The 288,358-nt window shown below is 35.5% G+C and overlaps 10 protein-coding genes across 18 annotated transcripts in view; 5 read left to right on the top strand and 5 right to left on the bottom strand.

The window, feature by feature from the left end:
- The first annotated feature begins 1,520 nt into the window (after positions 1–1,520).
- On the top strand, positions 1,521–186,029 carry LOC101895687 (protein cappuccino). Of its 7 annotated transcripts, XM_020039329.2 has the most exons (11): positions 1,522–1,833; positions 19,846–20,051; positions 76,334–76,790; positions 90,143–90,538; positions 110,661–111,461; positions 136,036–136,602; positions 166,070–166,242; positions 181,386–182,277; positions 182,322–183,344; positions 183,407–183,704; positions 185,733–186,029. In XM_020039329.2, the coding sequence occupies exons 2-11, from the start codon at positions 20,049–20,051 to the stop codon at positions 185,833–185,835; spliced, it is 4,713 nt and encodes a 1,570-aa protein (XP_019894888.2). In that variant the 5' UTR covers positions 1,522–1,833; positions 19,846–20,048; the 3' UTR covers positions 185,836–186,029. The 7 variants fall into 7 exon arrangements, with proteins under 7 accessions (XP_019894886.2, XP_019894888.2, XP_019894887.2 ...); XM_020039327.2 differs by lacking the exon at positions 19,846–20,051 and having other exon boundaries at positions 1,521–1,833; XM_020039328.2 differs by lacking the exon at positions 19,846–20,051 and having other exon boundaries at positions 182,349–183,344.
- A 2,561-nt stretch (positions 186,030–188,590) lies between these two features.
- LOC101895337 (probable RNA-binding protein EIF1AD) lies at positions 188,591–189,713 on the top strand. Its single transcript, XM_005190658.4, has 3 exons — positions 188,591–188,758; positions 188,830–188,990; positions 189,060–189,713. The coding sequence occupies exons 2-3, from the start codon at positions 188,831–188,833 to the stop codon at positions 189,410–189,412; spliced, it is 513 nt and encodes a 170-aa protein (XP_005190715.2). The 5' UTR covers positions 188,591–188,758; position 188,830; the 3' UTR covers positions 189,413–189,713.
- Positions 189,714–190,826: 1,113 nt separating this feature from the next.
- LOC101895508 (centrosomal protein of 97 kDa) lies at positions 190,827–197,041 on the bottom strand. Its single transcript, XM_011297147.3, has 13 exons — positions 196,686–197,041; positions 196,044–196,201; positions 195,707–195,967; positions 194,615–194,811; positions 194,473–194,556; positions 194,139–194,413; positions 193,987–194,070; positions 193,749–193,922; positions 193,490–193,666; positions 193,100–193,418; positions 192,867–193,034; positions 192,505–192,802; positions 190,827–192,444 (listed from the first exon to the last, which is right to left on the bottom strand). Exons 1-13 carry the CDS (start codon positions 196,687–196,689, stop codon positions 191,932–191,934), a joined length of 2,712 nt encoding a protein of 903 aa, XP_011295449.2. The 5' UTR covers positions 196,690–197,041; the 3' UTR covers positions 190,827–191,931.
- A 1,911-nt stretch (positions 197,042–198,952) lies between these two features.
- LOC131806628 (uncharacterized) lies at positions 198,953–200,242 on the top strand. Of its 2 annotated transcripts, XM_059131078.1 has the most exons (4): positions 198,953–199,128; positions 199,177–199,381; positions 199,675–199,805; positions 199,865–200,242. In XM_059131078.1, the coding sequence occupies exons 2-4, from the start codon at positions 199,248–199,250 to the stop codon at positions 200,167–200,169; spliced, it is 570 nt and encodes a 189-aa protein (XP_058987061.1). In that variant the 5' UTR covers positions 198,953–199,128; positions 199,177–199,247; the 3' UTR covers positions 200,170–200,242. The 2 variants fall into 2 exon arrangements, with proteins under 2 accessions (XP_058987061.1, XP_058987063.1); XM_059131080.1 differs by lacking the exon at positions 198,953–199,128 and having other exon boundaries at positions 199,136–199,381.
- Positions 200,243–200,750: 508 nt separating this feature from the next.
- LOC131805839 (putative nuclease HARBI1) lies at positions 200,751–203,115 on the bottom strand. Its single transcript, XM_059129520.1, has 6 exons — positions 202,811–203,115; positions 202,579–202,755; positions 202,079–202,478; positions 201,920–202,022; positions 201,089–201,633; positions 200,751–200,976 (listed from the first exon to the last, which is right to left on the bottom strand). The coding sequence occupies exons 2-6, from the start codon at positions 202,744–202,746 to the stop codon at positions 200,846–200,848; spliced, it is 1,347 nt and encodes a 448-aa protein (XP_058985503.1). The 5' UTR covers positions 202,747–202,755; positions 202,811–203,115; the 3' UTR covers positions 200,751–200,845.
- Positions 203,116–208,225: 5,110 nt separating this feature from the next.
- LOC131806630 (uncharacterized) lies at positions 208,226–208,954 on the top strand. Its single transcript, XM_059131093.1, has 2 exons — positions 208,226–208,646; positions 208,712–208,954. The coding sequence occupies exons 1-2, from the start codon at positions 208,353–208,355 to the stop codon at positions 208,811–208,813; spliced, it is 396 nt and encodes a 131-aa protein (XP_058987076.1). The 5' UTR covers positions 208,226–208,352; the 3' UTR covers positions 208,814–208,954.
- Positions 208,955–208,961: 7 nt separating this feature from the next.
- LOC101894888 (uncharacterized) lies at positions 208,962–210,112 on the bottom strand. The gene is made up of 2 exons (XM_005190656.4): positions 209,951–210,112; positions 208,962–209,876 (listed from the first exon to the last, which is right to left on the bottom strand). The coding sequence occupies exons 1-2, from the start codon at positions 210,017–210,019 to the stop codon at positions 208,962–208,964; spliced, it is 984 nt and encodes a 327-aa protein (XP_005190713.2). The 5' UTR covers positions 210,020–210,112.
- Positions 210,113–214,663: 4,551 nt separating this feature from the next.
- LOC101894625 (uncharacterized) lies at positions 214,664–220,720 on the bottom strand. Its single transcript, XM_005190653.4, has 6 exons — positions 220,555–220,720; positions 220,397–220,488; positions 216,650–216,938; positions 216,374–216,590; positions 214,915–216,298; positions 214,664–214,836 (listed from the first exon to the last, which is right to left on the bottom strand). The coding sequence occupies exons 1-6, from the start codon at positions 220,560–220,562 to the stop codon at positions 214,706–214,708; spliced, it is 2,121 nt and encodes a 706-aa protein (XP_005190710.2). The 5' UTR covers positions 220,563–220,720; the 3' UTR covers positions 214,664–214,705.
- Positions 220,721–223,414: 2,694 nt separating this feature from the next.
- On the top strand, positions 223,415–278,922 carry LOC101894460 (uncharacterized). The gene is made up of 6 exons (XM_011297145.3): positions 223,415–225,971; positions 272,987–273,559; positions 273,628–273,822; positions 277,802–277,933; positions 278,008–278,332; positions 278,406–278,922. The coding sequence occupies exons 2-6, from the start codon at positions 273,239–273,241 to the stop codon at positions 278,606–278,608; spliced, it is 1,176 nt and encodes a 391-aa protein (XP_011295447.1). The 5' UTR covers positions 223,415–225,971; positions 272,987–273,238; the 3' UTR covers positions 278,609–278,922.
- Positions 278,923–283,898: 4,976 nt separating this feature from the next.
- The window catches only part of LOC101894296 (large ribosomal subunit protein uL13m), an 8,219-nt gene continuing 3,759 nt past the window's right edge, over positions 283,899–288,358 (bottom strand). Inside the window, exons 1-6 of one of the 2 annotated variants that reach the window (XM_005190651.4) lie at positions 287,503–287,988; positions 286,999–287,246; positions 286,787–286,935; positions 284,903–285,641; positions 284,511–284,839; positions 283,899–284,453 (exon numbers count right to left, since the gene is read on the bottom strand). In XM_005190651.4, the coding sequence (XP_005190708.2) occupies positions 283,991–284,453; positions 284,511–284,839; positions 284,903–285,641; positions 286,787–286,935; positions 286,999–287,246; positions 287,503–287,578 (2,004 nt within the window). In that variant the 5' untranslated portion in view covers positions 287,579–287,988 and the 3' untranslated portion in view covers positions 283,899–283,990. Of the gene's footprint in view, positions 284,454–284,510; positions 284,840–284,902; positions 285,642–286,786; positions 286,936–286,998; positions 287,247–287,502; positions 287,989–288,358 lie in introns of those variants that run through there. The other variant, XM_059131100.1, reaches the window with a different exon arrangement.

Raw genomic sequence — 288,358 nt, forward strand, 5'->3', positions numbered from 1 at the left:
ACAAAGGGTCGCAATTTTCAATAGTTTTATCTGTCATAACTTGCGAAGCAAATCAGCGATTCTTTACAACTTGCTATATCTAAATATCTCCCTCAACCAAAAACCTGAAATGAATATGGAATTTATGATTTCGCATAGAATTGAATATAAGTGTTCGATTTTCTCGTAATTTTGCCCAAACCAATATTTTTTTCTGTCACGCACATGTTAACATTTTCTAAAAATTGCAACATATCTTCTATCTTCTTCTATGTCTATAAAATAAAACCGCTAAACAGATTTTCTTGAAAATTTCCAAGTATACTGCAACATCGCCTGAAGGTAACATAGGCTATATACATTTTTGAAATTCCAGTTGGATCTGTAGATATAGTATAAGAATCGGAGGTACCTCCCGAAATTTAGATTTTATATGCACATATCTATTGATAGGTTAGAAATGCGTAATGCAATTTGGAATGCCTAACGGGATATGAGACAAAAAATAATTTGTCAAATTATATTGAAATCGGTTCAGATTTGGATATAGCTCCCATATATATTTTCAGCCGATTTCATGCATTTGTTGCACAAAACACGATACGTATGTCCGAGTCCAATGAAATTCGGCATGATTGTCTAAATTTGGTACGGTCACTTTCACGTAATTGACGCACTAATTTCAATGAAATATGGAAGGTGCGACGGAATTTTGTTGTAAAAGTAAATTTTGTCAAATTATATTGAAATCGGTTCAAATTGGGATACGATTTTATTAAGAAGCATTGACCCACAACGCCTTTACAATGGTATTAGACTAACAGTGTAAAACTACACAACAATTTAATTGAGGATACGATTATTACGGGGAAGTATGTTGCCAACTCGAATTCTCTAATTGCAACAGAAATGTCACTCAACTTCTAAAGATTGCGGCATTAGCATTTGCTATGAAATTAATAAACCCGAAGGACAAACCCTTTGTATATGCGGGATAAATTTGGCATATTCCTGCTTTTCTCATGGTCAGCTGTTCCTGTCATGTTCACGCGTTGGTAGACCGAGCTGTTTTTTTATTTACGCATTACAGTATTACGATTTTTTTTAAATTTTTGAATTCGTTTTAATTTTTTTAAGACAACATATACTCGTTTATAAAATTTTGAAGTCATATAAAATCAAAAGGGGTAGCGAAGCGCCCCGGGTTCAGCTAGTCTTATATAAAGTGAAGGAGTAACCAATATAGTCCAAACCTGACACGTTGCATTATTCATACCATATTTATTTAGGTCCGATACGAAATGGTCAATATTGGTCCATTCCCTCGGAACATACGTCACAGTGGGTCAACAATTTGAATAATCATAATGCAAGTCAAAATATATTTTAATAAACTAACATTGGCTGAAGGTATACATCTGTCGGCAAAACCGACTGATACTCTATAACTATTTGACTTGTTTTCTATTTTTCAATAATTATCGAAATCAAAGGAACCTATACAAATTCCTGTCACAATTTCAGTTTAACATACAATGAATTAAATTCCAAAAAAAAAAAATTAAAAGTAATCAAAAAATTGTAAAACAAAAATTCCATAAAATAAAGAAAAATGAATTTCGATTGAAAATGCTAAATGAAACCTTTAAAGCTTTGGGGAGTGGCGCGCTACTTGCAATGACTTTCGTCTACAAATTCGCTTTGAAAATTCCGCTCATGATATTGTGGCATCTCTTATTGGCAATTGTCACCCATCGAAGAGGAGGCGCAATTCAACCCACAACCTCGGGTAACACAACCACCGGCATCGACAAACCACAAAAACCTGACTGTTCGATGTGTGGAGCCTTTGAGGTGAGTGACTTTGTGAAGATACATTTATACATACATAAGTAGATACGTAATTAGCCATGTCTGCAGAAAATTGACTTGAACGCGTGCAAGTGTGAATCGATTTCAATTAATATTTTCATTAAGATTTTAATGGCATATTTGCACTAATGAGTGGTCCACTCCAAGTTTCCAAGGAAATGTACAGCAAATAATGTCGATTTTATGCTTGGCTAAATTGTTATTGTTATGGGAGCGCGTTTTTTCTCTCCGTTCGTTTGTTTGAATTGAAATTAACAATTAAATAACAGATGCCAACATTGCATTATTTCCATTCAACCACCAAAGGTGTTGGCAGGATTTAGAAACCACTAAATGACACCCTATGCCTTCCGTTTTTTTACCAAACGCCTGTGAGCTCTGGTCGGGTGTTGAAAATAAAAAACCATTTAACGATAAGCATCAAATTTTCACAAATTACCTTATATTTTACGTGAGATATGAAACAGATTGTATTTTGTTTTTACCCATTTCGTATTGGGTGTAGTATGTGGCCTATTTTGGTGTAATTTTGTGTTTTTGTGTGTTAGTATGCCAATCACCATTCCGACGCAGTCGACATGCGATGAGTAGGGCAAAACAGAGATTGTGTCTGGTAATCTGTGCATATCGAAAGTGAATGCAAGGAGCATTTTTTATTTGTTTTGCCAATTTATGTTTAGCACACAGTTGGTGTGCTTTTCTGAAAATCGGGTGATTATTATAACCAGTATAGCAAAGAGTATATTGAATACGATGAAAATTGTAGTTTCTTAAGCTTAATGTGGAATATTTTAGATGCCACAAGATCGTAAATGCAATCTTCAAAATAATAATCCAAATCTATTATCAGTTGACAGCTTTTTGCTCTCATTGAAGCTATTAAAACTATTTCACCAATTATTTCACACATTTAAAACTAATGTGTTTGGTCACTCATAAGAAGCTTTTAACATATTTTAGCCATTTTATGACTTAGATTTTCGTGTGTCGATTCAAGGGTATGGTTTTCATAATACCAAGTAACTGAATATATCCCCGCTTCTTGAAGATGGCTGCGACTATGACGACTTCAGAAATTAAAAGAATTTAACTTGAATTTAATTCTGCCACATTTCACCGTCTATCCTTATTTTGTCGTCAACCAGGATTTCTCCAACTTCCTTTTTGAAAGACCACTTGATGGTTGACGTTAACGTCGCATTGACTTTTGCTTTCCTTCCTATTAGAGTTCATGCGCCCACTGTCAGAGCATTTTATACCCCACACCACAATGTTTTGAGGGCATTATGTCTTTATGCATTTGTTTGTAACATAGAGAAGGAAGTGAGTTAGACCCATAGTTCCTTTTGATGATCTGCATAGAATCAAATTCTGAGTCGATTTATGCATGTCCGTCCGTCCGTCCATGTATTTTTGTAAACAAAGTACAGGTCGCATTTAATGACCGATCAAGATAAAACATTTCACAAAATATTTGTTTGGTCCCAGGACGAACTCTATTGAATTTGGAGAAAATCGGTCAACATTTAGATATAGCTCCCATAATATCTTCACCCGATTTGCTTTTTATTGTACACCAAATGTGTTATATTATCCCAAATGGGATGGAATTTTGCACATGTAACCAAATTGAGCCCAGAAATAAGTGTGGCAAATTTCTCCGAAATCGGTTCAGATATAGCTGTAGCTCCCAAGTATATTCTTCATCCGATTTGTTAAAATTCTCCTCAACATCCGTAATATGCACACTATAACAACCATATTCGGAAAATATTTCAAATGCAGCTCAGATATACAGGGCTGTCACAGAAACCATGTCGGTTTTGCTTATTGTCCTTTTTGTAAACCAATATTGGTTTTATTTGGTGTCATGAAACCAAGTTGGTTTTGTCAATTTCGAATGTAAATAGAACCAATGTTCGAAACAGCTGTTGTTGATTACATGTGTTGTTTGTTTATTTGTCATTGAAATATCAGTAAAAGTAAAGTTAATAAAAAAAATGAATAAGTCGCTATAAATAAAGTAAGATGGCATCAGCAGTGGTAGTTTTTGTGTTGTTGGACGAAGAACGCTCAGAAAAGGTGACGAGAAAAGCTCTTAGAGATTTCAGCAACCCACTGGAGTTACCGGAGATAGCGTAAGTATTTTTTTTATTGTGAACTTACTCATAAAGCTGCTATGCAGATTTATGGTTTATGGTCCTTTAAAAATTATTTAAAAAATCCACGTTTATGGTCCTTTAATATCCTTTAAAAAATCTTTAAAAATCCACGTTTATAGTCCTTAAAAAATCCACGTTTATGGTCCTTTAATATCCTTTAAAAAATCTTTAAAAATCCACGTTTATAGTCCTTAAAAAAATCCACGTTTATGGTCCTTTAATATCCTTTAAAAATTCTTTAAAAAATCCACGTTTATGGTCCTTTAATATCCTTTAAAAAATCTTTAAAAATCCACGTTTATAGTCCTTAAAAAATCCACGTTTATGGTCCTTTAATATCCTTTAAAAAATCTTTAAAAATCCACGTTTATAGTCCTTAAAAAAATCCACGTTTATGGTCCTTTAATATCCTTTAAAAATTCTTTAAAAAATCCACGTTTATAGTCATTTGAAAATTCTTTAAAAAAATCCACGTTTATAGTCCTTTAAAAATTCTTTAAAAAATCCACGTTTATAGTCCTTTAAACATTCTTTAAAAAAATCCACGTTTATAGTCCTTTAAAAATTCTTTAAAAAATCCACGTTTATAGTCCTTTAAACATTCTTTTAAAAAATCCACGTTTATAGTCCTTTAAAAATTCTTTTAAAAAATCCACGTTTATAGTCCTTTAAAAATTCTTTAAAAAAATCCACGTCTATAGTCCTTTAAAAATTCTTTAAAAAAATCCCCGTTTATAGTCCTTTAAAAATTCTTTAAAAAAATCCACGTTTATAGTCCTTTAAATATACTTTGAAAATTGTTTAAAAAATCCACGTTTATAGTCCTTTGAATATCCTTTAAAAATTGTTTAAAAAATCCACGTTTATAGTCCTTTGAATATTCTTTAAATATTCTTTAAAAAATCCACGTCTATAGTCCTTTAAAAATTCATTAAAAAATCCACGTCTATAGTCCTTTAAAAATTCTTTAAAAAATCCACGTCAATAGTCCTTTAAAAATTCTTTAAAAAATCCAAATTTAGTCCTTGAATATCCTTTAAAAATTGTTTAAAAATCCACATTTTTAGTCCTTTGAATATCCTTTAAAAATTGTTTAAAAAAACCAAAGCAAATGAAAAGTGACAGCTCTAAGCAACTTGGTTTTTTTCCAATAACAAAACCAATAACATTGGCTTCTATGACAACCAAAACCGATAAAATTCTAATTCGAAAATAAAACCTATAACATTGATTTTCATGACACCAAAGCATTTTTTCTCGTCGTTTTTAAAACCAATAGTGACAAAATTGGTTTCTATGACAGCCCTGATACTTTTGTCAAATTTTATCGATATCGGTTCAGATTTGGATATGGCTCCCATATATGTCTTCATCCGATTTCACGTTTATTGTGCACCAAATGGCTATTATAAGCCCGAATTGAATGGATGTTGTCACATACGAACGAATTTAGCCTGGAAAAAAGTGTTTCATACGATTTTGTATTTTACACACTCACATCCGTAAAATGTTCTCCTCAACAACGATCATATGCAGCATAGAAATATATCTTCCCAAAAAGTGCAATGTCACCTCAAATAGAATGCATTCAGATGAAGATTCAAATGCCTCCGTCAAATTTTGCAGAATACGAAAGAAGTCTGTTATATATTAGTGCAGAAAAATGATTTGATGATTCATGCTTAAGTAAGGCATATTATGTTATAGTGGGAATTTCGTATTTTTAACGAAAATGTTCTAATATTTTATTTTGTCCCCAAATGCTCCGCATGTACTAGAGTGAGTACAACCCATTCTGTGGAATTGTGCCTACAAACACAGATTTCCTCGGTTGCGCTCACTGTTCTGCTCGTTTCAGTTTTACTTAATGATCTTAAGACATTCTCATTTAGTTCTCGTTATTCCATTGGAGTGTGTGGGCACTCTTGTCCAAAACCTTAAAATCTAGTCGTGCTACCTATAATGATTTTCCACATTCTAGAATTATGTCCCCTAAACTTCTAGCATATTTCGCCAGTGAGTTTTCCCGTTCGTTGCCCCTAATCCGTTTGGGACCTGGTACCCATATGATAAGAATAGTTGTTGATAGTTGTTATGCAGTTCAATACCGTTCTTGACTTGATGGCGAATTTACAGTCCGTTATGATATTTATGGTTACAAGACCAACTTGTATGTTCTCCAGGTCCTTTAACCAGTAAGGAGCTCCCGTAACAAAAGAATTTATTTGAAGTAGATCATACCACCTATCAACATTTGGCTTTAGAGCAGTTACAGTTTGGTTTCAGAGGGAGGCATATCCAACTTTATTCGATTTTCACTAAATTTGACGGAGACATAAAATTTGGCAAATGCATTTTTAAGCTCTATAAGATATCTGGTAACAAATATCATTGTTGTCGAATGCATATTACGAATGTGAGGGACTTTAATACCAAAACTGAAGACACACATATATGGGAGCTATAGCTATATCTGAACCCATTTTTGATGTACTTACTTCTAGACTGAATTCGGTAGGATGTATTAAAATTGAGCTAATTTGGGCTTATATTGGCCATTTGGTGCACAATTAACACGAAATCGGTTGAAGATATATGGGAGCTATATCGAAATCTGATCCGATTATCGTTAATTTCAATAGGGTTCGCCCTAACCAAACAAATATTGTTTGGAAACTTTCATCTCAATCGGATAATTAATGCGACCTGCATTTTGCTCACAAGAATACATGGACGGACGGACAAACGGACTGACATGCATAAATCGACTCAGACAGTGATTCTATGAAGATCCTCAAAAGTAACAATGGGGCTATCTCGCTTTCTTCTCCATCTTACAAACAAATGGACAAAGACATAATACCCTTAACACTATGTGGTGTCGGGTAAAAAAGAGGCCTACCATTCTGTGTAATTCTCTTATTCTCCAACCTTACTTTGAACCGTCCGTGAAACAGCAGCCTCCGGATGTCATACTCGGCAGTTACCCGTTCCATTACTCTCTGTCCGGGATTAGTGTTTTGGGCAGTGCAAATAATTTATTTTCCAGTACTCTGTCAGAAATGGTATTGTCTGACCGGACCTCGATAACTGTTTGATTGTATGTTGTGTGACTTTTTTTGCTCCAATTTTTCATCGCTTTTAGCCTCATAGCTGCGATGGCTCCACATACCTAATCTATATTTATACTGGTTGTATATAAAGAATAGTATCTAAAGCCTTATTTGGTGTAGTCCTCATTGTCCTCGCGGATGCCTAGACAATACATTCTTTTGGCTTTCTGAAAGATTTTTATATTGCACTTTTATATTCATTGCTGTCCATCGTACGTATGTTAGAATAGGTCTTATCACATTTTCGAACAGCCAGTAAGATATTTTTTGGATTAAGTTCCAGTATTAAATCTATCGTCCTTCTGCAGGTTGACCATCATCTGTGAGCTGTATTGCTCTTTGGCTGATATGGTCTTCCCAGTTAAGTTTTTTTATCCAGAATTAATCTTAAATGTCTGACAATATCTTCTTTACTGCATAGCACAGCTCGCCCCTATAGTGTTTCCTTTCCACTTTAGAAAAAGATGGCCATGTTCCGTGGCATCTTCCGCGTTAACCGAGTGTCCTTTGTAGGGATTATAGGTTTCGCGTACGAGTAACGCTCGCCTCGTTTGTAAGTATTTGTTTCCTTATCATCACCATTTCTAGGTACCTAGTTTGCCCGCAGCACTCACTGGCGGAAAGCTCTTTTTCGATAAAGGCTTCGCTGCATTCTGCTGCTCCATATCTGATCCTCTTACCCGCTTCCGAAGAAGTGGAAGGAATGCTCTGTATCTTTTGGCGATCCTCCTACCTTGAATCCTTAGTCTTCTTACGGATTATCTTGAGTTTACGCCTTTGCGCACCGAATAACCTATGGGTTGCTGCCTGTATTTGAAGGCCGAGTCGAGCGTAAGCTATCTCTGAACTTCTCTTTTTGTCGGTATGCGTCGAAAAAAAGAAGGTGTTGAGACATACTGATAGAAACAATGTTCTCAAATTTTGTTTAATTTTTTACATTTGTTTAAATCTTCTCTATACTTATTTGACACTGGTACATTAAGGATATGGACTTAAAGTCCATATCCGATATTGTATTATTTCCCAAAAGTTTTTGTTAACGAATAACAATTCGAAATGTCAAATCAGTTAAAGGAAATGCTATGCCTATTCAATAAATACATAATTACATTTATTTGATAAATGCAAACTAAAGGAATGTTTAAAGAAGTCAATATTTACTTCAAATTGCTTAATAACATTTAAAAATGTATTAAATTACTGAACTACTTTCGCCATTTTGTCCTGCATTTTAAATTTTTGGTTATACCTACTGTCAAAAAATTAAATATTAACAAGAGGGGTGTAGTTGCATGGGGACTAGTATATGGCCGACAGGAATTAATATTGGACATGACTCTTTTTACTGCTCACGAACTAGGAAATGTCAACAAAAAACTGTCACCATAAATATTTGCTTCACGCCTCTTGTTAATAAATTTTTGAAATGTCGCCAAAATGGAAATGGTGAATCATGAAATGAGAATGAAATACAAATTACAATTCATCTGCAACAACACGTCTCTAGCATGCTTAACTTTAGGACTTGGCGAGAAGTATATATGTATGTGCATACACACACACATTCACTCATAACTAAACACAAAATTCTCCATAATCCTCTTCCGGCAGAACAGCCAGCAGACTCGCACACACGTTCTCCGTTGCTTACAACAATAAAATGTGAATTATTTAAACATTCGCTGCCGTGCCACGAAATTAAACGGCGCAACAAAACACATTAATACCAACACGGACAACGTTTAAATTAAAATCTTTAACCGGATGTCACAAAATAATATCTGCGCCTCTGCCCCCGTTGGCTCCAGTCGCTGTTCATTCAGCATATCTCCAATACATGTACGTGTATTGACACACACACACACACAACTGGGACAAATATCCCCCAACAAGAACACAGACAAACAAACACTTGAATTTTGGGAATATTATGATTGGAGTCAGCCAACTTTCCCTCTCAAGTGCCAACTGTAATCATTTTGATAACAAATATTTTAAAACGAATCTATTCCCACAACATATTCCAATGGAAAATAATTGTCATGTCATACAGTGGTTGCATTCGCTTTAAATGCCTTATTTTGTGAATATAGGTTTGATATTTTAAGAATAGATGTTGCAAATACTTTGGGATAATTGCTATAATTGTATGTTCTTACGGATCCATACTTGTAATGGTGTTATGTTGAACATTGACTGGGACATACAGGGGTGTCCATATTCGACGGACCCATCTGGCAACGCCATAACTTTTGACAGAGATGTCACATCGCTTAATGAAATACCGCGTTTGAAGCGTCAGTCCAAGCAGATTTTTACCATGAAACAATACACGCCACGCGAAATAGTTGAAATTTACATTCAACAGAAGAAGTCAATTGTGAAAACTCGACGTGCTTTTAAAACATTAAAAAATGTGAGAAGTGCGCCTTCTAAGAACACCATTAAGCGTTTATACGAAAAATTTTCGACTGGTAAGGCTCTTTCTAATCCGAAGAGGCCATATAAAAGTCGACCAAGGCGATGGACCGAGAATATCGCTGCCGTACGAGCCAGTGTTGAGAGATCCCCAAGAACATCCCAAAAACACCGTTCTCAGCAATTGGGCATGGCTCGGTCCACTTTACAACGGATTATTCGCATTGACTTGCATTTGTTCCCGTACAAAATTCAATTGACGCAAAGAATGTTGCCTGCGGACAAGCCTCGTCGATTGGAATGGGCCCAAAAAGTAATGGGTCCATCGAATATGGGCAACCCGTAGATGATGATATATTAAGTTTGTAATTTCGTTTGTTACTTCTCGAAATACTCATGTTAGACCCAACAAAAGCACATACATTCTGGAAAAGGGCAAAATTCTAAAATTGAACCATGCCCGACTGTCAGTCTGTCTTAATTTTAAAATTCGCTTCATAGAGTTCATAATGGGTTCTACCTCCTGTGGCAGAACATTGTCTATATAGATCCACGTTTTCTTGCAGCCCCCACGAGTTATGCCACATTTTTTACGAAATCTTTCAAAATTTGGTAGATAGAGTATGGAATGAAATCAATCTCTTGTGGCTGTAGGTTGTCTGAATAGGTCCATGTTTCCTTATAACACCCATATAGCGGTAACTCGGAATATTTGATATTTATTTTAATGTTTTTTAATTTTTTTTTTAAAACGACAAATTCGACATTTTGACGATTTAAAGTATACTTTCTACCAGAGAAGTTTAAAATTCGGTATTCAAGGAATATAATGAATCCTACCTCCTCTGGCAGAATATTGTCTTGACAGACTCACGCTTTCGTATAGCTCCCATATATGGCTATATCTGAACCGATTTTGATCAAATTTGGCATACTTATTTTCAGGCCTAATTTGCACAATAAAAGGCAAATCGGACGAAAATATATATGGGAGATATATCTTACTTTTTATCGATTATCTCCAATTTCAATAGTCCTTAGGCCAAACAAATGATTTGTGCAAAATTTCATCTGGATAGGGCAATAAATGCAAACTGTACTTTGTTTACAAAAGTACATGGACAGACGGACGGACGGACAGACGGACATGCATAAATTAACTCAGAATGTGATTCTATGCAGATCATCAATGGAACTATGGGTCTATCTCGTTTCCTTTTGCCTGTTACAAACAAATTCACAAAGACATAATACCCTGACCACCTTGTGGTGTAGGGTATAATGAGTTACCTTCCAAATTGTGGAGGGTATACATATGAGGGTAAATATGACTTCATACAGCTGAAAAGTGCCCTACCGAAGTTCTCTTGGACGAAATTCGTTTCAGGACAGCAATTTTCTTCAAATTTACATCGCACATCGTAATATTTTCAGCAAAACCAAGATCGAGTTAAGAGATGGACAATATTGGTCCACTTATTGCTGTATCCCAAAAAAATTAGCAAAATAAAAAAATATGAAAAAGCCGAAGTGAGCATATTGTAATATTAATAATAATATTGATTGGATAAATTTTAAAAATGGAGTATAAAAGTACAGCCCCATAAAATTGAAAAAATTTCGAAAAAAAATACATATTCTCTTATAAACAAATAGAATACCTAATATTTTCCAAATTTGGTTCATTGTAATATTTATATCAGAATAAGGTCAGCAGCAAACATGAAATATTTTTTTGCACCTAAAACACAAATACTAGTAATCACAATTTTATCCCGAATTCGCTGCAAATTGGCTGCTTTTGTTACCAGTATGTAAGATATATCATTGCGTAGATTGGTCTATATAGGACAAAGTTTTGCTATGGTCCCCATAACACCCTGTACCACCAGATATCCCGTATTTTGATGATCAGGGTTAAGCTTTTCAAAAAAATTATTTCAAATTTCGTATTTGGTGTTCGTAACGGGTACTCTTTATGACAAAAAAAATCCTGCACAGATCCACCTCATATAACGGTACTTCCCAATATTCGGTATTTTGAAAAGTTTAGCTACATTTTTCTACGGAATTACCTCCATCTTGGTATTTAGGGTTCATATTAAGCTCCGCTTTTTCTGGCAGACAACTATCTATTAGAGTCCAGGATTTCGTATAGCCTCCATACAACGGTACATCCCTATATTCGATATTGTTATGATTTTAGCTAGATTTTCAACACAATTGTTTCAATTCGGAATTTGAAGTTCGCAATGGGTACTACTTTCTATGACAGAAAATTGGCTGTACAGATCCACGTCTTCGTATAGCCTTTTTGTGCCTTGTCATAATCCCACGGACATAATCATAACAATTATGGGGTTATTATCGTTTATTTTTCGGTCATACCCCTGTAATACCCAACAAAATCAGTCATAATCCCCAGAAAGTAACGGGCATAAGCCCCATAATAATGGGACTCCTTTGGGATCTCCAAAGTTTTTCTAAATTTCATAACTTTGGTAAGTAAATGGCCTTTGGCCGGCTATGCGGTCCATAGTTTTTCTAAATTTTACAACTTTAAGAAGTAGTAAGGGGTAGTAGTAGTAAGTAAAGGCACCTCATGACAAACTTCGTGTTTTGAGGTGTACAGGCAAATTTATAGTTTAGTCACAATTTTAGCCCAAATTAGCTGTAAATTGGCAGTTTTTGTACCTTTACACATTCGGCACTATCTGTTCACTAGAATTGTAAAAATTGTTGTTTTGAGATCGTAATAGGTACCATCTTCTCTGGGAGATAATTGGATGTAGAAGTCCACGTTTTCGAATAACCCCATATATTTGTAATATAAGATATTTGGGATTTTTTTTTCTGGTAAGGCAAATCGGACCGGGTGATAAATGGGGTCCAAAAAGCAAAAGTGGAGCAATGGACATATATTTTTGGGAAAGATTTCTGTCGACGAACAAACCAAAAGTACCAAACTACAGTAAAATCTACTGAAAATATGACTTATCTTTACCTAAAATGGAAGAGCCCGTTTCATGGGGGTTACACCATAACGGGTACCACTTTAGACAAATTTTCGCCAAATTAGACCTCCGAAAACAAAACTGACATCTTATAGAAAATCAATCAAAGAAATTAGGTATAACATACAAAATATTTTACACGGTGTTGTGAGGGCGCCATGTCAATATATGATCCTATCATGAAATCTATGTTGGTCACGTTAACGGTATAACCTATGCCACACTGTGGTATAGGCATTACTTCCTTATACATTTGTAGGAATTATAAATACAGTCGGCCCCAGCCAACTTTTGTCCTTCCTTTACTATTTAGAACTTCGTGTATTCCATGCAAAACTTACATGCCTGACTTAACCACTGTCCAATGTTCTGTTTCAATATTTTAGAAATTTACAGGCATTCTAGAGCTGTTCAAAATACAAATCCCAACAAGAACAACAATGACAATGTGAACATGAAAACAAGGTCATTAGGTGATGCCTTCTAGCATTTTGGTTCATCGGCATCGGCTTCATCATAATCACCACCATCATCATCAACATTCTCATTATGAGTATGTATTGCTGCCACCACTATCGCCATCTTCATCGACATAGCCCCAGTCGTTATGTTCGTTCATTCGGTATCTTCTTGATCTTTTGGGCCAACTGCTGGTGGCTTGCCAATTTCTAGTTGTACGTAGAAACTGTGTTTCTCTCTCTGTATGTGTGTGAAAGTGTGTACGTGTGGTTGTGTCTCTTTATTAACGAAAGCAAGAATATTTTACGTCTGCCTTAAATTATCATCTAAGACTTCGCAAGGGGAGCACAATCATAGACATGCAAAAATCGAATAACAAGAGCATTTCATCCTATGGTGAATTTTTGGCACTCAGGTCCTGTAACTACTGTTGCTCCGCAATTCGATGGCTTCTCATTTATGCGACTGGGTACCAAATTAGGTTCCTCTGAGTGTTAATGTCAGTAGTAGCTATAGTAAAATCACAATTAAATTTTTATACCCTCCACCATAGTATGTAGGTCCACGTTTTGGTATAGTCCCCATATAATGGCACCTACCTTTTTCCGGTATTTTGGTGATTTAAGCGACATTATTCACCGGAAATGTTTCAAATTAGGTATTTTAAGTTTGTAATGAGTACTACCGCCTATGACAGAAAATTGTCTGTGCAGGTCCACGTCTTCGTATAGCCCCATATAATGGTACCTCCCGATATTCGGTATTTTGATGATTTTATCGACATTATTCACCGGAATTATTTCAAATTTGGTATTTCATGTTCGTAATGGATACTACAGCTTGTGATAGAAAATTGTCTGTGCAGATCCACGTCTTTATATAACCTCCATACAACGGTACCTCCTGATATTCGGTACTTTGATGATTTTAGTGACATTATTCACAAGAATTGTTTCAAATTTGAGGTGTAAAGTTCGTAATTCATACTACAGCCTATGACAGAAAATTGTCTGTGCAGGTCCACGTCTTCGTATAGCCCCCATATAATGGTACCTCCCGATATTCGGTATTTTGATGATTTTAGCGACATTATTCACCGGAATTATTTCAAATTTGGCTTTTGATGTTCGTAATTGATACTACAGCCTATGATAGCAAATTGTCTGTGCAGATCCACGTCTTTATATAGCCCCCATATAATGGTACCTCCCTTTTTTCGGTATTTTGGTGATTTAAGCGACATTCACCGGAAATGATTCAAATTAGGTATTTGAAGTTCGTAATGGGTACTACAACTAATGACAGAAAATTGTCTGTGCAGGTCCACGTCTTTGTATAGCCCCCATATATAGTACCTCCCTATATATTCGGTATTTTGATGATTCGCATTTGAATATTTTCGCATTTGAATATTGTAATGGTTTATGACAAAAGTTGTCTGTGCAGGTCTACATCGTCGCCTAGACCCTAATATAACGGCTACATTCGGTATTTTTTAAGATTTTAACAAAATTGTTTAACGGATTTTATTTTTTGAAAATTGCCAACATCGTTCCAAATGGTGAAGGGTATTCAAAGATCGGCCCGGCCGAACTTACAGCTTTTTTGCTTGTTATATTTTTTCAACGATCATTATTTTAAATATTAAAATAGAAGAGAATCATAAAAATTAAAAACCTTCTTTGTGTCGAAATTTATAACTTTATCCCGGAGTATTTGAATACGTACTTATGTGGGCAATACTGGCGCATATCATATTTTATTTCTATTCTTACTTGTGTGTCTTTTCTTCCTTCCTTCCTGATGGTGATTTGGAACTCGTAGTGTACCACCAGGATTAAAATTCCATCACAACACGTTTCTTCTTTTCAAATGTTCTTCTTTTCCATTCTAAGGTGGAGAACTAAAATTTATGTTCCTTGTCAAACAGATGGCAAACAAATAATTGTAATATGTTACATATATTTTCCATTCCTCTCTGTTCCATAATTATCAAGCAAAAGCTTTCAGCATATCAATACTAAAATATTATTCACACCAGCAGTGGTACTGTAAGGGATTTATTTTAAATGGAACATTGTCACACCCTGTCTCAGATCAGAGAGCACCTAATGTCGCATTTAATAAAAATTAATTCTTTATAATTAAATTTTCAATTGTAGGAGTAGTTCTTCCGACCCAGTTCACTATATGCCAGAGTCTATTGAATTCTTTGCGTTCATACTTACATACACATGTACATATGTGCGTACGTATGCCTTTATTGTGTGGTTAAGTGACCCAATCTTTTGTTGTTCTCGAAAATATTTACCCATACAGATACGAAGTGTGTGTATCTTCGAAATTCAAATTCCATGAATTTGCCCAAACGCATTCACACACACACGCACATTCATAGGTTGAATCGAACTACGACATATATGACGACAACCAGGCACACATAGACATCAAAACAAACAGACACTTTCAACACAAAGACACTTTGTGGTCGTGATACACAAGTGGAAAATATCCTCTTCGTAGGTGATAGGGGCTTTTGCTTAATATTATCATCTTTAATTTAAAATTAAATTTTCGCATCGTCCTGTCCAGAAGTATGGGAATTGCAAAGGAAGTGATTTAATTCAACCACTTGTAGTTTTTCAAGTGGAGGATGAAATAAGAGTGGGGAAAGTATGAAAACGTAACATGATTATAGAAATAGATTTATTTAATAATACAAAAATTCATAGAAAGCGCAAGAAGAAAAAAAGAGACTTATTTTCATTGATATAAATATCTAAAGCTTAATAATTTAATTGAAATATTCAACCGACTATGCATCACAATATATCCTGATGTTAAATCAGACATGTTATTTGCAGAACGGTTTTTATGCCCTACACAACTTAGTGGTAAGGGTATTATGGCTTTGTGCATTTGTTTGTAACAGGGAGAAGGAAGCGACGTAGACCCACAGTTACTTTTGAGGATCTTCATAGAATATCTTTCTGAATGGCTTTATGAATGTCAGTCGGTCCATGTATTCTTGTGAACAAAATGCAGGTCGCATTTAATATCTGATTGAGATGAAATTTTCCAAACAATATTTGTTTGGCCCAAGGACAAACCGTATTGTAATTGGTGATAATCGGATCAGATTTAGATTTAGCTCCCATATTTGGTGCACAATTAACCCAAAATCGGTTAAAGATATATATAGGACCTATATTCAAATTTGAACCGATCTTGATAAAATTTGGCAGAGGTATATCCGAGCGCTATAAGATATCTGTTACCAAATATCATTTTTGTCGAATTCATATTACGAAATTGAGGGACTTAAACACCAAATCGGATAAAACATATATATGAGAGTTATAACTATATCTGAACCGATTTGATGTACTTGCTTCTAGACTGAATTCGGTCGGATGTACCAAAATTCTGGTCATTTGGACTTATATTGGCTAATTGGTGTGCACCAATTAACCCGAAATCGGTTGAAGATATATATGGGAGCTAAATCCAAATCTGAACCGATCTTGATAAATGTTAGCAGAGGTATTTCTGGGCTGTATCGGATATCTGGTACCAAACATCATTGTTGTCGGATGCATATTACGAATGGGGGGTACTTAGGCACCAAATCACACTATGATCGCACGATATTTAGGGGTTGAAATGGACCAAAAACAGAAAAATTTCCTGATTTTGCAGTTGCAACTATGAAACATCCGACGAAACCTTCCAATTTGGGCAGCCATTAGACTATAATTAGCGGGTAAAATAGACCCTAACTTTTATGTAAGAAACCTGTAAAGAAAGTCCTAAAGTCGGGCGGCGCCGACTTTATGATACCCTACACCACTTTGCTAATTTAGTAGAGCTCCACATAACAATTAAATGTTTTTATGGGAGAATTTAATAATACACGCTATGATTATAATTATAATTTAAAGTTCAAAGGACTAAATATGCCGAAGCGTTTGTATCTTTTAAATTCGGACTTGTATTGCCCATTTGGTGCAAAAATAATTTGAAATCGGATGAAACTATATATGGGAGCTATATCCAAATCTGAACCGATCTCCATAAAATTTGGCAAAGCTATTTCTGAGCTGTATTTGATATATTTTCCTGAATATCGTTGTTACGGAGTGCATATTACGGCTGTGGGTAACAAATACAACAAATCGGATGAACAATATATATGGAAGCTATAGCTATACCTGAACCGATCTTCACCAAATTTGGCATACTACCTTCTAGACTCCATTCGGTCGTAAGTGCCAAATTTCATCCCATTTGGGATGACGTTAGACGTTTGGTGCACAATATAAGGTAATTCGGACGAAGATATATATGGGAGCTATATCTTAATTTTGACCGATTATCTCCAATTTCAACAGGGTTCGTCCTTGGGCCAAACAAATGATTTGTGCAAAATTTCATCTCAATCGGATAATAAATGCGACCTTCATTTTGTTCACAAGAATACATGGACAGACGGACGGACGGACGGACAGACGGACTGACATGCATAAATCAACTCAGAAAGTGATTCTATGTAGATCCTCAAAAGTAACTATGGGTCTATCTTCCTTTTCCATGTTACAAACAAATGCACAAAGACATAATACACTGACCACTATGTGGTGTAGGGTATAAATAGAAAAATTTTCACTAAACCGCGAATATTTTCAACCCCAGCCAAATCACTAATACATTAAAAGGTCACTTCTGACCATTACAGTGATGCTAATAGCCAAGAAATCGGATATATAGCAAAATAGGTAAAAGAATTGATCTTATTTATTCTGCTTATAAATCAAGAACCGCTGGGCCGATTTTCACAATTCGCATCAATTCTGAATGGTCTTTTGCCAAAATCGCGGAAAAATATACCAATAAAAAAGTGAGTATTTTTTCCCATTTTTTTCAATTCTTGTCATATTTTTTATCGCATGCGATTTTTTTAATTTGACTTACAATTTTGAATTGTAATTTTTTAAGTGTTTACACCCTTTAACGCTACGTTTTGAGGGTATTATATGCATGTCGCAATTATCGTCCGATCCTCACGAAATTTGGCATGGGGGTAGGGTTAGGGACAAAATTAAAGCCTATTGTTCTTAAGATGTACATTAGGGGTGCAAATGGACTAAAAAAATTAATTTTTTCTAATTTTGTAGTCGCTCTATAGGCCACAATTGAAACTAATCGACACGGAATTTCACATCGGAAGAGAGTTAAGTGCAGGGAAGAAGTCTATCATTTTGGATGACCATTGGATTTAGCTGTAAAATGGACCACAACATTCACAACTTTTGCCAAATTCTCCGGGCCAAAAACTAACGGTAACCTCTGGGCGGGGCTCTTTTCAAAAACGACATCTTCCAAATTAGATTTGGATATAAGGGGACTTCGAACATACTGTAGTGTTGTAGGGTATCACATGGTCGGCCCCACACGACTATAACCTTTGCTTACTTGTTTCACCAAGTGATATCTTGAACTCAATAGCAAACTATAACTGCGCTAAAGCCAAATGTTTATAGGTGGTATTATCTACTTGAAATAAATTATTTTGTGACGGGAGCTCTATTAAATATGCATAGTGCTGTAGGGTATTATATAGTCGGTCCCGCGCGACTTTTGATTTTTCTTTACTCTTCATTACTTGCACTTGTAGCAAGAGCGACAACAGGTGCCAAGGCAGCCATACCTGAGGTCCTTTGAAATCAAGTATTGAATCTTGTTGTGTAAAAACCAAAACTTTTTCAAAAATATTTTTTCAGCTTTTTTTATTATTATTATTATTATTATTATTATTATTATTATTATTATTATTATTATTATTATTATTATTATTATTATTATTATTATTATTATTATTATTATTATTATTATTATTATTATTATTATTATTATTATTATTATTATTATTATTATTATTATTATTATTATTATTATTATTATTATTATTATTATTATTATTATTATTATTATTATTATTATTATTATTATTATTATTATTATTATTATTATTATTATTATTATTATTATTATTATTATTATTATTATTATTATTATTATTATTATTATTATTATTATTATTATTATTATTATTATTATTATTATTATTATTATTATTATTATTATTATTATTATTATTATTATTATTATTATTATTATTATTATTATTATTATTATTATTATTATTATTATTATTATTATTATTATTATTATTATTATTATTATTATTATTATTATTATTATTATTATTATTATTATTATTATTATTATTATTATTATTATTATTATTATTATTATTATTATTATTATTATATAAAATTACATAAAAAGTAAAATTCAGATATTTCCTCTTTATTCAACTTAAGGAACTCCATAAAACTGTAACCTTAAACTACAAGAAAATGTGAAGTAATTAATAATTAATTGGCCCCAAACAACTGCACCAATAAAAATAAATACCAACAGCAGTTTAAATATTTCCCAGCTTTTCATAAAATATTTCCACAACAACAACAAAATGTATCTCTACGATATTAGAATTACAACAACAAGGATGTCATTAACGCACTACAGCAACAACTTAGTACAACAAGTTTTCTAACGGAATTTGTGTTGTTAGGATATTAGCTGCCCTCTTGACGACGAGGAGGACAGAGTTGACACATAACGCTAAATAGGCTAACAAAAATTCCTTAAAATGTTCCGAAGAAGACATCGAATACCGAAAACGAAACCTTAATCAAAACATTAAAGAAATTTTACACAAATATTAGCACAAGTCAAACGGGCCCAATTTTTTTTCTTTTTCAGCATTCCTCCTTGTAAGGACAGTCATTTGCCTGCCTACCTTCCAGCGCCCATTACTTAACGTTAGACTAAGGAATTTCGTGCTGAAGCATTTCTGCCCCGCTCTGGGCGATACGCTGGCGGCGGAATGAGACATTACACCAAACTTTTGTCATTTCGTTACACGGTAAACGAGGATAAATCAATTTGATTGCCACTTAGTCTCAATGGTATGTTAAAAAATTTTTTATAGCTTCTCAAGTGCCATCATCACATAACGACCCCGAATAGGTTTTATCTGTGTAACACGGCCTTTGGCTGGCTCCAACTGCTACAAAGATTCTAGTTTATTCGCACGTCTGTGTGGCACACCTTATTCTTACGGCGAATGGTAGGTTTTTTTCCACCAAATGTATTAAGAATTTGCCTGTTTACTCGAATTGGGGTACACGAGTATAGATATTTTATATGTAAGCATGTGTGTGTATGTGTATGTACATGCACACCCACTTACCATAGATAACATGCGGATATAAAATTGCTTGTAAAAAAAACATGCGCTTATAAACACCGACATGCTGTTACAATGAAGGTAAATTTATAATTTAAAAGGAAGTACAAAAAGTCGTTGAGTTCGAAATTTTAGTTTCTACACAACTAAGAAAACTAAAGAGGGCCGTTGATAAATATGTTCAGAATATGTCATTTCGTCTGCCATTGTAAAATTAGTCTTTATTTATAATAAATTTTTTTAGGCTCCGAAACTCTTGTCCTACATATCGTCCTGACCACTTCAAAGTGCTGGTAACTTTCAAAGATAGTCTCCACAATTTGTTGATATATTTTATGATCTTCGTAGAAACACATTTTGATTCGATTTATGCATGCCCCTTTTCTTAACTGCGGGGAGCTTCACTGAAAAATATATCCGAACAAAATTTCGAAGCTTATTTTGGGGGAGTTCATATACAGCTTGATGTCGTATTACACCATCGAATCTTCTTATATTCCTTTTTCAGATTTTGACCGCAAAAGGCTGAAGGGTGTTCCTTGAAGGAGTGTAGTAGGATTATTGTAGGATTGTCTATATGTCAATATCCTTTGTGTTTTAAAGGCTATTGTTACAGCTGAACTCACTTGTAAAGTGACTTTTCCACATACAAAAGAAGTTGATCGTATATTCCCATTCCAAAGAATCAACAATATGCACTTCGCAGTCATCAAAAAAAAATTGTGGATATGTGTTTATATTTTACGTTCCACAGTTTGGCCGTAGACAAATAAGGTATAGAGTAAAAAGTTGTTATTTTCGATTTCCAAATTTCTATTTTGCTTCTCCATTGTTATGCAATATTAAGCCTTTCCTCTTCCTTGGTTTCATTATTTTGGGTAAGTGCTTTAACTTTTTCCTCCGAGTTAGGACTTGTCCGGTGGGAACATATTCATGTCCTCAATGTTTCCAGCGGCAACATAAACACACCAGTCACATTAGCCGTCATATGGGCAAAATAGGCAATATCTTCTAGCCATTTCGAGAGTCTCTCGATCACCATCAAAATATTACACTTCTCTTTTGTCATCCAAAGGACATGAAATGTTACCCTTTGCATCTTTTCCACAATTTGTTGTCTGTGGGGGCCTCTGATTGCCACTTCCTCCGGACTCCAGTGCCACTTCCTCCGGACTAAGGAAATAGTACTCACGCTCAAAGCTCCAGCCATCTGGTGGTTTTAAGCATTCCTAAATTTCCGCTTGTGCAGTATCTTCATTCGACTTACAGCCTCATGTTCTCGTTTTTTTACAGCTTTTCAACTTTTGTTATAAAAAGTGATAAAAAAAACCTTTTGTAGAACAAGAGTTAAGATATTTTTTTCTCTCAAATTTTACTTTCCATCTGGATTTGTGATAAATCCAATATGTGAAACAGGAATATTTGAGAATTTCCAAAGAGTGGTGTAACGTGAAAAGTTTCTGTAGAATAGGGACCAGATCTTATATTGCCAGAAATATTGTGAAGGGCGAAGCTTAAAGTAAATCGGACACTGCTATAAAATTCTTTAAAATTATTATTATACACTTATCTTTATGACTTTAGAGGTAATATATCACTTGATATGTCTCATCGAAATGACGTATTAAAATCCTGAGTATCTTTGTTCAAACACCGTATTAGGACATTTGGGACGTCCATTTGTGCGGACGATTACTTTCAAAGGGAGTATTCGATTTTGTCTAAACTTAACACATCGTAGAATTTTTACGAAACATGAATAGAGTTAAGAGATGTCCAATACCGGTTCACCCCTTTAGTAACTTACCCGACAAAAATTTCAAAAGTTTTCCAACAAAATTGCAAAGCTCACGTATCACAATTCCAAGAAATACAAGTGCATACTGAGTGGACGCAGCACACGACGTAATATTTATATAAGGCACAGATCACGGCCGAAAATAGACAATATTGGACAACAAAAAGTAAAAATATTGAACAATCCTTTCAAGTGGAAAAGCAATGACGATAGAGTGAAATGTTATATACCAGAACACGTCGTTAGTACTGTTATTTTTTTTAAATTTACAGAGCAGAAAACCATTACACAATGGACGTATTTTCATAATAAAAATTTGTCACCACCATAGAAACCAACTCTAGAAACCAACTCTGACCTCTATATCGAATTACGGGATGCAAACGATATGCATTCCCTCAACGGCAAATATAATATCATTTAAAACTTTTCGAACAACTGTTTCCATTTGCAAAACAACCCCCATATCTTAACACATACACCAACAGTGACATCTATATCAAATTTCAGGATTTCAGCTCAATTCATTCACTCAAATTTTGTACTTTTCTTACAATTATTGTACACATTTCCAAAACCACCTCCATATCTCAATTCCAAATACCAGCAGAGACGTCAATATCAAATCTGAGGGTTCCAGCTATATCACTAAACCCAATACCAAATTTAGTACAATTCAGTAAATTTTGTTCAATTATACACATTTCAGAGACCACCTACATATGACCAGGCTGCACATGAACAGCAACACTAAGACAAATTTCAGATTTCAAACACTTTACGCTCATCCAATACCAAATTTTACCAAATATAGCATACTTCCAAAACCACTTTTTTATCGCAAACCTACCACCAAAAAGGACCCTCATAAAAAACTTCAAAATTCCAATTTCATCCGTTCGTCTTAAGCTGTACAAAATGTTGTAGCATTTAGTAGAGTTCGCACACTTATTACACATTCTTAATACCACCGTCATACATAAAACTTACTTTCCAAACTCAGCGTGGGGGCTATAGGAAACATGAGATAAAAACACTGCGACAAAGTCAAACGCCATAATATTTTGGTATCCGGAGATTTTGGTAGCCATTGTGTGCTGGAAATGCAGCAAGGAACCACATTTTGTAATCACTCTTGGGTGTCGCGTGCTGAGCGCGACGGTTCTGAGTCCTGTTGGAATGTCCAAGGTCTGCGGCCAAATGTTTTCGTGTCCAAGGCTTTAATACGCCCTCCAGAATATTTTCGCGATAATATTCGGCATTTATTCTGATGCCACGGTCAATTAATACGAGCGGAGAGTGACCATCTGCTGTTATGGCGGCCCACACCATCACCATGGCCGGCGCTTGAGTTCTTATGGCCAACCGAAGGTGCAAATTTTCAGCTGACCTCTTTGGCAAGTAAACACGACCATTTTGTTTGTTTACAAACTGCTGGACAACGAATGTTTTATCATCGGAGAAAACCCAATTCGTCAGTTCACCACTTTCGGCCAAGCGAAGCAACTCTTTAGCTCTTTCGAGTCTATTTTCTTTCTGTTCCGGTGTAAGTTCTTGCACTTTTTGGAATTCCAATGGCTTTACCCCGAGCTCATATTTCAATAATTGCCGAATGGAATATTGCGATATGTCCAGCTCACGAGCCACTTATCGGCGACGCGGGTTTCGATCAAGTCGCTTCTTTACTTTTTGAACCATTTCTGCTAATGTTGCTGTTTTCTTCGGTCCACTTCCTTGACATCGGGCTTCGCTACCAGTATCACGGTTACGAGCGATGGTACGAGACACAAAAGATTTATTCACATTTAAATGCTGAAGCGCTCTAACGATAGCCACGTGTGGTTTTCCAGCCAAATATAATGAAATCACACTATCGCGCTTAAATTCCATCACGAATAACTTTTTTTTCTAGAAAATTCTCACCAAAATGCTTTTGTACGCTTGTAAACAATATAATGAGCTGTGACTGGAATAATTTTAACAGTTGTCGAACAAGTGGCTTAGAAATGACAGCAGTCTGAAGTTGGTTGTAGTTTTTTCAACTCACTCTGTACATAGATCAAAATGTGGCCACAATAATCAAAATTCCAAATATCGTAAGTTATCCTTCTATGGAGGTTATACGAATGCATAATTTTTGGAAATGTTCCGGTTTTTAATTAATTGAAACTCATGCACTTTTGGAATATGTTGTGTCTTCGTCAATATTATTGATAATAATATAAGGATTATTTTGGTAGAAAAATTTAAGCCACAAGCGGGTTAAAAAAGGCAGATGCCTTTAAACGGGATCGTAGGAAGTTAAAATATTCTACAAATCTATTCAATATAAAATTCTATTATAGGTTCTAGAAAACTTCAAAATCTAAATCTTACCCAAATGCCAGAAATTAATAAACATTAAGAACACATTTTAGGGTTCAAGCTGTACTTTATGAGAGTCTACGTAAAATCCCCCAACAAAACATCATTTTAGAAGGATAACGGCCCTAAAAGTAGTATCCCAGTTATTCTTCATGATCTTATCTCAGATTTTTTCCATTATATTTATTGTTGTATAAGTGTTGCTATCTACTTACCTTACTTCTCTTTAATTTAAAATAGGAACATCTTAAATATTACCTATTTCACTATTTTTGTTGCATACATAATGCACAGCAATAAAAATGCCTCAGACCTTAATGACTGTCTATTCCATATTACTTTGGTTATTTCAAACGATTGACAATCGCTATTACACAAAACCATAATTGTCCATTTAAATGAAAACTTCAATAAACGCACCGCTTTCGAATCCGATTGCAAAATGTAAATGATTTTAGATTTTATTGTCGGAGTGTTGCATTTTACGAATTCCATTAAAACTTCAACGCAACGCTTCCATGCCACCAACCATTTTTTGAATTATTAACAAAGGTGAATGACAGACCGGCCAACCACCAGCCATCAGTGCGCGCGAAATGCAAAAACAACGCTGACAGTTTTTCAATGGCATTTGAAATTATTCAAAACAAAGTGCAGGCCAGACCACAGCACTCGCGGTACCACACAATTTACTTTGTTTCCTCATTAACATCACCGTCGACATTCTGACCGCATCTCTGGATGCGTTGCAACGAAATTTTTATTGGATTTCCCACCCTCCGCCATCATCATAAATCTCGAAACGAAGTTTCTGCCGCTCAAAGTGAATTTGTTTTAAAATATTAATTTTATCGAAATATAAATAGATCTGACAAATAGTTGGGCCAAATGACGAATTGCGGACGGATTGCCGGAAGCAGTGGCCAACACCGCCAGGTAGAACTGCACAAACATTTGTAAAAATGTCACATTTTGTAATTAAATTTTCTTTTTAATTAAAATCTCTCTCAAAAGCAATTCTACGGTTGGTAATTGTTTTGAAGTTCATTAAAGTTTATGACAAACAAATTCAAAAGCTGAGATTGAGACGCTTTGGCGTAGAGGAGATGCACGGAGGCCAAAACGCAAAAGTAACCTAAAACTGGCCAAAAATATTCGAAAAACTCAAGTAGATGAAATATGACAACCGCTGTTCGCTTATGGTTGGGTAAAGTGCATTTTCCACTTTCCAAGACTTTCCAAGCGACCAATAAGCAAGGGAAAGTTGGCGGGCACAAATGTTGCAAATTATGGAAAGAGTTCTGGGAATGCAATGCTATCGCCAAAGTATTTCAATTAGTCGGAAACAATTTGTCGGACAACAAGAGGTAAGTGTCAATTTAATAATTTTTAGTCATGCTATTTGTTGACAGATATCTCATGACTCCTTTTTTTTCCAATATTAGTAAATTAACTGTAATGTTACACTGCAATGTCACAACATATTTGGTTATGGATAATCCTATACTGCCGTGACACAATGAATACAAATTATTCAAAAAACTCGTTACCAAACTGTCTTGAGCCAAATATCATAGATATCTGGAGTATATTACGAAGTTTAGGTAGTAAAAAACTAAAATCGACCGCAACATAGGATTAGAATTATAGATATATCCGAATCGATCTTCAGCAAATTTAACAGACTCATTTCTATACAGAATTCTTCTTCAGTTATGAAACCCCATCTCATTTGGTTCACAATAAACCCGACATTGCATGAAGATATATGATAAGTCTAATCGAACATTGTCATAATTTCGCCAAATTATTTCTAGAATGAAAATTACTTCTTTTATTAAATATTATTGATATCGCTACATATTGATGCTAGATATATTAAATCCAATTGTCACCAATTTCAAAAAAGTTCGTCCTTAGTCCACAACAAGTAAAAAAGCAGAAAGTTCGACCGGGCCTAACTTTGAATACCCTCCACCATTTAGAACGAATTTGAAAATTTTCGAAAAAGATAACATTCACCAAAAATTCTGTTACCATTTTAAACAAAGGTTGTAGCTTCCATTACGAACTTCAAATACGACATCTCAAACAATTTCGGTGAGTATTGTACCTAAAATCGTCAAAATACCGAATATAAGGAGGTACTGATACATATACGAAGACCTGGACCTGCATAGACAATTTTCTGCCTTAGGCAGTAGTATCCATTTCGAACTTCAAACACCAAATTTGAAACCATTCCGGTGAATAATGTCGCTAAAATCATCAAAATAATGGATACTACAGCCTATGACAGAAAACTGTCCGTGCAGGTCCACACCTTCTTATAGCCCCCATATAACGCCCCCTCCCGATATTCGGTATTTTGATAATTTTAGTTACATTATTCACCGATTTTTTTCCGAGTTTGGCATTTAAATATTTTAATGACTTATGACAAAAGTTGTCTACGACTACATTCGGAATTTTAAGATTTTAACAGAATTTTTAACGGATTTAATTTTTTTTTTTTTTTGAAAATTCCCAAATTGGTGGAACTTAGTTTTTTTTTTACTTGTTTTTGTTAATTTCACATTTTTATACTCTACACTCTGGCTGGAGGGTATTAGGCCAAAAAGTATTTAATACCTAGAAATATTGAGTTCTGTTGGGAAATCTGGTACAGACTTTCATGGTTGACATAGTTGGAAGGCAACCACTATATAGAAGCTTTTCTAAAGACCCGATACTGATTCAAAAATATGATAGATTATAAATGTGACTAGAACTTGTTCAGCATCTTAAATCAGAGGTTAACCTATATTTCAAACCATGGAACGAAACTAGTATCAGTCGATTTTGCCGATAAATGTTCGATTATTTAAATATATTTTGACTTCTGTTAAGCTTATTCAAATGGCTGAAGTGCAGGATTTGAACTATATTGATTACTTCCTTCAGTTTATATGAGATGTGTGATAATTTACAAAAAAAAAATGTCAAAATGTTCGTGAGGTACCAGATATTAGCAGACCTTAGTACTCCATTTTCATACTTCATCTCATACAGATAAAAATATTGGTATGAGCAAAATTACAAGTGAATCGAACATTTATATCCAATTATATGCGAAATCATAAATTCCATATTCGTCTCAGGTTTCTGGTTGAGAGAAATATTTAGATATAGCACGTTGTAAAGAATAGCTGACTTGATCCACAATAGCTGACTTGATCCACAAGTATTGAAAATTGCGACCGTTTGTGGGTGAAGTATCAGAAGGGATTCACGGATATATATTCACTACAGATCTTGTATTAGCAAAAATGTTTATATGTATTAAATTTGAAGAGAGTTCGATGCTTATTTCGCTTTCTAGCAGAAGAAATTATCCCATCTATACCATCTTTCTAGCAAATCTTGTGTTGATATATATATTAAGATGTTCCAAATCTGAATAGACTCGGATGTTAATTTCGCGTTTTACAAGCTCCATGTATATTTCAAATTTTGACGCTTTCTGGGGGAGGTACCAGAAGGAGTGGACCGATATATTCCATCTTCATACCAGACCTTGGGTTAATAAAAATATTGTGATGTATGTAAGTTGAAATCAATCGGACTCTAATATCATATTTTATAAGGGTTATAATTATTAAAATTTTTGACCCTTTGTAAGGGAGGTACTTGATGCAGTGGACCGATATCGTCTATTTTTGCACCTAACCATGCATTAATGCAAATATTAAGATTTGCAAATTTGGAGCAAAATCGGACTATCCTTTCTCTTTCTCACTATCCTTTCGACCTTTAGTGGGAAAATAATCCGAAGGAATGGACCGATATTTCCCATCTCCGAACTCGATCTAAGTTTGATAAACTAATATTACGAAATACGAAGTTTGGACCAAATCGGATATTCTTTTCGAGAGTTATCGCTCGCACCAAACAAACAGACGCATGACTAGAACGACTTCAAGTGTCCGGAAACGTATTTCGTCCAAAGAGACCTAGGGTCTAAAACCGTTATTTCGATGAGGCACGTTTTGGACGTATCAAATGATATATACCCTCTTTAAGGACAAAATAGAGGGCGAGGGTAAATCCTATGTGGTCTACAAGATAGAATGTAAAGGAGACAAGTCCAACATATGCCAAAATTTAATGCTACAAACCAGACCATAAAGCTGTGGGTAAACCTTGGAGCAAAAGACTGCCCTTGCAGCTCACTGAGCTCTGACTAAACACATTCCTGACTTTAATAATATATTGACTCAAGGGCCAAATTATCTGAAGCGTTACACTCTTGAAATGTTACATATTATCAACACTCCAAATGACATCCGATTAAATTACAAAACAGACACAGACTGTAGCACTCTAATGGATAGGCATACAACAAGAACATAAGTAACTTTACAATAACATTTTTGAAGCCATTTCTGTTAATATTTATTAATTATAGTCCCCCGAATATTCCAATCGAAATGTCGGAAAATAAAAACGTACAAATGAGAACACTGGGTTTATTATTTAACAAGTAAAAAAGTAGTAAGTTCGGCCGGGCCGAACTTTGAATACCCTCCACCATTTGGAATGAATTAGAAAAATTTCAAGAAATAAAATCCATTAAAAATTCTGTTAAAATCTTTAAAATATCGAATATCGGAAGGTGCCGATATATGGGAACCTATATAGACAGTTACCTTTCAGGGGTTAAAGTGCTCACAAAGAACTACTTGTGTCGATTTTCACACAATACCATAGGAAAATATGGCTAAAATCACCAAAATACCGAATATCGGGGGTACCGTTATATGGGGTATATGCGATATCGTTAACCTATATAGAGAATTCTCTGTAAGGGGGTAAACTGCTCACAAAGAACCTCTTGAGTACAATTTCAGACAATTCCGTTGAAAAATGTAACTAAAATCATCAAAATACCGAATATCGGAGATACCGTTATATGGGTGGCTAACGATATCGTGGACCTATATAGATAATTCTCTTCCAAGGGATAAAGTACTCACAATGAACTCCTCGTGTGGAATTTCAGACAATTCAAACGAAAAATGTGGCGGTGGGTTCCGTTATATGGGTGCTATACGATATCGTGGACCTATATAGATAATTCTCTTCCGAGGTATAAAGTACTCACAAGGTACTCCTTGTGTGGATTTTCAGACAATTCCGTTGAAAAGTGTGGGTAAAATCATCAAAATACCGAATATCGGGGGGTACCGTTATATGGGGGCTATACGATATCGTGGGCCAATATAGCCCATCTTCGCACCTGACCTGCCTGCAGATAAAAGAGGGATCTGTGCAAAATTTTAGCTTCCTATCTTAATTCGTTTAGACTGTAGAGTAATTACAACAGACGGACAGACGGACGGACATGGCTAAATCGTCTTAGAATTTTACGCAGATCAAGAATATATATACTTTGTTGGGTCTAAAATGATTATTTCGATGAGTTACAAACGGAACGACGAACGAAATTTACCCTCGATACTATGTATGGTGGAGGGTATAAAAATCCAAACAAATCGAAAAATCACAAATATCAAATAAGTCAAAGAAAAGAAAATTAATCCTAAATAAATTATTTATCCAATTAGAATCAAAGGTGTAACGCATGCAAAAAAAAACCAGTAAGTAAAGCGCAAAAGTCGGGCGGGGCCGACTATATGATACCCTACACCACTATGCATATTTAGTAGAGCTCTCGTAAAAAGGTTTATACAGGGCATTTCAGAGCTCTATGAGATATTTGGTACAAAATCAAAATCTATCTAATTCTATCGTGCATTTTACGAACTATAGCTATCTCTGAACCGGGTTTCTCCAAATTTGACGTATTAGCTTCTAGACTGAATACGGTCTTATGTACGAAAATTCAGGTGATTTGGGCTGATATTGACCATTTAGTGCACAATTAACCTGAAATCGATAGAATAATGTGAATGTGCTATGCTATGCTATATCCAAATCTGAACAGATTTTGATAAAATTAAAATCGACTATTTTTGGGCTTTATCTGATATCTGGTACCAAATATCATTCCTGTGGAGTGCATGTGAGGGAGAAAATGTAAGGGACTTAAAGAGCAAATCGGATGAAACATATATTTAGGAGCTAGAGCTATATCTGAACCGATTTTTACTAAAATTGGTGTACTTACTTATAGGCTGGTTTCGGTTGAATTTGGCAAAATTCATGCCATTTGGGCTGATATTGGCCATTTGATGCACAATTAACACGAAATCGGATGAAGATATATATGGGAGTCCTATCCAAATCGGAACAGATGTGAATAAAATTAAAATCAACCATTTTTGGGCTTTATCTGATATCTGGTACCAAATATCATTCCTGTGGAGTGCATGTGAGGGAGGGAATGTGAGGGACTTGAAGACCAAATCGGATGAAAGATATATATGGGAGCTATAGCTATATCTGTACCGATTTTTACTAAAATTGGTGTACTTGCTTCTAAGCTGATGATTTGCCAAAATTGATGCTATTACGGCCATTTGGTGGTCAATCACCCGAAATCGGATGAAGATATATATGGCAGCTATATCCAAATCTGAACCGATTTCGATAAAATTTAAAACAGCTATTCCTGTGCTCCATCAAATACCTGGTACCAAATATCACGGTTGTGGAGTGAATATTACGAATGTAAGGGACTAAAACACTAAATCGGATGAAACATATATATGGTTGATATATCTATATCTGAACCGATTTTCACTAAATTTGATATACTTGCTTCTAGGCTGAATTTGGTCCGATGTACTAAAATTCAGTCCATTTGGACTTATATCGGCCATTTGGTGCACAATTAACCCGAAATCGGATAAAGATATATATGGGAGCTATATCCAAATCTGAATCGATTTCGATAAAATTACAAACAGCTATTTCTGGGCTGTATCTTATATCTGGTACCAAATATCATTCTTGTGGAGTGCATATTACGAATGTGAGAGGCTTAAACACCAAATCGGATAAAACATATATATGGGAGCTATAGCTGTTTCTGAACCGATTTTCTCCAAATTTGTTGTATTTGCTTTAAGGCTAATCTCGGTCACATGTGCCAAAATTCGGGCCATTTGGGCTGATATTGGCCATTTGGTGGTCAATTAACCCGAAATCGGATGAAGATATGTGAAGATATGGGAGCTATATCCAAATCTGAACCGATTTCGATAAAATTTAAAACAGCTATTTCTGTGCTCCATCTAATACCTGGTACCAAATATCACGCTTGTGGAGTGCATAGTAGGAATGTGAGGGACTTAAAGATCAAATCGGATGAAAGATATATATGGGAGCTATAGCTATATCTGAACCGATTTTCTCCAAATTTGATATACTTGCTTCTAGGCCGATCTCGGTTGGGTGTGCCAAAATTCAGGTAATTTGGACTGATACTGGACATTTGGTGCACATTTAACCCGTAATCGGATGAAGATATATATGGGAGCTATATCTAAATTTGATCCGATTCTCACCAATTTCAATAGGGATCGTCCTTGGGCCAAAAAAAATTTGTTTGGAAAATTTCATCTCAATCGGATAATAAATGCGACCTGCATTTTGTTCACAAGAATACATGGACAGACGGACTGACATGCATAAATCGACTCAGAAAGTGATTCTATGAAGGTTCTCAAAAGTAACTATGGGTCTACGTCGTTTCCTTCTCCATGTTACAAACAAATGCACAAAGACATAATACCCTTACCACTATGTGGTGTAGGGTATAAACACACATGTCGAACGAAATAAATAGTTAGTTTTTGGCTACCAAAAGTCGATAAGATAAATAATAATTTATCGCCTTCAGCCACTAGAAGTCTTAGCATATATACTTATTTATCATTAAAATAGTGCGTTGATAAGTAGAACAATTCTATGTCAAAATGTTCCTGATATTCTGAATTCTAAAATCTACAGCCTGGCGTTCAAATTTTACTTCAAGTTAAAATTAAAATTTATCCATCAATCAATTTATCCTAATCTATATATTAAATGTTACAGAAATATGTTCTGTATAGTTTTTTTAACAATAAATATAAAATTATTTTTCAGCTTAAACAATTCGATCGAAAACGAAATACTGCTTCCCTGCCCGTTATCCTTTTACATTGATTAGATATGCTACAAATTCGCATAAAACATTTACACAACGCGACGATATAAAATATAAATACTGGACCGCAGATGTTGTAACTGCAACCAACCAACTCGCCCAACCCACCCAACCATCCAACCCAACAGGCTCGAGAAACTCGTGTTGGCGATTTGTGTTTGAATTTAAAAATGTAACGTGTTTTACACTTCGGTTAGTTATTTTCATTTGATATGGACGCTGTTCACACTTGGGATCAAATTCAAAACCGCTAACATCAACACTACCGCCACCGCCAACAACGCTGGCGTTGACGCTAACGCCACCAAAGCAAAAGCCATAGCCGACACCAACACCAATGAAATACAAACCGAATTTAAACATGGGACACAGAGTCAGACCACAAATGAATGTGTAACAGAATGCAAATGTTGACATGCAAAATTTGTTGACAGTCCTATAATGGAATAGAATCATTTAAACTTAAACATACTCGTCATTAGTTCGACCATACTTACATACATGCATAGAGATAATGTGAAAAAGATACGGAATATATTTGCTGAACTCTAATTTGAAAATATATAGTTATTAGAATGTAGGATGGAACCACTGTGATATCAGTTGCGTGATGAAACCAGTAAGGAAAGAACAAAAGGCAGGGGAGATTATATAACCCCCTACACCACTATATGTACATATTTAGCAGTTGTACTCGTATCAAATATTCTTTTATTTTGGGAGTTCTTTGTGAAGTAAATCATCCCAACTGCGTATTATGGCCTTTAAAATAATTGGAACTAATATATGGGAGCTATATTTAAATCTATTTTACCTATCCCACCCTCCCACGCAATGGTTTCCAAATGCATTTCTGTGTATGTCCCTGATTGAAGCTATATCTATATCTGGACCGATCCTCACGAAATTCGATAAGCATTTTTATACCCTACAAGACTGTGTTGGGGGTGTTATAACTTTGATTGGGTCAAAAACAGGTCGCAATTATTGCCGATCATCACGAAATTGAAAATTGAGGTGGGTTTAGGGTCAGAATAGAAGCCCACTGTTTTTGGAGATGATCGCAAAATATCGCAAAATATAATGGGCCAAAAACATAAAAAATCCTGAATCTGCTGTTGCTCTACAGGTCACGAAATTTAGCATGGAGTTAGACTTTAGGCAGAAGCCTAGCAAAATAAGTAGAATATATATGTAAAAGAAATAGATCTAAGTTACTCTGCTTATAAGTCAAGAATAAAATCTTCGAAATCCTCTAAAATGGGGGGGGGGTAAAGGGTAGGGTCAGAATTGAAACTTTTGAAGATGTACATTTAGGGGTTTACGGCCAAAAAATTAAAATTTTCTGGATTTTTCAGTCGCTTTACAGGTCACAATTGATGAGAGTTAAGGACAGGGAAGAGGTTGAGCATTTTGAATGACCATAGGATAATATTTAGCCGTAAAATGGCTCGTGTGAAATTGTTTTGAATACTTAAGAACGCGACGGAGTGCGTAAATAGGGTAACGGTAACATCTGGGCTTTCAAAATGGATTTGGACGTAAGGGGGCTTCCAACGTATTGTAGTGTTGTAGGGTATCAAATGGTCGGCCCCGTACGACTATATGTATGTGCCAAAAACTGTTCTATTTAGTCTGAAATTAAACATTAATATCGGGCAAATATAATATAATAATTCTATGAATGTCGCCAAAGGAACTATTGATCCATCTCCTTTTTTTGCATGTTGCAAACAAATGCACAAACACATATTAATCTGGGCCACAGTTTGGAATAGGGTAAAATTCGACAGCTACTAAAATGGCTATTTTGATAGCCTATAATCCCTGTTGATTAATACGTATAGGGTTGCCCATATTCGACGGACCCATGACTCTTTGGGCCCATTCCAATCGACGAGGCTTGTCCGCAGGCAACATTCTTTGCGTCAATTGAATTTTGTACGGGAACAAATGCAAATCAATGCGAATAATCCGTTGTAAAGTGGACCGAGCCATGCCCAACTGCTGAGAACGGCGTTTTTGGGGTGTTCTTGGGGACCTCTTAACACTGGCTCGTACGGAAGCGATATTCTCGGCCGATCGCCTTGGTCGACTTTTATATGGCCTCTTCGGATTAGAAAGAGCCTTACCAGTCGAAAATTGTATTCTTAGAAGGCGCACTTCTCACATTTTTTAGTGTTTTAAAAGCAACGTGCTTTTTCACAATTGACTTCTTCTGTTGAATGTAAATTTCAATTGGTTCATGGTAAAAAATCTGCTTGGACTGATGCTTCAAACGCGGTATGTCATTAAGCGATGTGACATCTCTGTCAAAAGTTATGGCGTTGCCAGATAGGTCCGTCGAATATGGGCAACCCTGTATAATTGCCTTTAAAAGAATACAGAACTGGATCAACACCAATAATTCCTTTAGATTTCAGCAATTCAGCTAAATTGGCCCTTTGAGGGAAGATACCAGATCTATATATCTATATATATCTCATATCGGACATCAACTAATATCGGTAGAAAGATTGGACTTTTATACCTGAATACTTAGTTAGTTCAACTTTAAGCAATTTCTCACTATATCTAATGCAGGTAGAATATGAATATAGGAATATGAATGAAGTTTGAAGAAAATCGAAACTTTAGGTTTAGTGAAAAACATTGCATTAATTTTGAAAGAGGAACGAGAAAGAGTGGTCCCATATTGAACATTTTTTTACAAAAAATAAGTGAGATTATTGTCTTGTCCCTAGACTCGTACAATGTGATACCTTTTTTATAATAATACTAGCAAGAGTCCGCAACTTCGTCAGCGGAAAATTTTAGATTCGTTCAAACAGTTTGTGTTAGGTCATCTAAGTACTCAAATCAAAACTAATTTTTCAGACTTTCAATGTTTTATATATAAGTTTTTTCTTTTTTCGGAAATAATAATAGGAAATTATTTACCATTTCACCCAAAAGTCTTCAAAATCTTTCAATTCCAGAACTATTTGTTCTGTCCAAAACTATATCAACGTCTTCAGATGTAAAACCTAAAAACCAACAGTAACCTCAATATAAAACTTGAGGATTCCAGCTTTATCCATATAGAAAATTTAGCAACATTTATTACGCATATCCTGAACAATCTATATATGTTCATCCTAGACACCAACAATGATTAGTACTTTTTACTTTATTTTTTGAAGAATTGTAGTATGTATTTGCAAAACATCAAACAGACAATATCAAATTTCGCATTTCCAACCTATACATTCACTCAATACCAAAATTCTAGACACTAACAGTTATTGCAATGCAAAATTTCATAACAACGTTTCAGCTCTATGCTCTATTTTCGTACGAATATAGGACACATTTCCAAGCCACCACCAAATTTCAAACATAAATACCATCAGTAATCTTAATATCAAATTTCAGAATTTTATCCCTTCACCCTACACCAAATATAGTACCATTCAATACTTTTTGTACAATTATTGTACACATTTCCGAAACCACCTCCGTATATGTAGGCTACATATGAACAGCGACCCTATTACTAAATTTCAAGCACTATCTGTTCACCCAATAATAAATTTTACTAAATATAGTACTATTTAGTATTTTTCGTACTATTAAAGTACACATTTCCAAAATCACCCCCACATCTTAATCCCATATCAACAGAGACCTCAATATCAAATTTTAGGATTTCAGTTCTATTCCTTCACCCACTAACAAAATTAGTACTATTCTGTGTCTTACGTACAATTATAGTACACATTTCCAAAACCAACTCCGTAACTCAAGTTTTAGGATTTCAGTTCTTTTTCTTCGCCCAATACTAAATTGTACCAAATATAGTACCACTTGTTAAATTTTGTACAAACTTGCAAAACCAACACCAACCAACCAATGCACAATTTCAAAATGTCAACTTCATCCCTTACAGTATTCAGTGCTGTTCACACACTTAGTACACATTTCCAAAACCACCTTTTCATATACAAACTAACTTTTCAATTTTGATTCTCATACCTAATTTCAAATGCTATTTTATCCCTTCACATAATATCATATGATAAGATTCTAGAAGTTTAGTACCATTTTAGAAATTTAAGTAACCTTGAAGTACAAACATTCAATAACCCTTTGGTATAGATGTACCACTTCATCCGTGACTATCATTCCAAATTTTATTCTAGCTCGTTCCGTTTTTCCAATATAAAGTATTCAATTTCTCGTACATTTTTGTTCTTTCACAACACTTTTAGTACATTTTTAAGATTCTAGCATCAGCCTTTTCTAGATTTGCCATACGCTTTTGAGAATAACCTTGTACACAAAAGGCCCAACGACCAAACGGCTTTTAGTAAATGATGTTTCCCCTTGTGGTCAAAAGGACATATGTACATTAAGTTATACTCTACGCTATACTTTGGTACTAAGTCGATTGATGGACGTTCATCTAAGTTGTAACCAAAGTATAGGTCGTATTTAATGACCGACTAGGATGTAATTTTGCATAGTCGGGGCTTTTAATGTTTTTGGTGTTTCTCGTTTCATCCGATTTAATATTAAACCTTTTTCAAATATGTTTCTAACATGCAACCGATACCAATAGTATTTGAAGCAAAGAACCACATATACAGGGTGAGATAAAAAACTGCAACAATTTTATTGAATGAAAGCAGAAAATGTTTGAAATAGAATCAAATTTTAAAATAAGTTTAGAATTGGTCACCTTTGGCACGAATTATGACCTTCAAACGGCCAATGAAACCGTCACACGCTGCCCAAATGTTGCTCTGCCGTATTTTGGTCCATTTCCGGCGAAGCGCTTGCTTGAGGTGATCGACATTTTGGTATTTTCTAGTGCCAACCATGCTTTCCTAAATACTCCAGACGCAATAGTCCAACGGATTGGTATCCGGAGATTTTGGTCACCATTATGCACTGGAAATGAAGCGAGGAACCTCATGGCGCGTGCTGAGTGCGATGGTGCTAAGTCCTGTTGGAATGTGCAAGGTCTGCGGCCAAAACGTTTGCGTGTCCAAGGCTTTAATACACCCTGTAGAATATTTTCGCGATAATATTCGACATTTATTCTGATGCTACGGTCGATTAATACGAGCGGAGAGCTACCATCGGCTGTTACGGAGAAAACCAAATTCGACAGTTCACCACTTTTGGCCAAGCGAAGCAACTCTTTAGCTCTTTCGAGTCTATTTTCTTTCTGTTGTGGTGTAAGTTCTTGCACTTTTTGGAATTTCAATGTCTTTATCCCGAGCTCATTTGTCAATATTTATTTTTTTCGTTCGGTCCCAACGCCACTCTTACCCGCCCCTGCCGACCGAGGGGGCCACCTCCCAATACGTAGGGAGCGCGTACACCCCATAGTCCGCACCATGGAGGGTTAGTATTGTAGGGAAACACCAGCTACAGTAAAACATCAGCCGGTTTTAGTAAAAGGATTAGTATTACAAATCACACACAACGAGCAAAAATACAAATCTGGCAGCTCAAATACTATAATTATAAATTAAGTATTGATATTTTTATTGCATGCAAAGGTTCAGATAGTGATAAATTATTATAGAGGTTGTTATATATTTCACATAAAGATCTAAGGGGGTTGCTTAGTTCGTAGTTAGATCTCGCCAAGGAAAGATTTAGCGGTATATAATTACGAGTTATTCTAGACGGAACATTAAACTTTATTTCACTAATTAAAAATTGTGAATCAATTTGACCACGCAAAAGTCGTATTAAAAATATTGCTCTAAGCATTAAACGCCTTCTTTCTAACGATGGAAGGTCTATAAGTTTTAATCGATTTTCATAGGGGGGGAGTGCTTCAGACGGATTCCAGGGCAGACCTTTGAGAGCGAATATAATGAATTGTTTTTGAACTGCTTCTATTGAATTAGAGTAACATTTATAAAATGGACTCCACAACACGCAACCATACTCTAATGTAGGTCTAACTAGACTAGTAAACAAGCGTTTAGTTACGTAAGGGTCTTCAAACTCTTTAGACCAGCGCTTAATGAAACCTAGAAGAGACTTTGCTTTATTAACGCTAGATTCAATGTGTAAGTTAAAACGAAGTTTATTGTCCAAAATAACACCAAGATCAATAAATGAGTCTACATTCTCCAATTTGTATGAACCTACGAAGTAATCAGATTGAATATGTCTAGATCTGAATAATGATAATTTTTTGCATTTTTTAAGATTTAGTGACATGCCATTCATACCACACCAATTTACAATGGAATGTAGATCATGTTGTAAATGTAATGAGCTATTGAGAGAATCGAGATTAATGAACAGCTTAACATCATCTGCAAACATTAGAATTTTGGAAAACCTTACAACTGACGGAAGATCATTGAGATAGAGAACGAATAGTAATGGTCCTAAATGGCTTCCCTGAGGAACACCAGAATGGACTAGAATATTTTTTGAGATGGCATTTGTGAAAGACACCTTTTGAGTACGGTTTTCAAGGTATGATGAAATCCAGTCTAACAATAATGTAGGGAAACCCATTAAATCAAGTTTGTGGAGTAATAAACTATGTACGACAGTGTCAAAAGCTTTACTAAAATCGGTATAAATTACATCAGTTTGAAATTTATTAGCAAAACCATTATGAACATAGCATGTTAATTCCATAAGATTAGTTAAAGTTGACCTACCTCTGATGAAACCGTGTTGACACGGTGAAAAAATTGGAGCCACAAAGTGTGTTAGCCTACGCGAAACCAAAAATTCAAAAAGTTTAGGTATTGCGCTAAGCTTAGCAATGCCTCTATAATTTTCAATATTGCAACGACTACCAGTTTTATGGAGAGGAATTATATAACTAGATCTCCAAAAATAAGGAAAGTAGCCTAAAGATAAAGAGTAATTAAATAATTTCGTAAGTGGTATGTATAATTCAATTGCACATAATTTAAGAACGTTTGACGGTACTCCGTCTGGACCTGGGGAGATCGAATTTTTTAAAGTTTTTAAACCATTTAAAACCTCTTCTTCCGTAAGCAAAATTTGGGGCAAAAAATTCAGTCTATTAATGTTAAAGCTGTAGTTGCTAGTGGATGTAAATGTTGAATAGCTATTCTGAAAAAAATCTGCGAACATGTTTGCAATATCAGAATCATCGGTAGCCTCTGTGCTGCCGAATTTCATACAGCTAGGGAATTCATGGACTTTTCTTTTAGAATTCACGAAATTATAGAAGTTTTTTGGGTTGCGTTGAAAACTATTTCTAATTCTTTGTAGATATGCCGAATAACATTTTAAATTTTCAGTGTTATAATTATTTCGAGCTTTGGAGTAATTGGAGTAGTTTAAGGATGAGTTAAATTTTTTAAATTTCTTAAAAAGTTTACTTTTGTTATTACGTAAACGTCTTAAATATGGAGTAAACCATGGCGAGCCTCCATTTGGCGCGTAATTTGAACTAGGGACTGTTAGTTTAAAGGCTTCATTTAAGATATTATAAAAATCGGAAATACAATAATCAATATCACCTTCAAGACGCCATATTGTATTGGAAAGAGTAGTACGTAACAAATCAATGTTAATTTTGGAAAAGTTAAAGGATATTTTTTTATTGAGTGGTTTGGATGTTATTTGAGCTTTAAGATCAAGAGTTATATTGAGGGTTGGGTGATAATTATCCTCCGGTTCGACAAACGGTGCACATCTACATAATGAAAGGTTAACGGTTGTGGAGAATACTAAATCTAAAATTCTATTCTTGACATTAAAAACATTATTTATTTGGAAAAGTCCTTGGTCAAATATAGCTTCCCAGAATTCGTCCATTCTACTAGCTGAGCCTGCAGACGATACAGGAATATAGTCTATGGAATTTTGTTTAGGGATCCACGATATACTTGGTAAGTTGAAATCACCAAGACAAATAAGATCAAAATTTGCTGACTTTAAACATGAAACATCCTTCAGAAGCTTTGAGTGCTTAATGTATATTTCAAAGTCTGAATTTGGAGGAATGTAGGAACAAGTTAAAGCAATAAATTTACCACGATATAATAGTTTGACACATATAAATTCTATATTAAGATCTTCAGTGACAACTATTTCAGACGTAATGGAATTATGTACAGCTATTAAAACTCCTCCACCTGTTCTATTTACTCTATCATTTCTATAAACTTCAAATTGGTCAGAAAAGATTTCTGTGTCGTAGATTTCAGGTTTAAGCCAAGTTTCAGTAAATATAAAGACTTTAAAATCAGAACCAAAAGATTTTAAAAAAGTTTGACGAAGTTTTGAGTTAAGACCTCTGACATTTTGGTATAACATTTGTAACGAATCAGATTCTATTAGTTTTTTGAAGCTTGCATAGCGTTAGAAGTACGGACAGGATTAAGTGCGTTACGCTTTTCTCTGAATACAAACTCTTTTACTAAAATGTCATCGGGCCAGAATGAACTATTAATAATAGTATCGAATATGTTTTTGGAAACAACAAGCTTAAACGATGAAATTGCACGAGCAGAGGAGGAATTAAACTTAAAAATTTTAAAATCACTTTCTTCAAGATTATGTATTTTAGATTTAACATAATCACTTATAATATTTATTGTAGTACTAGGATGCAATCTAGATATAAATACGCTTTTTCTAGGAGGAACTACAATTAGGCTACTAGAAGGAAGAGAAGCACATTGCAATGGTGGATGTGCTGTAGGATTTGACGTATAATCACTTACAAAAATAGGGGGGACGCTATGCAAATGATGTGGATTTTGCTGGACATTAGATGGAGCTTCAGAAGATAAGGTTTCGATCTGAGTACTCCGACTTTCACTTGTATTAGAAACAGCCGGTGATGACCTGCTGGACGGCGAAGATGCAAATTGCAACGGAGGCGCCAGATGGTTGTCTGAAGATAAATTTTCAGTATTATTTTGTAGCGGGGCAACAACTGGTGAATTTAGTGATATTAAGTTATTACCAGAAATAATAGCTGAAGATTTTTTTCTTTTGGGCGAACCATCAGGATACTCAAATTTATTGTACATATTTTCAAAATAGTTTAAGCGAGAGTAAACAGATTCAAAATCTTTCTTCATGTTTGCAATTTCGACTTTAGACTCCTTAAATAGACGGTAAAAATCAACCTCCAAGGACCTACAATTTATACACGCCCAGCGAAGTCCATTTTTTCTATCAGTTATTACATCAAATTGTCTACCAGTAAAACCCGCACATTTAAAGTGACCATGATTTTCACATAGCCAACAAGTAATAAAGCGTTCATTTTCATTAGTAATTTTACAATTTTTGTATAAACAGGCCATTGTGCAAAACTTCAAAAAATTATTCTAATGCCTCAAAGTATGCTTTAGATTGTGAATATAAAATTTAGAATTTGGGATTGAAAAACAAGAACAAGGCACAAGGGAGAAAAAAAGCGAAACAGACGTAAACAGCAAAAGTAAAACAAAAATATGAGAAGGCGCAAAAACAGTCACAATTTGTTTTAATTATTTTGTAAAATACCGTATTTAAACACTGAACTTCACAATGCACGTATAATTTCGATTATATTAGTAAGAACTGATAGTATTTCACTGCACAAAAAGAACAATAAATAATAATATATCTAAAATTATTTTATCACTATTTTGACACAAATAAAACACAACTAAACACGACAAGAGTTGCCAGACAAGATTTGCCGAATGGAATATTGCGATATGATCAGCTCACGTGCCATTTTCGGCCACTGCTTCGCGGGTTTTTCTATAAAGTCGCTTCGTTACTTTTCGTTGTTACTTTTGTTGGTGTTTTCTTCCGTCCACTTCCTTAACGTCGGGCTACGCTATCAGTATCACGGTAACGAGCGATGGTACGAGACACAAAAGATTTATTCACATTTAAATGCTGGAGTGTTCTAACGACAGCCACTTGTATTTTATCCAGCCAAATATAAAGAAATTAGACTATCACGCTTGAATTCCATCACGAATAACTGGAAAATTCTCACCTAAATGCTTATGTACGCTTGTAAACAATATAATGAGCTGTGACTGGAATAATTTTAACAAGCGGCTTAGAAATGACAGCAGTCTGAAGTTGGTTGCAGTTTTTTCATCTCACCCTGTACGTGTCCCATTTCCCATAAGACCTAAATATTAAATTGAGCGAGAAACACTTATTTCTCATTTCATTACTACACAAAACCTTGATGACCTTCTGTGGTTTTGGATATAGCTCAGATCATTTGGACTGATATTGGCTATGTGGTGTACAATTAACCCGAAATCGGTTGAAGATATATGGGAATCACCGATTATCACCAATTTCAATAGGGTTTGTCCTTGGGCCAAACAAATATTGATTGCAAAATTTCATTTCAATCGAATAATAAATGCAAACTGCACTTTGTTCACAAGAATGCATGGACGGACTGACGGACTGACGAACTGACAAACATTAATCGTCTCAGAAAGTGATTTTATTAAGATCCTCAAAAGTAACTGACGCTTCCTTCTCCATGTTACAAACATATACACAAAGACCTCTATTAAAATTAAATTCTTTTATTGGAGTATACACAACACATTCCATACTCATATTTCACTAATGCCATGAAAATGCTTTCACCTATTAAATTGTACTGTAAAATAGAACTTCCTTTAAATCCCGCCGACCTTTAAGGAAAGACTCTTCTCAGGAATCATTTCAAAAATATCAATCTACTGGCAACAATAAGTTAAACCAATGATAGATTTCTTTATAAAATTGAAATTTTTATCTTTCAAAGAAAAATTGTATTCGCCCCTCCCCCTTTGTTGGCTATTCGAACAATTGTCATTACCAACGAGACTGAATTGATTACCTCGGTGGGAAATGTAATCCAAGAAAATAAAAATATTGCTGATTTTTTCTGGTTAACCAATGCCGCGGAAAAAACATTCGCATCATTACATCTTCGAAATTGAAACAACGATCCGGCTATTGTGCGCCACCTTTACGAATTTTACGAGAACTTCATCATTGTACCTCAGCCATTGCCATGCGGTTTTGGTTTGGAATTAAACCAGGAGTTATTCACATCCATTTCATGCAAAAATTTTCCACAGTAATCCAACACTTTGTCCTATTTGCGTGTGTGGGTGTATGCGAGTGTCGGTGCGTGAGTGTGCGTATGTGACAGTAGACTGTCCTTCATATGTAAAACGGGCAGTAAATGAACAGAATTCTCATCCGCATCTGACAACCAACCAACCAGTCAGTCAGCCTGCCAGCCAGGCAGTCCGTCAGTCAATTCGTTCGTTCGTTTGCATTCATCCCATTCCATCCCTTGATGGCTCCAGTCAATCACACGAATCGCAGCGGTTAGCCGTGAATGATTTAATTTTTTTGTTTGGTTTCGTCTTCAGCTGAAAACATTACTGATTTTGAAATTTAATTACATTTTGTGCGGGTATGGGTGTTGAGCAAACAACGACAACGACAACGCCAACTACAGCGAACAGCTATGAACAGCATAAAACCGAAAAAATGTCAAACTAAAAACTAAAATAACGAGCGAACGAACGAACGAACAAACGAACATGAGGATGTCATTGGCAAAACTTTTGAACTGAATTTGAAGAATGCCGGAATGGCAGTAGCAACGGTAGCAGCAGTGGCAGACGGCAGACGCTCCCAATTCTAAAGGGGAAGTGTCAAAATCACATGAATGTGGGGTTACATCCTTCTGCAGACTCTAAATCAATTTTATGCCCGTGACATGGATGTTCATGGAAGTTGCGAATGCGTCGAGCAGCGAATTGCTGGAGCATAGCTGAAGTGAGAGAAGGTAACGAACGCATCCATCTATCATCCTAATAGAGTATCTCACGCCAACAGTAGCTCAGCTCGAAATTGATGATTGTCTGTCTGTCTGTTTGGAGGTGGGTGCATCCATGTGTGCGTGCGTTTGTGCCCTTGACGAACTTGAAATGGAGCACGTCGAAATGAACTCATGCCCTGTTAATGTTAACGCACAAGATTTTAATTGGAAATATGGCTAATATGAGGAAGTTTTATTTTTTTAATAACTTACACGAGATTGGATATGTCAACGAAGAGGAAACTAAAGTGAATTTTTGTGGAATTTTTCGCACACAAAATAGTTGGGAACATATAATATATAGAATCTATTTAATTAAGACTGTGGGAATAAAAATGGACCATGTTACCACCATTCTCCATACCTTCCTATATTCGGTATTTTGCCGATTTTAGTGACATTGTTCACATTTTGGTATGATCCCCATAACATTACAACTAAAAGTATTTGGTATTTTGATGATTTACGTCACATTTAGCCAAAAAATTAGTACAAATTGGCATTCGTTATGGTACAAAAGTACCTATACATGTCCACATCTCCGTCATATAATAGGATATTCCAAATATGGGTATTTGGGGCATTTTCTCAAAATTCGTATTTATAGGTCGCAATACAGGTCCACGTTTTCGTTTTTTAGCCCTCATACAAATATACTATGCCATATTCGGCAATTTAAAAATTTTAACTGCATTATTTTCAACGAAATTTTGCACATTCATTCCAAACTTTTTTCAAATTCCATTTAAAGCAGTAATATCGGCCGGGCCGAACTTTGAATACGCTCCACCATTTAAAAAGAATTTAAAAATTTTCAAAAAATAAAATCCGTTAAAAATGCTATTAAAATCATAAATATACAGAATATAGCCGTTATATTGGTGTCAGAACGACGTGGACCCACATAGGCATTGTTTGTCATAAGCTATTACCATATTCAAATTCGAAACGTGAAATAAACGGTGAATAATTTAGCTAAAATCATCTAAATACCGTATATAGGGAGGTAACGTTATATCGGAGCTATACGAAGACCTGGACATGCATAGACAATTTTCTGTCACAGGCTGTAACATCCATTACGAACGTCAAATACGACATCTAAAACAATTTCGGTGAGTATTGTTACCAAATTCGTCAAAATACCGAATATAGGGAGGTACTGATATATGGGGCCTATCCGGACACCTGGACCTGCATAGACAATTTTCTGTCACAGACTATAGTTCCCATTCTAAATATGTAATAAAAAATTCATTTTATTATGTATTTAATAAAATAAACACGTTCTAAATTTGAAACTACTCCAGTGCATAATGACGCTAAAATCATCAAAATACCGAATATTGGGATGTACCGTTATATGGAGGCTATACGAAGACGTGGAACTGCAATGACAATTTGTCTTAGGCTGTGGTATCCACTAAATACCAAATTTGAAACAATTCCGGTGAATAATGTCGCTAAAATCATCAAAATACCAAATATCCATAGGTACCGTTATATAGGGGCTATACCAAAACGTGGGCCTACATGGCCCATTTTCAATAACAAAAATCCTGCAGACATTATATACATTTGAGTACAATTTTATTAATCTACTTCATTTCATTCGGAAGCTAGAGTGATTTCCACAGACGGACAGACGAACGGACATCGCTAAAGTGTCATAGAATCTCCATACTATGGTGGAGGTTATAAAAAGTATCAGTTTTTGACGATACAGATACAAATATTGAAATCAGACATCTACTATCAAAAAATGTTTATCAACATTTTTAACTTTTGTGGGAAAGATCAGATCTTTGGTTGAAAGAAATATTTAGAAATACCAAGTTTGACTAGAATCGCTGACTTGTTTCACAAGTTATGACAGATATAAGTATTTTAATTTGTAATCCTTTTTCCACATCTACAATCTTTAATCCAGATCTTGTGTTAATAAACATATTTGAAAAGAATCGGATGAATATTTCAAATTTCATGGAAGTCATAATTATTCAACATGTTGTTCCCTTTGCGGGGAGGTACCAGAAGGAGTGGACCGATATTGTCCATTTTTGCACCTGACCTAGAAGTAATAAAAATATTTGGATTTGGGAAGTTTCATCCTAATGATCCTTTTTTGTTCTATGAAGTAAATTATTTTCTGTGAAAATTTTGAACTTGTGTGTGTGTGTGTGTGTGTGTGTGTGTGTGTGTGTGTGTGTGTGTGTGTGTGGGGGGGGGGGGGGGGGGGGGGGGGGGCAGAAGGAGTGGACCGATGTTGCCCATCTCCCAACTCGATCAAACTTTGACAATAATATTACCATGTACCAAGTTTGAATCAAATCTGATACTCACATCGACCATCGGCTGTTATGGCGGCCCACACCATCACTATGGCCGGCGCTTGAGATCTGGTGGCCACGCGAAGGTGCACATTTTCAGCTGACTTCTTTGGCAAGTAAACATGATCATTTTGTTTGTTTACAAATTGCTGGAAAACGAATGTTTTTTCACCGGAGAAAACAAAATTCGGTAGTTCACCACTTTCGGCCAAGCGAAGCAACTCTTTAGCTCTTTTGAGTCTATTTTCTTTCCGTTGCGGTATAAGTTCTTGCATTTTTAAGAATTTCAATGGCTTTACCCTGAGCTGATTTTTCAATATTTGCCGAAAAGAATATTGCGATCAAGTCGCTTCTTTACTTTTCGAACCATTTCTGCTGATGTTGCTTTTTTCTTCCGCCATCTTCCTAGACGTTTTCGCTTCGTCAACATCATCACAATAACGAGCGATGGTTCGAGACACAAACGATTTATTCACATTTAAATGCTGAAGTACTCTAACGATAGCCACTTATGGTTTTCCAGCCAAATATAAAGAAATCACACTATCACGCATGAATTCCATCATGAATAATTTTTATTCTGGAAAATTCTAACAAAAATTTTGAATTTCTGTTAAGCTCACAAAACGCGAAATTTACATCCGATTCCATTAAGACATGGCACATCTAAATATTTCCATAAACACAGGATCTTTCATAAAAACGGTAGAGATCGGACCATTTCCTCTTGTACCTCCCCTACAAAGGGTCAAAATTTTGAATATACATGAAGGTCATAAAAAGCGAAATAAGCATGCGGTTCTCTTCATATTTCACATCTCATTATTTCTACTAACACAAGATCTGCTATGAAGATGGGATATATCGGCCCACTCCTTCTGGTACCTCCCCCACAAAGGTTGAAAATTTGAAATATCCATGAAGTTCATAAAACGCGAAATGAACACCCGATTCCATTCAGACTTGGTACATCTTAATATTTCCATCAACACAAAATCTGTTATAAAGATGGCATTTCTTCTGGTACCTCCCGCACATAGGGTTCAAGATTTTTGAAAAACAAAACGCTGAAAGAAAGCGAAATTTTTTATTTTTTGAATACAAAAATGTTGTGAAGTTGATATATATATAAATTTTTCGGTACGGTAGCGACGAAATCAAAGTAGTCGCTAAGATCTACCGATAGATACCATTGTTGTTCTTTTTAATATCATATTTGACGGAGGCATTTGTGTCTGAACCGATATTCATCAAAATCCATCTTATTAGAGCTGATATTACACCTTTCAGGCACAATAAACCTGACATATATATATATATACACAAATCTGAACCGATCTCTTTAAAATTTTGCAGAGGTATTTGATAGTTGGCACCAAATTTCGTTGTTGTGGAGAGTATTTTACGGGAGTGAGGGAGTAAAATACAAAATATGATGAAACATATATTTGGGACCTATTCCAAGTTAAATTCGTATGTGCCAAAATCCATTCAATTCGGGGTTATATTACCCATATGGTGACAAAAAACTTGAAATGGAGTAAAGATAAATATGGGAACTATATCCAAATCTGAACCGAACTCGATAAAATTTGGCAAAAGTATTTCTGAGCTGTATTTGATATATTTCCCCGAAAATCGTTGTTAGGAAATGCATATTACGAATGTGGAGGAGAAATTTAACAAATCGGATGAAGAATATATTTGGGAGCTGTAAATATATCTAAACCGATTTCCAGCAAATTTGCCACACTTGTTTCTAGGTTCAATTTGGTTATATGTCCTATTTGGACTTACATTACACATTTGGTGCACAATAAAAAGTCAGACGAAGATATATATGGAGGCTATGTCTAAATTTTGCCCGATTATCTCCAATTTCAATTTGTTCTTTGGCCAAACAACTATATTGTGCAAAGTTTCGTCTTCATCGAACAATAAATGCGACCTGTACTTTGTTTACAATCATACATGAACAGACGGCAGACGGATGAGTTAGAGAATCCCACTACTGGTCTGATCTTAAAGCAATTAAATCCGTCCGAGAATTGAAATAGTGTAAGCGAAAATGTTATACTAAAATTAATGTCTAAATATATGTTTGATGTTAGTTTTTAAACTGTTTTAAACTGTGTAGTTTCATTATAAGGATCTGAATAAGGATGCAATTAAATACCAAAATACACAACTGCAGTCCCTAAACTTTTTCCGAATTTTAGTGTCATACCTTCCTATCTAAGTGCTTTACACTTACAGTTTTCCTAATGCTAAAATTCATATTTCCAGTTCTATTTCTATTACATATGCTAAACTAGCTGAACCCTGCGCGCTTCGCTCCCCTTTTTGATTTTATACGCATTCAAAATTGTATATACAAATATTTGTTGGTAAAAAAATTAAAACAAATTCAAATATTAATTAATAAAATAATTATTGTAATACTTTAATGCGTAAACAAACAAATAGCTCGGTTTACCAACGCGTGAACATGCCAGGAACAGCTAACCATGAGAAAATCAGGAACATGCCAAATTTAGTCCGCATACAGGAAGGGTTTGTCCTTAGGATTTATTAATTTATAGCAAGCGTCAGGAAACTGCAATCTTTTGAAGTTGAGTGGCGTTTCTGTTGCTATTAGAGAATTCGAGGTAGCAACATACTTTCCCGTAATAATTGTATCCTCAATTTAATTGTTGTGTAGTTTTTTACTGTTAGCCTAATACCATTGCAAAGGTGTTGTGGGTCAATGATCCTTAATCCCAATCTGAAGCGATTTCAATATAATTTGACAAAATTTACTTTTACACCAAATTCCGTCACACCTTCCATACTTCATTAAAATTGGAGGTACATACCGAGTTTAATGCATGAAATATGTGAAATCGGCCGGAAAAAATATATATGTGGGAGCTTTATCCAAATCTTAACAGATTTCTAATTAATTTGTCAAATTTATGTTTGTAACCAAATTCCCCCAAACTTTCTTAATTTCATTGGAACCGGACATACATATCGCGTTGGATGCATCAAATATGTAAAATCTGCGGAAATATATATGGATATATTACATATCCAAATCTGAACCGAATTGAATATAATTTGAAAAAAAAATATTTTTGTACCAAATTTAGTTCCTCAAGTCGAATTTCGTTGGAATCGGGTATACATATTATTGCATCAAATATGTAAAATCGGCCAAAAATGTATGTGGAAGCTATATCCAAATCTGAACCAACTTCAATAAAATTTGACAAATTTATTGTTGTACCGAATTCCGCCACACATTCTGAATTTCATTGGAATCGGTCATACGTATCGTGTTTTGTGCATCAAATAAACGAATTCTGTCGAAAATATATGTGTATCGGAGCTATATCCAAATCTGATCCGATTTCAATATAATTTGACAAATCTATTTTTGTTCCAAATTCCGTTACGCATTCCAAATTTGGAGACTGTATCTGCAATCAATCAATCTACCTATAAAATCTACATTTTTGGGAGGTACTCCCGATTCTGGTGCTATAACTCCACTTCCAAATGGAATTTTAAAAATTTATACAATCTATGTTACTTTCAGGCAATGTTGCAGTATATTGGGAAATTTTCAGGAAAATCTGTGCAGCGATTTTCGAGTCCATAAATTACAAACAAATAAGCATACCAACATTTTTCTCTTTTATAGATATAGATTTAGTACCTCTTGGTACTCTTAGTAAGCGATATATAATGGATTGCACCATCTACCTCTTACATAGACCAATATTTACAATTCTAGACCGTTCCCTTCACTGCCCAAATTTAGTGACGCTTAGTTCGTTTCATGCCTTATTTAGTACCTATTAATTCGTTACTTACTCTTCTAGTACGAATTCCCTAAAACCCTACCTTACAGCACAACTCAGCCCCACGGTTGACCTTAATTGAAATTTCAAGATTCTACCTTCAGCCATTTCGTCTGGGCGTTGATGAATCAGTCAGTCATCTGACACACACATTTTCCATTTACAAGCTCGTTTAAAATTTGACTTGCATTAAAATGGAACTTCACTTTAATACCCATTTATCAGATTAAATTATTTCTTTCAATTTAATCATGTCCAACTAAACTAGAAAATAGAATAAAAGGAGGACATTTCTTGTGTCTGTTTCCATTTTATTAAAATTGTCACATGAAACACACATTGAAATCCAGCGCCGCCACATGTGGGATATGAAGTTAATTTGAACGAGACAAGCGAACGCCACGCTTTCTGTGACAGCGAGTGTGACATTTTATTTCTCTCTCTCCCCCCTCTCTCCTGCTCACACGGCTGCCACGAAATGTGAAATTTTAATGTTGGCAAATCCAGTGAATTAAGGATATCATTTTAATTAAATGATTCATCTGTTTTATGTAGCCGGAGCTTTGTCCTGCAGCGCATTATCCAGTCCCCCTCACGCGGCTGTGCAGCGCTGCGATATGATTTTAAATAATTTCTGCGTTCATAGTTGTGACGCAGCTGGGGGAATTGCCTGACTTTGCCTCTGTTTGTGCATGCATTCGTAAACAAATAACATTATTTGCTGTTAATTACTTCAATGATTCTAATTACTTAAGTTCAAGTCGGAGCTTTTATGCATTCTCGTGCGTGTACCAGCCCTTTCACTGCCACTTCAGGGGAAGCCGCTCAAAAGGCCCAGATTTGTTTTTCTTTGGCATCACTCCGATGGGATGAATGGATGGATGCCAATGCCTCCCAAGTTAAATATTTGATAATATGGCTGTAATTAATCAAAGATTCTCAAGATAATGATGTTTATGTTGGTTGCAAGAACATGTTGTTGTTGTTGCTGCTGCTGCCTGTAAAGAAAGTTTCTCAAGTACAAGTTGAATGCGTACGATGCCTGGCTCCATATGAAATAATTAGGAATATTGAAAGAAATATTTTTGCAAATGTTTGCATGTGTTTGTTTGTTTGTTTGCTTGCTTGTGCACCACTGACCTATATTTGAAGGTTGTTGGTTGTAACATAAAGACATTCTAATGAAGATTTAAAATCTTTCCATAGGAGTCCAATCTGGTTTAGAATCAACAATCAAATTGTTTGGCCATATTAAATATACATTGTGTAACAATTTGAGATAGTAATTCAATAAAAGGACATTGGTTTAGCACACCTAAGTTGGAATACAGATTTTTGTACCCTCCACCATACATAGTTAGGGGGTATACTAAGTTCATCGTTCCGTGTGTAACTCATCGAAATAATCATTTTAGACATAACTAAGTATATATTTATTCTTGATCGGCGTGAAATTCAAATTCAAAACGAATAAACATAGGAAGCTAAAATTTTGCACAGATCAGTCTTTTGTCTGCAGGCAGGTCAAGTTCGAAGATGGGCTATATCGATACACGATGTCGTATAGCCCCCATACATCGTACCCCCCGATATCCGATATTTTGATGATTTTAGCCACATTTTTCGATGCAATTCTCTGAAATTCTACACAAAGAGTTCTTTATGATTACTTTACTCCCTGGAAGAGAATTGTTTATTTAGGTCCACGATATCGTATAGCCCCCATACAACGGTACCCCCCATATTCGGTATTTTGATGATGTTAGTCACATTTTCCAATGGAATTTTCTGAAAATCCACAAAAGGATTGCCTTCTGAGTACTTCACCCACTGGAAGATTATTGGCTATATAGGTCCACGATATGGTATATCTCCAATATAACGGTACCTCCCTATATTCGGTATTTTGATGATTTTAGCAAACATTTTCAATGGAATTGTCTAAAAATTCATATTAGAAGTACTTTTGAAGCACTTTACTCCTCGTTGGAAAAGAAATGTCTCTATAGGTCCACGATATCGTACAGCCCACATACAACGGTAAAATTTCCAAATTCGCTCCAAATGGTGGAGGGTATTCAAAGTTCGAACTTACTGCTTTTTTACTTGTTTATTTTTAATGATATTTAAAATAGTGATCAAAGTTCTACTTTCGGGCTAATGTGTACTTCGTGATGGATGGAGAATGCCTTTCGTTAATAGTTCAACAATGTTCTTATAAATGATAGGTGGATTCAATGCATCAATCTGTTGATAGTCGTTCGGGTTGTTGTTTATAAAGTTACAAACTAGTGTTGCATGCGGACATATATTTTTCAATCTCACAATGGACCGCACTTTATATTTAACATTCCGTTTACAATATCTCGAAATATTTGAAATATCTACGAAAGTCAAAAAAGAATCCAAATGTGACCCAACATTGGTTCAGTTCACAATTGATGAAACGTTGTCATCATCAAATTAAACCAATAAGGAAAGGTCAAAAGTCGGACGGGCCTACTATGCTTATTTAGTATAGCTCACGTAACAAAAAGGTTTTGATTGCGAATTTGGATAAAGTAGTGCATGATATGACTTCGATAAGGATTATAATAAAAAACTATGTATTGGAGCAATAGATGCACCGGACGAGTTTCACCAAATGGTGAAATTCGGTTGAATATGAAAAAATCTATTCAATTTAGGCTGATATTTCATATATGGTGAGCGATAACCGTAAAATCGGATGTAGATGTATATCGAAGCTACATACAAATCTGAACCGATCTCGATAAAATTTGGCAGAGGTATTTTGGAGCAGTATCTGATGCCCGGTAACAAGTATCATTGTTATGCAGTGCATATTACTCATGTGAGGGACTTTACCACCAAATCGGATAAAATATCGGTCACCAATTTGAAAGAGGTTCGTCCTTGGGGAAAACAAATATTGTTTTGAAAATTTCATCTCAATCGGATAATAAATGCGATCTGAATTTGGTTCACAGGAATACATGGACAGGCGGTCGGACGGACTGACATGTATAAATCGACTCGGAAAGTGATTATATGAAGATCTTCAAAAGTAACTATGAGTCTATCTCGCTTCCTTCTCCATGTTACAAACAAATGCTCAAAGACATAATACACTTACCACTCTGTGGTGTAGGGTATAAAATCCTTGATTAGTTTGAAGAATTTTTGAAAAGACCAAAAATCGGACGGGCCGACTTTATGATACCCTACACCACTTTGCAGATAAAGTAGAGCTACCCATAACAAATAAAGATTTTTATGGGCAATTAAATCATACCAACAACGACCATTTTTGAATGCGTATTATAGCTTTAAACAGTTATAATATAAAGCCAAAAGGAACTTATATATGGGAGAAATATGCTACTCTGCATCGATTTCTACTAAATTTGACGGAGGCATTTGAGTCCAAACCGATGTTCATCAAAATCCATCATATTTGAGTTGATATTACATTTTCTAGGCACAATAAACGGGTAATCGGATGAAGATAACTATGGGAGCTATGTCCAAATCTGAACAGATTTCAATAAAATTTAGCAAAGTTATTTGTATGCTGCATCATGCTGCAATGCTGGCACCAAATATGGTTGTTGTTGAGTGAATTTTACGGGTGTGAGCGACTTAAATACAAAATCGTATGAAACATATACATATATGGGACCTATAGTTATATCTTTACCGATTTTTACAGATTCAAAACACTTCCTACCAAGCTAAATTTGTTCGTATGTGCCAAAAACCATTTGGTGCACAATAAACTAGAAACCAGGTATAGATACCGGGTATATATATAAATCTGAACCGACCTCGATAAAACTTGGCAAAGGTATTTCTGAGGTAAACCGCTGATTAAAGATGTAATTCAGATATATCTTGTAAATTTCAAATTTACATGTATTTGAAATATTGCTCAGCTCAGCGTTAAATTTTAGGAAACCTTAATCTTTAGATAAGTCATCATGTGTTCTCTCGAAAAATTAAAACGTTTTTATGGTATAACTAATGTGACCATTTATATTTTTCGTCAGAGCGGGACGCCTGCGGAATTTTGTAAAAAAAAATATGCATTTAAAAACAAATTTTATTCAAAAACGGAGAGAATACGTATAAATCTAATTTATGAAATTAATCTTATGTCGAAGTATTTGTTTTATATTTGTCAGCAGAGCAAATTAGTTTTAAAATATCGGGTCTACTTTTCAAGTAGGAATGGAGCTGATTACATTGTTTGTTGATGTTAGTCTTAGTAATTAAAATAGCTTTTAAAACTGTCACACTTAACTGCGTTTTTTCACTTATCCATATTTTATTCATTAGGGAAAAAACTCTTTCGACAGGTGCGTTACTTCCAGGCATACATAAAACATACTCAATAATTGTGCAGTTGAGATTATTAGCACGGAAGTGTTTAAACAGCTCCACCCAACGGTCTTCAGTAGCAACATTCTCATCGTTCCAGCTTTTGATTTTTTCAACTGTGACGTAACTGGAAATAAGCGAAAACTCATCGAACACCTCCGTATCTTGGCTACTGCTAAGAAATCTTTGTGTGATCAGCAAATCCGTCACATTCTGTACGTCTTCCCAAGTAGGGACTTTTCTCAAATTTGGCCATTCAAATACTGCTAGTTGTGCATTGAACTGGCACCACTGTTCCAAGTATTCTTTACTTGTCTTATAAAAATCCGCTGCCGCAGTTTTCACATTCTGCTCATCAACAGCAACGTCAGTTTTTGTAATTTTACCAGTAGATTGCGGACGGAATGAGGAAGAAAAATCGAATTCTCTTTAAGTTCTAAGTTATCTCGGAGACGATTAATTTCATTCGCAGACTCTACACGTTTTGTCTCTCGATTTTCAACACGGCTTGATGAAAAATCGCTGTCTGTGCGTGCAAAAAATATAACCACAATTCAGAGATGGGATTTTCGAAAAACGTTTTTAAAATAGTAGGGCATTTATCTATGCTCAGAAAATAGGTTTTCAAAGGCTGAAACATTTTTAAAATTCTCTCAAGCGCCGGCATTAAAGCAAGCCACCTTGTTTTACTGTAGCCCAACAGTTTCTGATACTCTGTGTCGGTGGAATCACAGAACTCTTTCAGAACTTCTACCCGAATGCTGTAGATGTAGAAGAATGAATAAATTTTCACAATGATGCATTCGAAGTCAACAGGGAGACAATCTGCGGCTGTTTTGATAGCATTATGAATTATATGGGCTCCACACCCAATCCCAATGAGCTGCCTTCCGACGGATATGTTCAATTTCGCGTAAACATTATTTATCCCTTTTCTATTCTTTCCTCCGAAATTGCAGTTTGTATTGTCTGCACAAAATGCCACAGTTTTCTTATTCAAATCATTGCAAGATAATACTTCTTTCAAATAATCCACAATCATATCAGATGATTCGCCTGGCTGCTTTTGAAACTCTAAAATCCTGACTCTCACGCCTTCGTATGGTACAAAATAGCGAACTAAAACAGGGAATAATTTTATTAAGCCATGATTGGGAGCATAAATAAAGATATGCAGTGGGCTTCGTGAAGGTGTTCTTTCTATTCGTCCATCGCCATAGGTGCCAGCACATTTACAACTATAGCTTGTGATTTTGTACTGGCACATCTAAATTTTTGCTCAAAACATGTTTGTATTAGATTTGAAGCACAGTCATTCGAACGAAAACTGTGGTTTTCTTGCACTGTGTGGTACGCCCGCGCACCCTCCGCTGCAGCTATATCCAAGTCTTTGAAAGTCGCCAAATTTGTTCTTTTAAAAAAAGAAAGCATTGACGAGCTTGAAGCGGCAGCTTGATCAGAAAGCTTGTGTTTTTCCGATTTTAAATGCTTCTCAATATCACTGGCACCACCATGTCCAACACTAAAATCAGTACGACATTTTTCACACGTAACGTCTGATTCACCACTTCTTTGTTTTATAAATGGATACTTATTTTGCAAAGAAATGTTAAAAGTACACTTGCGTTTAGGCATTATTGTAATGTTACAATCACTAACATTGAAAATAAATTGTTTGACTTTGCTCGCCTTCTCCGACTCCGCGATGAAAAGATACCAGAACAATTTAGAGCGTCTATGCTTAGGGTACTGACAGAGTGACAGAAACTTTTTCTGTTTTTATAAGCATTTTTAATTTGGTGATTTCCCTTGTTATGCTGGAGTTAATGTCAACGCCGTCGACGACGCCGAAAAAGTTGAAACAGATTGAACTTTTTCGGCGTCGAATTTCTTACGGCGTTAAGATTAACTGCTCTCATAAAATTTCATACGATTCAATTTTTTGACATTTGACGCCGTCGACGACGTCGACATTAACTCCAGCATTAGCATTACAAAATCTTTCGAGTTAATTTTAATGTTAATGTTGCTTAAAAAAAACTATGCAAATAAATTATATGTTCACGGGGAAAAAAATAACTCATGTATTTTTCATCAATATCCAGTATTTTCGAAAGCGGGACATTTTTGCTCTCGCTGGGGACAGCGGGACAGATAACCTCAAAGCGGGACTGTCCCGCCCAAAGCGGGACGTATGGTCACGTTAGGTATAACTCCACTGGCCTAATACCATCCATCACCTTCACTAGAGTTATATTGGCCCTCCCCAATTAGTTCATATAATGTGGCAAAATAAATTCATTTAATAATAAATAATTATATTGCATCACTTTAAAGCATTGATACTAACTATTCCAGAAATGATTCAAAAGTAGTAAATTCTCCAGAATCACTGTGCAGTATAAAAACCTAGCAATGTCGTACATAAACCATCCCTAGCATTAACAACATATTTAAATGGAATTACTTTAAATTAATTAAAGTAATGCTTTGGAGTGAACAAATATTCATCTCTAACAGCAACAACAAACAAATTGTGAAATAAACAGCATCACAGCAATCGGAATATAATTATTCTAATGGAAAGTATTTCTGTGGATCGTGTCAACAACATCAGGAAATAAATTTATTTAAATAAAGACGAAAGCGAAAGTATCGATGTTTTCTGCAAAGAATGTTGGTTGTGTCCTTCTTCGAGAAAGTTCACAATACTTTCATTTCAGTGCCTGCACCTCGAATAGTGAATCCAGATCAACTGGAAAATAGTACAGAAACATACTTGTAATGGGAAGGATAAATAATAAAGGGACAGGACAAAAGCTGATCTAGGACTGGGAAATTATTATTCTCTACACAAGTGGTAAGGAAATTATATCTTTGTGCAATTTTTTGTAACATGGAGAAGGAAGCGAGATGGAGCCATGGTTAGGTTAGGTTAAAGGACGTGCGTTTGCCTTTTTGGTAACCGCTCCACTCGGGGACCTGCTGGTCCATTGTGTTCGTCCTAATAGGAAATTGGAAGAAAGAAGAATAGTGGAAAAATGTAAGGTGTTAGAGGTTTAATATATAGTTATATGTGTGATCCACGGCTAGAGATCTTGCCGTGTCGTCCTTAGCCACTTAAATCTTCTGGCTAATTGAAGATTTGACTTGTAGAGTCAGTGTTAGAGAACGAAGACAAATTATGTGACACTTGTTCCACCACCAACCTGTATCTCACGTTAAGGAGTGCTAGCTAGTGGCAGATCAGATGTTCGATCGTCTCAATTTCTTCTTCGTCCTGACATATTCTATAGCAATCAATGTCATCGCTGTCCCATTTCGAGGTCATTGCCCTCACATGTGATGATAAGATAGTTTTAAGTCAGGTTTAGACAATGACAGTAGCGACTTTGTTCTCTTCTACGAGATTTGGGCCAGATTCTTTTGAAGTTGTTGGATCCCCTTTCGTCCATCCATTTTTGTTGAATTCTCTTCGAGTAGTGTTTATGAAAAACCTATAGGAAGCGAGGAATATTATAATGACCAGGAACCCAACAGAACTTGATGGACAAACCAGGGTTTTCCAAGAATCTCCTGCAGTCCAAAACCCCATTAGACTTAATAGAATATTAGCAATTCCGACAGAATTCCTCCTAAAAACAACCATATCAAATTTGGTGAAAATCGGTTCATATACAGCTTTAGCTCCCTTATATATGTTTCATCTGATTTGAGGTTTAAGTCCCTCACATACGTAATATGCATTCCACAACAATGATATTTGGTACCAGATATCAGGTACAGCTCAGAAATAAGTGCCTAAAATTTTCTCATGATCGGTTCAGATTTGGATATAGCTCCCATATATATCTTTATCAGATTTCAGATTCATTGTGCACCAAATGGCTAATATCAGCCCAAATGAACTGAATTTTGGCACTTCCGACGGAATTCAGCCCAGAAGCAAGTACTTCAATTTTTGCAGACAATCGGTTTATAGCCATATCTTTCATAAATATTTTTCATCCAATTTGGTGTTAAAGTCCCTAACTTGCGTAATATACACTCCACAACATTTCCTTAATGATTAGTTGTGTTGCTGAGGGTATAAGTAAATATTTAAAAGAAGAAAGGTATCAGCATAGTTAATATTTAGCCGCGCAAGATAGCAATAGTTGCGAATTTTAAAATTTGATCTTGCTGAAGTAACCTAGAATATCTAAATATTCCGTTTGTATTCGACACTAAAGGAGAACCACATTTGCAGCACATTGTCTTCTGAATATGTAGATTCAACTTTTTCAGAATACGAAACAAAATGTGATGATTCGATACAGTGCGTCACTTCTAATGACATATCCCAGCAAAAATTTCATGCTTAAAAATTATTTTACTATGTATTTTGTGGTAATTCATAAACTATACAGTCTACTAATCTGTTATTTTTTCATGGAGGGTTTAGAGGAAGTAATAATTGCAAAATGGTCATGTCTTTTTTCAGGTGAAGCTCAAAGTTGGGCTGTATCTGTCCACAATATCGGTTACCTTCCCATATTCAGAAACATTTCAGAAACATTCAGAAACTTCCCTACATTAGAAACATTTTTAACGGAATTGGTTAATGAACATTGTTTCCTCTTACATAAAAAAAAATTTATACAGTTCTATGTATTGCTATATCCCCATATTCACATCCTGGAAGAAAATTTTCTGACAAATGATTTTAATGAATTTTATAGTTTTTATACCCTCCACCATAGTATTGAAGGCATATTTAGTTTGTCAGTCCGTTTGTAACACCTCGAAATATACATTTTAGATCCCATAAAGTGTATACATTCTTGATCAGCACAAAATTTTATGTCGATTTAGCGATGTCCGTCTATATGTCTGTCTGTCCGTCCGTCTGTGAAATTCACTCTAGCTTCCGAACGAATTGAAGAAGGTTGATAAAGTTTAACCTAAAAGTGTGTTTGATCTGCAGGACTTGTGGGATTGAAAATAGGCTATATAGGTCCACGTTTAGTTATAGCCCCCATATAACATTACCTATATTCGGATTTTGATGTTGTTGCGACATTATTCATCACAATTGTTTCAAGTTTCAATTTTGAATACTATTAAAAAATTTCCACATCCACGTTTTCGTATGGATCCCAATATAACGGTAACTCCCCATATTTCAAGAAAAACAGTTTGAGTAATTGAAGCGTTGAACAATACAGTGAGAGGGAAAACAAAAGTATCAGCGCAATTAACCTTTAACTGTAGAGGTGAAATTTTGGGACGCATTTGATGACGTCTTGTAAATATTACCCCTCCTAAATCTACAAAGTATTTAAAAATACTTTTTGATAATTATTTGTTTTATAAGTATAATTATATATTTTAAATCACAAGTAAAAAACAAAAAACATTTTTTTCATTTAAACATAAACAGATACTTTTATACATCGCATATAAGAGAGAATTTCAACAAATGTGGAAGATAGAGAGTAAAATTTACCACCACATCATTAGTTAAAGCTTAATCAGAAAGCAACTCCAGTCCAAAATCATCATACTCTAAATTTATTTAGAATAAATTTGATGGAGTGTAGAGTAGGTTCGCAAGGAATGGGCCAATTTTATCCCTTGCTTTCCCTTGTTTCGGACCTAAATAAATATGATATAAATATTGAGACGTGGCATGTTTGGACTATATTGGTTATTTGCTTCACTTTATATGCGATATGTGATTATTTTTAGAAAATGTTAAAATGTGCGTGAGGTACCAGATATACAGGGTAAGGTAAAAAAACTGCAACTGGTCACATTTTCAGCTGATCTAAGCTTGATCTAAGTTTGACAAATAAATTACGAATTCGAGAGTAATCGTACGCACCAGCCAGCAGACAGACAGACGGACATCGCTAGATCGACTCCAAATGCCCTGAAATGAATTTGGCCCAAAGAGACCTAAGATCTAAAACCGTTATTTCGATGAGGCACGTTTTGGCCGTATCAAATGATATATACCTGTAGCCATATAGCTGAAGATATAAAATATATTCCAGTATCAACACGCGAATACTAAATTTCAATATTTTTAATTTTTAAATGTTTTCTTCAGTTCAGGGTGGAGGGCAATTCAGCAATTACTTGTTGTACGGATTTTTGCTGGGATGCAAATCTTGTTCAATTTGAAAACCCCTCACATAAAAATACCAGTATATAGTATGTGTGTGTGGGCTTAGCTTCCCTTGTTCATCGTCGGTACTCTGATTACTCACCACACATTGGCTTTTCAAACGCTAATCGCTTTATCGCACTTGGCAAATTATTATTAAACATTTAAATGAATTTCGTTTTTTCTTCGTTCTCAACGGTTTTCTTTGTCGCTCTATATTGCCGGCAAAAGGGTGGAGAAAGGGGGATGGCGGGGGTATTTTATGATTTGAATGTTTAAGTTATTCAAACGCCATTCACTCTTGTTGTTCTGCTGATAAAAATGATGATGTTGTTGATGATGATGTCGGTGTGTGGGAATGGTGATAACCGCCAGTTGAATGGAAACGATGACGACAATTTCATTCTCATTATTCTCATTGACTTCAGTTTGGCTGACTAGTTGATTCAGAATTATTATTTCATTTAAACAAACATATGTTGTTGCTTCCCCTCCATGGTTGAGGGGTGTTGACTCTGTCCATTCAACCCATGGAACATGTGTGCACTTGTGTGTGCTTTCCATATGTATGTCGAGTTATAGTCCAATTGTCGCTTGACTGTTTGGGGTCGGTCTCATTGTCACTAGCTCGCTCTGTGGTTTAGGGAAAGAGAGCAAGAGACAATTTTCAATTTTCTGCATTAGCTTCAGCTGTTTTTTCTGGGAGAATTCATGCGCCCCGACAGTACCATGAGAGCCGTGTCGTGTTGTGCATTATTTCTCTATTGTGTCGGCTGTCAAAATAAAGTGTCTTATCGATTTTTCACACAAAACGGCAACAAATACTACAGTTGGTCTTTTTGGCCATATGAGAACAGCTGTTTTGTGTTTTCATCGTCAACCCTTTCGTAAGTTTTCTCCTCCACGAACTGTCAGTGCATGGCAAAGAGTGCTGCAACCCAAAATGACAAATGCATGTTTGAGAATGCACGATAAGAGCAAAATAGAGTGCGTGCTACGAGGTTGTTTGTATTTTGACATTTGTTAAATGACACTTTGCCTTCATTTGTAGTGCAAAACTAAACATAAACAATCACGAAACGACAAAATGATTGCAACAAAACAAACAAATCCCCTGAATTGGAAAATGTAGAAATATCACGGAAAAGTGCATTGTGGGCGATTGTTTTTGGATGACATTCCAGAAGTGCCATAAAGGAAGAGAAACGACCATTTTGAACTTCCCTTCGAACACCTCGAACGATTCCATTTTGGGTTTCATTAATTATTTTAGCCATGGAAATGTTTCGCTTGTAATGATTACAAATTAAACTGTAATCTACACCGTGCCACAGCGAACGACGTTTCCTGTCGGGGCAAAGAAATAACAGTCGTTCGGTCGGTCGGTCGATTGGTCAGCCAAATGGCCAAAGTATCGCCGCTAAATCGTCAAAGTGATTTGCAAAACTCTCAAAACAACGGAAATGTAATTTAGAAACACTAATAACAACATTTTTCAAATAAAGAACCGCACCGCACTGAAAAAAAGGAAAAACTTCGGTGTTCCCAAAAATCGAAAATGTGGTGAAACGGGGAGGTGTTGCGTGCACAACCATGGTGACCATGGTCGACTACGTCAATGTGAAGTCCAGTGAGAGTGAGTTGCTTTAAAAAAGAAAAACAGAATAATTTTTGATGGTTAAAATTAAGTCAAAATTAAAGGAAATCGTTCACGTCACGAACTTGTCGCATTTGTTCAAATTTCCATTGGAGGATGCCCAACCGCCTCTGCAATTGTCATCGTTACCGCAGCACCGCCACTCCCACCCACATCAGGGAAAGGAATTCTTTGTTGGTTTTGTTGTGATTACCTTAGCTTTTAGCCAACACCACTCCACCACCGTCAATGGAATGCATTAAATGAAATTGTGAATAAATTTCACCGGAAGTGAAGCCATATTATGTGAAAGCAATGGAAGTGCAAGTGTAAATGTGTATATTGGTGTGTGTGTGTGTGAGTTAGTTTAATTATTCAAAGCAAAAACATTACTCTCTTTGTACATTGAATGTAGATTCGATGGTATGAGATTTAATTACAACTTCAAATTGATAATTACAACTCGAATGAATGCCAAAAAAAAAAATAAAAATGTGGTGGGTTCTTGCAACAGCCCCCGGTTTTTTTCTAATTTGGCCATAGTCCAAGCAATAAAATAATGACCCCATGCTCACAATATCTTCTCGTCTGAATGAGTCACGTGCTCAACATTGTTTTTGTTTTCTATTGCATTTTATTAGTAAATATTTGGGTTGGATAAGTTTGCTAATACTTAGTTCGCAAAGCACAATGTGAATGAGAAAATTTTTTGTATCCTCCATCATACAATGGAGGATATACTAAATTTGTCATTCCGTTTGCAACACCCCGGGGAACTAAAAAAAAGTATACAAATTCCTGATCAGAATAAAATTGTAAGGCTATTTAGCTATATCGGCCTGAAATCACGATAGAGTCCTCTTTTTACACCCTCCACCATAGTATGAAGGGTATATTAAGCATGTCATTCCGTTTGTAACACTTCGAAATATAAATTTTAGACCCCACAAAGTATATATATTTTTGATCAGCATACAATTCTATGACGATTTAGCGATGACCGTCCGTCTTTCCGTCTGTGCGAACGAATTGAAATAGATTAATATAATTTTATTCAAATATATGTTATGTCTGCAGGATTTTTCGTATTGAAAATGAGCCATATTGGTCCACGTTTTCGTATAGCCCACATATAATGGTACCTCCCGACATTCGGTACTTTCTTGATTTTAGCGACATTATTCACCAAAATTGTTTCAAATTTGGTGTTTGATGTTCGTAATGGATGCTACAGCCCATGACAGAAAATGAGCCATGTAGATCCACGTCTTCGTATACCCCCCATATAGCGGTACCTAGCGATAATCGGTATTTTGATGATTTTAGCGGCATTATTCACCGGAATTGTTTCAAACTTGGTATTTGATGTTCATAATAAATACTACAGCCCAAAACAGAAAATTATCTTTACCGGTCCAAGTCTTCGTATAGCTTCCATATAACGGTACCTCCAGATATTCGGTATTTTTGATGATTTTAGCGACAATATTCACCAGAATTATTTCATATTTGGTATTTAAAGTTCGTAATGGATACTACAGCCTAAGACAGAAAATTGTCTGTGCCGGACCACGTCTTCGCATAGCCCCCATATAACGGTAACTCCCAATATTCGGTATATTGATGATTTTAGCTACATTGTTACCGATTTGTTTTTTTAAGTTTCGCATTTGAATATGGTAATGGCTTATGGCAAATGTTAACTGTGCAGGTCCATGTCATCGTATAGACCCTAATATTACAGCTACATTCTGAATTTTTTAAGATTTTACAGAATTTTTAAAGGATTTTATTGTTTTTGAGAATTGCCAAATTCGTTCCAAATGGTGGAGGGTATTCAAAGTTCGGCCCGGCCGAACTTACAGCTGTGTTTTACTTGTTTAATGTGGAGTTTTGAAATTTTACACAAAGAACCTCCAGACTTTGGTATTTTAAAGTTTCTGCTACAATTTCCAAGAAATTTGATTGTAAAAGTTCGGCCCGGTCGAACTAAATGTCCATTTTACTTGTTTAATTTAGAAAATGTTTTGTGTCTTAATGAATTTAAATAAAACAAGTAAAAAAGCAGATAAGAAATTTTAATACCACCCACCATTTAGAAGGAACTTGAAATTTTTCAAACAAAAAGAAACAAGTAAAAAAGCAGTAAGTTCAATCCAGACCGAGCATTGAATAACCTTGGAACAAATTTGGAAATATTCCAAAAAATAAAATCCGTTAACAATTGTCTTAAAATCTTAAAAATAACGAATATAACCGTTATATTGGGGTATACACGAAGACATGGACCAGCATAGACAATTTTCTGTCACAGGCTGTAGTACCTATTAGGAACTTCAAATACCAAATTTCAAACAATTTCGATGAATATTGTACCTAAAATCGGATATGGGGAGATACCGATATATGGGGCATATACGAAGACCTGGACCTGCATAGACATTTTTTTGTTATAGACTGCAGTCCCCAGTAGACAAAATTGAAACAACTCCGGTGAATAATGTCACTAAAAATCAAAATACCGAAATTTGAACGTACCGTTATATGGAGGCTATACGAAGACGTGGGCATACGGTGAATTAAGTTGTATGTGGGAATACGATATCGTAGACCTATATAGACATTTTTCTTCCAGGGGGTAAAGTTCTTATAATGAACTTCTTGTGTGGATTTTTAGACAATTCCATTGAATAATGTGGCTAACATTATCAAAATACCGAATATAGGGAGATAAAGTTATATGGGGGATATACGATATCGTGGACCTATAAAGACAACGCTCATCCAGAGGGTAAAGTACTCAGAAGGAACTCCTTTTGTGGATTTTCAGACAACTTCATTGAAAAATTTGGCTACAATCATCAAAATACCGCATATCGGCGGGTACCGTTATATGGGGGCTGTACGATGTCGTGAATCGATATAGCCCATCTTCGAACCTGTCTGCAGACAAAAGACTAATGTGTGTAAAATTTTAGCTTCCTATCTTTATTCGTTTCGACTCTAGCGTGATAAAAACAGATGGACAGGTGGACGGACGGACAGGGCCAAATCGTCTTAGAATTTTACGCAGATCAAGAATACATATGCTTTACTATGTTTAAAAATTTATTTCGATGAGTTACAAACGGAATGGCGAACTTAATATACACCGATTCCGCACTTCAAATACGTAATTTGAAACAATTCCGGTCTCTAAAATCATCAAAACATTGAAGATTGGGAGATGCGGTTATATGGGTCTATCAGGCTTTGTACTTTGTAGGGTCTATCATGAATATTTGAAGGAGTTACAAACGGTATGACAAAGTTAGAATGGTGAAGAGTATAACAAGTTAAATATATCTGTCGGTTTTACCGGCAGATGTTTACCCTCATGTTCGCATTATAATAACTTTTAACCCTTTATGGGGGAGGTTCCAAAGAAGTGGGCCAATTTTGCCCATTTTAAATCTAACATAAGTCTGACTAATTAATGTATCAAGGTTGAAAACAATCGCTTATCTGTTTCACAATTTGGGAGAGATACTGACATTGAAATCATTGACATTGATCCTTTGTGGAAGAGGTACCGGCTGGCCCAATATTTATCATCTTCAAACAAGATATTGCGTTAGTAAAAATATTGGGATGTGCCTCATTTGAATAGAATCGAATGTTTATTTCGCATTTTATGAGAGTTATAATTACACTGTGCAACATAGAAATAACTACGGTGTATCTTCAGTAGAGCTTAAAAAAGAAGACACCTGTATCAACGTTTTGAAAGTTTACATTACAAAGTATCCTAAATAGAGGGGGCAAGTTATCCCCTCTACAACATTTTTAAAATGTTTCAGATTAAGATTCCTCGAAAAGCGTGCGTTTTAGGTAATGGGTGCGTTTTAGTTTTAGATACAATATTGCAGATAAAAATACGAAGAATATTTTGGTCAGAATTTTTAACCCTCGATCGCGTCAACAAAGAGGTCTTTTTGGACCTTTGTTATACCCTGCAACCTAGTATGAAGGGTATATTAAGTTTGTCATTCCGTTTGTAACACCTCGAAATATACATTTTATTTTTTTAAGTTTTGCATTTAAATATTGTAATGGCTTATGACAAAAGTTACCTATGTAAGTCCATGTTGTCGTATAGACCCTAATATAACAGCTACATTCGGTATTTTTAAGAATTTAACAGTTTTTATTGTTTATGAGAATTGCCAAATTCGTTCCATAACGACAGGAATTCATATTATATTAGAAACTCATTTTAGTTTTAAAGCAGAATTTTGTGTAAATTCGTGCAAAAATCTTCAACAAAGCGTCATTTTACAAGAATTACTCCAAAGACAAAAATATTCTTCATCAATTTTTTTACCGGAATTGTTTTAATTCGTATATGAAGTTCGTAATGGGTACTACAACCTGTGACGGAAAAAAACACCAAAGATTTTAATAAACATAAAACGCAAACCATTGAAAATCCAAGAGAACACCCAACACCAAATTTTACCCAAGATCTATCTATTCACCAAATATTTTCTTAACAATTTTTGGATTTCAAATTGTTGACACTCCTAACAACTTACAAACTATCCTACTGACCCATTATTTCTACGAGGGTATGTCGTAGACGACACCAACTGATCGCATTATACTATATCTTTCTTCGTTTGCCAACCCGAGTTTGGAGCTACCAGTTTTAGTTGGTAATTAGGAAAGTAAGTTAATTTGCATTACTCCTTCTCCTTTCCCACAAAGGTTCAACATTTTGAAAAATTACATCTCTCACAATTTATAAAACATTTTAGCGACTTTCTTTAAAATTCGTCTATGTCAATATTTTTATATGTCATTGATTTATTGCGAAAAAGGACACAACAACAAACACCCCCACCTCTACGTTTTGAAATATACGCATTAAGATTCCTTGGAATCCGTTGTTTTAAGTTACAGTGTCTTCTTTAAGGTTATAGATTACAATTCGAGGAATATATTAATATAACACGTTTTCATTCTATGTCAAAATCTCGTATTAGGCCTTTTTTAAAGAAAGTGTCGTAAGAAGAAATCTATATCTATAAAAGAGGAAAATGTTTGTATGTTTGTTTGTTTGTTTGTTTGTAATTTATGGACTCGAAAACCGCTGAATAGATTTTGAAAATTTCCCTATATACTGCAACATCGCCTGAAAGTAACATAGGCTATATACATTTTTGTATTTCCACTTGGAACTGGAGATATAGCATCAGAATCGGAGGTACCTCCCAAAAATTTAGATTTTATATGCACATATCTATTGATTGGTTGAAGATACAGTCTCGAAATTTGGAATACGTAACGGAATTTGGAACAAAATTAAGTTTGCCAAATTATATTGTAATCGGTTCAGATTTGCATATAACTCCCATATATATTTTCGACCGATTTCGTTCATTTGATGCCTCAAACACAATATGAATGTTCGATTCCAATGAAATTTGGAATGTGTGACGGAATTTAATCCGAAAATAAATTTTTCAAATTATATTGAAATCGGTTCAGATTTGGATATAGCTCCCATAAATATTTTCGGCCGATTTCAAGCATTTGATGCACCAAACACGCTATGTATCCCCAATTTCAATGAAATTTGAAACGTGTGATAGATTTTATCTAAAAAATTGATATCCCAAATTATATTGAAATCGGTTCAGATTTGGATATAGCTCCCATACACATTTTCGTCCGATTTCATGTATTTGGTGGACCAAACACTATATGTATTTCCAATTGTAATGAAATTTAAAATAAGTAACGGAATTGGGAGCCAAAATGAATTTGTCAAATTAAATTGAAATCGGTGCAGATTTGGATATAGCTCCCATATATATCTTTATCTGATTTCAAATTAATTTATATATATATATATATATATATATATATATATATATATATATATATATATATATATATATATATATATATATATATTTTCGACCGATTTCATGTATTTTATGCACCATACACCATGTATGTTCGATTCCAAAGAAATTTGGAATATGTAACGGGATTTTGATTAGAAAATAAATTAGTCAAATTATATTAAAATCGGTTCCGATTTGGATATAGCTCCCATATATATTTTCCGCCGATTTCACATATTTGATGCACAAAACACGATACGTATTTCCGATTCCAATGAAATTCGGCATGAGTGGCTAAATTTGGTACAAAAATAAATTTGACAAATTATTTTCTAATACGCTCAGATTTGATTATAGCTCCCATATATATACTCAGCCGATTTCACATATTTGATGCACCCAAAGCGAGAGAGACAAAATCTGGCACTAGAAAAAATTGCCAAATTATATTGAAATCAGTAGAGGTTTGGATATAGCTAACATATATATTTCGGCCGATTTCATATATGTTATGCACCAAACATGATATATATGACCGATACCAATGAAATTCAGAATGTGTGGCGGAATTTGGTTACAATAATAAATGTGACAAATTAATTGGAAATTAGTTAAGATTTGGATATAGCTCCCATATATATATTATCGGCCGATTTCACATATCTGACGCACCAATTTCAATGAAATATTGAAGGTGTGGCGGAGTTTGGTGTAGAAGTATTTTTTTTTAATTATATTTAAATCGGATCGGATTGGGATATGAGTTTAATAAGAACCATTGACCCACAACGCCTTAGGCTAACACTAAAAAACAACAGAACAATTGATTTTAAATACGCTTTTTAAATTTGTTTTTTTTAACCAACATATATTCGTAAATAAAATTTTGAATGCATATAAAATCAAAAGGGGTAGCGAAGCGCACCGGGTTCAGCTAGTATTTTATAAAATACTTGAAATCGGGATTTACTATGGCATGGCTCATTTTGAAATCTATGTATCTTGATGTAATCCAAAGAATTTTCGAAGCTCAACATTGAATGAGAAATATATCTCCAAAACCGAAATAAATTACAAAATATCGGGACCCCAATATTGTAATGGTCAAGGCTATATTTAGGACTTGAAAAGTTTCATTTCAAAATATTGGGGTCCCGTTGTAATGGTCAAGGCTATATTTAAGCCTTGACAAGTTTGGCCTTAGAACACGAAATACATTTGCTATCTTGGTGCACAAACCGAGTAATATCAAATCCAGTAGCAACTTTAACAACCGAGATTGGCTATCGGACAGTGAACTTATATGAGAATTTGCCGCGAGTTCAGAAAACAATGATATTTTATACCGTGCATCAGATACTGCTCGAAAACACCTCTGTCAAATTGTGTCGAGATCGGTTCAGATTTTTACATAGATTCGATATAAATCTTCATCCGATTTTACGGTTATTGCTCACCACATGTGTAATATTAGACCAAATTAAATAAATTTTTTCATATTCAACCGAATTTTACAATTCGGTGAAACTCGGTCCGGTATATTTATTGTTCAAATAAATATTTTTTAATATAATCCTTGTCGAAGTCATATCATGCACTATACAGCAATGTTATTTGGATCATAGATGGTATGAAATACTTCACTTAAATTATCAATATTAACTTTATTGTTACGGAAGCTCTACTAAATATGCCCGACTTATGACCTTTCCTTACGGTTTTTGTTTTAATTTTTTTAATTCATGATTTTTATTTTAATTTGACTTTACTTGAAAATAAGAGAGCTATGTCCTAAGTAAAAAAGGAACAAAACTACATTCAAGAAAAGCCATTGATGTCAAATTGGGTCGATGAATGCTACAAAGTTATAAGTAAAAGAGGACAGATATACAGGGTGAAATGGAAAAACTGCAACCAACTTCAGACTGCTGTCATTTCGAAGCCACTCGCCCGACAGCTATTAAAATTATTCCAGTGAAAGTTCATTATATTGCTTACAAGCGTACGAAAGCATTTTTCCAGAACAAAAAGTTATTCGTGATGGAATTCAAGCGTGATAGTGTGATTTCTTTATATTTGGCTGGAAAACCACAAATGGCTATCCAGCATTTAAATGTGAATAAATCTTTTGTGTCTCGTACCATCGCTCGTTACCGTGATCGGACTACTGGTAGCGTGGCCCGTCGTCAAGGAAATGGACGGATAAAACTGCAACATCAGCAGAAATGGTTCGAAAAGTAAAGAAGCGACTTGATCGAAACATGCTTCGCAGTGGCTGAAAAATGGCTCGTGTACTGAACATATCGCAATATTCCATTCGGCAGACATTGAAAAATGAGATCGGGGTAAAGACATTGAAATTCCAAACATACACCGCAACAGAAAGAAAATAGACTCAAAAGAGCTAAAGAGTTGCTTCGCTTGGCCGAAAGTGGTGAACTGTCGAATTTGGTTTTCTCCAATGAGAAAACATTTGCTGTCCAGCAGTTTGTAAATAAACAAAATGATCGTGTAAACACGATCAGCTGAAAATGTGCATAGCCCCCATATAGCAGTAACCCCCCCCCCCATATTCGGTATTTTGATGATTTTAGCCACATATTTCAATGGAATTGTCCGAAATTCCACACAAGGAGTTCCTTGTGAGTACTTTTGCCCCTAAAAGAGAATTGTTTATATATGTTTGATGAATTTCTAACAGTCTAACAGTAACGATATCAGCCAACAACGCTGCCAATTTTTTGGTGTTCTATCAGACGCGAAGTCACAATATGACTGTTATGGTCCTGTTCACGAAGGAATAAACTTTTATTTATTAAAAAGTTCACGAATAAACCACATGGATTTGTTTATAACCTCCAACCATTCTATTGAGGGCATATTAAATTTGTCATTTCGTTTGTAACTCCTCGAAATAAGAATTTAGGACCTAACAAAGTATATATTCTTGATCAGCGTAAAATTTTAAGGCGATTTAGCCCGTCAGTCTGTTGTAATCACTCCAGAGGCAAAACAAATTAAGACAGGAAGCTAAAATTTTGCATAGATCAATCAGCGTATAATTCTCTGCTTGTCCGTCTATCTGTCTGTTTATACCCTACACCACAAGGTGGTTAGGGTATTATTATACCCTACACCACAAGGTGGTTAGGGTATTATGTATTTGTGCATTTGTTTGTAACAGGCAAAAGGAAACGAGATAGACCCATAGTTCCTTTTGATGATCTGCATACAATCACTTTTTGATTTGATTTATGCATGTCAGTCTGTCTGTCCGTCCGTCTGTCCATGTATACTTGTGAACAAAATGCAGGTCGCATTTATTATCCGATTGAGACGAAATTTTCCAAACAACATTTGTTTGGCCCAAGGACGAACCCTATTGAAATTGGATATAATCGGTAAAAATTTAGATATAGCTCCCATATATATCTTCGTCCGATTGCCTTTTATTGTGCACCAAACGTGAAATATCAGCCCGAATAGTATGGAATTTTGCACATACAACAAAATTAGGCCTGAAAATAAGTATACCAAATTTGATCGAAATCGGTTCAGATATAGCTACAGCTCCCATATATATTGTTCATCCGATTTGTTATTTTTGTCCTCCGCAGCCGTAATATGCACTCTGTAACAACAATATTTGGGGAAATATATCAAATGCAGCTCAGAAATACCTTTGCTAAATTTTATCGAGATCGGTTCAGATTTGGATATAGCTCCCATATATAACTTCGTCCGATTTGCCTTTTATTGTGCACCAAACGTCTAATATTTGCCCAAATGGGATGGAATTTGGCAGATACGAACGAATTGATTCTAGAAGGTAGTATGCCAAATTTGGTGAAGATCGGTTCAGATATAGCTATAGCTCCGATTTGTTGTATTTGTTACACACAGCCGTAATATGCACTCCGTAACATCGATATTCAGGCAAATATATCAAATACAGCTCAGAAATATCTTTGCCAAATTTTATCGAGATCGGTTCAGATTTGGATATAGCTCCCATATATATCTTTATCGGATTTCAAATTAATTTTGCACCAAATGGGCAATACAAGTCCAATGTTTATAATCATAGCGTGTATGATTGAATTCTCCCATAAAAACTTTTAATTGTTTTGCGGAGCTCTACTAAATTAGCAAAGTGGTGTAGTGAATTATGAGTTAATTACAGAATATCAAGAAGAGATCTTTCATCTTGGAGAAGAATAAGGATAGCTTTAAATACAACCTAGTCCAGTTTCAAGAAGAGGCAACAAAGTCTTTGTTGAAGCAACATTAAGTGAACTGAACGCTTCCAATTTCTTACGTATACAGGGTTGCCCATATTCGACGGACCTTTGGGCCCATTTCAATCGACGAGGCTTGTCAACATTCTTTGCGTCAATTCAATTTTGTACGGGAACAAATGCAAATCAATGCGAATAATCCGTTGTAAAGTGGACAGAGCCATGCCCAACTGCTGAGAACGGCGTTTTTGGGATGTTCTTGGGGACCTCTCAACACTGGCTCGTACAGCAGCGATATTCTCGGGCGATCGCCTTGGTCGACTTTTATATGGCCTTTTCGGATTAGAAAGAGTCTTACCAGTCGAAAATTTTTCGTATAAACGCTTAATGGTGTTCTTAGAAGGCGCACTTCTCACATGTTTTAATGTTTTAAAAGCACGTTGAGTTTTCACAATTGACTTCTTGTAAATTTCAACTATTTCAGAGCGCTCGCGTGGCGTGTATTGGTTCATGGTAAAAATCTGCTTGGACTGATGCTTCAAACGCGGTATGTCATTAAGCGATGTGACATCTCTGTCAAAAGTTATGGCGTTGCCAGATGGGTCCGTCGAATATGGGCAACCCTGTACTGCCGGAAAGGAGCAGTGTAAGTACTATAGAGCTTAAAGCACTGTGGAAAAAGATATTGCACTCTCCGCAGATATCGAATAAAATCATTTGGGCAATATAAATATCACTTCTGGAAGACTGTGAGTAGTATATAGGCTGCATTGGTTATTCCAGCCATTGACCGGCAAGTGTCATTTTCATCCAACCACACAAGCGAAGATGGAATATGAAACGGACCATTTCTACTGTTAGCAGTACAACTATACCTGGTTGTTCCAAAGGCAGTACGGACTCATCAGACAGCAGTTCCAAATGAAGCATAACCAACAGATCTCCGCTGAAGATGTTGATGATGATGAAATCCTAACACTATGTAAGTCAGGAACCACACAGAGCTACCTACAAGAAAAAGTTTCGTATGAAGGACCACTTTGTAAACTACCTTTACTTGGAAGGCAGAAACGCTGAGAGCCTGGAATAAAAGGCAGTGGTCCTCAAGAATGAACCTAAAGAAATTGAAAAATGGGAACGCTCAAAAAATTGGAGGGCTCTAGAAGAGTTAAAAGAGTTCAACCTCTGGGTTATCAATTATGTTTTTTGTTGCCAATACAACAAGAATGAATACAGGCGATGAACTTCGACTGAAGCAAATGTTTGAAGAGAAAGATCACCACGCACACAAGTTCTTAAGTTACCTGCAAACATCGAGTACTTCTTTAGAACGGATTTGATGAGCAATTATGATGAACTGAAAGCAGAAAAAATTTTATTCGTGATGAAATTCAAGCGTGATAGTGTGATTTCTTTATATTTGGCTGGAAAATCATAAGTGGCTATCGTTACCCTCGCTCGTTACCCGACGTCAAGGAAGTGTACGGAAGAAAAAACCAACATCAGCAGAAATGGTTCGAAAAGTTTAAAAAGCGACTTGATCGAAACTCGCGTCGCAGTGGCCGAAAAATGGCTCGTGAGCTGAGCATATCGCAATATTCCATTCGGCAAATATTGAAAAATTAGCTCGGGGTAAAGCCATTGAAATTCCAAAAAGTGAAAGAACTTACACCGCAACAGAAAGTAAATAGACTCAAAAGAGCTAAAGAGTTGCTTCGCTTGGCCGAATTTGGTTTTCTCCGATGAGAAAACATTAGTTGTCCAGCACTTTGTAAACAAACAAAATGATCGTGGTCAAAGGTCAGCGGTTGGTTACCAGCCGCCATAACAGCCGATGGCCGCTCTCCGCTCGTATTAATAGACCGTGGCATCAGAATAAATGCCGAATGTTATCGCAAAAATACCAATCCATTGGACTATTGTGTCTGGAGTATTTTGGAAAGCAAGGTTGGCACTAAAAAATACCAAAGTGTCGATCACCTCAAGCAAGCGCTTCGTCGGGAATGGACCAAAATACCGCATAGCAACATTCGGGCAGCGTGTGGTTTCATTGGCAGTTTGAAGGCCATAATTTGTGCCAATGGTGACCAATTCGAACAAAACTAAACTTTTTCTAAAAATTGATGATATTTCCGACATTTTTATACCCTCCACCATAGTATGGAGGGTATATTAAGTTTGTCATTCCGTTTGTAACACCTCGAAATATACATTTTAGGTCCACGTTTTGGTATAGCACCCATATAACGGTACCCCTCGATATTCGGTATTTTGAAGATTTTAGCGAAATTGTTTTAAATTTGGTATTTGAAGTTCTTAATGGACACTACAGCCTGAGACAGAAAATTGTCTGTGCAGGTCCACGTCTTCGTATAGCCCCCATATAACGGTACCTCCCGATATTAGGTATTTTGATGATTTTCATTATTACCTATTTTTTTTAAGTTTCGCATTTAAATATTGTTATGGCTTATGACGAATGTTACCTATGCAGGTCCATGACATCGTACAGGCCCTAATATAACAGCTACATTCGGTATTTTTAAGATTTTAACAGAATTTTTAACGGATTTTCTTGTTTTTGAGATTTGCCAAAGTCGTTCCAAATGCTGGAGTGTATTCGGCCCTGCCGAATTTACAGGTTTTTACTCGTTTGTTTTCATTCAATAAAATTTAAAAAAATATGTAAGAATTATGGCGTTTGACTTAGTTGCAGTTTTTATCTCACCCTGTACATCTGATATGAATATCGTTATACAAATCCTAAATTGTTTCAAATTTATTAAAAATAAATTTTGTTGTTGCAAAATGGTCAGGCTTATCCCTTTTATTGTTGTTTTTATAAAAACAACGTTTGTTTATTTGTGGAGAAATTTTCAAAAAATGGGGGGACTTTCTTTAACCGTCTACAATAAGAGCAATAAATAAAAATTTTCATAGTTGACAAAAATAATTTCCCACTTTTTCATAAAAAACTGGCTTTTTGGCCTTGCATCAACGTTGGGGCTTATACGAAATCCACAAAAAATGACAAAAGATAGAACGAAAAAAAACATTTTCATAATCTGATTGAAAAGTTATAATTGATTTTTGATTTTATTTGTTCCATGTTCTTGTGCATTATGTGCGGGGACTTTGTGCAAACATGGGCGTTTGTTCGTTCGTTCTTGCGCCCCCCAAAAAAAAGATGTGTCCATGTTCTGTCATGTCCTAACAATTTTTGTTTCCAGTCAATTCAATTCTTTTGCTGTGGCTAGGCTAATAACAAAGTTCTTGATTTTTTTCTCTCTTTCTCTTCCATTTTATGTTTTGGCCTCTATCATCATCTCTTCCATGGAATTCAATCAACCATTCAGTCTTGTTCAGCAACTACAACAACATCTTCGAATACTGCATTGATTGGGAACCAGACCACCGTCAACACCAACAGCAACACCATTACAATGGGCAATAGTCAGATGAAAACGGCGGCCACGGCTGCCGATGCGACAGCAGGGGACGCCAGCGGTGGGTTCGAAGGCGGCGGTGGTGGCATTTCTTCGTCATCGTTGAGAGCCTCTATGAAAAGTCGCCGAGGAAGTAGAGTAAAAGTTTTTGGTCTTCTGGGTCAGAAGAAAGCATCAAAGGAACCAACAACGCCAACCACGCCATCGTCCGCCACAGCTCCGCCACAATTTGGTGTTGCAAATGTGGCAAAATCTCGAGCATCAACTGCCAGCTGTATTGAAATGATTGACGAAGAGGAACGAACATCTCTGGAGCAGAGTCATGCTGCTGTTATACGCCAACTGGAGCTGGAACAAATGGAAATACGTAAGTAGTAGTAGTAGTCTATGAGTTATTCCTCCCCCCTCTTGTTATGACCAAAATGCATACCTTCCCCCATTTTCCCCACCACCCACCAATGCCTTACCGATTCGCCATGATTTCATTGATAAAGACTTAATTTAAAAACTTTTATACAAATTTACTACAAATTGTTGTTCTTGTTGTTATTTGTGTTTTTTTTTTTTTTTGTTGCTTTAAAATTTTCCATAAATAAAGTTAAAGACATTCTTCTCGTTCGCTGCTCCCTCTTTGTAGCCCGCATTCCCCCCAGCTGCCCTCCAGTGGTGGCCTTTGTACAATATTGGAAAACAAACGATTTTTATAACCGACAAAAAACTTGTCCAAGTTATTTTCTATAGCTCCCTGCCAAGATAGTAGCTTCTGTTTTTCTTTTTTTTTTTTTGGTTTTTGTTTGCCTTTATCTATGAAATATTTTGCTTTGGGTTTTTCCTCCTTTGCTGCTGCTTTCGTTTTTTCCGTTCCTTCTGTAGTGCATTCCCAAAATTAATAAATTTGTTTAGTTTTCTGTTTGTTTGCATCTCCAGATTTCATTGAGTTGTGTCTCTACGAACATTGGTCGACGTCCTCCTTGCTATCGCAATTTGAAATTCCTCACAGAACACAACGAAAAACACAATTCTTAAAGGTTTCCATGGAAATTTGACATTGACAGACACAAAGGCATTCAATGTTATTGCGATAAATACCAGGAAAGGTGTTCAAAATAAGTTCTGATGTCATGAAATGAAAAAAAAAGAAAAAATAAGAACAAGAAGAAGCATAAGTCAGGTTGGTTAGCTTTTCGATATTAGCAATGACTTGCAGGAACGTTATTTCAGATCAAAATGTAGTTATGTACATAGGTAGTTTTTTGGTTTCATTGGTGTTTTACCTCAGACCTTGGAATGCATAAATAATCAGGAAAAATTGTATCCAAACTAGATTAGAGTAAAACCCCTCAGAAACTATCTCCCCTCAGAAACTATAAACAATTTTCTTATCACGGATTCTTAATTATATAGGGAATACGACCCCTAAAACTAAATTTCCCATTTCAGGCATTTCGATTGCTTGAATTTCACAAGGGCTACGTAGTCGTAGTCCTTGAATCAGTCTCGGGCAAATATTGTCGTGAATAGTAACTCGTCTGAAAAAATATACTCTCTAACATTATCTAAGTTTCTGAAAAACAAGTTAAAAATTTTCAGTCGGTTTTGCCGACAGATGTATACCTTTCGGTTATTTATACTTTTTCGGTTATTTAAATATATATTGACTTCTTTTATGATTGTACAAATTTTGGCGTAGATTCCGAAAGAATGGCCCAATATTGTCAATTTCGTATTAGACCGGAATAAATATGACATAAATGTCGCGACGTGTCAGCCTTGGACTACTTTGGTTACTCCTTCACTTTGAGATGTGATCATTTTTAGAAAATGTTAAAAATTTCGACCTTTTGTGGGGGAGGTACCGGAAGGAGTGGACCGATATATTCCATCTTCGCACCAGACCTTGGATTAATAAAATATTCGGTTGTGTGACATTTTCAGACAATCGGATTCTTTTATCACATTTTATAAGAGTTATAATTATTCAAAATGATGACTATTTGTGGGGGCGGTACTTGATGGAGTGGACCGATATTGCCCATTTTCGCGCCTGTCCTAGCACTGACGCAAATATTAGGATTTGCAAAGGTGGAGCAAATTCGGATTATCGTTCCTATTTCTGTGCAGAAAATATATTTTTTGAACTTTTCGATCTTTTGTGGGGAGGTACCAGAAGGAGTGGACCGATGTATTCCACCTTAAAACCAGACCTTGTGTTAATACAACTTACATCACATTTAAGACACTTGCATCACATTTTATAAGAGTTATAATTATTCAAAATTTTGACGCTCTGTGGGGTTAGATACTGGATGGAATGGACCGATACTGTAAATTTTAGCACCTGACCTGCACTGACGCAAATATTTGGATTTGCAAAGTTGGAGCAAAATCAGATTATCGTTTCTCTTTCTGTGCAGAAAATAATTTTCTTGGAAATTTCGACTTTTTGTGGGGGAGGTACCAGAAGGAGTGGACCGATTTGCCCGTTCTCCGAACTCGATCTAAATTTGACAAAAATATTACGATGTACCAAGTTTGGACGAAATCGAATACTCCCTTTGAGAGTTATAGTGCGCACCAGCCAGACAGACGGACGGACGAACATCGCTAGATCGAATCCAAATATATCCAATATACCCTCTCTATCCATATGGCTGAGGGTATAAATGTACCGACCTTTTGATGCAAAGATGTAAACACTATCTGTATTGTTTTATACCATCAGCCATATGGCTATAGAGGGTATATATCATTTGATACGGTCAAAACGTGCCTCATCAAAGTAACAGTTTCAGACTCTAGGTCTCTTTGAACCAAATCCGTTTTAGAACACTAGAGTCGAACTAGCGATGTCCGTCCGTCTGGCTGGTGCGCACGATAACTCTCGAAGAGAGTATCTGATTTGATCCAAACTTGGTACATGGTAATATTATTATCAAACATAGATCGAGTTCGGAGATGGGCAATATTGGTCTACTTCTTCTGGTATCTCCCCCACAAAAGCTCAACATTTTCACAGAAAATAATTTAACTTATATGACAAGAAAGGATAGTCCAATTTTGAGCAAACTTTGCAAGTCCCTATATTCATTTCAATTCTAGGACAGGTGCAAAAACGACCCACTCCATCTGATACCTTCCCCAACATTTTGAATAATTATAATTTTTGTAAAATGTGAAATATAGATTCGATTGTCTGCGAGTTTCGCGCATCTCAATATCAACACAACACCTTGTATGAAGATGAAATATATCGGACCCCTCTTCTGGTACCTCTCCACAACGGGCCAAAATTTTGAGTAAATATTCTATCATAAAATGCGAAATAAGCATCTGATTCATTCTAAACTTCACACATGCCAATATTTCTACTAACACAAGATCTGGTGTGAAGGTGATAGATATCAGCCCACCCCTTCTGGTACCTCCCCACTCACATAACTCATTACGATATTTAAATACGAAACTTGAAACAATTCCTGCTTCAAAATAATCTAAAATCATCAAAATACCGAATATATGGAGGTACCATTATATGAGGGCTACACAAAAACCTGCTTATGCAATTTTCTGTCATATTGCATATTATTAGGAACTTCAAATAAACATACTGCCAATTTATAGAAAATTTGGATTAAAATTGCGACTAAAACACAAAAAAAAAAACTTAAATCTGTCGATATTTTATGATTATTGAGGTAGATCAATAATTACTTTTGAGAACCTTCATAATAACATACATAAATCGACTCAGAAGATTTATGCATGCCAGTCATTCTGTCCTTCTGTCCGTCCGTCAATCCGCCTGTCCATGTATTTTTGTGAAAAAATGCAGGTCGCGTTTATTATCCGATTGAGATGATATCTTCCAAACAATATATGTTTGGCCCTAGAACGAACCCAATTGGAATTGGCGAGAATCGGTTCAAATTTTGATATAGCTCCCACATATATCTTTGAACGATTTGAATTTAATTTTGCAACAAATGGCCAATATGAGTCCAAATGACCTGCATTTTGGCACATCCGACCTAAACCAATTAAGAAGCAAGTACGTCAAATTTGGATAAAAACGGTTCCGATATAACTATAGCTCCCATATATATGTTTCATCCGATTTGGGATTTTAAGTCCCTCACATGCGTAATATCACTCCACAAAAATGATATTTGGTAACAAATGTTACCAAGATCGGATCAGAAGTTTATTGTGCACCAAATGGCTAATATCAGCCCAAAGGGAGTGAATTTTAACACTTTCGACCGAATTTATATATATGTTTCATGCGTTTTGGTGGTTAAATCCCTCACATTCATAATATGCAATCTACAACAGTGATATTTGATACCAGGTACAGCTCTTAAATACATCTGTCAAATATTATCAAGGTCGGTTCAGATTTAGATATAGCTCCCACATATATCTTCAACCGATTTCATGTTTATTGTGTGCCAAATGGTTAATATCAGCCCAAATAGAGTGGAATTCATCTTAATCACCTAATTTAAACGTCGTTTGATGGGGTTATATTTTTACTTCAATTTAAGTTCGGCATGATCTGCATGGTTTTTCCTAATATTTGATGGCTTTAACTTTTTCGAAATCAATTGTTATAAATCTAATCAGTTTGTTAATCAAGTGTCAACGTTTTGGTGATTTAGATTTTGCTTCTTCCAAGTTTCCATTGTCATGACAGTTCCCTTTTTTTAAGGATTTCAATTTAGTGAGTACCAATTTCCATTTAAAGTTTGTTCCGCGAAAACAAAATTTCCAACCAAAATTTTCTTTTACCCGAAAAAAGAGATAAAGTTCTCTCAATTCCTGTTTTCAAGGGTTAAATAGATAATTTTGCGAATCATAAACTTGTTACTGTGATTAATTAATTTTTCTGTCAATCAATCATCTTCAATTGCAGATTCTCTAAACAACATTGCTTCGCAACGTATTAGGCAACTCTTAAAAACTTTTAGTTAATTATTGAACCGGCGAAGTCTATGGAAATTAGTAACTTAATTACAGCAATATTTATTTATTTCCTGATTATTAAACAAACTCAACAGAGGTCAGCTAATTAAAGTCATTCCGTTTTTTTTAACGACTTTGCACTACTCGGCCCGTGTGTTTGGAAAAGCTTGGTAGTTAGGTGTTGGCTAATGGACGTCTACCATATGTGAGTGTGTGTGTGCGAAAAGCAAACATGCGAATGTATTGGTTTTCGTGTTATGGCAATCTACTTCAGAAGTTGTGGCAAACATTTAAACTAATAAATCATGTTTTATGTCCAATTAATTATTTTAGACGCAGCTATGTCAGTTAAGCTGGAAACAATTTTTGTGATTTCATATTTTGGCATTTCGTTGAAACATTTTTGGCACAGTATTTTGGATGCAGCATTTCATATTGGTACTGTTTTTGAAAGTTAAACTTAAATACATATTTCGTTCAAAAGGATATTATAATTGAAAAAATTGATATTTAAGCTATAGAAACCCAATTATTCTAATATCATTATCTGGTTGTTTAAATCGCAAAGGTTTTAGCCATGGTACAATGATATCAAGGTAGGGCTATGATACCATATAATTTTAATTTTTTTATTTTCTTAGCTTAATATGTCATCTTTATTTGTTTATGTATGTGTTTTCTTTTCAATAACAAAAAAAATTGTTCAGAAAATATTCAAATTCGGATGTTTTCAAAATGTTTATTTCAACGTATTCATCGACAAAATCTAGAGTTTTTGTAGCGAAATAATTCTTTAGAGATATATAGTACATGATTTTGAAAAGAAGTGTTGACCTTTCATTCAGTTATCGCGGTTTTCAATTTTTTATTCAAAATAAATGCAACAAGTATTTTGATTTTTTATTGTTTTGATACTAATTTTGACATTACAAGCCAAACAGGTAGACCTCTATACTTGCAATTTTTTCAAAGTTGACATACAGTGAGTCACAGTGAAAATGGTCCACCTCACACAAATCACTTTAAACAATAAAAAGCCTTCGAAATAAATCAAAATATTAAACAAAAGAGGCGTAAATAATTAGTTCATATTCTTTAAGAAATGAATATGAAATTAAAGTTTATTAATTCCACATAATTTGGCGAAAATTTTTACATTTACAAAAAAAGAAAAAAAATTCATGTCACAGTGAAAATGGTCCACTTAAACTTAAACTAAATAAAGAGTAATAAAACTAATTTTTAATATTTTGTTGGGTATCCTTTTTGACGAATAACTGATTTAAGGCGATTGGGAATAGATTCCACTAGGGTTTTGGTATATTCTGGACTTATTTTTTCCCACTCCTCCAAAAGAACCATTTTTAAGTCATTTTTGCTTGAAATATCGTGTTTTCGAATTTCTGTTTCCAGTTTCTGCCACAAATTTTCAATTATATTCAAATCTGGTGACTGGGGGGGAGTTTTGATTACTCTGGGACAATTATACAACAGCCATTCTTTTACAATAAGAGCTGTATGTTTTGGATCATTGTCCTGATAAAAATTAAAGGAGTCTTCTATGCCGAGTTTTTCAGCACTTTGTTTAAGGTTGGCTTTCAAAATGTTTAAATATTGTATTTTGTCCATATTTCCTTCAACAAAGTGCAAACACCACCGGCGGAACAAGCACCCCAAACCATCACATGACCCCCACCGTGTTTAACCGTCGGACGCAAATGCTTCGGATTCATCTCCTGATTGGGTTTTCTCCAAACGTTAACTCTGCCATCAGACCCAAATAAGTTAAATTTGCTCTCATCCGTAAATAAAACGTTTTTCCAGAATGAAAAATCTTTCCCAGCATAGCTGTGAGCAAACTGCAATCGAATTTTTTTGTTCTTTGAACTTACAAACGGCTTCTTACGTGCGATTCTGCCATTTAGACCATTATTTCGAAGGACTCTCCGCACTGTCTCGGCATTACAGCTTATATTAAAATGTTTCTCAACCATATCGCGTAGCTTCGGTGCACTCAATCTTGGATTGATCTTGATTTGGTTGACAATCCACCTTTCCTGACGTTCGCTGAAAAGCTTTTTTGGGCTAATTTTTGGCTTATTTATAACACGCCCTTCATTTTTAAACCGTTTAATGATGTTTGCAACTGTTGTTCGAGGTTTATTAACGATAGCCGCGATTTCTCTTTGGCTTTTTCCTTTTTTATAGTGGTCAATAATTAAATTTCGAAGCTCGACCGTAGTATGACGACCCATCGTGAAAATGAAATGAAAAGAACCAGTAGATCGATCTAAACTAATTTCGTGTCAATGCATAAGTATAAGCAAAGGCAAAGAATACAAAACATAACAAGAATATGAAAAACAACCGTTATTTATCGTTGATCTACACTGTGGACCATTTTCACTGTGACATGCATTTTTTTCATTTTTTGCTGAATGTTAAATGTTGCCCAAAATAATGTATAATTATTAAAGTTTATTTTCCTATTTATTATTACAAGAACATAATCTAACTAATTACTCCTCTTTTGTTTTATATTTTTATTGATTTCGAAGACTTTTTAATGTTTAAAGTGTTCTGTCACAGGTGGACCATTTTCACTGTGACTCACTGTACCTTCTCTTCATTGTATGACATACCTTCTCTTCATTAGCCACTTTATTGCAGAGGATTTGTATAAAATTCTTAGTTTTAAACTGCCTAAAAGTGATATTGTACCAAAACGTAGAGGGAAATAAAATAATATAAGTAAAACTACATTTTGGAGGGAATTTGTAAATTAAAGAAAAAATCCGTTAAAAATAGCAAACATTGAGAGGAACCTTTATATGGGGGTTATACGAGGACCAGAGGGCTGCAACGAGTATGCAAAAATTCAAGCATACTCGGTTTCTTACCTGATTTTTGTTGATGCAGTCGTTTAGTTTGATCTGAATGAAATGACCGTTTTCGCTTCGGATCGAATCGAACGCTCAGTTTGAATCACTTCACTCACAATCAAATATGAGCGTTCGAGACGGTTTGATGTGTTCAGCAACGTGAGTTGATCGAACACATGAATGTAAATGAGCAATCACAACCGTGATTGTCTTCTTTGAATCGAGTTCGCTCAGCGTCATGGTTTATTCAACCATTTAATCAAGTTAGGACAGTTTATTTTGACTTTTTTAATATTTGAAATGGAAGAATATTGTGATAGTGCGAACGAAATTGTTGCAAGTAGGAACTACACAGGTGTAGGTAAACGAAGAGGTCGAAGTTTGTGAAAAATCTTGACCAATATTGTAAAATAAAAAAATATTTAAACATTTTTAGTTTTCTAAATACCAATGATGTGTTTCTTTATTAAAAAATTTAATTTTGTTTTTTGTTTTTTTTTTTTTTCAAATAAGTCACTGAAGTCTAACACACCAAAAAACCAAATAAAACGAAAACATTTTTTAAATATAATTTGCACACATTTTTTATGGGGACAGCTTTTAGTTATGAAATCCTTTGTAAAATTGCAATCATGATTTCGCTCAGTTTCGAACATTTGTGTTTTAATCAAATCAAATCACTCACTTAACTGGAATGAATCAAACCGACAAGACTCCTCATAGATGATCGACCCGTTATGAACAATTCAACATAAGTTCGTACAAATAACTCATGTGAGCTGTTTGATTGCGATCACAAAAATTCGATCAATACATGTTTGATCACAACTTTTTCGTTTGGCTTGAGTAACTCGAATGAACATGTTGCATCTGACCGACTGATTGAGTTTGATTGTATTTCCACTGTGTGTGATCAAGCCTACTCGATCATACTCATTGCAGCCCTCTGACGAGGACCTTCATAGACAATTTTCTGTCACAGACTGTAGTACCCATTAGGAACTTCAAATACGAAATTTAAAACATTTCCGGTGGGAAATGGGAGCACATACTGGCCAAAAAACTTAAACTTGGAGGTATACCAAAACAAGGTCCTACTTCGTCCATTTTCAATACCAAAAGTCCTGCAGAACTAACAATTCATTTCGTTCGGAAACTAAAGTGTTTTCCAAATGGGGTCTGAAATGTAGGGCTATACTAACAAAATCTACTTTCCAGTATTTGATCATAAAAAAATATAACTCATTCCGTGCCCAAAACCTTAAAAATATCTGAAATCGTTGCTACTATTCTATGGGGGCTTCCCTAAAACGTGGAACATTTTTTTTTTGCTGATAAAAACCGAAAATATTAAGTTGTAGCTAATTCAGTCAAACAACTTAGTCAAAACAGAGTTAAAGTAGATTGGAAAATATTGTCAAGACCTTGGAAATAATTAAAATCCGGAGGTATTTTTAAATAAGGGTTGTATCAAAAATCTACATATAACGTAAAGAACACTTGACAACGGAGTTGCCCCTACATGGGGGCTATTCCAAAAAAATTTTTCAGAGACTTATAATGAAATTTGTTCTAGAATAATTCTTCATTTGACACTTTCCCCAGATTATGATGCATAAAGGGAGATTTTGACTTGGATTGGTATCTTGTTAAATTTAAGGAAAAACCAATAAAGTCTCAAAGTCGGGAGGGCCGACTATATGATACCCTATAACAAAAAAAAGATTTCATAGGGAATTTGTTAGAACTTAATCATACCAATTATGATTTTAGTTATAACTTAAAGTACAAAGCAACTAATAACTTTGCGGGGTATTTGTACCTTTATAATTCGGGCTTATATTACCCATTTGGTGCACAATTAACTTGAAATGGGATAAAGATATATATGGGAGCTATATCGAAATCTATAGCTATATCTGAACCTATTTTCACTAAATTTGGCATACTTGTTTGTAAACTAAATTTGGTTGTAAGTGTTAAATATTACACGTTTGGTGCGCAATAAAAGGCAAATCGGACGAAGATATATATGGGAGCTATATCCAAATCTGAACCGATCTCGATAACATTTAGCAAAGCTATTTCTGGGCTCTTTCTGATATATTATCCGCAATATCGTTTTTACAGAGTGCATATTATAGCTGTGAAGGACAAAAATTAGAAATCGGAACCGATTTCGAACAAATTTGGCATACTTATTTCCAGGCTTAATTTGGTCGTATGTTTTGGCTAATATTATACGTTTTGTGCACAATAAAGGGAAAATCGAATGAATATATACATGGGAGCTACATCTAAATTTTGACCGATTATATCCAATTTCAATAGGGTTCGTCCTGGTGTCAAACAAATGACTTGTGCAAAATTTCATCTGGATCGGTCAATAAATGCGACTTTGTTTACAAAAATACATGGGCCGACAGACGGATGGTCATGCATAAATCGACTCAGAATGTGACTCTATGCAGATGATGGTTCTATCTTGTTTCCTTTTGCCTGTTACAAACAAATGCACAAAAACATAATACCCTGACCAAGTTGTGGTGTAGGGTATAATGGGGAAATATTTTCGGTTTTTTTTTATTTGGGAACATATTTTTGTGATATACAGTGGAAATAAAGATTACTTTTCTTTGGTGTCTCAAAGTGAAGTTGGATGGACGATACTTTTGTATTTGACCTCATCCTCCCAAAATGATGTTTTGTAGACGATTTTTTCATAAACTCATACAAAGTACAGCTTTATCCCTAGAATGTGTTTTAATATATATGAATTTCTAGCGTTTAGATAAGGTTTAGACACTTGACGCCTTCTAGGAACTATAGCAGAATTTCATGACAAATAATTTTGCAGAATATTTTGATCGCGCTTAAAAAGTAGCTTGAGAGTTAAAATTATCGACCAAAGTTATCTTCGTATTTTAATCTGCAGTATTGCTCAAGACACTATATACCTAATATCAACGGCTTCCAAGGAATACTAATCCGAAATCTTCAAAGACCCTTGATGTCTCAAAACACCGATCATGTATTCAAGGTAGCAGAACATTGCGTACATATGTAGGTTCATGTTTCCTTATAGCTCCCATAAAACGGTACCAACAGATATTCAATGCCCTTGTGATTTAAGCCTATGTGTCTCAAATGTAATATTTGTTATTAGCTAAGGGTGTCAGCCACTGTATTAGAAAATTGTCCAAGTAGGTCCAAGTTTTGCCACAGCCCCCATATAACGGCACTTTCCAATATTCGGTATTTTGACGATTTTTGCCACATTTTCTAACGAAATGTTTTAAAATTCTAAGTTTGGATTTCGTAATTTTTCTCTACTCCTGTTGCAGTACAATTTCTATAGATCCTATCCATCGTTTATTCGATATTATGACAATTTTACCCATTTTTTATATCCTCAGCCATATCGCTACAGAGAGTATTTATCATTTGATACGGCCAAAACGTGTCTCATCAAAGTAGGGGTTTTAGACCCCAGGTCTCTTTGAACCAAATCCGTTTCAGGATATTTGTAGTCGCTTTAGGGGTGTATGTCCGTTTGTCTGGCTGGTTGGCTGGTCCACACAATAGCACTCGAAGGGAGTATTCGATTTAATCCTAACTTGGTACATTGTAATATCATTGTTTACTTCTTGTGGTACCTTCGAAACTAAAAGTCAAATATTTTATAGAAAATAATTTACCATATAGAACAAACAAGGATCGTCAAATTTTGTGCAAATCCGAAAATTTGTATCCGTGCTATGTCGGCCTACTCTGGGTAAAATTTTTGAATAATTATAACTCATATAAAACGCGAAATGAGTATCCGATCACTTTCAAACTCGGCACCTCTCAATATTTTTACCAACAAAAGATCAGCTATGAAGATGGAATATATCGGACCACTCCTTGTGGTGTCTCACCCCAAGGGGCAAACTTTTGAATAATTATTGAACAGTTTTAAATACTTATATCTCTCGTAAGTTGCAAAACAAGTCAGCGATACTCTTCAAACTTGGTATATGTAAATATTTCTCTCATCCAGAGATCTGATGCGAATATGGAATTTATCAGCCCACTCCTTCTCGTACCTCCCCACAATAGGTTAAAATGTTGATTAACAATTATTCCCATAAAATTACTAATAGATTTCCGAGTTTCTTTAAATTTTCCACATCCCAAAATTTTTATGAGTATTAGATGAAGTCAATCCACTATATTTGGTACCTTATGGATATTTCAACACTTTCAAAAAATTATCACATATCTCATATAAAGTGATATAAATCGATATAGTCCAAATCGGGAACGCTGTAGTTTTTATCGGGTTATATCAGAGTTAGTTCAGATGAGAAGTGGATAATGTCGGTCCACTCCTTCGGCAAAACCAACTGATACTTTTTTGAAATTTGAAATTTGCATTGTATGCACCTAATGAGAGAAGTGACGCATACCCCTCGAATACTGGAATTTCGACATTAGCAGGCATATTTTTACATCAGTTACTTTCCAAATGTTGGAGTTCAAATATCTGCATTTTTGTTGTTAAGTGTATCATTGGCGAGAGTGATTTTAGTTTTTTCCTTGCTCAGCCTTGCTTGAATCCATCCAAGAAAACGGCAGATTAAAATAATGTGAAAATTGAAGAAACCACTACAATATTATTATATTATGTAACATTTTTAAACATCAATGCAATTCTTTACATGCGACTATTATGTGCACAGATTATGACAGTCGACTGACGTGTTCAGGTTGGTGAAATAAATTTTTCCACAAATCAGTTGTTTGGCCCAATGACGAACCCTATTGAAATTGGTGATAATAGTTCAAAATTTAGCTACAGCTCCCATATACATCTTCGTCCGCCATATGTGTCATATTAGCCTATATATTGTTCTTTTAGACCCCCACAAGTATCGTACAAGTTTGTTTCGAAATCGGATCATATGCACCTCCTCTTTTTATTGGTTTAATTTCGAATTTCGTGAGCATTAGCCGGTCAGACAGACAGACAGACAGACATATAAACATCCAGAGGAACTAACATGGCTATATCGACTCTAAATGCACTGAAGCGGATTTCATCATCATATTTTGGCCGTATCAAATGGCATATACCCTCACGGCCCATCAAGCTGAGGTTATACTACATTATGCAATACAATACGAGTTTTTATATCTCAGCATTTGTGTAATTACAAATTGTTGGAGTCGTTAATTTGTGTTGCGTAACGACACAAAATTCTTTGATTTAAAACGTCTAAAGCTATCACAATAAACGGGAGTTCTGATGTGTTTTTAGGTGTATTATCCTATGTAAATTGTAAATAAATAATGAAACGAAGTCTGCAAATTTATTTGTTTAATATTGAACTGTATAGCCTTAAGCCTAGTAGCGAAACAATTGATTATTCTCGAAAAGTAATTATTTGTTAAGGCGTAAAGTAGTTTCAAAATAATTGTACATTTAGATATTTAGATATTTCCTAAAACCCATAGTCTCTTAGAAGTTCCACTTTAAATACACATGTACCCATCTACCAAACCAGATTTTGAAACACTGTGCCTGCATGGCTTGCCCTCTAACCTTTGTACTACCCAAATTCAATCTATAACAGAAACACCCACACACACACATGCACACGTACATGTATTGCAAGTAAATGTGTTGTTTGCATGGTGTTCTCATTTTGAGATTTCTTTAATTGTTCTTTGTGGTTTACTTCATCACTCTCTTCCAATTAATTCATTTATTAATTAAATATCGTTGTTGTTGATGTTGCCGTTGCCTATTGCCAAGTTAATGGAAAAATAAAGTCAACTTGTTTCTATTTTCCGAATTGTTTGCTCTTTCTTCCTTTGTTACACTCCTAAGGCGCTGGTTGGCAAAGCGTCAAGTCAACAACTAAAACAACTGATCCCAGAAAAGTCAGCGGTTCTAAAAAGAAACGTTTAGCACCACAACCACCCTGTGTCAGAAAAGAGGGATTAGCTGCGACAACAACCCCAGAGTTGAAAACATCAGTACTAAAAGCAAAACGAATTGGTGAACATATGGTTGAGGTCGATGATAAATTACAACACCAACAATTACAACATCAGTTTTCAACGAAAGAGAGCCAAGATCACAAAGAATTCATTGAAAATCTTTTTGTGGAGGCAACCACAAAATCAGACAATTTTACATCTGAAGTAACAGAGACAAGTGTGGATGTTGAAATAAGACCTACAACTCCAACGACAGCTACGTGTGCAACAACAAATGAACACAGTAAGTCTTTAACAAAAGAGAAACGTTAATAAATCTGTTGAGAACATAACAGGGAACAAAACAATGGTACTGTTGAAAAACATCGCATTAATAATTTGAGTGTAATTAGATCTAATGAGTTGGAGAAAACAACTAAGATAATCGAAGACAAGAGGAAAGAAATATTAGCAAAGGCTAAACAGTGGAAATGACCGAAAAATAATTTATAATAAACAAGCTAGAAAGTATCAGTCGGGTTTTTCATCAGATGTATACCCTACTCCAATGTCAACTTATAAAACTAGTAAGGAAAAGTCAAAAGTCAGGTGGGGCCGACTATATGATAGCCTACACCAATATGCATATTTAGTAGAGCTCCCGTAACAAAAGCATTTATTTGAAGTAGATCATACAACCTATAAACATTTGTTATAATTTGGTTTCAGAGGGAACTAATATATGGGAGGCATATGCAATCCTAAATCGATTTTCACTAAATTGGACGGAGACATTTTAATCTTTTATACCAAATATCATTTCGAAAAGGATCATATTAAAATATATATATATATATATTGAAGCCAAGTTCCACAAAATGGAAACCTACGTCCCGAAATTCATTTCATTTGGGCTGATATTAGGCATTATTTGCACAATAAACCTGAAATCGGATTAAGGATATATATGGGGGCTATATCCAAATCTGAACCGATCTTGATAAAATTCAACAGAGGTATTTCTGATATCTGGTACAAAATATTATTGTTGTGGAGTGCATATTACGTATTTGAGGGACTTTAACACCAAATCGGATGAAACATATAAATTGGAGCTATTCTAGACTAAATTCGGTCGGATGTGCCAAAGTTCAGACCATTTGGACTGATATTGGGTATTCAATGCACAATTAATCCGAAATCGGTTGAAGCTATATATGGGAGCTACATCCAAATCTGAAAGGATCTTGATACAATTTGGCACAGGTATTTCTGGGCTATATTTGATATCTGATACCAAGCATCATTCTTGTGGTGTGCATATTACGAATGTGGGGGACTTAAACACCAAATCCGATGAAACATATATATGGGAGCTATAGCTATATCTAAACCGATTTTCTCCGAATTTAATGTACTTGCTCCTATACTGAATTCGGTCTATATGCCAAAATGCAGGTTATTTGGTCTGATATTGGTCATTTGGCGCACAATTAACCCTATATCTAAATCTGATCCGATTATAACTAATTTCAATAGAATTCGGGTAATAAATGCGACCTGCCTTTTGTTCACAAAAATATATTGACGGACGTACTGACGTCCATAAATCGGCTCAGAAAGTGATTCTTTCAAGGTCCTCAAAAGAAACTATTGGTCTATCTCGCTTCCTTATTCACTATGTGGTGTATTTATTATTTAAATTTATTTATTGTTGACCCCTTACCGCGGGAGTGGGCCAATATCTGATCTAAGTCTTATATAAATATTACGCAGCACCAAATTTTTGAATATATCGACTATTTCCTTCAATTTATATGAGATATGTGATAATTTTCGAAAAATGTTCAAATGAAAGTGCGGCTTGAGATATAACGGACCGAAGAATTCTACTTTGTCTAATACTAATAACATTTTTAAATTGTAAAAAATTTAAAGAAAAACAAACATTTGTAGCCAATTTCAATCAAATGTTGTCAATCTAAAAACTGTCAATCAAAATTTTAGCACTTTGTGGGGGAAACCCCATAGGGAGTTGGCCAGTAAATTCCATATTCAAATCAGAACACTGGTTGAGAGAAACATTTAGAGATACAAGTATTGTAAATATTAACCCTATATGAGGGAGGTACCAAGAGGGATGGGCGATGGATATCAACCACAGCAGTTCTAAAGATAGTAAAATAGTTGCGACGTGTGAAACTTGCAGAGAATTTAATGTTTACTTTGCATTATATCAGCGTTTTGTTATTCCAAATTTGAACCCCTTGTGGGGGAGATACCAAAAGGAGCAAACCGATATCTGCGATCTTGGGATGAATAAGAATCGGATGCTTATTTTCCATTTTATGAGCGTTTTGGGTATTCAAAAATTTGACCCTCTGAAGAGGAGGTACCAGAAGGGGCAGGTCTACGATCTCGACAACAGATATTATGTTAGTAAAAATATTGTGATTCGGGTGTGTATTTTGCATTTCATGAGAGATATAATTTTTTAAAATTTTGACACGTTGCGGAGGAGGTAAAAGAAGGAATGGTCCGACATATTCCATCTTCACATATTATCTTGTTTTGATAGAAGATAGCGATGTGCCGAGTCTGAAAATAATAGAGTGTTCATTTTACGTTTTATGGTAATTCGAAATGTGGACTCCTTTGTGGGCGAGGTATCACAAGGAGTGGGCCAATATCTACCATCTCCACACCAGATCTTGTGTTAAAGAAAATATTGGGATGTGCGAAATTTGAAGAAAATCTGATGCTTATTTCTCGTTTTATTAGAGATATAAATATTCAATAATTTGACCCTTTGTAGGGGATATCAGGTACATCCCGTGGGTCGATATTGTTCATTTTTGCTCCTAATCTAACACTGACAATAATATATGGATTTGAAAAGTTTGCACAAAACCGAATGATCCTTTCTCTTTCTATGTGAAAATCGTTTTAGGGGAAAATATTAAAGTGTGTATAGATTTTAACTTGTATAGGCCCAGGTTTTTATAACCAGAGGTCCGAAATTCGAATAGAAAGTAAAACTCGCTCAATATTGGAAATCGAACATATTCTATTTCTCTATGTCACTGGAATAAGAGCAAGTATGCTATTGACTAGGAGTAAAATTCGTTCGAAATCGAGCTGATTCTACTTTTATAGAGTACTCTTTTAGTTATTTTATTTGTATGTATGTTTGTACGCGCATTTTTAGACTCACAGCTGTCCTTGTTTCTGCTGCTTTTCTCTCCCTCCCTTTGGTAAACGATCTCTTCCTCTCCCCTAGTCGGTTGCAACAACAAACCGGTTTATAGTTCCTTTAAGTTCGCATGTTTTTAATAACAAAGCTAGAAAATGAAAGAATGTTAAACTAAATACTGTCAAGGAATCAGAAATTTTCTGAGCGTTCTTTTAATTTTGCCTTCAAATTTCTGGGTATGGGAAGGGTGTTCAAATAAAAATGGTAAAAATAGAACATGGCATGTTCTGGAACACAGCTTATATCTCGACTAGCTGAATCGATCAAGATTTAGTTAGGGACAGAATAAAAGCCCATTTTTCCATGTTAGAAGGTGTCAATCCAGCTCAGCATTTCACTTTTAATTTGGAAATTGTTACATTAAAAATTAGATAATAAACCATATCATTTGGATTTCCTTTAATTAGTCCAATTATTCTTCTTTGAATACATAGTAAAGTTCCATATGCACGCGGTACTTAGTATGTTCAGTTGCAAAAAAGTAAAAAGGACTTTAAGTTCTTTTATACCTTCCACCTGTTTGTCAAAGCAAAATGAAATAATGAAGAGAGTAGAATATCAAAGAGGCAGCAGACCTTTCAAGAAGTTTTAGCTTATTTGGTTGGAAATTGTTGCAGAAACCTCAAAAGTACCGATAATCGGGAGGTACCGTTATATGGGGGCTATACCTGAAATTTAACCAAAATAGCTCATTTTAAGTACCAATTAGACGGCATATAATATAAACCTTTGATTAAATTATGTTGACTATATCGTGATTTCACAGACAGACAGACGGACATCGCAAAATCGTCTTATTATTTCATTCTGATCAGGAATATATACACGTTTTGGGGTCTCCGACTATTGTTTTAAGGTGTTGCATATGGAATGGCATGGTGGAGGGTATAAAAATACAATAAAGCTCAAAAATCAATCAATTGGCTAAATTAAGTTATAAATCGCATTAATATTGTGGATCTTAAAACAGAGACAATTATGTTAACCGACAAGGTGACCTGATAGGGGTTTTTAGTGTTTCTTAGTGAATAGACACGTGGGTACTGGTTCATACACTCTTTTCAATGAATCATTCAATCGCATTGGTTCTTTCGCAACTCCAACCCTAATCCCCTGTGCTTTCTTAATAACTGATGCTTAAATATAAATGCAGTAGCCTACGCTCCCACTCTCATTTATGTAGAACAGATTTACATTCAACAAACATTCTTATCACTAATCGACCAATATTTCCATCATATTCCGACCAATTGTAAATTGTGGCCAATTAAAGTGTGGCCAGCTCAGCGAATACCAATCATCATTCGTCGGCTTTATTGTCTGCATCATCCACCATCCGCTTTATGACTTTTATTCATTCCAATGTATATTTTGTGTTTTGTTTTGAACCGAATATACGTACGTAGTTTACATGTGTGTGTGTGTGTGTGTTGTGCTCAAATGCGAGAGTACAAAACAGTAAAGTGCAATTAGGGTGAACAAAGGCCTGAATCAAAAGACAGGCTTGAAAACTAAAGCTAAATGTTGGTTGTTCTTATGCTCGCAGCAAACGAAGTGTGATGTAGTGATGTGGGATTCCGTTGATTACTCGGGTGTTGCGGGTTTAGTAAAACAAAATAATGACTAGACATACATTTGTTTATTGGGTTTTTGATAAAAAAATGTTGCCATAGCGTAACATAAGTTTTTTTTAATTTTATATGAATGGCAGATCACGTAATTATCATTGACCCCAAAAAGTATGAATATTTTTGATCAGCGTACAATTCTAAAACAGATAATCATTTTATTTTCCGAGGGAAGTGATATTATGTATATTTGATATAGTTACAAACGGATTGATAAGATTAATATACCTTCCTATAATAAGGGTTATCAAAACTAAATAAAAAGTGTTACTCGTTTTTGCCAACAGATGTTGTATGCCCTCAACCTATGCACATAGAAGTTTTCCCGAAGTTTATCCTCCACTCCATTGTTTTATGTAAATTAATCCATTTCGAGTGGATTTTACTCTCACTGGAAATCGAGGTAAGCCTTCTTGCATGTGTCCCGTTTGAATTCGAGTTAGGAGTGAAACTCCCTTGGACCTATGATTTAAATATATTTTGACTTGCGTTATGATTACTCAAAATATTGAACCTACATTGGGGAGGTACCAGAGAGGAGGGCGAATACTGTCCATGTGTTCCCACTGGATCACATCAGTTTCAAGACATATGGAGCCGATCTAGGTATGTCCGTCCCTATGTCTGTCTGGCTAGTTGGTGCGCACGATAACTCTCGCAGGGAGCATACGATTTGATCCAAACTTGTTGGAGATGAACAATATCGGTCCATTCCTTCTGATACCTCCCTCACAAAAAGTCAACATTTTCATAGAAAATATTTTACCTCATGGATCAAGAGAGGATCATCCAATTTTGTTCGAACTTGCAAATTCTAATATTCGTATTAGTGCTACATCAGGTGTGAAAATGCGTAATATCGTCCCACTCCACCAAGCACTTCAAAGTGTCAAAATTTTCAGTAATCATAACTCTTAAAGTAAGAAATAAGGACCTGATTGTCTTCAAATTTCGCATATTCAAATATTTCTATCAACTCAAGATCAGGTGCGAAGATGGAATATATCGGACCTCTAATTCAGGTACCTCCCTCATAAGTGGGACTGAATTTAAATTACGAAACGCTCATAAATTGCGAAATAAACATTAAATTCTCTTCAAATTTTGCACTTCTTAATATTTCTTCCATTTCAAAGCTGGTTCGGAGATGATATATATCGGCCCATCCCTTTTGGTACCTCCTCACAAATTCTCGCAATATATACCTCAAACTTGCGAATCCGGTCAGCGATTCTTTTCAAACTTGGTACATTTAAATGTTTCCCTCAACGAGAGTTCATACAAAATAAAATAACCAACTACCCACATAAAATTCGGATAATACTCTTAACTATGATCACTTGATACGTTACACTGATTACCCGATCTGTAACCGAATCCAATATCTGTCTGTCATGCAACACTAATTACTCTGTTACTCTGTCGGTTAGTTTAGCCCAATCAACCAACCATACCGAATGATAAACAAACCAACAAAAAACAACACGCACACACACATATGAGCCACTGTTGTACAACCAACAGCCAACACTAGTAACAATAACAACAACCACAGCAGCAGCAGCATGTCAGAACCGCTCACCTTAACACAACACGAAAATGAGATTCTCCTACCACAATAACAGAGAACGGACGAACGAACGAACAAACAAACAGACCCAACCAACACTGTGACGGAAAGCAGAGGAAGAAGAACAAACAGCGGCTTGGGCTGCTTGGCTGGCTGACTGACAGACAGACTTAAAGCCATTACCATAATTCTCGTCTGTTGAACTCAGAGTCGGTCGACAACATTTTCAGTTAGTACTCACTCACGCTCGCACTACTTTCAGTCATTTGAACGAAATATTGTTTCTCAGTTTGGCTTTGCATTTGGTAGCAACCGGAACGTCAGAATCAAACAATTTCGAAAAAAGGTACCCCAACCATCTCTGAACTTCGGTTAGTTAAGGGCCAGCATGCACGCAACGCGATTTATTTGCCAGTGCCGCAACAATCGTCCCGCGAGGCTATGAAGAAGCTCTTTGTTGTGTCCGTTTTGTCATTCGTTGGCCGTGAAAATTCACTAATAATCGTTAATAAACAGCGAAAGATTGGCAAAGAGAGTGTAAGAAAATAATAATAAAAAAAATAATAATAATAACAACAATCGCATGAAATGAAAATTGTATAATTGTCGAAAGTGAAAACCCCCCGAAAACGCGTAGAAAAGAAAATCGGCAGTGTTGCAAAACAATTTAACTAACAGTCGACAGACACCACCGCAGCTGTGGATATTCATTCAGTCGTCTTTCGGTTACGGTTTGTCGGTCGGTCTGCCTGTTGTTGGATACAGTACCCAGATTTCAGAGTGTAATATCAATGCAAAGGAGAATAAAACGCCGCAACAAGTCAAATGTAAGAAACAACAACAACAACAACAACAAAACAATTGACACCGAAAGTGGTCAAACAACGACGGCGACGACGACGATACTGATTCCTAAAAGCCACAGGTGGGAAACTTGAAACGAACAACGCCACTGCAAAGGCAAAGCTGTTTGGTATCCCTCTGTAGGGCTTGTACTTTTTCATGTTGTAGTCTTCCACCCCGTACCACCAGAATATCATCATCTTCCTCCTCATTCTGTAAAAGTTTCGTTCATTATAATTTAGTTTTCCTCTACTCCACTTCGAAAAACAACTTTCTCTGCCAAAAATCTTTATGCACTCCATCAGTAAAAGCGACAAAAGTTACATTTGCCAAATGACAATGACGACGATCATAACGATGTTAATGATGAGGCAGGGGGAAAGTGCAGACATTGGAGGGTAGATATGTATAGGACGGTCGATATTTGCTTAATATATTTTTAATTGTTTTTGTCATATTTCGGTAGAACCATTAAACAAAATACCAATGTCTGAAATCCAGTGCATAATTGGACACAGTGGGTCAGATGGCTTAACAAGGGGAAAAGGTATTGACACAGAGTTCATTTATAACAAGTTCATTCAATATTAATATAAAAGAAAAGTGATTAACTTTAAAATATGGAATTTAGCGGGATTTCGTACTTAAAGCATGCGGGAAGTTCTAAGGAACGGGCCATTGGAAGGAGGTAGAAATTTTCCAAAAAAAAAAAACAATTGCTCCCCAAATTTAGCTTCATACTTTTGGTGAGAAGTGTTGATATGAAAACTAAGTTTTGCATGTTGTAAGCCACAGACTGTGCTAAAACTATTGTTATTGTGCGATCGCTTAGAGTGGCACTTGTAACATAGTGTATAAGATCACATAAGGTATATATATTCATGATCAGCATACAATTCGAAGTCGATTTAAAGATGCCCGTCTGTCTGTTGAAATCACGATATAGCCCACATTATTTGACGTTCATCTTCGAAAATTGGCAGTGTGGTTGGTACTAAAACAGTTCACGTTTTCGTATAGCCGGAATATAACGGCACCTCCTGATATACGGCATTTTAAAGAATACAGCCACAGTTTTCCACCCAATTGTTCCAAATTTGGTTTGTAGCGGGTTCTATCTCTGGTAGCAAAACTTTTGTCTGTATAGGTCCACGTTTTACTGTAGCATCCATATAACGGTAACTTCGGACTTTCGGTATTTTGACAAAATAAGCCATATTTTCTAACGGATTTCCCTAAAATTAGTAGTTCATAATAGGTTCTAGTTCCGATGGCAAAACATTTTCCATAAGTATGCCGTATCGGATGAGTTTCCACATACATGGTGTGGAGGGTCGACTTAGCCATATGCGCCCATCCGTCTGTCCTGTTGTAATCACGCTAGCGTCCAACCGGCATGTGATAGGAAGCTAACTGCAAAGAGTTGTTTTTTTGTCCGTAGTCAGGTCAAGTTCAAAGATTAGCTATATCGTCGACGCTTTCTTTTTGCCCCCATATAATTATACCTTCTCATAACAGTTTTTGCGGCTTTCTAACAGAATAGTTTAAAATTCGGTATTTGGAGTTTGTAATGGGTTCTACCTCGTGTGCGACAATAATGTCTTTATAGGTCCAAGAACTTAGCTGCTTGTTTACTTCTTATATCCTCAGCCATATGGCTACAGAGGGTATTTATCACCCAAAGTCAAATATTTGAATAATCTTTACTCTTAAAAAGTATGAAATAAGAATCCGATGGTCTTCGAATTTCGCACATTCGAATATTTCTATCAACACAAGATCTAGTGCAAAGACAGGATACATCGGCCGACGCTTTCTGACACCTTCCCCACAACGAGTCAAACTTTTGAATAACCATGTAGCTCATAAAGCGCGAAATAAGCATTCGAATCCTTTCCGACTTGACACGTCCTAATATTTCTATCAACACAAGATCAGGTGCGAAAATGGAATGTATCGGTACCTCCGCCACTTCTGGTACCCTCCACCACAACGGGTCAACATTTTGAATAAATGCGAAATAAGAATCCGATTCTATTTAAATTTCACGCATCCCAAAGTTTTTATAGGTCCAAGTTTTCCTATAGGCCCATACGTAAGTACCCCCCGACATTCGATATTCTTACGATTTTAGCCACACTTTCTAACGGAAAAATATAAAATTCGGCATATAATGTTCAAATGATTTTAGCCATATATATCAACCGAATTTCTTAAAATTCAGCATTTTGATTTCGTAATGGGTTCTTCTGCTTATATATTTTTACAGAAATGTGGATTAGATACTCCTAATAACAGAACTGGAATTTCGGTATTGTCTGTGTATGTTCTGTATTGTATGCCTGTATGTTTACATAAGTTACTTTCCAAATGGTGGAGCGTATAAAATGTTCGGTCTGACTGGCCCGGTCGAACTGATCTGTTTATACCCTACACCACATTATTACGTCTTTGTGCATTTGTTTGTAACATGGAGAATATAGCGAGGTAGACCCATAGTTACTTTTGAGGATCTCCATAGATTAACTTTTTGAGTCGGTTTATGAATGTTAGTCCGTCTCTCCGTCCCTCCATATATTTTTGTGAACAAAATGCAGGTCGCATTTATTACCCAATTGAGATCAAATTTTCCAAACAATAATTATTTGGACCAAGGACGAACCCTATTGAAATTTGTGAGAATCGGTTCAAATTAAGATATAGCTCCCATGTATGTCTTCAACCGATTTCGGATTAATTGTGCACCAAATGGCCAATATCAGTCCAAATGACCTGAATTTTGACATATGCAACTGAATTCGTTCTAGAAACAATTACTTCAATTTTTCGGTTCAGATGTAGCTATAGCTCCCATATACATATTTCAACCGATGTAATATGCACTCCACAATAATTATATTTGGTAACAGATATCACATACAGGTCAAAAATAAGTCCCTAAAACCTTATCAAGATCCTTCAGATTTGTCCCTTATATATATTTATCCGATATCAGGTTTATTGTGCACCGAATTGCTAATATCAGCCCAAATGAATCTTGATCATAGAAACACGTACTTCAAATTTGGTGTTTTAAGTCCCTCACATGCGTAATATGCACTATACAATAAGGATATTTGATACCGGGCATCATATACAGCTCGAAACTCTACCAAATTTTATCAGATTTTTATATACCTTCGATATACATCTTCATCCGATTTTACGGTTATTGTCCACCATATACGTAACATGAACTCAAATTTCATATTTAACCGAATTTTTTTCATTTCATCTAACTCGGTCCGGTATATCTACTCTATCTGTACTAAATTCGCATAGTGGTGTAGGGTAACCCACACGACTTTTGACCTTTCCTTACTGGTTTTACGTTAGGTAAGAGGTTATGACAACGCAAGAAGCCAGCGTTTTGGATGCTAAGCGGTTAATATCGGTCAACGGGTGAAATTGATTTCAACTTTTGTGTAACAAATACTATAATTTCCATTCAACCACAAATAGTTTTGATGCTGAAAGTTACTTCGCACCAAAATTAAATATATATATATATATATATATATATATATATATATATATATATATATATATATATATATATATATATATATATATATATATATATATATATATATATATATATATATATATATATATATATATATATATATATATATATATATATATATATATATATATATATATATATATATATATATATATATATATATATATATATTTCAAGAATAAAATGAACCACCAAAATGAAATGCATTTAAAAATAATTTTTAATGGGAAATTTTTGATCTCTTGAACCAATAACGCCGATGCTTTGCTTTTGAAGAGATCGTGGGTTTTTGGAAAATATTGGTTTCATCACAAAATCTGATTTTAAATTGGAAATTGACACATTACTTTATAGCTTGACGTATTCGTTCATTCTAGTCAAAAGGTTTTCAGATCTAGAGAAACTTTACAGTAAATTATGATGTTGTAGAGTATTACATGGTCGGCCACGCTCGGCCACATTTATTTTTCCACTTTGACCAACTACATTCTTCACATTGGCCCCACTGTATCAGTCTTTTTTATAAGTAATTACCGCCATATTTATTTTGTTGGCATTATTCATTTTCAATGTTCAATCTCGACGTAGTTCAACTCCCTCGACCGCCAAACCACCATTGGGTTACAATAGTGGTTTTTGGCAAAATTTAACTTTTGGTCTGCTACAGTTTTTTTGTTTTGTATTTTCCCTTACGACTTTCCCTTTAATCACGTCATTTTCGCTCCATCATTGGCCACGAACATTGTACCAGACGACATCATCATCATCGCTGTTTTTCGTTCTGGTTTCATTGCTGAAATATTCCATTGCGGATTGAAAATGCGGCTGCCACACGCAACCTCTCCTTACCACAATGGTAGGAACATTGGTGACTTTTTTGTTGTTGCTGTGTTTTTGTGTTTTTGGCTAGGTCATTGTTGCCGCACCGATTTCATACTTTCGGTCAGTCACTCAGATGTCAGGGGCTTTTTCTGTCGCCTCACCTTTGTTGGTTTTTTTGACCGGCATCCAGCGGCATGTCAATGACGTGGATGAATAACCTTCGTCTTTATCGCATTTCCGGTAATTTCTCATAGTTTTCAACGCATTGCCTTCCCATTGCCATAAACAGCGGACACAACATGAAGGTTTACAGAATAATTTTCACTTCTCCCGATAATAGTTTGCGATCTACCAAAGGGCTTTCCGGATTATTGAGTGCAAACATTTTTGAAATATTTTCACATTTTTTTGGAAATGGAAAACAAGAAAATAACATAAAAGTGTTAAGCTGTAAAATATTTCATATTATAAACCATAATTTATATCACAGGGCAATTTTTATCCGTAATAATAGTAAAAGAGAGAGAAAGAGTTGTTACATTAGCTCTGAAATAACATCTATGTCCAGAGAGGATGAAAAACTAGCAAAAATATCAAAAATAGATGTTAATCATTTGAAGTCAATATATAAACCATTTTTACTCGGCCGAATCTATATAGCAAAGAGTAATAAAAAACATTTGGAAGGAACTTGGAAAATTAAAAAGAAAATCATAGAAAAATACCGCGTAAATGAAAACCGTTATATAGGGGCTATACGAAGACAAAGACCTGCATAAGTAATTTTTTGTCATAGTAGTATGTAGTACAAATTCCGAACTTCAAATACGAAATTTAAAAGAAAATTCCGGTGAATATTGTCGCTAATAGCTTAAAAAAGGGAGGTACCGTTATATGTGGGCTATACGAAGTCGCGGACATGCATAGAACATTTTCTGTTTTTTTCTGTCAACTGCGACCACAACACAAATTTTCAAAATTTTGAACCTAAACCAAACTGTTCCAAGTTAAATACTATTGAGTACAGTTCGCATACTTAATACATATTTTCAAATCCGTCTTCATATGTTAAACTTACTTTTCCACATTAAATCCAATGGTGCCATTTGGAATGTTTACCATAATTTTAGAACTTTTCGTAACCTTAACGTTCCAACTTCCAAAACGCAGCCTTATCACACGCCTGACCCCACCAAGACTGACCTCGTCCAAAATATTGAGATTCTAGTTCATTCTCGGTCAGTCAGTTAATTCCCTACTCTTTTATATACAGGGTGAGATGAAAAAACTGAAACCAACTTCAGACTGCTGTCATTTCTAAGCCACTCGTCCGACCGTCAGCAGAAATGGTTCGAAAAATGAAGAAGCGACTTGATCGAAACCCGCGTCGCAGTGGCCAAAAATTGCTCGTGAGCTGATATTGCTCGCAATATTCCATTCGGCAAATATTGAAAAATAAGCTCAGGGTTAGGTAGACCGAAACAGAAATATAATAGACTCAACAGGGATAAAGAGTTGCTTCGTTGAACTGCCGAATTTGGTTTTCTCCGATGAGAAAACATTCGTTGCCCAGCAGTTTGTAAGTAAGCAAAATGATCGTGTTTACTTGCAAAAGAGATCAGCTGAAAATTTGCACCTTCGGTTGGCCACCAGAACTCAAGCGCTGGCCATGGTGATGGTGTGGGCCGCCATAACAGTCGATGGTCGCTCTCCGCTTGTATTAATCGACCGTGGCATCAGAAAAATGCCGAATATTATCGCGAAAATATTCTGGAGGGTGTATTAAAGCCTTGGGCGCAAGTAAACATTTTGTCTGCAGACATTGGACATTCCAACAGGACTCAGCACGCGCCACCCAAGAATGGTTACTAAATCTCCGGATACCAATCCGTTGGACTATTGTGTCTGGAGTATTTTGGAAAGCAAGGTTGGCACTAAAAATACCAAAGTGTCGATCACCTCAAGCAAGCGCTTCGCCGGGAATGGGCCAAAATACCGCAGAACAACATTCGGGCAGCGGGTGACGGTTTCATTGGCCGTTTCAAGGCCATAATTCGTGCCAAAGGTGGCCAATTTGAACAAATCTAAACTTATTCTAGAATTTGATGCTATTTCCGTAAAATTAAAAAAAAATTAAAAATTGTGGTGTTTGACTTTGTTGCAGTTTTTTTTATCTCACCCTGTATATCCCAAATTAGACAAATTATAGTTAATTCTGTTGAAAAACAGGCTCAAAAGTTCTGAAACCAGGCGGAGTTTTTTATTGATCTGTACAAAAACGTGGACCAGTTTCGATTTTTTTATAGGGGGTTAAACTCAGAACCTAAATCGTATCAAATTCCATTGGAATATGTGGTCAAACCATCCAAATACCTGATATTGGGATTTCGGCAATTAATCATCTATGTCGATCATTACGCATAGTGGAGAGTATATAAATAGAAGTTCGACTATATTTCTATTGGTTGAAACGTATTTATTGTAAATTTCTGGAGATTAAACAAAGCTACTATCAAAGCTATTATAAATATTGAATTAATGTTTATGCCCTCAACCATACGGCCACATAGCGTATATATTGTCTGATGCGACCAAAATGTGTCTTATCGAAATAACACTTAAAACACTTTAAGCCCGAGGTCTCCTTGGACGAAACACGTTTAGGATTTCATACCGGATTTCAGTCACCGATAAAGCTCACATTTTGCACATCATACTATTTCGATAAGACTAACGTTAAGTGCAAACATATAAAACATTAGCTCACTCACTCCTACCTCACAAAAGTTAACAAATTTTCGGAAAATCATACATATCTCTCTCATAAAACAAATCGTTTAGCCGATAAAGAATTTGGGCTATGGCAACATTTAATTAAATTTTGGTGAGAAGTGAGTGTGGAATATATTGGACAACTGCTTCCCAACACCTACAGCATTCACCAAAGAAATATTGTAAAATTTTCACATATAAAGTGAGGGGAGTAGTCTAAATTTATCACATGGTAATTTTTATATCAATTCATGAACAATACTGAAACTTTGCTTCCGCCACTATCCCAATATGTGCTAAAATTTTGAATAATAATAATAACTCTAAAACAAACATGGAAAATATTAACCCACTGTCTCTCATACATATCCTCAAAAGTTCAAAATATTTCGCATGAAGACAACATATATTGGCCCACCCTTTCTGTTACATCTCTCATAGGGAATTAACATTTTAGATAATTGTAGCTCTCATTAAATTCAAGGTCATTCCGCAGCTTTCTTCAAAAATAGCACACTTTATACCAACATTAAATCTGGAATCTGGATATGTATGTCTAGTGTTTATAATAACAGGTAAAAGATCAGTAAGTTCGGCCGAGCTGAACTTTGAATACCCTTCATCATTTGGAAGGAATTTGCAATTGAAAACAATTGAAACTTTTAATACAAAATTCGAAAAATACCATTTAAGTGGTGACCTTTATACGGGGGCTATACGACGTGGACTTGCAAAAGCAATTTTTTGTCATAGGCTGTAGTACCCATTAAGATCTTCAAATGCGAAATTTAAAACAATTCTGGTGAATGATGTCGATAAAATCATCAAAATACCGAATAAAGGGAGGTACCGTTATATGGGGGCTATACGAAGACGTAGACGAAATTTTTAGGCATAGGCTGTAGTACCCATTACGAACTTTGAACACGAAATTTGAAAATATTTGAAAATATCGAGGATATACATAGACGTGGACCTGCGTACGAAATTTCTAGACATAGGCTTTAGTACCCATAACGAACTTTTATTACGAAATTTGAAACAATTCGGGTGAATAATGTCGCTAAAATCATCAAAATACCGAATATCGGGAAATACCGTCATATGGGGTCTATACGAAAACGTGGACCGATATGAACCATTTACGAACTTAACCTGCCTACTGGCAAAATACACATGTATTTTGCCTTCTATCTCAATTCGTTCGAAAGATAACGTGATTACAAAAGATTGACAGACACACAGACAGATGGACATCGCTAAATCGTCTTGGAATTTTACGCTGATCCAGAATATATACTTTGTAGTGTCTATCATGAATATTTCGAGGAATTACAAATGAAATGACAAGGCTAATATACCTTTCATAGAATGGTGGAAGGTATAAAAATCCGATGAAAAATATTGCAAAAATCATAAAAACATCGAATATAGGGAGTTACCGTTGTATTGGGACCTGAACCTGAATGTAATTTTTGTCATATACATTACGATATTCAAATACGAAACTCGAAACAATAGTGTCGCTTATATCAGCAAAATAGTGAATATAGGGAGTTACCCTTATATAGGGGCTATACGAAGACGTGTACATGCATAGGCAATTTTCGGTCACAGGCTGTACTACCTATTATGAACTTACAAAACGAAAAATTCCGATGGGTAATGTCGCTAAAATCAACAAAATACCGAATATAGGGAGGTACCGCGACCCAATTCCAAAAGTCAAGTAAAAGTAAAATTTTATCAACCTGCTTCATATCGTTTAGTTCGAAAGCTAGAGTGATTTCCATAAACGGACACACAGACAGAGTATACACACTTTGTGGGGTCTAAAACTTATATTTCGAGGTGTTACAAACGGAATGAAAAACTCCCTCCCCATCTCTATTTTGTGGAAAACATTTAGAATTGGTTAATTAATTATAAAATCTTCGCTCTTTCATATATATTTCCCTTCGCTCCCTCCGTCTTAGTTGATAGTCCGTTTGGATTTACTTATATATACGACAGACTCCCTTTTTGGGCTCTCTTTGTTGAATTTAGTCTCCTCACAGTTATTGTAGATTATTTGAGAACTACACACAACATTTACCAAGTTATTTTACTTGCATTTAGACAAAACTACAACAACATTTAGCCAATATCTTTTCATTTGAGAAGAAAACAGTCATTCTTTGCCACACAGATCTATCAATTTGCATTTCAATTAAATTTCATAAATTACACATCCCTTATATGTTTTCCATCAATAATTGTCATTGCCATAATTAAAAGAGTGTTAGCGTTGGATAAGTTTTGTTCTTTTTCAATTATTTATTTATTTATTTATTAAGCCAACCACGAAGTTATTGATTCATCCATCCATTCATGTTTATCCATTTGTCCAGGCGTCCATCCATCGATGCATCCATTCATTCATTTAATATCGCATTATTATTTATTCAGATCACATGGGACCATAATGTTATATTTTATGTCATTTTTTGTGATTCCTCTCGGTTTTTTTACGACAACTTTTGGTTGCTGCTCTGGTCCGGTCTGGTCTGGTTTGGTTTACACGCTTATCAATGGAATGCATGACCAAAGTAGAAGAAGAAAACCATCGGACATAAACTAGCTGGCAGAGGAGATCAATTCATTTGTTTGGCATTCGGGTTATGATATTAATTTTTAATTGCTTGTATTGGCTATCCTTTTGGGAGGTCCCCCAAGTTAACATTTTAATTTGTGTTGGAATCGATACTTGAGTTGTTGATTCTTTTTTCGATATTTTGTTTGTTCCAATAAAAAAGAAACAAATACAATGGCATATGCAGCGATATGAGATCATAAACGAAAATAGATGGACATTTAGTTATGCATTCCATATCTGGTGCGACATAAGTGTAACCATAATCAAAAACTGGTTAGCTGGGTATTCTTGGGGGTGAAAAATTTAAATTATATACATTTTTCTAATTAACAATATATGAAGTACCATATTGCGATGGTACGACGGCGATTTCGTACCATCTCCCTCTGAATTGTAATTAATGAAAGTTGTAAATCTGTACAAAACTCAGATAGATGGAAAATATACGGTCAGTAATTTAAAGTTTGGTCCTGGATTCAACAGAACGGCGCTACGTACCAAACATCCGAAGGTGCACTCGATTTTCAAACAAAAAAATAAATAAAAATAAACAGTAAGGAAAAGTCAAAGTCGAGCTGGGCCGACTATATGATACCCTACACCACTCTGCATATTTAGTAAAGCTCCCATAACAAAATAATTTATTTGAAGTAGATCATACCACCTACCAAATTTGGCTTTAGAGCATTTATAGTTTGAGGGACTTAAACACAAAAGCAGATGAAACATATATATGAGATATATATGCTTCTAGACTGAATTTGGTCGAATGTGCCAAAATTCAGGTCATTTGGACTGATATTGGACATTGGGTGCACAATTAATCCGTAATCGGTTGAAGATATACATGGGAGCTAATTTGATTCGATCTGGACAATATTTGATACACTTATTTCAGAGTTGTATCTGATGTCTGGTATCAAAGCTCATTGTTGTGGAATGCATATTACGCGTGTGAAGGACTCTGAACCCAAATCGGATAAAACATATATATGGGAGCTTTAGGTATATCTGATCCCATTTTCACCACATTAGAAGTACTGGTTTCCAGGATTAATTCAGTCGTAATTGCCAAAATTCAGTCCATTTGGGTTGATATAGGCCACCTGATATCGGATAAAGATATACAGGGTGAGATAAAAACTACAACAAAGTCAAACGTCATAATTTTTACATCGATAATAAATCTATTGTGTCTCGTACCATCGCTCGTTACCGTGATCAGACTACTGGTAGCGTAGCCCGACATCAAGGAAGAAAGCAGCAACATCAGCAGAAATGGTTGGAAAAGTAAAGAAGCGACTTGATCGAAACCCACGTCGCAGTGGCAGAAAAATGTCTCATGAGCTGAACATATCGCAATATTCCATTCGGCAAATATTGAAAAATGAGCTCGGGGTAAAGCCATTGAAATTCTAAAAAGTGCAAGAACTTACACCGCAACAGAAAGAAAATATATTCAAAAGAGCTTCACTTGGCCGAAAGTGGTGAACTGCCGAATTTGTTTTTTTTTTTCGATGAGAAAACATTCGTTGTCCAGCAGTTTGTAAACAAACAAAATGATCGTGTTTATTTGCCAAAGAGGTCAGCTGAAAATGTACACCTTCGGTCATCAAAACTCAAGCGCCGGTCACGCAAACATTTTGGTCATAGACCTTGGACATTTCAACAGGACTCAGCACCATCGCACTCAGCACGCGCTACCCAAGAATGGTTACAAAATGAGGTTTTTCGCTGGATACCAATCCGTTGGACTATTGTGTCTGGAGTATTTTGGAAATCAAAGTTGGCACTAAAAAATACCAAAATATCGATTACCTCAAGCAAGCGCTTCGCCGGGAATGGGCCAAAATCCGCAGAGCAACATTCGGTTTCATTGGGCGTTTGAAGGCCATAATTCGTGCCAAAGGTGACCAATTCGAACAATTCCTCACTTATTCTAATATTTGATGTTATTTCCGAATTTTTTGCTTTAATTGAATAAAATTTAAAAAAAATGTAAAAATGATGGCGTTTGACTTTGTTGCAGTTTTTTTATCTCACCCTGTATGTCTGTATTAAAATATTCTCATATACATCCATTATATAAACGTATATTTTCTACGAGTAAAACTGTTAAATATATCGGGCCCGGCCAAACTTTTGTCCTATCCTTACTGAATCGTTTGATCAACTGCTGGGGTTGAACTCGCAATCTTCTGATATGTAGCTAAAGAGATTGTACACCGGTTTTGATTATGGTCCAAAGATATTGCATCGAAATTTCACGGCCCACTTTTCACGTGAATGCTTCTTTGAGCAATACATTTCAATTCAAACATTCGCACATGTTTTGGGAATCGCCTCTCCTTAATCACCTTAACAGTATCCTTAACATTTTCTTCGATTTAGCAAACCTCCATGGGGACAGTATGACTTTCCATATTTCCCTGAAATTTTAATTTATAAAACCTTAACCTATTTTTCAACATCTCGCAAAAAACAGAATACTTTATGTAACATTTAATTATGACTGCTTTTCGATTCATCAACGTGGCTATTAAATATGTAATTTGTTTGATTTCCTTTTCCTTGAAATCCGGTCTACTTTTCTTTTTCGCTTCCTTAATTAGTATCGGACTATTGTAATATTTCCATCAATACCTTTTAATTATTTGCAAAAGAAACAATTGGCAAAAGCCTCTGTTCTGCTAAAACTTAAGTTGATGCTCAAGATTATTAAAATTATTGTGGAAACCATTGGCAACTGTAATTTTGTTTTTTGTTTCTTTTTTAACAAAAGACCGCTTCTGTTCGCTGCTTCTGTGTAATATCCGTTGTCACAATTAATAATAATACAAATAATGAAAATACTAATGAGTTGATTCTCTTTCGACTATTTCTATTCTTCTCTTCCTTTGCCTTCCTCGCTCTTGCTGCCTTTCCGCATTTCGATTGCACACATTTTGTTGCAATGTTAATGTTTCCCTTTTCTTCTAAATGGATAAACCACCCAAACACCTACACCCACCACCCACACAAATACAAATCGCGTTCAACCATTCCCTGCCCGCGAACAGAAAGCATTTTCAAAGAATCCTTTTGTGACCACGACGACTTTGATGACGTATTTTACAAACGTATGGCCACCCCACTGAGAATGAGGATGAACAAGACCACCGCCACATCTCCGGCTGGTCGCATCGGGGCTGGTAATGTTAGTATTCGCGAGACAGCTAATTTCCTGGGGGTCAATGATAATGTTCGACGACGGCATAGCCTCTATACGTTTAATGATGATAACTGTGACAATGTTTTGCTTAGAGATGTGTCATCCAGCTCTGATTCACTCTTTACAGACCCGCCGCTATCGCCGAACAGTACCAGTGTTGTAACGGCACCTCTTGCAGATTCCCCCGGCGATCTGTGCCCCAATTCCACTGCAACAGATAATGACGATGAATTCCTGGACGGCGAGGACGATGACGATGATGTAGATAGTTCGGCAACAGCAACATCAACGACTACCAAAAAGACAAATAAAAATCTAACGCACAATAAATCACTATCCTACACGGCAGTCCAGTTGCCAACCAACCTGGAACAGCATCTATTGGCGGCAGCAGCAGCAGCCAATGCGAATGCAATCCAAGCGAAAAAACAACGACCCCTCAGTGAAATAAGCATCGCTTCCGGCGATACCTCGGGAATTCTCTCGCCAACAACGGCTCGGGCCATATACGAATTACGTAAGCGCCACCAAGCGGACAAGTTATCGCTGCTGTCAGTGGCCAAAACAAGCTATTTGGAAATTGTGCCAACCGAATTGCCCACAGAATCCAGTCCGGAGAGTACCGATGAACAAATGGCCATGCACTTGGGCAAGAAGCTGGCGCAGGTATTGAGTGGCAATTCAGCTGGTGCTGGAGGTGTCACCAATGCTGCCGGTGTTGGGACGGGCGTAAATACCAATAGTGCTGGCACTCCTGGTTCGCCGCTGCCTGATAATGGAAATTATTTCATTGCTGCAACAACAACCGCCACCAATGAACTCTTCAACATTGCCAAAGCAAAGAAGATTGAATTGCCAAGTTTGTCGTCACGTTTGGTGGCAAGTGCCGCTCCGTCGCTCGACAGTCATGGCATGCAGTCAACAATAGGTGAGTACAGAAAATAGAATAACAATTATTACATTTTTCGCAGAATAATTTTATGAGCTTCATTTCATAAAGAGAGCAAAATGTGTAATGAAGCAGGAAAAAGTGGGAAATCGTACTAAATGGGTACAAAACAGTACAAAAATGAATAAAATATCTATATTAATAAAACGAGTAGACCTATAATTACCAAAATTGGTATGATAACCACTTTTATTGAGTAAAGTTAAATTATGACAGTGACTTTGTTCAATTATGGTTTTTTCGAAATTCGTCCTACAAGGGTACGAAAAGTACAAAAATGTTCCAAGTATAGTACCATATTAAAATTAATACTTGAAGTGCAACTCATCGAAATAATCATTTTAGCCATAACAAAGAATATATATATATATATATATATATATATATATATATATATATATATATATATATATATATATATATATATATATATATATATATATATATATATATATATATATATATATATATATATCTAAATATATAAAAGAAAGTTGTGTTAGTTACTACGCTTATAACTTAAGAACCGCTGGACTAATTTTAACGATTCATACAAATTCGGAATTGTCTTCTCTCCGAAAAGGATAATATCCAAAAAAATCGCGTAAAAATGTGTTATATTAACATTTTCATTTTGACTTTTGAAATGTACAATAGTAATGTTTTATTTTGCATAATTTTTTTCCATTTTGACTTACTTTTTCTAATGTACATATGTAGTGTTTTTTTTTTTTTTTTTTTTTTTTTTTTTTTTTTTGAATTCAAATATTAATACCAATTTATTTAATTGACTTGATTTCTTGAGAAATGAAATTGATGGCGAGTTACATGGAAGTGTAGTACCGAATTATGTGGTGGCGAAACGGAATAGATGATGTCGAAATAATTTAATGGAATCGAATTTTAAAATAGAAGTACATTCTATTCACAAACTATATAAGGATCTTTAAACATTTTCTGTAAAAAATCAGCGAACAAGTTGAAGATTTTTTCAATGTGTTATTCTTCTTTTGTCAATTTTTTTTTTTTTTTCAATTTGTATTATCTAATTGAATTCAGTAAATTTTTTTGTGAACAAAATAAAGAATAATTTTTCACTATATACAAATTTTCAACAAAAAATGAAATAAGTGGGAAATACGATGTTAACTGACATCTACCTTTCAACTCCAGGGCCGACATCGTGGTTCAGCTGGAAGATGCGAACACATTTGAACAAACGAAAATTACCGAAAAACCCTAATGGGGCTCATTTCAAAGCGTGTAACTACTTCTTTCCTGTCACAATAATCCGTCCAATGTACAATCAGAAAAATACCAAATATAAAGGGTGGAAAATAGTAGAGCGAATGGGACTCTTAGTAAGAAAATAATTTCTATCCTTCCAGAAATTCTTCCCAAACATTCGAGATACCTTTAATCGCTTTTGCAGGTCATGATATCGATCATAACTCACGGATAAGGGTACAACCCGATTTCATATTTATATAACCATCGTATGATTTAAGTTTTTTTGGTGTCTTGGTCACTTTTTTAATATTTTGGACATTATTTGGCATATTTGTTTCTAAGGAGGTAAAAAACCTCTTCGCATAAAGTTTGAAATTTTCAGAGTAGGGCCCATTTTGGTCTTGACCATATTCATTAATTGATTTGGCTAAAAATTGTATTTATGCCTACAGATAATTGCCACACAGGAATTTATTTAAGTAAAGTTCCCACATTGGAGTATCTCCAAGTCCACTTTCACATCTAATTGGTGGTCAGAAAAGAAAATTTTGTTTTCTATTGAATTTGTAACCCCCAAGAGAATATTGGTTGGGCCACATTTTGGTATAACCCTTATATAAATGTATCCCTGATTTCAGCTGTGACCGTGGTCTTGGCCACGTTTTTCAACTGATTTGGCCATTATTTGCTGTATTTAGGCTACTTTGTGAGTAGAGAACCGTCTTACAAAAAAATGGGATATACGAGACCGTAGACCTATAAAGACAACTCATTTTCAGGGGTTGAATTAGTTATGAAGAACTCCTTGTGCAGAATTTCAGACAATTCCATTGAAAAAGGTGATATCGATATCGTGGAAAACCTTTTTCAATGGAATTGTCTGAAATTCTGCACAAGGAGTTCTTCATAACTAATTCAACCCCTGAAAATGAGTTGTCTTTATAGGTCTACGGTCTCGTATATCCCCCTCCCGATATTCGGTATTTTGATGATTTTAGCCACATTATTCAATGGAATAGTCTGAAAATCCACTCAAGGAGTTCTCTCTGAGTACTTTACCCCCTGGAACAGAATTGTTTATATAGGTCTACGTTTTAGCATAGCAACCATATAACGCTACCCCGAGATATTCGGTATTTCCAGGATTTTCGCAACATTATTTAACGGAATTGCATCACATTTCGTATTGGAAGTTCGGAATCGGCACTACAACCTATAACAGAAACAATAGAGTATAGTAGTATATCTAGAATTATTAAGAGGAAATATCCCACAAGCTAATATTGGATGCTACTTCATATCCAAATAACAAAATATCGTTAATTGAGTTTAATACTGTCCTGAACTACACAATACAAAAAAACTAGTCCCTCTTTGTCACAAAAAAATTAATTATGGAGGTCCTTGTCTTCGTATATCCCATATATGGTTTTCATATAGATCCTTTCAATTGGTGGAGGGTATTAAAAGTTCGGACTGACCGAAATAATGCTTTTTTACTTGTTTAGGTCTACTTTTATGATCTGATGAATTTTCCCCGTTTATTTTTTTTGTGTTGCGCTGTGTTCAACAATTGGTGGAGGGTATTAAATGTTCGGACTGACAGAAATGATGCCTTTTTACATGTTTAGGTCTACTTTTATGATCTGATGAATTTTCCCCGTTTTTTTTTTTTGTGTTGCGCAGTGTTATCATCGATTGTTTACCTTATATTGAAATATGATACCAAGACCTTCTTTTCCCATATCCTTATTCTTTCAAATTAGGCTGACACTATAGCGGCCCGAGTGACAAATGAATAGGCTTTTTTGGCCCGGATACTTGTATGTAAGCAATTTTACGTCCGGAGATCTGGAAAAGCCATAGTTTAAATGACGTCAGAAGTCGAATCAGTATTGCAGGATGATTTTCAAGTACTTCATCCTATCGAAAATTGTAACAAATTCATCACGAAACTTGGTGGTATGGATGAATCTACGGAAACGCTTTACTCTTTACTGCGATTTGCCTTTGAAAACGACATATACGCAGTTTTAAACGTAAACCCCAACGTTGTAGAAGTAGCTGTGAATTGTAGTCATGTACACGCACAGCCGTATTTCTAATGTGTCCTACAAGTGATCTCTGTTCTCAAACGGGGGACAGTTTGTCATCAATTCTGACACCAAAGACTCGCTTCGTGAGAAATCTTGCCACCATGATACATGTTTGTCCGTCGAACCAAACGATTACAAAAAATGCCATGCATACCGGCTTTGGTAAAGTCCAAACCAACAGCTATTGTCCCCATTGCGGGATTGAAACCATCCATGGCATATGTTGTGGAGTGTTTTGCTCAAAATCCAAATTGGTTAATAATATTTTCCTCTTTTCGATAACCCGGTTGCTTCGGCGCAGTGGGAAGTGTAAAAAAGCTATCCACTGGCTTCTCTTTCCTAGATGTGAACCCTGTTTATGTTTGTCATTTTTGGTATTCTGTAACAGGAAATCCTTGAACCTAACCTAAGGGGACTGAAATTGAAATGAAGGTTTGCATCCAATTACATACCGAACATGCATATTTAGGATTTGACATACGCACTTGTGTGCACACACACACATCCACATGCATCACACACTCTTGACAGGACATTAAGAATCAGAATCATTAGTAAAACGACCATAATCAACATTTAAAAATCTCAACCGAAAAGAAAACTTTATTTAATTTTGATGTAATTTACCTGAGGTTTCATTTGGCAAACATATTTAACCATGATTCTGTTCCGACAACCTTCTGTTTTATCCGTTCATCCATCTTCTTTTCCTTCGCCTTTGCATCGAGAATCTGGTTATGCCCAGATGCCAGAGGCATCATCCGAATATCATCGGTAAATGAATGACTAGCTGGCTGGCTAGCTGGTTCTACTTTTGTGTTTCGAAGAAGAGGGATGAGGGGATAGGTGCACCCATTTTGCTATTTTTGGTAAGGGTTTTATCTTCTTCTTCCTCTTCTTTCTCTCGACAAATGTTTGCAGTTGAATGCAAATATTTTTCATTTGCAAGATGTAGGAGAGGAGACCATAACAATCTGGCATTTGAATAAAATACTTTGGCACTCCATGTGGAAGAAGTGTGAGTGGGAGCCACAAACATGAGAGTAGTCCTTGAAATGTGGTAGAGGAGGAGGGTAGTATTCACAGGTTTGTTAATTTAGCAATTTTCTTTTCAAATGGCTTTCTAGTCACTACAATCGAAAAGTGAGACAAGCAAAAATGAAAAACAAGCTGTAAGATCTGGGGGCAAAAAACAAAAACAAAGTCTCAACGCACAGAAAGACAGACGGGCGGACGGACGGACAGTCGGATAGATTGAATACAAAGATATGTACGAAAATAGAATTGAATGAAAAGCTTGTCGGTTCTTAGCTGTGCATAGCAAGAGGTAATTAACCTTTGTGGCCAATTCAGCAAAGCACCAGCATCGACATCGTCATCGTTATTAACATCTGCATCTGTAATGGCATTAGAGAACCTTTATCGCCTACATCAGTGCGTCTCCCAAGTCCCAGAGTTGGCCTCTTCCATGATGAGAAGATTGGAAAGAAAGTACGAAACATTTTCATTATTGACACATTTAAATTTAAATGAACACTCCCCAAAATACTCGACCAAACGAAATTCAATTCAACCAGAATTTGGGCATCCGGTAGCCAAGTCTATTCTTCGTCAGCACAGTCTGAATGTCTGTCCAGCTGTTGGTTGGCTGGCTGGTTGGTTTGTTTGTTGGTTGGTTGGCCAGAAACAAAAAAGTCTCAACTAAACGGACATCGGCAGGGTAAACAGTCCTTCAATGAGTGCATTTCCAACAAAATGCTTTAGTCCTTTGAGCCGATACACTTGTCTGGAATTTGTGTTCGTGTGTGCACACATTAGGCCTTCTTACGTATGTGTAGGTGAGTGCGTGCGTGTGTGTGTGAGCATGTTTTTGTTTATATTGTGTTCTAGTGAAAAAGGAATTACTGAAAACCCCTCTTGACCAAGGAGGAACGGTTATACAAACAGTAAACAAATAAAAAGTGGCCAGAGTTTACGACTCAGGGGGCTACAAATCTAATAAAACTCAATGATTTGCCAAGTGAGATGAATCTCAACAAGGACACACGCACATGCACACCACCGACACACACAAGACGACACATGCTCCCATCTATCATTTGAGAAATTTCATTTCAATCTTTGTGTTCTTAAAATACTGTATTCATTCGATATAATGGATATGACATTTATGTGCATATGTTCTGTGTATTGGATGACGGACATTTTTTCCGCAAATTGCGGAATTCTCGACTTAATAGCTGAAATAAAATAAAGTGTCAGTTTAAGGTAATTGTTTTTTTTTTTTTTTTTTCTTTTTGTTACAGTATCGAATCAGTGTTGTATTGTATATTTGAGATTTATTAAAATAACTTGACCATATCAGCATTGTGGCTAGAAAATGTTCCTTTCGAGACCTCTTTAGCAAGCGTACGAAAAGTACTAAAATGTACTAACAATTGAATTCTTTGTATGACACAAATGGAATGAAGCAACATTCTGAAATTTGGAATGAGAGTCACTGATGGAGTGCAGATTAGATGTACCAAAGGGGTTTTGGAAATTCGACCATTAAAGTTACAAAAAGTTCTAAAATGGTACTAAACTTCTAAATTGGTGGGTTCTATGTGAACCGACTTTAAAAACTTTCAATTTGATATGAAAACCACATAAAAAGCTGGTTTTGGAAAATTGGCACAAGTGTGCGAAATGTGCTGAATGGTACTAAATGTGGAACAGTTTGCTCAAGGGTGAACATATTAAGCTGGAATTTTTTTTAAATTTGTATTTGGGTGCCTGTTGGTGGTTGGTTTGTGATAAAGAGGTGGTTTTGGAAACGTGTCCTATAAGTGTACGAAAAGTACTAAATAGTACTATATTAAATACAATGTAGTACTATATTTGGTATTGAGTGATGGAATAGAGCTGGAATTCTCAATGATGACATTGAGGTCTCTGTTGGTACCTTAATTTGAGATATAGAGTTGGTTTAGGAAATGTGTACAATAATTGTACTAAATATTGGTTGAAGAAATAGAGCTGATTGTTGTTGGGATATGCGTACTAAATGTTACTAAATTTGGGAGAATTGAAAAAGTTTTGGACAAAAACATTAAACTTCAAAATCAAAGATTTTAAGGACTTTCTAGTGTATAAGGTGAACATTTTCCTATTATTCTTTTCGAAAATGGAAAAAATGTCGTATAAGAAGTAAACAAGAAGTTTTGTTTACAAAATGTTGTTAAACTGAACAAATTGTGTATTTTGAGTTTAAACCAGTAAGGAAAGGTCAAAAGTCGGGCGGGGCCAAATATATGATACCCTAAAAGTTTATATTGGGAATTTATGTGAAGTAGGTCATACCGACGACTTCGATAAGAATTATATAAAAAAAAATATTTATTAGCGCTATAGATATACCGGACCGAGTTTCACCAAATGGTCAAATTCTGTTAAATATGAAAAAATCTATTCAATTTGGGCTGACATTACATATATGGTGAACAATAACCTTAAAATTGGATGAAGATGTATATCGAAGCTATATAAAGATCTGAACCGATCTCGAAAAAAAATTGGCAGAGGTTATTTTGAGCAGTATCTGATGCCCGGTATCAAATATCATTGTTGTGGAGTGCACATTACGAATCTGAGGGAATTTTATGCCAAATCGGGTGAAACATTTATATGGGAGCTATAGCTATATATGAACCGATATACACCAAAGTTTGAAACACTTGCTTCTGGGCTGAATTCCGTCGGAAATGCCAAAATTAAGCCCATTTCGGTTAAATTTTAAACATTTATTTCTTAGCTGTATCTTATATCTGGTACCAAAGATTATTGTTGTGGAATGCAGATTACGCATGTGAGGGACTTAAAACTCCAAATCGGATGATACATATATATGGGATAGCTCTATTTGAACCGATTTTCACCAAATTTGAAGTACTTGTTTCGAGGATAAATTCAGTCGGAATTTCCAAAATTCAAGTCAATTGAACTGATATTGGTCATTTGGTGCCCAATGAACCCTAAGTCCTTTAAAGATATATATGGGAGCTGGGAGCAATTTCAATTTGGTTTGTCCAAAAATGTTGTTTGGAAAATTTCGTCGCGATCGGATAAAAAATGCGACCTGCATTTTGTTTACAAAATATATGAACAGACGGACTGACATGCATGGATTTAGCTCCAACTGACTGACATCTTAAATTTGCATGTCAATCAGGAATATACAAATTTTTCGGTATCCCGCGAATATTTCGAGATGCTTACTGTAGAACACTACATGGTTAAATTTGTTAGGCGGCATGGCCCATTTACGAACATAACCTGTCTACAGGCAAAATACACTTGTGTGCAAAGATTTAGCCTTCTATCTGAATTCGTGCGAAAGATTACGCTATTACAACAAACATACAATGTAGGGTCTATCATGAGTATTTCGAGGAGTTACAAACGGAATTAATTAATATATGCTCCATAGAATGGGTATATGGTATGGTAGAGGGTATAAAAACTGTTTTTTTTTATTCTGCTAAGCACTGTTTATATTGGGGTGTGTAGATTTAGTGATCCACAAATGTACTCTTAATGTTTATATTGCATACCTTTAGGCGTAAATACTGGACGATGGTTCTTATCAATATTTTTGACATTCGTAGACACTTAATCTAAAGGCAAAACATATAAAGATTGGACAAGATAGAGTCAAAATATTGTCACCAGGTGTATTTACCTCTGTTGTTGTGATATCGCACCAACATAGAGACCAACGTTAAATGTTGATGCATTTTCTCAAGTCTACCATTTTATGTCTTTGGATAATCCCTCACCCATAAATGAGATTTTATTAGATTTCAACGATATTGTTTAGTTCGCAAAATCAGTTTTACACTCTTCATGAAGTCAACTTTTAAATGTTTAGTATTATTTATAATTTATAAATTTTAATAATTTGTTTTTATTAAGAAGTTGAATACTTAATACTTTTAAAATCCTAGCTTATTATTTATGAAATATCAAATTGTTATCAAGTTTAGATAAGAACATTTCTATGTGATTTTATGATATAAATTCACACATATATATTCATACATATCTCTATGTGTATTCGCAAGTAACAACAACTCCTACAGCCGCCAGAAAAAAACCAAGCAAAGCCATCCTCAACATTAAAAGAAACCACATTCATTTCCATTAATAATTTGCAACATTTACAGGCCACCAAAAAGCTATTTGAAAAACAAATAAAATAAACAAATGCCCCACCGAAGGGGAAGACAATGTACCGCCTACACCCAAATCCACATATAAACACACACACATGATATTATCAGGTGGCTTTACGACGATTACTTTATGGTCTTGTTGAGTCCTTTGTTGGGGTGGGAAATAAAAAAATATTAATGGAAATTCTCAAATAAAGCTCGAAATCAAAAGATTTGCACTGTTTTTGCCAGTAGTACCCACCCATCTACTCCCTGACACACATACATACATACATATATATGCACGCATAAAATGTAAATAAACAGAAATATACGGCGTAGGCTTCATTGTATTTTTGCAGATTTGTAATGTACGTCTTTGAATAAATGTACTATTTAATGTTTACATTGCTTCGAATGTATTTTCCATATTTTGCAACGCAACTGCCCGTCCCATTCGCCAGAATGTGGATATTCATTTAAAGCCAAATGCCGTCAGCCAAAGATGTACACACGCATTCATCTTTAGAGCACCTCTCTTTTTAGATGTCGCTATAGTTTCCACCAAAGACAAAGAGACACATTGGAATCGGGCGACTCAAATGTGTCAAATATCATGTCGAGGAAGAGGGAAATCAATACTAAGGATATTTTATCAATACCATTGTAGAACAATTTCAGTGTCATAAACTGAGGTATGTATTTTAAAGGAGTGATAAAAGTTTATGTTTTTTTTTTTCTTTTTTTTTTGTAAAAACCAAATCTAGCTGACAAATTTACCGCGATATTTCAGATACTTATTGGTGAAAATTTACCTCATAAAAATTCACATTTTTACATGATCTACATATAAGAGCACCGTCCGATTAAAGGTGTTTTAAGGTTCTTGTCCTACATTACAGCTAAGGCGTCTATGCCTTAATATAATATCGGTGAATATAAAACATCCCCAAACAAATTAATGTAGGCCGAGATTTTGAAACAGTCCCCATATAACTGTAACCTGACAATTAAAGATATTTTGGCAGTTAAAAAGCCCAAATTTTCAAATAAATTTCAACATTATTTAAGTTTTTACACAATACGATGGCGCTTCGGAAAATTCTTAGTCTATCAATGAAAGAGAATAGTTAGTTTTCCAAAAATATTTTTATTTTTCAATATAATCTCCTGAAACTTCTTTTCTAGAAATTATATCCCTTGATTAAAATAGTTTTCCTCAAGGTCTTCAAAATAGTGGTTTACAACTGTAATTGCATCTTCATTTGAGGTAAAACGCTTTCCAGCAAGGATTTTTTTTTGGATTTGGGAATAAGTAAAAGTCACTGGGAGCTAAATCAGGACAATAAGCTGGGAGTTCAAGCAACTCGTACTTTAATTCGTTGATCTTAGCCATTGTTAAAACACTCTTGTACGCTGGTGCATTGTTTTGATGAACAATTGTTTTTCTTTTTTTTTTTTGTGTTATAATCGAGGACGTTTTTCTGGAATTTGTACATTTAATTGATCTAAAAGGTTGCAATAGTAGTCTGAATGTATTGTTTTACCCCTTTTCAGATAGACAATCAATAAAATACCTTTGAAGTTTTAAAAAACCGTTGCCATAAACTTACCAGCCGCTTAAATTGTTTTTGCCTTTTTGGGGCAGCTTCAGTCCATTGTTTAGATTGTTTTTTTTATACCCTCCACCATAGTATGGAGAGTATATTAAGTTTGTCATTCCGTTTGTAACACCTCGAAATATACATTTTAGACCCCACAAAGTATATATATTCTTGATCAGCATAAAATTCTATGTTCAATTATCCGTCCGTCTGTCCGTCTGTGGAAATCACTCTAGCTTCCGAACGAAATTAAGTAGGTTGATAAAATTTTACTCAAATGTGTATTATGCAGGACTTTTGGTTTTGAAAATGGACTATGTAGGTCCACGTCTTCGTATAGCCCCCATATAACGGTATCTCCCGATATGCGGTATTTTGATGATTCTAGCGACATTTTTTACCGGAATTGTTTCAAAATTAATATTTAAAGTTCGTAATAGATGCTACGGCTTAAGATGGAAAATGGGCGATGCAGGTCCAGGTCTTCGTAAAGCCCGGTACCTCCGATATTCGGTATTCGGTATTTTCATGATTTTGGTATTTAAAGTTCGCAATGGATACTACATCCTAAGGCAAAAAATGAGTCATGTAGGTCCACGTCTTCGTATAGCCCTCATATAACGGTACCACCCCCCCCCCCCTGATATTCGATATTTTCATGATTTTAGCGACATTATAAACAGATATTTTTTTAAGTTTCGCATTTGAATATTGTAATATCTTGTGACAAAAGTTGCCTATGCAGATCCACGTCGTCGTATAGACTCTAATATACGGCTACATTAGGTATTTTCACGATTTTAACAGAATTTTTAACGGATTTTATTTTTTTGAAAATTTTTAAATTTGTACCAAATGGTGGAGGGTATTCAAAGTTCGGCCCGGCCGAACTTACAGCTTTTTTACTTGTTTTTGTCCTTTAAGTATAGTGGTGGATCCATGCCTCATCAACAGTTATGAAACGACACTTAAAATCCATTTTATTTCGCTTAAACCAAAACCATAAGATAGGAAGCTAAAATTTTACACAGATCTGTCTTATGTCTGCAGGCAGGTTAAGTTCGAAGATGGACTACATCGGTCCACGATATCGTATAGCCCCCATATAACGGAACCCCGATATTCGGTATTTAGATAATTTTAGCCACATTTTTCAATGGAATTGTCTGAAAATCCTCACAAGAGGTTCCTTCTGAGTACTTCACCCCTCAGAAAAGAATTGTCTAAATAGGTCCACGTTTTAGTATAGCGCCCATATAATAGATATTCGGTATTTTCATGATTCTTGCGACATCATTCAATTATATAAAATTTCGTATGTAAAGTTCGGAACCGTAACTACAGCCTATGACACAAATTACTTATACAGGACCAAGTCTTCGCATAGCCCCCATATAGCGGTTTTCATTCGATCGGTATTTTTCGACTGATTTTTTTTTTTTTTTTTTGAAATTTTTCAAGTTTCTTCCAAATCTGCGGAGGGTGTAAAAAGTTCGACCCGGCCGAACTTAGCCACATTTTTACTGGTTCTGTTTATACCGGGATTTGAGATCTTCTAGGCCGACGGAAGTTCTAAGATTTTTGGGGTTCTTCGCTATAATTTTGTTTCTCAGACTTCTGCTCACTCGTTCACGATTAATAAAAAGCAATATAATGGACAGGACTTCAATTTATCTGCCACTGTGTTTTTTTAAATTTCCTCCTTTTACCATATATGTATATGTAAGAATCATTCGTTCGGTCTACATACATTTGCATGTGTGGCAGCCGTTTATTTCTCTCTTTTCCATCAGTGTCAAGGAAAAACTCTTCAGGCTGATTGTTGTTTGGTGCAAAACACTTGAAGGTAATTTCTTTCATTTATGTGCAAAAGAACACACAGACACTCACTCATACACTCACGTATGCGAACATGTTTGGAACCTTTATAACATAACACCACCAGACAAAAATTGCAATAACCCCAACCCGATTGGAAGTGGAGCTACCTATTGACTAACATGTTCTTATATGCTTTCGAACCATTATAATTTTTTGTAAAAAAAACTCTGAGTAATTATCAGTACTGAAAACATTCATTTAATTTTGGATTTCCAATTTATTTTTCATTGTGCACAAAATTTGCAATTTTAGCCCGAATTTAATGGAAAAAAGTGTGTCAAATTTGATGAAAATCGGTTCACATAGATAAAAAAGCCATAATTTTTATATATATTTTTTTAATTTTATTGAATGAAAGCAAAAAATGTCGGAAACATCAGCATCAAATTTTAGAATAAGTTTAGATTTGTTGGAATTGGTCACCTTGGACACGAATTATGACCTTCAAACGGCCGAATGTTGCTCTGCGAATTTTGGCCCATTCCCGGCGAAGCGCTTGCTTGAGATGATCGATATTTTGGTATTTTTTAGTGCCAACTTTGCTTTCCAAAATACTCCAGACACAATAGTCCAACGGATTGGTATCCAGCGAAAAACCTCATTTTGTAACAATTCATGGGTGGCGCGTGCTGAGTGCGATGGAACTGAGTCCTGTTGGAATGTCTAAGGTCTGCGGCTAAAATGTTTGCTTGCCCAAGGCTTTAATACTCCCTCCAGAATATTTTCGCAATAATATTCGGCATTTATTCTGATGCCACGGTAGATTAATACCAGCGGAGAGCGACCATCGGCTGTTATGGCGGCCCACACCATCACCCTGGCCGGCGCTTGAGTTTCGGTGGCCAACCGAAGGTGCACATTTTCAGCTGATCTCTTTGGCAAGTAAACACGATCATTTTGTTTGTTTAAAATTTGCTGGACAACAAATATTTTCTCATCGGAGAAAACTAAATTTAGCTCTTTCGAGTGTATTTTCTTTCCGTTGCGGTGTAAGTTCTTGCACTTTTTGGAATTGCAATGGCTTTACCCCGATCTCATTTTTCAATATTTGCCGAATGGAATATTGCGATATGTTCAGCTCACGAGCCATTATTCGGCCACTGCGACGCGGGTTTCGATCAAGTCGCTTCTTTACTTTTCGAACCATTTCTGCTGATGTTGGTGTTTTCTTCCGTCCACTTCCGTCCACATCGGGCTACGCTACCAGTATCACGGTAATGAGCGATGTTACGAGACACAAAAGATTTATTCACATTTAAATGCTGGAGTGCTCTAGCGATAGCCACTTATGCTTTTCCAGCCAAATATAAAGAAATTACACTATCACGCTTGAATTCCATCACGAATAACTTTTTTCTGGAAAATTCTCACCAAAATGCTTTTGTACGCTTGAAAACAATATAATGAGCTATCACTGGAATAATTTTAACAGCTGTCGGACGAGTGGCTTCGAAATTACAGCAGTCTGAATTTGGCTGCAGTTTTTTTCACCTTACCCTATAGCTAAATGTGCCATAGGTCGCGTCCGACTTTCGACCTATCTTTATTTCTTTATTTTCGAAAAAAAGAAAACACTTTTTTCGAATTCGCTCCAATTTCATACCCTACACCATAGTATGGAGGGTATATTAAGTTTGTCATTCCGAGATTTTAACAGAATTATTAACGGATTTTATTTTTGAAAATTGTCAAATTCGTTCAAAGTTGTGGAGGATATTCAAAGTTTGGCCGTCCGAACTTATAGCTTTTTTACTTTTTTTTATTTCACAGTGCAATTTCCAATCTAGGGTGTATAATATTTCAAGTAGGCTAAGTTTTCTAGATCTTTAATATAGCATTAACCAATTTGTAAGGACCCCAATATTTTGAGCTATATTTCCTATACCGATCTTTGGCATTTTATAGATAGCTTTGGAATGCTACAAGAATCTTTGGTTAAAATAATGGGTCTATACCGATCTTTGGTATTTTATAGATAGCTTTGGAATGCTACAAGAATCTTTGGTTATAATAATGGGTCATGTCGGTAGAATAGCCCCTATATAAGAGTAATCCATGATTTCAAGTAGTTTTACGTTTTAGTTATATTTTTCAATTGATTTCGCCGAATTGTGGCATACCGAAAGTCAAGAGCGAACGTAAGGCGTTTTTTTTTTGCCAAAATATTAGACCTCTGTATAAAATATCGTGATTTCAACAGACATCCTTAAATCAATTTACAATTTTTATGGGGTCTCCGATGCCTTTTTCGATGTTTCGCAAGTGAAGTCATAAATTTAATATGCCCTCACTTTTTTCAGCTGGATTGTCTGAAAATACTCTACGTATTGACAGAGGCTTTTGCTATTTATTCATTTGTTCAAATTCGTGCCACCACTAGTGTCACATCTTAGTGCCACACAGCCACCCACCACTTTTGTCACTCGAAACGGGACATTTATCGCAATTGAGACTGTAATTGCCAGAGTCCTTGAGTCGGTGTCAGGGTTTGCCGTTTGTCTGAATCTGTGAGGCTTCTCCTGTTGCTGTTTATTTAAAATTTATTTATTCCAAAACGAATCAAATGTAATTTAATTTAACAATAACAATAATAAACGTATTTTAAATTGTTGTTTGAATACATGTATCTAATCAATGTAGGATGTGTGTGTGTGTGTGAGTGCGTGTTAGTGTGCGTATGTTTTTTCGACATTACATATTTGATGAGATTTGATTCTAGTCTACAGCTCCTTTTGTTGTTTGTCTTTTCATTAGATCCATTTAAAATGAGACCATCCTTTGTTGTTCTGCCAATGAATTTGCAAATTGGGGATGTTTTAAATGGATAACAACAACACCAACAGCATCAGAGGCAGCAGCAGCAGCAGTAAACGCTTCTTAAATGCCAGAGAACATCAGATTTGTTTGTAATATCGAATGGAGCTGGAATTCTTCATATGTAAAATATGACCTGCGGCATTTGTGGTTGTGATTAAAATTGTTTGAAATCAAGACGAGGAAATTGATAATGTTTATTAACGTTTCTCGTTTGGGGGCATATTTTGGAAATTGTTTCCAGTTTCGACATGGAAATGTGGGGAGGCGGGTTTATATGCGAAATGTACATGGTCGGTGTACATTGCGCATGTGAAGACAACTAAACATTTTCCATGGAATTCTAAACATGCAGCTTCATTCAATTTCATGAATAATAAAAAATAAACAAAACCTGATTTTCGCAAGGCCTGTGCATAAACATAAGTGATATAAGCCCCCCAAAACCTGTAACGGACAATATTTTAAATAAACTCTAAAGATATCTGGTACCAAATATCATTGTTGTCGAATGCATATTACGAATGTGAAGGACTTTAATACTAAATCGGATGAAACATATATGTGGGAGCTACAGCTAAATCTGAACCGATTTTTACCAAATTTCATATACTTGCTCCTAGACTCAATTCGGTCGCACTTGCAAAAATGCAGGTCATTTGGACTGATATTGGCCATTTGGTGCACAATTAACCCGAAATCGGTTGAAGATATATGGGATCAATATCTAAATCTGATTCGATTATCACCACTTTCAGTAAGCTTCGTCCTTGGGCCAAGCAGATATTGTTTGCAGAATTGCATCTCAATCGGATAATGAATGGGACCTGCATTTTGTTCACAAGAATACATGGACGGGCGGACTGATATGCATACATCGACTCAAAAAGTGATTCTATGAATATCCTCAAAAGTAACTATGGGTCTATCTCGCTTCTTTCTAAACAAATGCACAAAGATTAATACCCTTACAACTATGTGGTGGGGGTATAAAAATACTTCCTTGAATAGATTTGCCAACTCTTAAAAAAATCGAATTACGAAATATACAACAACTAAATCAACTTCCAACTAGAATATGGCATGTGAGGTACCATTGACTGAGGGTACACAGACAAGTGAAACGACATTCTGTACGTTGTACTCTTCGATGACTCTATTTAGAGATTCTCCCAAAAACTCCACCGAAGCTTAGTTTGAGAACAAAAATAGAAACTGAATTGATTTTTTGGACAAGGAGGTTTTCTGTTCACCAAGATTCTTAAATGTGCATTGCTGTTCAATCTGTCGGCAAATGTGGTAAAAACTATTAAAAATCTATCTAAATCATATTTATGCTATTGTCAGAAAGTTAGCCTAAATGTTAACGACGGCTTCCACTCAGGTTGTCCTTTGGTCATACAATTTGATGTTCACCTTAGTCATATATTACAGTTTGTGATATTTAAGTGGTAATCTTTCATTCATTCATTTTCCTCAAATTTAGGCTCTCAATATTTATACTTTCCAAAAATAGGATTCTGAAGTCGGCGTCACAGTCTGTTCTAAGGTGGCTCGATTCGCACACCAGTAAAGTCTGAGATCGCTGTTAACGTGTTATTATTTTCCAAACAACAATTTGTATTCTTCCTCGAATCGAGACGTTTCGTATCGCTTCTCTCAAATTATGCATGGCTTGCAACTTTTACTCTTTATTGTCCTAGCAACCTTTCGAAAAGACTCATGTAGTCTTTACAATCGAAGAAAGCTACAAGTAAAATCTTACTTTTGACTAAACTCTGATGTCATCTCCTCCGTCGTTTTCATATTCCCTACCCACTGTGAAAATGTATGCAATAATTACGGGGGAAATCCAGCAAATTATGAAAATAGAGCTAAAAATTGGCGTTTTAAAAGTTTAAATCGAAAAATATCCAAAACAGAATCACTTCATTTTTTGGGGAAAGTGTCAAAGGAAGAATTATTCTACATAAAATTTGTTTGTGAGTCTCGGAAAAAATATCCGTTATATTAATGTATGCCTACGAAAGCGATCCATGTATCAATTATGAGATTATTCATATTTTTCCAAAGAAAATACATTTGGGTGCCACGGCGACATAAAAAATGTGCCACAAAATAAGACATAAGGAACGTGTCATTATACGCAGCTTCTCCGAGAGCATTGGTCCATTGTGTTCGTCCTAAGAAGAATTACTTATGAAGACATAAATTGGGAATGAAAGAGGAGAGTTATTTGAAGGCTTGCCTAACAATGATATGTTTTTAGCAAACCTGTGGATGATAATGGAATCTATGTCTGAGGGGAACATTCTACCTCTACCTCTTATTTGTCCTCACATAGTCTACAGTAGTCGTTTCATTCCCCACTATATTACTTTGTCCTGGGGCCCAACAAAGCTTAATGAGTTCACGTATTTCAAGAATGCCTTTCTTGCCATCAATAATGGCCCTCGATTTTTGACGCAAAGACTTTGCTATTCTTTCTTTTTCGCTATCTTCCGCTACCGCTACCACTCCATCAAGCACCTCCCCCACAAAGGGCCACAATTTTGAATAATTATAACTCTTATAAAATCTTATGTAATGTCCGATTGTCTTTACGCACATCACAATATTAACTCAAGGTCTGGTGTGAAGATGGAATATATGGGTCCACTCCTTCTGGTATCTCCCCCCACAAAGAGTAACAATTTTGAATATCCATGGAGCTCATAAAACGCGGAATTAACATCCGATTCCATTCAGACTTGGAACATCTCAATACTTTTATCAACACAAAAGCTGAAGGAAGAGATAGGAGCATTCCTTCTGATACCTCCCCCACAAAGGGTCAACATTTTCAATACTTTGATGATATATAATTTTATTGAATTCAGACAAAATTGCATTTACACCTTGGAACTAAAAAAACAATCGTAGTCCTGATTTTGACTTTAGATGTTTTAAGAAACATCGATGCATTCGGTCCACTTCCTATGGTCTACCTAATATGCAATTTTAGATAAAAAATGAGTTATGCTAGTGTCCAGTGTTCTAATCCAATACGACATACCCTTCCTTATATAAAAAAGTCATAAAATACTAAAATGACAGTCTTTTGTCTGTCTGATAGTTATCAACTCACCTGTGTCACCTCTCCATAAAGACAGCTTACCGAGCGTTGAGCACATAAATAATTGAAATTGGCCATTAACGTCGGGCGCCACTGACTGCTCAACCAATCTAATGACATAAATTCCTTTCTTTTTATCTCAATGTCTCGCACCTTTTCATCACACCGCCAGCCCACTTAATGGCCATTTAGGAAAATAAAATTTTGCCAAGAACAAAAGAAATGAAAATGGTAACAACAATAACAATAAAACAAATTATATACAACAATAACAAATTCACTTCAAAGCCATCAAAATTTGTTTGCAGTTTTCAAAAAATTTATACTTTCACGAAAGGCCCAGGAGATTGAAAAATATTTAGCGCGCTGGTAGTCTGCCAGAATAAATGACCCTTAAATGAATTGGCAAAAAAGTGCACGTGTACCACTAGACTATGGAAATTGTTAATGTGGCTTGTAATGGCAGACAAAACATAGAACAGACACCTGTTTTTTGATAACGTAGAAGGTAGGTTAAAAATGTTTTCACTCGCATTGGTGTGTAAATAAATCCTAGATGCTTTGTAGTTTTTGTAAATCTGAAGCTTTACGAAATGAAAGTTAAGAAGAATTTTGAATGAAAAATACTTTGCGCCGAACATCCCATTACAATGTATCGCAATAGCTGAATCCTTGTGATTTGCGTAAGCATAAGCTTTATTTCATGTTACTGAGGAAATGTTGGTCCAGATACGCTTATGTCAAATAGCAATCGATACTTCTTGTTGGCAAAAGAAATCTACTACTTCCATTTTTTTGAATTTTGTGATTTCCGAGATCTCTAGCTGAAATATCCTGAACTCTATTTTGCCCTTCAAAGATTTTTTTGCTTAATTGAAAATAATTTTTTTAAATGTCATTTGACCTTTGAGGAAGGTCATTTAGTTGTAATTAAATTACGCTGCCTGGATTTTAACATATTTGCAATATAAATCAGATTTGTTATTTCCTTGTCAAGTATTTTGAATTTCTTAAACAAATAAGGCGTTGTCGCTTTGCCTCTTAAGCTTCATCACCCATAGTCGTCGATAATATGTTTTGAATTATTTTTGGTACAAAAATGTCAATTAATGTTGGTTAAAACAAAAACTTCCTGGAAGGTCTAACGTCTATGGCATGTTGCATAATTGAATTGAATTTATGACAGAGTCAAAAATTAGAGTTAAAAAATCATCTTCACTCCTTTTTTCCTTCTCCTCCACCTTCTCCCACTTTTGGCAAATTGCGGTTAACATCCTTTTTTTCATGTTTTCCTTCCTCAATCCGATTCAATGGAAATTCGTGAAAGAGAAAGAAATTAAATTACCGGCAACTTTATCTTGGAGATGGGACTCGATGGGAACGACTACTTAATGAAGGTAATTCAATATAATAGCGGTTATGAATGGTTGTCAAAGAAATCTTTCTTGCGAACACCTTCCACTGTCGTCCCCATTCAAATTCATTGACCCATTTCGAACATTGTCTTCTTAATTAACACGTGCATAATTTAATTTCCCACTTTATTTTAGCAAACAACAGAAAAAAAAGAAAAACAAAACACTCGGAAGGGTAGAATTTCCAATAAAAAACGAAGGGTACATTTGACTTATAACGCATCGTTTCATCATCCTTTGTTTTGTCTTTTCCAACAATAGAATGTTTATGTTGACAAGGGCAAGAAGGAAAACATGGAAATTCAAGTACTTAAGGGGTGTATGGATTGGTCGACAACAAAAAAAAAAAAAACAAAATTCTTTTAATAATAAAATTAAAAATAATATATGCACATATTAAAGCTATTTTTGTCCTAAAGCTTAAATTCACGTACTTTTGTAACACAAAAAAATAATAATATTTAATTAAAAGTAGAGTAGAGTTAAGGCAGAAAACTGAGAAAACTATGTATGCCATATATGAATGTATGCCTACGAAAGCGATCCATGTGTCAATTGTAATATTAGTAATATTTTTCCAAAGTAAATATATTTGGGCGCCACGGCGACATAAATAAAAATGCGCCACAAAAAAAAAGACATAACGAACGGGTCAAACAAGACGGGATTTTCTTAGAACTGAAGTTTAGGTTAGGTTTCAGGATGACCAGCCACTCGTGTACCATTAGTCTATTGTGTTCGTCCTAAGAAGAACTAGTAATGATAGGAAAGACATCAATAGACAGGGTGAGATAAAAAATTTGTAACAAAGTCAAACACCATATTTTTTAATTTTATTGAATGAAAGAAAAAAGTCGGAAATAGCATCAAATTTTAGAATAAGTTTAGATTTGTTAGAATTTGTCACCTTTGGCACGAATTATGGTCTTCAAACCGTCACACGCTGCTCGCGAAGCGCTTGCTTGAGATGATCAACACTTTGGTGTTTTTTAGTGCACAATCTTGTTTTCGAAAATACTCCAGACACAATAGTCCAACGGATTGGTATTCGGAGATTTTGGAGGCCATTGGGCGCTGGAAATGGAGCGAGGAACCTCCTTTTGTAACCATTCTTGGGTGGCGCGTGCTGAGTGCGATGGTGCTGAGTCCTGTTGGAATGTCCAAGGTCTGCGGCCAAAATGTTTGCGTGCCCAATGCTTTAATACACCCTCCAGAATATTTTCGAGATAATATTCGGCATTTATTCTGATGCCACGGTCGATTAATACAAGCGGAGAGCGACCATCGGCTGTTATGGCGGCCCACACCATCAACATGGCCGGCGCATGAGTTCTGGTGACCAACCACATTTTTTGCTGACCTCTTTGGCAAGTAAAAACGATCATTTTGTTTGTTTACAAACCACTGGACAATGAATCGGAGAAAACCAAATTCGACAGTTCACCATTTCATCTTTTGAGTCTATTTTCTTTCAGTTGCGGTGTAAGTTATTGCACTTTTTGGAATTTCAATGGCTTTACTCTGAGCTCATTTTTGAATATTTGCCGAATGGAATATTGCGATATGTTCAGCTCACGAGTCATTTTTCGGCCACTGCGACGCGGATTTCGATCAAGTCGCTTCTTTACTTTTCGAACCATTTCTGCTGATGTAGTTGTTTTCTTCGGTCCACTTCCTTGACGTCGGGCTACGCTACCAGTATCACGGTAACGAGCGATGGTGCGAGACACAAAAGATTTATTCACATTTAAATGCTGGAGTGCTCTAGCGATAGCCACTTATGTTTTTACAGCCAAATATAAAGAAATTACACTATCACACTTGGATTCTATCACGAATAACTCTTTTTCTGGAAAATTTTCACCAAAATGCTTTTGTACGCTTGTAAACAATATATTGAGCTTTTTCATCTCACCCTGTATTAGTTATGATAGGAAAGACATAAGTTAGGAAAGAAAAAAGATATACAGATATCAAGTTATACGAAGGCTTGCTTAGTCATGATATGCTATTAGCAAACCTGTGGATGATAATGGGATCTACATCTGAGAAGAACATTAGAGTTTCTATCTTCCCAACTACCGAAGCAGCAAAGGCTACTTTACAGCGTAAGATGTCTGCATAACGGTTGTTCAATCATCTCTACCTCTTCTTTGTCCTCACTAAGTCTACAGCAGTCGGGACCATCGTTATCCTATCTAGAGTTCAGATATCTTCAACCGGTAAATCAATCGACTGGGAATCACCTCGACTTAATTCGTTAGCCAATTCATTCTCCACTACATTACTATGTCCTGGGGCCCTACAAAGCTTAATGAGTTCAGGTATTTCAAGAAGAGCTTTCTTGCCGTCAATAATGGCTCTCGATTTGATGGCAATTGACGTGAAGGCTTTGAAGGCCGCTTAACTATCTACAAATATAGTCACTGGTCCTATTATGTTATAACAATGTTTTCCATTTTCCTTCTGTCATCTTAGTTTTGTCTGTGTATATGGCCGGACCATCCACCAACCATTTACCAACAGCTCAACGTTTCTATCGACTATAGTTAAATTAATGAAGTTGAAGTCGAAAAAGGTGGACATGTGATCACTAGTTTTATCATCTTCATCTAAAATATGCCGATTTGTAGATAAGACCAGGATAGTGCATGACCAAAACGCGAAAAGTGCTATCATCCTGATTCCTGTAGTCTCAGTGTTGTCCTTGATGCTTGAAACTGGTCCAATAGATCCAAAGACTGGATGTTTATCATTACTTTCATGGCGGACAGAGAGGTGTTTTTGAGAGCTCCATTTATTAGTAAAGTTGTGACTCTTTGGACTGTGGTTTGGACATGAGCGACCACCAGACCAGACACCCACATGTCAGAACATCCATTAAGTTTGACATTATGTTTGTAACACCTCAAAATGTACATTTTAGATCCCACAAAGCTATACGAGGACGTTATTCACCGGAAATATTTCATTTTTATACCCTCAGTCATGTGGCTACAGAGGGTGTATAAATTTTGATACGGTCAAAACGTGTCTAGTCGAAATAACGGCTTTAAACCGTAGGTCTCTTTGGACCAAATCAGTTTCAGAACATTTGGAGTCGATCTAGCGATGTCCGTCCGTCCGTCTGTCTGTCTGGCTGATGCGCACGATAACTATCGAAGGGAGTATCCGACTTGGTCCAAACTGGGTACATCGTAATATTTTTGTCAAACTTAGATTGAGTTCGGAGATGGGCTATATCGGTCCACTCCTACTGATACCTCCCCCACAAAAGGTCGAAATTTTCAAAAAATTTTCTTTTGCACTGAAAGAGAAAGTATAATCTGATTTTGGCCCGCCTTTGCAAATTCTAATATTTGCGTCACTGCTAGGTAAGGCGTGAAAATGGATAATATCGGTCCACTCCATCAAGTACATCCCCCACAAATGGTCAACATTTTGAATAATTACAATTCTCATAAAATATGATGTAAGGGTCCGATTGTCTTCAAATTTCACATATCCCAAAATTTATATTAACCGAAGGTCTGGTGTTAAGATGGGCAAAATCGGCCCACTCCTTCTGGTACCTCCCCCACAATGGTCGAAATTTGCAAAAAAAAATATTTTCTGCACAGAAGCAGGAAGCAATAATGGATAATATTGATCCACTCCATCAAGTGCCTCTCCCACAAAGGGTCAAAATTTTGAATAATTATAACTCTAAAAAAATAAGATTTAAGAGTCCGATTGTATTCAAATTTCAAACATCCTGCTATTTTTATGAACCCAAGATCGGGCAGTAACACGGGATATATTGGTCCACTCCATCTGGTACCTCCCCCACAAACGCTCAAAATTTTAAATGTCCATGAAAAGCGAAATCAACATCCGATTCCATTCGAGACATGGTACATCTCAATATTTCCATCGACAATAGATCTGTTATAATAATGGTAGAGATCGGATGTTTTCTTCTGGTACCTCCTCCACATAGGGTTCAAGATTTTGAAAAACATAACGCTCAAAGAAAGCGAAATAAGCATCCAACTCTCTTCAAATTTCACACACACAAACAGTTTTGCTAACAAGATGTGTTGTGAAGATGCTATATATCTGCGAACCCCTTTTGGTACCTCACCCACAAAGGGACAAAATTCTCAATACTTTCATCTGTCATAAATTGCGAAACATCTTAGCGATTCTTTTCAACTTGCTATATCTAAATATATGTCTCTCATCCAGAATTCTGAGATGAATATGGAATTTATGATTTATATCATATTTAGGATACGAAATGTTTCCAAATAGAGGGTCAACAGTTTCAAAATTCATAACAGAAGTCAAAATAATCAAACATTGGCTGATTGGTCGGCAAAACCGACCGACACTTTTTTAGTTGTTGAATAGTATAAAGGCCTATGCAAAAATTAACTATGCAGATCCACGTCGACAAGTTGGTCGAAACTCACAAGTATTTCATTGATAAGCAGAATCCATAACAGAGGTTAAGAACAACTCCCTCCTGTGTACCTCTGCTGACAGTTTTCCTAATGGAACTCTCTCATAAGGTCGAATCGATTATCCTACTTTTTATCATTCTATCAAATCATTCATTCATTAATTCAGTATACAGGAAATATGGAAAAAATTGCAAAAAAACATTAGTTAACCCTACCCGCCAAAAAATTCATTACAAATCGGGTCACCAACCTATTACTTCAACAGGGTTTGTCGCATTAAAAAAAAACTAGTTATATTAGTGCGACAATTGGATTTTGTTATTTTTGATTTTTTATTGCTATATTTAGGGAATTTCAACCAAGTATTATTTTGTTTCCCATTTAAGAGGTCTAAACTTGATTCGAACGAAAACCATGCCAATTTTGAATTTCATATCTATTTATATTTTATGCAAACAAATTTTCCCACTCTCTTTCCAAAACTCAAATTCTTCATACTTTTCAAAACAAATGATTACCATAACAACAACAACAAGAACAAAGAGCCATTACAAATTCCTTTCCATTATGTTTGTCAAACTTTGACATTCTGCTCTCAAAAGAAATGGAAATATTTTTGATTAGGTAATTTACCAATTGTCGTCTGAATTACCATTGTGCTAACAACAATTAGGAAGGAACACACCATTCAGATTCCTTTATTTTGGCTAAATTAAACGAAGAAACAGAGAAATTCACAAAACTCTTCTTTACTTTTTCAGCTTCAACGGATGCCAAACATTTGCCAAGTTTACACTCGTCCTCGTCGACACCCTCGCTATCATCGCTCCACTCGTCGAACACAACGCAAATAGGTAGCCTTGCTGCAACCGGCACTCCAACCCATTCCACAGAAACGCAATCAACCGTTATAATTTCATTTAAATCATCCCAAACACCTGTTCTATCTCAAACAGCGTTTCCAGGTGTCAATGCACCGCCCACGCCGCCCGACGACACGACATTCTCCCATGAACTGCCGCCAACGCCATCGAACAATAACGATAATGCCGAGCCAACAACAATGCCAGCGACGGTGTCTCTATCGAGTAGCATTATTGGGGCAACAAGCCAAATGGGATCGCCTCTGCCGCCGTGCACGCCACGCAACAATGTCCTCAAAAAAGTGGCCTCGTTTACGGCGGAAAAGGCTGCGGCTGGCAGTGCCAGCAAAATCAATAACGGCGATAGCTACTGTGGCATGGCGGGACCATACGAAAGTAACGGCTTGAGACGTTCATCATTTGTGCCCGAGAAGTTAAGCTTCGCTGCATATGAAAAGTTTGAAGGTAAGTGACGTATCTACTGCGATATCCCAATACTCCTTCCTAGCCACCCAATGTTGTAGTGAAATGTAACATGGCACCCACTACTACGACAACGAAGAAGAAGAAGAAGAGAAAAAAACGACAAACTTTAAAACTTTACTTGTCTTGTTAGAGACATTTGGGTCGATCGCTGATGGCAGGCGTGATGTTAACATTACCAACACCAACATAGCGTCAATTGATTTGAAATAAAGTTGTTAAACTAAGGCTTTGACGCGGAATGGATGTTGTGGCTAAAATGCCTCAACGATGGGGGCCTTTTGAAAGATTTGAAGGATTAACACTATATGGAATAAAGAAAATTATATGCCCAAAAGAAATTAAACTTTTACATAGAAGTCCCAAATAAAACTGTATACACTAGGAATCTTCCCTCAAAATTACAAGCAGATCTTCATCAGTCTCTAATGCAATGATTTAAACAACTCACGCACGTTTCGTTTAAAAACAAAGCTTGCAAATCATTAATTTTTCTTTATCAAAATGGGTATTCTTTCCATCGCGCGCTTCTTCCATTCAGCGATGAAGCTCATTTTAACGCAATAGCTACAATAATAAGCAAAATTGACGATTTTGGAGTAAAGATCAGCCAGAAGCATTGCCACAACAGAAACAAGTTAAAAAGTATTGTTCTGTTTTGCCGATAGATGTATACCCTCTGCCGATGTTCGTTTATTTAAATATATATTTCGGCTTGTTCCAAACTTTTGACCGAGGTTTTGAAAGACTGTGTCGATAAGTTCTATATTCACATCAGATCTTTTGTTGAGAAAAATATTTAGATATAGCAAGTTGTAAAGAAACGCCGAGTTGTTTCGCAAGTTATAAGGCATATAAATACTGAAAATTTTGACCCTTTGTGGGGGAGGTACACAAGTGGTGGGCCGATATCAATCACATCACATCTGGCGTTATTAAAAATAGGATGCGTGAAAATTGAAGAGAAACGGAAGCTTATTTCGTATTTTATCAGCATTTTCTTATTCAACATTTTGACACCATTTATGAGGGATGCATCAAAAGTAGTGGGCCGGTATATCCCATCTTCACACCAAATGTTGAGTTAATAGAAGTATTGTGACGTGCCACATTTTATGAGCTTCATGGTTATTCAAAATTTTGACCAGTTGTGAGGGAGGCACAAAAATGAGCGAGCCGATATATTATATCATCTTCATACGAGATCTTGTGTTAATAAAAATATTAGAATGTGTGAAATGTAAAGAAAAAATAAAGTTTATTTCGCATTTTAAGAACGCTTTGGTTATTCAAAATGTTGTCCTCTTCAAAGGAGCAGTTCGATATCTACTACCTCCACATCAAAACTTGGCTTAAAAAAATATTAGGATGTATGCAATTTGAAGAGAATTGATCACTAATTTCGCATTTTATGATAGTCATATTTATTCTAAATTTTGACACGTTGTAGGGGAGATACTAGAAGGGATGGTCCGATATATTCCAACTTCACACCGTATCTTGTGGTAGTAGTAATATTGGGATGTGTCATTATTATTATTTTTATACTCTCTTAATTAACTTTGTCATTCCGTTTGTAACTCCTTGAAAAACTCAAGGCAGACCCAACAAAGTATATATATTCTTGATCAGCGTAAAATTCTATGGCGATTTAGCGATGTCCGTCTGCCTGTCTGTGTGTCTGACTGTCTGTCTGTTGTAATAACGCCATCTTTCGAACGAATTGAGATGCAAGACTAGAATTTTGCACACATATTTATTTTGCCAGTAGGCAGGTTAAGTTCGTAAATGGGCTATGTAGGTCCACGTTTTCATATAGCCCCCATATAACGGTACCTCCCGATATTCGGTATTTTGATGATTTTGGGGACATTATTCACCGGAATTGTTTCAAATTTGGTATTTGCAGTTCAATATGGATAAAATGGATGGCCTAAGACAGAAAAATCTTTATTCACCAGAATTCAAATAACGTACTTAGAGTTCGTAATGGGAACTACAGTCTGTGACAGAAAATTATCATGCAGATCCAGGTCATCGTATAGCTCCGATATAACAGTACCTCCCTATATACGGTATTTTGATGATTTTAGCTACACTTTTCACCGCTTATTTCAAGTTTCGAATTTGAATATGGTAATGGCTTATGGCAAACAATGCCTATGTAGGCCCACGTCGTTCCAAATGTTGAAGGGTATTAAAAGTTCGGCCCGGCCGCACTTACTGCTATTTAACTTGTTTTTTATGGGGGAGGTACCAGAAGGATTTAACCGATATATTCCATTTTCACGTCAGATTTTGTGTTATTAAAAATATTGGGATGTGTTAAATTCGAAGACAATGGAACTCTTATTTCACATTCTATAAGAGTTACTAGCTGAACCAGCCGCGCTTCGCTACTCCTTTCGGATGGATCGGAACGATCTTTAAATCTTAACTAATATTGGCCGTATTATCAATTTAAATAAATATTTTGAGATTTATGTGCTGTGCGATTTTTAACGTTTTCGACTTTGAAGTGCGAAACAGAATCAAATCTCAGAATTCCAATGTGGCTTTGGTACTTCCAAAGCAAAGAAATGAAGCAAAGCGAAGACTGTGTTTTGGTCTCATAGAGTTTTCAATGTCAAAAGTTGATTAATCGAAAATCGAGATACACGTCCCATAATTTATCTTTCAAAAATATTTCATATAGAATCCCTAATTTTTTTTTTAAGTATTGATGTAAGAGTTGTCTATAAATATATAACGTTTTCGAAATCCTCTGTATGAAAAAAAGTCTGAGCAAGTCTTTTATTATAGGCAGTCTCTTAAAGAATTATTCCTATTCAAGTAGGTGGGTCATTCACGTTGCTTCTCTCAATCCATGGCATAAAGGCCATCGATATTGGCGCCCAATATATTTAACCCCCACTCTATCTAAGTGCCACTTGCTGTTAGTGTGCGTACACTGGCAAAGCTACTGGTGCAAGTACTTTGTAATGCCTTCAAATCGCATTTGCCAAAGCACAAACGAAAAGAAATTGAAATGAAACTCAGTTCTTGTAGTCAAAAATCAGTTGGAATAAAATACGAGTCAGTGAACAAGATGTTTGTACTTCATGTCCACGGACATGTAGCAGTGCTAGGAGCATCGTATATCGTCTTTCCGTTTTGGCCATTGTACTCTTGTTCTTGTTCTTCTTCTTTCTTTTTCTCGCCTGTCGCTGGGAATTACTTTTATTTTCACTTGTTAGGGAAGTTCCTCCTATTATTTCTCCTTTTTTATTTATTTTCCATTGTTTCATTAAGTTTCTTGGCAAGTAGTCGAGTTTTTCTTGGCCACGAAGGGCAGTGGAGCGTAACACTTTTTGTGGATTTAATTAAACATAACGCATCAATTAATTTTAACAAGGAATGTAAACAGCGAGTCCAAATGGCAAAGGACAAGGTCAACAGTATGTGTTTGTTTTGGCGTTTAAAATGTTAATTTTGTTTTTTTGCTGTCCAATCCTTTTTTGAAATTATCTCGTTTTACAATGTTGGAAATGGGGGAGAACTTTTGTACGATGTGGTGTACTTAAAAGAAATTCATGAACTATTTGGTGTTTTAAAGTAATATTGACAATCAAGTATATATAGAAGACTTGTACTCTGTAGTTATCTTGAGATGACAGAACTGTATTAAATTTTACAAATTTTCTATGCAATGTAGATAAATATGTCCGATCAATACCTTAAACATAAAATGGAAGAAGATAATAATATTCAATCATTTGCAAGCTTTGTCCGTTTATAAAAGGATTCAGGGCTAAATTGTAGTCTAAACTTAAGATGTTTGACAATGAAGCAAAGCACGAAAAGTGTGTGAGCTCTTTAAAACAGTGTTGACATAAAGGTCATAGATAAAAAAATCGCACTTTAAATTTGACTATTTTCAAAATTTTTAGTCCTCCTACAAATATGCTAAAAATATTTAACAAAAATGTGAAAGCATATTCAATCACCCAGCGAACCAAATGTCGGACGTCCAAAACTCCTGAGCGTCGTGGAAAAAAATCGTTTTACAATAAGTGTTTAAATACAGTTGTCTGCGAAAAAAAATAGAAATGCACACGCCATTACTTCTGAGTTCGATCCGACAGCTTTTATTTCCCTTCCGAATTTCCATGGATATCCGACTTCCGACTTTTATCCGGCAGCAAGTCAGCCACTCTATATAAATTTCGGTCAGCAGTCGGACCGAATTCGCATCCGAAATAGGAAGTTTCTTCCAACTTTCAATTCGAAGTCAGACCGAACTAGGGCAGTTTAGTTCGCTGGGCATGGATTAACGTTATTGTGGTCTTTATCATCTATTTCAAAACTTACTACTACTTTGCCATACCTAGAACTTTTTACCAAAAATCCGCTCCCGAGTCAAAAAGGAACAAGTAAAAACGCAGTTAAGTTCGGCCGGGCGATATTTTGGACCTATATGGACAGTTGTATTCCAGGGTGTAAAGTATTTAGAAGGGACTCCTTGTGTGGATTTTCAGACAATTCCATAGCAATTGTGGCCAAAATCATCAATATACCGTATATCGGGAGGTACCGTTATATGGGGGCTGTATGAGTAATTCTAGTCATAGATGGTAGTACCTACTAGGAACTTCAAATATGAAATTTGAAACAATTCCGATTAAAAATGTCGCTAGAAACTTAAAAATACCGATTGTGGGGGTAAAGTTATATGGGGCCAAACGATATCGTGGACCGTTGTAGCCCATCTTCGAACTTGACCTGACTGCAGACAAAAGACTGATCTGTGCAAAATTTTAGTTTCCTATCTTAATTTGTTTTGACTGTAGTGCGATTACAACAGACGGACAGACTGACTGACGGACAGGGCTAAATCGTCTTAGATTTGTACGCTGATCAATAATATACAAGGTGGCGCAAAAGTAATCGTCCTATCAGAAAATGCTATACACTTTACGATTGTCCCCTAATGTCTTAATATTCCTTAATATACGAACCATATGTATACTCTCCGTACTACATATGGTGGAGGGCATAAAAAACACGGAAAAGGAGCTACAGAAGATATGGCCAAATAAAGACTTTGCGTGTCGGCATTAATCTGGCGCTAAAATGAACAATATCGACACATTTATTTTATCTGCCTAAAAACTTTAAAAAATAATATATAAATCGTCCACTTTTTCTGGTACCTCCTCCATAATTTGACAAAATTTTCATCAGTATATGTATCAAATTTAGGTTGGGTATAAAAATCAGGAATATTGACCCATAAATGGTAATATGTGAAATACGTGTCATTATACCCTCAGCCATGTGGCTAAAGAGGGCATATATCATTTGATAAGGCAAAACGTGCCTCATCGAAATAACGGTTTTAGGCCCTAGGTCTCTTTGGACCAAATCCATTTCAGGAGTTCGGAGATGGGCAATATCGGTCCCCTCCTTTTGGTACCTCCCCCACAAAAGGTCGAATTTCTCAAAGAAAATAATTTATTGAACAGAAAGAGAAAGGATAATCCGATTTTGGTCCAACTTTGCAAATCCTAATTTTTACAACAGAGCTAGATCATGTGCGAAAATGAACAATATCAGTCCACTCCATTCAGTATCTCTCCCACAAATGGTCAAAATTTTGAATAATTATAACTCTTATAAAATTACACACATCACAATATTTTAATTAACCCAAAGTCTGGTGTGAATTTGGAATATATCGGTCCACTCCTTCTGTGTAAAATTTTTGAATATTCATGAAACCTATAAAGCACGAAATTAACATCCGAATCTATTAAGACTTGGCACATCTCACTATTTCGATCATCACAAGATCTGTTATAAAGATTGTAGAGATCGGGCCATTACTTCGGGGACCTCCCCTACAAAGTGTCAAAGTTTTGAATAAGCAAAACGATCATAAAATCCGAAATAAGCATCCAGTTCTCCTGAAATTATGCACATCACAATATTTTTATGAACCCAAGGTCTGGTGCGAAGATGGGATATATCAATCCACTCCTTCTGGTACCTCCATGAAGCCATGAAGCTCATAAAACGCGAAATTAACATTCGATTCCATTCAGACTCGCTTAATATTTCTATCAATACCAGATCTGTTATAAAGATGTTAGAGATCGGGCCATTTCTTGTGTTACCTCCCCCACATAGGGTTTAAGATTTTGAAAAACAAATTTCACACATACCAACATTTTTGCTAACACAATATCTGTTGTGAGGTGACATATAACTGCGAACCCCTTCTGGTACCTCACCCACAAAGGATAGCAATTTCCCATACTTATCTCTATCATAACTTGCGAAACAAATTGGCGATTCTTTCGCATAAAATTGGATATTAATTAATTTTGCACATACCAATATTTTTATCTATATTACATGAAGTATGAAAATGAAATACTTCGATCGACTATATCTGTTTCCTCTAGCATATTTCCACATATTCCAAAAACTTGAACATATCTCATATAAAGGAAATATTCGATATAGCCCGAATCTGGCACATTGTTATATTTATATCAGTCTTAATTTAGATACGAATTGGTCAATATTGGCCAACTGCTTCGGAACCTTCCTCATGAAGGGTCAAATATTTGAATAATGGTAAGTTTCGGTTGAATATGAAAAAATCTATTCAATTTGGGCTGATGTTGCATTTATGATGAACAATAACCGTAAAACAGGATTAAGATGTATATCGAAGGTATATACAAATCTGAACCGATCTCCATCAAATTTGACAGAGGTATTTCTAATGTCCGGCATCAAATATCATTGTTGTGGAGTACATATTACGCATGTGAGGGACTTTAACACTAAATCGTAAACATATATTTGGGAGCTATATTTTGTATTTTCACCAAATTTGAAGTACTTGTTTCTAGGATGATTTCAGCCAGAATTGAAAGTCCATTTGGTCCGATATTAATCATTTGGTGCACAATTTATCTGATATCGGATAAAGATATACATGGGACCTGTATTCTAATCCGATCCGATCTCAATAAAATTTAACAGAAGTATTTTTAAACTCGATAAGTTATCTGCTACCAAATATCATTCTTGTGGAGTGCATATTACGCATGTGAGGGGCTTAAAACCCCAAATCATATGGAACAAAGAGATTTTGCTATATCGACACCGATTTTCTCCAAATTGTATGTACTTGCTTCTATACTGAATTCTAGAAGTATGTGCCAAAATTCAGGTCATTTAGACTGATGTTAATCATTTGGTACACAATTAATAAAAAAGAAATTCTTGCTTTAAAATCGACTATTAGACGTATTCTTCGACATTTGCAGATATCGCACTTTCAACAATTTAAGAAGTCTGTGACAAAACTCCCAGATAACGTTAAGATTATTTATTACATCTCCCCTCCCCCCAAAAGAAAACTCTTTCTTTGACTGCCTTGGAAATCCTTTTAAAGCCGTCTAGCAGTACTCACTTAACGATTATTCATTGTGTACTCTTCCCGGAATCAATTGCTTAGCCATCCTCCTCAATTTTCAAAACAAAACAAAAAATCCAAGGCCAAAAAAAAGAAAAAAATTATGACAAATTATGGTCAGCAGTCACATTCCCCACAAGCGTACATATGTCGGCATAAATATCTCTGAATAGAAGGGTATATCCAACCACTCAATCCATTTGAGCGCTTTGCGCGATTCTTTTTTGTCACTTTTGTTCGTTCGTTGTGTATAGATTCAGCATCTCATGTTGACAGTTTGTTGACAAATAAATCCTTCGCCTACCATTTCTGTAGATTTCCTTTCGCCCACCGACTGCCTGCTGTATGGCCTCCAGCAGACAAGAGTATTAGGAAGCAGCGTTTACCCATGTTTCCGTTTCCACTTTCACCGACTGTTTTTCTTTCGGCTGTCGCTGGATTGTTTGTCACCCCGGCTGTTTTGTCGGTGACCCGTGAGAAATATTTGCTTTTAACCAAGAAATGGATGCCTGCCTGCCCGCCCGTTCGTCTGTCCATCCGTCTGGAGAGCAAAGAAAACTGAGAATTTATAAATGGTGTTGAAATGTCCACAGTTTATCTTGAATGATGCAAATGGAGTGAAAACAATCGGAATTGTTCATAAGAAGTGGCACGGTCACCCATACACAGGTTATGACAATTTAAAGGTGTTTTTTCGCTTTCCATTTGTCAACACTGCGGGAGATGGACGTGGAAGGAAGTGCCATGTTTGTTATAGCGTATGAGCCTTGGCAATTCCACAAAAGTATGATTACCTGAAAAATGGAACACAATGGTTATTTTTAAGAAATCATCAGTCCCCAAAGGAAGGCCGAGAGAAGATATTCAAGATACTCAGAATTATTGCAACACAGAATGGTTTTAAAAATATATCGGCCTTCTGCACTGCTTCCTTTTTTTCTGATGTGCGATTCAAATATCCGTGCATGAAGCGTTTGTCGATGTGGTCGTGCCATTATTCTCTATTGATCATAGATTTAGAGAAGAATGAACAACTCGAACATGTACTGATTAATAGAGTTACTCCCAGTCGAGCCATGTTCCTCAATATTCGGCTTACCGGAGTAGTTTATGTATGGACTTGGTATATACAGGGTGAGATAAAAATGCAACCAAATCAAGCGCCATTCTTTTAACATTTCTTAAAATATTTATTGAATGTAAGCAAAAAATGTCGGGAATAGCATCAAATTTTAGAATAAGTGTAGATTTGTTCTAATTGGTCACCTTTGGCACAAATTGTGGCCTGCAAACGGCAAATGAAACCGTCGCACGCTGCCCGAATGTTGTTCTGCAGTATTTTGGCCCATTCCCGGCAAAGCGCTTGCTTGAGGTGAGTGCGATGGTGCTGAGTCCTTTTGGAATGTCCAGCCAAATATAAAGAAATCACACTATCACGCTTGAATTCCATCACGAATAATTTCTTTTCTGGAAAATTCTCACCTAAATGCTTTTGCACGCTTGTAAATAATATAATGAGCTGTCACTGGAAAAATTTTAACAGCTGTCGGACGAGTGGCTTATTAATGACACCAGTCTAAAGTTGGTTGCAGGTTTTTCATCTTACCCTTTATTACACATATGGCGCACAAAAAAATGAAATCGGACGATCGATTCTCATCATTTTCAATAGAGTTCGTCATTGGGCCAAATAAAAGATTTGTTGAAAATTTCGTCTCAATCGCACAATTAATGAGATCTTTACCTGATTTATAAAAAAAAAAAAACATAGACAAGCGCAGAGACGGTCGGACATGCATAAATCGTTCTACTAAAATCATCAAAAGGGACTATGGGCCTATTTCGTTTCCTTCTGCATGTTACAAAGAAATTCTCTAAAACATAAAAGCCTGTTCCACAGTGTGGCGTAGGGTATAAATAGTGATGGGAGATTGATGTAGAAATTATTGCCCAGAATTGGAGTACGACTCGAGTCCGAGTCGACAAGTAAAAAAGCTATAAGTTCGGCAGGGCCGATCTTTGAAAACCCTCCACCATTTGGAACGAATTTTCAAAAAAATAAAATCCTTTAAAAATTCTGTTAAAATCTTAAAAATACCGAATGGAACCGTTACCTGCATAGGCAACTTTTGTCATAAGCCATTACAATAATAAAATGTGAAATTTGAAAAAACGGTGAATAATGTCGCTAAAATCATCAAAATACCGAATATCGGGAAGTACCGTAACGTGGGGCTATACAAATACGAAGATCTGTACAGACAAATTTGTGTCTTAGGCTGTACTATCTATTACGAACTTCAAAATTTGAAACTATTCCGGTGAATAATGTAGCTAAAATTATCAAAATACCGAATATTGGGAGGTACCGTTATATAGGTTTATGTGTAGTCGGCGTTTTGCCGATTTTAGCCACATTTTTAAGCGGAATTTACGGCCTCTCTGACAGTTAATTGGCTATGCAGGTCCACGTGTTCGTGTTCCCCCAAATAACTCTATTAACCGATATTTGGCATTTTAATCATGTTCTTTTAGCTCCATTTTTTGGAAATGTTGAAAGTTCCTTCCGAATGATGAAGGATATTAAAAGGTCCTATATAACTCCCAAACATCCTACGTTTGTCAAATTAAGTTGAATTATGGATTTGAACTCGATCGCACGAAGTTCCGATTCGAATAAAGTCGAGTTAAATCCATAATACGCAATAAATATGAATTTGTCTCGAAAAGTTCTACCATATATGCGAAGTGCCCTGCCAGGCATTTGTACTTTCGTTACTGATTTACACTGCCATAAGTATTGTAGAAGCAGTGTTGCCAAGCGTAAAAACCAATCAGAATATTTTCTTTATATCCATCATTTCATTTTGCAACCGAACTTTAAACATCCTATATCCCCATTCATTTAATATTAACATAGAGATTTTTAATAAACATGAACACATGTGCCGCCTGTATATGTGTTTTACATTACCATCACCATACCCAGTTTTCGGTCATGTAACACAATGTAACATTGCAAAATCGTCGATGTCAGTCTATACCATATCGGCTTTTCGATAGAATATTACCCGAAAATGTCTAATTAGATATTCTGCATAGTAAATGTCGCACATCGATATTTTACACAAACCCCAAGTTGTTCACACCTCACTTTCAGCCATTGCGGCTGCAGCAACTTGGCGCCCCAAACCCGACAACCAAATGTTGTGGCATAAAAGCCATTCAGGGCAACGGCTGTCATGAATAGATTTTCATAAAATTTAATAATTTAACTTTTAACGCGAGCATCACACCAATGTTTCTCTAAATAATGAAGCGCAAAACTAAATTTGGACAGACTCACTTGACTTGGTTTGTCAACGAAACGAAAGGACGGACGGACGGACTACCGGGCGGACGAATAGTTGGGCAAAAAACCCATGTGAGCTGCAAACAATATTCATGGTGGAACGCAAAAAGTAAATTATAAATTATTAAAGAATAATTAAACGAGAAACAGGAACTCATGTGCACTTCATTTAGGACTTAATAAAGTTACGACTATACGACTAGGCAGCCTCACACAAGCCCACACACACATAGAAACCTAGTACACACACTTATGCGGAATGGCATATTAGGACCCATATGGCAACTATAAAATTCGTAATGTGTTAAGGGGGAAATATCAGGGCATCGGTATATGTAGGCATAAATGGTGGTATGTGTGTGTCTGTCCCTGTTTCCCTGTGTGTGTAAGTGTATCATAAAACCATTAAATTAGATAGGAAAAAAATTAGTAGCATCTACTCTTAACTTGAAAACGTTTTTGCATTAATAACGCACCAAACGTACTGGGGTGTAAATATTGGGGTCTTCCTAGTGGCTATCTGCTAGACGATATATTATTGCCTAAAAATTATATGTTCCTCGGTAGTTACCACAGGGATTAAGCCTATATTTTCAATCTTCAGCCCTCATCTCAATTGATGTAACGATAACGAGTTGGATTCGTTTATTTATTTTTTTCGCTTTCATTTGATTTATAATTTTTGAAAATTTTGTCCATATGTGGGGAGGATACAATTGTTATACCCTCCACCATACATAGTATGGTCATTCCGTTTGTAACTCATCGAAATAATAATTTAAGACATAAGAAAGTATATATATTCATGATCAGCGTGAAATTCTAAGACGATTTAGCCCTGTCCGTCTGTTGCAATCACGCTGGAGTCAGCCTATGACAAAAAATTTCGTATGCATGCCCACGTCTTCGAATAGCCCACGTACAATGGTACGTGCAACATTATTCGCCGGAGTAGTTTGAAATTTCGTATTTAGAGTTCGAAATGGGAACTATAGCCTATGACATAATATTGGGTATGCAAGGTCAGATCTTCGTATAGGCCCCATATATTAGTACCGCACTATATTCGGTATTTTAATGATTTTAGGTACAATTGAAATTTCGTATTTGAAGTTCCTAATGGGTACTACAGCCTGTGACAGAAAATTATCTATGCAGGTCCAGGTCTTCGTATAGCCCCGATAAATCGGTACCTCACTATATTCGGTATTTTGATGATTTTAGCTACATTATTCACCGGATCTTTTTTCAAGTTTCATATTTCAATATTGTAATGGCTTATGACAAAAGTTCCCTACGCAGGTCCGCGTTTTCGTATAGACCCTAATATAACGGCTATATTCGATATTTTTAAGATTTTAGCAGAATTTTTATCCGATTTTATTTTTTGAAAATATTCATATTTGTTCCAAATGATGGAGGGTATTCAAGTTCGGCCCGGCCTGCTGCTTTTTTACTTGTCATAATGTACATAATTATAGCAACAATTTTTTGATGCGGAAAGATGAAGAACATGTTTTTTGTGGTTACTTATAATTTCAACCAGACCTCCTAAGATAGTTTCACTCTTTACAAAAAAGGAGATGGAGCACTTCTGGGAATTGAAAAAACGGACCAGATTTCCTACTTCATTGAAAGATGAAAAATTTAAACAAGCGAGCAGTTCTGATGTTGAGGTTACTGGTCGATGGAGAGTTTTATGCACAAAACTACAGGGTGAGATGAAAAAACTGCAACAAACTTCAGGCTGCTGTCATTTCTAAGCCACTCGTCCGACAGCTGTTAAAATTATTCCAGTGATAGCTCATTATATTGTTTACAAGCGTACAAAAGCATTTTGCACTCCAGCATTTAAATGCGAATAAGTATTTTGTGTCTCGTGCCATCGCTCGTTACCGTGATTGAAATACTGGTCGAGGAAGTTGGCGGAAGAATACAGCAACATCAGCGGAAATGGTTCAAAAAATAAAGAACCAACTTGAACGAAACCCGCGTCGCAGTGGCCGAAAAATGGCTCGTGAGTTGAACATATCACAATATTCCCTTTGGCAAATATTGAAAAATGAGCTCGGGGTAAAGCCATTGAAATTCCAAAAAGTGCAAGAACTTACACCGCAACAGAAAGAAAATAAACTCAAAAGAACTAAAGAGTTGCTTCGCTTGGCCGAAAATGAAAATGTGTTGGCCACCAGAACTCAAGCGCCGGCCATGGTGATGGTGTGGGCTGCCATAACAGCCGATGGTCGATCTCCGCTCGTATTAATCGACCGTGGCATGCCGAATATTATCGTGAAAATATCCTGGAGGGTGTATTAAAGCCTTGGGCATGCAAACATTTTGGCCGCAGACCTTAGACCTTGCAACGGGGCTCAGCACCATCGCATTCAGCACATGCCACCCAAGAATGGTTACAAAATGAGGTTCCTTACTTCATTTCCAGCGCACATTTCATGGCGCACAAAATCTCCGTATACCAATCCGTTGGGCTATTGTGTCTGGAGTATTTTGTAAAGTAAGGTTGGCACTAAACTACAAAGTGTCAAGCAAGCGCTTCGCTGGGAATGAGCCAAAATACAACAGAGCAACATTCGGGAAGCGTGTGACGGCTTCATTGGCCGTTTGAAGGTTATAATTCGTGCCAAAAGTGACCAATTCGAACAAATCTAAACTTATTCTAAAATTTGATGCAATTTCCGACACTTTTTGCTTTCATTCAATAAAATTTAAAAAAATAAATTTATGGCTTTGACTTTGTTGCAGGTTTTTATCTCACTCTGTATATGAGTAAAACCATTGCACAATTAATCCACATTCAATTTTTCTGGCCAAAACTATTTCACCGTCGTCATATGTAAATCGCAGAAACCAACTGTGACATATATATCAAATTTCAGAATTTTAGCCCTATCCGTGCACCCAATACCAAATTTAGTCACATATCCAAAACAATCCTCAACTATCGATCCTATGCCATGTTTACGTTAGAACTTTTTGCAGGGTTAACCTACTTCAAGGGGATTTATTTGAAGTATAAGTAATGGATATGACAATTTTAATCCAAATCCAGTGGGTTAACCCATTTATATGTAAACGTACTGCTACACACCAAAAGAGATTCAATGTAATACCATTTAGTACTTTTCAAACAATCATATTACGCATTTGCAAAACCTCCTCCATATCTTAATTCCATATACCAAGAGAACCCTGAATATCAAATTTGAGGATTCCATCCCCATCCCTTCACGCAATACCAAAATTTAGTACAAAATTTAGTCAAAACCCAGCTCCATATGTCAAGAATATATATAATCAGAACCAAATTTCAGATTCCAAGCACTAGCTGTTAGTACTTTTCGTGCAAATGCAGTACACGTTTCTTTTTATTACAAACCTACCACCAACGGGAACACCAATACAAAATTTCAATTCCAGCTTCATCCGTTTACCCTACACTAAACTGTACCAAATTTAGTAACATACACACACTTAGTACATATTCGCAAAACCACATACATATAACAAACTTAATTGCCAACCTTGACTCTCATATCAACTTTCATGTTTTTAGCCCTATCCATTCACAGAATTTCAAATGGCAACATTTTAGAAGTTGAGTACCCTTTTAGTACGATTTTCCTAAAACCCGGCCTCATAACAAGTCTACGCACAAAGACTGACCCTCGTGCAAAATTTCAGAAGTCTAGCGTCAGCTTCTTCTAGTTTCGAATGGCCATTGAAGGGGCCAACCTTCAAAAAAAAATCCAGCAAAATGCTCCAAAAATGTATAATTTATCCCTGACTACCTCAGTGGGATACATCGACTCCAAATGTCCTGAAACGGATTTTGTTCAAAAAGACTTGAAGTCTAAACCCATCTATTAAATATATATTTTTAAAATATTTTTGTATAAAAATAAAGGACCACCCTAATATAATTACTATTGTTTTACCCTCAGCTAACACATATGTATTGTATATCAGCAGGGACACCAATGACGACTATGTGCCTCTTAGAAATTGTACAAACATACACACACATACGTCTACACATGTCGCTTTCTAGCTAGAGACACAGCAGCGATAAGAAATTATTTTTCTAATTTTCAAGCATACGGTTTTTTTCTAAATTTAAACGCTTTTATTTGTGGTATTACAGTGGGCTAAAGCGACTTCCTATTTTTCTACACAAACAAATTTGTAAAATCTATAGAATTCTGTTGAATTTTCATAAAATTCAAAATATCGAAACTTTTCAAAATTTTCTGCATTCTTATGTAAACTACAACACCCTGAACAACATCGCTTGATTAAACCTATCCGTAGTTGGCAAAAATTATCACACCATTCACCAAAATTCCTTCCACCTATTTTACTTTTATTCTTAAAACATTAAAAAAAAACCCTCAACACTGTTCGCAGTGGCAAAACCTTCATCATACCACTCCCCCAAAAAAGTCTTCTAAATTTGACGCTTAAAAGGGGAGATCTTGGAACAATGGACATGACCTCACACACTCACACATCCATATGTGGCAACCATATATAACCATGTACCAGCAGTACGAGTATATGACAGTCCAACATACACAATCACTATTTGTGGCATCTAATATGTAACATCTGTGATCTGATTCCAGGCGTTGATACCTCCATCTTTTCGCACTTCTTCTCCATGTCAAATGATGAATGACTGCCTAGGCACGGGTTGTTTGGTGTCAGCGTGTGCAGCTTTCCTTTTGATGAACCTATGACCCGTGTGGGAGGGTGGGAGAGTAGAGTGTGGGTGTAGGTGTCAGTGTCTGTGTCTGTGTCGGTGCGTGAAAATGAATAGTTCTTGGTGAAGTTTTTGCCACTTTAAACCAAAGAAACCTCGAAAACCGCATCATCAAACGAACGAACGAAAGAGCGCCTTTCCTCTTCCCGATATCTGTGTGGCTAAAAAACAAACAAAAAAAACTCAACTTTGTTGCCAGCTCTTGTCAACGAAAACTGTGGTCTACACTGGCATTTATTTGAAATTATTTCATTAGATTTTGACATTGTTTTTCTTGGTCTTGCCTTGCTTCCTCCAAGGTTGTCTTTTTTCTTCTCTCCACTGTAGCTTGTCCCGCCATTTAAATAAAAAAAGAAGAGGCTAAATGCTGCTGGTGCTGATAAGATTGGCAAGGATTATACAGCCAAAAAAAAAAAATAATTTACGTCTTTGGGCCATTTTTCCATTTGTCTGCTTAAATTTAATTGTTTGCAATTTTAATTTCTCAAGGACAGGGAAACCGAATCGAGATGGAAGGGGGACAATGTAACACCCCATTCATCCCCAGGGGCATCAGCAAATTCATTAAATCCTTTCGCCTTGAAATGCAAGGCAGTAAAAAGACTAACGACCAACATCATCAAGAGATGTGCCGGGTTTTGTGGGACAATTTAAACAATGCCAACGAGAGAAGAGAAAAAAATAAATTACTGCTTAAACCGAGTGCGGTTTTTTAAATTTTATGCAATTTATGATCTTTCTTAAGGGTAGCAAAATAATACAAATCTTTTTTGAAATTTGAACAAAAATGAATTAATTAAGTGAGGAAATGTCAAATATTTGAAAACTACACATTTGAAACTACACATAAACGTAAGTAATTATCGAAATTCGACTCCTCTTCATAATACCACTTCGATTCCCACACTACAGGGTGAGATAAAAACAATGCAACAAAGACAAACGCCAATTTTTATATTTTTGTTTGAGGAATTATGGTCTTCAAACGGCCAATAAAACCGTCACACGTCACATGTTGTTCTGCAGTATTTTGGCCCATTCCCGGGGAAACGCTTGCTTGAGATGACCGACACTTTGGTATTTTTTAGTGCCAACCTTGTTTTCCAAAATACTCCAGACACAAGTGTCCAACGGATTGGTATCCGGAGATTTTGGTGACCATTGTGCGTTGAAAATGAAGCGAGGAACCTCATTTTGTAACCATTCATGGTGGCGCGTGCTGAGTGCGATGGTTCTGAGTCCTGTTGGAATGTCCAAGGTCTGCGGCCAAAATGTTTGCGTGTCCAAGGCTCTCCCTCCAGAATATTTTTGCGATAATATTCGGCATTTATTCTGATGCCACGGTCGATTAATACTGTTAGGGCGGCCCACACCATCACCATGGCCGGCGCTTGAGTTCTGGTGGCCAAGCGAAGCAACTCTTCAGCTCTTTTGAGTCTATTTTCTTTCTGTTGCCGTGTAAGCTCTTGCACTTTTGGAATTTCAATGTCTTTAATCCGAGCTCAGTTTTCAATATTTGCCGAATTTTGCGATATGTTCAGGTTACGAGCCATTTTTCGCTTCTTTACTTTTCGAACCATTTCTGCTGATGTTGCTGTTTTCTTCCGTCCACTTTCTTGACGTCGGGCTACGCTACCAATATCACGGTAACAAGCGATGGTATGAGACACAAATGATTTATTCACATTTAAATGCTGGAGTGCTCGAACGATATCCACTTGTGGTTTTCCAGCCAAATATAGAGAAATCACACTATCACGCTTGAATTCCATTCCATCACGAATAACTTTTTTTATCAGCTGTCGGACGAGTGGCTTGGAAATGACAGCAGTCTGATGTTGGTTGAAGTTTTATCATCTCACCCTGTATATATTTTTGATCAGCATAAAATTCTATGTCGATTTTGTGATGTCCGTCCGTCTGTCTGCCTGGGCTCTTCTTCGAATTTCCCCCATGTGACGGTACCTCCATATATTCGGTCTTTTGAAGTTTTTGTGACATTATTCACTGGATTTTTTTTCAAAACTTGCCTATGCAGGCCCAGGAATGCGTATAAAACCCAATATAATGGCAACTTTCAATTTTCGGTATTTTTATCATTTTTATTTTTTCTCAGATTACGGCTTTGACTTTGCATTTCTGGCGTTTAGACTTTTGACGTCTTCTGGGACCTACAGTAGATTTTTTTGACAAATAATTATATAAAATATTTTAACTTGCTGCGATCCCGTTTAAACAGAGTTATTAACCATATTTTATAAAAAAGCGAAACATATCACGTTGTTGACTCCCTTGAGAGGTCAAAATTTTCCACGTACTTTGATCTTCAATATTGTCGAAGACACTATATACCTAAAATGCACGGATTCCGAGAAATCTTAATCGGATAATTTCCAAATATGTGGAAGATGGTGAAACTTACTCCGTCTATTTAGGTTATTTTGCGATGTTAACTTTCAAAGCGCCTATACACGTGGCTTCCTTTTTTAGCTCTACTTTCAGAATCTTCTGGATTTTCTCATAATTATTATTTTTTATTTTTTTTTTTTTTTTTTTTTTACACACACAAATAAAATTTATTCGCGAGTGGGAGTCTGGAAGAGTAAAAGTTTAGGAACAACAAATGAAAATATCACTGAGTATGTCCGACTAACGTTAAGCGGTCGCATGGCTTATTTTTATGTGGTGTAGGGTATAAGGAAGCGAGATATAGGGCAGAAGGAAACGATATATACCCATAGTTACTTTTGAGGATTTTCATAGAATCACTTTCTGAGTCGATTTATGCATGTCAGTCCGTGTATTCGTCTGTTCGTCCGTCCATGTACTCTTGTGAACAAAATGCAGCTCGCATTTATTATCTAATTGAGATGAAACTTTCCAAACAATATTTGTTTGGCGCAAGGAGGAAGCCTACTGAAATCGATGATAAACGGATTAGATTTAGATATAGCTCCTATATATCTACAACAGATTTCGGGTTAATAATTCACTAAATGGCCAATATCAGTCCAAAAGTCTTGAATTTTTGTATATCCGGCGGAAATCAGTCCAAATGCTAATCGAATTCGACAACAATGATATTTGGTACCAGGTATCTTATAGAGCTCGGAAATACCTTTCCCAAATATCCCTAATCCGATTTCAGGTTTATAGTGCAAATAATGGCTAATATCAGTCCAAATGAATTTCGGGACGTACGTTTCTATTTTGTGGAACTCCGATATATATTTCTTAATATAATCCTTCTCATGCACTCTATAGCAATGTTATTTGGTATAAAAGATTAAAATGTCTCCGTCAAAATCAGTGAAAATCGGATATGCATCCCACATATTAATTCCCTCTGAAACCAAACTATAACTGCTCTAAAGCCAAATGTTGATAGGTGGTTTGATTATTGATTATTTAACAAACAAGAGATACACATGGTTACTTTTAATCGAAAAGTACATTCATAAGAATATGCAACAAAATCTTGAAAGTTTCCCCAAAATGTGTCTTCAATTAATTCGGAGTTTTTATACCCTACACCACATAGTGGTAAGGGTATTATGTCTTTGTGCATTTGTTTGTAACATGGAGAAGGAAACGAGATAGACCCATAGTTACTTTTGAGAATCTTCATAGAATCACTTTCTGAGTCGATTTATGCATGTCCGTCCGTCCGTCCGTCTGTCCATGTATTCTTGTGAACAAAATGCAGGTCGCATTTATTATCCGATTGAGATGAAATTTTCCAAACAATATTTTTTTGGCCCAAGGACGAACCCTATTGAAATTGGTGAGAATCGGATCAAATTTATATATAGCTTCCATATATATCTACATCCGATTTCGGGTTAAATGAGCACCAAATGTCCACTATCAGTCCAAATTACCTGAATTTTGGCACACCCAACCGGGTTCGGCCAAGAAGCAAGTATATCAAATTTGGAGAAAATCGGTTCAGATATAGCTTTAGCTCCCATATATATCTTTCATCCGATTTGATCTTTAAGTCCCTCACATTCCTACTATGCACTCCACAACCGTGATATTTGGTACCAGGTATTAGATGGAGCACAGAAATAGCTGTTTTAAATTTTATCGAAATATGCACTCCACAGGAATGATATTTGGTACCAGATATCAGATAAAGCCCAAAAATAGTTGATTTTAATTTTATTAAAATCTGTTCCGATTTGGATATGCCTCCCATATATATCTTCATCCGATTTCGTGTTAATTGTGCATCAAATGGCCAATATCAGCCCAAATGGCATGAATTTTGGCAAATCCGACCGAAACCAGCCTATAAGCAAGTACACACATTTTAGTAAAAATCGGTTCAGATATAGCTCTAGCTCCATATATATGTTTCATCCGATTTGCTCTTTAAGTCCCTTACATTCGTAATATACTCTTCACAGGAATGATATTTGGTACCAGATATCAGATAAAGCCCAAAAATAGTCGATTTTGATTTTATAAAAATCTGTTCAGATTTGGATATAGTATAGCATAGCATACTCTTCACAGGAATGATATTTGGTACCAGATATCAGATAAAGCCCAAAAGTAGTCGCTTTTAATTTTCTCAAAATCTGTTCAGATTTGGATATAGCACCCATATGTATCTTCATTCGATTTCGAGTTTATTGTGCAACAAATGGCCAATATCAACCGAAATGGCATGAATTTTGGCATATCTGGCCAAATTCAGCCTAGAAGCAAGGACACCAATTTTAGTAAAAGTCGTTTCAGATATAGCTATAGCTCCCAAATATATCTTCATCCGATTTCGGATTAAATTTGCAGCAAATGGCTAATATTGGTACATCAAATTTAGTGAAAATCGGTCGGATACAGCTATAGCTCCTATATATACCTTTCATCCGATTTGTACTTTAAGTCCCTCAAATTCGAAAAATGTACGATACAAGAATAATATTTGGTATCAGAAGAAATATCTTCTTTTTCAGTTTTACAAATATCGGTTCAGATTTGGATATACCTCCTATATATATATATTCATCCAATTTCGTGTTGATTGCGCACCAAATGTCCAATATCAGCCCAAATGTCCTGGGTTTTGGCAAATCTGACCGAATTCAGCCTAGAATCAAATACATCAAACTTGGTGAAAATCGGTTCAGATATAGCTATAGTTCGTAAAATGCACGATAGAATTAGATAGATTTTGATTTTGTACCAAATATCTCATAGAGCTCTGAAATGCCCTGTATAAACCTTTTTACGAGAGCTCTACTAAATATGCATAGTGGTGTAGGGTATCATATAGTCGGCCCCGCCCGACTTTTGAGCTTTCCTTACTGGTTATGTTTGAATTACTTGACCACGGTATTGTATGAGTATTTTTTTATCGTGGGAGTACTCCCGTTTGTAAAATGATTCGAATATTTTTCCACATTTAACTTGTTCTGTATTTTGTGGGTTCTTCTCATTCGTAGTTATCAAAATCGTAATTCTTTTGAAATTACTTGAATCACTTCGTCACATTTCCTTTATCAATTTTATTGAAAATTACTATTCACAAAAAATACCCTCTTAATCGTTATTTATATAAAAGTATGAATAATTTTATGACGTAGCTGAACTCATGGTGGCAAAAAAAAAAAACAACAAATACCTTAAATCATCCCATTTGAATGCAATATAGACTGAAAAATGAAGTAACTGCTTAAATATATCAAATAAGTAAGAAATTCTGTTAAAGCGCATTCACCCCTATGGTGAACCCCATGCAAAATTTAAAAATCCTATCTTCAACCGTATCGTCTGGAGGTTGATGATCACTCAATCAATCACTCACTCACCCTATTTTTACAGACGATTATTTTAATATTTCACAAACGGAATGACAAATTGAATATACCTACCCTTCCTTCATCGAATGCCGGTGGTTTAAACAAAAATAACGAGATAATGTGGGAGCGATAGGGAACGAACGTATCAATCAGCGACCAAGCTAATGCTACTGATAATGATGACGACTACGACGTCGATGACGATGACGATCAGCTAGCTTTAAGAACCGAAACTAAGTAGACGCACATGAAAAACAAATAGCAAAGCAAAAAAATAATTAGAGAAGGAAGAAGACGAAGAAAAAGCCCAAGCAAACAAACAAGCGGTGAATTGACATAACCATTTGTTGACAATCGAACTCTAAAGTTGTTCAGTTGAAAATCGCTTCTGCAAACGGAAAGACACTGCAAAAGTGTCGACGTTTTCGTTATCGTCGGCGTAGGTACATTCTGAAATGTCGTGAATCGTTGTCGAGTGGAAACAAGTGAAAAAATTGAAACGAATGTCGCAAATGCCACAAAAACACTTGCCAGCGCAACTGACAATACAAACAATTCTCCTGCAACCTGGGCGTACCGCCGTAACATCGCCCAGCATAAAAACACCGGATTTATCGGTGGCATGGTGTCCAATATTCACCAAAATTGGTAGTCAATTAAATGCAGATACCGAAGGAGTCATCCAAAATACACCTCAAATATGTGAAGAAAATGAGGAGAGACGCATTCAAGAGGTTGCATCTTCACAACAATGCCCTGACCTCGCCAATCCATTGCCGCCAATAAGAATTGAACCTAATTTTAAGCTAACTATAATACCTCACGAATCTCTTGCACATATCTTAAGGTTTGTTTCCAAAAGCTCTACTGACCTTGAAAAGTTTATCGTTAATTTCACAACAACAACCAAACCACAAACTGTACAGACAACTCTCAATGGCCACAAGAGCTCGTCCAGCGTAGACGGCAAATGTGGAACATCTGGTGTTGATATTGATGGTGGTGGTGACGTCACTGTTGAAACAGCCGTTATAAGTTCAAAACTGAGTCCAGACATGTTGTCGCTCGTGCAACCAAAACAATGTAAGTTTAAAAAAAAATTCCGCTCATTTTGTTTTAATTAAATACATTTGAGGATGGATTATTAGTTAATTAGCTTGGTTTATCACATCACCATCGATTGAATATAGTTCTTAAAAATAGCAGCATTTTATATCAAGCTTTAAACTTTGACCCAGATAATTCAGATACTTTTCCTTCAATTCAAGTGTATAATTCTTAGGAAAGGCAGATATTGGAAAGATTTGTGTAGATAATGTATTTGTATTCCAATTAGTATCGATATGGACCCCCAGTCTCACACTACCCATACAAATGGTTCAATGCACCAAGGTCCTTATTCCATTTTCTTGGTAGTGGTTGGATGTTAGAATAAGTTTAGATTTGTTCGAAATGGTCACCTTTGGCACGAATTATGGTCTTCAAACGGCCAATGAAACTGTCACACGCTGCCCGAATGTTGATCTGTGGTATTTGGGCCCATTCCTGGCGAAGCGCTTGCTTGAGGTCATCGACACTTTGGTATTTTTTAGTGCCAACCTTGCTTTCCAAAATACTCCAGACACAATAGTCCAACGGATTGGTGGCCATTGTGCGCTGGAAATGAATCGAGGAACCTCATTTTGCAATTATTCTTGGGTGGCACGTGCTGAGTCCTGTTGGAATTCCCAAGGTCTGCGGCCAAAATGTTTGTGCGTGCCCAAGGCTTTAATACACCCTCCAGAATATTTTCGCGATAATATTCGGCATATATTCTGATGTCACGGTCGATTAATACGAGCGGAGAGCGACCCTCGGCTGTTATGCTGGGCCACACCATCGCCATGGCCGGCGCTTGAGTTCTGGTAGCCAACCGAGGGTGCACATTTTCCTTCCTCGTCGGAGGAAACCAAATTCGGTAGTTCACCACTTTCGGCCAAGCGAAGCAACTCTTTAGCTCTTTTGAGTCTATTTTCTTTCTGTTGCGGTGTAAGTTCTTGCACTCTTTGGAATTTCAATGGCTTTAGCCCGAGCTCGTTTTTCAATATTTGCCGAATGAAATATTGCGATACGTTCAGCTCACGAGCTATTTTTCGGCCACTGCGACGCGGGTTTCAATCAAGTCGCTTCTTTACTTTTCGAACCATTTCTGCTAATGTTGCTGTTTTCTTCCGTCCATTTCCTTGACGTCGGGCTATGCTACCAGTATCACGGTAACGAGCGATGGTACGAGACACAAAATATTTATTCACATTTAAATGCTGGGGTGCTCTAACGATAGCCACTTGTGGTTTTCCACCCAAATATAAAAAAATCACACTATCACGCTTCAATTCCATCACGAATAACTTTTTTTCTGGAAAATTCTCACCAAAATGCTTTTGTACGCTTGTAAACAATGTAATGAGCTGTCACTGGAATAATTTGAACAGCTGTCGGACGAGTGGCTTAGAAATGACCGCAGTCTGAAGTTGGTTGCAGTTTTTTCATCTCACCCTGTATATGCAATTTTCTCAAATTAAGTGGAGGAAGTAGTCGATATAGTCAATATTTATGTCGCGTCACAATATTTATGTCGGACTGAGGTCTGATGAGAAATGGAAAATATTGGTAGCACCCTAATAAAGTGTGAACGTTTTGAATCATCATAACGTAATTTATTTTAATAAACGGGCATTGGCGGCTGTACATTTTTAGTCAAAACCGACTGATACTTTTTAACGTTTTTATTTTGTAAGGACTTCCTCATTATTTTTGGCCTTACTGGTAATGCAGAAAACATATTGTTATCATCAAGTCTTGAACTGCTGGAAATTCAGAAACGTCATTGTTTTTGTAGCACGTAAAGGGTTCCCAATATAAATATTGACTCTTCAATTACGTATTACAATAAAAGTCATTTATAAATGTAAGACCAAAAACTCCAAAGAAATTTCTATTTCAGCGAAATTTCCATCCATTTAATGGATATAGATCTAATTTTGAACATTGCAACTCGTGTAAGATAATAGTGACCGATTAGTAAATTACTGCAATTTCTCGTTTATATTACCCCTCCACTCTTGGCAAACTTTACTTGATTCAAATGGCAAATTTAACCTGGTTTTTTATTCTTTTATTTTACAAATTGATTGATGGCAATAAAGTTCTGGAAAAAGTCATTGTCTTTTGTTTTGATGATATTTTGCGATTTAATTTTGCACAAAAACACAAATAACACTTGCCAGGGAATACGTCACTGTAGGAGAGAAGGTGCAAATGTCTTATCTTGATGATTTACTTTCACACAAAAAAAAAAATTAAAGATAAACACAATTACCTAATGCAGAGACGTACGCAGGGTGGGGACACTTCCAGACCCCTAAAGAAATTCTTACATTTTTTTTTAATTTTATATTTTTAAATATTATAAATTTTAAATATGATATATTTAAAAAAATATTTTTTGCCGGATAAGCCTAGTGAAATGTTTTCACATACATGTAGACACAAGCGACTTCTAGACATAACGGAAATGCAATAATAGTTTTAAATATTACCTTGATGGCACAATAACTCTCGAAGGGAGTTTCCGATACAGTCCAAACTTGGAACATCACAATATTATTATCAAACTTAGATCGAGTTCGGAGATAGGCAAAATCGGTCCACTCCTTCTAGTACCTCCCACGCAAAAGGTCGAAATATTCCGGCTATTCCTTCTGGTACCTCCCCCACAAAGGATCACAGTTTAGAATAACCAAAACGATTATAAAATCCGAAATAAGCCTTCGGTTCTCTACATATTTCACATATCCCATTATTTCTACTAACACAGCATCTGCTGTGAAGATGACATATATCTGCGAACCCTTTCTGGTACCTCACCCACAAAGGGTCACAATTTGCAATTCTTTTGTTTGTCTTAACTTACGAAACAAGTCAGCGATTCTTACAAATTGCTATATTCAAATATTTCTCTCAACCAGAAACCTTAAATGAATATGGAATTTATGATTTCGCATAAAATTGGATAATAATGTTTGTCGCAATATTTACATCATATTTATTAAGGTCCGATACGAAATGGACAATATTGGACCATAGAAGGTCAACAATTCGAATAATCATAACAGAAGTCAAAATGTATTTAACTAATGGCGCTCCGTTACACCTTTCGTTTTATATGGCTGAGGGTATACATATGTCGGCAAAACCGACTGATACTCTTTAACTTGTTAATTTGGGAAAATGGCTATTTTGCTGGATTGTACTGAATGTCGTTCGATAAATGTTTACAATATCCGTACGTGCGAGAGATAATTCCTCCCACTACAAGTTACTGTGTAATTGTTACTGGAAAACTGAGAGAGTTGTAAGTGTTATTATTTTCTGGTCGTCGTAGCGCCATAAACGGTCGATCAATGTCAATCATAGGTGGAATTATGAAATAGGCAAACAAACGAATTAGAAAGACCTCTTCAGCAATTAAACATTTGTTTTTCTATTTTTTTTTTATTTACACTTGTTGTTATTGTTAGGCACATTGTGACCATTGTCACAATTTTTTATTTAACTTTGTTTTGGCACTGACTCATGGCGTAACCAACCAATTTATGGAATACTTCATCAACAGATGGTTGTTTTTAGTAGCGGGGGGTTTTATTTACTATTTTCGTTATATCTTCTTATCTCTCCAGTATAAGTAAAAAGTATACAAAATCACAAACTTTTTGGATTTAATCGAAGCTCGCAAACTGAGTTGTGAAAAGTTAGAATTTCATTCGAAATGTTATTATCAAATTAAAAAGTATCAGTCGGTTTTGCTCACAGATGTATACCCTCGGCCAATGTTCGAGTATCTAAATATATTATGAGATCTGTTACGATTATTCAACTTGTTAAAATCAAAAGGAACAATATTTCCATTTCGTATCGGATCTAAATAAATATGATATAAATATTGCGACGTGCCAGGTTTAGACTATATTAGTTACTTCCTTCATTTTATGTGAGATATGTGATAATTTTTGGAAAATGTGCGTGAGCTACCAGATATAGTCGACCGAAGTTTCCATTTTCATACTTCATCTAATACAGATAAAAATATTGATATTGGCAAAATTACAAGAAAATCGAATATTTATATCCAATTTTATGGAAAACCATAAATGTCATATTCAGACTCAGATTTCTGGTTAAGAGATATGCTTAGATATAGCAAATTGTAAATAATCGCTGACTTGTTTTGGAAGTTATGACATATGAATGAATTTAAAATCGTCACCCTTTGTGGGTGAGGTACCAGAAGGGGTTCGCAGATATATATGTTTTTATGTGTGAAATTTGAGGAAAGTTGAATGCTTATTTCTATCAGCGTTTTGTTTTTCAAAATCTTGAACCATATGTGGGGCAGGTAGCAAAAGAAATGGTCCGATCTCTACCATCTTTATAACAAATGTTGTGTGTTGATGGAAAAAATTGAGATGTACCAAGTCTGGAATGGAATCAGATGTTAATTTCGCATTTTATGAGCTTCATAGATATTCAAAATTTTTAACCTTTGTCAGGGAGGTACCAGAAGGAGTGGAGCGATATATCCTATCTTCATAACAGATCTTGCGTTAGTAGAAATAATGGGATGTGTGAAATATGTAGAGAGCCTGATGCTTATTTCAAGTTTTATGACCTTCATGGATATTCAAAATTTGGACCCTTCGTAGTGGAGGTACCAGAGGAAATGGTCCGATCTCTAGCGTTTTTATAACAGATCCTGTGTTTATGGAAATATTCAGATGTACCTAATTTAAATGGAATCGGATATTAATTTCGCGTTTTATGAGCTTAATGGATATTCAAAATTTCGACCTTTTGGTGGGGGAAGTACCAGAAGGAGTGGACCGATATATTCCGTCTTAAATCCAGACCTTGGGTTAATAAAAATATTGGGTTGCGTGAAATTTGAAGAAAATCGGACTCTTAAATCACATTTTATAAGAATTGTAATTATTCAAAATTTCGACCCTTGGTGTGGGAGGTACTTGATGGAGTGGACCGGTAATTTTCATAAAAAAGAAAATAGAAATCTCTATTTTCATTATACATACACAATTATTTGCACTAATGCCCCCCGTTTTATGCAAAATGTATCAGAATAAGGAATATTCTACAAAAAAATCACTTAAATTTTTAGAATAAACTATTTTAGGAGAACATTGATACAAATCATTTTGAATATATAATGAAAATTCTTTGGTGACTTATAGTAAAAATTGATAAAGAATGTATTTGCCTTTGACTTCATCCTTCTAAAATTATGCTTTTTGGTTATTTTTGTACGAATTCTCACAAAGTACGACTTCAACTCTGTTTTTAGTATACGAATTCCATGACAAATATTTTTTTTAAGATAGTTTGCTACGATCCGTGTTATCGACCCATTCCTTCTAATACCTAAAAATATATATAATGGGTGACCAATATTTATCAAACTTGCCAAATCGAAATATTTTTGGCTTCATTAGAGCAACTGTGAAAACAGAATATATGAGTCAACTCTAGTACCTCTCCTCCACAATCGAATTTGTAAAAAAAGGATAATGAAGGGAGTTCTCGATATAGTTCAAACTTAGCATATCGTAATATTCACATCAGACTATATTCACATATGTCAAAAGCGAATTTGTAAAATATTTGTCCACTGGATTTTTTCCCTTCCTCGAAAAGTTTTCAGTTTGAACACCAATAACATTCAGAAAATATGATAGTAATCTTATCTTATCCCAATATTTTGGCAAGTTTAAGAAGGGGAAATAGCGGTAATCTTTTTGTAGTAACTTCACCAAAAAAGTTCCTAGTCCAATCGGGAGGTACGGTAATATGGGAGCTATAGGAAAACAAAAACCTATAGAAACCATGTTCTGCTACAGGAATTAGAACCCACTTACGATACCCAATATCGGCAGGTACCGGTATATGGACTATTTTTTGATTTCAGCAGACCAACGAACATTTATTAATCGACTTAGAATTTTATTATTATCACGAATATATATAACTTATGGGTTATGAGTAACAAGCCGAATGACAAATTGAATATACAATCCTTTCATTATGTAGGGTATAATGAATATACATATCTCTTGTACCATTCCTTGTCCATTTTATTTAAAAACTACAATTAAATTTTTCCATCCCTGATGTCGGCCTTCCTAAGGTGTCAAATGCTGCACCATATTTCCTCCCACTCTGTCAACTAAAATGGACACAAACAATAAAATTGAATTTTAATTTATTTGTTGCCGTTGCAGCGACACTTTGACATTAAAACTAATGGGAATGCTAGATATAGATGGTATACGACTTTCTTGTGTACAGTACAAAAACTTTTCCGGGCATTTAATATTTCTTACCATTTTGGAAGATATTTCTATTATATTATTATATAAGGTATAACTGAAAAAAAGGAAATTGACTCTATTTTAAAGTTATAACATAAAACCACATTGCATCTTCGTTGACATTTATTCTAAGTTAAGAAATATTATGATATTTTCCATCGCCTCTCTCTTGCCCTTAATGCTTAATGTAGAGTGAATTTGTTGTTACATCAAACGCTTACAAAAATAAAATGAAAATTCTAAAAATACCTACTTCCTCCCGCTCCAGAGAGGCAACGAGAAGCAAAGGCAGAAGAAAATCACAACGCACAACCACATTCATTTCAGCACCATCCAGTCGGTCGGTGTTCCGTTCACACTCCCTTCATTCATTCATTGATCATTATCATTCCGCGCTGCTTTCATCTGCAATCTCGCCAGCAATGATGGACGTTTTGTTTCTATTCTGTGAACCTTTCAAGTTAAGTAAGGCCATCACCCGATTTCGACAATGTTAATCATTCACTCATTCATTCATCGTTACTCTCTTCTCTTTGTGTGTGTGTGTGTGTGTGTGTTTTTTTTATCGGTTTGTTTTAACTAATCATTTGCCAACGTTATTCCACCTTCGTTCAATTCCAGGTCAAATGCTCATGAAATGGTTCATATCCTCGTTACAGAACGGCAACGGCAATGGCCATCTCAGCGAACAGGACATCAACACGCTGACACTGCAGTACTGCAACAATTTAATCAATGTGGGCGTGCTCAAGCAAATATCGGAGCGGCGGGATGCCGATTTGGATGCGTTCAGCGTAAGTGTTTAAATGCAATATGTTTGTACTTTGTGATGCAACAGCCAACATTGTTGTTGGGTGGGTTAGAGAGGGCGCGTGGGCGCGTGGGCGGGTGGTTGGTGTAATGTAATTAAATGTCAACATTAAATGCGATGCACACCACCACCACCAGTTTACTGCCAAGCAGTTAAGTTAAGCTTGGCGCTGCAGCATATTTCGAATTCAAAATGAAGTGTAAAATAGAACATAAAAAGCGGACGTTAATTTTTGATACATTAACAGTCCGGGTTTAATGTTTATAATGGAGTATTAACTTTTTTAAGATGTTCCCGGGAAATAATATCGGCACATTGCATCTTTGAGGGTTGCATGAAAAGTGAAAAGTTAAAAGAAACGTTAAAAGGGGTTTTGAAACTACTTAAAATTGTTTAAAGAAATCGGAAATGAAAAATGTGGATTCAATCAACATTTGTAAAGATTTTGACCCATTTAATATCAACTTTACCGTGGTGAACACTAAAAAATCCACTGGTTTCTTGGAATACTCAGCTGCTGATGTTTATTTCTTCTTGGGTTTTGTTCACGATCTCCCTCCCTAGTTTACAGCAGTATCAAAATACGAACACGTTCACTAAAATATTCATGGAGGGTATATTAACTTCGTCATTATGTTTGTTACTCCTCGAAATACTTATGTCGGACCCACCAAAGTATATGTATTCATGATCAGCGTAAAATTCTAGGTCAATTTAGCGATGTCCGTATGTCTGTTGTAATCACGCTAGAGTCAAAACGAATAAAAATAGGAGCTACAATTTTACACAGATCAGCCTTTGGTTCGAAGTTCGAAGATGGCCCACGATATCATATAGCCCCCACATAACGGTACCCCCCAATATTCGGTATTTTAATGATTGTAGCCAATTTTTTCGGTGAAATTGTCTGAAAATCCACACAAGAAGTTCCTTGTGAGTACTTTATCCCCTGGAAAAGTATTGTCTATATAGGTCAACGATATCGTATATCCCCAATATAACGGTATCTCCCTATATTCGTTATTTTTATGATTTTAGGTACAACATTTACCGAAATTGTTTGAAATTTTGGTGTTGAAGTCCAGGTCCAGGTCTTCGTATAGCCCCAGTATATCGGTACCTCCCTATATTCGGTATTTTGACGATTGTAGGTACCTTATTCACCGGTTTTTTTTCAAGTTTCGGCTTCGTATGGACCCCAATATGACGGCTATCTTAGGGATTTTTTAAGATTTTAAAATAATTCTTAATGGATTTTATTTTTTTTTTTTTGAAAATGTATTTATTTTTTTTCTAATTTGTTCAAAATATTGGAGGGCACTCAAAGTTCGGCCCGGTATTCAAAGCTCGATTTCACTCTTATTGTATACTCCCAATCTATTTCGCTCTATATATCACAGAGAAGTTCCCCGAGCTCTCCCACATAATACAAAAGGGAGGAAAGTAAACTTCTTGCAAAACTGGTACTCCCACTACCGAGTATTTTTACTCGCGTGTCGAGCTATCGGAGCTTGGTTTAGAACCCGGCGTTCTCTAACCCAAATACCGGCATTAACTAATATTATCAATTTTAAAATTTAAGCTTAAATGTTCTTTAAATTCCCTGTCTTTATTTCGACTACCAGCAATCCACATGCCAAATTTCATAGTTCTTACATTACGCGTTTGCAAAACTCCGTGACGCAGTATCTGCTAAATGTTAGTATTTTTTGTCCGATTTTAGTTTGAATTTCTACAAAACCTGTTTTATATCACCCCTTCGAATCAACGATGATATACATACAAAATATCAAGGATTTAGCTCGAGCAGCTTCGTCGGGGCGCTGATGTCAGTCAGTCAGTCACTCATTCATCGCTAAGCCCATGTATAACAGAGCACAGATTCGCTTGTTTTCACTCGAGAATGCAACTTGTTCGGGAAAGGGGTTGTTCGATGAGTGGGAGACTTATACGGAGTTTACCATTCACACTTTTGTTTTTTGTTGGTGCGCTCCTGAGCCACTCCTGTTTGAAAAATTAGAGTAGGATCTGAATAGCTCGAAATTAAGTGAAACACATCTGCCACAGGTTGTCATTACAAAATGTTCTTAAATATCAAGCATTGTGGTTAAATAACCCCTAAACTGCCTTCAATATGATTTTTATATCATACATATTAAAACATATTTGCAATTGACATTATTTCCCATTTTTAGCCTTTTAGATGACAATATTAGCCATATTCCAATATTTATACATTAGCCCATATTGTAAACTTAAATGACCCCATCGAATGTCCAAAGATATGATTATTATTGCTGTTTTCAAAATTTTATGTCGAGTGCATTTAAAAATTTCCAACATTATTCCATCAATAAAAAATTCTCTTTCGACATTTGAGTTTTCCTGCTTTTCGTCTTCTATCTCTGCTTCGTTTTCTTTTTATTGTCAGCAATTTGAAATGCTTCCCTTTTAATTTCCTTTTCAAATTGATTTTCATGACACAGAAAAAAAACTGAAAAGAAAAATCGAAATCTTTTATACGCTGCGTTTAACAAAACAAAAAGAATGACACTTCTCCATCCCCATGGCCAGAGGCAATGGACGAACTGCATTATGAACTGACGCTCTGCGCCATCCAAAACAAACAAGGATGCACATAAGGCCAGTTACACAAAATGCGCGTTCATAGCTGTTTGCGTTGTTTGTTTTCCTTTTTTTCTTGGCTACCAATTGTCAGTTGGTCGGTCGTGTAGCTTAATTTTGTTGCTGTTTTTTTTTCAACTGATTCTCTGGAAAGGATTGCAACACAATCGAGTGGCGGACGAGCGACGAGAGCTAAATATGTTTCATCAAACGGAAATTATGCAATAACCGACTAAAGGATGCGGACAAACCGGAAATGAATTGTACGAGTTCGTGGAGATTTAAAATGACTGTGTCATTAGCCAAGAAACTGGGAGTCTATGTCCGTATCAAAACGATCAGTCACTGCTGCCTTTGTAAAGTGTATCCGTCTGTCGGTTTGTCGTTGTGACAGCACTGGTTGGATGTGAGTGAGTGAGTGATGGTGAACAAAACAAGGCAAAGAAAAGCAAACGCAATGAAAGCAGTTATAAATGTTTGTAATTCAATTTTATTCGTTTTCCCCAGCATTTCCCCAGCTTTAACGGCGGCGTAATGATGTTTCAAAGGACATTATTTTAAGGATTCGAAGTCAATTTCAAATAGTTATAAATTGTTTTTTTGTAAATCTTTCTAGCATTATAGGCCATTAAGGAAATCTCCGTTCATCGAAAGATTTATTTTAAAGATGGCATTAATGCTTCGGGCCATAATTGTGGCGAAATATAAAATCAATCCAAAGTCTTTGGATAAAATCAATTCGTGGAAATGGAGATAGTAGAGTTGGGCAGGGTGGTTGTTAATACTTATAATGAGTGGAGCTAAGCGGAAAATTTTGTTTATTTGAACATGATTCCCGTTACGTCTGAAAATATCTATTGATCAGCATAAAAAGGGAAATTAAAAAATTGTTTTGTAAATCTGAAATATTTCTGTAGGTAACTGAATTGTTTTTTTGGAGTCCACCAATTTTATATATTTTTTTTTATATTTCGTTTACTAGCATTTGCTTCTACTGCAATTTTAAAACAGAAATTTGATTCAAAGTTTTCTGCCACGTGACTCCAATTTACCACGCATAAAGTTGTTGTAAAGTCTGAAGAAGTTTCTGATAATCAGGCTCTAGCAGAGCAAATCTACGGATTTTGAACCATCGAAATAGACAGTTATACCGTATGCATTTAGAGACCCTTTTAGGTATGTGGATGTCTAGTGGCTTAAGTTGAGCCATGATGATATACAAGCACTGGTTTTAACCCCTCTGAATGGATGGGTTTCTCTGAGACTCACGACACAACTGATTGTCTGTTCCTCTACAAATATATTCAATTTAAGTAAGGTATCTAGTGAAGCTTGATGTGTACTCCGAACTTCATCTGTGATAAATAGAGGTGAGCCACCCAACGAAAGCTCCATAAGTGAGAATCGGACGGACGATTGACTCATCTACTATGCATTTAATTATATGCGGTTTTAGCCCATATATCTTAACTATAGAGTTCTCGCAAGAATAAAGTGTGATTAAACCCCTCCTCAGAACTACGTCGTCAGCCACGACTTTCGTTCCATTATGTTTCAGATCCTGAAGTATGCCATTTAACACCAGAAACCATATTAATGGTGACAGATCACCGCCTTGTGGTGTGCCCTGGTAACCCATCTACCGACAGAACTTTCCTCGATGTGTGAGTTGATAATTCTGCTACTGAACATAACATCAATCCAGTCTTTAAAGAGCTATGAAAGAGAGTAATGAATGAACTTAAGTGTGAAAAAAGAGTCATTCGAGTTTTTCTCTATGTGTCAGTGAAGTTAAGCGGACAAGATTTCTTTTAGCACTGAAGCATAGGAGTGGCATATCACCGATAAGGTTTAGTCTTGATATTACAGACTCTGCAAATTTGTCCCAATGCGCCTTGCTTTACCGATTTGTTTATAGTGAGTTTACAGATTTAAAATAGCAATGAACTAAATTGTATAAACATTTGAATCGCCATAAAAAACGGGACATAAGAGTATTCTGCTTGTATATTTGTTGTTATGTAGTGCTTCACAAAACTCCATCCAGGATTTCCTCTAAGCTTGTTATTCATTGATATAAGATGAAGGCCATTTATTATACCCTCCACCATACTATGGAGGGTATATTCATTTTGTCATTCCGTTTGTAACTCATCGAAATATTGATCTTAGACCCAAAAAAGTATATATATTCTAGATCAGCGTAAAATTCTAAGACGATTTAGCCATGTCCGTCTGTCTGACTGTGTGTCTGTCTGTCTGTTGTAATCACGCTATCTTTCGAACGAATTGAGATAGAAGGCTTAAATTTTGCACACATGTCTATTTTCCAGTAGGCAAGTGAAGTTCGTAAATTGGCCATGTAGGTCCACGTTTTCATATAGCCCCCATATAACGATACCTCCCGATATTCGGTATTTTGATGATTTTAGCGACATTACTCACCGGAATTGTTTCAAATTTGGTGTTTGAAGTTCGAAATGGATACTACAGCCTGTGACAGAAAAATGTCTATGCAGGTCCAGGTCTTCGTATAGCCCCCATATAACGGTACCTCCCAATATTAGGTATTTTGATGATTTTAGCGTCATTATTCGCCGTAGTAGTTTCAAATTGCGTATTTTGAGTTCGTAATGGGAACTACAGTCTGTGACAGAAAATTGTCTGTGCAAGTCGACGTCTTCGCATAGCCCCCATATAACGGTACCTCCCAATTTTCGGTATTTTGATGATCTTAGCGACATTTTGTGAACTAAAAATTGTTCTTTTGAAAATTAAATTTTTAAATTAAAATTTATCGAAAAAGATTAACCATATTCTATACTGCAAAAGGAAGAACATGACACCCCATAATAAAATTTGATACCCTGATATCAAAGCAGTTTATTTTGTAGGGCACATATTTTCCGAACAAAAAATTTATTGTCAAGGATACTCTAAGTTTCAAATCTAACATATCTGCCCAAATAGCACTGAATAATACCAGGGAGTTTTTTCATATCATTCTTTTTATAAATTAGTAACATCCATGGGAATTCAAATTATTGTCCCCATTGCTATAACCAAACACTGTCCCTAAATGCGGCAGTCATCTTGTAAACTGGTCACCAGAAACCTACCGAAACCACCAAAAACTTTTCAAAGTTGAACACACTCTCACCGCATTTTATTCTTCATTCAAAATGTATGTATATTAGTCTTAATAGAGTAATGTATAGATATTTGTGTGTCCAGAACTGCCTTGCAATTCTGTGTGTGTGTGCGTGTGTATGCGGAAACGGATATTATATTGGCTAGCCAAATAACTGACTGGACAATCTGCACAGTCAATGAACCGTTAACCAAAATCTTCACCATGGCTATAAAATTCAATTGGAGCCAAGAAAATATAAAAATGTAACCCCTTTGGCCTATCAAATTCTATTACTTTCTTCTTCATCATAATTTTTGTTGCAAATGCCAGGAGGAGTTGTCAAGGAGTTGTTATGCAAATATTCCCGCCATGACGAAATCACAAATATTGTCAACAACACTCTTAAACTCCTTCTCCCTTTGGAAAGAGCATTAAAACGATTCACAACAACTGTCAGCAGCAGCAACAACAACATCAAGATTATTAGAATGAGTCTAATGACGCCAATGATGATTATGGCAAAGTTTTGTGCTATCAAAACTAATCCTCATTGATCCACTAAACGGGGGAACTCTTTTTAAACACTCATCACAGATAATGCAAAAATATCGAAAAGTTTTTTCATTAAAACAGTTCAAGTGGATTTAAGAGAGAGAGAGAGAGAGAGAGAGAGTCAGCTAGCTATTCAACATGTCAACTTTTGGCCAACAACACCAAAAACAAAAGTTAAAACAAAACGAAACAAAACACAAAAAGAGCAGCAGTAACAACAGCCGGTTGGCTGTAAAAGTTGGGAATGATTCAACATTACTTTGACAATACCGCTGACAATCCAGATAAATAGGGATGACGAATTTAGTTAAGTTATTTTGTGAGATGTCCCTGTGTGAGGTATTTTAATCAGAGTTTGGGACAAAAACTTTGTTGAACCCACATTTAAATACGTCGCCCAAGTCTTAGAGGTGTTTTTACTTTTTTTTAGATCTTAATACTAATATAGGTTAAATGATGATGACCTAATCAAATTTCGGTAGATGAAGATCCTAATATCTTGGGAAAGACCACTTCTCATCTTCATTATCCCTTTATATCCGAAACAAATGTGTTTCGCGCTGGACAAGACGAGGCTCATAGAAAATACTACCCCAGTTATTTCATCTACTGAAATCTTGGATCGGTTAAGATATACCTCAAACATAATAGGACTAGTTTTCTTTTTAAATCAAGTCAAATCCACAACATACATCCGAAAAAGGTCCAACTAAAGCTAACGTAATAAGTCATTAAAACGAAATTCTCAGAAAAGGGCATAGCTTTTGAAATAGGCTATAAATAAAATCGAGAATGCGATATTCAAAAGAAAAAATACAAAAACTATCACTAAAATGAAATAAATATGAAATTTATTACAATTACGGTGAATAATGTCGCAAAAATCATGAAAATACCGACTATCGGGAGGTAATGTTATATGGAGGCTATACGAAAACGTGGACCGACATGGCCCATTTACGAACTTAACCTGCCTACTGGTAAACTATACATGTATACAATTTTTTGCCTTCTATCTCAATTCGTTCAAAAGGTAGCGTGTTTACAACAGGCAGACGGACATCTCTAGATCGTTTTAGAATTTTACGCTAATCCAGAATATATATAGTTTGTAGGGTCTATTATGAATATTTCGAGGTGTTTAAAACGGAATGACAAAGCTAATATACCCTCCATAGAATGGTGGAGGGTTGGAAAAGCACTAAATTCGAACTTTGAATACCCTCAGCATTTAAAACAAACTTGGAAATTTTCAAAAAAAAAAAAATAAAATTCGTTAAAAATTCTGTTCAAATCTTAAAAATATCGAATGCACCCGTTATATTGACGTCTGTACAAAGAGGTATCGTTATATCGTGGCTATACGAACACCTGGACCTGCATAAACAGTTTTCTGTCACAGGCTGTAGTTAGGAACTCTAAACACGAAATTTGAAACAACTCCGGTGAATAATGTCGCTAAAAACATCAAAATACCGAATATTGGGGGATATCGTTAAATGTAGGCTACACGAAGGCTGTAGTACTCATTACGAATTCTGAATACGAAATTTGAAACAATGAATAATGTCCCTAAAATCAAATATTAAAATATCGAATATAGGAGGGGATACCGTTATATGTGGGCTATACGATATTGTGGATTTATATAGACATTTGTCCTCCAGGGGTTAAAATGCTTAGAAAGAACTTCTAGTACGGATTTTTAGTCAATTCCATTAAAAATGCAGGTTAAATCATCAAAATACCGAATGTAGGGAGTTATCGTTACATGGGGGCTATACGATATCTTGGACAGATATAGCCCACCTTCGAACTTGAAATGGAAATAATATATATCCATTCTATGTATGGATATCTGCCAGAGAAAAAGGTGGCAGAAAACTCCCTCCAAACACCAAGTTTGAGATAATTCTGTTAAAGAACGTTGCTTCATCAAAATACCGAACATTTATACCAAAACTTGGACCTATATATACAGTTCTATGCAAGTATATTTCTTACATTCGGGCTAAAATTGTAACTAACACAACCAACAGGTGGACCTACTTGTCCCACTTTATATACCAAAAGTCCCGTAGACATAAATACATCTGAGTAAAATTTAATCAAACTACTTCATTTCGTTCGAATCTAGAGTGACTTCCACTGGCGGACGGATATCACTAAATCGATCTAGAATTTTATGCTGATCAAGAATATATAAAGGGTTAAAATTTTGAATGACCATGAAGCTCATAAAACGTAAAATGAACATTCGATTATTTTCAAACTCGTTGGTCTGGAAGGATTAAACTGGCGATACTCTCATTAGTATTCGTTCACACATTAGCCACTTATAAGAACATTAACAGTTTCCTAACGCCGTGTTTGTGAGTCGGCACACTCTTCGTATTTTCCCATTTTATTTCTTTTTTTTGTAGCTTCGAACCAGCATCCTTAGGTTTGGTAGACTTTCGTGCTCATGTTTTTGTTTTTGGATTGATTCTTTCTTGGTTTATGTCATAAATGGTGTACACGAGCGTCCACTGATGTCGCTATTCAAAAAGAGATAATTTTGAGAGGAAACAATAATTCTACATTTCTTTATATTTAATGATAAATTTGAATGTTGTCCAAGATTATTTATAAAGTATATTGATACAAAATGTTTTAAAATTTATTTCTTCATGATTTAAAAGAATTAAAAGGAATTAGACTTGCAAGAGTGCTCTTGTTCTTGAACAGCTCTGGTTTACGATCTCCCCGATCATTTTTACTCCGACTCTTATTTTTCATGCAGGAGAACTTTCGAGGGCTACCATATAAGACAAAAGAGTGGAGGGTATACGTCTTGTAAAAATCGCTCCATCTCTCGAGCAAGCCTGAGCCCTGAAGAGAGCAAACAGGTATACGACTTTTTCTTTCACTAATTTACTTGAGCTGTTGTTAATTTTGAAGGATTGCCTCCTAGCTTTACCTTTAAATAATTTGTGGCCAAATCAGTTCTCTCTGAGCGAATATCATATTTTTCCCGTTTACTAGTATTAGAATTTGAAAAGTACAGAAACACAACAATTGATGTTTGGTGTTCGGGCTATGGCTAGATGATCGGGAGATTCTTTACTGATGCTTATATTGCAGTCGATCTTCCTTTAAAGTAGATCCAGATTTAAGAATGACAAGCATGTAGCTATATCTATAAATATTGATATTCAAGCTCTTATCTTCGACTACATAGCTGGCCACTAGATATTAATATTAATTTCATCACATGATGAAATCCCTAACTAAAACAAAAAAAATTAAAACAAGGCAAAAGTTCGTACATTTTTATGGGCATGGTGACTGGATGCCGCTGCGGCAGTGAATCTGCTTTGTCAACCACTAAACATTAACGCTTACTCTGGATTTACTTAAGTGACAGTTGCATTTTGTGGTGTGTTAAATGAACGTTAAAAAGGATAACGTGAGATGTGCGAAGGAAAAACTTCTGCCCCTATTCGGTGGAGCATGCGATGCAAGACGACGAGGCACGTACACAGAATGAATGTCGTCACTGTCTCCCAGCCATCCATCCATTCATCCATCCACACCACTTGTTGGCAACTTCAAGTCAAAGGTCAATGGCAGAAAATTAGAAGTAAACGCTGCGGGGTCATCATTAAATATGACTAAAGCAACTTCGGGCAACTGTTAAAATCCTATAACAGCTTCTCGTTTATTACCCAAAGGTTCACTAAATTAGAATATGACAAATAGAATACATACATAAGTATGCATGTGTGTGAGTGCGTGTCTAGATGTGTTCGAGTGTGGTTTGCCTGTTGCGAGTTCAGATTTTGTGCTACAAAACATTCCAAGTTTGCCATCCTTGTCATTTTATGTCATTTTTATGACATTTGATAAGACAAATTCCAACATTTGCCCAAATATTTGTTCAACGATGTCTTTTATTGCATTCGCTTAGACGAATGTCCTCCCGATAATTTGGACGTAGGGTTATGTATTATTGCCACAATCTAAAATAGATTTAAAGGATGAAATAAGAAATTTAATTTATTGCAATGACCCCAATAGAGAGTTTTTCGATGAACCTTGAAACTGACGAACGGATAAAATGATCTTTCGGTTTCCTTGTTATAAAAAAACTCAGGAAGAATAACAGCATGTGCTTATTAATAAAATATATTATAGAAATCCTGTCACAGTCTCACTATCATACTTCAATAGAATGAAGATTCATTGGCCATATTGCTGCAGAGGGTAAATATAATTTGATACGGCCAAAATGTGGATTCGTTTCAGGATATTTGAAGTGTCCGTCCGCCTGTATGTCTGGCTGGTGTGCTCTATTTGATCCGATTTGATCCAAACTTGGTATATCGTAATATTATTGTCAAACTTATATCGATTTCGGAGATGAGCAAAGTAGGTCCACTACCTCTGGTACCTCTCCCAAAAATACACAATTTTCAGAGAAAATAATTTAATATAAAAGAAGAAAGGATCATCCAATTTTGTTCAAAGATTACAAATCCTAATAGTTGTATTAGTGCTATATTAGGTGCGGAAATGGACAATACGACCCACTCCATCCCACATAAGGTGTCAAAATATTGAATAATTCCAGCTTTTATTAAATTCGAAATAAGCATGCGATTTTCTTCAAATTTCACACATCCCAATATTTCTATCAATACAAAATCTGGTGATACCTTCTGGTATGTCTCCACAAAGAGTCAAATTTTTAGGTTTTCAAGAAGCTCATACAATTTGAAATAAGCATCCGATACATTCTAAACTTCACACATTCTAATATGTTTTAAAGATGGGATATATCACTCCACTCCTTCTGGTACCTCTCCCTCAATGGATCAAAATTTTAAATAACCAAAGCGCTCATAAACGCTAATTAAGTATCCGATTAACTTCAAATTTCACACATCCCATCTATTAACCAAATATCTGGGGTGAAAATGATAGATATTGGTGCACCTCTTCTGGTACCTCCGCCACATAGGGTCACAATTGTCAATACTTAGATTTCACATAGTTTTCTTAAAATGTCAGCGATTCCATTAAAACTTGGTAACCTGAGATCTGATCTGATGAATTCATGGCTCACTCCTTCTATTACCTCCCCCACAAACATTATAATTTGATTAACAATTATTAGCATAAAATTGGAAATAAACTCTAGGTTTTCTTTAAATTTTGTTCATCCCAATATTTTCTTCCTTGGTATTAGATGAAGTGGAATATTTCGGTCTACTATATCTGGTACCTCACACACATTTCTACATTTTCCAAAAATTATTACATATCTCATGTAAAGGTGAATGAAGTAGTTGTTATAATCCAAATCTGGAAAATTTATATCAGACTTAGGTCAGATACGAAATGGAAAACATTGGTCCCACTCCTTTGGAGCCTTCCCCATAGAGAGTCAACAGCTTGGGTAATCATAACACAAGTCAAAATACATTTAAATAAATGAATATTGTCCGAGAGTACACATTTGTCATCAAAGCCAACAGATACTTTTTAACTTCTTCTTGTCTCTTTTTGTATTTCTGAAGAAAAATCTTTATCGCAACACCCAACGCCACAGTTCGTGGCATTTTGTCCTTTTCGTACGTATAGTACACATATCCAAAACCACCTCCATATCTTAACCATAGACACCAATATTGACATCCATATCAAATTTCAGGATTTCGTCTATATTACTTCATCCAATACCAAATTTAGTACTGTGTAGTACTTTTCGTTTAATTATAGCACATATTTCAATTTCAAATACCAAGAGAGACCTCAATCACAAATTTGAGTACCATTCAGTACTTTTTGTACAATTATAGAACACATTTCCGGAACCACCACAATGTGTCCACGTTACACAGCAGCGACCTTAATACCAAATTTCAGATTCAATCACCCAATACCTAATAGTACCAAATATCGCACTATTTAGTACTTTTCATGCACTTGTAGTTCCATTATGTGATACTCTGTATAGAAACTATAATAAATTCACCTTCACTACTCAATTTTGACCGTGAGAAATCGAATTAAAAACCACAAAAAACAAAGACAATAAATTCTTAACCGGAATCTAGTTTATTTCAGGTGTTGTAAATAAGGATTTTTCTGATAGGAAGACCTAGAATATCTTAAATAGGGATTTTAATATATATTTTATGACTAGAAAACTTCTTCTTAATATTTATACCCTACAACACTATGTGTTGGGGGTATTATAAGTTTGATTGGGCCAGAATTTATGTAACACCTCGAAATATTGGTTTCCCACATAGGAAAGTATATATGGATCTTCCTAGCTCGCCGAGCTGAGTCGATCTAGCTATGTATGTCCGTCCGTCCGTCTGTCCATGTTAATTTGTAATAACGCTACAGGTCGCAATTATGGCCCGATCCTCACGAAATTGAAAATGGAGGTGGGGTTAAGGTCAGAATAGAACCCTATTTCTTTTGGAGATGATCGCATAATATTTAGGGGTTGAAATGGACCAAATACTGAAAAAAATTCGGATTTTGCAGTAGCTATACAGGTCGCAATTATAGACCAATCGACGCGGAATTTCGGATGTAGCTAGAGTTTAGGGCGGGGAAGAAGCCTACCAATTTGGGTGGTCATCGGATAATATTTAGCGAGTAAAATAGACCACATATTTTGTGTTGAAAAAATTCAAAAATTTTCATTAAACCGCGAATATTTTAAATCCTGGCGAAATCACGAAGCCATGACAAGGTTATTTCTGATCTTTACATTAATGTTAACATCCAACAAATCGGATATATAGCAAAATATGTGCGATATATATGTCTATCAAAGAAGATATACTTGAAATATCTCTTATATGTCGAGAACGGCTGAACTGATTTCGACAGTTCTCATTAATTCAGAATGGTCTCTTGGCAGGAAAGAAAAAACGTCTAAAAAAATTGCATAAAAATATCTCCCTAAAGATGAAAATATTGATTTTGTAATATTTTCTCATATTTTTTCAATTTTGTCATATTTTTGGCATATTTTCATTTTGAATTAAACATTTGGTAATATTTCTACAGCTAACAAAACTAAGTAGTTAGGATATCAGGATATCATATACAGATCGCATTTATGGACCGATCCTTATGAAATTTCGCATGGAGGTAAGATGAGGGTCAGAATTGTAGCCTACTCTTTTTGGAGATGATCGGGGTTGAAATGGACCAAAAAACTGCAAAATTGTCAGCAGGTCGTAACTATCGCCCGATCCTCACGCACATTTGAATGGGGGTTACCGGACATTGCAAAAGCCAAGCAGTTTTGGATGGCCATCCAAAAATATTCATTGTGTGAAATAATTTGCCAACTTTTGTAGACAAAATACGAAAATGTCCATTCTAGTGACTTTTTGGAGAATTCACAAATACAGGAAAGACGCACTTCTGACTATTTCGTTAACGCTGATTTCGTTGAAGAATATAGTCAAATGTCTGTATCTCACATAGATGCGTTTCAGTCAAAAACCAATAATAAATATTAATCTTTTGCCACTTCTGAGAGATTATAAGTCTTTGGGAAATATTGGTTCCAGATCTAGGAAGACCATTTAAGTGCAACATCTACCAATAAATTGGAAATGAGCAAATTAGTTTAAGTTGTTATTATTCGAAAATTAGAGAGGGAAACCTGATGGTTTTCTTTTATTATTTGTCACAATATCTTGTGGAATTCTTTCGAGTATCTCGCCTATATAAACTGTATCGTTTATTATAGTGTTGTAGGGTATTCAACGGTCGGTCCCGCTCGACTGTAGCCTTTGCTTATTTGTTTTTATATAGAATTACAAGTTACTCCTTTGTTGAGCTTTTACATATTGAATAAGATATTTATTGAGAAATTTAAGTAAGCTTGAATCTGTCATATGCTTGTTTAAAAATTATATATGATGTAGAATTGATCGAAAAATTAGGAACATATTATCTGCATAAATTATTAGTTATCTGGCATTTGTGTCATATCATCATTATAATTCTTAATTTGCGTATCATTCTGTAAAAGTTCGCGAAGAAAATCCACATACACACTACATCATCTAATAATAAGAAACATTCAGTATCAATACTCAGAAATGTCAAACTGAATCCACACTGCCTGCCTGCCGTTAGCATTCAGTATCATCGCTCCGAAAATTGACTTATTGAAACATATGTTTGGCGAAATCGCAAACATTAGAATCACTTCTCGCTACACAATGCCATGTTCAGCTTCAATGGCAGCAAGGCAATAAAAACATCTCAGACAACATTGTCTTTGTCGTCGTTGTTGTCATCCGCATCAGCAGCATCATCATCGTCGTCATCATCACAGGATTTCGTGAGGATAAAAATCAAACAGCCATAAACAAAACTTTGTTCATTTATACTTTTAATGCCAGCCTCACCCACTCCGTCGCATTTGGCATTATTCTCCAACGAGTCGTGAAAGGTTAGATGGAGCGGGGGTATTTGGCATGAATTTTACCACAGCCAATAAAGCTTAATGCTAATTTCTTGTGAAACATTCATAATTGTTACGATTATTGGCCCCTATTGGTTCGGTATTAGAGTCATAATATTGACGAGGGGAAATGTGAGAATCATCAACTTTGACAATAATATGTGGAGTAGCTGGAATCGAAGAGGTGACAAGATGAGATATTGTTTAGAAAGCGGGGAGGGGAATAAAATCAAAATATTTATTATATTTCAATGATTTTAAATGTCAACCATATCCCACACATCTAATGAATCCTATTTTTATTCTTATCTTTCTTTATTTTCAGCCCTTCCACATGTACCAATGGACACACACCGAGGCTCCAACAACATCCCAACCACATACTCCCGGAAAACTGGATAAGGTCAATGTGTGGCCCTACTGCAGCACACCGGCTGGTATTACTCGTGTGCCGAAGAGCATTCAAGTGGACTCGCCGCAACCCGAAAGAGAAACAGGATTTCAACAGCTCTTGAGAAAGAGACTTTTGAGCTGTTCAACAATTGCCGAGGTGCATGCGGTCGTAAATGATCTCTTGGCAGCGGGTGAACCGCTACGAAAACCCTCCAATCGATGCATTCAATTAACGGAACTTTTAAACGCCAGTGAAACAACGGTATATCAATACGACAAAAATGTTAGTGAAGGTAGTTCGGGCATTGAAATTGGTAGCTTACAGGATGTCGGCGTTCAAACCGAAGAATTAGAACAACATCCGGTTCACTTGTTATGTAGCAAATGTAGAAAAGATGCAGCTGAAGATATGTTAACCTGCGAAAAAGAAACTCAAGTTTCGCTCCCACAATCCGGAGATACTGAAAAGGCCAGTACAAAAACTGAGTCTGGTCCTGTATCTACTCCGCCGCCTCCACCTCCGCCACCACCACCACTCATGTCACCAGCAACACCAATACCGCCTCCTCCACCACCACCTCCACCTGGATCATCCCTACCACCCCCTCCTCCTCCACCTCTTCCACTTGGCGGCTCTGGCCTGCCTCCTCCACCGCCACCACCAGCTCCTCCCTGCCTTAATTCAACAATTCCCAGCGCTAACAACCACAATACATCGGCCGGTGGAACTCCCCCACCACCTCCGCCAGGTCCACCCAAAACTCCATCCACACCTGCTCCATTGCCCAACCCGACCGAGGGAGGCTGGTTCAATCAAGCCAACAGTAAGTATATCACCCCAAAGATCCCTATCTAAACTAACTATCAGTAATTCCTCCAACTGCCCATCATTTAGCGCTACGAAAGACTGCCGTTAATCCACCCAAACCCATGAAACCTCTCTACTGGACGCGTATTGTAACCCAACCGCCACCACCCAAACCTGCCCAGCCATTTGCTAGTTCCGCCTCCGATGAGACAGACTCAAGTCCCTCCAGTTCTCCCGATGATCCACCGCCTGCCGCCAAGGCCCAAGCCACCAAAGAGATCTGGCAAGAAATCGACGAAACAAGCCTGGACAATATTGACGAATTCACCGAACTATTTTCACGTGAAGCTGTTGTGCCCGTCAGCAGGCCAAAAGTGAAAACCGAAGTCCGGGTGAGGCACACAAAGGTGTTGGACAGCAAGAGATCTCAAAATGTGGGCATCATATCTCGAAGTTCCCATGTGGACTTTTGCGAGATCGAACATGCCATCTACCATGTGGACACCTCGGTTGTGAGTCTAGAAACACTGCAGCAGATAATCAACATCAAGGCTACCAATGAGGAGTTGGAACTGATTAAGGAGGCAGCTCAAAGCGATATCCCTCTAGACTATCCCGAACAATTCCTATTGAAAATTTCGCAAATATCCATGTCCACGGAACGCATATCCTGTATTGTGTTTATGGCCGAGTTTGAGGAGTGTGCCACAGTGATCGAACGGAAGCTGGAAGTTGTTCTGCATTTATCGCAATTCCTGGTGGAGAGTGAGGAGCTGAAACTGCTGTTCGCCATCATCCTAACCCTGGGCAATTACATGAATGGTGGCAATCGCCAAAGAGGTCAAGCCGATGGTTTCACGCTGGAGATTTTGGGCAAACTAAAGGATGTCAAATCAAAAGAATCGCATACCACACTGCTGCATTTCATTGTGCGGACCTACATCAGTCGCAAGCGAAAAGAAGGTGTACAGCTTCTGGAAATTCCATTGCCCATACCGGAACCGTCCGATGTGGAGAGAGCTAGTCAGGTGGACTTTGATGAGGTCAAGAGGCAAATTTCAGAATTGAATCGACAACTTAAATGTAAGTACAAATTTGGATATTCAATTTTGGAAGAGGGATTGTAATTTGTATTCTTTCAATAGCGACCAAAGCCATTACCGAAAAGGTCATCTCAAATTCAACTCCACAAAATATGGAACCATTCAAATCAAAAATGGAAGAATTCATTGAACACGCATCGAAAGTCGTTGACAAACTGTATAAGGAACTCGACGATTGCAGGGATATGTTCCTGGAAACCATGAAATTCTATCACTATTCACCCAAAACTGGCACAATCGAATCGTGTACGCCCAAAACATTTTTCGAAAACTGGACCAATTTTACAAATGATTTTAAGGATATCATGAAGAAGGAAATTGCCGTATTATGGAATGAATTGTAAGTGGTGGGAAAAAATAATGGGGCATACTGGGATTAGGATAAGTTGCATAGTTTTAAGGTATTGGAATGAGGACCACCGAAGAAAACTGCGAAGCCTGAATTATTGCCAAAAGAGCGAAGTGACAATTTTCTTTGGAATGAATATAGAGCCGAGATAAAACTAGTCGATACCGAGCCCGCAATAAATCGTAAGCGCCACACTGGTGTTTACAATTTCAGAGAGGGTATATATTATTTGATTCAACCAAAACGTGCCTCATCGAAATAACGGTCTTAGACCTTAGGTTTCTTTGAACCAAATCCATTCAGGTCTGTCTGTCTGATTGGTGTGCACGATAACTCTCTCCAATTTCGTCCAAACTTAGTACATCGCAATATTTGACAGGGTGACATAAAAAAAAATTGCAACAAAGTCAAACGCCATAATTTTTACACTTTTTTTTAAATTTTATTGAATGAAAGCAAAAAATGTCGGAAACAGCATCAAATTTTAGAATAATGGCCTTCGAATTATGGCCTTCAAACGGCCAATGAAAACGTCACACGCTGCCGGAATGTTGCTCTGCGGTATTTTGCCCCATTTCCGGCGAAGCGCTTGCTTGAGGTGATGTACACATTGATATTTTTTAGTGCCAACCTTGCCTTCCAAAATATTGCAGACACAATAGTCTAACGGGTTGGTGGCCATTATGCGCTGGAAATGAAGCGAGGAACCTCAATTTGTAACAATTCTTGGGTGGCGCGTGCTGAGTGCGATGGTGCTGAGTTCTGTTGGAATGTCCAAGGTCTGCGTGCCCTTGTACACCCTCCAGAATATTTTTGCGATAATATTCAGCATTTATTCTGATGCCACGGGCGATTAATACGAGCGGAGAGCGACCATCGGCAGTTATGGTGGCCCATACCATCACCATGCAAGGTGCACATTTTCATCTGACCTCTTTGGCAAGTAAACACGATCATTTTGTTTGTTTACAAACTGCTGGACAACGAATATTTTCTCATCGAAGAAAACCAAATTCGGCAGTTCACCACTTTCGACCAAGCGAAGCAACTCTTTAGCTCTTTAGATTTATCAACATTTAAATACTGGAGTTCTCTAACGATATACACTTGCGGTATCCACCCAAATATAGAGAAATCACACTATCACGCTTGAATTCCATGACGAATAACTTTTTTCTAGAAAATGTTCACCAAAATGCTTTTGTACGCTTGTAAACAATATAATGAGCTGTCACTAGAATAATTTTAACAGCTTTGGCTTAGTAATGACAGCACTCTTAAATAGGTTGCAGTTTTTTATCTCACCCTGTATATCTCTTGGTTTAATTTAAGTTTTAGAAGATTGCCGTTTTACTTTATATACGATACAGGTTTAACTTCGCTATACTTTCCTTTATAAATAACTTCCTTTATCAGTATATTTCTCTGTAAAACACATAGTACAATAAGGTGGTAGAACAGCTTCGTAAAACTGCAGAAATACAGCCCTGAGGCTATGGCCGCTTCCTGTCAGAATTATTCAAAATTATAGGCAACAAGTTGTTTTAATTTATTTGATATTTTTTGTTCATTTCTAAAATGAGTCAAATAACGCGAAAGATGAATGAAATGCCTGGATGTTCTCTCAAAAATATGACCCTAAGTGTTTAATCTTTCAATTCCATGCTAAATCTCGTTAATATTATTAATGCGCGTCCCGCAATTTAAGTTTCTTCCAATCATTGATTTTGAAAATATTTTGTTTTTATTTTTCAAAACAACAAATACATACACAAAATTGGCAGAAGTCGGGCACACTTAGAAAAAAATTGTAATCAGCTGAGAGCTCTACCTTACCTTTTTATTGTACCATGTTAAAACAGAAACTTCAAACAGCCACAAAACAGCTGCTGATGGTACTGTATAATTCATACTGACACTTATACTTTTGGGTTGTTTAATTTGTTAACAAATAATTACAAATGATTGGGTTATCGTACATTTTTTTTTATTTAATCCCCTCTCATAACTTCATTTCAGATTGAAAAAATCTAAGGATGTTCAATCGCGCAAAACTGTCAAAACTACAAAAGTGAAACCTGGAGGCCTCAAGGAACGCATTTTACGTCTGAACAAAAAGTAAACAAAGCTGTTGATGTTATTACCCTACAAAAATCGCCCACATGCCGATATTACTAAAATTATTATTACTATTATTAATAAATTTTATCAATTAGATCTACACCTAGCAAGTAGTTAACGAACAACCTAATTTTAATAATTAATTGCCTTACAATCAAAATGAAGTGAACGGAAATGCACACTTTTTTTGCAGTACCGAGTACTGACTACTGAACTGCGTTATTATTGTTTAAGTTTTATCTCTATTTTGTCTAAATTACAAATTCTACTCGCTCGCAAATAAGTTTATATAAATATTTAGATAGAAATTATAATTCCTGGTTGATCAGATTATTTATAAATTTCACAGTGGACAGTGATTGCAGGGAGATGTTTGCACAAATATGTATATGGCTAGTAATCCTGGTTACTTACAGTCTGCAGGTGAATGGGTGGGATGGGACTTTGCCACAAAATGAAATGTTGTTGATATTGAATTAAATGTTACTTTTTTTGATTTGATATAAAAATATGTCTGTTTGTGTATGCATGTACGTTGTGTTTAGCATTGTACTCATATATAACGTAGAAAAGAAGCAAATCATGCTCAGAATGGGCTCATATCCTCCCTTACATGGGATTAAACATAAATATGTTTCGGAAAGAAAGGGTTGTTAATTTATCAAAAACAAAAGATAAACAAATTAAATAATATGCATTCTTACCTACATACATACATACATACATATATGATAAGAGATCACTTTTGTATTCCTATTTGCTTTCAAAACTTTAATAAATTTTTAAGCTTACAAATTTTGGTGTACTTCTACTATTTAATTTGCAATGTGGTTCAGGTAAGGTGGTTTGCAGTTCGACCCTGTATAACTTAATTCCTAAGGTGTGACAAAAACATTGCTAAACATACCTCATTTTTTTACAGAGGTTTGTAGTGGGTAACGAATAATGTAACTAAAACAATTCCAGAATAACTATTGCTCCGTTCCAGAACCTGCAAGGATATACTATTTTTGCAATTTTGAACAGAGCATTTATTTAAATAAAAGTCCTCTTCCCAAGATGTGAAACCTACAATTGTTTTTTTCGTACCAATTTACGCCGAAAATTATAAATTATTTATGTGTTTACTTCTGTTTCGAGACGGGCTTAATGATTTGAAATTCGCAGTGAAAAATTATTATTTTTGTAAAATATGCCACTCTTTATACGTAAATATTTGAGATATTAATTAATTAATTTTTATACCCTACACCACATAGTGGTGGGGTATTATGTCTTTGTGCATTTGTTTGTAACATGGTTACTTTTGAGAATATTCATAGAATCTCTTTCTGAGTCGATTTATGCATGTCAGTCCGTCCGTCTGTCTATGTATTTTTCTGAACAAAATGCACGTCGCATTTATTATCCGATTGAGATGAAATTTTACAAACAATATTTGTTTGGCCCAAGGAGGAACCCCACTGGTGAGAATTGGTTCAAATTTAGATATCAGGTTTATTGTGCACCAAATGACCAATATCAGTCCAAATGACCTGCATGCACATCCGACCGAATTCACTCTAGAAGTAAGTATATCAAACTTGTTCAGTAAAAAAATCGGTTCAGATGTAGCTACAGCTCCCATATATGTGTTTCATCCGATTCGGGGTTTTTAGTCCCTCACATGCGTAATATGCACTCCACAACAGTGATATTTGATACCAGATATCACATTTAGCTCAGAAATAAGTGCCCAAATTTTCGTCAAGATCGGTTTAAATTTGGATATAGCTCCAATAAATATCTTTAGCCGATTTCAGTTTTTTTGTGCACCAAATGGATAATATCAGCCCAATTAGACTGAATCTGGGCAATTCCGACTGAATTCATCCTAGAAATAAACGCTTCAAATTTGGTAAAAATCGGGCTAGATATAGCTATAGCTCCCATATATATGTTTCTTCCGATTTGGCGCTAAAGTCCCACAATGATCTTTGATACTGGAAATCAGATGCAGCTCGAAAACACTTCTGACAAATTTTATCGAGATCGGTTCAGATTTTTATATACCTTCGATGCACATATTCATCCGATATACATCATATATGTAATATCAGCCCAAATTTGATAGATTTTTTCATATTCAACCTAATTTTTCCATTTGGTGAGACTCGGTCCGGTATGTCTACTCTATCTCAACATAGTGGCGTAGGGTATATAGTCGTCCCCGCCCGATTTTGACCTTTCCTTATAGGTTATTCTTATATTATTTTTTGAAAATGTTTGCAATATTCGATTCTGTAAGACTAGATTCGTTTACAAACAAAGATATGTCGCAAGTAAACTTGCCTTTATAAATTATTTAATTATTGGTCTGTTCCAGAACATGCAAGAATTTACTAGTTTTGTACATTTTTTCGATATCATAAAGGGAAAATCTGTTATCATAGTAAAAAGTTGTAAATTCTAGCAGATCTGTAACTGTTCTTATATAAATTTAGACTAAATGCGTCTACCTCTAGCGCTATAACCATTTAAAATTTTAATTCTCTCTCAGAAATAATGTCATTGTCATAAAGAACACAAATTGTAAACACATAAAATCAATTAAACTTAATTTTCAAGATCAAAACTGTCAGATATCAATGTCGTAGAGTGCTGATGCCATTATAGCAACAATGTGCGATGAAAATAACTGACAGAGCTATTTTCACCGATATTATCGTTACAAGTTTATCGAGGGCAATGCAATACAGTAATCGATAATAACATCCACTATCTGCCATCTCTAGGTACAACACACCACATTGGAAGCAGTAGTCGCCTGCTAAAAAATATTTCATTTTCATATAAATGAATTTAAAAATACAAGAATCATTAAAATATTTTGAAAGCACCAGAAAATATCTAAATTCCTGAACACACTAACGTCTGAAACAAAGGTTAGTAGATGGCGACGAGTGTGATTCGCATCAATTCATGAGAACTTCAATAATCGTGTCATTTATTGTAGGATGTCTCGAGTTACACGCCAAAAACATGTTCTTAAGGAGATGATGGAGGACGACTATGAGTTGCCCAAAGAGAATCAACAAATCGTACGTGTTGTCTGCAGTCGCGGCAATAATCTGCATGAGGTGGAAACCGCCAATGTAGATGATGAACGTTTCCTAGGTAAGTGGACATGAAACTGCTGATCTGTGTGTTATGGAATTTTGATATTTATTAAGCGTTCTTCTATAGTAACAATGCCCAATAAATTTCGCAAGAATGTCTGGGTGAAACGAGGCGATTTTATTTTGGTAGAACCCATTGAGGAAGGCGACAAAGTAAAAGGTGAAATATGCAAAATACTTACCCCTGAACACATTAAGGAGTATAAGAAGGCAGGAGTGTGGCCAGAAAGATTTGCCATGAAGTCTAATAAGGAGAATTACCAAACCAATGCTGCAAAAGAATCCTCTGAGGATGAAGAAGAGGATGACGACGATGACATTGAGCCAAATATGAATCGACCTGCAGCAAGAATAATTGAAGATTCGGATGACAGTGACGATGATGAGGAAGATAGCTCAGAAAATTCAGAAGAAGAATAATCCCAAAATTTTATGTTGCAACCCACATGAAAGAGCAAACGAAAAGGGTGATATAAAACAATGTTTTGGGTTGCAGATTTCAAAAATATTTTGGGGATGAGAATATGCCTCAACTCCAGCGCTTTAGTAATTGCGTAGCGTTTATACTTTAAGATACAACACAAATGTTTGTATTTTCTTAAATCTTTTTTGTCACATCACTCATCACCTTTTTGAAAATTCATCCGTGGAATTATATTTAATCAGTTTTATAAACTGGCATATGAAGTTAAAAATAAATTTTATATAATCCTAAATCTAATTCCTAAATTTTATTTCATACATTCATTTGAGTATACCCATATTTCATATTCTAATCTGATTCTCGAACAGCAACCCAATTATTAAGATAATTAATATCCGCGAAGTTTCGGAAAAGTCCCAATTTAAAAAGCAAAAGCTCTGTGCATGAGTTTTCATCTCTAGCAACTTTTTACTCGAGACGTGTTGCTATGTACAAAGTAGCAACATAATTCAAAGGGGAACCATGTTTACATTTTGGTATTTTTCAAACTATTGTAGAAACCATATGGATATATGACTATCTCGAAGACACCGTATACCAGGTACTGCATTCTATTCTGACGTTAGGCAACATTAATTCATTCCACAGTGAAAATGGTACATTGAAGTAATTAGCTGTTAAAATTATTCCAGTGACAGCTAATTACATTGTTTACAAGCATACAAAAGCATTTTGGTGAGAATTTTCCAGAAAAAAATCGTGATGGAATTCAAGCGTGATAGTGTGATTTCCTTATATTTGGCTAGAAAACCACAAGTGGCTATCGTTAGAACACTCCAGCATTTAAATGTGAATAAATTCTTCTTAATAAATTAAGAAAAAAAATGTAAAAATTATGGCGTTTGACTTTGTTGCAGTTCTATTATCTTACCCTGTGTTTTTAATACTTTATCGATATTCATGGAACATTTACTTTTGTTACTCTTACCTATTTCAAGACCACCGCAACTGTCTGTGGGAATAATTGATTACATATATTTCCCTCACATTTACCTTTAAGTGCCAAAAATTATGGAACAAACGATATAACTATTATAGAATGAAGAAGGTAAAGTCATTCCAAAAAAGTTTTTCAACCTCTGCATTTATGACCAACAACTAGAGCTATGTAAATTCGTTGTAAAGAAAACGCCCAAGTGTCATTCCCCCTTACGTAATGCGAAATTTCCAGGAATAATAAGGAAACAAATGTCTTAGGGAAAACCGATAAAAGTATGGCATATGAAACTCGGCTCCCTACTTTCTAATACAACTTACTTTGCTTTTCCATAAACTCTTCCAGCCAGATTACGTAAATGCTCATATTTCCACAATTCCCCCTCTCTATGTTTATCAATGACTACACCTCACTGTTTTTTTATTAAAGCTGCATCAATTTTATTTTTCACTGGAATTTGCAAATTTTCAAAATTAAAAATGTGTAATTTTGTGTGTATATTTTGTTGGGTTTTTTAATATATATGTATATCTTACAATCTAGATAGAGATTTAATAAAAAATAAATATATTCGATTGATATACATAATTCTAAAATAAAACTGGAATGATTGGAAAAATTCGAAATTAGACATATCTTGATTGCGTATCATCATTATTGAAAAACGAACAAAAATGTTTTAAAGTTTCGTTGTTTCTGTTACGATTAGAATATGACTGGGTGAACTGGATGGAGTGTATCGGTTATTTGGCTGCTTATTTTCCGGTGTTGAGTTTATATAGTTTGCATAAAATATGTTTAGATATAAATCAACTGAAGATGCTCGTGTATCCATTTTGTGAGTATTTAAATTTAGCCCATGCTGATTTTAATCGAAAACATTGAAATTGCAAACTTATTCGTTATATTGTATTGTATTAAAATGTTTTGTGTTGGTGGTGATGGTGGCAGCAGAGACTTCTTTTTAAATTCTCCTTAGTGACTAAACAGTTGGTGGTTGTAAATTTCATCTTTTAGTTTCAAGTGAAGGAGAGTGGTAATAACATTTGATTTTTTCTTTTTGTTTTTCTTTCATTACTATGATTTACTATGAGATGCAAAAGCTATAATCCTAATAATACTAATTACTGTCGCTATTCCAGTATATTTTGTGAATTTGTTTTTTTTTTATGTAAAAATACTATGAGATCTTATTTAAGCCTTTGGTGAGAAAGACACAAAGAACAAATGACTAGGAGGCCTGAGAGAGTGTAAGTGAATGAGTGCGTGTTTACATTGGACAAGGGAATGTTTTGTTGTCTCATACAAGAATAAAATGATAATGTTTAATATTCTACACGATACATAAATCTATGTACCAATGGGACCATATTCTTAGTATGTATATATAACTACTAGGGGGGAACTCGTAATGCGGTGTGACACAATTATCGAGTCGGTAATGTAACGCAATGCTTTTACGAAAAAATGAAACAGTAGAATATCACGTTTAAAATTCCCTATTTCGGACTTTGAAATTTAGCCACTGGATTTCGAATGCATATTATGTTTTTCATCTTCATCTTGTTTCTCGGAAAATGAAACAGAATCGTTTGACCGTACATCGTCGCTGCATACCCCACTTTCATCGGGCGGCAGCTGTCTTTTGTGGTTAGTTGGAGTCTCTAATGGTTGGTCCGCATCTGTGTTTGTCGCAGTCACTGTAGTACTGGGAATCACTGGAGCACTGCTGTTATTTATTGCATTTGCATTTTGAGCTTCTATCAAGGCTAGAGTAGAGGGACGCACCTTTGTAAATGGGAAATTATTTTGATTTTCCATTTGGGGAGTGTGCACGGCAACAATTTCTGTTTGAGTAGCTGCTGAGTCTTTTTTCTCGCTGCAGTTCGAGTTATTGACTTGATTTGTTGTTTGAGACAATGCCTCGGCCACACCTGCCGTCAAGAGGCGTTTTACATTCTCCTGCGGTAAGTTGCAGAACAATGTGAGGCAATTTAAAATATCCCTCATTGAACCCTGCAGTTGTTGTACCTAAGAAAGAGATAACATTTGCTAACAACAGGATAATTTTGATGGAATATCTACCCTTACCTGATTTGTTAGCATTCCACATGTCTTGGCCAAGTCATTTACCACTGTCGTTGAACTATTATCTAAACATAATGTATTCGGTTGTGTCACTACCATATTGCCAGATGATGTCCCAACGGCTGGTTGGTCTCCGTGGGTAACATCTACATTCGCTGCTGTTGCGTTGGTAGCAGCAACTGTACTTTGCATCGAAGAAACCTTTTTCCAAAGAGCATTAATGGCCTGCATTTGCAACTGCTGAATTTTTCGTTCATTTTCAAGTTGGGCCTTTGTCATTTCCATATCCTTGGTCAGTTTGCTAATTAGTAGTTTGAAATAATTAGATTTGTACTTCCGTTAAAATATGTTTGCAATCTACTTACTCAATGTATTCATGGGTTCTTCGCTTAAGTAATTTTTCCGCAATATCCTTAGTTTTTTTGCGTGTACGATAACCACGCCATATCTTTTGTATTACCACAGCTGATGATTCAGTGTCTTGACTACAATTCAAACTAGAATTATCCATATTCTGTTTCATCTGTTGGCATCTAGAATGCAAAAAAGAAAACAAAATCGTATTGCTGCAATAGTATAGTGCCCACTTGGTTATTACCTCTGAGCGGCTTTGTTGCGTATGGTTTTCAATTTATCCACATTGATGTTATCGCTGTCATCGTCAGAACTGCCACCTGCTGAACAATCATCGGGGGCTGCAACATGCATGGAATTTGTTACAAATTGCCTTGACTTTATCTGATGTTGTTCCATATGTTGTTGCTGATTCAAAAGCATTTTTGTATTGGACATTTGTTGATGAATATTGGAATTGTTGGCGACACTATTAGATTTTCTTGGACTCATTGTTGGACTGCGTTCCGAAGTATTGCGTTTCAAGTGAGGACTTCGCATTTTTGGTGAATTTAAACGATTATCTGTCAATGAATGAAAAAAAAAACGATTATAAGCATTATATATTGAGCCTTGTTGTTTGTCACATTCTTACCTTTATTTTTGTTAGTTTTTGTTTGTTGTATTTGAGTATTAATTGCAGAAACTGTTACCCTCTGGGCCACTGAAGCAGGACAAACATCTGGACTCATAAGTGTCTCGGGTACAGGCACCATTTTTGATGCAGTGGCTAGTGGTCCACCACTTAATGGCTGATTTATGTACGATTGTTCTGTAAAAAAGAAATTTGGTTAATTGAAATCATTTATGACGGCTCAAATTCTGGATTTGCGATATGAATGTTTTAGAATTACCATTATACGGATTTGGAGTAATCGTACGAGGTGTGGACTCCTGTGAATTGTTCATCTTTGCATTTGAGTTATTGCTATTTGATCCTTCCAAACTTTGTGTCATTATTGAATCGCAGTTCTTGACATTTTCTATAAGTGATGTTGTCATTTGGGTAGCATGATTTGTATTATTAACTAAAAGAAGGACAACTCCAAAATAAACTACTATTTTGTAATTCATAATTTCTATTATATTTACCATCGTTACGATCATTGGCTGTATTGCCATGATAGCTGTTAACCATTGAGTCTGGCGAACCTTGGCGACCACTTAAGCGTGAAACTGAAAATGACAACAAAAGCGGAAAACAAAATAAACAATTTTCCATAATTTGGAAAATAATTACTTACATCTTGGTGATTGTATTCGACTTGCGGGCTTCTTTCGCCCCGAAGATGGAGAATTATTCGCCGAAGCATTTGAGTTTTCTGATATTTCTTCCTGCAGTTGGCGTTGATGATGTTGAGCCTTGCTCAGTATCAAACGTAATTTGCGTTCATTTTCATTTTCCAATGCTTTTCCAATCAAAGGGCAAACTGAGCTTAAATATTTTGCCAAGGCTGCCTGCTCTCCCAAACGGAAACTCCTACCTCGCCCTTGACTGTAAAGCCATTCAGCCTTCAGACTGTAATTAAAGTTCATAATAATATTTAAAAAGTAGAGTATATTTACGCCAATATTAACCTCTCAATTGGATCAACCACAAATCCATCGATAACCTTTAAGCTCAAACACCAATTTAGAACAAATGGTCTATGATCAAATCCACTGAAATAGATTAAGATTTTAGTTTTGCAAGTGGTAGTTTACGAGAGGCTTTTCTTACTCTGCTCCGGCGGTCATCGAAACACAAGGATTTTCGCTTATGGTAAGGCTATTTAAATTATTCAAATGCGCCAGTGTACATATTTCATTTAAGTCACTTATATTATTTTTGGCCAAAGTCAAAACTTCCAAAGACTGAGGTAAGTATTTGTCACATTGCCTTAAATGTGTCAAACGATTTCCATGCAAAAAGAGTTCCTGTAAAAAGAACATAAGTAATTAGTTAATCTGATAAAAAAAAAATCATTTATAGCTGCAATAAATTAATATACTGTGAGCTTATATCCCATTTTTGAATTGTTTATGTTAGATACCCTAGTCTCCTCCCTATCATAGCTCAATAATAGCTACTGTGTCCGCTTATGAATACTTGACATAGTTAACGCGAGACAAAAAATGTTGGCACGGTCACTCCTTTATTTTTTATCGATTGGTTGTTTTTTCTGATACATTCTACCACCATAATACCAATAGATGCATTTTATTTATTTATTTATTTGTACCATGACAAGTATACAAAGCCTTTAGGCCAATTAAAGCGAATACTATATGCTAAACAATATGATTCAACAACTATAAAAATAATAATAAAAAACCAAATAAATATATATATATATATATATATATATATATATATATATATATATATATATATATATATATATATATATATATATATATACATAATATGAAATGAAAGCTAGTTTTCTTTAAAGCTAACATAATAAGTTTACATGATGAGTGAACTACTCCAAAAATAGAATTAGAAATATGTATTACAATAATGAAAACCATGGCATACTTTTAGGCATTATAGGTAGAATATGTACAATATTTAAAGATATTGCAAACGGCTCGTGTGATCGATTTTTTTTTAATTCCCAGTATTGAAAATTAGCAGTATGATAGAAACTCAGAAGCACGACCGTTTATATAGTTTCAAAACTTTATAACGATCAGCGATATTCCCTTATCACGCAATGCCCTACAATATAAAATAGTTGTGCAAACCATAGATTCTTTGAATTGCATCCTTATTCAAAGAACTATTAATTTTTATGCTATAATAAACAAAAATCATAAATTTTCATACCTTAAGACATTTCAGAAACGATATATCCGATATGCTGCCAATACTATTCTCGGCCAAATTCAAATATTCCAATTTTGTGTTGGTATTTAAATGTTCGATGTTTTTGATATTATTTCCCTCCAAATTCAAAATTCGCAAGTGGGTGCAATCCTTTAAACCTTCAATTGATAAAATTCCATTGAACGAAAGATTTAATTCTCTCAAGCAATGTAGACGACATATGCCATACATGCGTAGCAATTGATTTTTACTTAAGGAAAGCTACAATAAAAAGAAATGCAAAAAATATTACAGACCGGAAACAATTGTCTCAAGTGTCGACTGCAAGTATGCTTACCTTTTCTATTTTCAAATATGAATCGATATTATCAATTTTTTGTAATTCATTTTCATCTAAGAGAAGAACACGTACATTTTGGGCTTCTTCTTGTTTTGGCACTTTTTTCAGCTGTTTTTTGGACAAGTCCAAAACAATTTTTTCACTTTCCTCTTCACCTGAAAATAACAAACCGACACTGGTATGAGAATGAAGCAAAAAGATGTAGACATTATGGTGATGTATGGACATAAATCCACTCAAATGATTGCGATAGCGACGGTGACGCTTAGCACAAGCCTTCATATTTATGTGTGCATTATTGTGGCAAAATCGAAAACGAAGTTTACATTGATCATTAAAGTCGAAGGGGAGGGAGGGAAAGTAGACATGTGACGTCATGATACCTAGTTAATTTTTTCTTAATGGCAAGGAGCATGCAAAGTGGCCCATATATATTTACTAATTCATATAATTAGTAATTAGTACGAGAACAAGTATACTATATCCACTGTTTGGCTTGGAATGTATTTAATTTTACTGATGGAATTTTCTTCAATACACATTTATTTATTTGCTCCCATTCCAATAAGATTTTCACACAAATTCCATAGAGTAGTTTCTACAATATTTCAGTTTTTATTCTTGTCCTATGGAACTTACTCATTTCTCCCTTTCTCAAATTATTAAAAAACTGATGTTCGTAGTATAACAGCCTAGTCCTGTCTGCGTTCCTAAATGACCAGCCGGTCACAATTTATTCTTTCTTTATACTTGAGAAAAATCGATGTTTTTCCTTTTTGTGGTGTGATTATTTTAGCCAAAAAACACTTCACATTCATTCACTTTTCGCTTAAATTTATGTTTTTTTTTATTAAACCCTAATTTTTAAACTTTAATTTGCCCGTGGTAAGTAGAAAAAGAGTTTAAGAATTGAATAAATAAACAATTTTATTTGACCAGCAAAAAATCCTTTAATTGTTTAGGCTGCTGCTCCTAGTGATTGAAAAAATATTTTCGATTGTACCTCCACATCTAAAAATCGTTATCGAGAAAAAAAAAAGAACGGGCGAATTGGGGAGAATGAAAAGGAGCGAATTAGGGTTGTATAAGCTTTGTTCCCTTATTGTTTTATAGAAAGTTTCTGCAATGGAGCGGAATGTTAATGGCCTGCAATATAATAAAGGGAAATCGATTATCTTGCAGTTCTGGAATAGACCAAATCATGGTACAATGAATTCAAGGTAGGGCAGAACTACCATATGATTTCAATTTTTTTATTTTTTTTGGCTTAATATGTCAACTTCATTTGTTTATGTGTGCGTATTCTTTTCAATAAAAAAAAATTTCAGAAAATATTCAAATTCGGGTGTTTTCAAAATGCTTATTGCAACGTATGCATCGACAAAGACTACAGTTTTTGTCGCGAAATAAACCATAAGAGATATATAGAACATGATTTTGAAAAGAAATGTTGACCTTTCATTCAGTTTTCGCGGTTTTAAATTATTTATTCAAAATAAATGCAACAAGTTGTTTGATTTTTTATTGTTTTTATAATAATTCTGACATTACAAACCAAACAGGTAGATCTCTATACTTGCAATTTTTTCAAAGTTGGCCTACCTTCTCATCATTGTACCATGGACCAAATGTGTTCGCCATGGCAAAATTATATGCTTTGTACCAGATCTGCAAGAATGTAAAAAAAATTAATGAAATTTTTCTCCTTTGGCATGTATACCTATGTGCTCTGTGCTCAGTAGCCGCAAGAATCTGCTAGTTTTGAAATTTGTCGGTATCATACAGAAAAAATCGGCTATCGTAGTAAACGTTCTTAAAGTTTTGGAAACGAGCAGAAATTTAATTTGGGGTTGTAGTCATCATAAGCCTTAAAGTGCGTCTATATACAATTTTATCCTCATTATCAGAATTGATTGTCTTAATTCAATTGTATTCAACTACATTTACTATACGATAATATACGTTCTTACGACCAGCATATTAACGTAATGTCATGCACTCCAAAATCGTGTTTCAGAAAGAAAGGTCACCATATCGGTTATATTGCAGTTCAGGAATATGTCAAATGTATTCGTCATGGCAAAAATATATGTTTTGTTTCAGAATTGCAAGAATGTAAACATTTTTTAATCGCATCGCTAAATCAATATAGAATTTTGTGCTGATCAAGAATATATATACTTTTTGCGGTCTAAAATGTACATTTCGAGGAGTTGCAAATGGAATGGCACACTTAATATTCCCCCCATGCTATGTTGAAGGATATAAAAATTGCAAAACTAGAAGAGAACAAAACAATTATTGCCCGGCTCCCGAACCTGCAAGAACCAGCTAGTTTTGCGATACGCTAGATAATATATTCGTATATTTCATGTTTCCTAAAATTGCAAAATGTAGAATACTTTATATATGTATGCTGTTTTGTTTCAACTTGAAAGGGTGTTGCCTTTTCCACGATTTTCTAGCGATTGCTTGAAGTGTTGAGAGATTAGGACCAACAGCTAACAACTATACATTCAGGGGAATGATGGTAAAGCATTAATATTAAATATTTTAAAAACTATTCTTCTGCATTTTCAATTTAATAATCCAAATTCCAAAATTGTGTATTTTTGAAATTAAAATAATTTATTGAAAATTAATTATTTTGTTTACATTTTTGGACACATAACCTTGACACTTGTATTACGTACAAAACCTAATTTGTATATGGTTGTTGTTACGATTGTTGTACAACAACACTTGCTGTTACCTGTATTATTCTACCATGCCCGTCCATAATGTGGCGTTTCCACGGCACTTGATTCGCTCTCTATTCGTTGTTTGGCCCTAAACTACGGAAAAACTACTTAATTCTCCACACAAAATTTCCTGAGCGAACACTCATATTTTTATAGCATGTTCACACGGTAAATTGAATGACGTTGTTTGCTCTCAGAATCACGTACACGAACTAACCTGTTCCCACGATACGTTCGTAGTTACATCTGACAACTTCATTTATGGTTATACACAATTTTTCTTTTTTTTTTTTTAATTTAAAGAAAAATTAATAAAAATGGCTCAATTCGAAAAAAAAAATGTGAGTAAAAATACTAATATAACCAAGAATAATGTTTTATTGTTTTAGGTATCCGAAAAACTCCCAACAAATGGAGTATAATAAGTGAACGGGCTTTGTTGGAAGTGTGGGGATTATTTATGAGCCAGCTACGTGGATGTCGAAAAAATAGCCACATTCTTCAAGAAATGGCATCCGAACTCGGGAAACATGGGTTTTCGTATACATCCCACGAAATAAAAACCAAGATGCACAACATGGCTGCGAGATTTAGGTATGTTTTTGAACATTTCAATTTGCATGAAGTTTCATTGCCTCCGACTTCGATCATGGTGGGAGGAGCTTATGCGGATGTGTTTGTTTGCATCAAAATTCGTTCGATATTATCCAAGGATAGGTACAATATTCTCGGAACTTGTCATTTTAAGTTAAGAATGACAGAAAGTTTGTCTTCCAACACTCTTGTTGTAGATACATAATGCAAGATGATAGCTTCTTTACTTTTGAATATTTACAATCTGTAACGTATGTTTTTATTTACTTTATAAAAACCATGTCTTTTTATAGGAAGGAAAAGCGCCTAGTTGGTACAACCGGAGGTTCACCATCAGATTGGGAGCTATATAAAGAAATGGAAATGTTGCTAGCACCTTGCAAGACCTACAATACTGAGTTCCTTGTGTTGGACAGTGTCAATGGTAAGAATCAAATTAATAAATAATATATATTTGTTATTCTCACGTTGTATATTGCACAGATATTGATGCCATATTGACATGCGAAATGTCCAACTCCCCACCCTCTTCACCAATCATTCCTAGTTCCTCTTCACAATTAAATACAACTGACCTATCGTCGGAATTACCATTCACATCATCATCGAAAAAGAGAAAAAGGGAAGAAGAGCATGCTGAAAAAGTGGAAAGAAAAATTGATATTTTAATAGAGATAGAACAAAGAAAGGAGGCTAGAGAAGAGAAGAAAGAGGCTTTGTTAAGAAGCTTTGTGGAAAGGGAAGCGGAAGTACAAAAGGCTTTGGTAGATTTTTTAAGAAATGCTTAAAATTGAATATATATTTATGATATGTAACGACTTTTCTTTTAAACTGCTTATATTTCCTTTAATTATAGTTTGCTCTTACTATCTTAATTAAATACTTTGATTAGTTTTAATTTTTATTGTTTTAATGTTATGCATTTTATTTATCATTCAATGTAACATTTGTTTTTTTCTAAAATTAAAAATATATACAAAAATTATTTTGAGTATGTATGGGCGGAATGCTAGTAGATATGAAAAAAAGAAAAAAAAATATATATATAATATATATATATATATAAATATATATATATATATATATATATATATATATATATATATATATATATATATATATATATATATATTCATATAATTTGTTTAATTGTTTTTGAAAATGAAAAAAGGTATATATATATATATATATATATATATATATATATATATATATATATATATATATATATATATATATATATATATATATATATATATATATATATATATATATATATATATATATATATATATATATATATATATATATATATATATACCTTTTTTCATTTTCAAAAACAATTAAACAAATTCTTCAAAATGCAGCTTACATATGTACATAGTTATCTAAAAATAACATAAACTATATTAATGAAACATAATGAATTCTGACGAAATAAATGAAAAATGAAAATGAATAATACTAATTTATATCTTGAAAATTACAGACGGTTTCTCCAGAAGGGAACGTATATTCTTCCTCCACATTTAAAAATGAATTAGCTTCATCAATATTGTACAAGTTATCCTCTTCGTTACAACAATTTTTTTGCGCTTAAAAATAGTAAAGAATATGTATTTAAAAAATGAATGCCTACATATATTTAATGTGCTTATGTCAACTCTTGTTTGACATTAGCATTTTACTAAGAACAATAATACGTACATAAATATATTGAAATAGCATTTCGTATTTCTTCGCCATTATGGCCGCTGCTTTGATCTGCAAGAATTATTATTTCTTCAGGATAGGATCTATTTGCCTCAACTGATTGTAATGCTTTCAACCACTTGTCGTTAACAACATCATTGTGCTCGCTGAGAAAATTATGAAGAGCACAACAAGATAATATGACTGCATTGGCATACTTTAGAGCATTATCTATGCCTTTTCCGATTCGTCGGAATCGTGCCTTAAGGTGGCCAAAGGCATTTTCAACTACTCTGCGTGATTTTGACAATGCGTAATTAAAGCATTTTTGCTCGAGATTTTGTGATAATTGAAATGGATAAGGTTTCATCAACTTGTCGCTTAATTTGAATGCCGAATCGCCGATTATAAGGGCAGGAACCTCAACGCCCAAAATATTTCGTTTTACTTCCTTTAAATGACTGCATTCGTTAAGCTGCTGTTTGAGGGAAGAACCTTCAAAGATCTGAGAATCGTTGCAACGTCCTGGACTCCCACAACTAACATAAATGAAACGACATCTAAAATAAAAAAAGTATGTAGAAAGCAGTTATAAAAGGATAAAAGTCGGACCGGCCGACTTTATGATACGTTACAATACTGTTGTTATGTGCACCAAATATAATAGGTTTACTTTTTGGCATAATTCGGCCACTTGTGTCCAATTTCATCCCATTTGATGCACACTAAACCTGAAGTCTGATGAAGACCCATGAGAAGTAGGCGTCTATCTCACGACACAATACCCTGCACCATAGTGGGGCGTAGGATATAAAAAGTAAAGAAAATGTAAGTGTTAGTACTTACCTCGCATCTACCAATGCAAGGAGTACGACTGAGTACCATCCCTTGTAGTTGTAGTAATCTGTAGCGTCTTCCTTGGATGGATGAACCTCAATGTGGCAACCGTCTGCAAACGTTAACATAATAATAATAATAATTTAAATACAACTTTTCAAAACTCACCCAGAGCACCTATACATTGCGGAAACCCTAGCATTTCAAATTCTTGACAGAGTACTTCTATCTTTTCTCTTGTTAAGGGAAAGTTTTTTAAATAAATTGGAGCAAGAATTCTCCAGACCTCATTACAAAACTGCAAGAGTATTTTACACACTGTACTTTTTCCAACTCCAAACATGTTTGCTATTGTGCGGTACTCGGCCGAAGATCCCAAGGTATATAAACCTATTGCAACTCTTTTTTCCAATGGTATTGCCTCTCGCATATTTGTATTAGATTTTTGTAGCCCATTTAGCAATTCACACAATTTATTGAAAACCTCTCTGCTGACCCGAAAGTTATTTTTGAAGCATTTCTCATCTGCTTTTTGGCAATCTATTTCCCAAAAGTATTGAGATCGAAACTGAAAAGATTGCAAAAACTCAATGGTCAAATATTTACAATTCGCAGTTCTCTCATGAAATACGGATTATTTTTGTTCCGTTGTATCGGACACACATTACCCTTTGCCAACACAATCGTTCCGATTCATACAATGTGTGGAATTCCAAGGCATTCACCAGAGTTAGCAGCTTCCTTACATCGCAACTGTCTTTTTCAAACAAGGTGAAAGACGCGAGCCTTCTTCGACTTATAATTAGTTTTTTCACAAATTTATTTTTCTTCTCCATTGTACACTCCTATGAAAAAATAACTAATATAGGTTATATGAAAAACGCGTTTTTGTTCACTCACATTTAATTTATCGTTTCCACCGAATTCACACACATTTTTATTAATTAAAAATTCTTCAATTACTTTCGCAACGGACACAATAATTTGTTTATTTTTTGACAAGCGGTTGACAAATATGACACATTTTCGATAAATGCTCTCATTTTTTAGTGATGGGACATATTTTTTCGTTGTTCTGAGAGTGATTTGATTTGAACAATGTAAAAATATGAGTGTTCGCTCAGGAAATTTTGTGTGAAGAATTAGATAGTTTTTTCATAGTTAAGGGCCAAACAACGAATAGAGAGCGAATCAAGTGCAGTGGAAACGCCACATTAGCTTTGTTTCATCTTTTGTTCTCTTCCAGAACGTGCTAGAATTTATAAGATTTGCAATTTTTTTCGATATCACAATGGGAAAATCGATTATCGTACTATATATTTTTTCATTCATTGCTCTTCTGGAAGTAAGTAAGTAAGTAAGTTACTTTATTGAGTCTTCTTCTTTTCGATGGTACATTTAAATACAAAGTGAACGATTAACATGAATTGAGACTGTTAGAACTATTGTTGTCTTATTCTAACGTACAATGAAAGTGTATAATATGCTACATGCGAATTGTGAAATCATTACACAAAATGTAAACAATGAATGAAGTATATAAGGCTTGCTCCCGGCCTCAACTGTAACTAACAGTGCTAATGACTGTGTACAATAAATAAATAATTAACAAAATCTTAAAACTAGTTAACAAAATATGACATCAAAACGGAGTGACAGTCAGTGCTCTTACACAGAATGTGTAATTATACATAAAAATTTCTTATTCTTTGAATATCACAGTAAGTTCTCAGCTAATAAATCGAATTCTCATAAAGAGAGATCTACAGTATAGGCTGCTTAAAAGTAAAAGTGTATATATTTTGTAACAAATAATGAATTATTATAATTAACTAATTTTACTGATTAACCTCTGTGGGTTCCAGGTACTGATTTAATGTAGAAGCGTGGTAAGGTATAGTCATCTGCGACATCTTCAGTAGGTTCGTTGAGAATACCCACTGTAGACAGATATGACGAATCTGACCAGGATATATTTTTCTCGATTTCGTGGATTTCGCTTACAATATGGTTTTCGTGAGTAGCCAATTTCTCTACAAACTTCCTTTGAAGTTGTTGGGCGTACTTACAAAATGGCACAACGTTAGAGATTTTGTATATGTAAGTATTTGAGAATTTTTTGTGATGAGATTGATAATATTTGTTTGTGCATTTTCTTAAGACCTTTCTTTCCAGAATTTCCAATTCGTTGGCAACTATTGGGGAAATAGGAAACCAGATTGGAAATGCGTATGTTAGGATAGATCTAATTGCCACCTTATATAGGAGCAGCTTGGTGTTTTGAGGTAAATAATTGCTGTTAAGGATGTTTGAAAAACTCGCTAATATACCTTTAACTTTTTGCATGATGGAACGAGCATGGTCGTTGAATTTTAAGAGATGATTGAATGTTACACCAAGGTACTTTAAGGATGTGCTGAAAGGAATTTCTACTCCTTCTAAAGACAATTTTAATTGCTTGCTTTCTGGTACAACTTTTCGTGGGCATTTGCCCGACGCATTACGTATGCATATGGCTACCGATTTAGCGGCATTTATTTTAATACCCCATTGTTTATAGAAGTTGTTGATTATGTGTAGGTGTTCTGAAGCAACACTCAGGGCAATGGCTGGCGAAGGATTATGTGCGTAGATTATGCAATCATCTGCATACAGGATTGCTTTGGAATGTTGATACATGTGTGGAAAGTCATGAAGAAACAGGTTAAAAAGGTATGGTGCCAAGATACTACCTTGAGGAACGCCGCTATTTACATGGCCCAAGGATGATGATGTATTCCGGATCTGAACCATAAATTTACGAGAATTGAAGAAACTCTTTAGCATTTTTATAATAAATGGATCTACTCCAAGTTGAATTAATTTGAACAAAATACCGAGGTGAGACACTGAGTCAAACGCTTTTTGTATATCCAATGATATTGCAACTGTGCATGATTGACTCCTTAAGTTTGTTGTTACGTCGTTATGAAACTTGAGAAGTGCGTGCTGAGTGGAATGTCCAGATTTGAAGCCAAATTGGTAGTTTGATATTGGATCAATAGTTAATTCATTGTTTAATTTTTCTTTCAGCACTACTTCCGGTATTTTACCAATATTTGACAAAAGGGAAATTGGGCGAAAGTCATCAACGTTGCAATTTGTTGTTTTCTTCTTGATGGGTATGATTTTGGCAACTTTCCATTGTTTGGGAAAGTATCCGTTGTTAATGCAATTATTGAAAAGGCACGTGAGTAAATTAATTGTGGATTCTGGAAATCTCTTGATTATAAAGTTTGAGATTTCATCAGGGCCGCTAGATTTTTTTGAATTGATGTTGAAAATAATGTTTTTTATATTTTCAGATGAAGTAAAGTGGTATGTGTCTGGATTGTGGAGAGAATTAAAATTTTCATCGAATGAATATATATGAGTTGGTGTTGAGTTGATACATGTTAATAGCGTAGAATTATGCTCATCTGAGGCAGGAAGTGTTGTTGAGTCTTCAAATATGGTGGAATAAAAATTCTTAAAATGATCTGCAATCTCGTTACTGTTTGTAATAGTGTTGTTAGCATGGTTGATCTGACGGCAGAAAGATGATTTATTGCTTCCTGTAAATCGGTATATTTCTTTAAAGGCGGACGGACTAGGTTTGATTTTTTGCAATCTATCATTAAATATTTGGGCTGTTTCTATTTTGACTAGCTCCTTTATTATTATTTTCAAGAGCTGAATTTGATTAGAAAGAATGGAGTACTCACGGCTTGTCCTGTTGCCTGAACGATGGAAGATTTTTTTGAGATTTCGTTGCCATTGATGTTTAATTTGTAGGATTTTCTTGATTTTGTCCGAGTATGGTAGGCTCCTATCCTCTATTTTAAATTTTTCGGAGTGTATTTCATGGATGTTGGAAAAATGACTCTTAAAACCGTTTAGAGTGGTATCAATCTCGTCATTGGTCAGGTTCCTATTGATGGAAGGCATTATTTGACGTGAGATAACGTCTATGTCCTGACGAAAGTTATGCCAATTAGTGTTTTTATAAGATATGAAGAATTGCGGAGGCGTCAAATCGATGTTTAAATGATCAAGTTTCAGGTCCAACTTAATGGGGAAATGATCCGAGAAAGTGGGTCTGGTGGATATAGTATAGTTAGGATTTCTACTGTTGATTAAATGGTTGCTGAGTAGGAAATGATCCAGGTAAGAGGTACCACTTGGATACGATGGGCTAGTATCGCATAACCTGATGACATCCATGGAATTATCTGATAACCAGGACCTCAAGACTCTTCCATTTGAGTTTTCGTAGGAGTCGCCCCATGTTGGACTTTTGGAGTTTAAGTCCCCTCCAAAGATGAAACCATCAAAGTTGCTAGATAACTGAAGTAATGTATTCAGATCAAGATCGAGGCGCTGTACAGGATAACTGCACGGGATATATACCGATCCCAGAAGGTATTTTTTTGTTGAATTGTTAGATGAGATTTCTATAAGTGTCGTATTAATGCCAGTGGCCGGAACGGAAACTCTCTTGAATTGAATTGAGTCCTTGATGAAAATTGCAACTCCAGTGGGAGAATTATCGTAGACAAAAGTGTATCCACTTATTTTGACACGCATGTTGGATCTGAGATGACATTCCTGGATGAATGCTATATCGATGTTATTGTGAAGTAGTGTGTTTTTTAATTCTATTTGTCGACTTCTATCCACAAGGGATCGTACATTGAAAGTAAGAAATTTTAGTGATCTATGGTCCATAATTCAATTTAACTTTATTAAGAAGCATTAAAAATTGTTTTTTTGCTTCGGTTTTTGACAAGTTTTTATATTCTGTTAGGAATATTTGAATTTCTTGCTCTAAGGTCAGCTCTTCAGGTTCCAAAAAAAGATTTGCTAGCTTAAGGAAGTCTTGAATTATTTGTGGTTTTTTGGTTGAATCTTGGGGAATAGATGTGACACTTTTAAATAAGTTTGAAAAAGTTTTTTCCGGTGAATATTTGGATGTGTTTAATGCTTTAGATACATTGTTTTGAGCTAGAGCTCTGTTTTCTAATGCTACTGCCATCTTTTTTTTCCTGTCGGAGGCATATTTTTTATAGGAGGGACATCCTCGCCAGTTGGCGGGATGACCTGTTTTTTCGCAATTAACACAGTAAGGTTCCGAGGTGTCTGTCTTGGACCTTTTACATTCTCCAGGAAGATGTTTGTCTTTGCATTTAACGCATCTGTAAGAGCAATTGCAATTACGTGCTATATGTCCGTGCCCTTGACATCTTCGGCATTGGACGAAGGTATCCCTTTTTTTGGGTTTCTCCCAGATTATGGATTGGTATTGCAGTTGGCGAATATGTGAAATTTCGCCAAACTTCTTTCCTGGCAATAAGCAAACTAAGAAAAGACCCGTATCAGTGTTGTTTTTAATTGATGTCGGTGTTCTAAATTTTGAGACACTGGCCACTGTTTCAGGAACTAACTGATCTAGTTCGTTTTTAATTGCCTCTGGTTCAGTTAGAGAGAAGAGGTTTCGGATTATCAGGGATGTCTGCTTTTGATCCTTGGGTGTGAAAGAGTATGACTGAATATTTTTTGACTTTAAAAGATCCATCATTGAGGCATGAACTTTAGAATCTGCAAAGTACAACTTACTTTTGTTTTTATTTATATTTTTAATTTTAAAATTGCACTGTGGGGATGCGGCACGTAATGACTCTACTAGAGAGTTTATGTTGACATTGTATGTAAAAATCGGTGGGCACCAGGAGATTTTTGGTTTTGGAGGAACATTGATTTCGGTTGTGGTTGGATTGCTGACAGGTGTGGAAATGTCAATGTCTGCCAATGCCCCCAAAATGCCAAATTTGTTTTGGTCCTGCGGGTTGTAGTTGGTTAATTTCTCAGCCAGATCCGATACATTTATTGATGATATTGCACTTTCTAGGCGCAGTCTCTTTCGTTCGTTCTGTTTTGTCTTGTTTTCTTGCATACTAGTGGAGTTTGCAAAAGCCGGCAATTGTTTGGAGGTTGATGCGATCTCTTCCGTGACATCAAACTCCATGTCGGGGGGAAGAGAATCGGGATCCTCCATTGCAAAATTATGCAATTTGGAGGTCTTTTTCTTATGATTCTAACTTTTTTTAAATAATTTTTAATAGAAACTTAAAACAGCACGTCTGGTATGTTGTAGGGTTCACTAGGTTTCCTCTTCTGGAACAGAATATTAATTCTCAGGGCGTTGTTGGAATCCTGGTGAGAACGTTGTATTACTAGATGCGTGATATTGTTCGATTGTCCGCATTCACAGAAGAAATTATCGATACTATAATAGCGAAATCGATTGTTTGCCAATTTCGGCGGCAGATATTTGTTTACATTCCGGAATTAATTTCACAAGGACTGTATTTCACTTCACACGAAGCACCAGGAAAAAAACTGTAGATAAACCTGAAACTAATATATGAATACATTTATTAAGCGATTTACATATATTACAAAACATTTCAAGTTATTACAAAATATGGCATTTGAAGCAAGAACACACGTAAATGGCAATATGCTTAGACAATTTGCTGGCCAAAATGTCAGCATAATGTTGTGTGTTGATAGTGAAGCCGGCACAAACTTAATAGGTACTAGTACTGATGATCAAAAAGTTACCGTTCAGCTCTCGGATTCCGTTGGAGCATCAAAAGACGATTGGATTGAGGTAATTGGCAAAGCAATGGGATCCACAAGTGTAAAAGCTAAAGAAGTAAGTGTAGTGTTTGAGTTTTTAGACATCATTAGAGAATGGATGTACATTTTGAGTTTTTTCAGGCCATACTATTCGGTGGCGAAAACATTGATTTCGACAAAGAAGGCTACAACATGATGGTCCTGTTTATGAACAATTGCAAAGAGATTTATCGTAGCGGCTGATAAATCCATTTGTTTGACATTAACTTAAATTGAATTGAATAATTATATTAAAGTATTTAAGATTATTTTTATATGTATTGATCAAGTTTATTGCATCCGAAATATAAATTGTTTATTCTATTGCCAATACAATGTTAATAATATACGTTTATTTATTTTGATGGAATACTGCCGCCTTGTACAACTCATTAATACTGTGTGGCAAACGTTCCAAATCCTCCATGAGAGACATTTCTTCCCTAAGACTGTTCATACACATGCGTCTTAACTTTCGTATCATGGGATTAATGACTTTGGAGTTCACAATTTCATCGGCAGTAATGGTGAATGCGTCTTGTGCAGGATTATTGGGAAACTGTTGTTGAGATATTGACACGTTTTCGTTATCATCACCAAGAGTTGTGCAATGCTCACATTGTGCCGAAGGTTTTGTAACGTTAACGGTTGATTTATTACTTTGCTCACAGTTTTCGGCATCGGTTTGTATAGCATCAAACTTCTTTAGAGTCTCAGCAATATCTTCTTCTAGTTTACACTGTGATCTGACGAATTTTTTAAGGTCGTGTGAACTTCGGCGACTAATAACCGTTTTCGGCGACATTCGACTTTTCTCGCTGCCCTCAGAACCAATGCATATTCCACCAATAGTTGATCCAGTTTCATGTGTTTTGTGTTTGTCACCCGCTTTAATTTCAGTAGGTTGTGTGACACAGGCATTGGTAACATGGCATTGGCATGACGAAAGAGGAGCGTGTGTTTCGTAAGCGGAATCATTTGCACAGTAACGGTTTTTAGTCCAAGGAACAAAATTATTAGAAGGGTCTTTATAATAGCTTGAATGGAAACGATTATCACATAAGAAACGGTCGGCATCACCACCACTGGTCATTGCTCTTTCCATTTGAAGTCTTCTAAGATTGTCTTCATGACTGTTAGGATCCAACATCTTGGATTTCATTAGCATTTCTTCACGATTATGCTTGGAAAGATATCCAGCATCATGATCGTCAAATTTGTGTCTGTTCATCTTCATTGGGTTTTGAGAGCAAAACAATGAGTACTCCTTATAAAAAGAAAGAAACTAAATGCTGTTTTCATGTTTGGCTTCATTTTGGTAAATTTGTGTCAGTTACTTACTTGCTTTAATTTAGGATTATCGTACATGTATTGAGAAAATTTATTAAATTCCCTTCCCTCTTCGTGCATTCTACGATGTTCTGTACGTGTTTAAACAATTTTTTTATTTTTTATTCTAATTGTTCTATTTTTACAAACGATATTGACAATGATCAGAAAATATATTTAAATAAATTTCCTTTTTAAAGATTAAAATATCTATGCCGGGTATGATAATTTTTTTATTTTTATACCCTCCACCTTGGAAAGGAGGGTATATTAACTTCGTCATTCCGTTCGTAACATCCCTAAATATTCATCGTAGACCCTAAAAAGTAAATATATTCATAATCAGCATAAAATTCTAAGTCTATTTAACGCGCTCCGACTGTCTGTCTGTATGTTGAAATTACGATACAGCCCACATTATTTGACGTAGAGCGTCAAAATTTAGCAGAACAATTTGTATTGTGCCTAGTATAGTTGGTATTGAAAATGAGATATATATCGGTCCACGTTTTGGCATAGCCCCCATATAACGGTACCTTTCGATATTCGGTATTTTGTTGATTTTTGCCACTTTTTCTAGGGATTTGTGTAAAAATTGATTTTTGTAGGTTATAATGAGTTCTACCTCGTGTGGCGAAACATTGTATGTAAGAGGTCCACGTTTTGGCATAGCCCCCATACAAGGGTACCTTCCGTTATATATATAATAGTACCTGCCGATATTCGATATTTTGATAAAAGTTGGCATTTGTTCTGTTCCAGTACTGCAAGAATGTAAAAGTTTTTACAATGATAACCGATTTTCTCTTTACGATATCGGAAAAAACTGCAACACTAGCAGATTCTTGCAGGTTCTGGAACAGACCAATTTTTAGTTCATAATGGGTTCTGGACCCGTGGCAGAACATCGAATATTCAGTTCCACGATTTCCTATAGCGCATATAACGATACGCACCGATATTCTGTATTTTGATAATCCTAGTCACATTTACCCATAAAATTGTTTAAAATTTGGTATTTTAGAAGATTTGATAGATGCCAATACTTGAAGAATAAAATTGTTTATAGAGGTTCCCGTTTTGGAATGGCCCCATATAACGGCCACACTCACTTTACGGTTTTTTGATAAGTTTAACTGCATTATGCAAAAGGTCTTACTGGTATATGAAGCTCCCATATATATTTTCGGCCCATTTCACAAATTTGATGCACCAAACTCGGTATGTACCTCCAATTTCAATGAAATATGGAATGTGTAACGGAATTTAAAAGAAACATACATTTGGCGAATTATATTGAAATCAATTCAGATTTAGATATAGCTCCCATATATATTTTCGGCCGATTTAACATATTTGATGCACCAAACACGATGCGTATGTCCGATTCCAATGAAACTCGTCGTGAGTGATTAAATTTGGTACAAAAAAAATTTTTCAAATTATATTCAAATCGGTTCGGATATGGATATCTATTTTCGGGCGAGTTTTCATGTTTGATGCACCCAACGCGATTCCAATAAAATTCGGACAGAAAGACCAAATTTAATACCAAAAAAATTTGACAAATAATATTGAAATCGGTTGAGGTTTGGGTATAGCTCTCATATATACCGGGTGAGATAAAAAACTGCAACCAACTTCAGACTGTGGTCATTTCTAAACCACTTTCTAAGCCACTTATTCCAGTGACAGCTAATCATATTGTTTACAAGCGTTTGGTAAGAATTTTTCAGAAAAAAAAGTTATTCGTGATGGAATTTAAGCGTGATAGTGTGATTTCTTTATATTTGGCTGGAAAATAACAAGTGGCTATCATTAGAGCCCTCCAGCATTTAAATGTGAATAAATCTTTTGTGTCTCGTACCATCTCTCGTTACCGTGATACTGATAGCGTAGGCCGACGTCAAGGAAGTGGACGGAAGAAAACAGCAACATCAGCAGAAATGGTTCGAAAAGTAAAGAAGCGACTTGATCGAAAAATAGATTGTGAGCTGAACATATCGCAATATTCCATTCGGCAAATAATGAAAAATGAGCTCGGGAAAGGTAAAGCCATTGAAATTCCAAAAAGTGCAAGAACTCACACCACAACAGAAAGAAACCAGTAAAGAAAGTCCTAAAGTCATGTCACCACTTTGCTAATTTAGTAAAGCTCCACATAACAATTAAAAGTTTTTATGGGAGAATTCAATCATACACGCTATGATTATGATTATAATTTAAAGTTCAAGAGACTAAATATGCCGAAGCTTTTGTATCTTTTAAATTCGGACTTGTATTGCCCATTTGATATATATGGGAGCTATATCCAAATCTGAACCGATCTTGATAAAATTTGGATAAGATATTTCTGAGCTGTATTTCGTATATTTCCCTGAATATCGTTGTTACGGAGTGCATATTACGGCTGTGGGTAACAAATATAACAAATCGGGTGAACAGTATATATGGGAGTTATAACTATATCTGAACCGATCTTCACCAAATTTGACATACTAGCTTCTAGACTCAATTCGGTCGTAAGTGCCAAATTTCATATTAGACGTTTGGTGAACAATAAAATGTAAATCGGAGATATATCCAAATCCGAACCGATCTTGATAAAATTTAGCAAAGGTATTTCTGAGCTGTATTTGATATATTTCCCCAAATATTGTTGTTACAGAGTGCATATTACGGCTGCGGAGGACTAAAATAACAAATCGGATGAACAATATAATTGGAGCTATAGCTATATCTGAAGCGATTTCGATCAAATTCGGCATTCCATACTATTCGGGCTGATATTACACGTTTGGTGCACAATAAAAGGCAAATCGGACGAAGATATATATGGGAGCCATATCTAAATTTTTACCGATTATCTCAAATTTCAATAGGATTCGTCCTTGGGCCAAACAAATGATTTGTGCAAAATTTCATCTGGATCTGCTAATAAATGCGAACTGTACTATGTTCACAAAAATACATGGACAGACTAACGGACGGACAGATAGACGGACGGACGGACATGCATAAATCGACTCAGAATATGATTCTATGCAGATCATCAAAAGGAACTATGGATCTATCTCGTTTCCTTTTACATGTTACAAATAAATGCACAAAGACATAATACCCTGACCACCTTGTGGTGTAGGGTATAAATAAACTCAAATGAGCTAAAGAGTTGCTTCGCTTGGCCGAAAGTGGTGAAAACATTCGTTGTCCAGTAGTTTGTAAACAAACAAAATAATAGTGTTTACTTGCCAAAGAGGTCAGGTGAAAATGTGCACCTTCGATTGGCCACCAGAAGTCAAGCGCAGGCCATGGTGATGGTGTGGGCCGCTATAACTGCCGATGGTCGCTCTTCGCTCGTATTAATCGACCTTGGCATCAGAATAAATGCCGAATATTATCGCGAAAATATTTTGGAGGGTGTATTAAAGCCTCGAGCACGCAAATATTTTGGTCGACGACCTTGGACATTCCAACAGGACTCAGTAGTTACAAAATGAGGTTCCTCGCTTTATTTCCAGCTCAAAATGGCCACCAAAATCTCCGGATACAAATTCATTGGACTATTGTGTCTGGAGTATTTTGGAAAGCAAGGTTGGCACTAAAAGTGTCGATCACCTCTAGCAAGCGCTTCGCCGCAGCTCCTTTGGTATTAGGCTAACGGTAAAAAACTACACAACATTTTAATTGGCGACACGATTATTATGGGGAAGTGCTACCTCGAGTTCACTAATTGCAAAAGAAATGCCATTCAACTTCAAAAGATTGCAATTTCCTGCATCCTAGGCTTTTGCTATGAAATTAATAAATACGAAGGACAAACTCTTCGTGTATGCGGACTAAATTTGACATGTTCCTGCTTTTTTCATGGTCAGCTGTTCCTGGCATATTCACGCGTTGGTAGACCGAGCTATTTGTTTGTTTACGCATTAAAGTATTCCAATATTTTTTTAATTTTTGAATTTATTATTTATATTTTTTTAAACCAACAAATATTCGAATATAAAATTTTGAATGCATATAAAATCAAAAGGAGTAGTGAAGCGCATCGGGTTCATTTAGTAATATATAAAATGAATCGTAATATATAAAACGAATCGTGTAACTAATATAGTCAAAACTTGGTCCATTTAAATAAATATTTATATTAAACGGGTTGTTCATAGAAAATAGGTCCCTAATGCTTCTCGTACATCCAGAGTCTGCAAAAATCTACTAGTTTTGCAATTTTTTTTTCGACGTCATAAAGGGAAAATCGGTTAGGGTAGTAAAAATCTTTGCATTCTTGCAGTTATTGAACAGACCAAATCATAACTGGCATAAAATGCGAAATTATTTCTCAGTTCTCTTTAAGCGCCGCTCATTGCAATATTTGTATCAAGATTAGATTTAATGTGGTAAGTTGTAACATGTGGGTCCTATCTTTTGGTACGTCTCCTGAAGAGGGTTCCCTTATTTATATTTGTAAATAAGAGTATACTTCTATCGGTTATTCGACTGAAACGTTTAAACTTATTTTCTGAATTTGTTACAATTTATTAGGGTGTTGATTTATAAACACAATTTTTTGAGCAAACATCTTTAACGTTGTTAATCAAAATGAAAATTTTTATGGGTATTGCATTTTTTACTTTTTGCAATATTTCATTGGAGTGAATCAAAGCTTTTTTAATCTATCAAGTGTTTCTGAGAAGGCCAAAATTTGTTTACACAAAAAAAAAACAATTTTTTGTTAATAAATTTAATTTAATATTTTTGTTAATAAATTTACAATGTCACCGATTCCATATAATTTTCAAATGCCCGAACGATCTTGGAATGATCTGGACCCAATTGAGTATCGGCCATCACTGCCAAACGATAGCGGTCACCGAAATGATGTACATTTAGAGATAGACCTAAAAGAATTGGGAAAACAATAATAATATTTTAAAAGAAAATCGACGATAAAATTAATTAAGAGGGCAGCTACTTACAGGTCTTCGACTGAGGTGGTCTAAACAGCAAGACATCTTCCACAGTTTGTCCCCATGTTGTTTCAAAATCTGAACTCTCACCGTATATTTCTGTGATCGTTATGGGGAAATTGGATGAGAAATAATTGATGCATATTTTGGTTAGAACTCTGGGGAAGATGGAGGTTAACATGTCATATTTGGTTTGCCCCATCGAGGCCAAATAAATCATAACCTGTTTGCGTCGAATCTGTTCTATAATCGAATGGATTTGACGAGCATGCTCACGATCTGGTACCTTGAGAGGCAGTGGAAGGAATACCACTCCACCAATGTAATCGGATTTGTCATCTAAATTGTCTGTGAAATATCCCTTGGCCATGGTGCGACAAGTAGTGTTCAGCATTTTGGGTATAGCCACCTCGGTCGAGTACAATTCCAGATAGTCGCGAATGGCACCCGACAAACAGGATAAGACATAATCCGATTCACGTACCTCATCGCTGAAGGCAACACGTTCGCGCAATTGCTGGGCATCAATGGGCTTCGAAAAAGAAGCTATTTTACGTCCAGAATAGGACATTTTATTCAATTTATTGATTTCTCTGGAGGGATATTGGACAAGTTCCTCGAATATATTGACAGGAGCTTTGAAGATTTCATAACAGATTCTAAGAAATTCCATTTGAGCATAGATCAACAGTGGCAAAAATATCGAAAGGCGACCCGAGTATGTGGTGCTTAAGGTAGTTTCACCTTTCATAATTAAATCCCTCATGGCCATCAGTTCACAAAAGATGCGATACGGCAGTGCAAGTACGCTGTTGACATTTGCCTTCCAGACCAGGGTGGCCCAAGTTTTGGTGAGATTCGAAGGTTGTAGAGAATTTTGAATGGCAAGCTTTGCCGTGGGCCAAGACAAATGCCGCTGTTCTGCTTCCTTTGCCAAGAGTCGCCTGATTACCTTTATTTTTCCCTCAGATGGTGTCAAATGCTTTTGATACCGATTCGATTTTCGTTTCATAACTACGACAGACTTCCAGTAATTAATCATAACATTTACCGCCACGATCAGCAGAAGCGACAACAATTGACTGATATTGGTGATTTGTATGCCACTGGTATCATCTGGAGTTTCAAGGGATTCAAATTCGTATATAAATTTATTCCATTGATTGACGACAACCCGCATTAAATATTTCAGGAGTCTCTCAATGTGTTCGGGCTTTCGAATGAAATACGAGAGACTTTTAGTTTTGGAAATGTTTTGCGTGTATCCACCTATTTCGATAATCGGTTTCTCGCTGTTGTCACGCAACATTAACATTTCACTAATGTGCAGATCATCTTCTTCGGCAATGATGAGGTGATGAATTTTCAAGAGTATATAGTAATGTTGTTCTTCCTAAAATTGAAAAGAAAATTGACTCCTTCCATAATTGACTTCCCCATAAACGGAGGGTAGGAACTAGCATTTTACCTGAGCACTATTCGATGTCTCTTCATCCGTGGCATCAACATTCAGTACAGATTTATTCGATGCAATCGGTATAACAATCACCTGCCACTGTGGCAGATCGGATGGTATGTACTTTTCAACCAATGTGCTGACAAAGTCCTGTATGTTGCCGTCATGGACAGGACTTCCACGATATGTTGCTTTATTCAGTAGGATGTGATTGTTAAGATTGAAAGAACTGCAGATTGTTCGGAATAAATAAATGGTCATGTGAGGTAATTTTCAAATATACTCTACCTATTATCCTTGACCCATCCATAGTGGCCCCAGCAATTCATCAATTTCTGACGTAGTTTAGGGAATTTCAAATAACCAGTCTTCTCCCGGGCACCAGTCAGATTTTCATCATAATGTTTTCGAATGGCCTCAAAGTCGCATGGGCCTTTTATCTGAAGCAAGAAATTAAAGATACCGGCATTTCTTGGAGTATCGATGAACGAGCGAATCTTCTTTGTTTTCGATATCTGCAGCTCGGGATATTTTATTGAGAGTATATAATAGACAAAGGCATTGCTGTAATGGACACCTGTAAGAAAGCAATTAATGCACTTATTTTTAATGAATTACATTTTCATGGCTATGGAGCTGAGTTCGTTTAATTACGTTGATCAAAAGTTTTAATTTTGTCTTAAATTCAGTTTTGTGTTACTTTTCCTTTAGCCACCAAAAATCTCCAAAACGGAAAGTCTTTAGTTTATGTCAAAAGTTATATAGCGTTTAGCTTTTTTTATTTATAATTATTTTATTGAGGGAAACATTTTTAGAACATAAATTGTAATTTCTTCCACAGTGTTTCATACGGACAACCTAAATATTTGCTCTGTTCCAGAACCTGTAAGAATCTACTAGTTTTTCATTTTTTTTTTTTCGATATCATAAAGGAACAAGTGTGGAAAGGTCAAGAGTCGGGCGAGGCCTACTATATGAAACTATATACAACTCTGAATCGATTTTTAATATATAAGACGGAGGTTTTTGTACCTGTAGTTCCAAATAATGATATAGTGTATGATATGACTTCGATAAGAATTATATTAAAATATATTTATTGGAGCAATAGATATACTGGACCGAGTTTCACCAAATGGAGAAATTCGTTTGAATATGAAAAATCTATCCAATTTGGGCTTATATTACATGTATGGTGGACAATTACCGTAAAAATCGGATGAATCGGTGTATCGAAGATATATAAAAATCTGAACTGATCTCGATAAAATTTTGCAGAGGTATTTTCGAGATATATCTGATCTGGTACCAAATATTATTCTTGTGGAGTGCATTTAACGCATGTGAGAAACTTTGAAACCAAATCGGATAAAACATATATATGCGAGCTATAGCTAGATCTGAACCAATTTTCAACAAATTTGAAGTACATACTTCTAGGATGAATTCAGTTGGAATTATCTTAATTTACTCCATTTGGGCTGATATTAGTCATTTGGTACACAATAAACATGATATTGGACAAAGCAATATATGGGAACGATATTTAAATCTGATTCGATCTCGATAAAATTTGAGAGAGGTATTTCTGGGCTGATATCTGGTACCAAATATCATTCTTGTGGAATGATATTTATTGAATGAAAGCAAAAAATGTCGGAAATAGCATGAAATTTAGGAATAAGTTTAGATTTGTTCGATTTGGTCACCTTTGGTACGAATTTAGTGCCAGCCTTGCTTTCCAAAATACTCCAGACACAATAGTACAACGGATTGGTATCCGGAGATTTTGGTGGCCATTGTGCGCAGGAAATGAAGCGATTTGTAAGCATTATTTTTCATCTCACCCTGTATATGGGTAATCTTATCATCACCCCTATGGTTTATTACAATAAAACAGTCCTATGAGGGCCTTAACTATTTTACGTTGTGGACCATTAGGCTGGGGAAAGAACACCATGGTGATGGTGAGGTCGCCGATGGTCGCTCTCCGCTCGTATTAATCGAACGTGGCATCGGAATAAATGCCGAATATAATCGCAAAAATATTCTGGAGTGTGTATTAAAGCCTTGGGCACGCAAACATTTTGGCCGCAGACCTTGGACATTCAAACCAAAATCTCCGGATACCAATCCGTTGGACTATCGATCACCTCAAGCAAGCGCTTCACCTGGAATGAGCTAAATACCGTAGAGCAACATTCGGGCAGCGTGTGACGGTTTCATTGGCCGTTTAAAGACCATAACTCGTGCCAAAAGTGACCAATTCGACAAAATCTAAACTTATTCTAAAATTTGATGCTATTTCCGACATTATTTGCTTTCATTTAATAAATTAAAAAAAATGCAAAAATTATGGCTTTTGACTTTGTTGCAGTTTTTTTTATCTGACCCTGTAATGTGCTGTTACGAGCATAACTGGTAGATTTAAGCTAAGTTTAATAAGTTTCTGTTAATTGGAACTGTAACGTAAAGTTCTGTTGAGCAGTATAGAATTTTTTACATTTCACCTGCTATTGTTTGTCAAATTTTCCATATTTATTTTGGTCTTTACTTCTTCTTTTTCATGTATCTGTCTTTGATTTATTGACCTAATTGTTACATCATTAATATCTCTATCACACACTCACTCGTATTTATAATAACAACCTGCTTTGTTGTTTACACGCATTTTTCTGTTTGTGTATGTGTATATGTGTATCTTTATTGGAAAGCGCGGGTTATGATTCTCGACATTTCCATGCATTGATAAGGTCTTTAAAATACGACTGAGTAGGAAGCCAGCCAGCAAATTCAGTTTTGAATAGCGTCTTGTAAACCTATGTTAGTAAATAGTTAAAGTGAAACTATGTGCTAATTAAAGTGCTGCGTACTAAGTGGAGTCTGATTGTATTCTAAACCAAAATTCGTTTTGTTTGGTGAAAGTCGCATGACACAAGTTTGAGTTAAATACGAATTACGTTACAATACATGTCCAATATTGCTTGAAGAATAACTTCCCTTATGTACACACCAACTTCTGCGGGTACCTTTTCAACTCCGCAATTCTGTTAGTACATACACAGTTGAACACAGATACACATAAGTGCCAAGATCTCAGCAAATGAAATGTCCTTATTTATAGGTGTATATAAATAACATTTGAATCCTAAGTACAGCAATCCTATTCGCATGTACCAATATTTGTCCGAATAAATCTGGCCATTGGCAAGATTAAATTTTAAATTGAAACGGACATTTTAGAATAAATTTACCGTAAAATGTTCAATAAATTTCCATACAATAATTATCAAAAAGACAAATAAATGATTTGTATTTGTTTCTTTTTTTTTTTTTTGTTTTTTGGTTTGTTATTGATTATTTTTATTAGGGGTATCGGTGCAACTACTATCGTCTATCGTAGATAAAAATATAGCATGAAGTCGTAAAGTCCCCGAATTGTGGCGGCTTATCAGACCCCCTAACACTATGAGTAACAACAGCTGGGCAAAGATCAAAATTATAGACTTTTGTTATTGTTTCGGTCTTAATAACTCATCAACGACATCATTGCTTCGATTGCAGGCAGGTATGCGGATTTTCAAAAACAATAAATCTACAAAGTCTGACACTGATATGAACTTTGATTGAGTGTTAATACATTTAAAAATAACTTATGTGTGGCAATGTGCAATCGATCTGCGGATCTGGCGATGGAACCAACTTGTGAGTTCTGCAATAGTGCAGGCTATATATGCAAATGGTTAATTGAATGATTGTGAAGTGCAACATGCGAATGGCCCATATTGATTGCAAATTCATTAGAAGAAAACAATTCGAAATCGATGACATGCTAATGGATTTCTTCTTATTGTAAGCAAATATTTAATGGATTTTATTATATATTTTATCCAGGTAGCACGAATACTGATCGTAAGTAAATTAATTACATTTTTAGCCAGTTCGAAATGAACCGCTTTTAGACTCGTTTTAAAAGATATTAGGATACTTCATGCCATTATTAAAAATTTATGCTTTTCATTATTACATACTTACACACAAATACAATAAGTAAGAGCGGCACTAGAAGGCAGGCGGCCAAAAAGCACAACAATGCTTTGAGGAAATATTTCAATTCATTCCAAATTCTAAAAATATACAAGACATTTAATCAACCCGACAATTACAATTCAATCACTGTCCATAATATTTACTTTTCCATATTTTTTGTATTTTGAGTTTTAATTCATTATTTAATTCGTTATTTTTATTTGTTGTTTTTCTTCTTCTTTTTTTGTACTTCACTGCTACCAAGTGTTGGGCGATGTCAAGACGTCTGTTTTGTTGCGATGGAATTCTTTGACTGAACTGTAAATGCTGAATGAAGGCAATCCATTGAGTTTCTCAAAAGACGATCGTCTAACAAAAACAGAGAATTTGCAGCGAATGAGAATGAGAGAGGTCAGTTAAGCTATAAATTTCTTTTATTTTTTGTTTAAATCCTTATCAGTTTACAGAAAATGAAGAGAAAAGAGAACACGTTGCTCCAATGAGTTTCGTATTTATTTCTCTCAATTTAATGCCGTGTCCAATAGAAAATGGTTTAACAACAAACATTACTAGGTTTGAAGGATTGGGGAATTATTAAAATTTCTGGCAGTTAGGGTAAGTGTACCAGTAGTCGACACTTTTAGGATTTTCGCTAATTCTATTTTTCACCATTCTGAGTGAAATTTTTATTATTATAATAAAGTCAATTTATTCCGATTTTAAATATTGTTTGGTTTTTAAAATCATAAACAAAGTTTAAATAATTTTTTTATTAAATTTTTGCCAGTAGTCCTGATGACCTGTTCTAATAATTGGCTAAGGAGAAAAAATATATTTCAATATTATATTTTTGTTGAATAATACTGATTAAAAATTGTTATCCATATAAAATAGACAAATTAAATGAATAAATACGCTGCATCTTTATACCCTACACCGCACTGTGGTCAGGGTATTATGTCTTTGTGCATTTGTTTGGAACATAGTGAAGGAATGTGATTCTATGCAAATCATCAAAATTAACTATGGGTTTATCTCGCTTCCTTCTCCATGTTACAAACAAATGCACAAATACATAATACTCTGGCCACCGTGAGGTGTAGAGTATAAAACGGAGGAAACATTAAAACGGGTCTGGACAGGAACTATAGTGTATTGTTCAAAAAATTATTGTATATCTCTATTTTTGTACGATATAGCCTCACAGAATTTCACTATGCAAGTAAATTAAGAAAAAGAAACCCATGTTTTTAAACGAGTAATTTCATTAAAATGAGAAAAATATTGGACAGAATGGTTGACAGGGGTAAAAGTAGATATGGGCTGAAAGAGCGTACTTTCAGTCTTCTTCCTGAGAAAGCAACTCCCAAAATGAGAAATAATTTTCTAGCCGAACTTGAATTGTGTTTAATTCGCAATAACTGCGAAATAAATATTACCTTCCAAAAACGACCCTTGTAAGCCATCATCTTAACCGAATATGCCTAACGCAAAGCAGGTCGCACAGTGGTGGGTGTGTGATAGTGTCTCTCTGGCTTACCTTTTCACTGCCAATTGCAGATCATTAAGCTCATCTCGAAAGAGAATTAAACAAATAAATCGTAAACATACGATCTTTGCCTTAACAAGGCAAAACTCAAGAAATAAATATTTTTCCTTTTTAAAGACAACCTACATTACAAAAGAAGTAAGCAATGGTTATAGCCGTGCGGGGACGACCATGTGCTACCCTACAATACTATAATATATTGGAAAAAATCTTAGATGCAATCCATTTTTTTTCATTTTTTGAAATAATGCCATTCTGTCCTGAAAAAGTTTAACAGTCAAATTTACCATATATTTACGCCCCCCTGTCGTACTGATATGTATTCTAACCAATTTCACACAAACATTGTGTTCCATCTTAAACGCAAAATATTATCCGATGACCAACCAAAATGTCATTTTTAAAACAATAACCTTATATTCTGACCCTAACCCAACCTTCGATAAAACGATTGTACCCCTATTATGCCACAGCCTTGCTCTATCAAGAGTTATGGGGGAACATTCGGTTCATGATCTCAGTGAACATTTAGGCTACCTTTGTAAAAAGGCTACTCGATTCCAGGCACCGGAATTAACTCACGACTCTATTCGACGCACTTCCATCCATCCTTTCACTTCTCTACCTTTTATTATTTTAGACCCAGCAAAGTATATATATTCTTGATCAGTGTAAAATTCTAAGACGATTTAGCCCTGTCCGTCCGTCCGTCTGTTCTAATCACGCTAGAGTCAAAACAAATGAAGATAGGAACCTAAAATTTGGCACAGATCAGTCTTTTGTACCCCCAATATTCGGTATTTTGATGATTTTAACCATATTTTTCAATGAAATTGTCTTAAATTCTACACAAGGAGTTCTTCGTGACTACAATACCCCTTGAAAAAGAATTGCCTATATAGGTCCACGATATCGTATATCCCCACATAGCTGTACCTCCTGATATTCGGTATTTGTTTGATTTTGGCAACATTTAATGGAATTTTCTGAAATTCTATACAAGAAGTTTTCTGTGAGTACCTTACCCCCTGAAAGAGAATTGTCTATATAGGCCCACGATATCGTATAGCCCCCGGATATTGGGTATTTTGGATACCATGACACATATTTTAATGCATTTTAGTACCCTTTAGCTTTGAAACTATGCCGTAGTGTTTTAAGTAATCATATAGACGGGCCCTGGGCGTCCGAATCGATTGTTGTAACAGGTTTTCCATTCTTTTCTTAAAAATAAAATAATGTTTAGCCTATAGTAAGATTTTCCCGATTATATTTATAAATTCCGTTACGTTTTCAATTTGCATCGTAAGTGTGGTGAATACTTCATAACGAGAAAAAAGAAGAGAGTGAGAGCAAAAATATTTCAAAGCTCTCTTCAAATAATCACCAAAGCTCCACATTTGAATTCAATTCAAATGGTGCAAAACTAAGCGTCAAATAGATAGAGCCTGATGAGTATAGTGGCTGCTGTTCGTGCGTTGTGGTCGTTGACGATTTTGGTGCGCTGCGGTGAAAAAAGATTTGCTGCTATTAATTGCTAAATGCTGCTGCTGTTAGTGTGTGTGTACGCGTGGAAAAAAGTGTTGCTAACTTTTGGATGTAATGATATTTTCCCTTCTCCAATTGCCAGTGAATTACAAAAGTTGTGATAAATATTTAAGTGCAATGCAAAAATAGTAAATTCCAATGTAAATTCCAAAAGAAATTAGCGAAACACACACACGCAGGTTGAGCCCAACAGCAAATCATCCAAAAAGAAAAAAAATACATATTCAGTCCTTGTGCTCGTTCTTTTTTGACTTACTACAGTGAAATCTTGTAGGAGTTCAATATTGTATAATATACGGACATACGTCCAAAGAAACGTACCATCATCTGTATAAGCGTTCGTATGTGCATGTGTGCGTCTGTATGTTGAAGTGAAAAAAAAAACAACCAACAAGAAGAAACGAAAGAGGAAATTTCATTTTTGACAAGTCAAGAAAAATTGAGGAAATAAAACAAATATAGTTTCCTTTACTTGTGGTGAGGTGTTAGTGAAAATTCTCAAAAATTTAATACTTCCAATGTAAAAATAATTACTTAGTAAAAGAACAACAACAAAACAACATAACAACGACCAAATAATACGTTTTGTATTTAAATCGAGTTCCCACGAACACTAAAAGTGAAAGTGATTTCCTACGAATGAGAAGGAAACAAATGCGAACAACAAAAATACGACGACGACGAAGAACAAAAGAAACAAGAGAATAAAAAGAAAAAAAAATCAGAATCCGAATCAAACAAAAAAGGAAGCAAATTATGCGCTTGGTAGTTTGTGATGGTCAAAAATAGAAAATAAGTGATATATTAAAGTGTCGCTCCTAAAAATATGCTATGAAATCTTGAACACGCACTTGCAAACTTACAAACCAACAAACACACTCATACACACTTGATGGCCATAACTGAAGAAGAAGAAAACACAAACGGACAATACGCCAGACAAACTGTTTGTTTAGTTTGCTGATGGGTCAGGGTGAGATAAATACAAAGTGAGTGAGCGAGAAAGAGTGTAAAACTACACTGGGAGAGAAAAGCATTTCGGAGAAAAGCAAAAGAGCTTACATCAGTCGCGAGTGTGTGTGATAATAATGATGGTGGATGTATCACTGTGATGCCATTGATTGTATAATGTGCAGAGGGTGCCTGCTGGCGTTTGTATGTATGTATACAAGTGTATGTGTGCCAGTAATGAAGAATATGAATGAAAAAGCATAAATTTGCCACCCACTCTCTTCCCTTCTTCGAATACTCGAACGGCCAGATTGTCGTGGCAGCGCCATAAACGGCTTCCATCATCTAACAGATTGCCTTTGCACATCTCATTCTTCTCTTTGGTGCATGCTCAGCAGTAACTGTGACAGTCACAGCCGCAGCCACAGCAATAACAACTGTGACAATGTCTGCGAGAAGGTGTTGTAGAATCTGTCAAAAACAGCAGGTCTGGTTCTGATGATAATACATTATTGTTATAAATGTGTGTCCGCTGCCAAGTCGCTGCTGCTGCTGCTCCCGCTGCCAACGCATTGCTGTAATACGAAGCGCCATAACGAATTGTGCGAGCATACAACTTAATACCATTTGAGTTCCTTGCTTTCTTTTTTGACATCTGCCTTTTAGCTGCTGTTGCTGTCAGTATTCCTTCCGTCCCCCCCTATAAACATCTTACTGAAACGACAACAACAACAATAACAGTAACAACGGCAACAATCGTAGTAGTAGTAAACATCGAAAGCAACGAGTCCTCGTCGTCGTCGTGTAAAACAAACGCAACTCTTTGTCACAACGTATGTTTGTGTGTATGTGTATAAACAAAAAGGTGGCACTCTGCTCTCTCGTTTGTCCGCTCTGTTCAATGACATAAAAGCTGCCATTGTGAGAGTGGTGTGATGATGGTGAACGGTGGTGTATGATTTGTTTTCCTGTTTTCCTGAGAGAAAACATATGACACACGTGCATTCATTCCTTCGCTTGTGTATATCACTGTATGTGTGTGCGTGTGTTCAGTTCAAAGTTCATCATTTGTGTAAAACAGTTTAAAATTTAAATAACAAAAACAACAACGACATCAATAAATATAACAAAAATATAACAAACATAAGTACATACATATGTACATCCGTGTTCATACAAATACATAAGCCGAGAATTTGTTCATTTGGTTTCAACGCCAACCAAAAAAAAAAAAGAAATAGAAGAAAAAATACCAAAACGGAAACGCAGAAGCAGAAGCAGAGCAGACTTACATTCAACGGCAGCATAGTATATATATAGAGAGAGAACACACACATCCATACAAACCTACATGTATTCGTGACAACGTGTTCCAGTTTACAAGAGAAAATCAGGAAATCACAAAACTCTTTTTTTTTGTATTTTTGTGACTTTTTTCTTTCTGTTGAAAGAAGAAGAGCAATAACAACATAAACGGAGGAGAAGATAAAGATTGCGGAAAAAGGAACAAGAAGAGGCAGTAGTATATAAAAGGTGGGTCAAGTGTAAATTTTGATACAAACATTTGTGCATAAAAGTGGATATACAAACGTGCATACATGTAATACCCAAACATACAGAGTATATTTAACTACACACATACCTATCTACCTACCTACATATGTAGCTGGGTATATAAAGCACATGGTGTCAATTTGCAAAATACATTTTTTTTCACGGAGCACATGCCATCCCTCAAAAAATGAATGTACATACATACATACAAATCAGTGTACATTTATATTCACTAACAAATAATATGACTTTTTAATGGAATTCATTCTATGCCACCGACAAAAAGGTATTTTGGACTGCTTTAATGCAGATTGTCTGTAATTTGTTAAATATTTTAAAACATAAAAGAGAATATTACTCGACCTTTTCATGTATTATTTAATTAGCTTACTAAAGTATTTTAAATGAAACAGATATCTACACATATATGTACGTATGTACATCGCTTCATACCCATACAATAAAAGAGGTAATTTACTTGGAATCCTTTGTCAACATTTGGCGGAAGTCATCTTTGTGGTTAGGAAATTAAGTATATAACTTTTAATGGATGTATATGTACATGCATAGGTATGGTGAGCCATGAAATGGTATGAGTATGCGTGCATATGGCTGTTAAACTGAAGGACTCTCATTCACTCGTCGAAATTCCACTAAAAAGTGAAAGCCCACCATAATCGTAACAACTTCCGCTTCAAAGGAATGAAACTTGAATGAAAGCAACGTCATCATTTGCAAATAGAGATGTTGTAGGTTTGATTTGATTGTTGAATTGTTATTCGGAATCAGACATAATGTCTGACAGATGGGCTATTGATGACTTATTTGGGATTGTGGGTGGGTGCTAAGAAGTGCATTATTTACATATTGCTCATTAATTCCGAGAATATTGAATCTGAAAAAGTTGACTTTCCAGAAAACGAATTTCAATGTTTTCATGGGAAATTATGGCATGGCATTTGAGGGAAACTAAGCATGGAAGCAATGTAGTAGTTGTTGGAAAAAGATCTGCCAATAGAACTTGAGTCGAACCTGGAGAGTTTCTAGTGTATAATTCGCATATGCTAATTTGCAATAAGTTCGAAATATATACTACTTTCCAGAGAACGGCCCTTGTAAGCCATCATCCACACCAAATATGCCTGATGAGCCGCTTAAGCAACGGCGAAACGCGTCGCATACTGGTGAGTGTGTGATAGTGTCTTTCTGGCTTTCCTTTTCACTGCAAATTCCTGATCATTAAGCTCGTCTCGAAAGAGAAAACAAACACATAAATCATAAAACATATGATCTTCGCCTTAACAAGGCATAATTCAAGAAATGTTTCAACGACATAGATCATATACTGCAGGAAGGTGAAGCGGCATCTGTTCTAAAGATATGTGCAAGAACGAAATTGGATTGATTTTCTTTTTCGGACTTTACAAACACTCCTGAATATCATATACACATCGCTAGATAAAATAAATTTTGACACAATATCAATTCTATATTGAATTAATATAAGGTGATTTTTTAGAAGCTATGGGAAAGTAAAAAAATTAAAAAAAACATTCAGACAAATTTATGAAATCTTTAAAAATAATGTAATCAAAACTTGTGAAGATTGGTCCACCTTTAGGCATAGTGCCCTATAATTTTAGGTACATTTGTAATTCAAATGGACTGAAATTTGAAATCTGATGTTTTTAATGGGCACAGGATGCCCTTCAAAATAATAATATTAATATGCGTCCACAATTTGATACAGCTCCCATTGAACCCTACCCCCAATTTTACTGCTTTAAAGTATTTTTACATATTTCTCTATTTATTTTGTTGAAATTTAATATTTATGTTTGGGATAGGGTAACAAATCAATTTGGCTAAAATTTTTCAACACTGAACATATTAATACCCTACATCACAAGTTGGTCAGGGTATTATGTCCTTGTGCATTTGTTTGTAACATGGAGAAGGTAAGGAGATAAACTCATAGTTCATTTTGGTGATCAGAATAGAATCACATTTTGAGTCGATTTATGCATGTCCGTCTGTCTGTCCGTCCGTCCGTCTGTCCATGTATTTTTGTAAACAAATTGCAGGTCGCATTTATTATTCGATTGAGATGAAATTTTCTAAATAACATTTGTTTGCTTCAAGGACGAACCCTATTGAAATTGGTGATAATCGTTTAAATTTAGATATAGCTCCCATATATATCATCATCCGATTTTAGGTTTCTTGTGCACCAAATGCTAATATCAGTCCAAATGGTGTGAATTTTGCTACATCCGACCGAATTCAGTCTACAAGCATGTGCTTCAAATTTGGTGAAAATCGGTTCAGATATAGCTATAGCTCCCATATGTATGTTTCATCCGATTTTGCTGTTTAATTCGTTATATGCACTCCACAAGACTGACATTTAGCACCAGATATCAGATACAACCCAGAAATTCATAGATCAAATTTTATCAAGTTCGATTCAGATTTTGATATAGCTCTCATATATATCTTCATCAGATTTTAGGTTTCTTCGACACCAAATGGCTAATATCAGTCCAAATGATGTGAATTTTGGCACTTCCACCCGAATTTACACAAAAATGATATTTAGTACCAAATATTAGATTCAGCCCAGCAATAAATGAATCAAATTTTATCAAGATCGGATCAGATTTGGATAAAGCTTCCGTATTTATTTTCGTCCGATTTTAGGTTTCTTGTGCACTAAATGACTAGTTTTAGCCCAAAGTGAGTGAAAAGTTGGACTTCCGAGCGAATTAATTCTAGAAGTTAACATTTAAAACTTGGTGAAAATCGGTTCAGATATGGCTATAGCTCCATATATATGTGTTCCATCCGATGTGGTTCCATCCCTCGCTTTCGTAATATACACTCCACAAAAATGATATTTGGTACCAGATATCAGATAATGTCCATTAATACGTGTTTCAAATAATATCAAGATGGGTAAAGTTTTAGATATAGCTTTCATATACATCTCCATCCCATTTGAGGTTTATTATGTATGATTTTGGTACGTTCAACCGAATTCAACCAAGAAGTAAGTACATCAAATTTGGTGAAAATGGGTTAATATAGCTATAACTCCCATATATATGTTTCATCCGATTTTGTGTTTAAATCTGCAACGTTCGGAATATGCACTCTACCATAATCATATTTTGTACCAGATATCTATAGAGCTCAGAAATGCCCAATAAGAACCTTTCTTTTACGAGACCTCTACTAAATATGCATACTGGTGTAGGGTATTATATAGTCGGCCCCGTCCGACTTTTGAGCTTTCCTTACATATTACGAATGTTGGGGACTTAAACACCAACTCGGATGAAATCTATATATGGAGCTATACCTATATCTAAACCGATTTTCTCCGAATTTGATGCACTTGCGTCTAGATTGAATTCGGTCGGATGTGCCAAAATCCAAGTCATTTTGACTGACATTGGCCATTTGGTGCACAATTAACCCGAAATCGGTTGAAGATATATATGGGAATTATATCCAAATCTGATCCGACTATCACCAATTTCAATAGAGATCGTCACTGGGCCAAACAAATATTGTTTGGAAAATTTCATCTAAATCGGATAATAAATTCGACCTGCATTTTGTTTACAAACACACATGGACAGACGAACGGACGGAAAGACGGACTGACATGCACAAAACTACTCAGAAAGTGATTTTATGTAGATCCTCAAAAGTAACTATGGTTCTATCTCGCCTCTTTCTCCATGTTACAAAGCCATAATACCCTTACCACTATGTGGTGTAGGGTATAAAAATGAGCAGGAGCCTACCAAATTGGTCGGTTATCGGTCAATATTTAGCTGGTAAAATAAACCATAGATTTTATATCAAAAAATACGAAAATTTCCACTAAACTGCGAATATTTTTAATCCCGGCGAAATCACAAATAAATTAAAAGGTCACTTCTGACCATTACACTGATGCTGATAGTTAAGATATAGGATATATAGCAAAATAGGTACAATATATATGTGAAAGAAATATATCTTAATTATTCTGCTTATAAGTCAAGAACCGCTGGACTGATTTTCACAATTCTCATCAATTCGTAATGGTCTCTTGCCAGAAAAAGATAATATCTAAGAAAAACGCGTAAACATAAGACAATAAAAAGTGAATACTTTTTGATACATTTTTAAATTTTTTGTTATACTTTTTATCGCATACATGTGTTAAGGGTATTATATACAGGTCGCAATTAACGTCCGATCCTCACGAAATTTTGCATGGGGGTAGGGGTAGGGTCAGAATTAAATCCTATTATTTTTGAAGATGTACATTTAGGGATTTAAATGGACCAAAAAATTAACATGGAATTTAGCATGAGAAGAGAGTTAAGGACAGGAAAGAAGTCTAGCATTTTGGATGATCATTGGATTATATTTAGCTAAAAAATGGACCACAACTTTTGAGTGAAATTGTCAAAAAGCTAAGGGTAACATCTGGGCAGTAATCTATGCCATCATTTTAAAAAACGAAATCGTCTAAAATCGATTTGGACATAAGGGGGCTTTCAACATATTCGAATGTTGTAGGGTATTATATGGTCCGCCCAGCACGACTATAGCCTTTGCTTACTTGTTTTGAGTTACCGACAAAAATCGGTACCTCTCAAATGCAAAATGTTGGTATAAAAAAAAAAAGTAATAAAAGTTGACAACATTGGTATATATCGGTAGACCTTAGCGACTACTTTAATTTCGTCGCTAACTTACAGACAATTTATGATAATTACCGAAGTTATAAGCATCTGAATTTTACGGTTTTTTTTTGCAACTCAAAAAATGAGTTAGAGAATCCCACTACTGAATACAATTTTTTCTTTTGGTGGTCTTGTAATGTCAAAGCGTATGCAAGGGTTTTGTATGTGTATGTATTGTTTTGAATAAATAAAATATTTTAAAATTTTTCAAATTCTCTTGAAATTTCTATTTCAATTCATATTTAAAGCTTTTGAGGAGAATGGATGTTTGTTTTACCACACGGACAAGTTCGGCCTAGAATAAATTCTGAAATTGATTCAGATACAGCCATAACTGAATTACATACTTTTTCCATCCGATCAACTGCTCTAGAGCTGTGATAAGTATTCAATAACGATTGCTGTTGGTATGATTTGCTTCACACAAACACCCAATATAAGCATATACTTTTTACGGGTAGAACTGCTTATTATGAATATTGGTGTAGAGGATCATCGATTTTAGTCCTTTTCTTACTGCTTTGCAACTTTTAAAGCAATTAAACATATACCTGAGAGATAAATATAAATAGCGCAAGTTGGTTATAGCTCATTCTTTTTTATAGGACATACCCTTTTAAAAAAGACGATCTCAACAACAGCTGTAGTCGAAAAAAAAATTCCTCTTATTTCCACTTTTTTACTTGCACATATTGTTGCTTGGCATTGCATCATTGTGTTTGCATGTATGTTTGCACTGCATTGCGAATTACTATTATCCAACTATGATGGTGTATTTTCCCCCACCATCATTCCTTGCAGGTAATTCAGCCAAAATCAGTAAATACTGTCCCAGTTTAGTTCGGTTATTTACACTTTTGCATCAACTGGTGGGATCGTGTAAACCTCGATTTTGGTCGGTGACCTTGTTCTGGCATGGAAATAGGTCAACCCCAGCCAAAGGAAGAACTGTCACATTCTTTTGTTCGGCTCTTTTCGTGATGTCTCCGTTTCAGTTTCGTTTCGATTTCTCAGATATTGTCATTAGTAAATACTGTCACGTAGTGAAAAACACCCACAGCGTATGGACTGGTTGTTCTTCTTGGCCAATCACTGATATAGAATATCCTCGTCATGTTTGCATCACATGTCTGCATTGAAGCTGGGCTACCTAGCGATGTTCATATGCGTGCATATAGATTGTGTGTACAAAATGTGTTTGTGTGGGTCCAATTTTGGTATTTTCTTTTAATAATGTTGTAACTTTTAAATAAAATACATTCAAATATAGTTACATGCATTTGAAATCTTTACTTAAAACTGGAAAATAATCTTCAGCAAAGAATGTGTTATTCCAAGTTTATCATTCCACTACATCCCAATTTGACAAAATATGAATCCAGTGCAATGATGGGATGTATAGGTTATTTTTTCATAACTTCTGAAAAATTCGAAAAATCCTTAATTACGTACAGGGTGAGTTGAAAAAACTGAAACAAAATTCAGACTGCTGTCATTTCTAAGCCACTCGTCCAGTGACAGCTCATTATGTTGTTTACATGCGTACAAAAGCATTTTGGTGAGAATTTTCCAGGAAAAAAGTTATTCAAGCGTGATAGTGTAATTTCTGTATATTTGGCTGGAAAACCACAAGTGACTATGGTTAGAGCACTCCAGCATTTAAATGTGAATAAATGTTTTGTGTCTCGTACAATCGCTCGTTACCGTGATACTGATAGCGTAGCCCGACGTCAAGGAAGTGGCTAAATATTGATCAAGTGCAAAAATGGGATATATAGGTTATTTTTTATAAAGTCAGGAAAATTATTAATTAAAATTATACATACATCTACTATTAAAAGAATTGACACTTTGATGTAAACTTGTTACTTGGCAATACAAGGTGGCGCAAAAGTATTCCTCCAATCAGAAAATGCTACAAATTTTACGATTGGCCCCTAATGTCTTAACTACAAAAAAAAAAAACATCGAAAGTTTACATTTGCGCCACTTTGTACATGACATACTTGATAGAAATTCCGATGTTTTTTGGCTGTAATAAAGGCATAAGGGGCCAATCGTAAAATGTGTAGCATATTCTGAAAGGAGGACTACTTTTGCGACACCTTGCATTCATATGAAATTGCAATGCGATTGTAAATCTCAAGAATTCAAAAATGTCGTTTGGAACACTTTATTATGGTACCGACTAGTTGAAACAGGAGTCATGTGTAGAGAGATTTACAAAAATTTTATAGCACACTTTTAAGCACTCACAACAATTTGGTCTCGTTAAAAATAAATCATTGGACAAAATTCAATCCAATTCAAGATATTTGAGGTCAATGTTATCATGTTAATCCGCCTTTGTTATAAACATTCCGTACTATACAGGGTGAGATAAAAAACTGCAACAAAGTCAAACGCCATAATTTTCAAATTTTTTTTAAAATTTTTTTGAATGAAATCAAAAAATGTCGGAAAAAGAATCAAATTTCAGAATAAGTTTAGATTTGTTTGAATTGGTCACCTTTAGCACGAATTATGGCCTTCTCACGGCCAATGAAACCGAATGTTGCTCTGCGGTATTTTGGCCCATCCCCGGCGAAGCGCCAAAATACTCCAGACACAATAGTCTAATGAATTTGTATCCGGAGATTTTGGTGGCCATTTTGAGCTGGAAATGAAGAAAAACTTATTTATTAAGCTGATTTTGTTACCATTATTGGGTGGCGCGAGCAGAGTGCGATGGTGCTGAGGCCTGTTGGAATATCCAAGGTCTGAGGCCACAATGTTTGCGTGCCCTAGGCTTTAATACACCCTCCAGAATATTTTCGCGATAATATTCGGCATTTATTCTTATATTCTCGATTAATACCAGCGGAGAGCGGCCATCGGCTCTTATGGCGGCCCACACCATCACCATGACCGGCACTTAAGTTCTGGTGGCCAACCGAAGGTGGATATTTTCAGCTGACCTCTTGGCAAGTAAACTCGATAATTTTGTTTGTTTAAAAACTGCTGGACAACGAATGTTTTCTCATCGGAGAAAACCATATTCGGCAGTTCACCACTTTCGGCCAAGCGAAGCAACTCTTTAGCTCTTTTGAGTCTATTTTCTTTCTGTGCCGGTGTAAATTCTTGCACTTTTTGGAATTTCAATGGCTTTATCCCGAGCTCATTTTTCAATATTTGCCGAATGGAATATTGCGATATATTCAGCTAACGAGTCATTTTTCGGCCACTGCGACGCGTGTTTCGATCAAGTCGCAACTTTACTTTTCGAACCATTTCTGCTGATGTTGCCGTTTTCTTCCGTGCACTTCCTTGACGTCGGGCTAAGCTACCAGTATGACGGTAACGAGCGATGGTATGAGACACAAAAGATTTATTTACATTTAAGTGCTGGAGTGCTCTAACGATAGCCACTTGTGGTTTTCCAGCCAAATATAAAGAAATCACACTATCACGCTTGAATTCCATCACGAATAACATTTTTCTGGAAAATTCTCACCAAAATGCTTTTGGTGCTCTGAAGTTCGTTGCAGTTTTTTCATCTCACCCTGTATGTATAGCTCTTAGCATCTCCAAAAAATGTGACATAAGTCCAGATTTTCCTTAATCCTAAACCAATTTTGTCAGAATTTTCTGTAAAGAACATAGCACCTTCAAAAGACTATACTATACTAAACAGTAAGAGGATTATCACTGGGGACCTTAAGTCCAAAGTTGTACCTAATTTGATTGGACATTAGATTCCCAAAAAGAACCGTTAAATGGGATACCAAAACATTGACATTGAAACTATTTAATGACCCATTTTTATACATTTTTATTGAGGGTCTCATACGAAAATTTTTAGATTAAATAGCTCTTATCTTAGACTAAAAAAATTAAATATTTTTTATTTCCGGGAATCTCTTTTATAAAATTCGTTTCCTATACAAAAATAAAACTCAAATATGCACGCAGTCTTCATTTTTCACTCAACGCGCAGAGATGAAAATTCATGCAAACATAACCACAAAAACAACAAAAAACATGCCGCCGCTATCCATTAGGTGAAAAGAACTTGGTGAACATCTGTACATACTTTTAGTGTGGGCGTAAGAAAGCATGAATTCATTTGATTCTTGTGATGAAAAACGTGATTCTTTTTTGAATTACGCTACACGCACACAAACACACACGCAAACAGGCAAATAGTGGCAAAGTCGTTAGACGAGCAGATTATATTTTGTCTAAAAACAAAAATATATTATCCAAAAACAAACAAAACATTTATACGAGTTCAGTCGCGTGAACTGGCTTGGTTCTGAGTGTGAGTGTGCGTGTGAGTGTGTATTGTTGTATGTCATTACGGTAATTTGTGATACGGAGTTGGCACAGGAGTAAGTGTCCTTTTTTCCTCGAAGCAGTGGTGAAAAGCTTTCTCTTGTACATAACCTCTATCGAGAGAGATTATGGAGAGGGAGAGAGAGAGAGCGAGAATGAGAGGTCCACAACGAGAGAGCATAAAGAGACATACTATACAATTGAGGAAAATCAAAATCCCACTCTCTGTTCTGTGTCATTCTCCCGGAAACGGGAAATGCTTACAAACACAACCACTTAACGGGGGCATTTGAGAAATTTATTTTCGTGTGTAGGTTTATTTTTAGTTTATGTTGTTTTGTTTCCTTACAGATACTGTCAATCATAAAAAGAAACAAAAACAACAACAACTAAAACAGCATTTCGAATAAATTTTATGAAACACATATAGTCATTCACTCACACACACACGCACTGACATATCCATAAACACCTTCTTATTGATTTGATTATTGCCATCAACGCTCTCGCATTTAATCAAACATTTGTTTGAGTTGTAAGCTTGTTTGTTGTTTTTGTATGTCTGCTATTGTTTGCAATTAATTTCTGTAGACCGAATGTCTTTGAAAGTTATGATTGGCAATCATTAATTGTTATGAGGGCTATAAGCGTCCTAGGCGGAGTTCTATACGTTGTTGTAAGTTGTTACTTTGTATGTATTAAGTAAGTATGTGCGAATATTTTCACACGTGAATGAAATAAGTATTCAACTTAAATCCTTTCTCTTAGTTATGTTACAACAATAGAAATAATTAGAGTTTAACTAAGAGTCGGAATCTGTTAAAATGTACCTAGGGCATTTAAATAAAATATAAGGTGGACCGACCATGTGATGCCAAACTTTATTCTGTTTATTTACATCAAATTGGTGAAAGAATAAAATAAATTGGATTCGTCCAAAAAGTTGATACCATATCGCTGTAGACCCATATTTTATTATACCCTGTCTGTCCATACAGGTCCATATGAACATTGTGAACATTGGCATCGACTTGAAACATTGCACACGGGTCGAACTCAAATTTGACTATGTTGCTTGGAAATTTTACCCTAAGAAGCATGTGGCAGGCAAAGGATGTGTAGAAACATTGTCATATTTTAAAGAATGAGCATCGCATTATTCCATTTAAACCACAAAGTAACTGTGGAGTACATGGGTGATAATTGACAGGTTAATGTGAAACAACAGGGGTTGAAAGGTGCAACAAAAGTACTTCCGCGGAAGGTAGCGGACTGAAATATATATAAATAATTTTAAGTGACGTGGAGTTCCTCACGCTTTTAGATATTTTACATATTATAAATGGTATATTAAGTTTGTTATTCCACTTGAATTTCTGAAACGATCGTTTGTCTGTGGAAATCACTCTGGATTCTGAACGAAATGAAGCACCTCAAATATATTACACGTCAGTTGGATTTTTATACCCTCCACCATACATAGTATGGAGGGTATATTAAGTTTGTCATTCCGTTCGTAACTCATCGAAATAATAATTTTAGACCCAACAAAGTAAAAATATTTTTGATCAGCGTAAAATTCTAAGACGATTTAGCCCTGTCCGTCTGTTGTGATCATGCTACAGTCAAAATGAATTAAGATAGGAAGCTAAATTTTACACAGATCGGGTTTTTTAATATTTTAACAGAATGTTTAATGGATTTTATTATTTTTTTTTAATTTTCTAATTCATTTCAAATGATGGAGAATATTTAAAGTTCGGCCTGGCCTTACTGCTTTTTTACTTTTTGATATTAATATGCAGCATATATGTTGATGGGTTGCTATAGCTCCCATATACCTCCCGATTAAGGGGAAATTTTTGATTTTAGTCATATTCTTCAAGTATGTTCAAAATGGGCGGAATACATCCTTCCAAAGAAGTGTCCATATTGGTCCAAAGGATGATATATACCCATATTAGACTACGTCTCAACATTCGGTATTCGTATGATTTCGACCGCATTTTTCAATGGATTTTTTTTTCAAAGTTGGATTAGGAGCCATTGGGCAGAATATTGTCCATACAGGTCCACGTTTTCAGATAGCCCCTTTACAACGATTCAGTCGATAATTTGATTATTTGTTAAGCCGAATTATTTCAAATTTGATTTTTAGATTTCGTGGGTACAACCTCCCATGATAGATAATTGTCATCCATTCAAGCCCATGTTTTATTAGAGAATTTTCCGATATATTGATTTGATTATTTAAGTCAATATAATTTTTTTTCAATATAATTGTTTTGTTATGAGTCTAGATTGTTGGTCTCTCGCTCTGATTTTCGGTATTTTGATGATTTTATCAATATTTTTAACTGCAAGGTCCTAATAACAGAAGTAATATGTATACTCGACCATCAGTCTTATGGCTACAGAGGATATATATACCCTGGGTCTCTTGAACGAAATTCGGACATGGATCTAGCGGAGTACGTCCGTCTATGTTGCTGGCTGGTACGCGCTATAACTCTGGAAGAGAGTATCCGATTCGGTTCATACCTGATGTATCGTAATATTTTTACGAAACTTAGATCCAATTCGGTTCACTACTTCTGGTACCTCTCCCACAAAATGTTTTCTCAATGGATCATTCGATTTTGTTTGCAAATCCCAATATTGGTATCTGTGCTAGATCAGGTATGAAAATAGACAATATATATCCTTTCCTTCTCCAGCATATTTCTGCCTCCTTCTGGTTCCTCCCCCACAAAATGTTAACACAAAATGTTACAACAACAAATGTTACAACACTAATAATTATGCCCTACAAAATTATGTAACACCTCGAAATATTGGTTTCCCACATAGGAAAGTATATATGGATCTTCCTATCTCGCCGAGATGAGTCGATCTAGCTATGTATGTCCGTCCGTCTGTCCATGTTAATTTGTAATCAAGCTACAGGTCGCAATTATGAACCGATCCTCACGAAATTGAAAATGGAGGTGGGGTTATGGTCAGAATAGAACAGAGATGATCGCACGATATTTAGGGGTTGAAATGGACCAAAAACTGAAAAATTTCCTGATTTTGTAGTTGCTCTATAGGTCACAATTATGAACCAATCGAAATTTACAGGGAGTTAGAGTTGAGGAGTGGGCAGAAACTTACCAATTTGGGCGGCCATCGGATAATAATTAGCGGTTAAAATAGACCCTAACTTTTATGTAAGATAATAGGAAAATTTCCACTAAACCGCGAATATTTTTAACCCCAGCCAAATCACAAATACATTAAAAGATCACTTCTGACTATTACAGTGATGCTAATAGCCAAGAAATCGGATGTATAGCAAAATAGGTACATATATATGTAAAAGAATTGATCTAATTTATTCTGCTTATAAATCAGCCCAGCGGTTCGGCCGATTTTCACAATTCCCATCAATTCGGAATGGTCTTTTGCCAGAAAAGCAAAAAATCTAAGAAAATCGCGGAAAAATATACCAATAAAAAAGTGAATATTTTTTTTTCCATTTTTTTTAATTTTTTATTGCATGCGATTTTTTCAATTTGACTTACAATTTTGAATTATAAATTTTCTAACTGTTTACACCCTTCAACACTACGTTTTGAGGATATTATATGCATGTCGCAATTATCGTCCAATCCTCACGAAATTTGGCATGGGGGTAGGGTTAGGGTCAGAATTAAAGCCTATTGTTGTTAAGATGTACATTTAGAGGTGGAAATGGACTAAAAAAATTCAGTTTTTTCTAATTTTGTAGTCTATAGGCCACAACTGAAACTAATCGACTCGGAATTTCGCATCGGAAGAGAGTTAAGGACAGGGAAGAAGTCTAGCATTTTGGATGACCATCGGATTATATTTAGCTGTAAAATGGACCACAACTTTCACAATCTTTGCCAAATTCTCCGGGCCAAAAAACTAAGGGTAACCTCTGGGCCGGGCTCTTTGACATTATTTCAAAAATGAAATCTTCCAAAATGAATTTGTATATAAGGGGACTTCGAACATATTGTAGTGTTGTAGGGTATCACATGGTCGGTCCCGCACGACTATAGCCTTTGCTTACTTGTTTTGTATAAACTTTGCAAATCTCAATATTGGTATATGTGGTAGATCATTTATAAAAATTCAATAGCGGCCCTTTCCTCCTAGTAAATCATAATAAGAGGCCGATTGCCTTCAAATTTCTCATATCCCAGTATTTCTACCAACACAAGTTCTGATGTTAATATGGCATATGGCTTACTCCTTCCGGTACCTCCGCCGCATTGCCAGACAAGTCAGCGATTTTCTTCCAACTTCGTGCATTTCAATATTTCAATCAACTATAGATCTAATGTAAAAATGTGATACATTGGGCCACTCTTTCTAGTACCTTTCCCACAAAAAATCAACATTTTGATTAATTCGTACAATATAGGAAATTAGTGTCTGTAGGCTGTAGTACCGATTCCGAACTTACGAATATGAAAATTGAAACAATTCCGCTGAGTAATGCCACAAAAATCATCAAAATACCGAATATAGCGAGGTATCGTTATATGGGGACTATACGAAAACGTGAACCGACATGACCCATTCACGAACTTAACCTGCCTACTGACAAAACACACATGTGTGCAAAATTTTAGCCTTCTGTCTCAATTCGTTCGAAAGATTACAACAGAGAGACAAACGGACAGACAGACTGAGAATATAGAATATACACACTTTGATAGACCCTACAAAGTATTTCGAGGAGTTACAAACGGAATGACAAAGTGAATATACCTCCTTGTATGCAACGAAATATGACAAAAAAAAGTATGTCAAAAAATGTTATAAATTCTTTATATTGGCATATTTGTATGCGATTTTTTAGATTTATACTTTTTCTAGATGCCATTTTGAATTGGTAAGGCTTATCAAAATCATTTCTGCAGTTTTTGAGTTATATGCTGGAAACTTACATCATATAACACATAACTTGATTAACTCAGCTCGGTCTAAGACTAATATTTCAAGGCGTTACAAACTTTTTGGCCCAATCAAACTTATAATACTTCCAATAATTAGTCTTGCCCCATACGCGTTTCTTTCGTGCTTTCATATGCAAACTAACTCTAAAATTTTCTCGATTTTGTTAATAAGGCCATTGTTGTATGTAAAACGCGTTTGTTTTCTAATATAATTTCAATGTTCGAGGACAATGTCATTCTCAAACACCTTTAAGCGTTTTGTTTTTGCGTAAAGCCTGCGGCAAAATGCCCAATTTAAAAAAAGAAAACAATATCTGCATTATTTTAAATCCCATCAGTAGTAGATTTTTTTTATTTCTCATTCTCAATTTTCAGAGAATAATGTTTTTTATCTGACCTGAATTTGGTCACAAAACTAAAACCTGAACACACGACTGGGCACAAAATTAAATATGTTCCCCAAGGCGATTTGCTAAGAATGCATGTCTCAATTTGATTCCTTTGGAAGCGAAAGCAACTTGCTGAACAATAAACGAGGCAAAGAGGCATACTTAGAGTTGTGCTCTAAGTTTCATTTTGCCTTTTGATTTTTCTCAATTGACACATGCACGCACGCACACAGGCAGGCTCAACAAAGACAACAATGTTGCCTTTAAGGCTAAAACGAACACTTGGCCATGGTAAGCAAAAAAATATATATAAATCTACATCACGAAAAAAAGAGATATGAAGTAGCGCATGATTATTCCGTTTACGTATGGGTATTCCCCGGAGTTAAAGTTTCAATCTCATCTGCATAACGAAAAAATGCCAAAATTCAATCGACACACACGTTTCTATGTTTAGCTCTATGGGGTCGCAATAAAATGTAAACATTGCAAAAATAATAAAAATAATATACTAATCGAAACTTCTTTACTTTTAATCTTGATCAGTGTAGATATTCTTTACACGATGACATCGAAAAATGCGCCATCAATCAAACCCTTGTACAACTATAAAATGTGTATACGAAGTCGACTGACTGTGTAGGTCGACTGGCTCAATTGGCATGTTTACTATGCAAAATCATGATGAGGGTCATCTGGAGAAATAGACCAAACTTACATATTCAGGGTGAAATAAAAAAAACTGCAACAAAGTCAAACGCCATAATTTTTAGATTTTTTTTTTAATTTTATTAAATGAAAGCAAAAAATGTCGGAAATAGCATCAAATTTTAGATTAAGTTTAGATTTGTTCGAATTGGTCACCTTTGGCACGAATTATCGTCTTCAAACGGCCAATGAAACCGTCACACGCTGCCCGAATGTTGCTCTGCGGTATTTTGGCCCATTCTCGTCGGAGCGCTTGCTTGAGGTGATCGACACTTTGGTATTTTTTAGTGCCAACCTTGCTTTCCAAAATACTCCAGACACAATAGTCCAACGGATTGGTATCTGGAGATTTATGCGATGGTGCTCGGTCTTGTTAGAATTTCTAAGGTCTACGGCCAAAATGTTTGCGTGCGATTAATACGAGCGGAGAACGGCCATCGGCTGTTATGGCGTCCCACACCATCATCATGGCCGGCGTTTAAGTTCTGGTGGCCAACCGAAGGTGCACATTTTCAGCTGACCTCTTTGGCAAGTAAACACGATCATTTTGTTTGTTTACAAACTGCTGGAAAACGAATGTTTTCTCATCGGAGAAAACCAAATTCGACAGTTTAACAATTTTGGACAAGCGAAGCAACTCTTTAGTTAGTTTTGAGTCTATTTTCTTTGTGTTGCGGTGTAAGTTCTTGCACTTTTGGGAATTTCATTGGTTTTACCCCAAGCTAATTTTTCAATATTTGCCAAATGGAATATTGCGACATGTTCAGCTCACGAGCCATTTTTCGGCCACTGCGAAGCGGATTTCGATCAAGTCGCTTCTTTACTATTCGAACTATTTCTGCTGATGTTGGTGTTTTCTTCCGTCCACTTCCTTGACATCTGGCTACGCTACCAGTATCACGGTAATGAGCGATGGTACGAGGCACAAAAGATTTATTCACATTTAAATGCTGGAGTGCTCTTGTTGTTTTCCAGCCAAATATAAAGAAATCACACTATCACTCGTGAATTTCATCACGAATAACTTTTTTTCTGGAAAATTCTCACCGAAATGCTTTTGTACGCTTTTGTAAGCTGTCACTGGAATAATTTTAACAGCTGTCGGACGAGTTGCTTAGAAATGACAGCAGTCGGAAGTTGGTTGCAGTTTCTTCGTCGTAATGTAATGTGTTTTGAAATAACAAAATGTTGCTAGTGTTTTTTTTTTTTTTTGCCTCTCTTTACAGAGTGAGAAATAATTTGTTATCTTTAAGTTTTCAATTTAAATTTTTCTGTTTTCAAAACAACTTCGTTGGTAAAAATTAATATTTTGATCAGCCCATTCGGGGATATATTTTCATGATTCATTATAAAATAAAAAAATATATATAATTTGACATTTTCAGAAATTTTATATAATTTTGTTGTTATTTGTGTTTAATAATTTCGGACATAACATGCTAACCATCTAAGTTGACCCTTTAAAAAAGGAATACCGATTACCACAAGCTGACATATGCAAACAGTCGTAGAATTTTATGCTGAATAGAAACTCATATCCTGTGTTGGGTCCAAAAATATTATTTCTATGAATTACAAACAGGATGAATTATAAAGATAAACACAAAGAACACACAGATATCCCATGGGATACTCTTTGCCTAGCCTTGCTTAAACGTTAAAAATTGCATATATGTGTAGCTGTGTAATAGAATCAAGTTCGTGGAAAATCAAATTACAGAGGTTCTTAAAAGTACTAAATGCTAAATTACCCTCCAAGGTTATAGCCATTACAAGATAGCGAGTTAAAATGGGATATACAGTACACCTTCTGGTACCTCCTGCACAAAGATCAAAATTTTGAAAAAGATGGGATATATCGGCCCACTTCTTTTATTAAATCCCCCACAATGAGTCAACATTTTAAATAATAATAATAATAAAAATAATAATAATAATAATAATAATAATAATAATAATAATAAAAATAATAATAATAATAACAATAATAATAATAATAACTATTATAAAATGTGAAAAAAATTCCTATTTTACTTCAAATTTCGCACTTCACAATATTTCTACCAACATAATATCAGATATGAAGAACGGATAGAACGAACTTTTCTTTTGATACCTTCCCACAACGGATCAATATTTTAAATAAACAAACAGTCAACTTGAAACAACCTAATACTCCACAAGGTCCACTATAAGAGATATGTCCTTTCTTTCTTGTACCTTCACCACAAGGGGTCAAATTTTTGAATAATTATAACTCTCATAACATGCGAAATATGTCAACGATTTTCTTCAAACCTTGTATATTACAATATTTTTTTCCAACAAGAGATCTGATTTGAATATGCAATTTATGGACCCGCTCCCCCTGGACCTAAACCACTTTTTAACATTATGAATTATTATAACTCTTATACATGCGATATAAATCAGCGATTTACCTTAAAAAATCATGTATATGGGGTATGTTGACTTCCAAAAAAATTAGCACTTTCGAAAAGTATGAACACATTATCCAAACCTGCCACATCCAAAGATTATATCAGACTAAGGTCATAAGCGAAATGGACAATATTATTTCACTCTATCGGTAGCTCTCCTACAGAGGGTCAAAATTTTGAATAATAATAAAACACGTGAAAATATATTCTAATAAACGGATAAAGGCTAAGGGTATCAATCTGTCGGCAAAACCGGCTAATACTCTTTAACTTGTTTTGTTAACTTGTTGGTCCTCCAGAAATTTTTGTTTGCTGAGTCTCGAATTCGCAAACTCTTCGCCGATGTTACTGGCTAATTGGTAATGCTGATATATGCAGAACTCAAAGAGATATAGTTTTTGTGCTTACCTTACCTTACCATAAATAGTTCAAATCATGCTTAATCTTGCTCTGAAATTTAGCGCTGGTATCTGGTGACCCCTTTGCAAATAATTGTCAATGTATTTATACCAGAGTTGGACTAATCTAGTTCGATCGAACGACCTAGTGACTTATGTAGTTCAGTGGACTTCGGTCGTTTGTATGAAAAACTTGCGTATGAGTGATATGAAATATTTGAAATCACTCATACGTTTAGAAACTAGTGTACTGAACTGAAAAGCGTTTTTTTTTTCAAATTGAAGTTTTTTTTTTAATGTTACACGCTTTGAGTTAATGAGCGGTATGTATCAGCCAGTCAGATGTAAACAAATCGTACAAAAATAATGGCTGCCTGTTTTGATTGTTGTTATCAAAAGCGCTGACAAACGAATAATCGTATTAAAGGATTTATTTCAATTCCACAAATATTTGTGTACATTTGTTTTTTTTCCAAATTTGTGTTGTTTGTGTTGTCACACAAATTGACAGATAAAACAGATAAAACGTAAAAAACTTTTCATAGCGGAAAGTGAACAGAATCGTTTATGAAAATGGCTAAGAGAATCTCCATTGCGAACAAATGTAAATATTTTGTGAAATTTGTTCTTTTTTACCAATTCGAATTTAGAAATTACAAATTTACAAATGTCTCGTAGTCGTGGCATAAAGTATTCCATTTTTAAATTATATTCTGTATAATACCGAGTATGTGTATGGTAGGAAATGCTGTTAAGGATGCTTTCCAAAAATGATAATATCAACACACAATTTTGACAATGTAAGCTTAAACGTTTTAATAGGTTGTTCAGCAAATTACGAGAAATATCCACAAGTACCTTCCATGACAATGGGACCCAGTCAGTCATCCATTCATTCATTCTACTAGCATCGCCATTAAATCGTTCAAAATCTCAAGACGACATCGAGTACCTAATGAATTTGTGGTAATGTGCGGAAATCCATGCTTAATATGTATGTATATGTGTGCATCCATGGATGCGCACACACTTTACAAATGCCTACTTAAACCTACGAAAACCCAGAACGTTCGGTTGCATCTCAGATAATGAATTGATATTTTGTATAGGGCACGTTCGAGGAAGTGTCTTTCCAAAGCTAATTTTCCCTTAGTGTTTTCTTTAAGCACTTCTACACTACTTCAGTGTCTCCTCTTCTCCTTTGGAAAACCTAAACAAAAACAAAAAAGAAATGCAACAAAAAGCACCAACAACAGCTACAGCAATAACAACTAGAAGAAGCCACTCTTCAAATGAAAACGTTTAACTCGAACAATATCACAACTTTCACATGACAGGCACTCTTATTTGATGCGTTTACGTCGGCAAGATACAGCATTTGGTTGGTGAATCGAATCGGCTTATTTCAATAGTTTGTAAATGAAAAATTAATAATTTATTTCAATGGATTTTGAAAAGTTATTATGAAGTTGAAACGGGTCAATTTTAATCAATGAGTAAAGTAAGGGAATAATAAGTACACAAATCACAGGCGTAATGCTTAAGAGTTCCATATGCCATTTACCTGATTTAAGACTAACTATCACTCTTATGTTAGACTCATCACTATTCCATATCCATTTTTTCATATCCTTATTACATTAATCAAAGAGGAAAGCTTCCAGGAGGTGTAATCCATATTCCATTTTCAGCATCATTGTTATTAAACATTTTAAATATTGGTATGTGCGAAATTGAGGGTAAACAGACTCTTATTTCGCACTTTATTTAAAATGTCAACATTTTGTGGGAGAGATAATAAAATTAGTGAGTCGATATTGTACATTTCCGAACCCGATCTAAGTTTGATACTAATATCCTGAAACGGATTTCACCCAAAGAGACCTGGTACTTTCCGATTTTATATATTTTCAAGGTTTCTTTCAGTCGTGTGGACGATAATTCACTGGTGTCGCTGTCCAAAAAGTATACCATTTAAGAGAAAACCAGAGGTGAGAGAGCTCTTGTTCTTGGACAGCTCTGTCTTATTTAATTATTCGAATTGCGTAAGAGGCAACCAAATAAAAGATTTTCACTCGGGGACGAAACTTAGTCGTGAGCAGGGATGCTCGAAGAGTGGGTCACTCCTGTTGGAAAAATTATATTAGGAGCAGAATCACTCAAAATGGGGCAAGAGTTTGCTCTAAGGGTGAAAGTGAGTGAAAAAAAATATTTTTTCCTAAATTGTATGTAATAGGAAATCGGTTTTGATGTTGCCAGGTACTGTAGAAGAGGGGGGAAGAGACAGAAAAATAACAAAAATACACATAGAAATACAACAGCAGTGTGACAAAAACTAAAAGACTGCTCGCCAGGAGTAGAATCTGCTCGATTGTATACCTCCACTCAAAAATTAGCAAAATATGCTCACTCATATTCGAAAAATTGAATTTGCTTGATTCCAGGAGCGCACATGCACTCGAATTCGAGTGAGTTTCAATATTTGTACAAGTTTCAGCGATTTTTTCGGAGGTCTGGAAACAACCACAATTGTTTATCAAATTGCCTATAATTAGGTAAAATATCCCAATGTTACCTCAGAATTTAACATGGATCATACATGTATTCGCTTCTCCCGATTCTAGAGGTTTGGTAGTTGTCAGAACCACTTTTATCCCCCAACTATGTATTTTGGGGGATAAAAGTGGTTCTGACATTCAATCATTTTAGACCTAACATTATAAATTACTTTTGACTATAGCGTGATTACAACAGACGGACAGGGCTAAATCGTCTTCTTGATCAGCATAAAATCCTAAGACGATTTAGCCCTGCCGTCCGTCCGTCTGTCCTTCTGTTGTTATCAAGCTATATTCAAAAAAAATTAACACAAGAAGTTAAAATTTTGCACAGATCAGTCTTTTGTCTGCAGGCTGGTCAAGTTGGAAGATGGGCTATATCGGTCCATGAAATCGTACAGACCCCATTCAATAGTAGCCCCGATATTTTTTATTTTGATGATTTCAGCCATATTTTCAATGGAATTGTCTGAAAATCTGCACAAAGAGTTCCTTCTGAGGACTTTACCTATGATGTATTATATTCGATATTCGGTATTTTGAAGATTTATATATATATATATATATATATATATATTTATATCCCCCATATTAAGATACCCCCCGATATTCGGTATTTTGATTATTTTAGCCACATTTTTCAACGGAATTGTCAGAAAATCCACACAAGGAGTTTATTGTTAGTACCTTACCCCCTGAAAAAGAAATGTCTATGCAGGCCCACGATATAGTATATTCTCCATATAACGGTACCCCCGATATTCGGTATTTTGATGATTTTAGCCACATTTTTCAATGGAATTGTCTGAAAATTCTCACAAGAAGTTCTTTGTGAGTACTTTATCCTCTAGAAGAGAATTGTCTATATAGGTCAACGATATCGTACAGCCCCCATATAAAGATTCCCCCCGATATTCGGTATTTTGATGATTTCTGCCAAATTTTTCAATGGAATTGTCTTAAAATCCACAACAGAAGTTCTTTGTGAGTACATTGCTCTGTACCTCTGGAAGAGAATCGTGTATATAGGTCCACGATATCATATATCCCCTACATAATAGTTCCTCCCAAAATTCAGTATTTTGATGAATTTTTGCAACGTTATTCACCGGAATTGTTTCAAATATCGTATATAAAGTTCGGAACAGTTACTACAGCCTAAGACACAAATTACTTATGCAGGACCACGTCTTCGTATAGCCCCCATATAACGGTTTCACTTGAGCGGTATTTTCCGACGGAAATTTTTTGAAAATTTTCAAGTTTCTTCCAAATGGTGGACTGTATAAAAAAATCGGCCCGGTCGAACTTAGCTGCTTTTTTACTTGTTATTATATCACAACTGCGGATGCTTACTTATGCAGGACCACGTCTTCGTATAGCCCCCATATAACGGTTTTCACTTGAGCGGTATTTTCCGACGGAAATTTTTTGAAATTTTTCAAGTTTCTTCCAAATAGTGGACGGTATAAAAAATTCGGCCCGGTCGAACTTAGCTGCTTTTTTACTTGTTATTATATCACAACTGCGGATGCTTACTTCAGATTGATGGATGAGGATATATATTTGTTTTACAAAAAATTATATATATTTAAAAATCTTGCCAGCCTATTACCTTTGTCCCAATACACTGACCGGTCATCGTATTCAACGTTTTCAACACTTCATGTATGCCAACACAAATAAGGTGAAAAAAGAAAGAAAACGAATCCTTTGTTTCGACACATAATGGATGTTTTCACAGCGTATCATTCATGCCTGGCGCTGGCAGCCGCATCCAATGATGGATACTTTTCCGCCTTGAGTTGTCTTTGTTAGCTGGTTATCGCATCCAAAGTTATTAAATTTTCTATGGCTGCTCGCAAAGATGAGCTACTGAGCAAACTTGCCTCCATGGATGGCAAACAGTTGCAACTTGCATTCGGTCATGCATGCATGTGCATGCATTTATTGTACATTAAACCTGCCGACAAACAAACAAAACACACATACCAACATCCACACACACACACAAGTATTCAACACTGCTTAGCTCTGGTATAAATGCCAGCAGTGGAATACCAGTCAATGTGCCTAAGCCGAAACAAGAATACCAACGGTGGTGGTATTAGCTACCATTGCTGAGCATATGTGAGCGTGTGTGTGTGTATGTGTTCTTGTGTTCCAAATTTTAGTCCACGTGTAAATTGTTTTTAAACCGTGAAACTGGAGCAAGGACATTCAACTTTGGAGCGAATTTGTAACATGTCTCATAAATGATTTAACATTTCCACCACATGCACATGAACTGTGTCCCAGTGTGAGTAATGTATACATATACATATATATATGTGCAGGTTCTATAAACGTGTGTGTGCGTTATTACTTGTTAAATCCTTCGTCCTTTTTGTTTGTTTGAGTGTGTGTGTGTGTTTGTTTTTTGTTTAAATTAACATTAAGTGACAAATGTTTTGAAGTTTTCGTTTCGGAATGAACCATTGTTTTACAAAATGTTAATGTTGGGCCGCGCTCTAATTAGTAATCGTGAAACTTAAGTTAAGCTTACTGAACCAGTGAACAGAGCAGTTTAATATGAAAAAACATCTTAATATGAAAATAAAAAAAAAAAACAATTAAACAAAGCCGTGTAAAGGGGTCAGCCTAATTTATAACAGGGGTAAAGTTATTTTCCAAAACTGACTTTTCATAATATTTCAAAACAGTAGGCCTATTCTATAATTTTTATCAGTTGAAAAGATGTGAAAATTGCTTTTGTTTTTTTTTTTATTAAAAATGAAACAAATAAATGAAATTTTTTAAAAATAAATAATGAATAAATTTGTTAAAAAGTTACAGAACAGGGCCACATATCAAAAATAATTGAGTGTTTTATCCCCAACTAAGCTAAGAAAACCAGCAATCTTTTGAATCCGACACATAAAACTGTAAACTTCATATTTACTAAGAACCCAAAAAAAAAAAAAAAATTCCAGCCTTATTTCAAGCAATTAGAAACCAAACCCTTCAAATTTCAAAACAAGTGAAAAAGAATCTAAGGTCGGCCAGGCCGAACTTTTATTACCCTCCACCATTCTGAAGGAACTTGCAAATTTCAAAAAAAAAAAAAAAAAAAAAAAAAAAAACGAAAAATAACACTTAAGTGAAAACCGTGATATGGGGGCTATACGAAGGCCTGCATATGCAATTTTTTGTCATAGGCTGTAGTACCAATTAGAATCATGAAATACGCAATTTGAAATAATTCCAGTGAATCATGTTGCTAAAATAGGAACCTTTATATGAGGACTATATGAAAACGTGGACCGGCATGGCCCATTTACGAACTTTACCAGCCTACTGGTCCACACGTGTACAATTTTAGCCTTCTATATTAATAATTAAAGATAACGTGATTACAACAGACAAACAAACGGACAGCGTTAAAGCGACTATTCGATTTTCACGCTGATCCACAATATATACATTTGGTAGAGTCTATCATGAATATTTCGAGAAGTTACAAACGGAATAACAAAGTTAATGTACCCTCCATAGAATGGTGGAGGGTATAAAACAATCAACAGCAAAAATATGTGTAAGGTCTTATATAAATACTAACTCGAACAAAAAATCTTTGAAAATTTTGTTTTCCGTTCGGACCCACGAATACAAAATCTTTCATAGAGATCTTAGGTAATTTTTGTTCTGGTTGGCTACTGATATCGCTTTATTTTATGTATCGGACTAGGGCAGGGAAATCTTTATAGGCTCCTTTGTCATTTTAATTTTGGATAATTCAAGGTCTGCCAGTAAGCCCATCTGACGGCTAATTTTGCTGTCAAAACACATAATTGTAATTGGAAATTCATAGAAAGACAAATCACGATAGAGTTAAAACTACTTTATAGGCAAATTTTATATCGGCTTGGTAGAATCATTCCCATTGGATTCATATGTTTTAAAAAGTTTAAGTTTTTGTAGTTAGTTGTTTTCTTGGTTTTTAACGTTGGGGTATTCAATCACCTAATTTACGACGAAAAAGTTTGTAACACAAACTGAGCATCATATATCGACGAGCTGAGTCGATCCTCACGAAATTTGGCACGAATTCAGAATAGAATCCTATCAAATTTGGAGATAATCGCAAGATATTTGAAGGGATGAAATTAAGCAGAATTGTTTTTCCCAAATTTTTGCCATCGCCCCTCATGTCAAAATTGTAGATCGAAGATCGAAGTAGATAGAATCGTGTGAAAAATGCCAAAATGACCATTGAACCAGGATTATTTTAAATGTTGAAAATCAGTTTTCGACGAAATCACTTCTGAGGTAGACCTCCGAAAAATTCGCTCAAATCCGAGCAAAGAGTGAAACTAGCTCGAAGTCTAGCAGAGGCTCTCCTTAGCGTAGAAAAATAAAACGAGTAAACTCAAACTTTCGATTTCAGAGTGAGAAAACATTATTGTTGCTTTTGTACACAAAATCGACGGTCCTTTGTTTGCTCATTTTCAATCAGGAGCGAAACTTGCTCGCGAGCAGTATTGCTCGAAGAGCGGGAGGTTATTACGGAGTCTACCATTTTATTTAGTGTAGTAGCGCTCCTGAGTCACTCCTCTTTGACAAATTTGAGTGGGAGCAAAATCGCTATAATAGCACAAGAGTGTGTTCTATTTTGAAAGGGCGTGATCGCGTATAGAAAAATATCACATACACAAAAATACAATAACGGTATAACAAAAACTAAAAAAGTGCTCAACAAAAGTATAATTGAAAAAATTTTGCTCCTACTCAAAAACGAGGAAAGCATTTTCACTCGACTTCGGCGTCATCGAAAAATTGAGTTTGCTCGATTTTTTACCCTACTTTGATATTCCGTTTGTAACACTTCAAAATACTTATGTCAGACCCAACAAAGTATATCTATTCTTGTTCAGCGTAAAATTCTGAGTCGATTTAGCAATGCCCGTCTGTTTATCTGTGTGTCAGTCTGTCCGTTTGTCTATCTGGTGTAATCACGCTATGTTTCGAACAAATTGAGATAAAAGGCTAAAATTGTTCAAAAATGTGTATTTTGCCAGTAGGCAGGTTAAGTTCGTAAGGGTGTCATTTCCGTCCTCATATTCGTATAGCCCCCATATAACGGTACCTCGCCATATTCGGTATTTTCATGAGGAGCCAAATCACCGCATTCGTCATCGAGTTTTGTTTCGTATAGAGGAGCATTTCGATCGCTATAAATTTTTGGATCACCGCATTCGATCGCAAATTATTTTGTCTACTACTTTTTTTACATTACTGTAAACATATGGTAATAAGAAATTGGAAGCGAAAGAGAATTTCAAAATAAGTTTTAGCGATCAAAATATGTTATTTCTGTGTGTTTAAATACATGTGTACAAATCTATATATATAAATGTAAGTTGTGTTAGTTACTACGCTTATAACTTAAGAACCGCTGGATTAATTTTAACGATTCACACAAATTCGGAGTTGTCTACTCTCCGAAAAGGATAATATCCAAAAAAATCGCGTAAAAATGTGATATATTAACATTTTCATTTTGACTTTTCAAATGTACAATAGTAATGTTTTATTTTGCATGATTTTTTTCCATTTTGACTTACTTTTTTCTAATGTACATTTGTAGTGTTTTTTTATATTTTATTTTTGAATTCGAATATTTATACCAATTTATTTAATTGACTTGATTTCTTGAGAACTGAAATTGATGGCGGGTTACATGGAAGTGTAGTAGCGAATTATGTGGTGGCGAAACGGAATAGATGATATCGAAATAATTTAACGCGGTCACACCAAAGTTAAAAGATAATTACTTTTTCTAAATCGCTGAAAAATCATGAAAAAGAGATCTCATTGCAAAAATCAAAAAAACATTTTCAATGGAATCGAATTTTAAAGTAATAGTACATTCTATTGACAAACTTTGTAAGGAATGATCTTAAAACATTTGCTGTAAAAAATCAGCGAAAAAGTTGAAGACTTTTTCAATTTGTTATTCTTTTTTTGTCAATTTTTTTTTGTGAACAAAATAAAGAATAATTTTTCACTAAAAAAATTGAATAAGTGCGAAATAGGATGTTAACTGACATCTACCTTTCAACTCCAGGGCCTACATCGTGGGTTAGCTGGAAGATGCGAACACGTTTAAACAAACAAAAATGACCGAAAAAGCTTAATGGGGCTCATTTCAAAGCGTGACAATGATCCGTCCAATGAGAGCTCAAAATGCAAAATTCTTTGGGAGAATAATAAGTAATATACCAATATTGAAATAAAAGGTGCAAAATAGTAGAGCGAATGGGACTTTTAGTAAGAAAAGGTTTTATATCCTTCCAGAAATTCTTCCCAAACATTCAAAATACCTAAAATCACTTTTGCAGGTCTTTATATCGATCATAACTCATGGATAAGGGAACAACCCGATTTCATATTTATATAACCATCTATGATTTAAGTTATTTTTGGGGTCTTGGCCGGTCACTTTTTTCATTTTTTGGCCCTTATTTGACATTTTTGTTTCTAAGGGGGTAGATAACCTCTTCGCATAAAATTTGAAATTTTCAGAGTAGGGCCCATATTGGTATTGACCACATTCATCAATTGATTTGGCTAAAAAATTTTATTTATGCCACCCTGGGGTAGGGAACCATCATACAGATAATTGCCACATAGGAATTTATTTAAGTAAAGTCCCCACATTGGAGTATCCCCAAGTCCACTTTCACATCTAATGTGTGGTCAGAAAAGAAAATTTTGTATTCTATTGAATTTTTAACCCCCAAGAGAATATTGGTTGGGAACGTAGACTTGGGATGTGCATCCATATGAAATAAATTGTGGAAACATGAACAAATTACAAATATAAGAAAGTAGCACGGGGCCGAATATTTGTTTAATCATCATTGAATTATCCTATGATGAAAATATGGACTTTAAGGGGTCTCCAACTTACAATTTAAATGGCAAATAAAATTAATTCCCATTTTATCATTCTGCCCTCAATTATGAGGTGGATAAAACTATTTTTACTTATTTAAATCACGCGAAATGCTATGACATGCTATATTGTTCTGCTATATTTTTGATTTGGCCTCTATTTGTCATCTTGGATTATAAGGGGTAGAAGAAAGTTTTCAATGTAGGTCGATGTTTCGGAGTAGTGCCCATATAAAGAAGGTACCTCCTAATTTAACCACATTTCAAAGAATTTGGCTAATAATGCGTATTAGGGGGGTGAAAATCTTACACTAAAATTTCAACATATCTACAAATTTTAGAATTTTTATCCATGTTATAATACCCTCTCAAGTCCACCTTTTGGCGGACAAACAGACTGACATGGTTAGGGGGACTTATGAGGACTCTAATGCACAATCTAAGTTGCTAATGGGTTTAAAAAAGTAATTAACTTTGGCTATTCTTAAATCATTCAGCCCTCAATTATGTAGTATACAAAATACAGCAAATTCCAAATTACTGCTCATTTGACTGGAAGATTTTGCTACGATTTTTACCATATTAAAAATTAATTTGATCCCTTATATGGCGATAAGATTGATATATACTTTTTAATAGATTTGTATAGCACATCCACACAGTTGAAGCCCACGGTTTAAATATTGAAGCCCACTGGTTAAAAATGGGTACAGGTATTTTAAAACACTTTAAATCGACCTGTACGTGAACACTTATATCAGTCATATCTGTGAATAATTATGCTTGGGAATATATGCATAATAGACAAAAACTACGGGCCGGCAACGCGGACCGGGCCTGCTAGTATATTATGAATGCAAGTGTTTTTTCGTTTTCCTCGTCTTCGGACTCAGAGCATGAGTACAAAGTGGCATTAATAAGGAAAAATATTCGTGACAAATTTAGTGCTATAACATGGCCTGAAGTGGCGTAAGTGATTTTATTTAAATTGAATAAAACTGACGCTTTCACCAACTTCTTGTTTCTTTTTGTTTGCCCTTTTTTCCGCACAAAGATCACTACTTACTTTGTTTTCGATAACATACTACCTATCGTGTACAGCTTCGAGTAAAAACAATTCGATAACGACTGCGGTGATCCGCGTAAACTACATTGCGATGCTGAAGTACTCGATTTCCCCACATATAACGGTATCTTGATGATATTAGCGACATTATTCAACGGAATTGTTTTAAATTTCGTATTTCCTAATGAGCACTACCGCTTATGACAAAAAATTGAGTATACGTGTCCAAGGCTTCGTACAGCCCCCCTAAAATGATTTTCATTTAAACCGTATTTTTGGACGAAAGATTTCAAGTTCCTTCCAAATGGTGCATGGTATTAAAAGAACCGCCCGGCCGAACCTGGGTTCTTTTTACTTGTTATTTCTGCTCCCAGGAGCGCTCCCGCTCTAATTCAAGTGAGTTTCACTTTTTGTACAATTTCAAGCGAGTTTTTCGGAGGTCTGTTTCAAACCACTTGAAATTAGGCACTGATTTCTGGCTGCCTTATTGAAATCAATTGTCAATGTAATTGTATTACCTTTTTGTGTAGCAATCTCTTTAATACGGGAAGTCAAAATTAAATCTATAGCTTAAAATGCGTTTTTATCGTAACTGATTTTTTTGAGATCTGACGTTCTTTGAGTAAATGTTTGGTATATTACCTCAGGGGAGTTTTGAGCTCTCTGGATAAATTGCATTCACAATATCCAAACGAAATCGGAAGCAATTTTACATTTTATGCTTTTACAGGTAAAATCTTTTCGAGCTAAAAGCTACCATATACGGCCACTATTTTGGATAGTCCGCATATGATGCCTCCTCCCCTCTGTTATGAATTTTGCATTTGAATGAAAATGTTAATGAAAAAACAAATTAAAAATCAGTCGGTTTGGCCACAGATATATACGATTTTTGCTAACCTTCGAAATTTTGTGGGGGAGGTACCACAAATTTGCTATGTATCCCATTTTAATAAAATCTTATATTAGCAGAAATATTGATATATGTCAAGTTAAAGAAGTTGTTGTTTTTATTTATTTTTTTCTTTTTATTTAAAATAATGGCTTTTTGTTGGGAAGGCCCCAGAAGGAGGGGATGGATAGATACCAACTTAGCTCTGAACATAGTCCTAGTCATTACGCATTTCATAAGAGTTATGGAAGGAAGGGGAAGGTACTAGAAGGAGTGAACCGATATTGAAGGTTTCCACAGTAAATTAAAGTTTGAAGGAAGTATTTCGATGTGCGAGGTTTAAACGAAATCGGATACTCCTTATTTTCTTATATTTATATATTTCATCAAAAGTTTGTAATTGTTGTAATGATAAATTGCAGCATGTTTGTCTGGCTGAACCTGCAGCGTATGCTTCATATCGTAGTTTTCGGTTCGCGTTACTCATTCGTAGGTAAGGCCATTTTGGCTAATTTTCCGCAATTTTAAAACATAAACAATAACAGATTTAAAGTGGATTTCTGTTGCAAGAATCTCTAATGCCTACACATTTTCACTGAGCCCACACAACTTAATATTAACACAAATACTAACCAACAATACATATACGAACATACATCCATCTCTCTATCCACATGTATGTTGCTGTCTAAGCGGGTATATCCTTCTCGCAGTTCACATACAAACATCTTCTATTGAGTATTTGTATGTGTGTGTGTGTGTGTTGTAAGCACGTCTTTACTGACAAAAATATGCGGATGTTTGCACAGATGCAATTCATATTGCAATCATACTTACATTACAATCTGACAGACGGACAGACGTAACAGCAAGCAGTACGACAAGATAGTGCACATACTTACACTTGATTGTAGTTTCCCCTGATTTCAGTGGCAACCTTGTTTGAGAGCAGAGAACCCTGTTTGCACATCAAAGTGGCCGTGTAGTTATGTGCTCACACAATGTACACAGACACAAACGCACACACACACACAAAGATCTCCATATATATATAGAGAAAGGGTAATGTAAATGTAATACCAGTATGTATGGTTGTATGTTTGCCATTGTAGTTATGCTTGTGTGGGCCAGAATGGGTTCATCTGCACGAGAGGCTAGATGGTACGTGAGAGATGCAGGTTTATGTCAATTCCAAGAGTGTTTAATGTTTATGACAGTTTTCGTGAAAAGACCTTTCAGCGATGGCGATAAACATGAATTTTAACAATTACCGCAATAAGAAGACAAATGCTAATATTTGCACATACACATGTACAAATATGTATGTGCATGTACTCATGTATGCTTGCCAGTTGTATGTCAGTGCGTGCAAACATATGTATGTATATCGTAAGGATATATTCATTTCCTCCTATAGTATCTACAAGAATTGTTCTTAATCATGCTTAAAATGCTGAGTATAGAAATGCTCTTCAAGAAAATTTATTTCCATTGCATTGAATGAAAATTTTCTGAAAAAAGTATTTTTCTTCGATGTATAGTCAAAATGTACCCATTGAACACAAAAAGCGCGCGATGAACTCTATTAACGGAGCACGTACTTTCAATAGAATTCAATTCAAGAATTAAATGCAGGTCACATTTATTATCCGATTGAAATGAAATTTTTCAAACAATGTTTATTTTGAAATTGGTGATAATCGGTTCAAATTTAGATATAGCTCTTATGTATATCTTCAACCGATTTCGGGTTAATTGTGCACCAAATGACCTGAATTTTGCCACATTCGACCGAATACAGTCTAGAAACAAGTACATCAAATTTCGAGAAAATCGGTTCAGATATAGCTATAGGTCCCATATATATGTTTCATCCGATTTGGGGTTTAAAGTCCCTCACATTCTTTATATGCACTCCACAAAAATGATATTTGACACCAGGCATCAGATACTGCTCGAAATACATCTGCCAAATTTTATAAGGATCGGTTCAGATTTGGATGTAGCTTCCATATATGTAGCTTCCATATATTTTTTTGTGTACCAAATGTGTAATATCAGCCCAAATGGACTGGATTTTGGCACATCCAAATGAATTCATCCTATAAACAAGTACTTCAAATTTGGAAATCGGTTCAGATATAGCTATAGCTCCCATATATATGTTTCATCCGATTTGGTGTTAACAATGATATTTGACATCAGACATCAGATACTGCTCTAAAATACCTCTTATCGAGATCTTCATCCAATTTTACGGTTATTGCTTACCATATATGTAATATCACCCCAAATTGAATTGATTTCTTCATATTTAATCGATTTTTTCCATTTGGTGAAACTCGGTTCAATTTTCATTTAATCATTGCTTATTCGATTCTATTTTTCCTTGATTATATGCTCCATCGCGCGAAAATGAAAATACATATAGTCGAAAATAATAAGTTTTATATTTTTCAGATGTATGCCCACATTTAAGGAAGTACTACAAAATACTATTTTGATATGAAGGACATAAAAAATTGTAATCCAATGATTGGATGATATTACCTTTCTGATTCTACCATGCATCATATTTACTTGTAAATGCAATAATACCTACAACCAATATCTAAAAGATGAACTAAAAACATTCAATATCCCAGAACAAAATTTAATTTACCACAATCCAATTCTAGCAAATGTAACAAAGAAAAAGTATCATCCGAAACAAAAATATCTGCATATATTAGGGTGCGTGTGTTTCAATATCTATTGCAAGGAATAAACAAGTAAGCAAATGCTACAGTCGAGCGGGGCCGACCGTTGAATACCCTACAACACTATAATAAACCATACAGTTTATATAGGCGAGATACTCGAAAGAACAGCACAAGATATTGTGACAAATAATAAAAGAAAACCATCATGTTTTGTTCTCTAATTTTCGGATAATAACAACTTAAACGAATTTGCTCATTTTCAATTTATTGGTAGATGTCGCTGGAATGGACATTTTCGTATTTTGTCTACAAAAGTTGGCAAACTATTTCGCACATTGAATATTTTTGGATGGCCATCCGAAACTGCTTGGCTTATGCAATGTGCGGTAACCCCCATTCAAATGTGCGTGAGGATTGGGCGATAATTACGACCTGCTGACAATTTGGCAGTTTTTTGGTCCATTTCAACCCCTAAATATATAGCGATCATCTCCAAAAAGAGTAGGCATCTATTCTGACCCTCATCTTATCCCCATGCAAAATTTCGTAAGGATCGGGCAATAAATGCGATCTGTATATGATATCCTGATATCCTAACTACTAAGTTTTGTTAGCTGTAGAAATATTACCAAATGTATAATTCAAAATGAAAATATGCCAAATATATGACAAAATTGAAAAAATATGAGAACATTTTACAAAATCAACGTTTTCATCTTTAGAGAGATATTTTTATGCAATTTTTTTTGACGTTTTTTCTTTCCTGCCAAGAGGCCATTCTGAATTAATGATAACTGTCGAAATCAGTTCAACCGTTCTCGACATATAAGAGATCTTTGAAGCATATCTTCTTTGATAGACATATATATCGCACATATTTTGCTATACATCCGATTTGTTGGATGTTAACATCAATGTAAAAGTCAGAAGTAACTTTGTCATGACTTTGTGATTTCGCCGGGATTTAAAAAATTCACGGTTTAATGAAAAATTTTGAATTTTTTCAACACAAAAGACATGGTCTATTTTACCCGCTAAATATTATCCGATGACCACCCAAATTGGTAGGCTTCTTCCCCGCCCTAAACTCTAGCTATATTCGAAATTCCGACCTGTATATCTACTGCAAAATCCGACAACATTTGGCGATCATCTCCAAAAGAAATAGGCTTCTATTCTGACCCTAACCCCACCTTCGTGCAAAATTTCGTAAGGATCGGGCCATAATTGCGACCTGTAGAGTGATTACAAATTAACATGGACAGACGGACGGACGGACATACATAGCTAGATCGACTCAACTCGGCGAGCTAGGAAGATCCATATATTCTTTCCTATATGGGAAACCAATATTTCGAGGTGTTACATAAATTCTGGCCCAATCAAACTTATAATACCCCCAACACATAGTGTTGTAGGGTATAAAAAGGCATATTATTCATAAGCCCTTAGATAGATTAAAAAATATATATCAGATATTATGCCAAGGGAGTCTTAGTTTTTGCATGAAAGATAGGGCCGTTAGGAAAATTGATGATATATACTCCTTTTGACATAAGACAAACATCCTTTCCATTTTAGGTCTGGTTTGAAGAAACACTATGTTGAACCATTCTGTCCAACACAGCTTTCTTTCAATATTGTTGGCCGTATGTGATATGTGGAAGGAATCAGATAGAGATGTTAGGTATAAATCGTCTACACAATTGATGGGGATTGACTTGGGATAGGTACATTATATTATGGGGAGTTGAACGAAAATCCAATCCCAATAATTTCAACATTCTTGGGGCAGGTTCCCAAAATACTTATGCTATATTACGGACATTTGCACCTTACCAAACATAAGACTTCAATCGCTTTTAATATTTTTAATTTTATAAACATTTTTTGCGTTTCTACAACTTAACATAAGAACCGCTATATCATACAAAAAAGTCCCCTTTACCAGAAACTCCTGTTTTGTATTTTTAAATAACAATTGAGACAACGCCAAAAGTTTTTTTAACTTCCAAACTAACCTGAATGAAGGTATCCTAATGTCCAACTAACACACATTTTATTCGATTTTCTCACATAAATAAATACATACAGATAGGCATGTGTACGTACATATGAATGAGTATTGTAAATTTCGTATTTTATTGAACTCTGAAATATATCTACACGAAAATGAAATGATTTCTATCTAATATATACATAACTGCTGGCGAATATATGTAAACGCAAGTATGTATGTGTGCGACCATATTCAATAAATGTCTATTGAACTAAATGTGTGTCATATAAAGAAGAGAAGGGGCAACAACAAAAACAACATTACCTAAAAAAATAAAAGTAAGTAAAGGGGAAATTATGATTTTTAGGCCAATAACCTTTAAATCGATTCATGTAATCTTTTTACATAGGAATAATATATTATTATTTTTATTTATCTATGCGAAACTATTTTCCACCAAATCACGGAGCTTCACATTTTCCAGTTAACAACAACGTGTCGGAATATTTGTGTTAAAAGTGGACAGATTACATATCCTTACTTTAACAATGTTATTTGTGGCCCTGTCAAATTAATTTTTGAATAGAAAAAAAATCCATTTAATTTAGTAGAAAACCATGACGGGGTTTTTCGGCATTAGTGATGTTTGATAATTGGATAGCAGTGAACCTCCACTTATTCAAAATTTTGACTTTCATACTGGCTTCTGTACATGCTACGCATACATGCCTAATGGGCTTGTTGTTCTAAAGACTCTCTTATTGCGTTGAATGTCTCCCTCTAGATCGTTTACGTCTTTCCGCATGAATGGTGGACTTTTGTCTACCTTATGATTGTTTGGATGACTCCCATAATAGCACCCAAGCAGCTACTGCAACGAAAACATATGGCTATGCTGACGTATGGGAGGACCGTAAATGATTCACCGCTGTCATGAGAAGCACCCTTTTGCAGTTCTCAGAGCAACTAGTATTCACAAATTATACTGGGCCACAGCTGACAACAAATCAACCTATCGCGTTATAAGAGGACAAAAAAAACTCCTTGTCCACGCCCAAGTGCTGCCGGCTAGCGCCTTGAGAACCTTGTTAGAAGGCTAACATTTTGCACACATGCTGCTTTTTACTTTTCATTTTATCGCTGATAGCAGATATATTTTAGCGGAATTTTCCGAAAATTAGTACCTAATCATACCTTCCCCCATTGTTTTGTATCTCGCTAGCCAAAAATTATCTTTTCTGTGTAAAATGTACATCAAACGAGAAAACTGTAGACATTTCATAATTCTGGTTCCCACCGTGCATACGTGAAATCGGAAATATGGATACATTCTGAACCAATTTTCACAATATTAGTAAGCTTGAGAAATCTATACAGAAGCCACATCCAAAATCTGACCCTATTATCACCAAATTTGATATGGCCAAATTCGTTAACATCAATTTCGATTATCGCATACGATTTTTCAATTTGACTTACAATTTTGAATTGTACATTTTCTAAAGTTTTTCTACACCCCGCAATACTAAGTTTTAGGGGTATAATATACCGGTCCCAATTATCGTCTGATCCTCACGATATTTTGCATGGGGGTAGGGCTATGATCAGAATTAAAGGCTATTTTTGAAGATGTACATTAGGGGTTCAAATGGACCAAAAAATTAAAATTTTCCTGATTTTGCAGTCGCCCTACAGGTCACAACTGAAAACCAAATGACTATGAATTTTGCATGAGGAGAGAATTAAGGACAAGCCAGAGGTCTAGCATTTTGGATTACCATGGGATTATATTTAGAGGGTCAAATGGACCACAATTTTCGTGTGAAATTGTGCCGGGTTGTATGACATTATTTCAAAAACGAAGTCTACCAAAATGTACTTGAATCTAAGGGGCTTCCAAAATATTATAGTGTTGTAGGGTATCACATGGTCGGCCCCGCACGACTACAGCCTTGGTTTACTTGTTTTTAGATTAGTATTTAACGTTTACGTTTTTCATTTCTTTTTATTCTTTTTATTTTTTTAGGGATTCCATTTGTTTTCTTTTCACAGTTTTCTTGCAAAAAAGAATACAACTACAGTACTCTCTCAGAAAGAACCTGCTTGATATAGTCAAGAAATGATAAAAACGTTATTTTAATTTTTTTTAGAACCACTCTTCCATTTTAGAAATATCCAATATTTTGCTTTATCCACTGCTGGTATTGAACACGAAATCATATGATTTGTAGTTGAACACAATATACACTGCACCACGCCACGGGTACGAACAAGGGTTTTTTCAATTCATTCATCTACATAAACAACAAAATGTTCTTTGTATTCCGACGCCTGGTCTCGTGCTCACATACAGTCGAACGTCCACACTTGGTGTCGACCTTACTCATTATCTGGTAATGAAAACAATAAGCAAAATTTTTTATTTTTAACATACTGCTAATGCAAAATGTAGTTTGTTTACATTACCTTTTAAAGGGTGATTCGGCTAATACAAGTTCCAAGTTTTTACCGGGATGTAATGCTGTATTGTCCAGCACTTGACAGGTGTATGACTAAACATAATATCCACATAATGTACAGATGAAATCTACATTGTTTATAGATATTAACACACATAATAACTTACGTATATAGTTAAAGTTGCTTCAATTTGACCAATGTCGTAAATACTTTCAAACAGAACTTTATAACCCACTCCCTCCGTTTCTCCCATAAACTGCAATGAATGTAACCGGATTTGCATTAATTCATTCAGCAATGGAAAAATGTTCCATTTGTGGTGAAGTTCGTAAGAGTTGTTGTGTGCTGGCTGCACACAATTTCATTTTTTCGAAAATGAATGCAAACCAACCATAATTTCATACGAAATATTTCCTGAATCGATATTTCCGGAAGTTGATATGACGTTCAGTACTTTTGTGTATGTGTGTGTGTAAAATTGTCATCTGTCATCAGCACTGTCCACTGGATTTGTACGTGCTGTTTTGAATATATGTATGTGTGTTTATATGTTTACTGTCGTTTATGTGGTCTTGAGTTTTATTAACTTCTTTGACAACTGCAAAGACCTACGGTTGTGAAGTTCAAATCCTTGCAGTTCATGTCGAAAAGTCTTCAGAGCGGTGGAGTACTCGTATTCATGTACAAGATAAGAATGCCGTTTATAAAAAACAATCTGGGTTCTTTGGGATTTTAAGATCGGTTTCAATTACAAATTACTTAGAACCTCTTAAGAAAGTATGACTATTGTTTTCTCAACCTAAAATTTAGTTCAATTTGTCGTCCATGCTCTGCTATTCACGATATGGAAGGTATATTATGATCCACATGTATTTTTTTCTAATTGTAATTTAGATATTTTTTTTGGGGGGGCCTTCACTTATTCGGTTTTAGTGATTTCAGTGTTAAGTTCAAGATTTGGAATAATCTTCAAATAGGATTCTATCTTATAACTGTGTCTGAAATAAATGTTGATCTATTTTGGCATTTTTTTGGCGCATAACATCCCTTTACAAAAAGGTTTCAAATAGTTCCATATTTTTAGTAGATATACGAAATATAGCTTCTTGAACGGTCTTACATAGCTCACCAATATCTGTATATGATGTAATAAGATGAGGGCTTACAACTGCAGGCAAAAACAACTGACACTCTCTATATATACAGGGGAGATGAAAAAACTGCAACCAACTTCAGACTACTGTCATTTCAATGCCACTCGTCCGACAGCTGTACCAGCGTACAAAAGCATTTTGGTAAGAATTTTCCAGAAAAAAAGTTATTTGTGGGGGAATTCAAGCGTGATAGAGTGATTTATTTGTTTGGATGGAAAACCACAAGTGGCTATAGTTAGAGCCCTCCAGCATTTAAACGTGATTAAATCTTTTGTGTCTCTTACCATCACTCGTTACCGTGATACTGGTAACGTAGCCTGACGCCAAGAAAGAAAACAGCAACATCAGCAGAAATGGTTCGAATAGTAAAGAAGCGACTTGATCGAAACCCGCGTCGCAGTAACCGAAAAATGGTTCGTGAGCTGAGCATACCGCAATATTCCATTCGGCAAATAATGAAAAATTAGCTCCAAAATCACTTTCATATCTCAACCGCATATCTCACCGACACCAACAGAGGCCTAAATAAAAATTACCTGATTCCAGCCTTATCCCTTCACCCACTACCAAATTAAGTATTATTTAGTAGTTTTTGTACAAATATATAACGCATTTCCAAATTCACCTCCATATCTTAATCACAGACGCCAACAGAAACCTAAATAAGCTATTGAAATTCCAAAAAGTGCAAAAACTTACACCGCAACGCAAAGAAAATAGACTCAAAACTAACTAAAGAGTTGCTTCGCTTGGCCAAAATTGTTAAACTGTCGAATTTGGTTTTCTCCGATGAGAAAACATTCGTTGTCCAGCAGTTTGTAAACAAACAAAATGATCGTGTTTACTTGCCAAAGAGGTCACCTTCGGTTGCCACCAGAACTCTGGCTCCGGCCATTCTGATGGTGTGGGCCGCCATAACAGCTGATGGTCACTCTCCGCTCGTATTAATCGACCGTGGCATCAGAATAAATGTCGAATATTATCGCGAAAATATTCTGGAGGGTGTAATAAAGCCTTGGGCACACAAACATTTTGGCCGCAGACCTTAGACATTCCAAAAGGACAAAAGCACGCGTCACCCAAGAATGGTTACCAAATGAGGTTCCTCGCTTCATTTCCAACGTACTATGGCCACCAAAATCTGCGGATACCAATCAGTTGGACTATTGTGTCTGGAGTATTTTGGTTGGCACTAAAAAATACCAAAGTGTCGATCACTTCAAGCAAGCGCTTCGCCGGGAATGGGTCAAAATACCACAGAGCAACATTCGGGCAGCGTGTGACGGATTCATTGGCCGTTTGAAGGTCACAATTCGTGCCAAAGATGACCAATTCGAACAAATCTAAACATATTCTATAATTTGATGCTATTTCCGACATTTTTTGCTTTCATTTAATAAAATTCATTTCATTTAAATTCATGTAAAAATTAAAAAATGTAAAAATTATGGCGTTTGACTTTGTTGCAGTTTTTCTTTATGTTACCCTGTATAAATAAATACTTTTTAGATTGGGCGCCAGATGTAATTCAAAACATTTTATTTGAAATTCCAGTATTCGTTTTATAATTCGTAACATTTCATTGTAATTCGAAATGTCCATTTGTCACTCGTAAGATTTGAATGGCAATTTAAGAAATCCATTTGTTATTCGAAACATTACAATTTTTATTTCGAATTATGTGATTTGCATGAATGAATTAGTTCGACTTATTCCATCTGTTAATCGGACTATTTCGTATAAAATTCGAAATAAAAAAGTTGTAAACATTTCTTCATATTTTCTTTTTCAATTACAAATAAAATGATGCAAATTGGCAATAATAAAAAAATCAATAATTAGAAATTCATATGGTTATTTCATTTCAAATGAAAAATAGAAAAAATCGAATTACTAATATGATTAAAATTCTAAATACAATTTTACGAATTACAAATGAAATCCTCAAATTACAATTGAAATTTTTCGGACTATTCGCGAATCACTAATGAAATGTTTCGAATTACAACTAAAATGTTTCGAATTATTATTATTAAGAAAAATATAAAATTCGCACAAAATTCTAGAATTCTGTAAATGAAACGTAATCCATTTTAATTCTAAGAGTCAATAAAGTGAGGTCAGGTTTATTCGATACTATTAGAACGCATTTTGAAATTCCAAATTATTATGGAAAATAGTTTCTCCCCGGTAAAATAAATCATAAATGCCAACTCTGTCCATAGTTTATTTGGGTTTATTGCCACCAGCATCAACACGAACAACCTCTCATACATATACTCGTATTGTATGCATATATATGTGTGTGTTGCTTATTGTCCACAGCAAAGCCCATAATGCATATTTATGGTACATGAAAGCAATTTATGATGTTTGCCACCAATAACCTCATAAAAGAACATATGTATGCATGCTGGTGCATATGCCTGCACCAGACCCGTTCGCCGGTCCGTCTGATGCAGGACATGGGAGAAAAGAAAAAATATATAAAAATGAAAATAAAAGGAGTTCAAATGCGGAACATGTCCTTTCCAGCCCATGAATAAATACGGGCAAGTACTTGTATGCGCAGGTTGTACAATTGCGAATTATGGAGGTAATGCAAGAATCACCTGTATTGTGTGTAAATTTCACACTTTTATAGCTAAAACTTGGCGATACCATTAGGGACACATAAAATACCAACAGTGTCAACATGGATTTGGCAACTTTTGGTTGATTTTAATTACAACATAACATTAGCAATATATGTATGTTTTTGTAACGATGCAACGACATTTTTATCGATCTACCAAATTCTACTAGCAAGTACAAGTTTGAATGTAGGGTAATTCCTTCAACACCTCAAGTTTAGATGCGATGCTTTAAATGACTCCACAAAATTGATCGTTACTAATTAAATTTTATTATACGGTCTATTACGGTTCATCCCACTTTAAAAATATTGATATTGACTTACAAGGCAATATGTTTTCTGTATTGCTTCTAAGATCGGACGGCGGACCCTATGCATTCAACATTACAAGAGGAATTTTGTGCGAAACATATATATGGGAGCTATAGCTATATCTGAATCAATTTTCAAAAAATTTGATGTACTTCCTTCTGTTCTGAATTCGGTCGGATGTGCCAAAATGCAGGTCATTTGGACTGATATTGGCCATTTGGTGCACAATTTACCCCAAAATCGGCTGAAGATATAAATGGGAGTTATATCCAAATCTGAACCGATCTTGGTAAAATTTGGCAGAGATATTTCTGGACTGTATCCGATATCTGGTACCAAATATTATTCTGGACATTACGAATGTGAGCGGCTTAAACACCAAATCGGATGAAACATATATATGGGAGCTATAGCTATATCTGAACCGATCTTCACCAAAATTGATGTACTTGCTTCTAGACTGAATTAGGTCGGGTGTGCCAAAATGCAGGTTATTTAGACTGGTATTGGTCATTTGGTTCACAATTAACGCGAAATCGGTTGAAGATATATATGGGAGCTATATAAGCATTTTTAACCAATTTCAATAGGGTTCGTCATTGGGCCAAACAAATATTGTTTGGGAAATTTCATCTCCATCGGATAATAAATGCGATCTGCAGTTTGTTCACAAAAATACATGGACAGACGGACCGACTGACACGCATAAATCGACTCAGAAAGTGATTCTATGAAGATCCTCAAAAGTAACTATGGGTCTATCTTGCTTCCTTCTCCATGTTACAAATAAATGCACAAAGACATAATACTTTTACCACTATGTGGTGTACGGTATGAAAATGGAAGAAACGCGTATAAGAGAACATTAGCTATTATCTGATTTATTCTAGTCAGCACTTAATCATGTATCATTTACATCACATTTGGAGGAAATACAGGATGAGATAAAAAAAACTGCAACAAAGTCAAACGCCATAATTTTTACTTTCTCTTCAATTTTATTGAAAGAAAGCAAAAATGTCGGAAATAGCATCAAATTTTAGAATAAGTTTAGATTTGTTCCAATTATAGCCTTTAAACGGCCAATGACACCGTCACACGCTGCCCGAATGTTGTTCTGCTGTTGTATTTTGGCCCATTGCCGTCGAAGCGTTTGCTTGAAGTGATCGACACTTTGGTATTTTTTAATGCCAACCTTGCTTTCCAAAATACTCCAGAAACAATAGTCCAACGGATTGGCATCCGGAGATTTTGGTGGCCAATGTGCGCTGGAAATAAAGCGAGGAACCTCATTTTGCAACCATTCTTCGGTGGCGCGTGCTGAATGCGATGGTGCTGAGTCCTGTGAGAATGTCCAAGGTCTGCGGCCAAAATATTTGCGTGCTCAAGGCTTAAATACACCCTCCAGAATATTTTTCCGTTAATATTCGGCATGATGCCACGGTTGATTAATACGAGCGGTCACTCTCCGCTCGTATTAATCGGCTGTTATGGCGGCCCACACTATCAACATGGCCGGCGCTTGAGTTCTGGTGGCCTACCGAAGGTGTACATTTTCAGCTGACCTCTTTGGCAAGTAAACACGATCATTTTCCTTTTTTGCAAACTGCTGGACAGCGAATGCTTTTTCATGCTTTTTCATCAAACCAAATTCGGCAGTTCACCACTTTCGGCCAAGCGAAGCAACTCTTTAGCTCTTTTGAGTCTATTTTCTTCCTGTTGCGGTTTAAGTTCTTGCACTTTTTGGAATTTCAATGGCTTTACCCCGAGCTCATTTTTCAATATTTGCCGAATTAAATGCGATATGTTCAGCTCACGAGTCATTTTTCGGCCACTGCGACACTGGTTTCGATTAAGTCGCTTCTTTACTTTTCGAACCATTTCGGCTGATGTTGCTGTTTTCTTCCGTCCACTTCCTTGGCATCAGGCTACGCTAACAGTATCACGGTAACGAGCGATGGTAAAAGACACAGAGGATTTATTTACATTTAAATGCTGGAATGCTCTAACGATAGCCACTTATGGTTTTCCAGCCAAATATAATAAAAAAATCCCACTGTCACGCTTGAATTCCATCACGAATAACTTTTTTTCTGGAAAATTCTCAACAAAATACTTCCGTAAGCTTGCAAACAATATAATGAGATGTCACTGGAATAATTTCAACAGCTGTCGGATGAGTGGCTTAGAAATGACAGCAGTCTGAAGGTGGTTGCAGTTTTTTCATCTCACTCCAATTGTGTACGAGTAAGTTAAATGGTCTTCCAATTCTTCCATGTCTGGTTGGCGTCAGTACCATACTTAGTCAAAACCTTTTTTATACATTTCAGTTTAAATAGATTTCATTACCTTTGCTTGCTTATGGAAAATAAAAAATTCGCCAATTTGGATCTAATTAGTGTTAATGTTTATTGAACACCTCAAAGTCCCAGATTCATCTTCGAAGGACTTGATAAAGGCTCTTCGAAAAATACACCCTCAGGAAGTTAAAAAACAATGTTCCAACCTTTATTAAACAACGAAAATTTAATTCCAGATTCATTTCTCGTATATTGTTCTTTTTTATTTTAGCTCCTACGACAACTTTGTTATGTTCTTCCGGTTGTATTGTTGTATCGGCTATGAACTGTCAACCAACAGAAATTAACCTCACGGAGAAGAAATAAATTTTGTTCTGGCAAATATTTATGAATGTTTTCATTTATTGTGTTATTCTGCACGGAGTTGCACTCAGTCCAGGCAAATATTTACGACAGCACTGACTGACTGACTGGTGTACATTCGAAAGAATTTACGTCGAAATGTATATGTTTGTATAAATGCATTTGTATGTGTTAATAGCCTTAAAATAAAATTCAACAATTTCGATGAATGTTGGCCAGTTTGTTTTCATGGTTCATTGCAACAATAAAAATCAGCAAACAACAACAACAATAACACTGTCTACAGAATTATTAGTGTTGTTGCAATTATTTTGGTAGTTGTTGCCGGTTTAGTTTCTCTTTTTTTTTTGAAGCTAGAGAAGTTCCACTATAGAGTTAGCAAAAAAGAATGCTATAAAATCATGCACCGACCGCATTATATATATGCATGTTTGTATGTCTATACATATGTATGTATTGTGAATTTGTGTCCAGCAGGCATTCTATTTGTGTGTGCCCGTCCGTGTGTGTACAGACAATGTCCTTGCAAATGCGAATGCAATTGTGTGCCAGTGTACCTTATTTATGTCAGCGTGTTGTTTGTCGGTCGTTTGGCTATAACAAACTGACTCACTAAACTCCAAACGATTCGGTTTCATTTCCGTTTTACAAATTTCAATTACGACATGGGCACGCGACATTAAAGGAAGCGCGCATTCAATTGTGCACCTTTGTCGTCGTTGCCATCCTCATAATTCCACTGACAGTCGCCGCGGTTGTTGTTGCCGTTGTCCCCACTTTCTGTGTCTTCGTGCACTTAATGAAGTGAACAGCGTGAAAAAATATGCATAATTGTAACGGAAGTGCGACTTTCACATGCCGCTGTGTGCGGTTTTTCACGTGTGAAATATAATTAATTTGATTATTGCGTCAAGTATATCAATTCACGGCTTCGGCTTGATTATTTCTTGTGTTCTTCTAGAGAAGAATAAGGTTTTAGAGCGTAATCAAGAATACTTTACATATGACTTGTATTTCGCCAAATAATAAGATGTAAGGATGAGATATGAACAAAATATTTTTGAGCTTGGTCCAAGTCTATACTAAAGAGTTGATGTGCACCAAAGTGGTGCGGCCCATTTTCTGATTCCTGAAATTCCAAAGACCAATATAGACATGGAGATATTTCACAGGTATTTAGCTTAGATTGTCTACTTTCAGTCAATTTATTATTTAAAACTCGCACAACCCACATTTTTAAAAAATTGTTTACCATCCACCATAGTAAATAGAAACAAGAAAGCAGAGGCTATAGTCGGGTGGGAATAGGGTAACTGTAGGTGTAAAAACTTTTAACTAGAAAGAACGAATCCTCGTTCTAAGGAAGTGCGAAACAGTATATACCATCGATATTTAAAACAATAGGTCAGCGAAGATGGCATCATTGTGCTTATCAAATTTAACAAAAAGAGTTTACCTTTTTATACCATCCACCTTGAAAAAGGGGGTATATTAACTTTGTCATTCCGTTTGTAACATCTCTAAATATTTTTCGTAGATGAAAGTTGATATATTCATGAAAAGCATACAATTCTAAGTCGATGTAACGATGTCCATCTGTCTATCTGTTGAAATCACGATACATTATTTGACGTCGAGCTTCAAAATTTTGCACAAAGATTTGAATTGTGTTTAGGATGGTTTTTATTGAAAATGAGATGTATCGGTCCCCGTTTCCGTATAGCCCTCACATAAAGGTACCTCCTACTATTCGGTAGTTTTATGATTTTTGCCACATTTTTTCACGAATTTGTCTAAAAATTTGTTATCTGGAGGTCATAATGGGTTTTGGGCTTCGTTAGCGGAACATTGTATGTATACGATTTCGGATAGCCCCCATATAACGTTACCCCCGATATTCGGTATTTTGATGATTTTAGCCAAATTTTTCACCGGAATTGTTCTAAATTTGGAATTTGAAGTTCGAAATAGATATTACAGCAAATTGTCTGTGCAGGTCCACGTTTTGGTATAACCCCCATATAATGGTACCTCCCTATATTCAGTATTTTGATGATTTTAGCTACATTATTCACCGATTTTTTTAAGTTTCGCATTTGAATGTCCGATACCCCCGATGCATCGTCATATGGGAACATAAATATGGGATAGATGCCCATCCTTGAACTTGACCTGCCTACAGACAAAAGACATCCCTCTGCAAAATCAAAGCTTCCTATCGCATGTGTACTCTAGCGTGATTATAGCAGGCGGGCGGACATGATCAAGTCAATTTAGAATTTTTAGAATGAATACTATGTTGGGTCAAAAATGATTATTTCGATGAGTTAGAAACGGATTGAGAAACTTAACATACCCTCCATACTATGTATGGTGGAGGGTATTTTGGAAATTCGTACTAAAAGGGTACAAACTGTATTAAGTGGTACTTAATTTGGAACAGTTCGGTTTAGGGTGAACGGATGGAGCTGAAATTTTGAAGTTTTGTATTGGGGTCCCTGTGGGTTGCAGTTTTTTGATAAAGAGGTGGTTTTGGAATTGTGTAATACAAGTGCACAAAATGTACTAAATAGTACTATATTTGGTACAATTTGGTATCGGCTGAACAGATAGTGTTAGAAATCTGAAAATTTGTATTAAAGTTGCTGTTCATGTGTAGCGTGGATACATGGAGGTGGTTTGGAAATGCGTCCAATATTTGTACGAAAAGTACTAAATGGTACTAAATTTGGCATTGGGTGAAGGAATCCTCAAATTTGATTTCGAGGTCTCTGTAGGCATCTGGAATCAAGATATGAAGGTGGTTTGAAATGCGCCCTATATTTGTACGAAAAGTACTAAATTGTACTACATTTGATATTGGGTGAAGAAACAGAGCTTAAATCCTAAAATTTGATATAGATGTCCCTGTTGGTGTATGTGGTTAAGATATGGAGGTGGTTTTGGAAATGTCTACTATAATTTTTCGAAAGATACTAAGTCATACTAAATTGGGTATTGGGTGAAGGGATAGAGCTGGAATCCCGAAATTTGATATTGAGGTCTCTATTGGTATCTTGGAGTGCGATTCGGGGGTGGGCTTGGAAATGCGCAATTTAATTGTACGAATGTACTAAAATTAACTACATTTCGTATTGGGTAGAGCTGACATTTTTAAATATGATATTTTGGCTCTGTTGGTTTCTAGAAAAATTGGATGGGGGTCCATTGTGCAATGGTTTTGCTAATATCCCCGGTAAATTTCAAAATTAATGATTTTGAAGACTTATTTGTGTAAAATGTGAACATTTTCTTATTATTCTTTCCGAAAAAGGAAAAACTTTATGAATAAGTAAAACCTTGAAAATCTCAAATGAAGTTTTGATTAAAAAATATTGTCAAACTGAACAATTTTTATATTTTGAGTACTAAAAAGTACTTATACCAACTTTTGGAACAAATCTAAAATTTAAGGTGGACTTTTCGCTGACGAAATAGCGGGCACTTGCTAGTCTATGAAAAAATTACTATTTCGTTCTAACTTTTGATCTGCCAAATAAAAATTCAAAATAATTGGCTTGGCATCGCACTAATTCCGTTCTTGAAATTCTAACCCATTATTACCCATGCTCACAACATCGTTAAAAATATTTTCTATTTCCTCTCATTTCAGAACTTTTACCAAATAAAAAACACAACTTTCGCCAATTTCTACTTCCTCCTCCTACTTTACTACTAAAAAATTTTAACGAACCCCATACCAAAACACAACAACGCACAAAAACAATAAACAAAGGACCTCAACAGTTTCAGCAAAAGAGTGATTGTGCTGCTGCTCGCGAGAAGATTATTGCAAAACATTTTCAGCCAATAAAAATTCTTTCGCACAAGATCCGGTGATGTGGGACAACCCCCGCAGCGGGAAATGCAACAAACCCAACGTTATATACCGTCTGTATCTGATCTATATGGAACGGACGAGATAGAACTACTACTGGACGAGATACGTGAACTGGAGCCGGTCTGCTGTCAGCTGGACGATGAACAGGATTTTGAAATAGCTGGCAGCAGGGCCGGAGAGCTATCATTATCCTTGGAATCGCCACTGGGTACGTGCACGTCGTGGGACTCGCACGCCAATTACAAACAGCGTATCGCCCAAACGCCACTGCCATGGGGTGTAGCCCTACACTGTGATCCGCAACATTTAAAAACGCCCACGGGGATCGTAAGAATACTATTGGTGGTAAGTTGTAATCGTATTGGAGTTGTATGACCCTTGAAATCATTCAATGTTGATTTATCCCGTTACAGTTATCTTCAGCAGCCTGTCTGGCCTGTGAATGTTCGGCCGGAACGGTACAAGTTGGTCTCTTTTTACTGCCACTCATCGGACGCCTCAGATTGATGGTGTTTTGTGCACTGTTTTCCCTTCTGATCACATGCCTCATGTTGTTTCTTGACATTTCACATATAGCCCTAATGTTTCCCTTCAATTGGACAAAAATTGTGAGTATAGCGTTGGTGAATTTTGAAAATAAATGTTACATGAGTACAAAAAAGTCACATAGTTAATATTCCCGGAGTACAAGGGGAATGTCTCTGAATGACATGCCTCAGTTACCTTTTGTGGGCTATAAGTGGTACACAACTTCAAGACTTTGAAAAAATGTCGATCGAAATGAATTTTAAAATATCAATGCAGTCTTTATTTAATTGAAAATTACGGTTGAAAGTCTAAATATCAAATGTTGGAGTTGAACACCTCAACCAAAATTTCCATTTTTATCAATCCAAAATGAACTTATATAGAAATTCAGATCGAAATTTTTTCGATATCGAATGTAACAATTTCGCCCCAGCTTTTAATATCTTTGGAATGGTTATATCCTCCAGGCTCTATCAATTTTTCATCCTAGTTGAGTGAGACAAAATATCTAAATCGTAGAAATAATCGATGTAGAAAGCAAATAGGATACAAACCGGCTAGTCATAAATGGCGTGGAACGTTAGATGTGGCTAGGGGTAAAACCACTTAATTGATACTCTTAAATTTTATTCAGCGTTTATTAGTTGATTTAATGCTACACCGACATATTCAGACATGTTCGAAGCCATTTTTCAATGAGACAAATTTTGGACGTATCAAATGATACATTGCTTTACCTATTTTAATTTTAATGGGCTTGAATCACTGACTGTTAGTACCTCGTAGTGCCCACAGCTTTGTAAAATTACAGAAATACAGCCCCGAGGGTATGCCCGCTTCCTGCCAAAATTCAAAATTATACGCAACAAGTTTTCATTTATTTCATATTTTTTTTTTTAATGAGTGAAAAAGCGCGAAAATATAATGAAATGTCTGGATTATCTTTTAAAAATGTTATCCAAAACTTAAGTTCTATGGCAAAACTGGTTAATATCTGCAAATGATTATGCTGACGTAAGGGAAGAACATTCGTCTTCTCATATAAATAGTCCACAAGAGTCATGAGAAGACACTCTGTTGCAGTTCTCAGGGCGGCATTCTGGCAGGTGTGAATACTTCTACACTGCGTTGCACTCGTATTCGCAGACCACACTGGAGCCGCATACCTAACCACAGGCCGCCTTATCGCTTTATAAGAGTTCAACAAGGTTTCCTTATCCGCGCCCCAAATGCTGCCAGCTAGCGCCTTGAGAACCTTGTTCCTACTTTTCAATTTATCGCAGATAGCTGTGGCTTGCGCGGACGACTTGAACATGCTGTCGAATATAACACCATCTCATCTCCGCAGTTCATGTGGTAAATAGTGTGGCTGTTGATTTGGTGTCGGATATTTTCATATTCCTCGCATGGAAGAAGGCGGCAAGCTCCGCGAGATAGCTCAACTACAGGACCCGACGCTATGATCGTACAGTCATTCGCATATGTCACGAACTTGATGACGCCTGGAGGGCGCGGAATTCCCCACGTTGGGGAACTCCCTGTTTCATTCAACGGGACTGGGACTTCTTGTTCCAGAATTCCAAGTACGACTGGCGTACACTCATATAATTGACTATCCAACGTGTCTAAGATGGCCGGAGGGTAGTATTTTCAACGTCCTCAAACAGCGTGGTATGGTTGACCGTAACAAAGGAATTTGATAGATCAAGAGCCACCACTACTGTTATATGGCACGGCCTGTTCTGGTTGAGTCTTCGACTGATATGTGTGGATATAGAGTGGCAAGTTAGCAACTGAATAATTTCCTCTGATATTGAGAAGGAGTAAAGCCTCGAGAGTCTTTGCTACTGCAAAGTGCCTGTCTTCAGTAGCGGGACAAGCCTGCTCATTTTCCAGACTTCGGGAACTATGTGGGTGGGTAACGACAGGTTAAGGACTTTTGTTAGATACTCAACTCTTGGTGTACTCAACTCCCAGTTGCTTCAAAATTACCATTGATATTCCGTCTGCATTGGATGACTACCGCATTGAATGACTTAGCGTTTTGAATGGCACTCGCAACATCACCCATCGTAAACTGTGGAGGTACATCCTCGGCGGGAAGAGCTCTTATACGACGTAGTACTCTTCGCCTCGGCCTATCACTCTCGGGGTGCTCCACAAATAAGCGGTTAAAATGGCCAGCGCAATTCTTCGGATCAGTCTCCGTTACGTCGTTAAATTTGACTGCTGTCCTATCATGCTTTTTCCTAGGGTTCGAGAGTGACTTACCCGTTACCCACAATTTACTTAAATCGCTTCCGATCTTGCAACACTCCAGATGGTCTAGCCACTTTTTCCGCTTAAGCTCCTGCATCAACCTGTTAACTTCCACTGTCCCTACTGGGATCAGTAGGTTTGGTACACCGGAGCTCATCACGCTCATTCGCTAGTCCCGCTGCCTCTGCTGGGAAATTTGGTCTTACTTTGGGTATTCGACCAGCAAGGTATATACATTTAGCGGCTGCAGGAAAATTCTTTCCGCTAGCCGCACATCAGAAGGGTTGGGCAGTTCCCGTAACAAAGGAAGGTTGGTGAACTCTCTGAACTCAGGCCAGTGGGCTTTCCCATGGTTAAGGAAAGGAAAGTTCGTTCCTGTATTTCTTTTTAGAGATTTGTTTTATTCTCTCAACAGACAAGTTTGAATTAAGTTTGTGTTAGGCTAAGATATTAATCCAAAGCTGTAAACAGCTTGAAGTCTTCGCATGGCATATTTTGTACATAAGCAGCTTGGCATCACAGCTGGTCATATTAATGTCAAATCATAAGGAAATCAAGTTAAAAAGTAGTAAGTTCGGCCGGGCCGAACTTTAAATACCCTCCACCATTTGGAACGAATTTGGAAATATTCAGAAAATAAAATCATTAAAACATTCTGTTAAAATTTTAAAAATACCAAATATAGACGTTATATTGGTGTATACGACGTGGGCCTACATAGGCATTGTTTGTCATAAGCCATTACCATATTTAAATTCGAAACTTGAAATAAACGGTGAATAATGTAGCTAAAATCATCAAAATATCGTATATAGTTAGGTACCGTCATATCGGAGCTGTGCGAAGACCTGGAACTGCATAGACAATTTTCTGTCACAGGCTGTAGCATACATTACGAACTTCAAATACCACATCTCAAACAATTTCGGTGGGTATTGTACCTAAAATACCGAATATAGAGATGTACTGGTATATGGGGCCTATACGAAGACCTGGACCACCATATACAATTTTCTGTCTTAGGGTGTAGTATCCAATTCGAACTTCAAATACCAAATTTGAAACAATTCCGGTGAATAATGTCGCTAAAATCATCAAAATACCGAATATCGAGAGGTACCGTTATATGGAGGCTATACGAAGACGTGGACTTGCACAGACAATTTTCTGTCTTAGGGTGTAGTATCTATTTCGAACTTCAAATACCAAATTTGAAACAATTCCGGTGAATAATGTCGCTAAAATCATCAAAATACCGAATATCGGGAGGTACCGTTATATGGGGGCTATATGAAAACGTGGACCTACATGGCCCATTCACGAATTTAACCTGCCTACAGGAAAACTAAACATGTGTGCAAATTAGCCATCTATCTCAATTCATTCGAAAGATAGCGTGATTACAACAGACAAACGGACAGACAGACGGACGGACATCGCAAAATCGACTTAGAATTTTACGCTGATCAAAAATATATATACTTTGTTGGGTCTGACATGAGTATTTCGAGGAGTTACAAACGGAATGACAAAGTTAATATACCCTCCATAGTATGGTAGAGGGTATAAAAGACGGCATGATATGAGTGCGCCTCTGGCATCTCTATATGATATGTCACCAAATATGCCGTGCGAAGACTTCGAGTTGCTTATGTACCCACACCTTTAAAATTATTTTCAGATTTGTTTTTTTTTTTTAATTTTGAGTATTTCACGTCAAATATAAGATTAGATACAACAATGTTCAATGTACATTAATTTCAATAATCAAATATGCGGATCTTATTTATCCTCATTTAGAATACATGGATGTACCTGAGTATTGGTTTAATATTAATTTTGAGCTCGACATTAATAATGCACATGGTGCTCTTTGCCGGCGAGTACACCCTGGTATCGAAATACACAAAAGATACTCTTTTTGCCTCAGCGGTAAGTATGCGAATCCCTAACATCTCCCGCTTTAAATTGTATATATTTTGATTATGTGATTCGTCATTTTGTAGATATTGGGATATATCTGTGCCATTGAGTCATTATTATTGTCTGGTATTGCTTCCTGGCCATGGACACAATATCGTCATGTGCCCGACGATGGTAGTGATATGTATATCGAGGATCGTGAAATGACACCGATGAGTCCAATCGATAGTACGGATGTGCCGAATCGTCATCAATTACAGCTGCAACTGCAACAACAGCAACAATCTCAAAATCACAATAATTGTAATAATAGCGTAACAGCGCACAGTGAAACGAATCATCACAATCAACACAATCGTACAATATCATCACCAACGTCCTATAATAATCAAAAGCCTTATATACCTGGTAAGTTGGAATTGGTTTAGGGAGCTACAACAATCCTCCTAACTCAATATGTGCTTGTTTTCTGTTTTTGCAGCCAAAAGACCCAATGAAATAAATAATCAAAGACCAACACTGGGTCACACACAACCAACCCGTAAACCGAATCAGCGTTATCGTGAGGGTTACCACTATCAACCTGTTGCGTCTACGTCCCGCCAGAGTCCCACATTCGTCTTAGGCGATGATATTGGGGCCGGTCCATCCACATCCCGATCCAATGATAATTCTAGTGCGTGATAGTTTTTATTCCTCATTATAAGATTATTATACATATATATTTTTTTTAGAAAAACCGAAAAAACACAATTTGCATTAAAACAAAACAAAAAAGAGATAAACGTAAAAACCCCAAAACCAATTAAAACCATGTTATTTTTTTTTAATTTTAAAACAAAATTAAATTAGAATTTTTTAAGTGACGATAGAAAATCAATTGGATTATTCCCAACACATTATTTAACAATTAACAATAAATTGCAATGAAAGTAGTTAAACAAGTTAAGCTAAGGAAGAACAAACTGATACACAAAACGAAAGAAAATGCGCAAGCGCAGAACCTAAAAACTCCCCGAAAACAAAAAAAAGAAACAAATGAACAAAAAAAAATAGTAACAAAATTTCACCTGAAATTTTCAAATTGTAATTGGTAACTAAAAGAAGACCGAGAAAAAAAGAGAGAGAACATGAAAACTAAACAATAATAATGTTAAATTTGTAATTGTGTAATATTAATAATAGAACAAAAAAGAAAACCGAATCAAGATGAAAATCACATCATAATAAATTTAGATGAAACGTAACGAAATGAAAGCAAACTGAAATTATTAAGAATTTAAAACAAAAGTGAAATTAAAAAAAAAATGAAGTAATAATCAAGAAAATAAATGGCCATATAGAACAAAACAAAAATAAAACAAAAGCGATAATGAAACGAAAACAAAATATATAAAACAAATACTACAAATCTAGGACTCGATAGAAATAAACAACACTAAACAGCAACTAAGCAAAAGAACAGTACTGAAACACATTAGAAAAAACCAAAGAGAAGAAGCAAACCAACCAAGAAAAACGATCACAAACAAATACGTATTTATATATGTATATTTTTTGTCCAAATCCTAAGCCATAACAACAAAACCAAAAACAAAAAATATCTCTGTACAATTTAAGTTAATAATTAAAAAAAAACGAATCTACAGAACTAAGATCAACAAAAAACAATAATTACATATGCATTCATATATCAATTTGATATATATACAAAAATAAATTCAAAAATACACATTTTTTTAATTAAAATATTGCACTGTTGCTAAACGGAATTTTTGTTGAAATTAGTTTCTAGGAAAATCAAGTTTTTGAGAATATATTTGTAATGGATTTTCGAGGCATGAAACAAAATTTGATATTGTTTTTATTTTCATACAAAATTTGAGAAGATTGGACAAACTTTAAAGCAGTTTAGTTTTATAAGCTTAAGCTTTTATAAAAACAACAATAATGGGATTAAGCCTGACCATTTTGCAACAACAAACATATGTTGTAACATAACCAACTTACATGGTTACGCTATTTCGTTCATGTAAAACGAAAATGTTTATAAGTGCGGTTGTAAGATTTAGAAACATTACCATCGTTCTCCACTAATAAACAAACGTTGTTTTTATAAAAACAACAATAAAGGGATAAAGCCTGCAACAACAAGATTTTCCAAAATAATTTTAGTTTAATTTGATTCTTTGGTTCCTTTTCTATTGAGCTCAGGATCTTGTCACTTGGGTAAAAAAAGTTTTTTTGTCATAGGAGTTAGTTTTAAAATAACTCCTGGGCAGAATATCCCAGACAAAAAACACGGGAACTGAAGATGATTGGTGGCTCTTTCCAAAACCTAGGTATTCCCTGCCTTACTCCCTGGTAAATATTAGCATCTTTCTCCACTAATAAACAAACATTGTTTTTATAAAAACAACAATAATGGATTAAGTCTGTCTATTTTGCAACAATTACAATTATTGCGATTATATTAGTTTTATTTTCATTATTCAACATTTATTCATTTCATTTTTATTTGAATAAAAAAGTGTCTGAAAGGTGCAACAAGATCAATTTAATATTTTCACTACAGACTTTAACGTGTTGTATGTCTACATATTCACAAATTTAAACAAAGGTTTGATATAGCGTATTATAATTGGTTTTCCAATGGAAGGCATTCTTTAGTGTTTCTTCAAAGATGATCACGTTTGGTAAATTTTCCAAAGAAATTACCAAAGTTTGGCTCTTCTTAAAGAAACAACAACCTACAATTCAATTACTGATAAACGGCCAGTGCAATAGATGCAATTTCGTTACATTTTTTTTTTTTTTTTTTTTTTTTTTTTTGAATTCGGGCAAAGCAATATTTTGAATATTAAAAACATTGTGAACAAATCTACTTTTTATATTCCTTTTTTCATTTACAAAACTATACATTATTAACAATTTACACACACACATATACATTTAAATATACATTTGCTGCATTTTCCATTTAGTATTTGGAAAATATTGCATGTATCTCGTAGCCAATAAAGCGCGCCACATTTCTAGTTTAACAATAAAACAAAAAACTTAAAAAATTGTCCAGAAATAAAATACATTTCAAACCAAAAAAAACCAATAAAATCCAAAAATCAATTGGAAATGAAGAGGAGAGAAAAAAAAACGGTACATACTGTCCATATGAAATCCTTAATATACAACATACATTGATTGAATAATTAAAAATTACACAGAAAGTTCTATGAAATAAAAACTGAAGTTCTGGGGGAGGAAGGTGAACAGAATACTTCGCCCTCTAAATCTTACATCAACTCAGTTTATCTTTCATGCATTTTTCTGTGTCTGATATCCGAGTAAGGAGAACAACAACAAATTGCAATGCCAGGGTTAGTGTCGTATTACCAATGTCATTGTTAAGGTGTCTTGCTTCGATTTTGTTAAAGTTTACACGACCCTGTATTAATGATAAGGATTCGATGCCAAGAGACCCATGGCACGCATAACATAATAAAAAATCAAACATCAAACAACACACAACAATTTAATATACATGCAAACATACATATATATAAAACAAACTGAATCTAACACGAAACCCATTTAATCGAAAAATTATTTAAAAACCAAAATAAAAGTACATATTTTTTTTGACAAGAGATTATTACACATAAAAGTAAAAGAACAAATAAACAAAATTATTAATTAAGCATGAGAATGAAAATCATCTTGTTATAAACGTAGTTTTGCTTATTTTTTAATAAAGAAAAAAATGACAATTATATAAATGAACAAATACAAAAGAAAAAAAAAACAAGAAACTGATTATTTGCGTGATGTTTCATTTATTAAAGGTTTGTACTTTTTTTAGAAGAACCGAAGCGAAACCAAGAAAACCCAACAAAGGAAAAACTTAAAAGTAGGTTTAAACTGCCGTTAGCAGTAAAGAAATAAATGAAATTGAAAGCAGCATCTATTGCTTTTTACGACGAAAATTATTTTCATTGAAAGTTGTGTGCTTTTATGGGGAAAGTGCTAAAAGGAGGACTTCCCCCATCTCCGAACTCGATCTGAGTCTGACAGAAATATTGCAATGTTCCAAATTTGAACGAAATCGGATACCGCTTCGAGAGTTATCGTGGGCACATAGTCGAAAGTTTTTTCATATCAGATAAAATATACCCTCTATATCCATAAGGCTGTGGGTATTATTGTACAAGGCTGTGGATATAGTAATTGCTGGAAAATTGCCAGTAGAGCGATCTACCCAACTAATCCTATTAATTTATTATTTCTATTTTATTCTTATTTTTTAAACTTATCTTAAAAATATAAAGGCGGTCAAATCTCAAATATTCAAAATATTAATCAAATATATTTCCAAATCAAATATAAAACAAATAAGAAAAAGCTACAGTCGTGCGGCGGCGACCATGTGATACCCTACAACACTACAATATGTTAGAAGCCCCTTTATGTCCAAATCCATTTTAGAAGATTTCGATTTTGAAATTATGTCACGGAACACTATCCATATATTACCCTTAGCATTTTGACCAGAGATATTTGCCCAATATTTACGCACTCCGTCGTGCTGTTAGTTGTTGTGGTACATTTTACAGCTAAATATAATTCAAATGCAAGAATTTTCTCTTAGGCATGTCGATTGGCTTCAATAGTGTGATCAGGAATTTTTTTTCTGTTTTTGGTTCATTTGAACGGTAAATATTTTGCGATCATCTCCAAAAGCAAGAGGCCCATCTGTATCTCCAAATTTAGACTCATCAATATGATTTGCTTGTCTACAATATTTGGCTATATTCGTCAACGAAATCAGCATAAAAAACCAGCAGTTCGCCATTTGTGTATTTCGGATATCGCCTGTAAGTAATGTTGATATTTTTCACACAAAAGTAGTGTTCCATTCTACCCCCTGTCCTAAACTCTAACTTCATGCGAGATTTCGGGTCCTTTGGTTTCTATTTGTGACTTTTATAACGGCTCCGAAATCAGGAACATTGTTAGTTGTTGGTTTATTTCAACCCCTAAATATATTGCGTACATCTTTGAAAACAATAGGCCTAGCCCTTTTGAGCCTAACCCTACCCTTGTGAAAATTTTCGTGAGGATCGGACGATAATTGCAATCTGTATATAATAAACCCAACCTGTGTTGTTATTTAAAAAATTATTACAAAATGTACACTTCAATATTATAAGTCAAATTGAAAAAATCGCAAGACCTAAAAAATGTGAAAAAAATAAAAAATGACACATAATACAGCAAAAATCTATATTAATATCATTATTGGCATCTTTTTATGCGTTTTTTTAAGATTTTATACTTTTATGCCAAGAGGGCATTCTGAATTGACAAAATTTGTCAAAATCGGTCCAGCCATTCTTGAGGTATAAGCATTCTAGCTAACATCCCCTTCCTTTGTGTATATATATATATATATTGTATATATTTCGCTATATATACGATCGCCATCTACGTAAAGGTCAGAATTGACCTGTTCATCTATTTGTGATTTCGCCGGGATCAAAAATATTCGCGGTTTAATGGAAAATTTGACTTTTATTTAACACAAATATTATGGTCTGATTTACCCACTAAATATTTCCCGATGTCCATCAAAATTGGAAGGCTTCTGTCCAGTCCTAAGCTCTAGTCCTAGATTGGATGATTAGATTAGATGATTGCGACATGTAGACCAACTGCATAATCGGAAAAATTTTCTGTTTTTGGTCCATTTCAATCCCTAAATATTAAGTGATCAAAAGCAATAGGCTTCTATTCTGGCCCTAGCCCCCCTCCATTCTAAATTTCGCGAATATCTGGCCTTAATTGCGACCTGTAGAGTGATTACAAATTAACATGGACAGACGGACGGACATACATAGATAGATCGACTCAGCTCAGCGAGGAAGGTAGATATATATAATATATATGTTCCTATGTGTGAAACCAAAAACATCTACCATTTAACAAAACTTCTCTTTATATTTCACTTTCATAATTACAGAGAAGCTATACTTTAAATAAATAAATGCCACAACTCGTTGTGTGTGATAATTATTTCAAACCCAAATCCTTTTCAATTGTGTGCGAACAGACCGCCATCATTTGATCCTTAACACTTTCGAAGTTCTTCACTGCAATCGGTTTAGCTTCAGGCCATTGAGCCAAATCACGATAAATTGGACGGCAGAATTTCATGCGGAAGTTAGAATTAGCAAAGTCAATAATTTGACCCATACGATTCATGAGTCTGGCCATAATGCACAAACGCATGACACGGAAAAGAACTTCGGCATTTTTTGTGTTTTTCAGATTATAAGTAGCTTCCAAAAGTTCTATTTTTTGCTCAGTTAAATCTTTGATATCCTTGCATTCAATTAATTTGCCCAAGAAATCGATTAATTGATGGGTGGAGATTTTCTGCTTAACTTCGGCATTGCTGGCCAATTCTTCAGTGGTCTTGGTACTCCACAACAAAGCCAATTGTTTTGAGACATTGGCAAGAGTTTGATCAAATCTAAAAATACAAATATTTCGAACAATACAATTTGTTTTATTATTTTTAAAAACTTACTGTGGAATAATTGGAGGCATGCCCTCTGAAGACAACCACAATTCCCAATCAATTTCGTTGAGTTTACCATTTTTATCGGTGCAAACAAAATAATCGTAGAGGGCATTTTTAAAATCGTCTGTTACAACAGATTGATATGAATACTTTTGTAGATAGGAGCGTAGGAATGGTTCGAAAACTTCTGGACCACCCATCAAATCCTCAATATAGCGCAAGAATGTAGATCCCTTCATGTAGGGTACACTTGAGAAAGCGTCATCAGGGCCACAATTGGATAAATCAACGACCAATTTAGTCAACTCTGGGGTATCCTTTAATTGAGTGCGTAGCTAAAAAAACGAAAAAGGTTAAAATTATGCTTTAAACAGGCGAATTATATTTTCTACACATACACATTCCTGTAAGTCCGTCAAATTTCTCAACATATGGAAGTCGCGTTCCTTATCACCCTTCATGCGGCCGACAATCTTTGTTTCAACAAAAACGGTAAATCCTTCATTCAACCAGAAATGTTCAAAGTTTTTGTTTGTCACCAGATTACCGGTCCAGCTGTGAGCTATTTCATGAGCAACAACATCGGCCAGCGATTTGTCTCCAGCCAGCAGGGTAGGTGTGACAAAAGTCAAACATGGATTTTCCATACCACCAAATGGAAATGAAGGTGGCATAACCAACAGATCATATTGTTTCCAAACGTATGGACCACAGATATCTGCAGCAGTTTTCAACATTAATGATGTCTCTGAAAATTCGGCAGCACATTCCTCAATAATGCCCTCCTCAGCCCAAACATTAGAATTGGGACCCAAAGGTCTGGAAACCAAATCACCAATAGCAATGGCCAAGAGGTAGGCTGGAATGGGAACGTCTTGTTTGAATGTTGTGCGACCTTCTTCCTGCTTTTCGATTAGGGCACTCATTAAGGCCTTAAGATCTTTTGGATGTTCCACAGTCGCAGTATAAGTAAATTTCACAGCCGGTGTGTCTTGACACGGTATAATGGAACGTGCATGAATAGCTTGACATTGTGAAAACATGTACGGATGTTTCTTGCCCAAAGTTTGTTCGGGTGTCAGCCATTGTAGACCGCTAGCTTTTTGCGAAGTTTCATAGTCAATGCGAACAGTAAGTCTAAAAATGTATAAAAAAAAAATATAAATAAATAATTGGTTATGTATAAATTTGGTATCTTATTCTGCATGCAGATTAGGTATTTATATGGTATAAATTAAAACAAAAATACCTCGATTGAGCCTAACTCTATTGAAATGCCAAAACGGAAAAGTGGATTATGTCCACTGTACATGCAGTCTGGATTTACATATTACAAGTAAGTATTAATGTGAAATTCACAGCGATACACAATTTATCACTGAGAAGTTCTTATTTCCCGAGACTGTTTTTTTCGAGTGGATATCATATCACTACTGACTTTTCTTCTTAAAATTAACAAAATGGACCAGAGACCGCGCATCCAAAAACCAAATAACATCTGCAGATGAAGCTTCATACCGCTCTCAATATCTTACAGACTGTGCTTTTCTTAGGAAAAATAAAATTTATTGGCTGGTTAAAGTATTTATCTGGGAATCTTGTACACAAATTTCAACAATCCTCGCAAAACCCCACATAGTTCAAAAAGAAGTTTATATTCAGGTCATTAGCTGGAAGTACCTGTGACAAACAAATTGCCTTAGGAACAACGTATAAGACTTATTTTGTCTTGTACTTTATTCCTTAGTTATACCAAATGAAAAACTCTATATTTGGTTTTGATTACTTAAAGATGGCAAATGTATGTGTCTTCATTAGAAGTTCCACAAAATAGCCACAGGGACACATCCATAAGAACAAATAAACTAAAGAACTGTGATAGAGCAGAATAAATTTTCTAACATGTGCCTACACAAATTCATTTCGATGAAAATTTGTTCAATGCCGTATGCGAGAATTTCCCCTTATATTGGTAACGCTAGGGGAAATCTAACAACTTTAGTATTTCATCGCTTTCCATTACTAGAAAACTCTTGAATTCAATGTTAGAGACAAAAAAAAATTATCGTTAGACTAAACTATTTGTTACCAGCCAATACCTTCCAATCAAAACCCTTATAAAACCGCATTAATATGAAATTTACGACTACTTGGGGAAAACGGTTATAAATTATACATAAAATACATATTTCTACATGGGTAGGAGTCTTAACCTGATTAGCAAAGAAACTACGTTGATAACTGGCAGCAAATAAATCACAAATTAAATGTTTTGTACTTACTCTCCTTTAGCGGTGCCTTGGGGAAGTTCCAATGTTAACTTAGCGCCAATATCATCAACTGGGTCACTGATAAAATGATTCAAAGGTGTTGTGGAACCAGATGAAATTATTTCTGCATTTAAGATTTTCACATCGCGAACATCTAAAATCTATAAAGCATTAATTATATCAGTTTCTTTGGTTCAATAGCACTTGTACTTTATTTTACTCACAATTGATTCCAAATTATTTTCCAAAACATTGAACTTGTGGGTGACAGATCCCTTCAATTTGGTGTTGTCGAAATCTACCTTCCATTCCAAACTGCTGTGTTTGGTTGTAATCAATTCCGGTTGAGAGTAGGAACTGGGATCAACTTTACCTAGGCGACCCATATTACGATTAGATACACAATAAACTGGAACGGTTTGAAGTAGATCGGATGAGGAAAGTTGTTGAGTGGTCAACGAACGTTTGTGAACTGTAACGAAAATTCCAACAATGCTTTACTAAAATTCTATTTGGCTGCGGTTGAAACAATTTTTAGATTATCTCGGTTAGGGATTTTTTAATCTTATCGGGTGGTGTTATTTCTTTGCGATATCTCCAAGTGTTAACAAGCAATACAGGGGGAGCAACAAGTGGATGTTAAAGAATGATTTTAATCAATATAACACAAACGTTAAATTTGCAAAATTGTTTAACCCGAAAAATTTTGAAATGCAATGATTGAGTACCTCTACGTAGCGTGGGTGTGCAAATTGTAATATCAACTTTCCGTCCGGCCAAGGTAGATCTAACAGGTAACCGCATCGGCGAATTGCTACAACAAAGCAACTTTTGTGGTCCCCTCAAATGTCAAAATTGGCATCTAAGGCGAAAAACATAGATTCGCCATGACATTTAAAGGTTGCGGCAAATTTGTTTCAACCAATCAGAAACGAGGTGTTTGTTTACATTTTATTTTGTGTGCCTCTCGTCGTAAACGAACTTCGCAATAAAAGTTTTTATTGTAAAACAAATAAGAGTAAAATAAGTATTAATTGTAGTATTGCGATATTTTTTAAACCAAGAAACTTATAATGACTATATTTTACTGGTTTAAACCGAAAGTTTTCCGGAACTGCAAATGACAAGAGTCGAATTCTTGCACCACTTCCCGTGATGTGCTTTGGGAATCTTATATGTTGAGGCTAACTTAATTCTTAAAGCTGCACTCCATTCTATACTCCTTCCTTCATTTTCTTTTAATTATTTTTACTGGTTTCACTCTTAACTTGCTCTTAAATTATTTGAAATATTATAAAAATAGTTTTAGGGAAGACAACATAAACAAATTTGTTGTTGCATTCATTTAGGGCGAATTCGCCATTACAACAATTTGTTTTGACATTTAATGGTGCCGTCAGCTGGGCTGATGCGATTACCTAGTACATCTACCTTGCGTCCGGCTTTTGTAGGCCAACAAACTTTTTTGCAAATTAGGGATAGGTAAGTCGAATAATCGACTTTTGGTACTCAATGTTCTGATGCAGGCCACACACGATATATGTGGTTGTACAACTTGGAGATTGTATTGTTGTTGACAAGATT

Source organism: Musca domestica, unplaced genomic scaffold (assembly GCF_030504385.1).
Source record: "Musca domestica strain aabys unplaced genomic scaffold, Musca_domestica.polishedcontigs.V.1.1 11, whole genome shotgun sequence".
Classification (NCBI taxonomy): domain Eukaryota; kingdom Metazoa; phylum Arthropoda; class Insecta; order Diptera; family Muscidae; genus Musca; species Musca domestica.

Coding starts and splice junctions, on each gene's coding strand:
- LOC101895687 (XM_020039327.2), top strand. CDS start 1,609: ATGCTAAATGAAACCTTTAAAGCTTTGGGGAGTGGCGCGCTACTTGCA. Junction 90,539..110,660: donor TGCAACAACAAATGAACACA/GTAAGTCTTTAA, acceptor CACTCTTTACAG/ACCCGCCGCTATCGCCGAAC. Junction 183,345..183,406: donor ATTGAATCGACAACTTAAAT/GTAAGTACAAAT, acceptor TTCTTTCAATAG/CGACCAAAGCCATTACCGAA.
- LOC101895337 (XM_005190658.4), top strand. CDS start 188,831: ATGTCTCGAGTTACACGCCAAAAACATGTTCTTAAGGAGATGATGGAG. Junction 188,991..189,059: donor AGATGATGAACGTTTCCTAG/GTAAGTGGACAT, acceptor GTTCTTCTATAG/TAACAATGCCCAATAAATTT.
- LOC101895508 (XM_011297147.3), bottom strand. Junction 195,968..196,043: donor CATATTTGAAAATAGAAAAG/GTAAGCATACTT, acceptor TTTTTATTGTAG/CTTTCCTTAAGTAAAAATCA. Junction 194,414..194,472: donor GTGGTTGATCCAATTGAGAG/GTTAATATTGGC, acceptor CTTTAATTACAG/TCTGAAGGCTGAATGGCTTT.
- LOC131806628 (XM_059131078.1), top strand. CDS start 199,248: ATGAGCCAGCTACGTGGATGTCGAAAAAATAGCCACATTCTTCAAGAA. Junction 199,382..199,674: donor AACATGGCTGCGAGATTTAG/GTATGTTTTTGA, acceptor GTCTTTTTATAG/GAAGGAAAAGCGCCTAGTTG. Junction 199,806..199,864: donor TGTGTTGGACAGTGTCAATG/GTAAGAATCAAA, acceptor TATATTGCACAG/ATATTGATGCCATATTGACA.
- LOC131805839 (XM_059129520.1), bottom strand. CDS start 202,746: ATGGAGAAGAAAAATAAATTTGTGAAAAAACTAATTATAAGTCGAAGA. Junction 202,479..202,578: donor AACGATTGTGTTGGCAAAGG/GTAATGTGTGTC, acceptor CAATCTTTTCAG/TTTCGATCTCAATACTTTTG. Junction 201,634..201,919: donor CTTGCATTGGTAGATGCGAG/GTAAGTACTAAC, acceptor TTTTTATTTTAG/ATGTCGTTTCATTTATGTTA.
- LOC131806630 (XM_059131093.1), top strand. CDS start 208,353: ATGAATACATTTATTAAGCGATTTACATATATTACAAAACATTTCAAG. Junction 208,647..208,711: donor CAAGTGTAAAAGCTAAAGAA/GTAAGTGTAGTG, acceptor GAGTTTTTTCAG/GCCATACTATTCGGTGGCGA.
- LOC101894888 (XM_005190656.4), bottom strand. CDS start 210,019: ATGCACGAAGAGGGAAGGGAATTTAATAAATTTTCTCAATACATGTAC. Junction 209,877..209,950: donor ATAATCCTAAATTAAAGCAA/GTAAGTAACTGA, acceptor TCTTTTTATAAG/GAGTACTCATTGTTTTGCTC.
- LOC101894625 (XM_005190653.4), bottom strand. Junction 216,939..220,396: donor CTTACTTATTGTATTTGTGT/GTAAGTATGTAA, acceptor GCTTTCTTACAG/GTGTCCATTACAGCAATGCC. Junction 216,591..216,649: donor GGATGGGTCAAGGATAATAG/GTAGAGTATATT, acceptor AACAATCTGCAG/TTCTTTCAATCTTAACAATC.
- LOC101894460 (XM_011297145.3), top strand. CDS start 273,239: ATGCAACAAACCCAACGTTATATACCGTCTGTATCTGATCTATATGGA. Junction 273,823..277,801: donor CCTTCAATTGGACAAAAATT/GTGAGTATAGCG, acceptor ATCCTCATTTAG/AATACATGGATGTACCTGAG. Junction 277,934..278,007: donor ATACTCTTTTTGCCTCAGCG/GTAAGTATGCGA, acceptor GTCATTTTGTAG/ATATTGGGATATATCTGTGC.